Source organism: Malaclemys terrapin, chromosome 11 (assembly GCF_027887155.1).
Source record: "Malaclemys terrapin pileata isolate rMalTer1 chromosome 11, rMalTer1.hap1, whole genome shotgun sequence".
Lineage (NCBI taxonomy): Eukaryota > Metazoa > Chordata > Testudines > Emydidae > Malaclemys > Malaclemys terrapin.
The window spans coordinates 79,221,458-79,497,935 of NC_071515.1; the positions used below are offsets into that span (position 1 = coordinate 79,221,458).

The 276,478-nt window shown below is 61.0% G+C and overlaps 5 protein-coding genes across 11 annotated transcripts; 4 read left to right on the forward strand and 1 right to left on the reverse strand.

Moving 5' to 3' along the window:
• The first annotated feature begins 3,852 nt into the window (after positions 1-3,852).
• Positions 3,853-17,624, forward strand: DES (desmin). Its single transcript, XM_054043339.1, has 9 exons — positions 3,853-4,487; positions 9,409-9,469; positions 9,994-10,089; positions 10,787-10,948; positions 11,360-11,485; positions 14,068-14,288; positions 14,530-14,573; positions 16,227-16,309; positions 16,780-17,624. Exons 1-9 carry the CDS (start codon positions 3,946-3,948, stop codon positions 16,819-16,821), a joined length of 1,377 nt encoding a protein of 458 aa, XP_053899314.1. The 5' UTR covers positions 3,853-3,945; the 3' UTR covers positions 16,822-17,624.
• A 22,125-nt stretch (positions 17,625-39,749) lies between these two features.
• On the forward strand, positions 39,750-170,270 carry SPEG (striated muscle enriched protein kinase). 3 transcript variants are annotated; one of them, XM_054043334.1, is made up of 41 exons: positions 39,750-40,673; positions 77,372-77,461; positions 78,861-79,230; positions 81,175-82,655; positions 91,753-91,896; positions 93,275-93,457; positions 96,484-96,695; positions 96,963-97,051; positions 98,263-98,438; positions 103,296-103,556; positions 106,453-106,611; positions 106,961-107,150; positions 128,104-128,333; positions 129,634-129,753; positions 130,444-130,548; positions 131,067-131,273; positions 135,862-135,985; positions 136,531-136,703; positions 136,955-137,067; positions 137,509-137,677; positions 140,907-140,997; positions 142,411-142,611; positions 142,913-142,973; positions 143,762-143,839; positions 145,569-145,735; positions 146,074-146,100; positions 146,980-147,132; positions 149,182-149,224; positions 149,645-149,713; positions 150,528-152,715; positions 153,119-153,271; positions 154,154-154,270; positions 157,927-158,094; positions 158,576-158,698; positions 161,158-161,322; positions 161,680-162,391; positions 164,122-164,361; positions 164,954-165,177; positions 165,256-165,331; positions 165,905-166,054; positions 167,045-170,270. In XM_054043334.1, the coding sequence occupies exons 1-41, from the start codon at positions 40,244-40,246 to the stop codon at positions 167,265-167,267; spliced, it is 10,455 nt and encodes a 3,484-aa protein (XP_053899309.1). In that variant the 5' UTR covers positions 39,750-40,243; the 3' UTR covers positions 167,268-170,270. The 3 variants fall into 3 exon arrangements, with proteins under 3 accessions (XP_053899309.1, XP_053899310.1, XP_053899311.1); XM_054043335.1 differs by having other exon boundaries at positions 78,861-79,044; XM_054043336.1 differs by lacking the exon at positions 39,750-40,673 and adding an exon at positions 76,864-77,010 and having other exon boundaries at positions 78,861-79,044.
• A 40,588-nt stretch (positions 170,271-210,858) lies between these two features.
• Positions 210,859-215,336, forward strand: SPEGNB (SPEG neighbor). Its single transcript, XM_054044399.1, has 5 exons — positions 210,859-210,981; positions 212,041-212,162; positions 212,589-212,896; positions 213,859-214,000; positions 214,910-215,336. The coding sequence occupies exons 2-5, from the start codon at positions 212,041-212,043 to the stop codon at positions 215,046-215,048; spliced, it is 711 nt and encodes a 236-aa protein (XP_053900374.1). The 5' UTR covers positions 210,859-210,981; the 3' UTR covers positions 215,049-215,336.
• Positions 215,337-220,088: 4,752 nt separating this feature from the next.
• Positions 220,089-234,776, forward strand: GMPPA (GDP-mannose pyrophosphorylase A). 4 transcript variants are annotated; one of them, XM_054043590.1, is made up of 15 exons: positions 220,089-220,154; positions 220,866-220,916; positions 221,436-221,533; positions 221,751-221,854; positions 224,616-224,808; positions 224,925-224,984; positions 225,195-225,325; positions 225,448-225,462; positions 226,336-226,470; positions 226,685-226,782; positions 226,966-227,012; positions 227,094-227,186; positions 228,184-228,352; positions 233,898-233,994; positions 234,447-234,776. In XM_054043590.1, the coding sequence occupies exons 2-15, from the start codon at positions 220,877-220,879 to the stop codon at positions 234,532-234,534; spliced, it is 1,368 nt and encodes a 455-aa protein (XP_053899565.1). In that variant the 5' UTR covers positions 220,089-220,154; positions 220,866-220,876; the 3' UTR covers positions 234,535-234,776. The 4 variants fall into 4 exon arrangements, with proteins under 4 accessions (XP_053899565.1, XP_053899568.1, XP_053899566.1 ...); XM_054043593.1 differs by lacking the exon at positions 234,447-234,776 and having other exon boundaries at positions 233,866-233,949; XM_054043591.1 differs by lacking the exons at positions 233,898-233,994; positions 234,447-234,776 and adding an exon at positions 228,490-228,932 and having other exon boundaries at positions 220,091-220,154.
• A 2,187-nt stretch (positions 234,777-236,963) lies between these two features.
• LOC128845432 (rac GTPase-activating protein 1-like) lies at positions 236,964-247,908 on the reverse strand. Of its 2 annotated transcripts, none has more exons than XM_054044160.1 (16): positions 247,803-247,908; positions 247,365-247,567; positions 247,064-247,197; positions 245,576-245,654; positions 245,203-245,256; positions 243,989-244,066; positions 243,520-243,652; positions 243,160-243,302; positions 242,646-242,801; positions 242,471-242,566; positions 242,182-242,383; positions 241,637-241,742; positions 239,456-239,588; positions 239,081-239,195; positions 238,445-238,559; positions 236,964-237,360 (listed from the first exon to the last, which is right to left on the reverse strand). In XM_054044160.1, exons 1-16 carry the CDS (start codon positions 247,885-247,887, stop codon positions 237,309-237,311), a joined length of 1,884 nt encoding a protein of 627 aa, XP_053900135.1. In that variant the 5' UTR covers positions 247,888-247,908; the 3' UTR covers positions 236,964-237,308. The 2 variants fall into 2 exon arrangements, with proteins under 2 accessions (XP_053900135.1, XP_053900134.1); XM_054044159.1 differs by having other exon boundaries at positions 247,064-247,215.
• Between the last annotated feature and the right edge of the window lie 28,570 nt (positions 247,909-276,478).

The following is a 276,478-nucleotide window of genomic DNA, read 5'->3' on the forward strand; positions in this document are numbered from 1 at the left end:
GTGGATCAGCTACTGAGGGGGATGGAGAGTTTTGCCGTGGCGTATATCGATGACATCTGTGTCTTTAGCCAGACCTGGGAGGACCACATATCCCAGGTTAGACAAGTGCTGGACCGACTCCAGAAGGCTGGGCTGACCGTAAAACCGGAGAAGTGCAAGGTGGGGATGGCTGAGGTATCCTACCTAGGCCACCGGGTGGGAAGCGGCTGCCTAAAGCCGGAACCAGCCAAAGTGGAGGTGATCAGAGACTGGCCCGCTCCTCAAACCAAAAAGCAGGTCCAAGCCTTTATTGGGATGGCAGGGTACTATTGGAGGTTCGTGCCCCACTTTAGCGCCATAGCCGCCCCCATCACTGAGCTGTGCAAGAAGGGGAAGCCAGACAAAGTGGTCTGGACCGAGGAGTGCCAGGAGGCTCTCCGGGCGCTGAAGGAGGCTCTGGTCAGTGGCCCAGTTCTGGCAAACCCAGACTTTGACAAGCCCTTTATGGTGTTCACCGACGCCTCAGACACAGGACTGGGGGCGGTGTTAATGCAGGACGATGAAAAGGGGGAGAGACACCCCATCGTGTACCTGAGCAAGAAGTTGCTACCCCGGGAGCAGAACTACGCGGCCATCGAGAAGGAATGCCTGGCCATGGTGTGGGCCCTCAAGAAACTAGAGCCATATCTCTTTGGGCGTCACTTCACCGTGCACACCGACCACTCTCCCCTGACCTGGCTGCACCAGATGAAAGGAGCCAACGCCAAGCTCCTGAGGTGGAGCCTGCTCCTGCAGGATTATGACATGGATGTGGTCCATGTGAAGGGAGGTGACAACCTGATAGCAGATGCATTGTCCCGGAGAGGGAGCCTGAACTTCCCCAGGTCACTGGTCAGAGTGACCCCGCTCAGTTCAGTCTCGAAGGGGGGAGAGATGTGACGGAGCAGGGAGCAGGGCAGATTTGACCTGGGAATGTTGCAGGGGGGTTGCAGTGGGGATGTGGGACTTCCCTTGAAGGAAGCTACCTGAGCTGTAACCTGAGCCAGGAACGGGGGTGGGGAGAATTAACACCTTCTGCCCGGGAGACTGAACAAAGGAGAGGAGCAGCGGGAGGAGTTGGGAGTTTTAGTTTCGGTTGGGGCTGGGTGGTGCAACGCAGGGAACCCCAAGCTGGGGTCTAAGCTCCCTGAACCTCCCCGAGGGACCTAATTGAGGGGGTCTGGTCGTACCTACACGCTCTGCTTGAGACTGTGTTCCTGTCCTTAAATAAACCTTCTGCTTTACTGGCTGGCTGAGAGTCGCAGTGAATCTCGGGAAGAGGGGTGCAGGGCCCTAACTCCCCCACAATCCGCAACACCACGGGCAGAGCCCCTGTAATCCGGCACCGAGCCGGGGGCCACGGGCAGAGCCCCTGTAATCCGGCACCGAGCCGGGGGCCACGGGCAGAGCCCCCACAGCCCGGCGCTGAGCCCTGGTGTGCTGCCATCTGGGCCTGTCTGAGCTGTTCCTGAGGGCGCCTGACCTGGCCCAGCCGCAGCGTCTGTTCTCAAAGCTCCTGTCGTCAGCCCCACGTGACGGTGTCACAGACTCACAGATCGTGTCCACTCATGGCCCCGTGCGGTCCGTGGGGGGTGCCCCTTTCAGTGCGACAGCCCTTCTCGGGGGTCCACTCTCTCCCAGGGTCAGGCCCCTCCGCCTCCTGGAGCCGCACCTCTCGGAGCCTTAGCACGTCTGTCTCTGCCGTGGGCCCCCTCAGGGAGTCCCCTCGCTCTGGACCCCCGGGGCCTCCACCCCCAAAGGGGTTAACGCAACCCTGTTCTCTAGACTGGAGTGACTCTCAGCCAGCGTAACACAGGAGGGTTTATTGAGAGTTGAACACAGCACAGGAAACTCTCTGACACTCAGGCCTGGCCTCCCTCAGCCCAGCACATCTCAGTCTCTCTGCATCCAGGTGGGCTCTGCCTGCTCCCCCTCTCCAGCCCAGAGCCCCCCTGCTCCCAGCTGGGCATCGGAGATCCCCGGCCCCAGGCCCCGCCTCTGTCCATTGTCTTCTCTCCAGGTAAACAGGGTAGTAAACCGGGTCACTTGGGCTTCCTCTCCCCTCTTCTGTCCTCTGGCCCCTCTGGCTGGAACCGGCTGGTCCAGTCACTGGGGTCCCCTCTCCCCGCAGCCCATTGTCATCCCTCTGGCCAGAACCGTCTGTGTCTCCTGATCTGGGCCTCCGGGTCACCAGTCGCTGGGGTCTCCATTCTCCAGGCCATTTGCTGGGGTCCCAAGGTCCCTCTCCGGTCCTCTGTAACAACAAACTCCCTCTCCCCTCCCCTCATTAAACCTGTAACACCCGGGGAAACTGAGTCCCACCCCCTCCATACCAACAAACTCCCTCTCCCCTCCCCTAGTTAAACCTGTAACACCCAGGGACACTGAGTCCCACCCCCTCTGCATGCAAACCATTGGAAAACCAAGGAAAAAACAAGACAATCCCCCACTTCGGCCCAGACGGCGAAATCTGAGGGGCCAGGTCGGGGGGAGGGGAGGTTCACCCCTCTCCACCTAGCAAGTCAGTGGCGGTGCCTGGGTACAAAGCAGGCCTGTGCCTTGGCCACTAGGCCATGGGCCCGCTCGTCCTTTGGGGACAGGGAACAAGGCCCAGCCGCTTGGCCCCTGGCGCTCACACCCAGGGAGCAGGAGGGGTTAACTGGCCCCGAGCCCATCAGTTTCCTGGGCTATAAATACCGGGCATGGGGCTGGTCTGAGCCACTTGGCTATTTCGGTCCCGAGCCGTCTGCCCTGGGAATGTGCTGGCCGGGGAGCGGCTCCTGTTGCGGCGCGGGGGCAGCACTGGGGATGGCGTCAGGGCCCGCGTCAGGGCTCCTGTCACCCATCCCAGAGTGACTCAGCCTGGTGCTGGGGAGCAGGTCGGTCTCCGGACCCGTGGGGTAGGGCTGGCCCAGGCCCGTGCCCACATCCCGAGGGGCCCCCCAACGACGGGCGCTATGGGGAGCAGAGAGCGAGGCCTCTCATCACACCTCACCCGCCTGGTCTGGGGGGGTCCTGCCCAGCGACTCTCCCCCATGGGGCTGCATTAGCCCCAGCACCTGCCCAAGGCCCAGGCAGCCTGCGGTGCTGGGAGTATCCCGCTGCCCTGGCCCGGCTTGGGCAGGAGATCACCCTGGGGGAGCCTCTCATGTGGGGTCTGCAGCACTTTGGGGACCCTGGCAGCAACCCTCTCCCCCACAGTACCATCCAGTCGCCAGCCCCTCACCTCCTGCAGGAGGCTTGTCCAGGCTCCCCCCGACAGGGCGGGTAGGGGAGGGGATGAGCCCAGCTGAGGCGGGGCAGGAGTGGTTGGCACCCAGCACAAGCTGCATGTTCCAGACAAGAGCACCCATGGGTGGGGAGACCCAGGCAGCCCCCGGAAATGCCGGACGGCAGGGGTGGGGTGGGTGGGCAGGGCTCTGGGCTGTGGGGGGCTGGGGACACTGGGCTGTGGGGGACCGGGGGCTCTTGGCTGCGGGTGACTGGGGACACTGGGCTGCGGGGGACCGGGGGCTCTTGGCTGCGGGTGACTGGGGACACTGGGCTGCGGGGGACCGGGGGCTCTTGGCTGCGGGTGACTGGGGACACTGGGCTGCGGGGGACCGGGGGCTCTTGGCTGCGGGTGACTGGGGACACTGGGCTGTGGGGGGGACCCCGAGCTGCAAGGGGCCAGCGGGGCCCAGTGGTAGTTCCAGTACTGTCCGGCCAGCCCTTGCCCCCCCGCTGGCCGGCCCTGCCCCCCCTGGAAGGCCCAGCTGTCTGCGCTGTCACTCCGGCCCGGCGGGGCTGGGCCGGCTGATGTCAGAGGGATACAAATAGCCGGAGCCTGGGTCCCTCCCCGACTCCTCTCACTCGGCTCCCGCTCCCTCCGCAGCCTCTGCAGCCACCCCAGCCTCAGCCTCCCCTGGGCTCCTTCCAGCCGCCACCATGAGCCAGTCGTACTCCTCCAGCCAGCAGCGGGTCTCGTCCTACCGCCGCACCTTCGGCGGGGGCTCCCCGGCCTACTCCCGCTCCTCCGTGGGCAGCAAGGGCCTGGCCAGCTCCGTCTCCTCCCGGGTCTACCAGGTGTCGCGCGGCCCCGCCGTGCCCAGCCTGTCCAGCATGCGGGTCACCCGCGTGGCCCCCCTGCGCTCCTACCAGGGCGGCGGGGAGCTGCTGGACTTCAGCCTGGCCGACGCCCTGAACCAGGAGTTCCTGCAGACCCGCACCAACGAGAAGGTGGAGCTGCAGGAGCTGAACGACCGCTTCGCCAGCTACATCGAGAAGGTGCGCTACCTGGAGCAGCAGAACGCCCTGCTGGTCACCGAGGTCAACCGGCTCAAGGGCAAGGAGCCCACGCACGTGGCCCACCTCTACGAGGAGGAGCTGCGCTCCCTGCGGCTGCAGGTCGACACGCTCACCAGCCAGCGGGCCCGCGCCGACGTGGAGCGCGACAACCTGCTCGACGACCTGCAGAAGCTGAAGCAGAGGTGAGAGCGGGGCCCGGTGGGGGAACCAGCCTGGGGACCCGCCTGGTCCTGGGCCCTCAGCCCCCCCGTTCCTGATCCCTGCACCCCCCTACCCCCTGTCCCTGTGCCCCATCCCTGCATCCCCATCACTGAGCCCCATCCCTGTGCCCCACCCCCGTCACTGAGCCCACACACACCCTGTCACCGCGCCCCATCCTTGTACCTCACCCCCACGTCCTTGTGTCCCACACCCCAGTCAGTGCCCCTCACATGACCCAACTTCAGTGGCCCAGCCCCTGCCCCAGCCCCCTCCCTGGTTTGTTCTCTGTCCAGCTCCATTCCCAGCCGTTCTGTCCCATCCACCCTGCGAAGGGGGCAGGTCTCTCCCTGGGAGTCCCAGGCCACAGGCGTCCCCCGGGGGGTCGGTGCTGGGCAGTCGCTGTGGGGAGCCGGGACACCCCACCAGTAGCAATGGGGCTGGCTGCAGTAGGGCTTCCCCCGGCAGCTCCAGCCCCAGGGGTCTCGGTTGCCCCTCCCAGCCAGGGGGCAGAGTGGCTAGATTAGCAGCAGCCCTGCAGCCCTGGCCCCACGGCGGCTCGGCCCAGCACCCCCCATCTGGGCCAGCCCGGCTGGCTCTGGGCAGGGCAGAGAGATGGGGACTGAGCCCCCAGCCCCATTCGCCAGCCCCCCTTCCCACAGTATGTGTAGCCCACTGCCACAAGCTCTAGGACTAAGCAGGCCAGAGGTCAACGTGCACCCCCAGAGCTCAGCACCTTCTCCCGGCCCAGCACCCGCATACCACCCAGCACCCACCCCAGCGTAGCACCCGCCCCAGCGCTCAGCACCATCCCGTCCCTAATGCCCAGGGCTCTTCCCAGCTGCCTCTGTCTGTCTCCGCCGTCCGACTCCCCCCCCCGCCACCATCTAGCGGGGACGCAGGGGGCAAAGTGCCACGTCCTGCTGCGGGAGCCCCGCGGCCCCTTGCTCCCTGGGACCGTGGCGTGGCTCGGCCCCACTGGCACTCGCTCTCCAAGCTCACCGCTTTCCCAGGGGCCTGGCTGTGCGGGGATGTCACCCTCTGAAACCTTGTCCCAGGGACCCCTGGCTCTGGGACCCTGGGGCCCCAGGGGTTACAGGAAAAGGGGGGTACCTGGGAGCCCCCTGCCCCTACCTTGACCCCGAGCTCCGTGGCACTCAGCTGCCCTCAGCCCAGGGCCGCGGTGCAGCAGTGCTGGGGGGAGGGAGAAGCTGGTGCTCACGGAGGAGAGTGTGGCGGTGCCCGATGCTGCCCACCCGAGCAGGGCAGCGTGATCCCTGGGGCAGCCCGTGGGCACCCCGGGCCCCGCTTGCTCTCTGCTCCTCCGCACCCTGGGTGTTTTGGGCCAAACTCCCCCCCCCGCCCCCAGCGGTGCCGTTACGCAGGGGTCGCCCCAGGCATAGGGGGGCTCCTTACTTGGCACAGAGCTGCCCCATTGCAGCCCCTAGCACCGGGGCCATGCCAGGAGGGGGCTGGCTCCTTTCAGCTGTGCAAAGATTTACGCCAGAGACCCCCCCCCTTCCTGTGCCAAGCGGCGCTGGGGCTGCGTAGAGAGCCTGGCCTGGCCTGGCCGCACTGCATGCTGGGACCGCTCGTCTCCCCAGGCCCCACACGCTCTCAGCTCTCAGGGCTGCCTCGTGCCCTCCTGGAGGGGGGGGGAATGCAGCCCACAAGCTGCCCTGGGTCCAGGCCCGCACAGCCAGACCACCAGGAGCGAGGGCAGCGAGCCCCGTGGGCTGTGGGGGCCAGGCTCCGGGGGAGGGTCCCGGCAGGCACTATCAGGTTCATGCAGCACTGGAAACCTGTCTGGACCCCTAGCTCTGCCCCTGCCCCGCCCCAGGCTGGGCTGCTGGCGCTCTGCCCTGCCCCACAGAACTCAGGTCAGGGATGGGGGGCAGCTGGAACCGTGAACCCTGAGCCGGCTCCAGGACGTGCAGGGGGAAGGATGTCTCTGCTCTCGGGGGGGCCAGTGCCAGCCCAGCTCGAGGCACAGAGGGAGCTCGCGGTGGGGGGAGCCCCGCCCTGCACGCTGTGGGGCATGGAGAGGAGGACTTGGCTTTCAGAGGGGCTCCCTGCGCTGATCCCGCAGCTGATGCTCTGCAGGAGAGCTCGTAGGGCGAGATCTGTGGATCAGGGCGGGCATTGGGCCGCCAGCGGCATGGCTCGTGATCCGGGCAGGTTCTGAGCCAGGCCGGTCCGGTGCCCACTTCCACAGAGCGGCTGGGCTGGCCGGCTGGGGTGCTGGACGGGCACAGGCTGAGAGCACAGGACAGGGGAGGGAGACAGCCCTGGCACCATGCCACACCCAGCCCTGCCTCTAAGGGGGCAAGTCTGGAAAGGGGCAGCAAAGGGAGACCTTGTGGGACCGGCAGACTAGGCAGTATCCTGCCCCCTGTGTCACTGTCTGGGGCCCACCCCACAGACAGGGCCCTCAGGGTCAGGCCCATGCCCGGGGGGCACCACAGCAATGTCTAGGCTTGGCAGAGCAACACAGGGCAGGTGGGGGAACCCCTCCCACGTGGCTGGAAGATCCGTGTTCAACCCAGTGACGGGTCTGTGCCATCCCCCCCCCCGCTCAGCCTTGGTGTGCCAAGACCCCCGGTCTCGTCCGCCGCTGGGAGTCCCTGAGCCCTGTCACCATGGGGCTGCAGGGACAGAGGGGACTGTGAGAGCAGGGCCTGGGGGGCCGTGCAGGCAGCCTCCTCCCCGTCCCCTTGAGGGGCCGGCGGCAGCTCCTCCCAAAGGAAGCGGAGCAGAGACCCAAAGCCCTGGTGACCAGCTCCCCTGCCCTAGAGCTCCAGGCGCTGCCAGGCAAGGGCTGGCCATGCGCCGCGCTGCGGGGCTGGGCTGGGGGGCGCTTGTCTCTGGACACCGCCAGGGCTGAATGTCACTGAACCGAACGCGGGCCGGAAGAGCTGGTGTCAGCGCCCCCCCACATCTCCCGCAGGCCGGAACAGCTGGCGTCAGCGCCCCCTCCCCCTCCCCCCCCCAGCGGCTCTGCTGTGGCCACCATGAATCGGAAACCTGCACCGGGAGCCCAAGCCGCAGCCTCTCTGGGACCCCCACCACCTGCACCCTCCCCCCTCCGTATCGCATCCGGGGTCCCTGAGCCCCGTGTGCCCCCCAACTCACTGCCCAGGGACCCCCACCACCTGCACCCTCCACCCCCCGTATCGCATCCGGGGTCCCTGAGCCCCGTGTGCCTCCCAATTCACTGCCCAGGGACCCCCACCACCTGCACCCTCCACCCCCCGTATCGCATCCGGGGTCCCTGAGCCCTGTGTGCCTCCCAACTCACTGCCCAGGGACCCCCACCACCTGCACCCTCCACCCCCCGTATCGCATCCGGGGTCCCTGAGCCCTGTGTGCCCCCCAACTCACTGCCCAGGGACTCCCACCACCTGCACCCTCCACCCCCCGTATCGCATCCGGGGTCCCTGAGCCCTGTGTGCCCCCCAACTCACTGCCCAGGGACTCCCACCACCTGCACCCTCCACCCCCCGTATCGCATCCGGGGTCCCTGAGCCCCGTGTGCCCCCCAACTCACTGCCCAGGGACTCCCACCACCTGCACCCTCCACCCCCCGTATCGCGTCCGGGGTCCCTGAGCCCCGTGTGCCCCCCAACTCACTGCCCAGGGACCCCCACCACCTGCACCCTCCACCCCCCGTATCGCATCCGGGGTCCCTGAGCCCCGTCTGCCCCCCAACTCACTGCCCAGGGACCCCCACCACCTGCACCCTCCACCCCCCGTATCGCATCCGGGGTCCCTGAGCCCTGTGTGCCCCCCAACTCACTGCCCAGGGACCCCCACCACCTGCACCCTCCACCCCCCGTATCGCATCCGGGGTCCCTGAGCCCCATCTGCCCCCCAACTCACTGCCCAGGGACCCCCACCACCTGCACCCTCCACCCCCCATATCGCATCTGGGGTCCCTGAGCCCCGTGTGCCCCCCAACTCACTGCCCAGGGACTCCCACCACCTGCACCCTCCACCCCCCGTATCGCATCCGGGGTCCCTGAGCCCTGTGTGCCCCCCAACTCACTGCCCAGGGACCCCCACCACCTGCACCCTCCACCCCCCGTATCGCATCCAGGGTCCCTGAGCCCCGTCTGCCCCCCAACTCACTGCCCAGGGACCCCCACCACCTGCACCCTCCACCCCCCATATCGCATCTGGGGTCCCTGAGCCCCGTGTGCCCCCCAACTCACTGCCCAGGGACTCCCACCACCTGCACCCTCCACCCCCCGTATCGCATCCGGGGTCCCTGAGCCCTGTGTGCCCCCCAACTCACTGCCCAGGGACCCCCACCACCTGCACCCTCCACCCCCCGTATCGCATCCAGGGTCCCTGAGCCCCGTCTGCCCCCCAACTCACTGCCCAGGGACCCCCACCACCTGCACCCTCCACCCCCCATATCGCATCTGGGGTCCCTGAGCCCCAGGTGCCCCCCTCCCCCCATATCGGAGCCCTGTGTCCCTGAATCTCTTCTCCCTGCCCCTGGTATTGCAGCCCCAACTCTGCATCCTACCCCTGCGGATCCCCCAGCCCCCCCGCCGTGCTGTGCTCGGCCCCAGCCCCTCGGCCGGCTCCCCTATAAGGAAGGGGCAGGCGTGCGTCGCTGGGTGACCTCAGCCTTTGTGCTGGGCTCTGGTTTTGACTATAATAGGGAACGGGAGGCCAGGCCGCTGGCCCCCAGCCAGCGCCGGGAATGCGGAACAAGGGGCCCTCCAGCGCCTGGGGGCTGTGCCGGCCCAGGCCCCACGCGGGGCAGGGAGCCCCCTCCCGTGGTAGCCTGCCTGGCCCTGCTTCATCCCTCCGGCCTTGGGCTGCCCCTCCACCTGCCCCATGGACGGTCCTGCCCGCCCCGCAGACCCCCGCCTGATGCCCCCTCTCTGCCCCCAGGCTGCAGGAGGAGATCCACCTGAAGGAGGAAGCGGAGAATAACCTGGCTGCCTTCCGAGCAGTAAGTGCCAGCGTCTGCAGCCTCTCCATGGGGAGGGGGAGGGCTGGGGACCCCCCCGGGGGGGTGAGCGCGGACCAGAGAATCGGGCTCCCTGCCCCCTCCCCAGCCGAGAGCCCCAGGCCAGAGACCCTCCCTCGCCCCGTGTCTCCAACGCCCCCCACAGCTGGCTGGGCCGGCCTGGGCACCCAGCACCCAGCACCCAGGGCTCAGCTGTTCCGACCGGCGGCAGGTGGGGCTCCTGCCCCGCCCGCAAGCCCAGCGCCAGCAGGGGGGCCCCGTGGGCACAGAGCAGCGTGGCTGCAGGGTTAGCATGTGGGGCAGAGCTCTGCCCACACCCCACACACCCAGCGGGTGACCATGGCAGCCAGGCGCCCCCCGTGGCTCCATGCCAGGTCCCCCCCCCGGGCACGGTGTCGCCCGCCCTGTGCAGTGCCACTGGTGTCACTCAGCACCTCTGCGGCCCCCCCACCCGGTCAGGGCCCTGCGGCTCCCCGCTCTGAGCCCGGCTCCCTCTCGGCCGGCAGGACGTGGACGCGGCCACGCTGTCACGTATCGACCTGGAGCGACGCATCGAGGCCCTGCAGGAGGAGATCGCCTTCCTCAAGAAGGTGCACGAGGAGGTAGGTCCATGGAGAGCCCTTCCCCGCCCCCCGTTACTGCCCCGGGGCCCTGCTCATCCTCCCAGTTACTGCCCCGGGGCCTGCCCCGCCCCCCATTACTGCCCCAGGGCCCCGCCCCCTGATTGCTGCCCCGGGGCCTGCTCATCCCCCCAGTTACTGCCCCGGGGCCTGCCCCGCCCCCCATTACTGCCCCAGGGCCCCGCCCCCTGATTACTGCCCCGGGGCCTGCCCATCCCCCCAGTTACTGGCCCGAAGCCCTGCCCCCCGTTACTGCCCCGGGGCCCCGGTCCCCGATTACTGCCCTGGGGCCCTGCTCATCCTCCCAGATACTGCCCCAGGGCCCTGCTCATCCCCCCAGTTACTGCCCCGGGGCCTGCCCCGCCCCCCGTTACTGCCCCGGGCCCTGCCCATCCCCCCCCATTACTGCCCCGGGGCCCCGCCCCCCGATTACTGCCCCAGGGCCATGTCGTTCCCCCCCAGTTACTGCCCTGCGGTCCTGCCCCCACCCCTCAGGTTACTGCCCTGGGCCTCCACCCCCCAGGTTTGTGTCCTGGGGCCTGGCCCGGTGGCGATGGTCCCCAAGTCAGGGCTGGCTATGGCCTGTGCTCGCTGCTGACCCAGTGCCGGGGCGTGAGGGGCCGTGGGGCTGGGCTGGGCTGGGCTGGGTCACTGCTCTGACGCTGCCCCCCGGCTCCAGGAAATCCGGGACCTGCAGGCGCAGCTCCAGGAGCAGCACGTCCAGGTGGAGATGGACGTGTCCAAGCCAGACCTGACGGCCGCCCTGCGCGACATCCGCGCCCAGTACGAGACCATCGCCGCCCAGAACATCTCGGAGGCCGAGGAGTGGTACAAGTCCAAGGTCAGGCCGGGCGGCGCTGGGGGCTGCGCTGGCGTTGTGGGGGGGGGCGGTTGGTGCTGGGCTGGGGAGGTGACTGGGGGGCTGCGCTAGGCTGGGGGGTGACTGGGGGGCTGTGCTGGGTTGGGGGGTAACTGGGAGTCGGTGCTGGGCTGGGGAGTGACTGGGAGGCTGCACTGGGCCTGGCAGGAGGTGACTGGGAGGCTGCGCTAGACCTGGGGAGGTGACTGGGGGGCTGCGCTAGGCTGGGGGGTGACTGGGGGGCTGTGCTGGGCTGGGGGGTAACTGGGAGTCGGTGCTGGGCTGGGGAGTGACTGGGAGGCTGCGCTAGGCTGGGGGTGACGGGGGGCTGCGCTGGGCCTGGGGCGGTGACTGTTGCCGGCTCAGCCGCCCTCTCCGGGCCCCTCCCCGCAGGTGTCCGATCTGACCCAGGCTGCCAACAAGAACAACGACGCCCTGCGCCAGGCTAAGCAGGAGATGATGGAGTATCGGCACCAGATCCAGTCCTACACCTGCGAAATCGACGCCCTCAAGGGCACGGTGAGCAGCGGGCAGGGCCGGGCAGGGCCGGGCAGGCTAGCAGGAGCTGGCTGTGAACCTGCTGTCCAGGCAAACGGCCCCCAGAGACGTGAAGGGCAGGGGAAAGGCCTGTCCCTGCTGGGCCCTGGGGGCGCGCTCCTGCTGTGGGGTGCGAGCCCCCCCCAGAACCCACTCGCCTTCCCTGCTCCGGGCCCTCCATCGCTGCAGGTCCCTGGTAGCCCTGGCGCCACCCGGGGGCCAACAGCGAGACAGTGCGGGCACGGTCCTGGGCAGGAGTGGCCGGAGACGCGGCTGGGGAATCCGGGCTCTGCAGAGCAGCCAAGGGCGCCCGGCCTCCAACCCCCACTGGCAGAGAGCCAGCGATCCGCCCCCCCACCTGGGTCCGACCCCCCCAAACTAGCCCTGTGCCAGTCCCATCAGCCTTGTACTGTCCCGGAGTCACGGGCTGGGGCTCGGGCGCCGTGCTGAGTGAAGCCAGCCAGGACTCGGGGGCAGCGTCTCCCCTCAGGGCCCCTCACCAGGGCAAGGAGCCTGCCCGGCTTCAGCCCCTCCTGGGTCCGACCTCGGAGCATTCGGCCCCCTGCTCACCCCGGGAGCTCCCCGCAGCGAGTCCCCTTGGACGGGACCCCTGGGGAGCCTCCCACCCCCCCACAAGGCCCCGCCCCCCACTGCGCAGCCAGCCGTGACTCCCAGCCAGCGTGGGACACAGACGGGTTCTTAGTCAGGAGCCCAGCGTAGGACAGAGCTTGTGAGCACAGAAATCAGGGACCGGCAGCAAAGTCCAGCTTGGGGGGATCCAGGGCCCAGCGTGCCCCCCCCCCCCGGGTCCCAAACCAGGCGACTGACTCGCTTCCAGCAGCCCAGCCCCAGTCACCCCCGGCTGCCCCCCTGCGGCCTTTGTCTCCTTCCCGGGCAAACAGGGCCCCTGGGCTCTGGTCTCCAGCCCCCCTCCCCCCGGGGGGGCTCTGGCAGGGGAGGGGCCCAGCTGTCAGTTGCCAGGATACAGGGTGTCAGTCCAGGGGTCTCTGCAACGATCACACCCCCTGTCCCACCGCCTAGATACTGAAGTAGCACACAGGGAAACTGAGGCACACACATGTCACGGAGTGTGGGGGAGTCAGGGCCCTGTACCCCCCCACTTCCTAGGATTCACCGGGACTCTCAGCCAGCCAGTAAAACGGGAGGTTGATTGGACAGTAGGAACGCAGGCTAAAACAGAGCCTGTAGGTACAACCAGGACCCCTCAGTCAGGTCCTTCTGGGGGGCAGGGAGCTTAGCCCCCAGCTTGGGGTTCCCTGCGTTCCACCACCCAGCACAAAACTGGAACTAAAAACCCCTCCAGCAGCTCCTCTCTTCCCCCAGCCCCCAGCTCCTCCTCTCCTTTGTCCCGTCTCCGGGCAGAAGGTGTCACTTCTCCCACCCCCCTCCTGGCTCAGGTTACAGCTCAGGGAACTTCCTTCAAGGGCAGTCCCCAGTCCCCAATGTAACTCCCCTGCAAGATTCCCAGGTCAATCCGCCCGCTCCCTGCTCCGCTCCCTGCTCCATCACAACACACTATTCAGAGAAAACATTAAGAACATTCCCACTTCAACACATCCACCAACTCCTTCAGCTGCACCAGCTCCCACCAGCTCCCACAGGATTCAAAATGAATAGATAACACCCCCCCCCAACCATGTCCCTGTGTGGTGACCCCCCATACACAGCCCCATCCCTATGGGGCTACCCCCCCTGCAGCCTGTCTCCTTGCCCCTGGCTCTGCCCCATCACGGACCCCCAGGATCGGGGCCATGGCCCCAGCGTGGGGACAGGCTCTGGGAGGCCCCGTCAGTGGGCCAGGCCCCCGGGGGGGGTCTCACACCTCCTATAGGGGAAGCCACACGGCTTCATCACCTCCTGGGGCTGGACCCCTGGGCCTGCAGCCCCCCTGCTCCCCCCATGAGCTCCGGGCAGCGAGTCCCCCTGAGACAGACCCCGATGGAGACTTGTACCATCTTGGGGGGCAGCGCCCCCTCCGCCAGCGTCTGCAGGGACACACAGCCAGCGCGGGCCGACAGGCGGGTTATTAGTCACCTGGACCAGCTCAGGGAGCGCTTGGGGAGCCTGGAGAATGGAGGTTAAAGCATCAGCCATGCTGGTGGCCCGGAGCCCAGCCACATTGCAGGGACCCCTCGGTTCCAGCTCCATCCGTCGGATCTCCTCTGTTGGACCCCCGGGGGTGCCTGACTGCTCCCTTTGCTCTCGGCTTGGTGTCCTGCAGAGGGGGGAACAGCCACGGTCATTGGCTGCCTGGTGTCCAGGGCCGGGTCACTGGCTTTGCCGTTGTCCCCATGGATTCTCCACTGATATGGGGTCGGCCTCAGCCAGTCCCTTTTCAGTGACCCACTTAGCCCCAGACAGCCAGCCGCCATGCACAGCTGTGTCTTACCCTGCCCCAAGTGCAAGCGGTCCCTTCCCCCTGCCCAGGTGACACTGCAGCACAGAGGGGAAACTGAGGCACACGCAGGCTTCGTACGATGATGATGTAAAATTCCCACTGTCCCCCCTGGCGGTGCCGGCTCTGACACGGGCTGTCCCTGCAGAACGACTCCCTGATGCGGCAGATGCGGGAGCTGGAGGAGCGCTTTGCCGGGGAGGCGAGCGGCTACCAGGACACCATCGCACGGCTGGAGGAGGAGATCCGGCACCTGAAGGATGAGATGGCGCGGCACCTGCGCGAGTACCAGGACCTGCTCAACGTCAAGATGGCACTGGACGTGGAGATCGCCACCTACCGCAAGCTGCTGGAGGGCGAGGAGAGCCGGTGAGCGGGCGTCTGCCCAGCCCGGCCCCTGCCCCTGCCGCCCCGGGCGTCGGCTACTGGGGGAGCAACGCCCCCTGGCCCAGGGCGGGGAGCTCCCGGCGGGTGCTCCTGGTCAGCCCACCCCGGGGAGCCCCAGGACGGGGGGCCCCCAGCCAGCCCAGCCCGGTGTCTGTGGGGCCCAGGGCACCTCTCTCAGCCGTGGCCGCGGCACTAACCCCTTTTCCTTCTCCGTGTGCTGCAGGATCAGTCTCCCCATCCAGACCTTCTCAGCGCTCAACTTCCGGGGTGAGTGCAGGGCAGGGCCCAGGCAGGGCAGCATGGGGGGCGCCCTGAGCCCCCTGCGGTGGGGCAAGCCTGGCGTAAGCCATGGGGCGAGGGGGGCGGGCTGCAGGAGGCAGCTGGGCTGCCCCAGTCGGGAGGGCCCCATGGCTGCTGTCTATGCTCCCGGCCAGCCCTGGCCTGGCCCAGCCCGCCGGCCTGCTGCTTTACCCAGGCCAGCCAGTGCTGGAGTCCCCGCCTGCCCCTAGCCCATCGCCTTGTGCCTTGCCCTCTTACCCGCCATGGCCAGCCCATCGCCCCATCCCTCCCATGGCCCAGCCCCCCACCCTGTCCCTCCCGTGGCCCAGGTCCTGCCCCCCACCCCCTCACCTCGTACCCCCATGGCCCAGCCCCCACAGCCCCTCACCTCATACCCCCCGTGGCCCAACCCTGCCCCTAGCCCCTCACCCCGTTGTGACGGTGCTGCCCGTGGGAGCCCGCTGAGGTCACTCAATCAGGGTGAACGGCAAACAGAACGGGGCAGACAAACCCCAACCGCTGGTGGTTATTCCAATACTTAGATTTACCAACCAGCACAGAACAGCTTCTATAGAACCATACAGGTTACTCAGATGTCCAAACAACGCAGTTCCCTTAACGTGCCCAGCCTCAGGCCTCCATCCTGACACACCTGTCAGATATGATGGTGATTACTGAAAATCTTATCTCATCATATAAAAGAAAAGGTTCTTCCAATCCCAAAGGATCAGCCACATACCCAGGTCCAATTATAACTTATCTTACCCAAAATACACACTATAGTTCATTCTTATTAACTAAACTAAAGTTTATTAGAAAAGAAAAGAGAGAGAGTGCTGGTTAAAAGATCAATATACAGACAGACTTGAATTCAATTCTTGAGGTTCAGGTACACAGCAGAGGTGAGCTTGTAGTTGCCAAAAGTCCTTTTAGAAATAATCCAGAGGTTATAGTCCAATGTCCATATTCAGGGCGGCTCCAGTCAATGACTGGGGATCTCAATCCTTGTGGCTTAAGGTTTCCCCCTCTTGAAACCCAAAGCAGATCTGAGATGAAGCAGGATCGTGTCCCAGGGTTTTTATACATTTCCTGCAGCCTTTTGGCCTGAGAAAACAATAGACTTAATTCTCCTTCTCCCAAACATCCTGGCAATTAGCACAGGGTAATTTATCCATTAAACAGTTCAGACACAGGTACCACAACCTTCAAAGAGACATAGAGACACTAATACTATTTCCCTCAAGTGTCTTCCTAAATGTTACTATTCCTTTTTTGATCTTTGAATCCAAGCTGTAGCAATAGACAAGACTTGTTTGCTGACATTACAAGCCCCTGAGCACACAGCTCCCCTTCTACCTGTAACAGCGCAGACTTGCATTTCAAAGCTCTGTTCATTTACAGATCTTCCTAGCCAGTCCTTAAGGTTCACCCACGGCTCAGGTCAGTCTGGGAGTTAATTCACTCTTTCTGGACCTGTCACCTTCCAATGAAATATTATATTACACTCATAACGTCACACCCGTGCGTCCCAGGGCCCAGCCCCACGCCCATACCCCATACCCCCCAGGACCCAGCCCTGCCCCCACCCCTGGCCACTCACCCCCCTGCCCTGCCCCAGGCTGACTCTCCTCCCACCTGCAGAGACCAGCCCAGAGCAGCGCGGCTCAGAGGTTCACACCAAGAAGACCGTGATGATCAAGACCATAGAGACGCGTGACGGGGAGGTAAGCAGGGGCGGGCGGCTGGCTAGGGAAGGGGCCGTGCACACGGGCAGGGGCTCACCTGACTCTATGGCTGTGGGGTGGGCGAGAAGCCCCAACGCCCCACAGGTCGCCTAAAGAGGGGGGCTCTCTGGGCTCTGGGTGGGGTGCTCGGATCTGTCCTGGCCCAAGCCGGGTCGCTCCTGGCTCCAGTGGGGGTTTTCCGTGCTGCCCCCCCATGGCACTGCACTGCAGCCTGTGCCTAACCAGACTCCTCGGCCGGGATCCAGGCTCCTGCCACCCATGTGCCCGGGCCCGGCGTGGGCAGGCAGCTCGGCCGGCTGGCGCAGGCTGTCCCCAGTCTCTGTGCAGGACGGAGATCCAGGGCGACCCGGCCGGAAGGGAGGGTGGCGTTTGCCCCTTGCGCCAGCCCCCGGGGCAGCCCGATGCCAGTCCCTGGGGCTCCCATCTCACCAGGGCTCTCTCCCGAGCAGGTGGTGAGCGAGGCCACGGAGCAGAAGCACGAGGTGCTGTAGACGGCGCCGGCCCAGCGGCTGCGGAGAGACGATTGGCACCGTCCGTCCCCGCCGATGCCCCCGTCCCGCCCCCTCCTGCCCCAGCCCATCCTCCATTGTCCCCAGGGCATAACTTCCCACGCCCGTCTCCCCCCACACCCCTGTCTCTCTCCTGCTTCTGAAGTGCTGGGTTGGGAGCTTGCCCGGGGCCCCCGGAGTCAGGAGTGGGGCTGGGTGTGGGGAGCAGGGGGACACAGGGCCGTGGCTCAGGGGTGGGGGAAGGGGGGGCCATTGCAGGCTTCCAGCAGCAGATTCTGCATCCCACCCCCGTGCCCCCTGTACTCACGCACACCTTCCCCGCACCCCCAGGGCCTGGCAGGGGCTGGCGGTTCTCCTGGGCAGACCGCAGCGGTGCCCGGCCCTGCTCAGCTTGGGAGGGGAGACGGAGACTGGCCAGCCCCCATCGTCCCCCAGCCTGGACCAAAGCCATGGAGCTCCCAGTAGTGCCCATCGCCTGGGGAACTGGGGCTGCTGCAGGCTCCGTGGGATGGCGAGGATGGGGGGACCAGCCCCCCCAGGAGTGTGTGCCAGGCACATGCTGGGGGAGTCTGCAGGAGGCTCCCCACGGGCAGGGATCAGGGCGCGGTGGGACCCGCGGGAGCCTAGAGAGGATCCGTGTAAGTGAAGGAAGCAGGAGAGGGAGAGAGAGGCAGAGAGAGATGGACAGAGGCCAAGGGGCTGGGGGCACCGCACCCCCACCCGGCCCCCGCCCCGCAGCGTGTACGCGACTCCCCCAGGCTGCTGAAATAAACAACAGAGCACGACCCCGCCTCTGAGTTCTGCTTGCGGAGCCGGACTCGCCTGCCTGCCGGCCGCTTGGCGGCTCTCCGGGCACCCCCGGGCCAGCCCTCTCCTGGGGCAACCCTGCGACTCGCCCCCTCCAGCCCGGGCAGCCAAGGGCCCCACACTCGCAGAGGTGGATTGGGAGTGGCCACCACGTGGCTCCCCACACCTGAGCTGAGCATCTCCCGGCAGGCCCCGGCTTGTCCCGGCTTGGGAAGCAGTTCAGCGGGGCCTGCTGGGCTCCCCCAACCCCCTCCCATTTCTAGGGTCCCCGAGGATTTGCCTCCTTGGCTCCCAGACATGGCTGTGGGGAAAGGCCCTGGGCACAGCCACCCCTTGGTTTCTTCCCTCCTTGGAAGCTGGGTAGGGAGGGGCCGTCCCTGGTTCCCTAACGCCCCTCCCCAGCATCTCTCGCTCTGTACCCCGGCCCGGAGCAAGGGCCGGCCCTGCTCCGAGCAGAGCCCGGCTGGGCAGATCGGGGTGTTCCCGTTATACGGGCCAGGGATAATGGCCAGGGTTATTTCTAAGCATTTTTTTAGCTTTCGATTTAGGTTTTCACAGTTGTGGGGAATGGGGGCCCTCCTTGCGCCCGCCCCCGCCCCAGCCTACCTGCTGCCTGCCTGTTTCAGGCTTCCCGGGAACATTTGATTCACTGGAAGCAGGGGAGGGGGAGGAGCAGGGGGCGGAGCGTTCAGGGGAGGGGGCGGAGTTGGGGCAGGGACTTTGGGGAAGGGGCAGAGTTGGGGCGGGGCCAGGGCCCTGTGGAGTGTCCTCTTTTTGAACTATTAAAATATGGCAACCCTATCCACGCTGGTCACCCAGAGCCCAGCCCAGCTGGAGTGACCTCTTGGTTCAAGCTCCGTCTGACTCCCCCGGCTGAGAGCCCCGACACCTTCCAGCAGCCAGCTCTGATTCCCCCCCCCGCCTTTGTTCATAGAATATCAGAGTTGGAAGGGACCTCAAGAGGTCATCTAGTCCAACCCCCTGCTCAAAGCAGGACCAATTCCCAGCTAAATCATCCCAGCCAGGGCTTTGTCAAGCCAGGCCTTAAAAACCTCCAAGGAAGGAGACTCCACCACCTCCCTAGGGAACCCATTCCAGTGCTTCACCACCCTCCTAGTGAAATAGTTTTTCCTGATATCCAACCTGGACCTCCCCCACTGCAACTTGAGACCATTGCTCCTTGTTCTGTCATCTGCCACCACTGAGAACAGCCGAGCTCCATCCTCTTTGGAACCCCCTTTCAGGTAGTTGAAGGCTGCTATCAAATCCCCCCTCATTCTTCTCTTCTGGAGACTAAACAATCCCAGTTCTCTCAGCCTCTCCTCATAAGTCATGTGCTCCAGACCCCTAATCATTTTTGTTGCCCTCCGCTGGACTCTTTCCAATTTTTCCACATCCTTCTTGTAGTGTGGGGACCAAAACTGGACACAGTATTCCAGATGAGGCCTCACCAATGTCGAATAAAGGGGAACGATCACGTTCCTCGATCTTCAGATGGGGGATGTTGCTCAGTTTCCCTGGAGAGAGGTGAGGAACCCCCCCCCCTTAACAAAGTGGCCTCTGGCAGCACCCAACTGAGAGCATCAATTCAGGACAAATTGCTCAGAGCAGGGCAGTCACAGCCCCAGGCTGGGGTCCTTTGCACCAAACCAGCCAGACTGAGAGGACTTCGGTCTCACCCACCGGCTAACCACAAGTCACACAAGCAATTCCCTCAGACACTCCAGTTTCCCAGTATCACCACCAGTGCCACTCGTTATGGGGACAAATGGTTATGAAAACCAATACCCCAGTAAAAGAAAAAGGTTCTCCTGATCCCAAAGGACCAAGCCCCAGACCCAGGTCAATATACAAGTCAGATCTTACCCACAAATCACGCTGTTGCCAATCCTTTAGAATCTAAAATCTAAAGGTTTATTCATAAAAGGAAAAAGATAGAGATGAGAGCTAGAATTGGTTAAATGGAATCAATTACATACAGTAATGGCAAAGTTCTTGGCTCAGGCTTGTAGCAGTGATGGAATAAACTGCAGGTTCAAATCACGTCTCTGGAACATCCCCAGCTGGGATGTGTCATTCAGACCTTTGTTCAGAGCTTCAGTTTGTAGCAAAGTTCCTCCAGAGGAAAGACGCAGGATTGAAGACAAGATGGAGAAGATGCAGCTGCCTTTTACAGTCCTTTTGCCATGTGGTCTCTGCTTCCTTTGTCCCAAACACAAGCTGCCCAGCACATGGCATGAAAAAACCTTACAGTTCTGTCCATAGGCCTGTCCCTGCCTTGCTGAGTCACAGGGTGTATTTGCCGTCTCTCAATGGGTCAGTTGTGTCACTGATGGTCCTTAATGGGCCATCCAGCAGGCTAGGCAGAGCTGACACCAAATTGTCTGGGGTGTCACCCAGAAGCACAGCATAAGTTTGCCATACAGACAGTCTAGAGCCAATATTCATAACTTCAACTACAAATTTGATACACACATATAGACAGCATCATCCTAACCAGCAAACCAGAACCTTGTTTTAGACACTTTACTTAACCTCTTTTGTACAATATTTGGTGCCACTACAGAACCTTGGTTGCAACAATGATCTATACGGTCCCAGTTCATATTAGTAACGTCACCTCCCGGGCGCTGGCTGCGAGGTGTGAGTGTTGGGGTGTGACAGGGTGGACCAAGCCCAGGAGCTCCCTGCTGGAGGCCTCAGGGTCCTGCCACGTCCGTCCCAGGAAAGGAGCAGTGGAGCTAAGTCCTCCAGCGGCCTCGAGAGACTCCGCAGGAAGCCGCCAATCAGGGGGCGGCTAGGAGGGCCTGGCCAATCCGAGGGTTGCAGGCCAGTACAAAAGGCGCTGCAGCGCGGCCCAGCCCAGAGACAGCGGCTTGCTGAAGCTGGAGGAGTGCAGGCGGGGTGCTTGGCTGGCCAGAGGGAGCTGTGGCACCACGGGCAGCTCCATGCTGGCAGGGACCAGGGCAGCGAGGAGGCGCCCCCTGGCTGGCTGGGCCCTGAGCTAAGGGTGGGGCAGGGCAAAGGCTGGGGCTGTGAGGAAGTGGCCCAGGGAACTGAAAGCAGTTCTTTTTTTTAAGGGACACAGTGGCGTGTATCTGCTATTCTTAGGGTCCCTGGGCCTGGCTCCCCCCCCATAGGCCACTCAGTGAAGTGACCTACAATTGGGCAGCGAATAACCCCTCCCAGAAGGGGTCTGAACTCCTTAGGGCCCAGCTGAAGAGTGGGGCCAGACTAGACCAGGAGGGTGACACTTGGGTGTCCAACCTGATACCGGGGCGGGGACATACCTCACCAGAAGGGGGCGCTTGTGAGAGATGGGTGCCAGGCCATTACACTGACTGGATTTGTCATTGTCTCCTCAAATGCTCCATTGCTATGGGGACCTAGCCCTTGGCAGCTCAGTGACACCCACACCTACGTCTCCTGGCCTGCCCTGAGAGCAAACAGCCCCTTCTGCCCCTTGGGTAACAGCACAGCACATAGGGGAAACTGAGGCACAAACCAAACTCAAAAAATATTCCCGCTTGATGAGGGGTAACCGAGGGCTTCGCTCCTCCTACAGCTGCGACTCAGTGACCAGTTCACCAGAGGGCTGCAGTTGGGCAGGGAGCGAGCAGAGGGCTGCAGCCAGGCACGGCACCTGCACTGCACGCAGCATCCCGGGCATCTGCCTCGGGTGACTCCGGCCCCGCCGTGCCTGGGGCCACAGGGCTGAGCCAGGGGTGCTGCTAACCGGGGAGCCCAGCAGCTGGCAATCACAGCCCAGGGCCCCACACGGGTGCCCACCCTCTTGCGGGTACCAAGGTGGGGGAAGGGCCCCTCCAGGAGCTGGCTGGAGGGACTGAGCCTCCAAATGGGGGGTGTGAGAGGGCCTGCTCTGCCAGCCAGATGCCCAGGGATCAAGGAGCCCGGGCCCAAACACCGCCCAGCGTGGCGCCCGGCCTGGCTGCAAAGGGGAGGAGATGCTGCAGGCTGCGACTGTGTCAGCATCCGTCCCTCCCCGGGTGCAGCCCTGGGCTCCCGCAGTGCTGCGGCTGGGCTCGCTGGAGACCCTGGGAGATGTTGGCAGGAGGTGTGAACTCCAGTGTCCCAGGCACATCCCAGCCGAGGCTGTTCCCTCTGCCCCCCTCCTCACCAGCAGCCTGGAACAATTGCTCTGAGTTGCCTCATGGTGTGTGTTAACTCTGAACCCTAATGACGATGACCCACCCCCAGCGCTGGAATCTGTGCCATACTGAAACTGTGGGCACGGTGAATACATGGGAGCAGGAAATGGGAGCCAGGCCCAGCCTGGAGCCAGGCCAAACCTCCATGCAGCTGCCGCAGACTCGCCCAGAGGCTGAAGGAGCCGGGAATGTCGGTGGCGTTGAGGCTGCGGCACGTCCTGGAGGAGCAGGGGGTCTGGGGGGTCTGCCATGCTGCCGGGGAACCGCCAAGGGGCTGTTTATGAGCTGGGCCGTAGCACAGGTGCCGGGGAGCCGTGACGCTGGCTCCCCCTCCAGGCGCCAGGACGCGGACGGAGTTTGTTTTCGAAGCAGATGATCTGACAGCGACTTGGCCACAGGGTCTGCGCTGCGGAGCTGCCAGGCCGTGGGGGGAGGGGGGGATACGGGGTGCAGGGTTGGGGATCCCCAGAGACGGGGCCCTTGGGGAGGCGCCTGCTCCAGCACAGAGACCCGGGGGGGGGAGGGTCAGAGCCCATGGGGGCCAGCGGCCGGGGAGAGCTGTGGGGTGACAGCAGAGAGCAGACGCTCACCCCGCGGTGACGCAGCCAATGTGTTCCCACCGAGCGGGTGCGGCCGCTATTTATAGCAGGGTTACTAACAGGGCGAGTGCTTGGGGGGTGGGGAGGGGGGCCTGGCAACAGGTGGCTGTGGCAGTGCAGCCCATCTCCAGCAGGTGGCAGTGTGGCACGCTGAAACTCCCGACTCGCAGCCTCCTGCTAGTCCAGCCCTGGGCTCCTCCCCAGCTCTGCCGGTGCCCCTCACTCCCGACCCGCAGCCCCCGCCAGCCCAGCCCTGCCTCCCCACCCCCAGCTCTGCCGGTGCCCCTCACTCCCAACCCGCAGCCCCTGCTAGCCCGGCCCTGGGCTCCCCCTGTGACGGCGTGGTCATTTTCTGTAATATTTTGTATGACTAGTGTGTGTGCCTCAGTTTCCCCTCTATGCTGCAATGTTAACTAGGTGGCGGGAACAGGTTGTTGATGTTCTGCAGGTCCCAGGGAGACAGGTGTGCCGAATGCCCAGCTGTGTGGGGCCTGGGCCCCACGTCTGGGGCGAGTCTGAGAAGACAATTTGGCTGAACTGGCCCAGGCTGTGACTTGCTGTTCTCTGGGCTAACCAAGCACTTTCTGCGCTGTGCCAGACGCCCAATAACACTCTGCTGTCACCCACTGGCTGAGAGTCACTGCAGAGCCTGGGGGGGGTGTTGCTCCCTTTGGGGGGACAAGTCTCAGGTGTCCAACTCAGAGACCGGATGGGGGTTCCCGGCTCCAAGGGTCAGTCCCAGGAGGTGGAGAAGCCCAGGGGCTGGAGGTGGAGAAGCCCAGGGGCTGGCCCCAGGACCTCGTTCCTCAGGTTAATTGCCTCGTTTCTCATGGGATTTGTCTGGCTGCAACTGCCGGCCCTTGGTTCTTGGTCTGCCCGGCTCCGCTCCACTGAAGAGCCCGGCGTGACGCCGGGGACGGCCCTCGTGCACCAAGCCGCTTCCCAGGCCAGGTGTGACCATCGACTGGCTCCTGCATCGTTCAGGCTGAGAGGGCCCCGCGGTTGTTCCTGGAGCAGATTGTTTAGAACAAGGGCCAGTCTCGTTTTAAAACTAGTCGGGGATGGAGAACCCATCACGGCCCTTGGAAACTTTTCCAAGAGCCCCTGGGACACACACCCCTGCAGAAATAAACTGTTTTGGGGTTTTCCCCAGTTTTAGGCCGAGTGCTTGGAGCCTGGGGGCCATGGACCAGCTGTCCCAGTTCTGTTGGCTGGGGGCCAGGGTGAGTTTCTGACGGTGTTTCAGCGAAGCGATGCCTGGCTCCTCTAGTAAATGCCATGTAGCCCTGGGCAATGGGGTGTCCACTCCACCCGTGGCAGAGCCGGTGGTCAGCACGATGAACGGCAGTGAGGTGGGAGCTCGAGCAGGGGGTGGCACTGGGCAGAGGGTCTCTGGGCTGGAACCCAGAGCAGAGGGCAGGCTGGGTTCCCCCCCAGCCACTGGGAAAGGCACAGACGGGCAGCGGACCAGATGACTGCCTGGGACAGTCGCCCAGTGGGTCTCTGACACCCTGGAAGGGGAGGACTAGAGTGACCTGGCTGGTGGGACGAACCACGAAGAGGGACCAACTGAGTGCAGAGAGAGACCATGGCGAGCGACCGGAGGAGGGGGCCTCGGAGCAGCCGAGAGCTAATCCCCAGATGAGCCACAAGGGGGTGCCCCAGCGGGGAGCAGAAAGCCCGATACCCCTGTAACGGAGCAGGGAGCGGGGCAGATTTGACCTGGGAATGTTGCAGGGGGGTTGCAGTGGGGATGTGGGACTTCCCTTGAAGGAAGCTACCTGAGCTGTAACCTGAGCCAGGAACGGGGGTGGGGAGAATTAACACCTTCTGCCCGGGAGACTGAACAAAGGAGGGAGGAGCAGCAGGAGGGGTTTTGGGTTTTAGTTTCAGGTTGGGCTGGGTGGTGCAACACAGGGAACCCCAAGCTGGGGTCTGAGCTCCCTGAACCTCCCAGAGGGACCTAATTGAGGGGGTCTGGTCGTACCTACACGCTCTGCTTAAGACTGTGTTCCTGTCCTTAAATAAACCTTCTGCTTTACTGGCTGGTTGAGAGTCGCAGTGAATCTCAGGAAGAGGGGTGCAGGGCCCTGACTCCCCCACACTCCGCAACAACCCCCGGTGAGCCGGTGCCGCAGAGAGGGGCGGCGCGGGGTGGCATCGGGCACAGGCTCTGAGCTGGGGGCTGACCCTGCCTGCTGGAGCAGGGTGAGGGGAGAGGGAGTGTGGCTGGGCTGACGCGCCAGGAACGCTCCCCTAGAGCCCCTCCGGGGGACGGTCCAGGGGCTGTGTCCTTCTGCGGAGTCGGAGGCGTCTCAGGCTGATGGGCCGCAAGTGGGGAGAACGGTGGGGTGTGGAGCCCTGTGGGCACTTGGCTTTGCTTTCCCGGCAGAGCCTTGGAGTGGAGACGAAGCCGCTTGTGCTCTGGGGTTGGGGACGTGGCCTCAGCCTGGCCGATGGGTATCGGAACACGGCAGCCCCCCGGGAGGGCTGGAGATGCTGGAGGGGCCCCCAGAGGAGGAGGAGACCCCAGGAGGGTAGGGGAGTCGGCATCTGTTAGCTGCAGCCTCTGCCACTCAGTGGAGGGGCTGGAGGGAAAATTGACCTCTCCCACCCCCCTCCAGAGCTCTCCTGCTGGCTGGTTTCCTTCCTCCCAGACGCCCTCTGGAGTCTGGCCTTGGGCTCATTGCAGAGACCCACCAGCTCATCTCCCCTGCAGCAGGCTAGCACCATGCTGCCCACAGCCCCTCTCGGATAGGGTGACCAGATGTCCTGATTTTATAGGGACAGTCCCGATTTTTGGGTCTTTTTCTTATATAGACTCCTATTACCCCCCCATCCCCGCCCCGATTTTTCACACTTGCTGTCTGGTCACCCTACTCTCGGACCTGGGGGAGCAGTTTCAAAGCAGGGTTCAAAAGGGACACGTTTGTGATTCGCCCACCTTGTGTAGAAACTCGACCTAGCTCCCTGGCAGCTGCGGAGGGTAAGACAGGCCCCAGCGAGGTTACTGATGTACAGGAGCGATTCCTCGATACCATCGGATCTCAGCGCTCCCACACCAGCTCAACCGAAATGAACAATCCTGAAACCAATCGGGGAGGTGCTGCATTGTTGTTGTGGAAAGGGGGCGGGGGGTGTGTGAACTGGCCATAGAATACTCTGCTATCGCTGTTTGCCTTGGCGGATGCACCCTGGCAATGCCCGTGGGATGGGAGCGGATCTGGTTTGTATCAAATCTGGATTTTGCAGTTGGAAAAACGCACTTTCTCCAAGCAAAGGAAATCGAACCTGAAAACTGCTTCGTCCACTCGAATGCGAGGCTGATAGAACTGCAGCAAGAGGAGAAGCTCTAGATAATTCTTTGTTTCTAGGTTTCACATGTATATTTTCATGTCATTCTGTTGAGATTTGCCACATAATGTCAACTCGGGGGTCTAGAGACCCTCGTCCTGCACAAAATCTGACACACATCACCATGTCCTGGACCTTCCGACACCTTCTTCATCAGCCCCTCTGAACTTGGAAGCCTGCGTCTCGAGGGAAGCTTCAAAGCCCAACGTGGTGGATCCAGCGTACGAATCATTTTGTGATTTCAGTTCATTCGTTTGCTCGTAATGTTACTGAATTGCGAATCTGATAGTTATTGATCATAACTTCCTGGTTCAGGTGCCACAACTGCTACTTTGGTGTCATGCTCACAAACAGAAAGAAACAGGAACGATGTCAAACCTCAGCAAAAATTGCCCAGTTTGCTCTGATCCCTGAGTTGCATCTGACAGAAGCTTGAGAGATCACAAGCTCCAAGAACCCAGCTCTCACTCCCAGTAATTCATCAGAAATTATCATGAAACTACTTCTGTTTACTGCAGGCCAATGTCCAAAATCCAAGGCTGCGCTGCAAACCATCCCGAAAATGGCAAAGCACACGCCTGCTGCAATTCAGAGTGAAATCGCTGCTGGGAGGAGGGTGGTCTGAAAAGATAGAGCTGAAGATATTCAAGTTCTTCTGCCTGAAACGTGACACTCCAAGGGATGCTGTGAGTGTCCTAAATTCGTCCCATCTCCCTCTCCTCTGTTGGTGGCAAAGCCAAGGAGAGACGTATGGAGTAGCCCAGTTGCAAGGCCTCACTGCTGAAGATATTACACAACTCATTCTGAAAGACCTCCACAAACTGGTTCTTGACCCTCAAACTACTTTGTGTTCTTGCTTGATGCCAAAGTTCTGCCAGGGGGGTGCTAAGGGGGCGGGTGGGGTACAGATGCTTCTACCAAAGAAATGAAACAAGCAAATACCTTCCACACACTGCTTGAATCGCCAGTTGCCAGGTGGTTACCCATGTGTGAGAAGAGGTTGGCAGAGTCAGGGCTGTGTGCTCTCAAATTGTAAGTCTCTACGCAACTTTTTGTGCAGGCGTGAAGTGACTGTGGGGTACAAAGGCCAGCACCTGCAAAGACTTGGGTGGACTGGAAATAACCCTCAGTAATTGGGAAGAGAGTCTGAGGATTCTGTCAGGCTCTGTGAATGGGTCTGGCGACCCGGCAGTTGAAGCAAGAGGGCTGTTGGAAGTTACAGACTGATCCAAATTCTTGCTCTTCGCTGACGTTCTGAGAATGCTTTGGAAAGTTTTTGCTCCTGTGAACGATTCCCTTCCCAAGGAACTAACGTGCCTGGCTAATGGAGTGAATTGAAGACTGTTGTCTGTGGAGAACTTCCCGACCACAGGGAGATGTTGGAAGACTTTTCATTCAAGCCTGTTTTGAAAGATGCATGTGCCAAAGCATCAACATTAAGACGTGCCTGGGTCACTGAGCCTCCTGTGTTCACCCCCCCCTTCTTGTAGTAAAGTGCCTTGTGGGGCATTGCTTGAAACTAATGACTCCCTGATCACCGGTGTTGGGGAGCGATGGATGCACGCTGGGATGCTGTGGCCACTTATATCACTGTTGTTAGCACTGCTACACCATTTCCATCAATCTCATCCCAAGTGTCAATGGAAACGTTACAATCCATCCTGGGCAATTATCCGGGTGAAATCCACGTAGCGGAAGTTCTGGCTGTGGACATGTCTCCAGCCGGCGTTTTGTTCCTGGGTGACGCCCCTGGATGGGTTTACAGCAGGGTCAGACAGCTGTGTGTTCATGGCCCATCAAGGACACTCGGTTCACAACGGGCCGTTGAAGAAACTCACCCCGCCCAGTAAGCCTTTCCAGCAGCTGGGACCCCGTGTGTGGGGCTGGGAGGGGAGCCCCAGGTGCGGGTCAGAAACTGAGACCCGATGTGTGGGGCAGGGAGTGGAGCCCTGGGCGTGGGGTGATGTGACAAAGTGGGGGATTGTCTTGTTTTTTTCCTTGTTTTTCCAATGGTTTGCATGTAGGGTGACCAGACAGCAAGTGTGAAAAATCGGGACAGTGGGTGGGGGGTAATAGGAGCCCATGTAAGAAAAAGACCCAAACCAGGACTGTCCCTATAAAATCAGGACATCTGGTCACCCTATTTGCATGCAGAGGGGGTGGGACTCAGTGTCCCTGGGCGTTACAGGTTTAACGAGGGAAGGGGAGAGGGAGTTTGTGGTTACAGAGGACCGGAGAGGGAACTTGGGACCCCAGCCGATGGCCTGGAGGGGGAACACCCTGACCCGGAGGCCCAGCTCAGGAGTCACAGCCAGTTCTGGCCAGTGGGAGGACAATGGGCTGCGGGGAGAGGGGACCCCGGTGACCGGACCAGCCGGGTCCAGCCAGAGAGGCCAGAGGACAGAAGAGGGGAGAGGAGGCCCAGGAGACCCGGTTTACGACCCTGTTTACCTGGAGAGAAGACAATGGACAGAGGGGGCTTGAGGCTGGAGGTATCAGAAGCCCAGCTGTGAGCAGGGGGGCTGTGGGCTGGAGAGGGGGAGCAGGCAGAGCCCACCTGGATGCAGGGTAGACTGGGGTGTGCTGGGCTGAGGGAGGCCAGGCCTGAGGCCCTGAGAGTTTCCTGTGCTGGGTTCAACGCTCAATAAACCCTCCTGTGTTACGCTGGCTGAGAGTCACTCCGGGCTAGAGAACAGGGCGGGGTTTGGGGGGCATCGTCCCCTTCGGGGGTGGAGGCCCCGGGGGTCCAGAGTGAGGGGACTCCCTGAGGGGGCCCACGGCAGAGACAGACGTGCTAAGGCTCAGAGAGGTGCGGCTCCAGGAGGTGGAGGGGCCTGACCCCGAGAGAGAGTGGACCCCCGAGAAGGGCTGTCTCACTGAGAGGGGCACCCCCCACGGACCGCACGGGGCCAAGAGTGGGCCTGACCTGTGAGTCCATGACAGGCAGCAGCCAGGACACCCTATGTGGGGCTGGGACCCCATGTGTGGGGCCTGTAGCAGAGCCCCAGGCACGGTGCTGGGACCCTGCATGTGGGGCTGGGAGCGGAGCCCTGGGCGTGGGGCCAGCAGCTGGACCTCGCGCTGGGGGCCAGAAGCAGAGCCCCAGGCGTGGAGCGGGGACCCCGCATGCAGAGCTGGGAGCAGAGCCCTGCGTAAAACCTGGGGGTACTGCAGCACCCCCGCACCCTTAGTTCCCGCGCCTATGGGGGCTGAACCTCAAGTGATAATCATCGGAGTGTCCAACGTTGCTGTACTATACGAGTGCACCGCGGGAGGTCTGAACGCTAACGACACACGGAGATTCACAACGATATGAAACACCAGGATCAACGCTCTGAGAGGCACTGGGGATCCTCGCTGATACGCGGCTGCCCAGGCAGGGGCCGGCACAGCGCTCTACCTGGCTCCGAGGGCAAAGAAACACGGTGGAATCAACCAAAGGGATCCCCGTTGGCACAGAAACTGTCCAGGGGATGTGCAGCCCCTGGGCCGGGGTCACCTGCCTCTTGAAACGAAGTCATTGAACTTTAGACGATACAAGCAAAGAGAGAAGCCGTCTCTGGCCCCCATCATGGGACAGACACAAGGGCACAGAGCTCTTGTGAGCTGAGAAAACTGGGTCCTGCAGCCAAGGGGCTGTGTGTGTTGAGGAAGGTCCGGGTTGGCAGGAGAGTGACAGGAGAGAAACCATTGGGAACAAAGCTTGTATCTTGCTAGATGACGTTTTAGACTTTTAGAAGCGTTTGCTTTGCTTTGTTTTACTTATCAGAGGGGAGCCGTGTTAGTCTGAATCTGTAAAAAGCGACAGAGGGTCCTGTGGCACCTTTGAGACTAACAGAAGTACTGGGAGCATAAGCTTTCTTGCATCTGAAGAAGTGAGGTTCTTACCCAGGAAAGCTTATGCTCCCAGTACTTCTTTTGTTTTACTTGTAACTCTTTCTAGTGTCACCCCTTACACCTGAACTTACTCCTGTGTCTACTTTGTTAATACATTGATTTTGTTTTTCCGTGCGCCAGCGCAGTGCGTGGGAAGGGCCGGGTGTTTCCAGCCCAGGGCAGTCACTGAGCCGTGCTGTGCGTTTGTGTCTCTAAAGGAACAAGGTATTTCTCTGAGCTGCCCGGGAGGGGCTGAACCTTGCAGAGCTCCCAGGGCGGAGAAAGCTGGGGACTGGGAGTGTGTGGGGGTCACCCTGCTGGCAGTAACCCCGGCTGGCGGAAGCCAGAATGGGGCTGAGGACAGGCTGTTGGCCCACGGCTGGAGCTACCCACACTCACTCCAGGTGTGCCCTGCGTGCTGGCAGGCTGGTGGTGAGTGACCCGGGCGGGGAGCTACAATAGCAAAGCGTTGTGAGGCAGCCGGGGTCACAGGGCAGGCGGTGACACCCCCCGGTCTGGATGGCACCGCGATTGGACTGTGACCGTGCCACCAAACTGAGGTCTTGCCCCAAAACGTTCCAGATGCCCTAGTCACGGGGCACTTCTCAGGATCCCCAAAAGCAAATGAACCCCAGAGGTCCCAGATTGACCATGAATTGATTGACGAACCCAGTGGTGAGTTACAAGGCGATTTTTGGAGAAAAGCTCCAAGTTATCAGCAATCCACCCACCGGCTCTCCGGGCGCCCTGGACCCGGGCTGGCTGCAGGCTTCGAGGGACTTGCTTGGCTTAGAGATTGGGCAGGGGAAAGTTCAAAGTTTGGCTGGATTTAAACCCCTGATAAGAGCACTTGCAAAGAATTTGAAGAAGTTGTGGATGACGCCAAGCAATGAACGGAGGCTTTCCCGTGTATTCTGGAAATGTTTATCCTGGTCTTGTTGTTTGGAGCATCAACTGCAGCTTGTGAGAATTCCTTTTCTCTTTGAAAATAATTGTATCACGATGACCAATGCGCATGAGCCAGGAAAGAAAGAGAAACCGGTTTCTCCTCTCATATGTAAATGGTTTGACTTCAGAACTGAACCGGGTGGGCTTTGGGCAAGAATTCAGAGGCTATTATCCAAGAAGATGTAATCTTCAGTTCAGCGACCAGTCTTTGTTACGCAGCACATTCAGGGTAAGATCGATACTTCTATATTTCTGAATCTTTGAATGTGACCGAGCAGGGAGCGTGCGGATTGACCTGGGGATGGCGCAGGGGAGTTTTACTGGGACTGTCTGCATGGGGGATTGGGCTGTAGTCCACGAAAGCTTATGCTCTAATAAATTTGTTAGTCTCTAAGGTGCCACAAGTACTCCTGTTCTTCTTTTTGCATGGGGGATGGGAGAGCAGGGGGTGACTTCACTTGAGGGATGGTACCTGAGCCGGTAACCTGAGCTCAGGAGGGGGGTGGGGCCAGGTGACACCTTTGCCCGGGAAACTGGACAAAGGCTGGAGGGGGGCTGGGTGAGACAGCTGGAGGGGGGTTTCAGTTTGGAGCTGGCTGGGGAAACGGAGGGAGCCCCAGGGCTGGGGTCTAAGCTCCCTACCCCCCAAGATGGACCTGACAGAGGGGGTCCTGTTGTCTGTACCTACGAGCTCTGGTTTGTGTGGATTGCCATGGGCACGCAGGGGTGAAAGAAAATGCCGGCCTGTTATTTACCAGGCTGCACGTGGCAATAGACTATATTGATAAGGGATGCAAGGAGAGTATGGGTCACGCTGCAAACTGCAGACACACACACACACACACACACCCCTAAAATTAATCAATTTAAAGTTTTATTGGGGATAATTACAAGGGGTAAGGGAGCAGCGTTTGATTAGCTAATAGAGTTAACGAAACTTAAAACACACAATGACTAAACTATCTACTAACAATATTTATAAACAAAGATGCAGCATTTAGTAATAACTGATACTTACAAATACAAACCAACGCATAACGACCGGCAAACGTAGACACTGTTTGAAACACGTGAGCTGAGAGAGAGGCTTCGAGGTGATCAGGCTCGGTTACGGGTGTACACAGGATACACAGGATTCGTTTTTCTTTCTCCTCTCCCCGCCTGCACATGGCAGGCAGGCCCATAAAGTACCAACTGTGACATCATAGAAGTGTCCTAGGGGACGGGGCCCAAAACCTGTTTGTGTTCGTTTCTGTTTGGCACAAGCAAAGTTTACACCAAGTAGGGGAGCAGGTGCCTCAAAGTCTGGCTTCGCCCCCAAAAGGTGAGGAAATGCATATTGGTTTAGGATGCGTGCAACACTGAATGACAAAAGAAGAGGCCAGAGCAATACCGGTATGGGCAAGTTTTACAGGATGCAGACAGGAACTCATCTCAACAGTTTGGACTGTGTTCCTGTGTGACGTTATTGATATAATCTGGGACCATATAGATCATTGTTGCAACCATGGTCCTGTAGTGGCACCAAATCTTGTATAAAGGGGGTCAAATGAGGTGTCTAAGACGAGGTTCTGGTTTGCTGGTTATGATTATGCTGTCTATATGTGTGTATCAATTTTGTAGTTGAAGTTATGAATATTGGCTCTATACTGTCTGTATTTCAAACTTATGCTATGCTGCTGGGTGACATCCCAGACAAACTGAGATGAGCTCTGCCTAGCCTGCTTGATGGCCCATTAAGGACCATCAGCTATACAATGGACCCATTGAGAGAAGGCAGATACGCCTTGCAACTCAGCAAAGTATGCAGGGACTGGCCCATGTGACTCCAGACTCCATTTTGCTGTAATTTTCCACAGTAAGAACAAAGAGATGTTCTTACACCTGGAAAAGACTATAAAAGGCTGATGCCTCATCTCCATTTTGTCTTCAATCCTGCTTCTTACCTCTGGAGGGACTTTGCTACAAACCGAAGCTCTGAACAAAGGACTGAATGACCCATCCCAGCTGGGGATGTTCCAGAGACTTGATTTGAACCTGCAGTTTATTCTATCGCTGCTGCAAGCCTGAACCAAGAACTTTGCCATTACTGTATGGAATTGATTCCATATAACCAATTCTAGCTCTCATCTCTATCTTTTTCTTTATGAATAAACCTTTAGATTTTAGATGCTAAAGGATTGGCAACAGCGTGATTTGTGGGTAAGATCTGATTTGTATATCGACCTGGGTCTGGGGCTTGGTCCTTTGGGATGGTGTGATGGAGCAGGGAGGGAGCAGGGAGCGGGGCAGATTTGACCTGGGAATGTTGCAGGGGAGTTACATTGGGGATGGGGGACTTCCCTTGAAGGAAGATCCCTGAGCTGTAACCTGAGCCAGGAGGGGGGTGGGAGAAGTGACACCTTCTGCCCGGGAGACGGGACAAAGGAGAGGAGGAGCAGAGGGGAGGGGGGAGAGAGCTGCTGGAGGAGTTTTTAGTTTCAGTTTGGGCTGGGTGGTGCAACGCAAGGAATCCCAAGCTGGGGTCTAAGCTCTCTGAACCCCCCAGAGGACTTGATTGGGGGGTTCTGGTTGTACCTACATGCTCTGCTTGGGACTGTATTCCTGTCATCTAATAAACCTTCTGTTTTACTGGCTGGCTGAGAGTCACGGTGAATCTCAGGAAGAGGGGTGCAGGGCCCTGACTCCCCCACACTCCGTGACAGATGGAGAGAACCTTTTTTCTTTTACTGGGATATTGGTTTTCATAACCATTTGTCCCCACAACGAGTGGCACTGGTGGTAATACTGGGAAACTGGAGTGTCTGAGGGAATTGCTTGTGAGACTTGCGGTTAGCCAGTTGGTTGAGACCAAAGTCCTCTCAGTCTGGCTGGTTTGGTTTGCCTTAGAGGTGGAAAAACCCCAGCCTTGGGCTGTAACTGGCCTGTTTTAAGCAATTGGTCCTGAATTTGCACTCTCAGTTGGGTCCTGCCAGAACCAGCATCATTACATCCTGTCATCTAATAAACCTTCTGTGTTACTGGCTGGCTGAGAGTCCCAGTGAATCACAGGAAGTGGGGGTGCAGGGCCCTGACTCCCCCACACTCTGTGACATTGAATAATATATAATTCTTGAATGTTCATTATGCTGATCACAGGAACACATTTCTTATCTCATAAAAATAAAGGAAAGAAAAGGCTTCTCACAGAGACTGCATCGGTCACCATGCATGAACTTCTGAAGGCAAATACAACGGCCACTTTTGTCAGTGTCCTAGCTATGGGGTTCTCTCTCGTGCACGCTGTCACGGAGTATTGGGGGACTCAGGGCCCTGCACCCCCGGCTTCCTGCGATTCACCATGACTCTCAGCCAGCCAGTAAAGCAGAAGGTTTATTTGGATGACAGGAATACAGTCCAAGACAGGTCTTGCAGGCACAGACAACAGGGACCCCCTCAGTTAGGTCCATCTTGGGGTCCCCGGGCATCCCAGCCCAGCCCCCCTTGGGAGGTCAGAGCCATCTCTGCCCCCCAGCCCTCTCTCCCTGCCTGCTTCCAGCACTCTCCTTTTGTGACCCCTCCCACAGCCTTTGTTCAGTTTCCCGGGCTAAGGAGTCACCTCACCTTCAACCCCTTCCTGGGTTCTCATGTTACACACTCAGGTATGCGCCCTCGGGCGCCCTCGGGCAGATCCCATCCTGCAATGCAGACTATCCCAGCACACTCCCCTGTCAGCATTCACAGACCACCGTGAGAACAGGCCCAGTTCGTCACATCTCTCCCCCCTTCGAGACCGAACTGAGCAGGGTCACTTTAGCCAGTGACCCGGGGAAGTTCGAACCTACCCCCGTTCCCATGGATGCCCCCGCATCCCTCCCATTCCTTGGTGAGAATTACACCAGGCCCCTCCAGTTTCACGCTCCCCCTTAGGTTGGGGTTGCTTGATGGCACTCGCAGTTCGCATGTGGGAAGGTTTATGCGGCCTGCGCCCTTTTCCCACCCCCATACCTCTGGGGCTCCAACTGGGCTGTGGTCTTCTCCCAGCGCTCCAGTCTGGAGGTCTGTGCTTTGGGCTCTCTTGGTTTAGAGCCGCCCTTTTTACCTTGGCCACCCTCCGAAAAGGCTCCTCTATGCTGGGCAAGGGTCCTAAAGCTGTTTTCCCCTTGTCCCAGGCCTTCCTCCCCCTCTGACAGGGGTCACAGGATCGGCAGTACTGTCGGACAGTAGCAAAGACCCCAGGCCAGTAAAAGCTCCGTAGCAGCCTCTGCTGGGTACGCCAGGTTCCCTGGTGCCCTGCGAGGGGAATGTCATGGGCCCGGCACAGCAGCTGGCGGCGATACTTCTGGGGTACCACCAGCTGCCTCCTGATCCCCCCTGACTCCATTTTCCCTGGGGGAGCCCATTCTCGGTACAGGAACCCCTTCTCCCACAGGAACCTTTTCCGGCCACCTCGTCCCATGGTCTGTACCGCATTGAGGTCGGCCAGGTCCCTTATCTTCCGCAAGGAGGGATCTCTCTGCAACTCGGCCTGGAACTCAGCAGCTGGGACGGGGATGGCCACCTGCTCTTTCTCGCCCGCTGGGTCCGAAGCTGCAGCCTCCCTGAGCCGCGTCCCTGGGCGTTCCCTCCCCACCAGGTTAGAGTCCCGCGCCTCAGGCAAGGCACCCCCCCCAAGGCCAGGGCGCAGTGCCCCTCGCCGGCTCTGACCGCGGGTCACAACTAAGGCGGTCTGGGGGCTGCTGGGCCAGTCCTCTAGGTCCCCCCCCATCAACACCTCAGTGGGCAAATGGTGGTGCACTCCCACGTCCTTGGGGCCCTCCTTGGCCCCCCATTTCAGGTGTACCCTCGCTACGGGAACCTTGAATGGGGTCCCGCCCACCCCGGTCAGGGTCAGGAAGGTGTTGGGCACCACCCGATCTGGGGCCACCACCTCGGGTCGGGCCAGTGTCACCTCTGCGCCCGTGTCCCAGTAACCATAAACTTCCTTCCCATCCACCTCCAGGGGAACAAGGCACTCGCTCCGCAGGGACAGCCCCGCGCCAACCCTGTAAACGGAGAACTTTGAATCCGGAGCATCTGGCCCCCCAGAGAAGCTGGCCTGGGGCTCTCCTCCCTCCTTAGCAGGTGGTACTCTGCCAGCCCCCCTTCCCTGGGAATGCTGCCTCTCGCCAGGCTGGGTCTCTACCCAGTCAACCCTCTGTGGGTTCGGCCTGCTCAGTCTGTCCCTGAGCCTGGGGCACTGGGCCCGTATGTGGCCCTTTTGGCCACAGTGGTAGCAGCCCATGTCCCATGGGTCCCCTTGAGTGGGTCGGATGGTCCTGATGCCGGATGTTCCCCTCTGATGGGGTTTTTCTGTATTTTCCCACGGGGAGGTCCCATGGTGACTCTCTCTCTGCGTTGTGGTGGGATTGCTCCTTTGGGACTCCTCCCTGCCACCCCCTGACCGGCTCTTTACAAACTCATCAGCCAGCTGCCCGGCGTGTCGCGGGTTCTCTGGCTTTCTGTCCACCAACCACAGCCTCAGGTCGGATGGGCACCGCTCATACAGTTGCTCCAGTACCAGCAGTTTAATCAGGTCCTCCTTCGTCTGGGCCCCACCAGCCCACTTGCTGGCGTATCTTTCCATGCGGGCGGCTAGTTGCAGATATGAGATCTCAGGGGTTTTATCTTGACTCCGGAACCTTTCCCGGTACATCTCAGGAGTCAGCCCAAACTCCCGTAGCAGGACCTTTTTGAATAGTTCGTAGTCCCCTTTCTCTGCCTCTCCCAGTTGGCGGTACAATGCCACGGATTTGGGGTCCAGTAAGGGGGTAAGGACCCGGAGTCTGTCCGCGGGATCCACCCGGTGCAGCTCGCAGGCCGTCTCAAAGGCCTCCAGGAAGTCATCCATGTCCTCCCCCTCCTTGTATGGGGCCATGATGCACTTATCAAAGCTCCGTGCAGTCCTGGGTCCCCCCTCACTCACCGCAGCCGGGGGTTCGCTGCCCCTCAGTCTCGCCAGTTCCAGGTCATGCTGACGCTGTCTCTCATTCTCCTGTCTCTGTCTCTCATTCTCCTCCCGTTCACGCTGATGCTGTCTCTCTTTCTCCTCCCGTTCATGCTGTCTCTGTCTCTCTTTCTCCTCCCGTTCATGCTGTCTCTGTTGTTCACGATCCTCCAGCTCTCTCAGTTTTAGCTCTTTCTCCCATTCCAGCCAATTCCGCTCCCCGGATGCCGAACGTCGCCGGGAGGATCCTCTGCTGGCCGGCGAGCTTCGCCGGGGGGACCCCCTGCTGGCCGGGGGGGCCACGGCGCCTTCGGTATTTGCTGGGCTCCTCCCCACCCTTCCCCTAGGCATAGGAAGGAGGGGTCTCGGGACGCCCTCAGCAGCCGGCTGACCACTCCCAGCTGGGACAAACACTGGTGCCTGCGCTGCATTTGCCAGGCTGCTTCCCTGAGACCCAGGGATCAGTTCATTCGCGCGATCTTCTGCCTCCAGCTGGGCAATGAGCTGTTCTTTGGTGAGCCTCCCAATGCGCAGCCGCCTCTGCTTGCACAGCTCCACCAGGTCGCTCTTAAGCCGCTTGGCATACATCTTCCTGCTGGCCACTCACCGGCCTGTGTGCTCACAGCTCCCCACAGTTCCCAGGGGGCCCCCTAGTGTGCCAGCCCTTCTCGAGGTCACCACCTCTCTGCCAGGGTCGAGCTGCAGACTCCTCCGCCCCTGGGACCACTCGCTGCGATCCCCTCGGGGGACCCTGTTACTGCAAAAGTCCTTCTCGCTGGTCACACACTCCCAGGGGTAATAACCGTCTCTCTCTCACTCTTCAGCGCGCCTGGTCCCCGTCAATCCCCCTTCGTTTTACTGCTCCCCAGTCACTTACTGCAGGAAGCGCCATCCACGGGGTGCAGTAGATCCCGCCGCTGCCACCAGTTGTCACGGAGTATTGGGGGACTCAGGGCCCTGCACCCCCGGCTTCCTGCGATTCACCATGACTCTCAGCCAGCCAGTAAAGCAGAAGGTTTATTTGGATGACAGGAATACAGTCCAAGACAGGTCTTGCAGGCACAGACAACAGGGACCCCCTCAGTTAGGTCCATCTTGGGGTCCCCGGGCATCCCAGCCCAGCCCCCCTTGGGAGGTCAGAGCCATCTCTGCCCCCCAGCCCTCTCTCCCTGCCTGCTTCCAGCACTCTCCTTTTGTGACCCCTCCCACAGCCTTTGTTCAGTTTCCCGGGCTAAGGAGTCACCTCACCTTCAACCCCTTCCTGGGTTCTCATGTTACACACTCAGGTATGCGCCCTCGGGCGCCCTCGGGCAGATCCCATCCTGCAATGCAGACTATCCCAGCACACTCCCCTGTCAGCATTCACAGACCACCGTGAGAACAGGCCCAGTTCGTCACACACGCACAAAAAAATGTGCACTTATTTCCAGTCTGAATTTGTCTAGCTTCAACTTCCAGCCTTGGGATCATGTTCGACCTTCCACGGCTGGACTGAAGAGCCCAATGTCCAGTATTCATCCCGTATATATGGGTCCTTACAGCCTGTGACCTTGTCACCCCTTAGCCGTCTCTGTTAAACTAAATGGATTGGGTTCTTGTCTCTATCTAGAGGCAGATTTTCTAATCCTTTAATCCATCTTCTCTGTCTGAACCCGCTTCAGTTTATCAACATCCTTCCTGAACTATGGGCCCCAGAACCGGACGCAGGATTCCAGCAGCGTCGCGCCAGTGCCAAGGACGGAGGTAAAAGAACCTCCCTGCTCCTCCTCGAGATTCCCATTTATGCAGCCCAGGATCGCATGAGCCCTTTGAGTCGCACTGGGGGCTCATGTTCAGCTGATTCTCCACCATGACCTCAAAATCTTTTTCAGTCCCTGCTTCCCAGGCAAGAGTCCCCCGCCCTGTTTGCACAGCCGGCATTCTCTGCTCCTAGACGCAGACCTCGACATGTGCCTTCCTTCCCCAGCAATCCAGGTTGCTCTGTCCTTATTCTTTACCTGCCCCCGAGTTCTGTGTCTGCTCAAACTTCCTCAGTGATGACTTTGGGTTTTCCTCCAGGGCACTGATAAAAATGTTAACTAGCGCAGGGCCAAGAACCCATCCCGGTGGGACCCCACGAGAAGCAAACATGTTGAGTGATGATATTCCATTTATAATTACATTTTGAGACCTATGATTTGGCCAGCTCTTAATCCATTTACTGTGGGCCATGTTAATTTTATAACGTTCTAGCTTTTTAATCAAAATGTCACGCCGTACCAAGCCGAATGCCTTACAAAAGTCAAAGTCCATTACGTCTGTGCAGTTCCCTTTTATCAGCCAGCCTTGTAAGCTCATTGAAGAGTGAAATCAGGTTTGTTTGACAAGACCTATTTCCATAAAACCTGCTTGGGGGAGGGGGTTTGCAGCAGGTAGCGAGGTGCTGGGGCTCTCCCCACAGTCTTTGCAGCTCACACGACTGTTGAAAGCTAATTGGAAGAGCGGAGGCTCGCGAGGGGCTGTGGAGTGTGGGTGCTAATTTCCAGCTTTAATTCCCAGCCCTCGGAGTTTGTCGCTGACTGGGCCGGCATCTGGGAGTGTGGGAACAGTTGACTTTCCAACGCTCATGCACTGGCCGAGACATGGAGGGGAATGAAAAAGCCAAGCCCGACGAACCAGATCATTTGATGGGGTTTTTAAAAGCTCTGGACTTTGGGGCTAATCTCGGCTTCCTGGGCTCTGACTCAGGAGCTGGGCTCTCTGTGGGGTCACACGATTTGGGGGGAAATGGGGAAAGCTCCCAGGAGCGCTGGGTTTCCCAGCCAGCCCTGCCCGTGCAGTAGGTGTTGGGGTGTGAGGGTCGGCACAGCAGGGCGTCTGGGGCCTGGCCTGGCACTCGTGTTCCCCAGCCGGGCTCTCGCACTGCAGGGAGTGTGCGCTGTCTGTTGTGACGGAGCTGCAGCTGCCTCTCGGAGCCGGCCAGGGGGCTGGGCCGCAGTGGCTCCCTCTCGGCCTGGCGGCTAATATGGAAAGGCCGGGGGCCCTGGCTATCTTTGCAAGTGGAGCTGAGCCGTGCGGGGCCACGCACTCGGCTCTGAGTGGGGGAGCCAGGCCAAGGAATGTGACACATCAGAAGGCAGCTGCTACTTCAGGAGAGGGGGCAGAGACAGCTCGGTTCTGCCGGGCTCCACGGAGCGGGAGGGGGGACGCCAAGGTCGGAGGCCAGAGGGAGCCTGCGGGAGCGGTCGGGGGCGCAGGGAGCCGCGCCCCAGGTAGGCAGAGGAGCAGGTGCTGGGTCACGGAGCGGAGCTGGGGGTTGAGCTCGGCACGGTGCAGCTCCCGGCCTGGTGTGCGGTGTGGGCCCCCTCTGCATGTCTGGCTCCACTGTGCAGGCAGCAACCTGAGACCCAGCCTAAAAATAACCCTGCACTCACCCCCGGAGCTGCGACCTTCGGGGCTTCGTCCGGCTGGGCAGGCACCGAACCGAACGCCACCTGCACCGGGCAGCGGCCTTTCCTCCTCTTGCCCCCTGGCACGTGCCCAGCAGCCGGGGGCAGCCTGTGCGGCAAGAGGGAGAAACGGATCGTGGGGGCTGCCCGGGGGTCCATCTGCAGCTGCCTTGAGTCCAGGGCCCTGGGTACAGGCTCGGCAGGGTGCAGGGCTGCAAGTGGAAACCCAGTGAGGATTGAATTCAGCGGCCACGAGTCATGCGTAGAGCCCAGGTGCAGAGCAAGCCGAGCACGGCTGGGGAGGAGGCCGGGGCGCTGGCGCGCACGCTGGGGAGGCCCGGAGTGGCCCCTCCAAGTCCCGGCATCCCCCCGAAGCGCGCCAAGGTCACGGCCGTGCCTGAAGCGGGGGCAGCTCGCCCAGCAGCCCCAGTCTTTGTGCGGAAGCTGAAGAACGCGGCCATTGGCCCCGGCTGCGACATTCGGCTGCGAGTGGCTGTGGCTGGGAGCCCCCAGCCCCGCCTGCGCTGGTACAAGAACGGGGCGCAAATCCCCCCGCGGGGAGAGGAGTACGGCACCCTGTGGATCCGGGACAGCAAGCTGGAGGACGCCGGCGTCTACACCTGTGTGGCCCAGAACGAGCAGGGCGAGACCATGACCAGCGCCGTGTTGGCCATCATTGACATGGAAGGTAAGCTAGCGGGGAGCAGGGTCTGAGGCCAAGGCCCTGAGAAGAGGGTGAGCGTGTGTGTACACAGGGGACCCTGCCCGATGCAGCTGCCTCTGGGGTGGGACACAACACCTCTTACCAGCCGCATGGCCATGCTGGGTACCCAAGTGGAACTGCCGGAGGCGAGCTTTGCCATGTGAATTTGCACCACAGCCACAGGTCCATAAGCTGCCGGCGATGCCCCGGGAGAGCTCAGAGCACCTGGCGTGGTGGGGATGGAGCAGGTGTCCCGGGGCAGGGCTGAGGCCTGTTGTCATACTGGTGAATGTGGCCCTATGGGGCTGGAGATGAGGGCGCTGGCGTGGTGAAGCCGTGCGGGCGGACTGTGGTTAGAGACTGGGAGAGCCTAGGGGTGGAGGAAGGGGACCTGGGGGGCCAGTGCCAGGAGCTGGAGAGCCAAGCGCTGGGGCAGGAGAGAGAGAGCGAGCGCGGTGCAGCGGTTACTGGGGAAGCCAGCGATGCCAGCCAGACACCACAGCCCCAATGCACCTTCCAGCTGGCACGACAAGGGGGGTGGGGCCAGCTGAGCCCCACACGGAGCTGCCCCAGTTAAAGCAGCAATGCCCGGGGGGGCCCTTCTGGAAAACGAGCACCCTCCCGCCTCCGCCACTGCTGGCCAAGGCCTGTGCGCCAAACCCTGATCTGTGAGTCCCAGCCAGGCCATGCACCTCACGGTGCCCCCCCGACCCTGAGCTACCGGCGCTGGGTGCTATGGGGGGGGGGGGGAGTTAACACCCGCATGGGGGCTGAGACAAGTACCAGACAGCAGAGCCCATTGGCCCGAACCAGCGTGGGCCATGCCCATTGGTCAGTTACAGTGGGGGAGGGGGTGTCACTGGAGTGGGCGGTGCCCATTGGTCAGTTCCAGTGGGGGAGGGGCACACTGCAGTGGGCGGTGCCCATTGGTCAGTTCCAGTGGGGGAGGGGCACACTGCAGTGGGCCGTGCCCATTGGTCAGTTCCAGTGGGGGAGGGGCACACTGCAGTGGGCGGTGCCCATTGGTCAGTTCCAGTGGGGGAGGGGCACACTGCAGTGGGCCATGCCCATTGGTCAGTTCCAGTGGGGGAGGGGCACACTGCAGTGGGCCGTGCCCATTGCTCAGTTCCAGTGGGGGGTGAACACTGCAGTGGGCCGTGCCCATTGGTCAGTTCCAGTGGGGGCGGGGCACACTGCAGTGGGCCGTGCCCATTGGTCAGTTCCAGTGGGGGAGGGGCACACTGCAGTGGGCCGTGCCCATTGCTCAGTTCCAGTGGGGGAGGGGCACACTGCAGTGGGCCGTGCCCATTGGTCAGTTCCAGTGGGGGAGGGGCACACTGCAGTGGGCCATGCCCATTGGTCAGCTGCTCGCAGTGCCCAGTGTTCCCAGGGGGCACATGGCACCCGTCCCCCCCCCGGGTGTCAGGGAAGCTGGCAGCTGGGGGGCTGCTGGCCCCTGTGTGCTGAGATCCCGAGGCACCCGGCCCCGGGCGGTCTGGGGCTGGCAGGGGGTGCGGCTGGCTGAGAAGGGCCCTGGCCTGCCTCCTGCCTGGCTCGGGGATCACGGTGGGACCCTGGTGTACCTCAGAGTAAGGCGGAGTCCGGCACAGGTAGGCCTGGCACTGCCTGGCGCAGCCCCCTTCCCTGGCAGCTGGCTGCCCCCAGCCTGCCTGGGCCCAGTGCCTTGGCTTTGAGCCAGGTCTGCAGCCAGCGTGAGGAGCAGGACTGGGGCCGTGCCCGCCACGCTGAGCAGCTGGGAGCCTGGTGAGCAAATGGGGCATGGCAGGGTTAGGGGTCGTGCCCCGATGCCTGGTCTCTCCCTCCCCCCCCGGTGACTCCTCCAGCGATGGGGGCTGCTGTGGAGACAGGTGGGGGCAGCTTCGGTCTCGCTGACCCCACTGCTGGCACCACGTCAACGTGAAGGGGCAGGATTGTGGAGGGTCCACGCCCCTCAGCCCCAGTGCTGCCTCACGCCCCCATGCCCCTGTTCCAGGCTCCCAGACCCTCCCCGCAGGGTCCCTGACTGCATGTGGGGAATACCCCTGTGCCCGCTGCCTGGGGACCCCGGGGGATTCGGCTCCCAGGGTGGCACAGGCCCTGGCAGTGCTGCCCCTCCCTGGTGGCTACCTGTGGGGCTGCGCTGGGCCCTGCCTTGGCCTGCCCTGCTGGGCAGGAGCTCAGAGCCCCAGCCCGAGGTGGGCCAGCCTGGGGTGTCCCTGCAGCCAGTGCCTGGCCTCAGGGCAATGGGGCAGGATCGTGGCTCAGCCGCACAGAGCTCCCTACGGGGAGGGTCGGCCTGCGGGAGGGACATAGCACCTTGGCAGAGAGCCATCGGAGGCCTGCTGCGCCCCGAGATGGGCAAAGAGGTGAGGGGTGCTCACCTGGGGCAGGGCTGCAGGGGGCCGGGCTGTGGGCAGGCGCTGTACTGGAGAGAGGGGACGAGGAAACCGCTTCACACTGTTACGCTGTGGGGCAGGTGGGAGCATGCCTGGCGCTGGGAGGATGGGGGGTACCACGTGCTGCAGGGTTATTCTTAGGGCCCTACCAAATTCACAGCCATGAAAAACGCATCACAGACCATGAAATCTGGTCTCCCCCCATGAAATCTGGTCTTTTGTGTGCTTCTACCCTGTACTAGACCGATTTCAGGGGGAGACCAGTGTTTCTCAGATTGGGGGCCTGACCCAAAAGGGGGCTGCAGGGGGGTCACAAGGTTCTTGTAGGGGGCTCACAGTACTGCCACCCTTACTTCTGCGCTGCTGCTGGCGACGGCTCTGCCTACGGAGCTGGGATCCCGGCCAGCAGCCGCCGCTCTCCGGCTGCCCAGCTCTGAAGGCAGCACCGCCGCCAGCCGCAGCGCAGAAGTGAGGGTAGAAGTTTCGCAACCCCCCTACAATAACCTTGCGACCCCCCCCCCACAACTCCTTTTTGGGTCAGGACCCCACAATTACAGGGTGACAGTTCAGATTTAAATAGCTGAAATCGTGAAATTAACGATTTTTAAAATCCTATGGCCTTGTAATTGACCAACATGGACCATGAATTTGGTGGGGCCCCAGTTAGTCTGGATCTAGTGGGGGAGGGGATGACTGTATTGCCTTGGGGAGTCTGACGGGAGGGCATGTTATACTGGGGGGACTGCAGAGGACCATGCCTTGCACTGTGTTGTGGGGGGTGAGGGGGCCGTGCGTGGCCCTGTGTCGTGGGGGGACTGTGCCGGCAGTGTGGGGGACCGCGCGTGGCCCTGTGTCGTGGGGGGGGGACTGTGCCTGCAGTGTGGGGGAAGCGGGGGGGGACCGCGCGTGGCCCTGTGTCATGGGGGGACTGTGCCTGCAGTGTGGGGGACCACGCGTGGCCCTGTGTCGTGGGGGGACCGTGCCTGCAGTGTGGGGGAAGCGGGGGGGGACCATGCGGGGCCCTGTGTCATGGGGGGACCGTGCCGCAGTGCAGAGAGACCACGCGTGGCCCTGTGTCGTGGGGGGACCGCGCCGGCAGTGTGGGGGACCGCGCGTGGCCCTGTGTCGTGGGGGGGGGGACCGTGCCTGCAGTGTGGGGGGCCGCGCGTGGCCCTGTGTCGTGGGGGGACCGTGCCTGCAGTGTGGGGGAAGTGGGGGGGGACCGCGCCTGCAGTGGGGGGGAAGTGGGGGGGGCCCGTGTGGGGCCCTGAGGGGGCTTGTTACTGTGAGCTCTGACTGTGCACGGCGGGGAGGAGACGCCCGGTCTGTTGTGGGTGGGGGCACCTGTCATGGAGGCAGACGGCTCTCCCTGAGGTGCTGTGTGCGCCTGGTTCCCCTCGCCCGCACGGCTCTGGGCGACGCTGCGTGGTGTCCCCTGACACTGGTTCCCACTGGCCTGGGGCAGTTGCCTTCGTCTCAGGATTGTGAGCCGGTGACCCGGTGAGGTGGCCCTTCGGAGCCACGTCTCTGAGGAGCGGAGCAGCCGGGACGCGGGCTTTGAAAGTCATCCTGCCTGGCTGCTCTCCCTGAGAACTGGGCCTGCCGGGCGCCTGCCAGCACGGAGCGAAAAGCCATCACAGCAGCTAGGGAGGCCAATCCTGGCTGGACAGAGTCCTGGAGGTTTCATCCCGTGACGTAATCTTTAATTCAAGATTGGTCGTTAATGCCTGAGACTCCCGGGTTGGCAACGTTACAGCAGGTGGCTGCTTCAGAAGGGGGCCCCGGGGCTGCGTGGAGCATGGAGGGGTCTGCGAAGGGCCGGGGGTAGCGAGGGGCCGCAGGCAGGGCGGGGGCTGGCGGAATCCATGGAGCGCTCGGACGCCGAGCTCCTGAGAGGCGCAGGGGCCGGCAGGACACGTTGCTGCTCGGTGCAATGGCTGGGAGAAGGCAGCAGCAGCCATGCCCTGCCCGTGCTGGGGGGATGTGACGGAGCAGGGAGCAGGGCAGATTTGACCTGGGAATGTTGCAGGGGGATTGCAGTGGGGATGTGGGACTTCCCTTGAAGGAAGCTACCTGAGCTGTAACCTGAGCCAGGAACGGGGGTGGGGAGAATTAACACCTTCTGGCCGGGAGACTGAACAAAGGAGAGGAGCAGCGGGAGGAGTTGGGAGTTTAGTTTCGGTTTGGGCTGGGTGGTGCAAGGCAGGGAACCCCCAAGCTGGGGTCTAAGCTCCCTGAACCTCCCAGAGGGACCTAATTGAGGGGGTCTGGTCGTACCTACACGCTCTGCTTGAGACTGTGTTCCTGTCCTTAAATAAACCTTCTGCTTTACTGGCTGGTTGAGAGTCGCAGTGAATCTCGGGAAGAGGGGTGCAGGGCCCTGACTCCCCCACACTCCGCAAGAACTGGTGGCAGCGGCGGGATCTACTGCACCCCGTGGACGGCGCTTCCTGCAGTAAGTGACTGGGGAGCAGTAAAACGAAGGGGGATTGACGGGGACCAGGCCTGCTGAAGAGTGAGAGAGAGACGGTTATTACCCCTGGGAGTGTGTGACCAGCGAGAAGGACTTTTGCAGTAACAGGGTCCCCCGGGGGGATCGCAGCGAGTGGTCCCAGGGGCAGAGGAGTCTGCAGCTCGACCCTGGCAGAGAGGTGGTGACCTCGAGAAGGGCTGGCACACTAGGGGTCCCCCTGGGAACTGTGGGGAGCTGTGAGCACACAGGCCGGTGAGTGGCCAGCAGGAAGATGTATGCCAAGCGGCTTAAGAGCGACCTGGTGGAGCTGTGCAAGCAGAGGCGGCTGCGCATTGGGAGGCTCACCAAAGCACAGCTCATTGCCCGGCTGGAGGAGGAAGATCGCGCGAATGAACTGATCCCTGTGTCTCAGGGAAGCAGCCTGGCAAATGCAGCGCAGGCACCAGTGTCTGTCCCAGCTGGGAGTGGTCAGCCGGCTGCTGAGGGCTTCCCGAGACCCCTCCTTCCTATGCCTAGGGGAAGGGTGGGGAGGAGCCCAGCAAATACCGAAGGCGCCGTGGGCCCCCCGGCCAGCAGGGGACCCTCCCGGCGAAGCTCGCCGGCCAGCAGAGGATCCTCCCGGCGACGTTCGGCATCCGTGGAGCGGAATTGGCTGGAATGGGAGAAAGAGCTAAAACTGAGAGAGCTGGAGGATCGTGAACAACAGAGACAGCATGAACGGGAGGAGAAAGAGAGACAGAGACAGCATGAACGGGAGGAGAATGAGAGACAGCATCAGCGTGAACTGGAACTGGCGAGATTAAAGGGCAGCGAACCCCCGGCTGCGGTGAGTGAGGGGGGACCCAGGACTGCACGGAGCTTTGATAAGTGCATCATGGCCCCATACAAGGAGGGGGAGGACATGGATGACTTCCTGGAGGCCTTTGAGACGGCCTGCGAGCTGCACCGGGTTGATCCTGCGGACAAACTCCGGGTCCTTACCCCCTTACTGGACCCCAAAGCCGTGGCATTGTACCGCCAACTGGGAGAGGCAGAGAAAGGGGACTACGAACTATTCAAAAAGGCCCTGCTACGTGAGTTTGGGCTGACTCCTGAGATGTACCGGGAAAGGTTCCGGAGTCAGGATAAAACCCCTGAGATCTCACATCTGCAACTAGCCGTCCGCATGGAAAGATACGCCAGCAAGTGGGCTGGTGGGGCCCAGACGAAGGAGGACCTGATTAAACTGCTGGTACTGGAGCAACTGTATGAGCGGTGCCCATCCGACCTGAGGCTGTGGTTGGTGGACAGAAAGCCAGAGAACCCGCGACACGCCGGGCAGCTGGCTGATGAGTTTGTAAAGAGCCGGTCAGGGGGTGGCAGGGAGGAGCCCCAAAGGAACAGGCCCGCCGCGATGCAGAGAGAGAGTCACCCGGGGACCTCCCAAAGGGGGAATATGGGGAATCCCCTCCCACGGGGAATGCCCAGCGTCAGGGACAACCGACCGGCTCGAGGGGACCCACGGGACATGAGCTGCTATTACTGCGGCCGAAGAGGCCACGTTCGGGCCCAGTGCCCCAAGCTCAAGGACAGACTGAGCAGACCGAACCCGCACCGGGTTAACTTGGTAGAGGCCCAGACGGACGAGGGGCAGGCTTCTCATGCAAGAGGGGCTGGCAGCTTATCAACTGCTCAAGAAAGAGAAGGGCCCCAGGCCAGCTTCTCTGGGGGGCCAGATGCTCCGGATTCAAAGTTCTCCGTTTACAGGGTTGGCGCGGGGCTGTCCCTGCGGAGCGAATGCCTTGTTCCCCTGGAGGTGGATGGGAAGAAAGTTTATGGATACTGGGACACGGGCGCAGAGGTGACACTGGCCCGGCCCGAGGTGGTGGCCCCAGATCGGGTGGTGCCCAACACCTTCCTGACCCTGACCGGGGTGGGCGGGACCCCATTCAAGGTTCCCGTAGCGAGGGTACACCTGAAATGGGGGGCCAAGGAGGGCCCCAAGGACGTGGGAGTGCACCACCATTTGCCCACTGAGGTGTTGATGGGGGGGGACCTAGAGGACTGGCCAAGCAGCCCCCAGACCGCCTTAGTCGTGATCCGTAGCCAGAGCCGGCGAGGGGCACTTCGCCCTGACCTTGGGAAGGATGTCCCACCGGAGGCACCGAACCCTTCCCGGGTGGGGAGAGAACACCCAAGGACAGGCCTCGGGGTGGCTGGGGCTTCCGACCCAGCCGACGAGAGGGAGCAGGTCCCCATCCCTTCCCCAGCCGCCGAGTTCCAGGCCGAGTTGCAGAAGGACCCCTCACTGCGGAAGCTAAGGGGCCTGGCTGACCTCAGTGTGGTACAGACCATGAGGAGAGGATGCAAGGAGAGGTTCCTGTGGGAGAAGGGGTTCCTGTACCGAGAGTGGGCTCCCCCGGGGGAAGTGGAGTCGTGGGGGATCAGGAGGCAGCTGGTGGTTCCCCAGAAGTTTCGCCACAAGCTACTGTACCTGGCCCATGACATCCCTCTCGCAGGGCACCAGGGGATCCGGCGCACCAGGCAGAGGCTGCTACAGAACTTTTACTGGCCCGGGGTCTTCACCAACGTCCGGCAGTACTGCCGATCCTGTGACCCCTGCCAGAGGGTGGGGAAGGCCCGGGACAAGGGGAAAGCAGCATTGAGACCTTTGCCCATCATAGAGGAGCCTTTCCAGAAGGTGGCCATGGACATAGTGGGACCTCTCAGCAAGACGACCCGGTCTGGGAAGAAATACATCCTGGTGGTGGTAGATTTCGCCACCCGCTACCCCGAGGCAGTGCCCTTATCGTCCATTGAAGCAGACACTGTGGCGGATGCGCTGCTGACCATTTTCAGCCGAGTGGGGTTCCCCAAGGAAGTCTTGACGGACCAAGGGTCCAACTTCATGTCGGCCCTACTCCGGTGCTTGTGGGAGAGATGTGGGGTCCGGCACAACTGGGCCTCAGCATATCACCCCCAATCCAACGGGCTGGTGGAGAGGTTCAATGGGACGCTAAAAATGATGCTGAAAACATTTATGAATCAGCACCCGCAGGACTGGGACAAGTACTTACCTCACCTGCTGTTTGCGTACAGGGAGGTACCCCAGGAGTCTACCGGGTTTTCGCCTTTCGAACTGCTATATGGAAGGCGGGTAAGGGGGCCCCTGGACCTGATGAGAGACGAATGGGAGGGGAAGGCCACTCCCGAGGGAGAGTCGGTGGTGGAGTATGTCCTGACCTTCCGGGAACGACTTGCCGAGCTCATGGGCCTGGCCAGGGAGAATCTGGCCAGAGCCCAGAGGAAGCAGAAGGTCTGGTATGACCGCACAGCACGGGCCCGCGCCTTCGCCACTGGGGATCAGGTGATGGTCCTCATCCCCGTGAGGAAAAACAAACTCCAGGCCGCCTGGGAAGGGCCCTTCAAGGTTGTCAAGCAACTAAACGAGGTAAACTATGTGGTGGAGCTGTCAAACCGGGCACACCACCACCGGGTGTACCATGTGAATATGATGAAGCCATATTATGACAGGGGGAATATGGTGTTGGCCGTGTGCGGACATTGGGAGGGGCAGGGAGATGACCCTTTAGTAGATCTATTCCCTGGGACAAAAGTTGGCTTCCCCCTGGAAGCAATCCCCCTCTCTGATCGGCTAACCCCTGCCCAGCGAGCTGAGATCGGAGGGGTGCTGCATCTGTACCAACAGCTGTTTTCCAACCAGCCTGGACGCACTAATCTGACTGTCCACCGGGTGCAGACAGGATCGCACCCGCCTATAAAATGCTCCCCCTTCCGAGCCACAGGGAAAACTGCTCAGGACCTGGAAAGAGAGGTCAATGACATGCTGGCTTTGGGGGTGATCCAGCCGTCTTCCAGCCCTTGGGCCTCGCCGGTGGTGCTGGTCCCCAAAAAGGACGGGTCGATCCGGTTCTGTGTGGACTATGGGAAGCTCAATGCCATCACTGTAGCCGATGCCTACCCCATGCCCAGGCCGGACGAGCTCCTAGACAAGCTGGGAGGTGCTCGGTACCTTACCACCATGGATCTTACAAAGGGCTATTGGCAAGTGCCGCTGGATGCAGATGCCAGGCTGAAATCGACCTTTGTCACCCCTCTGGGGCTCTATGAGTTCCTGACCCTGCCCTTCGGCCTCAAGGGAGCGCCGGCCACCTTCCAACGACTGGTGGATCAGCTACTGAGGGGGATGGAGAGTTTTGCCGTGGCGTATATCGATGACATCTGTGTCTTTAGCCAGACCTGGGAGGACCACATATCCCAGGTTAGACAAGTGCTGGACCGACTCCAGAAGGCTGGGCTGACCGTAAAACCGGAGAAGTGCAAGGTGGGGATGGCTGAGGTATCCTACCTAGGCCACCGGGTGGGAAGCGGCTGCCTAAAGCCGGAACCAGCCAAAGTGGAGGTGATCAGAGACTGGCCCGCTCCTCAAACCAAAAAGCAGGTCCAAGCCTTTATTGGGATGGCAGGGTACTATCGGAGGTTCGTGCCCCACTTTAGCGCCATAGCCGCCCCCATCACTGAGCTGTGCAAGAAGGGGAAGCCAGACAAAGTGGTCTGGACCGAGGAGTGCCAGGAGGCTCTCCGGGCGCTGAAGGAGGCTCTGGTCAGTGGCCCAGTTCTGGCAAACCCAGACTTTGACAAGCCCTTTATGGTGTTCACCGACGCCTCAGACACAGGACTGGGGGCGGTGTTAATGCAGGAGGATGAAAAGGGGGAGAGACACCCCATCATGTACCTGAGCAAGAAGTTGCTACCCCGGGAGCAGAACTACGCGGCCATCGAGAAGGAATGCCTGGCCATGGTGTGGGCCCTCAAGAAACTAGAGCCATATCTCTTTGGGCGACACTTCACCATGCACACCGACCACTCTCCCCTGACCTGGCTGCACCAGATGAAAGGAGCCAACGCCAAGCTCCTGAGATGGAGCCTGCTCCTGCAGGATTATGACATGGACGTGGTCCATGTGAAGGGACGTGACAACCTGATAGCGGACGCATTGTCCCGGAGAGGGAGCCCTGAACTTCCCCAGGTCACTGGTCAGAGTGACCCCGCTCAGTTCAGTCTCGAAGGGGGGAGAGATGTGACAGAGCAGGGAGCAGGGCAGATTTGACCTGGGAATGTTGCAGGGGGATTGCAGTGGGGATGTGGGACTTCCCTTGAAGGAAGCTACCTGAGCTGTAACCTGAGCCAGGAACGGGGGTGGGGAGAATTAACACCTTCTGCCGGGGAGACTGAACAAAGGAGAGGAGCAGCGGGAGGAGTTGGGAGTTTAGTTTCGGTTTGGGCTGGGTGGTGCAAGGCAGGGAACCCCCAAGCTGGGGTCTAAGCTCCCTGAACCTCCCCGAGGGACCTAATTGAGGGGGTCTGGTCGTACCTACACGCTCTGCTTGAGACTGTGTTCCTGTCCTTAAATAAACCTTCTGCTTTACTGGCTGGTTGAGAGTCGCAGTGAATCTCGGGAAGAGGGGTGCAGGGCCCTGACTCCCCCACACTCCGCAACAGGGGGGCAGGAGGCTGCGGTGAAGGGAGCTGCAGTAGCCAGTGCGAGTGGTGGCCGTGGTGCCCGTGGGCAGTGGGGACAGTGGTGGGGGAGGGGAGGAAGGGCTCAGGGGCCAGGCCGATGCCGGTGCTGTTTACTGGAAGAACTGGGGGGGGGGGCTGGTGCTGGGTTGGGGGTTCCTTTCGCCCCCCCCTGCTTTCATCTGCAGGCCCCCCAGCTGACGGAGGCAGAGATGAAGCCGCCGGGTGGCAGCCAGGGGGAGATGTAGGGAATTCCCTGCCTGGGCAAACGCCCGGAGACGTGCCCCTCTCCGGTGTGTGGCAGGGCTCAGCTGGTGTCTGACTGGGCTGGGTCTGGCCTGGTGAAGGGGGGACCTGATTCTGCCGGCCCTGCGCCGTGGGCACCGCTCACACCTGGGCACAGCGAGCGTCCCGTGCTCCCAGCTGGGAGTTCCGCCCTCGCTCACCCCGGTGTCTTCGACCCGCTCCCCGTCTGGGCTGAATGAGACCAAAGTGGCAGGCAGGAGGCTGGGACCCCCGGTATCCCCCTGGACTGACTTGGGGGGCTGCCTGGAGAGGGTGGGTGTAGACGTGCCTAGCTCATGGCTCTCGGTGTGGGATGCGTGGGCCAGGCTGGCAGGTCCCGCTCAGGGAGCGGCAGCCACCGGGTCCTAGACCCGGGACAGGGCGGGTTACCGGGTCTGCCTCTCCCCGGCCCCTTCCCGGGCTGCAGCGTCAATCCTTGGGGGCAGGGGCCAGGTGGAATACACGTCTCCCCCCAGCCTCCAGAGCCTGGCCCCAGAGCCTGGCCCTGGCCCTTTCCTCGCTGGGCCTGCTCTGCCCCCAGTGACGCACGCCCCAGGGGGCTGTCGGGCCCTTTGCCAGCACCCAGCCCCCGCTCTACAGCGGGTGAGCTGCAGGGCCAGACATTGCCTGAGTGCCAGGGCTCAGTGCCACCTTCTGCACATGGGCCCTGTTGTGTCCCCCGCCATTACTGCCCCGGGGCCCTGTCCTTCCATCCCCCCCCTGGTTACTGTCGAGGGCCCCCCTCCGCCCTCCCTCCCCGTTACTGCCCCGGGACCCTGTCCCCCCATCCCCCCCCGGTTACTGCCCAGGGCCCCCCCTCCACCCTCCCTCCCCGTTACTGCCCCGGGGCCCTGCCCTCCAATTACTGCCCAGGGCCCTGTCGTCTCCCCCCCCGTTACTGCCCCGGGGCCCTGTCCCCCCATCCCCCCGGGTACTGCCCAGGGCCCTGTCCCCGCCCCTCCCCCCCCGTTACTGCCCTGGGGCCCTGTCCCCGCCCCCATTACTGCCCCGGGGCCCTGCAGTTTGTGGCCCTGCGGTGTCCGTCCCTGGCTGCCCGTTGGCAGCGCCGGGCGCTGAGCGGTGACGCTGGCCCAGGCACTGTGAACACCCACAGCAGGAGCCTGCTCCAATCCCCGCCAGTCCCCGGAGCGCGTCTACCTGCCGGCTCTGCCTGCCATGGGCGACTGGGACTGGGTCAGCAGCTGGGGGTCGGTAACCCCCATGGCTGGCCCCATGGCAGACCCTGGCTCCCCCACAGCCCGTGCCTCCCTCAGGCCGTACTGCGGGTACCTAATGCCTGGTGGAGAGGCCCTTTGCCCGCTCAGCCCTCAGGCCCTGCCCCATCACCCCCCGTTCAGTGCATTGTGCTGGGCGATCTGGAGACAGCTGGGGCTGGGGGTCGGATCAGCCCATTCCCCCCCCGGCTGGTGCAGGAACCTGCCCGGGCTGCGTCGTGTGGGCTCTGAGCAGGCGAGTTGCCGGCATCCCAACCCGACAGGGCTTCCCCCTTCCTGGGCCAGGCTGCCCGGGTCAGGGCTGGGCGCGGCCGGCAGGGGATCGGGCGGCTGTGCTGATCGGTGACAGGCGCTGACCAGGGCCGGGTGCGTTCTCCAGCCCTCCAGCTTTAGAGCGAGCTGCTCTGGGAATTACTGCCGGGCCGGGCCCTGGCCTGGGCGAGCCGGGAGGCTGGGCTGGAGGGGACCTGGAGTCAGAGCCCTCCAGTGTGTGAGAGGGGAGTGGGCTCCTGGGAGCCCCCACTGCAGCCTCTCGGCCCCTGGTGGGGATGGAGCAGGGCTTCCCCTCCGGTGCTGGGCAGACTGCCCCCCGCTCCCGTGTCCCGCTGCTGGGAAGGGGGCAGAGGGGGGCACACGCCGGAGGCCTCCAGGAAGGGAGGAGCCAGGCTGAGGGGATGGGGCACAAGGATGGGGACAGGCCCCTGACGCTAGTCACGGAGTGTGGGGGCGACAAGGCCCTGCACCCCCGGCTTCCGGCGATTCCCCAGGACTCTCAGCCAGCCAGTAAAGTAGAAGGTTTATTTAGGCAACAGGAACACAGTCCAAGACAGTCTTGCAGGTACAGACAACAGGACCCCTCAGTTAGGTCCATCTTGGGGGGCAGGCAGGTCAGAGCCCCATTGGGAGGCCAGAGCCCCATCTGGGCTCCCCTCCATTTCCAGAGCCAGCTCCAAACTGAAACTCTCCAGCTGTCTCACCCAGCCCCCCCTCCCACCGGCTCCTCCCCCAGCCTTTGTTCAGTTTCCCGGGCAGAGGTGTCACCTGGCTCCACCCCCTCCTGGGTTCTCATGTTACCTGCTCAGGTATCTTCCGTCAAGGCCAGTCTCCCATCCCCCAATGCAGCCAGTCCCAGCCAAACTCCCCTGTCACCTGCCCAGGTCCATACTCCCCCCTCCCTGCTGCGTCACAGGCCCCCACCCAGGAGTCAAAGAAAACATTGAGAACATCCCCCTTTATCACAACGCTCCCTGAAGGACTTGACTCCCCAGGCTGCTCCGTGGGGCTCGCAGGTCGCTCCACATCTCCGAGTGGGTCCCTCTGTCCAGGACCCTGCTGCCCCTGCTCTCAGGGAGTGCCTGGTCCAGTCCAGCTGATCTACCCCCCAGCTCCCGGGGGTGAGCACCCCACCCTGCGCACCATGGGGCGCACCTGACTGATCCTGCCCCCCTCCTTACCCAGCTCCCACATCGTCACCTGGGCTGCAGCCTGCTGTTCTCTGGGCACAGACAACCTCAGTGCCAGGGAAAGGGCCCTGCCATGCAGCCTGTCCCCTCCAGTGCTTCGTTCCCTCCTCCCTTTGGGGTCACCCCCTCAGCTCCTTGCACGCCCGCTCCGCGGCCCCCCCACTGGCTGCTGAGCCAGTGAGACCCAGGTAGCGCCTGTCTCCCAGCCCTAGTTGTGATTCCTCTCGCTTGTTTCTGAATCTGAATTTGTCAGCGTCTCCGGTGCGGTGGGGTCCGGAGCTGAGGGCGGGATCCCAGCTGGCTGGGGAGAGCCTCAGGGGGCCTCCAATTCTGGCTCAGCTGCAAATCTAACCACACCTGAACGCCAGTCACCCTTTTGTGCCAGCTCCTCTCCCTGACCCTCCCCAGCCGGCCCCCCGGCTGGCCCTGCTGACTTGTCCTGCCAGTGGTTGTGGTTTGCAGGCGGGTTTGTTCCCCGATCCCCTGGCCTGGTGGGCCCTGTCGCTCTCCGGCGCGGGGTCTCGCTCGGGCGTGACGTGGGACGTTCGGACCAAGGGGTTTGTTTCAGGTGGCAGCGTGGCTGGGCATGCGCAGCGCCCCGAGGATCCGCCGCTTGCTCCCCGCTTGGCTGGGGGTGGCCAGAGCTCGCTGCCAGCTGCCCTCCTGCCCGAGCCAGCGCTGCCGATTTCTCGCACTCCTCCTGCGCCTGGGCCCTGCCCTTTGGTGGGACTGACCTCCTGCCCGGCTCCTCCCCGGCCGGCCTGAGCGCCAGCACCAGCTTCGCCCAATCCCCCCGCTGACTCCTGGTTAGTCCTTCCTTGCTCCGGCCGGCCCTGCGCCCCCTTAGCAGCCCTCACTTGTGCCACGTTGGCTTTGCTGTCTGGAGCTGGTCCCAGCTCGGGTGTTCTGGCTGGGGCATGATGGCTGCACCACATGCTCGCCTGGGCCTGCTGCCCGGGGCCCTCGGTTCCCTCTAGGCTGCGCGGCTGGACAGCCGGCTACAAAGGGCCGTGCAGCCACAGGGGCCTGGAGAGGAGAGAGGTAGGAGGTGGGCGGGGAGCAAGTTGGGGCATGCAGGGGTGCCGCGGGTCGCTCCCCCGGCCCCAGAGCTCCTGCTGCCGGTGGGGAGAGGGGGGCCCCTCCCCCAGAGCTCCTGCTGCCGGCAAAAGAGGGCTGGGGGGGGAGTCCTCTGGCCCCAGCACCGGGACAGCCTGCTCCCCGAACCCCTCATCCCTGGCCCCATCCCAGAGCCTTCACTCCCAGCCAGAGCCCTCACCCCCTGCACCCCAACCCTCTGCCCCAGCCCTGAACCCCCTCCTGCACCCAAACCCCTCATCCCCGGCCCCACCCCCAGAGCCTTCACACCCAGCCAGAGCCCTAACCCTCCCCCCCGCACCTCAACCCTCTGCACCAGCCTTGAAACCCCCCCCACCCCAAACCTCCATATTAGTGCACAGATCAAAACTCATTGTGCACACAGCTACAACCAATGGGGACGTTGCTGCCGGTTTGCTCCGGGCTACGCTCCCGGAGAGCTTCCCTGTCTCGCAGGCACCACCGCAGCTTCCGGCGGGAATCCAGCCAGGCTCCCGGCTGTGTCCCTCTGCCTGTCACGCCCCGGCCAGGTGTTCGAGTGAGGGCCTGGCTGGCTGTGACCCAGCGCCCTGGCTCGGGCGTGTACTTTTCCTGTCCCCCCCCCCCCCCCCGCGGGTCGATGCTCTTGCAGGCGGGGCAGCCGGGTCGGGTCCAGTCACTGCGCCCGGTCAGCGGAGACGCAAATTTTGCCACCTCACTGTTTACCCCTTTTTCCAGATCGTTTATGAATATACTGAATAGGACTGGGCACAGTACAGACCCCTGGGGGACACCACTATTTACCTCTCTCCATTCTGAAAACTGACCATTTATTCCTACCCTTGTGTCCTGTCTTTTCCTGTTACCAATCTCTGAGAGAACCTTCCCTCTTACCTGCTCAGGCAGTGAATTACCCACAGGAGACTCCCTCCCCGCCCCCACCTCTCAGTGCCGCCAGCCTCGCACCCCTCGTATATGTGCCGGTGAGAGGAGCAGTCTCCCCAGGCACCCTGCAGAGAGGGGCTGTCCTGCCCCGCCCTGGGATGAGGACGTGGCCTTGACCCGTCTGCCTTGTGGGCTCCTCCTAGGGCAGAGACAGTGGGGGGCTTGTTGGGGGCCCGCGTGATGGGCCGGCTGAGCTTGGTGCTATGGCTGGGGGGCTGCGGAAGAGCTAGAGCGTGGCAGGGTGTGAGGTGATGGGGCGCCCGGCCCCTGGCTGTGGGGCTCCACTCGGCCCTGCCCACAACGCTCCATCCTAGCGCAGCAGCTCCGCGGCGGACCCTGGCTCGGTGGATGGAGGCTTCGCGGCAGCCCAGGCTCAGGCAGGGGCAGCGCTGGGCCTGCGGGACTAGTGCCGGCTGCACGGGGTGCTTTGCGTGCTGTGCCTGGGGCCGGCCAGCCCGGCCTCCTTGTGATCTGCGCTCCCTGCAGCTGTCCAGTCAGTCACTCCCTGGTGCACTGCTTGGGATTTATTTTTGCCGTGGAATGTGCCAGCCCCTCAGATTCTAACGGGGCAACAGGCTCTTGTGTTACATGCCGGGAGAGAGCGAGACCCCGGCCCGCGGGGGGGGGTAAATATAGCACTCGGGCTGCAGGCCGGGCACCTTCGCCTCTCCCCACGGGCCAGAGCACTCAGGGCTGGGGCCGGCCGGAGAAGTGATGGGTTTCCCCCTCCCTTCCCGCTCCTGCACGTCCGGCCATGGGCTCCAGCCACGTCCGGCTCGCTGGCCTGGGCAGAGCCATGCAGACTGCTGGGCTCCCTGTGCCAGAGCACACATGTCTGCAGTGCACCGGGCAGCAGCTACCGCTCCAGCCCAGACGTGGGCCATGGGGTTGGAGACATTAGTCTCTTCGGCTCCCGCAGCTCGTGTTCCCATGCTGCCCCTCAGGATGACCCCAAAGCCCAGTTGGTAACAGCTCGCGATTCCCCGTCTCTGCCACGTCCAGTCGAGCCGCCCGCGCCGAGCCCTGGCTGTGCCCAGAGCGTCAGGGGGCGGGAAGTCCTGGCAGGTCCAAGTGCCCCCCCCAGCATGGACCTCGCAGCGCGGTTCACAGGCTTCGCTGCAGGGCCGACCCTTCCGGGCAGGACAGAAACCTCGGTGCCAGCAGGCAGCCAGCCTCTCGCGCCGGAGCCTGGGAGCTGGCTCCGTAGGGTGGGCATGTTCCCAGGCTACTGACTCTGGTGGGGCCGCTCGCTGCCATGAACGGGGCTGGGGGTTACGGACAGGTCCTGAGCCCGGAGCTTGTGGGGCTGGAGTCGGCATGTTGATATACGGAATGGGAGCCCTGGATGTCGCTTGAGCCTGGCCCTGGCTCCTGCTAACGACCCCCAGAGCCCCCTGGCTGAGGGTCAGTCCCTGCCCCATTGCCCAGAGGGGCTGACCCTGGGCGCCCGGCGAGTCTGGCAGTGCAGGGAACAGAACCCAGGAGTCCTGCTCGCCCCGTCTCCCGTGGGGCAGCAATGGGCTCCGGGGCCTGATCCCTGCAGGCGCTGCCAAGTGCCCTGCCTGCTGGCTGCTGGCGTTGTGTGGCACATGACCTGTCCGGGGTTGGATGGCTGTGGGTGTGAGTCGATGGTGCAGGGTGTGGGTTTACTGCCTCTGGGGTCCGGAGGGGGATGCTCCTGGTGGAGCTGGGCAGGTGGCGTGTGCCGGGCAGTCAGGGGGTTGTGGGTGGATGGAATTTGATCGCTATTGTCTGTTGTGGTGCCATCCGCGGTGTGGGCAGACATACAACGGCACCGGGGGGAGGATGTTGTGTCCGGCTGTGGCGGATGGGTGGTGGCCGGGGCAGGCGGTTCTCAGACTCGGCGTGGAGCTGTGCTGATCCCATGGCTGAGGGGCGAGGCTGGAGGTGTCTCCGTGTGTGAGTGGGGCGCAGGAGGGTTGTCTCGGTGGGGCTGGGGGGAGCGTGACTGTTCTGGGGGGGGTGGGCTGTGAGGACAGCTGGCGCGGGCGTGGGGCCGGCAGGGGTGTGGCTATGCCCACACTGCACTGTCACTGGTGTTACTGTGATTCACGGTGGGTGTAACGGTCGCTTCTGGGAGCCCCAGTCGTGCGGCAGGCCCCATGGTGCCAGGGGCTGGACAGAGACAGAGACAGGCCCTGCCCCATAGAGCTCCCTGAGACGCAGCCCCCAGGGCCAGGCGGCTGGGGGAACACTAGGGAGCAGCGAGACAGGACTGGTCAGTGGGATGGGCAGAGATCCCCGGCCCAGCCCCCCGCTTCCAGGACAGGTGCAGTGAGCAGGGGTAAGGGAATGGGGCCCCCCAGCCCTGAGCTCGCTGGGCACCCAGTCCGGCCCCCTGCCTGCTCTGAGCTGGGAGCTCCTGCCATCGGCTTCAAGGGGTGGGGAGAGACCTGGCCCCCAACCCCCCCGCCTCCCTACTCCTGCCTCTCCTGTCCCCTCCCCCCACCTGTTCCATCGTACATCCCCTCCCCCCACCTGTCCCCTCCCTGCCTCCCCTCCCCCTGCCTGCTCCCCTCCCCCACCTGTCCCATTGTATATCCCCTCCTCTGCCTGCCTGCTCCCCTCAGCCACCTGTCCCATCATACATCCCCTTCCCCCGCCTGCCTGCTCCCCTCCCGCACCTGTCCCCTCCCTTCCTCCCCTTCCCCCGCCTGCTTGCTTCCCCCCCACCTGTCCCCTTCCTGCCTCCCCTCCCCCCACCTGTTCCATCGTACATCCCCTCCCCCGCCTGCCTGCTCCCCTCCCCATCTGTCCCCTCCCTACCTGCCCTCCCCCGCCTGCCTGCTCCCCTCCCCCCACCTGTCCCCTCCCTGCCTCCCCTCCCCCCACCTGTCCCCTCCCTACCTCCCCTCCCCCGCCTGCCTGCTCCCCTCCCCCCGCCTGTCCCCTCCCTACCTTCCCTCCCCCGCCTGCCTGCTCCCCTCCCCCCACCTGTCCCCTCCCTGCCTCCCCTCCCCCCACCTGTCCCCTCCCTGCCTCCCCTCCCCCGCCTGCCTGCTCCCCTCCCCCCACCTGTCCCCATCCCCTCCCCCACCTGCCCCCTCCCCCTGCCTCCCCTCCCGCACCTGTCCCATCGTACATCCCCTCCCCCGCCTGCCTGCTCCCCTCCCCCCGCCTGTCCCCTCCCCCTGCCCCCCGGCTGTCGGGGGGGGCGGAGGCAGACCCCCCCCGCTCGCGGCTCCCTGCGCAGGCTCCGCGGCGGCTCGGTGCGCGGTGGGAGCCGAGCCGGGCCGAGCCGAGCCGGGCCGGGCCATGAAGCGGCGCTGGGGGAAGAAGCGGGCGCAGGTGAGGCCGCGGCCGGGCCGCTCTCCAGGGTGCTGGGGCCGGGCCGGGCTCCGCGCGGAGATCGGCTCCCGGGGCCGGGCCGCTGCCTCCCGCGGGCGCCTCGGCTCGCTCCGTCCCGCGGCCCGGTGGGGCCGGGTCCCCGGGGGGGCAGCGGGTCCCGGGGTCCCGCCCCACGAGCCGGCACTTGCCCCCCTGCTGGGGTCTGGGATCCCGGGTGCAAACCCCGCCAGCCCTTCCCCCGGCCTGGGCGGGCCAGCCCCTCTCGCCCTGCAGGGGAAACTGAGGCACGGGTCTGGCCCAAGGTTACCCGAGTGACAGCGCTGGGAGCGGCGTCCCGAACGCCTGGGTCCTTGCCCTGCCCTTGACTCCCGCCCCCCCCCCCCGGCACAGGTAGCCGGCACCCCCAGCTGGCCTGCGTGTGGCCTGGCCCCGGGCCGGTGGTGGAGGGCAGGGTGGGCAGGGCTCAAGGCGCTTCGCCACCCTGGCTGGCAGGCAGTGGAGCCGCGGGAGGCAGGGCCACAGGCCCTGTTGGCAGAGCTGCCCAGGGGTCGGGGGAGGGCCCCGCCAGGCACCCACCCCAGAGTCTCATCCAGCCTTCACTTGCACTTGTGGGACCTTGGTCCCCGCCGGGCGGGCCTGTCGGGTGCCCCGCTCCCAGCTCCTGGGCCTGGCCCCCGCCCTGCCCTGCCCTGCCCTGCCCACCTCCGGAGCCCTTTCCTGCCCCCCCACCCCCAAGGCCTAGGAGCTTTCTGCGGGTTTCCTGTGGGGGCTGGTGGCCTTGCTCCAGCCCCGTGCCTGGCCTGAGCACTGGGCCCTGCGTGGGCTGCTGGCACACGCTGCTCTGGCCTGTGGCCTCCCAGCTACTGCCAAAGCAGGGCCCTGGCGTCTCCCAGGGGCTTTTTGTGACGAGGGACGGCGGGGAGAGATGCTGTGGGGCTGGGCCAGGGCTGGGCCAGGGCTGGGCTTGCTCCGTGTTTCCCCGTCCCCGAGCGGGAGGTGGGCCAGCCCCAGGGAAGCCAGGAAAGGGCCTGTTAATGGCACTCGATTGCATTTTCATTTTTAAATGGAGGAATGATCCATTGACGGCGCAGTTAATCTGCTCATACATCTTCTCCGGGCCTGGAGCGTGGGCTCCCCGCCAGAGCCAGCGCCGTCAGTGACCGGGGAGGGGAAGGCCAGCTCAGGCCAAATATAGAGTCACAGATTCCTACGTGCGAAGGCCGGCAGGGACCAACGCGAGCATCTGGTCTGACCCTGCAGAGCACGGGCCAGAGACCTGCCCTCCCCCCCCCATCATTCCTAGAGCGGAGCCGTTAGAGAAACATCCCGTCTGGATTTTAAAATGCTCAGTGACGGAGAATCCAGCACGACCCGGGGAAATGGTTCCAGTGATTAATTCCCTCGCTGTGAAAAACGTACATCATATTTCCAGTCTTCCACTCCCCACTTGGGTCGGGTTAGACCCTCCTCTGCCAGACTGGATTGTTCGAGGCTGTGAGCAAGTCACCCCTGAACCTTCTATGGTTCAGGTGATAGACAGCTCTTCTCTGCCCCTCTCCAATTTATCAACAGCCTCCTTGAACCATGGGCCCCAGAACTGGGCACCGGATTCCAGCAGCATCGCGCCAGTGCCAAGGACAGAGACCAAATAACCTCTGCTCCTCCTCGGGATGCCCCTGCTTAGGCAAGCCTGGATCGCATTAGCCCTTTTGGCCCCAGCGCCACACTGGGCGCTCACGTTCAGCTGATTATCCAGCATGACCCCCACATCCTTGTCAGAGTCGCTGCTTCCCAGGCTGTGCGTCTGCCCGATGTGCTTTGTTCCTAGATCTGCACTTGACATTTAGCTGTATTAAAATGCACATTGTTTGCTGTGCCCGGTTTACCAGTGATCCAGGTCGCTCGGTATCAGTGCCCTGTCCTCTTCGTTATTCACCCCGCCCCCAATTTCTGTGTCTGCTGCAAACTTTGTCAAATGAGGAGCTTTTGTTTTCTTCCAAGCCATTGATAAAAATGTTAACTAGTGTAGGGCCAAAAACTGATCCCTGCGGGACCCTGTCCTGGAGTCACCGGGGCGATGCTCTGGAACTAGGGCTGTCAGTTAATCACAGTTAACTCACACGATTAACTCAAAAAAATTAACTGTGATTAAAAAAATTAATCGCACTGTTAAACAATAGAATACCAATTGAAATGTATTAAATATTTTGGATGTTTTTCTACATTTTCAAATATATTGATGTCTTTTACAACACCGAATACACAGCGTACAGGGCTCACTTTATATTATTATTTGTGTTACAAATATTTGCACTGTAAAAATGATAAACAAAAGAAATAGTATTTTTCAATTCACCTCATACAAGTACTGTAGTGCAATCTCTTTATCATGAAAGGTGAACTTACAAATGTAGAATTGTGTACAAAAAATAACTGCATTCAAAAATAAAACAATGTAAAACTTTAGCGCCTACAAGTCCACTCAGTCCTACTTCTTGATCAGCCAATCGCTAAGACAAACAAGTTTGTTTACATTGACGGAAGATAATGCCGCCCGCTTCTTATGTACAATGTCACCTGAAAGTGAGAACAGGTGTTCGCATGGCACTTTTGTAGCTGGCGTTGCAAGGTATTTATGTGCCAGATGTGCTAAACATTCATATGCCCGTTCATGCTTTGGCCACCATTCCAGAGGACATGCTTCCATGCTGATGATGCTCATTAAAAAATAATGCGTTAATTACATTTGTGACTGAACTCCTTGGGGGAGAATTGTATGTCCCCTGTTCTGTTTTACCCACATTCTGCATATATTTCATGTTGTAGCAGGCTCGGATGATGACCCAGCACATCTTCATTTTAAGAACACTTTCACAGCAGATTTGACCAAATGCAAAGAAGGGACCAATGTGAGATTTCTAAGGATAGATACAGCACTCGGCCCAAGGTTTAGGAATCTGAAGTGCCTTCCAAAATCTGAGAGGGACGAGGTGTGGAGCTTTCAGAAGTCTTAAAAGAGCAACATTCTGATGCTGAAACTACAGAACCCGAACCACCAAAAAAGAAAATCAACCTTCTGCTGGTGGCATCTGACTCAGAGGATGAAAATGAACATGCGTCAGTCCACACTGTTTTGGATCGTTATCGAGCAGAACCCGTCATCGTAGATTCATAGATCCTAGGACTGGAAGGGACCTCGAGAGGTCGAGTCCAGTCCCCTGCCCGCATGGCAGGACCAAATACTGTCTAGACCATCCCTGATAGACATTTATCTAACCTAGTCTTAAATGTGTCCAGAGATGGAGATTCCACAACCTCCCTAGGCAATTTATTCCAGTGTTTAACCACCCTGACAGTTAGGAACTTTTTCCTAATGTCCAACCTAGACCTCCCTTGCTGCAGTTTAAGCCCATTGCTTCTTGTTCTATCCTTAGAGGCTAAGGTGAACAAGTTTTCTCCCTCCTCCTTATGACACCCTTTTAGATACCTGAAAACTGCTATCATGTCCCCTCTCAGTCTTCTCTTTTCCAAACTAAACAAACCCAATTCTTTCAGCCTTCCTTCATAGGTCATGTTCTCAAGACCTTTAATCATTCTTGTTGCTCTTCTCTGGACCCTCTCCAATTTCTCCACATCTTTCTTGAAATGCGGTGCCCAGAACTGGACACAATACTCCAGTTGAGGCCTAACCAGTGCAGAGTAGAGCGGAAGAATGACTTCTTGTGACTTGCTCACAACACACCTGTTAATGCATCTGTCACGGAGTATCGGGGACTCAGGGCCCTGCACCCCCGGCTTCCTGCGATTCACCATGACTCTCAGCCAGCCAGTAAAGCAGAAGGTTTATTTGGATGACAGGAATACAGTCCAAGACAGGTCTTGCAGGCACAGACAACAGGGCCCCCCTCAGTTAGGTCCAGCTTGGGGTCCCAGGGCATGCCAGCCCACCCCCCTTTGGGGGGTCAGAGCCATCTCTGCCCCCCAGCCATCTCTCCAGCCTCCTCCCAGCCTGCTTCCAGCACTCTGCCTTCAGCGACCCCTCCCACAGCCTTTGTTCAGTTTCCCGGGCCCCGGAGTCACCTGACCTCCAATCCCCTCCTGGGTTCTCATGTTACAAGCTCAGGTATGTTCCCTTGGGCCGACTCCCATCCCCCGATGCAGACCATCCTAGTCACACTCCCCTGTCAGCATTCCCACACCCCAGCAAGAACAGTCCCAGTTCGTCACAGCATCCCAGAATCATGTTTGCTTTTTTTGCAACAGCCTCACACTGTTGACTCATATTTAGCTTGTGGTCCACTATAACCCCTAGATCCCTTTCTGCCGGAAGCATGCCCTCTGGAATGGTGGTTGAAGCATGAAGGGGCATATGACTGTTTAGTGCATCTGGCACATAAATATCTTGCAATGCTGGCTACAACAGTGCCATGTTCTCACTTTCAGATGACATTGTAAACAAGAAGCGGGCGGCATTATCTCCTGTAAATGTAAACAAACGTGTTTCTCTTAGCGATTGGCTGACCAAGAGGTAGGACTGAGTGGACTTGTAGGCTCTAAAATTTTACATTGTTTTATTTTTGAATGCAGTTATTTTTTGTACATAATTCTACATTTGTAAGTTCACCTTTCACGATAAAGAGATTGCACTACAGTACTTGTATGAGGTGAATTGAAAAATACTATTTCTTTTATCATTTTTACAGTGCAAATATTTGTAATACAAATAATAATATAAAGTGAGCCCTGTACTCTGTGTATTCTGTGTTGTAATTGAAATCAATATATTTGAAAATATAGAAAACATTTAAATAAATGGTATTCTATTATTGTTTAACAGTGCAATTAATTGTGCAATTAATCATGATTAATTTTTTTAATCGCTTGACAGCCTTATCTTGAACTACTCCGTATGAACCCAGCCAGGACTCTGGGGGAGCCTCCTCTCTCTGAGCAGACTGGCTTCAGGGCAAGAAGCTTCCACAGCTTCCACCTTCCTGGGTCTGACCTCAGCACATTCGGCATCCCCTGCCCCACCGTGTGCTTCCTGCAGCGAGTCCACCCGGGCAGGGCTCCTGAGGCAGCCAGAGGGCCCTGCCCCCCAACGCTGCCATCAGACGTGACTCTCAGCCAGCGTAAAACGGAAGGTTTATTAGTCGACAGGAACGCAGTGTAGAACAGAACTTGCTAGCACAGAAATCAATGACTTTCAGCCAAGTCCATCTTGGGGGAATCCTGGGTCAGATGCCCTGAACTTCCCCCACTTCCAGTCCCCCACAGCAGACTGCCAGCTTCCTGTGCTCTGACCTCAGACACCCCCATTGCGCCTCCTCTTCGTCTTTGTCTCGCTTCCAGGCATAGAGTCACCTGGGCCTCACCTGGTCGCATCCCCCTCCTGGGTCTCAGGTTACGAAGGGCACCGGTCATAGCATACGTGCAGGCAGCTGGAGCAGCCTGACCTGCCCCTGAGGTCTCAGCCAAAGTCCCACACCCCTGTTCCCACCCCCGAGGTATTGGTGCAGCACACAGGGAAACTGAGGCACACAGAGTATTCATGCAAACAGTAAAACTCACATAGGCTCACATACAACCTAACAAGGGAAAATCCCCACTTCATGACAGACCCCTGGAAACACAGCCACCCGCTGATGAGTGCCTATTTACAGTTACATTTGGAGACCTATCAGTTAGCCAGTTTTTAATCCATTTAATGGGGGCTGTATTCATTTTATAGTGTTACAGTTTTTTAATCAAAATGTCATGTCTTAGAGACGTCTATTATGTCAACGCCATTGGCTTTATCGTTCATTATACAGTTGGAATCTCAGCCAAAAAAGCTATTAAGTTAGTTTGACAGAATTTATTTTCTATAAACACAGGTTGCTTTGCATTAATTACCTGCCCCTCCTTTCATTCTCTATTTGTCAAGTCTTGTATCAGCTGCTCCATTCTCCTGCCTGCGATCGATGTCAGGCCGACAGCCCATGATTACCTGGGTCGTCCCGTTTACCCTGTTTAAAAATCAGCACAACATTAGCTTTCCTCCCCACTAGCTAGTGCATCACGGCATGCTGGTGAGCGTGTGCGTGCGTGGGTGGGTGTGTGCGTGCTTTCATGGGCGTGTGTGTGCATGCGTGTATGGGCATGTGTGCGTGTATGTGTGGGTGTGCGTATGTGCATGCATGGGCGTGTGTACATGCGTGGGTGTGCGTGGGCGTGTGGGCGTGCGCATGTGTGGGTGTGACTCACTCTTTCCCCAGGTACCTTCTCCCAGTTTGTAGCTTTCTGTAAAAACTCTAGTGCGCTGGGGGCAGCGGCTGGTGCTGGGAGACCTCGGGGCATTGGCTGAGTCAGGGGCCTGGATACTGACGCCTGGATGTTGAGACATGGCCTCCGTGTGGGTGACACTCTTCTTTGTGTCTGTCCCTGCTGCCTGTCTGTCTCTCCCTGTTTGGCACAGGGGCTGGAACGGCAGAAGGCAGGGGAGTGGGAACCTGCCTGCCCGGATCTGGGCCGCATGGAGCCAGAGCTGCTGGGGAGACAGGAAAGGGGCCTTCGAACGTGCAGGGAGTCCCGGGGCCGGGGCTTTGGTCTGTAGGCCATTACAGAGGTGGCGGAAGCTGGGGGTCTGTGAGGCAGGTGCCAGGGGCTCCATTGTCCCGTTCCTTCCCTGGGTGCCCAGGACACTCCTGCCAGTCCTGGAGTGGTGTGGGGCAGAGGACGAAAGTTACCGCGTTGCAGACTGTGAAATGCCGTGGCCTGGAGCGCAGGGCGTTGTCTCCTGTCCTCCGCCGCCTTGGCCGGAGCCTAGAGCTCCCCCTCGGCCTTGCCACGGACCTCACAGGCATCGCAGAGTGCGCCCCAGGGTCAGGCCCGAGGGCTCTGCTCCCCTGAGTGGCTTTGCTTCCTGCATAACATGCCCTGATGCACACACAGGCACCCCCTGTGCACCTGGGACCTGCAACACGCACACCCGTTACCGCGCGTACCTGGGTGCATGCACACCCCTTCGCCGCATGTACCGGTAACACCCGCCACGCACACACCTGGGACCTGCAACACGCACACCCGTTACCGCGCCTATCTGGGTGCATGCACACCCCTTCGCCACATGCACCGGTAACACCCCCCCATGCACACACCTGGGCACCTGTAACACCCCCTACGCACACACCTGGGCACCTGCAACACACACACCGGTTACCGCGCGTACCTGGGCACCATGTGCATTTACACCCCTTCGCCGCATGCACTGTAACACCCTTCCCCATGCACACACCTGGGCACCTGCAACACACCCATCACTGCCCGCATGTGGTAGGGTGACCATATGTCCCATTTAGGCCGGGACAGTCCCCTTTTTAAGCCCTGGCCTGAATGTCCTGATCTTTTTGGCAAAATTAAATATTGTATGAGTTGGGAAGAGCAAATGGAACAAATGCCCAGTTTTGCCAAAAAAGTGGGGTGTGCCCCTGTGACGTTATTATGAACTGGGACCGTATAGATCATTGTTGCAACCAAGGTCCTGTAGTGGCACCAAATCTTGTACAAAGGTTGTCGAGTTAGGTGTCTACGACAAGGTTCTGGTTTGCTGGTTACGATGATGCTATCTGGGTGCATGGATCATTTTTGGATTTAAAGTTATGAGTATTGGCTCTAGACTGTCTGTATTTCAAACTTGTGCTGTGCTTCTGGGAGACACCCCAGACAATTTGGCGTCAGCTCTGCCTAGCCTGCTGGATGGCCCATTCAGGACCAACAGCAACACAACTGACCCATTGAGAGAAGGCAAATACACCTTGTAACTCAGCAAGGCAGGGACAGGCCTATGGACAGAACTGTAAGGTTTCTCCAGGCCATGTGCTGGGTAGCTTGTCCTTGGGACAAAGGAAGCACAGGTCACTTGTGAAAAGGACTATAAAAGGCAGCTGCATCTCCTCCATTTTGTCTTCAATCCTGCTTCTGACCTCTTACAGTAGCGAAGTGGCCTCTGGCAGGACCCAACTGAGAGTATCAATTCAGGACAAATCGCTCAGAGCAGGGCAGTCACAGCCCAAGGTTGGGGTCCTTTGCACCAAACCAGCCAGACAGAGAGGACTTCGGTCTCACCCCACTGGCTAACCACAAGTCACACAAGCAATTCCCTCAGACACTCCAGTTTCCCAGTATCACCACCAGTGCCACTCGTTATTGGGACAAATGGTTATGAAAATCAATACCCCAGTAAAAGAAAAAGGTTCTCCTGATCCCAAAGGACCAAGCCCCAGACCCAGGTCGATATACAAATCAGATCTTACCCACAAATCATGCTGTTGCCAATCCTTTAGAATCTAAAATCTAAAGGTTTATTCATAAAAGGAAAAAGATAGAGATGAGAGTTAGAACTGGTTAAATGGAATCAATTACATACAGTAATGGCAAAGTTCTTGGTTCAGGCTTGTAGCAGTGATAGAATAAACTGCAGGTTCAAATCACGTCTCTGGAACATCCCCAGCTGGGATGGATCATTCAGTCCTTTGCTCAGAGCTTCAGTTTGTAGCAAAGTCCCTCCAGAGGAAAGACGCAGGATTGAAGACAAGATGGAGAAGATGCAGCTGCCTTTTACAGTCCTTTTGCCATGTGGTCTCTGCTTCCTTTGTCCCAAACACAAGCTGCCCAGCACATGGCATGAAAAAACCTTACAGTTCTGTCCATAGGCCTGTCCCTGCCTTGCTGAGTCACAGGGTGTATCTCCCTTCTCTCAATGGGACCCAGTTCGTGTCAGTAACGTCACGCCTGCTCACAGGAATTCCTTTGCTGGCTAGGTGTGTTCACCAACTGCAGCCCCTCTGTGCTATGAACATCTACACAGACGCTCTCCTGCCTGCTTGCTTGTGAATCTACCACCACCAGCAACCTAGAGCCTGGACTCTGTTTTAAAGAGATACCAAACCAATTCCAAGTACCTACGGGTGAGCGTTTGCCTGCTCTCCCCTGCATCCTTGTGAGTTCAGCCACAAGGCTGTTCTGCTCTGTACCTGAGTTACAGACGTCTCACTCCAACAATCAGCATGGACACAGTCCTGTCCCAGCACCACTGTCTTCCCCACAAGCTGGCCAAGCACAGCCATTTGGGTATAGGGCTGTTCAACTTTCTTAAGAGCTTTTACTCCATCTGAGACCTTCTCAAAGCTCCCCACACTGGATCTTTCGAAAGGAAAGTCAGTGGATCCATTCACAACAGAACATTTCTGGCTGTTAGGAACTGAAACTTCCTTGATTAAATTACTCTCACACCCTTCTGTTGCAGCAGACTACCCTGAAAATTCTTCTCTTCAGGAATCTTTCTAAGCACCAATTCCCCTTTACCGTGCTCCACAGAAGTATCGCTCTGCTGAGCACTACCAACTCCTGAGTTTCACTTACACCCAGAATCACCTCTGGCCCATCAGGCGGATTCCTACACAATCCCCTTTCCGGTAAACTGCTCGATTCCATAGGCAAAGGGTCAGAAGCCTTCTCCTTCCCTTTGCCACACACAAGCTCAGGAATCTTTTCCTTCTTGCTACAAGTTTCCACACCATCAGTGGGTAACACAATCAAATCACCTTCATGCTCTCCTTGTGCCCTGGCTAGGGTATCACCCTGATCAGACAGAGTTACTACACCCTTTTCCAGCCACACGCTAGCAACAGGCAAAGCAGCAGTACCCGAATCGTTTGGTCTGTGGGATTTCACTAGGACACTAACTGGATGCAATCTAGTTACAGTGCCATTCTCCCCAGCAGACACAGACTTAGGACCATTCCCCTCCTGGGCTTTAGTTGAATCCAGAACCAACTCTGAGACAACTGCACTATTCTCAACCATCGCCGGCTGAAAGGCACCTTCTGTCTGCTCCACAGACAAAGAAGAGCTGGAGACACCTTTTCTACCAGACACACAACTTGGGATCTCACTTCCCTTGTCCCAGCACACAGGGCTGTTCACAGACAACTGCTTAAAGAACAGGAGTACTTGTGGCACCTTAGAGACTAACACATTTATTAGAGCATAAGCTTTCGTGGACTACAGCCCACTTCTTCGGATGCATACCGGCTGCTACTCGGACAACTGCTTGGAGACCGAGGTAGCTTCCTCCATAGGCAAGTCAATACCCCTGACAGACACAGGCACATTTCCTTCACTGTCACTATTCTCCACACAGGTAACAGGTAAGGGATGAGGGGTGTGATGAAGTGGGACTGTTCTTAATGTTTCCTCTGAATACTGCGTGGGTGCCTCAGTTTCCCCTATGCATTTCTTAAGTCTCTAGGTGGTGGGGAAAGGCCAGTGTGCATAAATCCCTGACACTCTGTCTCCCTGGCAACTAATGGCCAGGGCCCCTTCCCCCTCTACCCCCCCCCCCCGGAAGGAAATAGCTAAAGGTGAACAAAGAGATCAGGTGACCTCCTGGCCCAGGAAAGAGACAAAGCCGGGAGAAGGAGGGGCTGGAGGGAGTTTCAGAGTTGGAGCTACCTGGGGACTAGGAGTGAGGGCAGACGTGGGTGTCTGGCTCTCTGAACCCCATAATGGACCCGGCCGAGGGGTCCCGTTCGCCGCTGTACCTACAAGCTCTGTGTTAGACCGTGTTCCTGTCATCTAATAAACCTCTGTGTTACTGGTTGGCTGAGAGTCACGTCTGACTGCGAAGTGGGGGTGCAGGACCCTTTGGCTTCCCCAGGACCCTGCCTGGGCGGACTCGCTGTGGGAAGTGCACGGAGGGGCATATGCTGAATGCTCCCAGGAGAGACCCAGGAGGTGAAGCCGTGTGAGCTTCTTGCCCTGAAGTATCAGAGGGGTAGCCGTGTTAGTCTGAATCTGTAAAAAGCAACAGAGGGTCCTGTGGCGCCTTTAAGACTAACAGAAGTATGGGGAGCATAAGCTTTTGTGGGTAAGAACCTCACTTCTTCAGATGCAAGTAATGGAAATCTCCAGAGGCAGGTATAAATCAGTATGGAGATAACGAGGTTAGTTCAATCAGGGAGGGTGAGGTGCTCTGCTGGCAGTTGAGGTGTGAACACCAAGGGAGGAGAAACTGTTTCTGTAGTTGGAAAGCCATTCACAGTCTTTGTTTAATCCTGATCTGATGGTGTCAAATTTGCAAATGAACTGGAGCTCAGCAGTTTCTCTTTGGAGTCTGGTCCGGAAGTTTTTTTGCTGTAAGATGGCTACCTTTACATCGGCTATTGTGTGGCCAGGGAGGTTGAAGTGTTCTCCTACAGGTTTTTGTATATTGCCTCGTCTCAAAGGTGCCACAGGACCCTCTCTTGCCCTGAAGACAGTCTGCTCCAAGGGAGAGGAGGCTCCCCAAAGTCCTGACTGGCTTTGTGGGGAGCAGTTCCAGAGCATCGCCCGGGGACTCTGTGACATAGGGACACATCTTCCACTCTCCCTGCCTTCCCAAACTGCTGACTCGACCAAGCCATCAGCTCACAAGGCTGCCTAGGCTCCTCCAAACTTTCCCTGCCTTCCTCTCCCTTGTCCCCGCACCCAGGGCTGGTTACAGACAAATACCAAGAGAGTGGGGCAGCTTCCGTACCAGGTAAAGTGTGTTCTCCACATTACACTGAGCTACTTCCAGCAAATCACAGTCACCTTTTCCAGGTTCACTTTTACGAGCTGTACAGCCACCAATCCATCACCCATCCACAATCTGCCCTTTCCCCCCTCCGTCAGGGCTTCCACCTGACCATCCACTTTACTCTGCTCCTGAGAAACATTCTCCTGCCCAATGAGATCTTTCTGTGCTTGGTCTAGTTCCAGATTCACTTCTGAGACATCAGCCAGACATTCAGAAACTCCATTCACAGCCACACTGCTTTCCTGCACAGACACACAGCTCCTGCCCACCCGGCTAGAGTCCCCCTCCCCCTGGCCATAGCACAATGGTTAAAGACAGACAACTGCCCAGAGTTACCCAGTATCCCAACATTGCTAGGAACCGCACTCCAAGGGGATACCGTCTCTGCTGTTCCCTTGCTTTTTTGACTTGGAGCTGAACTCTGGCAGTTTCTTGTTGCATCTGGCGAACGCTCCTCAGCCACTCCGGACGCCCCTACGAGCCCTTTCCTCTCTCTCAGCAGCGTCTCAGGCGGGGTCCTGGGGCAGCCAGAGGGTCCTGCACCCCCACTTCGCAGTCAGACGTGACTCTTGGCCAGCCAGTAACACAGAGGTTTATTAGATGACAGGAACACTGTCTAAAACAGAGCTTGTAGGTCCAGTGAACGGGACCCCTCTGCTGGGTCCATTCTGGGGCCCAGCGAGCCCGACACCCCCGTCTGCCCTCACTCCTTGTCCCCAGCCAGCTCCAAACTGAAACCCCCTCCAGCCCGTCCTCCTCTGGCCTTTGTCTCTTTCCCGGGCCAGGAGGTCACCTGATCTCTGTGTTCACCTTTAGCTATTTCCTTTGGGGGGTGGGGAGGGCCAGGAGACATTAAGAACAGTCCCAGTTCGTCACAGGGCCCCAGAGGGAGTGAACAGACCAGGGAATCCTCAAGTGATCCATCCCCTGTTGCCCACTCCCAGCTCCTGGCAAACAAGTGGCGACACCAGGTGGCTCGGGCCAGCCCCACACAGTGTCCTGTTCTCACTTTGGAAAATATGGTCACCCTAGCACGGGACGTCTGTAACACCCCGCACCTGTAATACACCTGTCCCTGCCCGCACGGGGCACCTGTAACACCCCCCACCTGTAATACACCTGTCCCTGCCCGCACGGGGCACCTGTAACACCCCCCCCATGCACACACCTGAGCACCTGTAACACCCCCCCACCCATGCACACACCTGGGCACCTGTAACACACACGTCCCTGCCCGCACGGGGCACCTGTAACACACACACACACACAGGCTGTTGTCACATTCAGGAATAGCACCACTAGTCCAAACAGCCCCCTGCAGCCCCGGGCCTGTTTCCCAGTCCCGGGCCCGTCCTTGCAGCTGGACTGGCATTACCCAGCTTCCCCCCCCGGCCTGCTCACTCTGCCTGCTGGCGCGTCGCAGGGAGCCGTGCAGAGCAGCGTTGGTTAGGAAAGCAGGTGCTGCCGCCCCGGAAGCTGCTGGCCGTCCTGCCCCTGCTCTGTGGCTGTTTGCGCAACTGGATGGGCCAGGAATGGCCCGGTCTGCACTCAGCTCACGGCGCGTCTCTGTTCTGCGGCCCCCGGTCAATGCCGGCACGTCAGGGCCCGTCCTCGGCCGCAGCGGGTGAACCCTGGCGGGCAGCCTGGGGGACACAGAGCCCCTGGCACCTCTGTAATTGTCTGCACATCAAAGACCTGGGTTATGGGCCCCCTGACGACTTCCAGCGTCTCACCCCCAGCTCAGCCCTGGGAGCAGGTGCACGGGGCAGGGCAGGGAGCGTCAGAGACCTGGGCTGAATCTCAGAACCAGCTGGGGATATGAGCTGGGCCGGGGAGCTGAGTCTGGTTGGGAATCGGTCCTGGGAGAAGGCTGGGGACCCCCTCACCGGGACTGTCACTGCCCTGGCCCCACGTGCTTTTCCAGTTCGAACTTTCTGGGCCCACGTGCGGGGCCCTCCCTGTGTGTGGCACGAGTGCCCTGCACGGCTGTGCCCATGTCCCGCTGTGCTCTCGAGCCCTGGGGCCCGGCCGGCCTGGGCGCTGGGGCTGCCGTGATGGGCTCCGAGGGGTGTCCTGGGCCCCTCTCCACCGCCGGAGGCATGAGCTGCTCCCAGGAGCTTTGCAGAGGGAACTGTGTGATGAACTGGGACTGTTCTTACTGTGGTGTGTGAATGCTGACAGGGGAGGGTGGCTAGGATAGTCTGCATTGGAGGATGGGAGTCTGCCCGAAGGCGAATACCTGAGCGTGTAACATGAGAACCCAGGGAGGGGTCGCTGAAGGCAGAGTGCTGGAAGCAGGCTGGAGAGATGGCTGGGAGGCAGAGATGGCTCTGACCCCCCAAAGGGGGGTGGGCTGGGATGCCCTGGGACCCCAAGCTGGACCTAACTGAGGGGGGCCCTGTTGTCTGTGCCTGCAAGACCTGTCTTGGACTGTATTCCTGTCATCCAAATAAACCTTCTGCTTTACTGGCTGGCTGAGAGTCATGGTGAATCGCAGGAAGCTGGGGGTGCAGGGCCCTGAGTCCCCCAATACTCCGTGACAAACTGCCCCGGACCCCCCCGTCTCATTGGGGGGCCCCCGTTTCCTCTGCCGTGGGGCTGGGCGCTGGCTGTCGCCAGGGCGGTAACGCTCTTCTCTTTTCCTTTGCAGAAACCCAGCCACTCGCGGCGCTTCGGGCGCTTCACGCATGGTGCGTTGTTCCTGGGACCCCTCCCCTGGGACCTCCGGCCCCCTCCCCTGCTCTGCTGCCACCCAGGGCGCTCGCACTGGGTCTGCCGCTCCTGTGTGGAGTGACTAAGGAGCCAGGGAAGATGCTGGTGCTGGTGGCCCTGCCCCCCTCAGACCCCACGTCTCTTCCCTGGCCTGCAGGTCCCGAGTGAGGCTGCACCGGGGGGTGGGGGTGGGTCTGGCAAACGTCAGCGCTGCCTCCGAGTGCTCCGGGCTGCTGCTGAGCCATGGGGCACTCGCCTGGCCCCACCAGCCAGGGCAAGGGGGTGAGACTGGAATTGCCCCGGCTGGAGCTTTGGGCTGGGGGGGGCAGGGCATGTGGGCGACAGCCAGGGGGGAGCGGTTCCCTGGTGGTGGGGAGCGAAGCCGGTGTGGGGCAGGCTGGGGCTGTGACGGGGGCAGGTGTGCAATGTGTCGAGGGGTTCTGTGAGTGTGCACACACTCGTGTGAGGAGCCGGGGTGGGGATGGGCATGCCGTGTGTCGGAAGGGTCTGTGAGTGTGCACACACTCGTGCGAGGAGCCGGGGTGGGGATGGGCGTGCCGTGTGTCGAGGGGGTCTGTGAGTGTGCACACACTCGTGTGAGGAGCCGGGGTGGGGATGGGCGTGCCGTGTGTCGGAAGGGTCTGTGAGTGTGCACACACTCGTGCGAGGAGCTGGGGTGGGGATGGGCGTGCCGTGTGTCGAGGGGGTCTGTGAGTGTGCACACACTCGTGCGAGGAGCCGGGGTGGGGATGGGCGTGCCGTGTGTCGAGGGGGTCTGTGAGTGTGCACACACTCGTGTGAGGAGTCGGGGTGGGGATGGGCGTGCCATGTGTCAGGAGGGTCTGTGAGTGGGGGGGGGGCTGTATGGGGAGCTGGGGGGCTGTATACTGTGGTGTGTATCTGCGTGCGGGGGGGTGTATAGGGTACCAGGGGGCTGTATTCTGTGCTGTGTGTAGGGGGGTTGTATGGGGAGCTGGGGGGCTGTACTCTGTGCTGTGTGTGTATATGGGGGGGGGGCTGTCGTGGGGCAGAAAGGAGACCTGTGGGGGGAGGGGAGGCATGTATAGGGTGCCGGGGGAGGGCTGGCGGGGGGGGAGGAGAGCTGGAAGTGTGCACATGCTTGTGAGAGGAGCCGGGGCGGGGCTGGGTGTCCGTGTGTCATAGAGTCCTAGAACTGGAAGGGACGTCGAGAGGTCGGGTAGTCCAGTCCCCTGCCCTCATGGCAGGACTATTATCTCAACCATTCCTGACAGGTGTGTGTCTAACCTGCTCTTAACAATCTCCAATGATGGAGATTCTACAACCTCCCCAGGCAATTTATTCCAGTGTTTACCCCTGACAGGTAGGAACTTTTTCCTAATGTCCAACATAAACCTCCCTTGCTGCAAGTTAAGCCCATTGCTTCTTGTCCTGTCCTCAGAGGTTAAGAACAATTTTTCTCCCTCCTCCTTGTAACAACCTTTTATGTACTTGAAAACTGTTATCATGTCCCCGCTCAGTCTTCTCGTCTCCAGACTAAACACACCCAATTTTTTCAATCTTCCCTCATAGCTCATGTTTCCTAGACCTTTCATCATTTGTGTTGCTCTTCTCTGGACTTTCTCCACTTTGTCCACGTCTCTCCTGAAATGTGGCGCCCAGAACTGGACACAATACTCTGTTGAGGCCTAACCAGAGCGGAGTAGAGCAGAAGAATTACTTCTTGTGTCTTGCTTACAACACTGATACAGCCCAGAATTATGTTCGCATTTTTTTGTAGCTGTGTTACACTGTTGACTCATATTTAGCTTGTGGTCGACTCTGACCCCCAGATCCCTTTCCGCCGTACTCCTTCCTAGGCAGTCATTGCCCATTTTGTATGTGTGCAACTGATTGTTCCTTCCTAAGTGGAGTACTTTGCATTTGTCCTTATTGAATTTCATCCTATTGACTTCAGACCATTTCTCCAGTTTGTCCAGATCATTTTGAATTTGAATCCTATCCTCCAAAGCACTTGCAACCCCTCCCAGCTTGGTATCGTCCGCAAACTTCATAAGTGTCCTCTCTGTGCCATTAGCTAAATCATTGATGAAGATATTGATCAGAACCGGACCCGAACTGATCCCTGCGGGACCCCACTGGTTATGCCCGTCCAGCCTGACTGTGAACCACTGATAACGACTCTCTGGGAACGGGTTTTCCAACCAGTTTTGCACCCACCGTATAGTAGCTCCATCTACGTTGCATTTCCCTAGTTTGTTTGTAGAGACAGTATCAAAAGCCTTACTAAAGTCAAGGAATACCACATCTCCTGCTTCCCCCCTCCCCATCCACAAGGCTGGTTACCCTGCGAAAGGAAGCTCTCAGGTTGGCTTGACATGATTTGTTCTGACAAATCCAGGCTGACTGTTACTTATCACCTCATTAGCTTCTAGAGGTTTGCAAATTGATTGCTTAATGATTTGCTCCATTATCTTTCCGGGTACAAAAGTTAAGCTGACTGTTGGGGGCAGGGGGCGGGTGTCTGTGCACACATTTGTGAGAGGAGCCGGGGCAGGGCTGTGTGTGCCATGTGTCAGGGGGTGTGTACATGCTTGTGAGAGGAGCCAGGGCGGGGCTGGGTGTGCTGTGTGTTGGGGGGGGGGGGTCTGTGAGTGTCTACACACACGTGAGAGGAGCTGGGGCGGGGCTGGGCGTGCCGTGTTTGGGGGGTGTCTGTGAGTGTGTACACGCTCACTAGAGGAGCCAGGGTGGGGCTGGGCATGTCGGGGGGGTCTGTGAGTGTGCACACGCTCGTGAGAGGAGCCGGGGCGGGCCTGGGCGTGTCGGGGGGGGGTCTGTGAGTGTGTACACGCTCACTAGAGGAGCCAGGGTGGGGCTGGGCGTGTCAGGGGGTCTGTGAGTGTGTACATGCTCGTGAGAGGAGCCGGGGCGGGGCTGGGCGTGTCAGGGGGTCTGTGAGTGTGTACACGCTCGTGAGAGGAGCCGGGGCGGGGCTGGATGTGTCAGGGGGTCTGTGAGTGTGCACACGCTCGTGAGAGGAGCCGGGGCGGGGCTGGGCGTGTCGGGGGGGGGTCTGTGAGTGTGCAGACACTCACTAGAGAAGCCAGGGTGGGGCTGGGCGTGCTGTGTTTCAGGGGGTGCAGGGTCTGTGACCCGCCCCCCCAGCCCTCGCTTCCCGTGGGACCCGCCCCCTCGGCTGAGTGCCCCACTGCCCCGCCAGGCTGCCCGTGGCTCGGCAGGCTGGGCCGATAACCGGCGCTGATGTCTCTCTCTCTCTTGCTGCCCCGATGGAAGCGAAGTTTTCCGCTCCTGCAGAAAGCAAAGCTACGGTAGGACACCGCTCGGCCTCACCCGCCCCCGGGCCCCCGCCCCCCCACGCTGCTCCCCCTCCTCCAGGCCACGCTGCTCCCTCCCCCGTTGCACGGCTGGCTCGCCTCTCTCCCTGCGCTTGGCTCCCCCCCCGCTGCTGCTCTCGGCTCCCCCCAGCTCAGGCCCCCCCACTGGGGACACTGGGGCTGACGGGCTCTGTCTGCTTCTGCCCACCCGTCCCAGGTGGGGCCTTGGCACTCGCCTCTCCTGCCTCCCAGCACCGACCTGCATTAGGTGGGTTGGGGGTTCCCGGCCTGGGAGGCCTGAGTGGCACTGCCTGCCCAGCCTGCGTCCTCACCGCCCGCTTCTGTCCGGCTCCAGACTCGGAGACAGGCGAGGACGACGCCAGCGACCCCCAGGGGACGCAGCGCAGTGAGCTCCAGGACGAGACGCCTTTCAGCTCCCCCACAGGTGAGTGGGAGCCGGCCGGGGGGCTCCAGGTAGCTCTGCAGGGGCTGTGAGTGGGGTGGGGGCTGTGGCCAGTCCTGGCTCCAGAAGGGTGTGGGGGGGTAACGATGCTGGTTCTGGCGGGACCCAACTGAGAGTGTCAATTCAGGACAAATTGCTCAGAGCAGGGTAGTTACAGCCCCAGGCTGGGGTACTTTGCACACCCAGGCACCAAACCAGCCCAACAGAGAGGACTTCGGTCTCACCCCACTGGCTAACCACAAGTCACACAAGCAATCTCCTTAGACACTCCAGTTTCCCAGTATTACCACCAGTGCCACTCGTTATGGGGACAAATGGTTATGAAAACCAATACCCCAGTAAAAGAAAAAAGTTTCTCTCAATCCCAAAGGACCAAGCCCCAGACCCAGGTCAATATACAAATCAGATCTTTCCCACAAATCACGCTGTTGCCAATCCTTTAGCATCTAAAATCTAAAGGTTTATTCATAAAAGGAAAAAGATAGAGATGAGAGTTAGAATTGGTTCAATGGAATCAATTCCATACAGTAATGGCAAAGGTCTTGGTTCAGGCTTGTAGCAGCAGGGCTGCCCAGAGGATTCAGGGGGCCTGGGGTCTTCGGTGGCAGGGGGCCCCCCGCCACTGAATTGCAGCTGAAGACCCGGAGCGGAAGAAGCTCCAGGGGCCCGGGCCCCACGAGAGTTTTCCGGGGCTCCCAGAGCAAGTGAAGGACCCTGCTCCAGGGGCCCCGAAAAACTCTCATGGGGGCCCCTGTGGGGCCCGGGGCAAATTGCCCCACTTGCCCCCCCCCCGCTCTGGGCAGCCCTGTGTAGCAGTGATGGAATAAACTGCAGGTTCAAATCGAGTCTCTGGAACATCCCCAGCTGGGATGGGTCCTTCAGACCTTTGTTCAGAGCTTCAGTTTGTAGCAAAGTCCCTCCAGAGGTAAGAAGCAGGACTGAAGACAAAATGGAGGAGATGCAGCTGCCTTTTGCAGTCCTTTTGCCATGTGGCCTGTGCTTCCTTTGTCCCAAACACAAGCTGCCCAGCACATGGCATGAAAAAACCTTACAGTTCTGTCCATAGGCCTGTCCCTGCCTTGCTGAGTCACAGGGTGTATTTGCCGTCTCTCAATGGGTCAGTTGTGTCGCTGATGGTCCTTAATGTAGGTCCTTAGACACCTTATTTGACCCCCTTCATATCAGATTTGGTGCCACTATGGGACCTTAGTTGCAACAATGATCTATACCGTCCCAGTTTATATTAATAACGCCACAGGGGGTGTCCTGGCCAGTCCTGGCTCCAGTCGGGGCGGGGGCCTGGCCAGTGGCAGCGGACAGGGGCTCTGGCCGGACCCCTCCAGGCGCTGCCTGCCAGTTCACCCCTCTCTCCTCTGCGCAGGGGAGTCGAACACGCTGGTGGACACCTCCATGACCACATCGGCGCTGGGCCTGTTGCAGGCGGAGGAGCGCTCCAGCTGGTCGGGCAGCCAGCAGACCGTGGTGGAGAAGGAGACGGAGCCCGGCCTCCCAGTGAGGGGGCCCTACCTGCGCCCCGGTGGCTGGCAGCCGCAGGGGACCCCAAGGCAAGCACATGCGCAGGCCCCCCGCGGCGCCGAGGTCAGGCACCTGGGGGTGGAGCCGCTGCTACGGGCGTCGCGTGCTATTCTGGTGGGCACAAGCTGGGGGTCGGAGGATAGCCTCTCGGTGGCCAGCGACCCCTACGGCAGCGCCTTCAGTCTGTACAGAGGACGGGCGCTCTCAATCCACGTGTAAGTAGCTGGGGGAGGCTGCGGAGGGGGCATCGTGTTGGGGCCATCTCCTCCCGACCCCCGCAGCCATCTTAGCCCTCAGCCTGGGGTCTTTCTTTGCCTCCTTTATCCCTGTGGGAGGACCGGGGCCTCTGAGCACGGCAGGCCCTGCCCGGGGGCTGGGGGGAGGGTTGGGGGCCGGGCTATGCACCGGGCAGCGGGAGCTAGGGTGGAGCTGCTCTGGGGTGGAGCCCGGCTAAAGAGCCCTCGTTCCTGGGCCATGGGTGGCAGGGCCCGGCAGGCAGTGTCACGCTCCCTGCCCCCTCCCCACTCCCTGTGCCCAGCTCTGCTGACTCCAGCATGGGGACAAAGCCACTGCCCTCCTAGCACCGCAGCCCCCCTCTGCGAGCTGCTCTCCAGTCCCCCCAGCCCCACGGCCGCCCTGCTCCCCGGCCGACTCCCGCTGTCCCAGACAGCCTCTTGGCCTGTTAAACCCAGGGTTGTGTGTTCACTCCTTCAGGGGGCCATTTAGGGATTTGGGGCAAAAATCTGTCTGGGATTGGTCCTACTTTGAGCAGGGGGTTGGACTAGATACCTCCTGAGGTCCCTTCCAACCCTGATGTTCTATGTATGGACCCCGGCTGGGATCCACGGGCAGGGCCCTCCTGGGGACACTCCTTCCAGCCCCGCTGCGGCCCCTGCCGGGCTGCTGGGACCTGCCTGGCCCGGGGGTGGGGGAGTGGGGGGGGCATCTGCCCACCTGGCTGCTGTGCTCAGGGGCCCATCCCACCCGCTCCTGCCACCTCCATCTCGCTGTCTTGTGTTCGAGGCTCCCCCAGGTTGTCATCTTCATCGCTCCACTTCCCACCCCCGCGGACCCCAGCCTGCCTCGACCCCTGCCCGCGGGCACAGCCGGGTCATCCCCACACGTCCAAGGGGCTCGGGGGTCCGTGGGCATCCCGCTGAGACCTTGTGTGTCTGTGTGTGCCCACGTGTGTGTGAGCGTGCCTGGGTGTGCCCACATGTGTGTGCATATGTGTGTGTGAGCGTGCCCACATGTGCATGTATGTGTGTGGGTGCGCGTGCCCGTGCGTGCGTGTGGCTGAGTGTGACCCAGAGCTGGGGAGATTTGCCTGAGTGCTGCGGCAGCGGGGGGGTGAATCCCCCTCCCCCCGTTGCTGGTCCTGCCCAGGGCCCAGCCGTTGAGCCGAGTGACCCGACTGCTGTAGTTCGCCCGAGTCTGCTCCCCAGTCGTGGGCGCCGCAGCCCCCCAGCAGGGCTCCAGCTCTAGCTACCCCCAGCTGCCTTGGCCATGCCAGGCCCCGGGGGCTGCCGCCCAGTGAGCCCCAGGAGGTCCTAGTCTCACTGCCACCCACATGCGTACCAGCCCGGCCGTGACGCTTCCAGCCGGTCGGGCTCCCCCAGAGCCCAGGCTGTGCTCGCTCCGGAGCCAGGGAGAGTGCAGGCCCAGGTGCCCCCGGACCACGCCAGGCATGGTAAGACCACAGCACCCCTGCCTTGCTGGGCACCGCCCAGATGGTATCGCAGTGGGACAGCTTGTCCCCTTGGTGCCAGCCTCCGTCCCGGGCGCCAGATCCCAGATGGGCTTTAGACGGGGAGGCCAGGACTGCGGCCCAGAGACGGAGATGCCCCATTGGCTCCTCCAGCCCCTCTCCCAGGGCAGGGCAGGGCTGGCTGTCCCAGGCCGGTTCTGGTTCCCTCGGGGAGTGGGAGAATGGGGGACATTCCCAGACAGATCTCCCCCACCCCCCGTCTTTCTGAAGTTTATCCAGCCTCGCTCTAGCTCCTGTGCCACGCCGATAGCCCACTCCCCAGGGTCGCCTGCGTTCACACCCCCTCCTCGCCCTGGGCAGACCAGCTCTGCTGCCCTCGGGGGGCAGGGCTGCATGCCAGGCTGTAAGCGAGGCTGGCTCTGACACCCCCCTCTTTCCCTTCTGCCTGCAGCAGCATCCCCCAGGGCGGGTACAGGAGAGACGACCACTTGGAGCTCTCTCCGAAGCCTGGTGCAGACTCCCCAAAGCCTCCAGCCCAGCCCCTGGCCTCCAAGCCACCTGTTCTCTGCCTGCCGTCTCCCAGGGTGGGCCAGTGCCCGGCCCAGCCGGCCAGCCGAGGTCCTGGTGTCCCCTCCCCCACGCCCCTGACGCCCCGCAAGACGGCCCTGATGCCGGCGGAGTACCAGGATACGGTCCCTGAGGAGTACGAGGCGAAGGTCCGGAAGCCCAAGTCTCTGGGGTACTCACAGGCCAGCACGCTGGAGTCCCGGCCCCAGACCCCGCTGAGCGAGACCTCCAGCCGGGTGTCCGTGCTGCGGCCCTCGCCCAAGCTGGCGCGCTCCGGCTCCAAGATCTTCGAGAAGCTGAAGTACTTCGAGGAGCGCCGGAGGAGCCTGGAGCAGAGTGACAGCCCCCTCCCGGTCCACGCCTGGCTGCCCCTGCGCAAGACGCGCTCCTTCGACCAGCCCGACCTGGGCCAGCGCCCGCTCACGCCGGACGGCTCCCGGGAGGAGCTGCGGGCCGGGGTGCGGTCGGAGATGGGTGGCCCAACGTGCCGGCGTCAGGCCTTCCGCCACAAGGCCGCCTCGTTCGATGAGCGGGGCCACTTCGCCAGCCGGGTCGGCGACATCGAGCACAGGTTCTCCGAGGAGCTGAGCCGCATCAAGAAGACCGTCTCCAAGCAGCAGCTGATGAGGTCGCAGGAGCTGGCAAAGGCCCCCTCACCCCGGGGCCCCAGCCAGCTCTCTGCCCCCCGGATGCTGGAGACACAAGCCACCCCGGCCCCGAAAGACCAGGGGCTCAAGGCCCCGCCGCCTGTGGAGAACGCGTACGGCATCCAGCAGCTAGCCCTGGCCAGCGTGGGGCTGGGGGGGCCCGGAGACGGGGCGGAGCGGGCAGCCACGCGGAAGCCACTGCTTCGGAGCTGCGCCCTGACGAGCCAGCCGCGGGAGGAGGCCAGAGCCAGGAGGAGTGGGGAGCCGGAAGGTGCTGAGGGCAAGAGGAAGGTGGAGCAGTGCCCCTTATCGCAGGCCACTCCGCTGGGGCGGGGGGACCTGTCGGAGGCCAGGCCCCCCGAAGGAGTCGCATGCCTGGATGGGGGCCCGATGGTCGGGGCGAGAGCTAGCCGCGATGGCAGGGCCCCCGGGGCTGGGAGCGAAGCCCTGACCACCAGGCCAGCAGGCCAGCACGGGCCGCATAGGAGGCGGGACGCGGGCCAGGAGGTGCGGTTCTTACCCTGGGCCAAGCCCGCGCCGGAGCTCGGAGCCGGCCTGGAGGGGGCCAGGGCAGGGCCGCGTGGCACAGGCAGGGATGCCGAGCAAAGGCAGCTGAAGGTCACAGAGAAGAAGGAAGGTGCCCGGCTGGCTCAGGAAGGGAGAAGCACCCGGAGCAAGGGGAAAGGCCGCCGGCCCCGGCCCACCTCGCCAGAGCTAGGTAGGGGCAGCCGCTGTCCTCCCCGCGGGCGGGTGGGGGCCGCCAGTACCCACACACAGGGCCCAGCCAGCCCCCCTCCGTCCCGTACAGCCAGGAGCCCCCCAAAGAGCCGAGCGCTTTGGGGTCAGAGCTGGGGGCAGGAGACCTGTGTTCAGTTCCCACCGACTCCTTGGGCAAGTCCCTCAGGCAGAGGGGCTGACTGCTTGGGCTGCCCCATGGGCCCTGCCAGGGCCGGGGCGGGCGGGGGGTCAGGGGGTTCCCCGTCTGTGCCAGCCGGAGAGGCCAACAACAGTATCAGACACCCCAGCCTGAGCCTTCCCCCCAGGCCTGTGCCCAGAGCGCCCTGCCGTGCCCCTCCCTAGCAGGGTGGGGCGGGCACCAATGCACCCTGCTGCCCGTGCCGGGGAGCGTTACCAATGGGGGGGGGGCACGTACGTTCAGGCTGGGTCTGGGCAGCACCCGGAACGAGGGGCCCTGGCCCCGGAGTGGGGGTTGGGGGCTCCCCTCCTGAGCTCGGCCAGTGTAGACAGTGTGTTTGGGGCTGGGCACACCGTGCTCTGCCCTGCCCCGCCCCAATGGCAGGACTCCGGGGGCTTTGGGAACGTTATTTACCGTTGTGCTCTGAGCAGGCGGAGCAGAGGAGGGCTGGGGGCTCGGCTCACTGGGGTGGGTGCGGGCATCCGGAGGAGGGACTGGACAGCCCCAGGGAACAGGGGAGGGGGACGTGAGCTGCAATGCCAGGAGCGTCAGCAGGGGCATGCGTGGGGCGGGGGTTCAGAGCCAGGGCGGGAATCAGGCAGGGATCAGGGGTGCGGGGCCCGGCGGGATGGCATGGGTGCGGTGCCGGGGAGGGGCTGGCTCCCCGGGGCATGGACAGGAGGGGATCTCTGGGTCCGGAGTCTCTGGCTAAGGGCCCTCCCCAGAAGGGAGTCACGGGACGGGCATGGGGAGCCCTGTGGGTCACTGCGAAGACTGAGACTCACCAGGGCTAGGACCCCCGAAGCCCGGCCTGTCAGGGCCCATGCCCTGACTTCCCCGAGCAGGTGTCGGTCCCTTGCTCTGCCCTGCCTGGGCTCCATGGCACCCAGAACCCAGCTCTCTCCTGCCCCTTTGACAGCCCAACATGCTCCTCTGCTCCATGGCAACGCCCCGCTCCCTGCTGGGGGGGTGGGAGGACGCAGAAGCCCCTTGTCCCCCTTCCATCCCAGCACATCAGCCATGCCCAGCTGCCAGCCACGGGCCCACCTGCAGGCTGAGCTCCCGTCTCGAGCCCTTGGCAGCGTGGCTAGTTCCTGGCTTGGCGGGTCTCCTTCGCTCTGCCCGGTGCCCGGCACTGAAAGGCCAGACAACTCTGAATGGGGACTGAGTCCAGGCAGCAATGAAAACCACCTCCCCAAGGGCCAGTGGGCACCTGGTGTGCCCAGAGCTGCCTCCTGCGGCCTTCCCCGCGTTGGTTCGGGGCCCTGCATGCTGGGCACACGGCTCACCCCACCCCCCAGGGCTGGCACCGCGGCACAAGGCCCTCCCTGGCCAGCACATGAGCTGAGCACGCCCACTGGGCTTTGCACGACTGTGACAATGCGGTTCTGGCGGAACCCAACTGAGAGCGCCAACTCAGGACAAATTGCTCAAATAGGGCAGTTACAGCCCAAGGCTGGGGTTTTTTCCACCTCTAAGGCAAACCAAACCAGCCAGACTAGGAGGACTTCGGTCTCACCCCACTGGCTAACCGCAAGTCTCACAAACAATCTCCTTAGACACTCCAGTTTCCCAGTATCACCACCAGTGCCACTCGTTATGGGGACAAATGGTTATGAAAACCAATACCCCAGTAAAAGAAAAAAGGTTCTCCTGATCCCAAAGGACCAAGCCCCAGACCCAGGTCAATATACAAATCAGATCTTACCCACAAATCACGCTGTTGCCAATCCTTTAGAATCTAAAATCTAAAGGTTTATTCATAAAAGGAAAAAGATAGAGATGAGAGTTAGAATTGGTTAAATGGAATCAATAACATACAGTAATGGCAAAGTTCTTGGTTCAGGCTTGCAGCAGCGATGGAATAAACTGCAGGTTCAAATCAAGTCTCTGGAATACATCCCCCGCTGGCATGGGTCCTCAGTCCTTTGTTCAAAGCTTCAGCTTGTAGCAAAGTTCCTCCAGAGGTATGAAGCAGGATTGAAGACAAGATGGAGATCAGGCATCCGCCTTATATAGTCTTTTCCAGGTGTAAGAACACCTCTTTGTTCTTACTGTGGAAAATTACAGCAAAATGGAGTCTGGAGTCACATGGGCCAGTCCCTGCATACTTTGCTGAGTTACAAGGCGTATCTGCCTTCTCTCAATGGGTCCATTGTATAGCTGATGGTCCTTAATGGGCCATCAAGCAGGCTAGGCAGAGCGAACACCAGTTTGTCTGGGATGTCACCCAGCAGCATAGCATAAGTTTGAAATACAGACAGTCTAGAGCCAATATTCATAACTTCAAACTACCAAATTAATACACACATATAGACAGCATAATTATAACCAGTAAACCATAACCTTGTCCTAGACACCCCATTTGACCCCCTTTATACAAGATTTGGTGCCACTACAGGACCTTGGTTGCAACAATGATCTATACGGTCCCAGATTATATCAATAACGTCACACCCCCAACGCAAAATTGATGCAGGAAGGGATGACACAATCATCACTGACTGCATCCCAAGAGCTCCCCATCCTTGAGTTTATCTCACTATGGCTAGTATCGGGGTAGGCACTATGGCTTAGCTGGCTAAAGAACAACCGAAATGGTTTATCAAAATTGTGTTCAACAACATGATTGAACCTCTTTACAAACTCAAGGTAAAACTTAGTTAGAACAATAGTGGATTGGATCTGCTCTTGCAGCATGGTTCCTGTATGTCTCATGTGACCTTGCCAAGAGCTAAAGAAAACAGCTACTTTATCCATACAAGCTCGGGCAAATGTTTGGAACCCAATTAACATCAAATAAATGCAGATATTAATGATGTTCATAGTACAGGAATCTTGGCATTTAGCCGTGAAAGCAATATGGTAGTGTGCCTTAGTTTCCCTTCTCATACAGTACATTAGGTCTGGAATGTCTTTTCTCCTGTGAAAAGTTCCAATACTGTTTACAGGCATCAACTGTGAAACATTAGTATAGCAAGGCCTTTTAACATAAAGTGTGTTCTCATGTATTCCTTTTAACATGTTCAAGGGATTTTCCAACAGATTAGGAACATTGTTCATTCTTACAGATCTTGGTAATAGCAACACATCAGTTACAAAATTACCATTAGCATTAACAACAAATCCATTGCAAGTGTCCATCCACAATCATGGTTGTCATGCCACACCTTTGGCTCAATACCATTGGAGTTTGGGCATTTTAGGGTTAACCTGTGGCTTCCCTTTGCAAAATTCAGTGTTCTCTTTCCTCCTTGTCCAGAAGGATCAAACCCTGATTTTTCTTGCTTACCAGAATTCACTGGCTGATGGGGTGGGCTCTCTGTGCTAACAGCTATTAGCAAGTCCTTCCCCTCCCAGCCAGACAAGTAATTTGCATTACCACAGACAGAAGCCAGTCCACCAGTTTTCATATCCTTAACTGTTATCATTTCCAAGAGATACCACACAAATCCAAAGAGTCTGAGGGTGAGAGTTTGCTTGCTCTCCCCTGCATCCTCAACCATTTAGCCATAAAACTGTTCTGCTTTGAAACACCAGTAACCAAATCTGTCCTCAGACCCTGAAGCACAGACTGCTCACTCACAGAATTAGCATGGAGACATTCCTGTTCCAACACCATTGTCTTCCCAACAAGCTGGCCACACACAGCCACTTGGTTATAGGGTTGCTTAACTTTCTTAACAGCTCTTACTCCATCTGAGACCTTTTCAAAGCTACCCACACTGGATCTTTCGAAAGGAAAGTCAGTGGATCCATTCACAACAGAAAATTTCTGGCTGTTAGGAACTGAAACTTCCTTGATTAAATCACTCTCATATCCTTCAGTTGCAGGGAACTGCTTGAACAGATGACCATGAGGATTTCTTTCCCCAGGAACTTTTCTAAGCAGCAAATCACCCCTCACAGAAATTTTGCCCTTACCCTCTTCACCTAGGGCCTGCTCTAAAGGAACACTTTCCTGAGAAACGACACAGACTTTTTCTGGGTCTTACTTACATCCAGGATCACCTTTGGCCCATCAGGCAGATTTCTACACAATCCCCTTTCAGGCAAACCCATAGACTTCCTAGATAAAAGGTTAGAAACCTTTCCCTTCCCTTTGCCACACACAAGTTTAGGAATCCTTTCCTTCTTGCTACAAGTTTCCACACCATCAGTAGATAACACAACCAAATCACCTTCATGCTCTCCTTGTGCCCTGGCTAGGGTATTACCCGGATTAGACAGAGTTGCTACACCCTTTACCAACCACACACTAGCAATAGGCAAAATATAAGCACCCGAATTGTCTGGTCTCCGGGATTTGGCTAAGACACTAACTGGATGCAACTTAGTTACAGTGCCATCCTCCCCAGCAGACACAGACTTAGGACCATTCCCTTCCTGGGCTTTAGTTGAATTCAGAACCAATTCTGAGACAACTGCACTATTCTCAACCATCCCAGGCTGAAAGGCACCTTCTGTCTGCTCCACAGACAAAGAAGAGCTGGAGACACCTTTTTTACCAGACACATAGCTCGGGATTTCATTTCCCTTGTCCCAGCACACAGGGCCGTTCACAGACAACTGCTTGGAGACTGAGGTAGCTTCCTCCATAGGCAAGTCAATACCCCTGACAGATACAGGCACATTTCCTTCGCTGTCACTGTTCTCCACACAGGAAACAGGTAAGGTCTAGGGACATTCATCTTCCACTATCCCTGCCTTCCCAAACTGCTGACTAGACAAAGCCATCAGCTCACAAGGCTGCCTTGACTTCTCCAAACTTTTCCTGCCTTCCTCTCCTTTGTCCCAGCACACAGGGCTGATTACAGACAAAGACTGGGAGAGTGGGGCAGCTTCCTTACTGGGCACCTTGCCACTCCCAACAGATAAACTGCTCTTCTTACTACACTGAGCCACTGCCAGCAAATCACAGTTACCCTTTTCAGGTTCACTTTTGCAAGCTGTAGTAGCCACCAATGCATCACCCATCCAAAATCCACCCTTTCCTTCCTCAGTTAGGGCTTCCACCTGACCATCCACTTTAATCTGCTCCAGAGAAACATTTTCCTGCCCAATAAGATTTGGCTGCTCTTGATTTAACTCCAGATTCACTTCTGAGACACTAGACCGACATTCAGAAACTTCATTTACAGACAAATAGCTCTTCTCAGACAAACCTTTGGAGCAACCTTCCCCAGGCAAATCATTGCCCACAATAGACACAGGTTTAAGATCATTCCTGTCCTGTGACTGACTACCTGGACTGAACAAAGCTTTAACATTTTCCCCAATCAAAAGATCCTTGGCAATAACTTCCTTACCCCAGCTATAACTTCATGCTTAGCACCATTCCATTCAAGGTGGATTCTGGCTAAAGGCACACGGACAGTAAACTCATAGAGGACTACAACATTCACACTCTGATTTGGTAAATAATCTTCCTCTTTGACAAGATCTGCTTTAACCAGAGTGATGTTAGAAGCCATCATTTGCCCTAAACAGCTTTTACCATTGACTTTTACATTCTCTGTGAATTTTCCATTACCACTCCCATACAGAGCATTGGCACAAGTTATGGAGCCACTCTTTACTGAACACACAGTAAAAGCATTTACATAAAAGGTGGCAGTATTGGGGTACATTTGGTTACACCCAGACAACTGCTCAGAGTTATACAACATACCAACATTGTTATAAACTGGACTTTCAAGAGGATACAATTTCTGCTTTTCTTCCCTTGCTTTTTTGACTGGGAGCTGAAATCTTTGCACTTTTGCCTCAGCTTCTAGTTCCTGCAATCGAATTTCTGCCAGTCTTTGTTCATGCTCAAGTTGCAGTTTACTTGCTGCCTTTTGCTTTTCAATTGCTTCTGCCTTCTGATCACTGGCCATTAACAGATCTCTCAGTTCTTGATTTGTAGCTTTCTTTCTAAAGCTTATCCCCTTTTCTGAACACAAATCTTTCAGGGCTTTTTTGTCAAGGCCTCATATGCTCTTTGCTCACCCATTGCAACTGTTCTTTAACCAACCAAACTCTCAATCCCAAAATTCAAATTTGGATAATGTGGGGTTCTGACCCAAAGCTTAATTGACCTGGTTCTGTGGATCCAAGCACGACTACGCCACTGTGACAATGCGGTTCTGGCGGAACCCAACTGAGAGTGCCAACTCAGGACAAATTGCTCAAATAGGGCAGTTACAGCCCAAGGCTGGGGTTTTTTCCACCTCTAAGGCAAACCAAACCAGCCAGACTAAGAGGACTTCGGTCTCACCCCACTGGCTAACCGCAAGTCTCACAAACAATCTCCTTAGACACTCCAGTTTCCCAGTATTACCACCAGTGCCACACGTTATGGGGACAAATGGTTATGAAAACCAATACCCCAGTAAAAGAAAAAAGGTTCTCCTGATCCCAAAGGACCAAGCCCCAGACCCAGGTCAATATACAAATCAGATCTTACCCACAAATCACGCTGTTGCCAATCCTTTAGAATCTAAAATCTAAAGGTTTATTCATAAAAGGAAAAAGATAGAGATGAAAGTTAGAGTTGGTTAAATGGAATCAATTACATACAGTAATGGCAAAGTTCTTGGTTCAGGCTTGCAGCAGCGATGGAATAAACTGCAGGTTCAAATCAAGTCTCTGGAATACATCCCCCGCTGGGATGGGTCCTCAGTCCTTTGTTCAAAGCTTCAGCTTGTAGCAAAGTTCCTCCAGAGGTATGAAGCAGGATTGAAGACAAGATGGAGATGAGGCATCAGCCTTATATAGTCTTTTCCAGGTGTAAGAACACCTCTTTGTCCTTATTGTGGAAAATTACAGCAAAATGGAGTCTGGAGTCACATGGGCCAGTCCCTGCATACTTTGCTGAATTACAAGGCGTTTCTGCCTTCTCTCAATGGGTCCATTGTATAGCTGATGGTCCTTAATGGGCCATCAAGCAGGCTAGGCAGAGCTAACACCAGTTTGTCTGGGATGTCACCCAGAAGCATAGCATAAGTTTGAAATACAGACAGTATAGAGCCAATATTCATAACTTCAACTACAAAACTGATACACACATATAGACAGCATAATCCTAACCAGTAAACCATAACCTTGTCTTAGACACCCCATTTGACCCCCTTTATACAAGATTTGCGTGCCACTACAGGACCTTGGTTGCAACAATGATCTATATGGTCCCAGATTATATCAATAACGTCACAACGACCCTGAAGCCTTCCTGGCCGGGCACAGTATTTTGCAGCCCTGAGCCCAGGCCAACCCCTGGACTCCTGGCTAGAGAGGGCACAGTTTGCTCCAGCACCTCCCCAGTTGCACACTGAACCCCCAGGAGGCCCTGCTAGGGGAGTGTGGGGCAGATCCCTTGGGAACCCCCCTGCCCTGCACGGGGGCCGGGAGTGGAGAAGCCGACGCAGCTCCCAGCGGGTGCGGAAGGGGGCCAGTCCCTGAGGCCGCCTCGCCCATGAGTGCCCAGACGCCCGCTCCATCACCTCCCCAGCTCCCTTTTCTCTTCTGAGCTCCCCCCTCTGCCAGTGCCGGGCGCTGCCAGGAGCTCGGGAACGCTGCCCTTCGCGCCCGCTCGTTGGGACGGGCGGAGAAAGGCCCGCGTGCCAGGCGGGGAACGTAACTGCGCCGAGGCCCTGGCTCTGGGCGGTGCCCTGCTCTAAGCCGCGGAATAGCCCCAGGCCCTGCCCGCAGGCTGGGGGGCTGGAGGTGCTGGGGCAGTGCAGGGCTGCATTGCTCTGCAGCAAAGGGAGCCGGCCAGCGAGCCGTGGGGGTTCCCGGGGGAGCTTGTCCGACGCACGTGGGCCCAGACCCGGGGGAATGACCCCTCTACCCGCCCCCCCAGGCACACCCAGCCACCCCAGCTGGGATTCACTGCGCTGCAGTGAGCAGCCCCCGTCACCAGGGGGCGCTCTCCCTGCTGCCTCTCTCTATGGCCCTTTCCTGCTGCAGGGACCCTGCTGCGGCTGCTCTTCGTGCCCTGCTCTATGGCTCCCTCAGGCCATTCTCCCTTGCATGGGGCGCCCTCTTGGGGCTGGCTCAGGAACTGCCTGCCCATAAACCTGCCTGCTGCTAGCGGGGGGTTAGTGGGGGCACCCAGAGGGGGGCGTCTCCCTGGCAGCGGGAAGCCTTGTGGGTGTGGCGGGGGCGCCTGGTGCCATCCCCTCCTCTCCTGCAGGCAGGACCTGCTAGCAAGCTAGTCCGTGTGCCCGACGCCCCCCCATGTGCTCCCCCAGAGCAGGGGTCCCCTAGCCCTAGCCCGTGTGCCCAATACACCCCCATGTGCCCCTCTGGAGCAGGGGTCCCCTAGCCCCAACCCATGTGCCCGATGTGCCCCCATGTGTCCCCCCAGAACAGGGGTCCCCTAGCCCCAACCCATGTGTCTCCCCTAGCCCCAGCCCGTGTGCCCAATACACCCCCATGTGCCCCCCTGGAGCAGGGGTCCCCAAGACCGAGCCAGGGCGCCCGGCTCCTTGGCTGGAGCAGCTCATGCCCAGCTGTGCAGGTCCCTGGTTCAGTCCCTGGCCTTGGCCAAGGTGTCACACGGGGACCGCTGCCACTTGCTGCTGAGGGATGCCCCCCATGGCAGGGAGGGGTGGGAGTCCAGGGGCATTTCAGGTCCCAGAGCCCAAAGGCGCAATGGGAGAGCTGGGCAAGGCAGGAGACGCCTCTCCCTGCATAGCTCGGAGCAGAGATGGCTGCACCCCAGGGCAGAGCCCGACTACAGCATCGCCAATGGAGTGGGCCCTACTCCCACCCTGGTGCATGAATCGCTGCTGGGGGGAGGTGGGCTGGGGATCCCCAGGGCTGCTGCTGCCCCCTCTGCTCAGACATTGTGGGGCTCCGCGCAGCTTCTGTCCTGTCCCTGCTCAGTGCCATCGGCTGATCTCTCCCGGCTCAGAGTCATCCGACGATTCGTACGTCTCCGCCGGCGAGGATCCCCTGGAGGCCCCGGTCTTCGAGATACCCATCCAGGACGCTGTGGTGACGGTGGGCGCAGAGGTGCTGCTGAAGTGCATTGTCACTGCCAACCCCATGCCCGAAGGTGAGCGCCGCAGGCTGCCGGAGCCCTGGGCAGGGCTGGGAGGGGCTGGTGGCGTGCCGGCCACCTGGGCCTAGTGAATCAGGAGCTAGCCCCCTCCTGACACTGACTTGGTGGGTGGCCTGGGGAACGTCACGTCCACCCCGTGATTCTTCCTTCCCTTCCTCCCGGGGGGGGGCAGAGTGGGGGCACTAGCACACGTTCACACTGTGTGTGGCAGACAGACCACAGGAATCCTGACCTGGACAGGGACCGGGCCGGTCTCTCCTGCGGGCTGCCTGTGCCACCCACCCCGGCCGAAGCTACCCAGCTGGCCAGGTGCTCGCCGCCGAGCCCAGGGCCAGGTGCTTCTGGGAGTGAAGCTCTGGCTGGTCCGTGCCGCCGGGGCTCAGGGCTGCCCTGCCTGCGCTCCCCCGGGCACCTCCTGGCAGTGTGGCCGTGGCTGACTGGGAGACGGGGCCACAGTGGCTCCCACAGCCCTGGCGAGGGGGGTTGCGTGATAGCCGACTGCACTATGGAGCCGCCCCTCATGCCCGGACACCGCGGCTGTGTCTGAGGAAAGGCCTCGCCAATGGCACGAGATGCCAGCTGGAGTATAGCAATGACTCTAGCTGTGCTGGGTGTGTGTGTGTGTGGGGGGGGGGGGGCGGGCGGGAGAGCAGGTGACGGAGGGGCTCCGCACGCAGCCCTCCATGGGCAGCCCCAACCCGAGATCTGGGGCAGGGGAACGAAGCCCTGGCTGGCAAAGGGACTTGCCCAGCGTCACACTGAGGCAGTGTCAGGAGGCCAGAGTCTCTGTCCCAGCCACTGTCTGTATCTGGGCTGGGGGCTGCTGGGGGCTCGGCCCTGCCGCCCTCGCTGACCCTCTGGGGGCGCCGGGGAATCTGTGTGGGCAGCAGGGGCACAAGGGGGAAGGGGAGGGAGCAGAGCCCCCTGTTCTCAGGGCAGCGCTCCCTGGCCATGTCCAGAGAGACGGGGTGCCCGGCGCGGGGCCATGTGCAGCAGCGCGTCTCCAGACCAGCCACTAGGGGGCAGGAGAGTCACAGGAACCACAGCGGGTCAGATTCTGGCTACACCTGGGGGGCAACGTGCCCCCAGCAATACCGGGGAGCGGTGCTGCCCCCGCAGGGCCCCAGTGTACTGATGGGGGGGCCCTGACAACGACAGGCACGCCGCGCCCTGCCCCCGGCAGCGATGGGGGGGCCCTGACAACGACGGGCACGCCGCGCCCTGCCCCCGGGCAGTGATGGGGGGGCCCTGATGACAACTGGAGTGCTGTGTCCTGCCCCCCGGCAGGGCCTTGCAGTGAGCTCTGGCTGGGCTCAGTCCCCCCGGGGACACCCAGACGCTCTCCCCCGTGACCTGCCCTCTCCCACCCCAGTGTCCTGGAGGAAGGACGGCGTCCTGCTGAGGGGCAGCGCCTGGCGCCCCATCAAAGTGGAGGGTGAGCGCCACACCCTGCTGCTGCAGAGCGCCCGGGGGGCCGACGCCGGCCTATACACGGTCACGGCGGCCAACGAGGTGGGGGAGTCGTGCTGCAGCGCCAGGCTGACTGTGCAGCCGGGTAAGTGCTGGGGGGGCGTGGGGCCCGCGGGGGGCGGGCAGGCCTGGCCTTGGGGGGGCGGCTCAGCCCGAGGGAGGAGGAGCAGCAGGCCGGAGCCGGGGTGAGTGGGTGGGAGGCTGAGCGCTGGGCAGGCTCCCAGCTCCGCTCCTGCTGTCGCTGGCAGGAACCAGGCTCCCTTACCCTACAAGGCTCTGTCTGAGCCGGGCGTGACGTGTGGCCAGCTGGGAGCATGGAGGGTCCTGCTGCCTGCCTGCCTGCCTGGGCTCCTCGCACCCATGGATCCCCAGCGGTGCCCGCCAGCACCCTGGCACTGCCCCCGCCGCCCCCAACCCTGCTCCACAGCACCCCGCTGCCTTGGCGGGCTGACTTTCCTTGGGGGGCTCTGCCCTGCCCCAGGCTCCTGCGGGCACCCCCTGGCGAAACCCCGGAGCCTCTGCTCCCCCCTCAGAGCTGCCAAGTGCTCCCTTCCCATGGGCTAGCCTGGCTGGCCAGGGGCTACCTGGCATCCCAGAGCGCCCAGCCCAGGTCCCCAGGGCGCTGAGCCCGGCTGCCCCCTGCCTGCGCCCAGCCCAGGGCCCCAGGGCGCCGAGCCCGGCTGCCCCCTGCCTGCGCCCAGCCCAGGCCGGGCAGGTCCCCAGAGCGCCAAGCCCGGCTGCCCCCTGCCTGCGCCCAGCCCAGGGCCCCAGGGCGCCGAGCCCGGCTGCCCCCTGCCTGCGCCCAGCCCAGGTCCCCAGGGCGCCGAGCCACCAGCAGTAGGTTGACCCAGCCCGTGCCAGGGTGGGCTGGGGGGCGAAGGGCCGCGAAAACTCCCATGGGCTGGAAGGGCGCCCAGCCCTGGTACATCCTGCCGGTGCTGGGGGCGCAGGACTGGGGGGTAGCGTCTGACGGCACCGAAATGGCCCCTCCTCGGGGGGTGCGGGCCCCAGGGCGGGGGGGGGGGGGCACCGGCTCCCATCAGACTCAGGGCGGGGGCGGGGCGGACCGAGGCTGTTGGGGGCGGGGCCGGCCTAGCTGCGCCCATCCTCGCGGCGTCGGACCCGGCCCCGCCCGGAGCGGCCCGTCGCGGTCCCCCGCTCCCCGGCCGGGCTCGCTGCGGGGATGGAGCCGGCCGGGTCCTGCCGCCCGCCCCTGCGGGAGCCGCCCGCCGCCCTGGGTGAGTAGCGGCGCGGCCCGGCCCGCGGGCGCTGGGGCCCCGCAGAGACCGACCGACCGACCGGGCGTGTCCCCCCCGGGACCCCTCTGCCCGCGCCGGGGGTGCCCGGCTCCCTGCCCCCCCCCGGGACCCCTCTGCCCGCGCCGGGGGTGCCCGGCTCCCTGCCCTCCCCCCCCCCGGGACCCCTCTGCCCGCGCCGGGGGTGCCCGGCTCCCTGCCCTCCCCCCCCCCGGGACCCCTCTGCCCGCGCCGGGGGTGCCCGGCTCCCTGCCCTCCCCCCCCCCGGGACCCCTCTGCCCGCGCCGGGGGTGCCCGGCTCCCTGCCCTCCCCCCCCCCGGGACCCCTCTGCCCGCGCCGGGGGTGCCCGGCTCCCTGCCCTCCCCCCCCCGGGACCCCTCTGCCCGCGCCGGGGGTGCCCGGCTCCCTGCCCTCCCCCCCCCGGGACCCCTCTGCCCGCGCCGGGGGTGCCCGGCTCCCTGTCCTCCCCCCCCCGGGACCCCTCTGCCCGCGCCGGGGGTGCCCGGCTCCCTGCCCTCCCCCCCCCGGGACCCCTCTGCCCGCGCCGGGGGTGCCCGGCTCCCTGCCCCCCCCCCGGGACCCCTCTGCCCGCACCGGGGGTGCCCGGCTCCCTGCTCTCCCCCCCCCGGGACCCTTCTGCCCGCGCCGGGGGTGCCCGGCTCCCTGCCCCCCCCCCGCCTGCTCCAGTGTTGGCCCCCGAGGGCCCGTGATGTTTGGGGCTCTGGCCGTTCCCCGAGGGGTGTTTCTGCACTGAGCTCCTAGCCCCGCACCAGAGGGTGGTTCCAGGCCACAGAGCCCCTGGCCCCTGGGCTGGGCACCCCCTGCCTCTCTCTGGGCGGGGGGCCTGACCTGGGCCACTGTTCCTGTAGCTGGTGCCCCCTCGAGCCTGGGCTGCCCCCCCTTGCCCTGTGCTACAAAAGGGAAGGCAGCGATTAGCCCCTTGTGTACTAGCCGCTGGGGGTTGAGCACGTGGGGGGCAGGGCAGCCTGGCGCCCTTGATCTGTCATCCCCACCCGGCTCCCCAGAGCAACGGGCACGTGGCCTGCCCTGTGGGGTAGATGTCTGAGCCTGTCACCCTGGTATCTGGCCAGGGCTCCCTGGCAAACGAGTGGCTGGGATGGGTCTGTGCTCCCAGCCCAGGCGGCTGGCTGCTGCCCTCCCTGCTGCCCTGTCTCTGGGCCTGAGCCCCTGGACAGGCGATGCTGTCAGTCCCTGCCCCTCAGCATCCCGCTGCACCTGCCTCTGGGCAACTGCTCTGGGCAAGCCCGGGGGCCTTGCCTGACGGGAGTGCCCGGGGGCTCGCCTGCCAAGCCCAGCCTCCTCGTCAGCAGCATCTGCCGTCCCCGGCAACGAGCCCCAGGTCCCTGCCCCGGGGTCACCGCCCTGCGCGGGGCCTGGTCCCCTCTGCGGCACGGGCCAGGGGACAGGACCCCACCGCTGGCGTGAGCACCGCTGCCAATGTCACCTTCAGCTCTGGAGAGCCAGGCAGGCGGACAGAGGGCGGCTGCCTCGTGAGCCAGCCTGGCCCCTTATCGTCTGCCGGGCCTTCTCCCCACGCTAGGCTGGGCAGCCGCACCCCACACCCACTGCTGCAGGGTCCCATCCGTCCCCTCCTCTCGGGCCGGGGTGTCAGGGTGAGGCTTGCCCCAGCCTGGGCTCTGAGAGACGGCAGGGCCGGGGGGGCTGAGCGGTGTCCGGGCTGCGCTGCCCTGTGCATGCTGCCCCCCTGGGTGCCCCGCTGCCCTTCCTGTCCCTGGCACCTCGCCCGGTGCTGCCATCCCAGCCAGGGGCTTGCCATGCCCAGGGGACCTGGCACCCGTAACCGGCTTCGCTGCCTGCTCTCTCCTGAGCCAGCGCCCCCTGCGGAGAGCCAGGGGTCCCTGCCGCCCCCCCTGGCCCTGGCCAGCCCCATCACATCGGACGAGGAATACCTGAGCCCCCTGGAGGAATTCCCAGCGTCCGGGACCCCCCAGCACCGGCTGGCCGGGAAGCTGCAGCACAAAGTCGATCTCGGCACCACCTGCAGCCCCGTGGAGACCAACTTCAAGGCTGCCCCCACATTTGAGGTGAGTGGGCGGGTCCCGGGTCCAGAGTGGGAGCCCCTCCTGTCTGCCCGCAGGTCCTGGTGCCCCGGGGTCACCCTCCCCCTGAGCCCTGCTGTAGCCTGGACACCACCTGGGCCGCCCTGCCCCATGGGCTCTGGGACAGCGGCTCCTGTTGGCTGGTCTTGCCCTGCTGGGGTGCCCCTCACGCCCTGCTCTGGTGCCCGTGGGCAATTGGACACTCGCTGTGCGCCCCGTCTGATCCCCGCCCCCATGTGCTTCCCATCCCAGCTGGCTCTGTGTGACCAGTCGGTGCTGGAGGGGCAGGACGTCCGCATGAGCATCCGGGTCCGGGGCGAACCCAAACCCATCATCTACTGGTGAGTCCTCCGGCACGGGGGGCGGGCAGGGGGAGTCCTGGGCCCCCGGCCACTAGCGTTACTGCAGCAACTCTCCTGCAACAGGACAGCAACAGTCTGAATGGGAATGGGACACAGGGCAGGGACTGGCTGGCTCAGGGGGGCAGGGAATGGGGCACGAGGCAGGGACTGGCGCAGGGGGGCAGGGAATGGGGCACGAGGCAGGGACTGGCTGGCTGGGGGGGGCGGGAATGGGGCATGGACTGGCTGGCTCAGAGGGGCAGGGAATGAAGCACGAGGCAGGGACTGGCTGGCCCTGGGGGGGCGGGGAATGGGACATGGGGCAGGGTCTGGCTGCCTCAAGGGGGGCAGGGAATGGGGTACGGGCCCTGTCCCCTCTAGGGGGCACCGGCTCCCATCCGTCCCAGGACAGGGACTGGCTGGCTCGGCGGGGGGGGTGGGAATGGGGCATGGACTGGCTGGCCCAGGGGGGGCAGGGAATGGGACACGGGGCGGGGACTGGCTGGCTCAGGGGAGGGGCAGGAATGGGGCGGGGACTGGCTGGCCCAGGGGAGGGGTGGGAATGGGGCATGGACTGGCTGGCCCAGGGGCAGGGAATGGGACATGGGGCGGGGACTGGCTGGCTCAGGGGAGGGGCGGGAATGGGGCGGGGACTGGCTGGCCCAGGGGAGGGGTGGGAATGGGGCGGGGACTGGCTGGCCCAGGGGAGGGGTGGGAATGGGGCGGGGACTGGCTGGCTCAGGGGAGGGGCGGGAATGGGGCGGGGACTGGCTGGCCCAGGGGAGGGGCGGGAATGGGGCGGGGACTGGCTGGCCCAGGGGAGGGGCGGGAATGGGGCGGGGACTGGCTGGCTCAGGGGAGGGGCGGGAATGGGGCGGGGACTGGCTGGCTCAGGGGAGGGGCGGGAATGGGGCGGGGACTGGCTGGCCCAGGGGGGGCAGGGAATGGGACACGGGGCTGGGACTGGCTGGCTCAGGGGAGGGGTGGGAATGGGGCAGGGACTGGCTGGCCCAGGGGGGGCAGGGAATGGGACACGGGGCCTGTCCCCTCTAGGGGGCACTGGCTCCCATCCGGCCCAGGGCAGGAGCAGAGGCTGGGTTTGGGTCTGGGTGAGGCAGGAGGCGGGTGAGAGTCCTGGGTTCGGTCAGTGCCAGGTGGGACGTGCCCGACGGGTCGGTGCTGGCTCTGACCGTCCCCCCCGTCCCCCGCAGGCTGAGGAACCGGCAGCCGGTGAAGGTGGGCCGGCGGCTCTCCGTGGCGGAGGGAGCGGGCGGCGCCTGCACCCTGCACATCCTGGCGGCAGAGCGCGCGGACGCCGGCTTCTACGCTTGCAAAGCCATCAACGAGTACGGCACCAAGCAGTGCGAGGCCAAGCTGCAGGTCCGAGGTAACGCCCAGGCCTGGCCGCACCACTCCACGCTGGGCTGGGGGGCCGGGGGGGCCCCAGAGAGGAGCTGCTCCCAGGACAGGGTGAGGCACGTCTGCCTGGCTCTGCTGTTGCCCGGCCCTGCGTCTCCACGGCCCTCGGCGGGGACCGGTGCCTGGGCGGCACCGGCGCGGGTGGGGTGGGGGAGGGGTGTTGGATCCACTGGAGATGGACAAACTGCTCTGTGGAACCGAGAGAAAAGTCAGATCTGTCCTGACCCCTGTTCCCGCCATTCCCCCCCAGCTCTGCCGGTGCCCCTCACTCCCGACCCACAGCCCCCTGCAACCCCAGCCCTGGGCTCCCCCCCCGGACACACAGTGTCACGGAGTATTGGGGGACTCAGGGCCCTGCACCCCCGGCTTCCTGCGATTCACCATGACTCTCAGCCAGCCAGTAAAGCAGAAGGTTTATTTGGATGACAGGAATACAGTCCAAGACAGGTCTTGCAGGCACAGACAACAGGACCCCCTCAGTTAGGTCCAGCTTGGGGTCCCAAGGCATCCCAGCCCACCCCCCTTTGGGGGGTCAGAGCCATCTCTGCCTCCCAGCCATCTCTCCAGCCCGCTTCCAACACTCTGCCTTCAGCGACCCCTCCCACCGCCTTTCTTCAGTTTCCCGGGCCAAGGTGTCACCTGGCCTCCAACCCCTTCCTGGGTTCTCATGTTACACGCTCAGGTATTCTCCTTCGGGCCGTCTCCCATCCCCCAATGCAGACTATCCTAGCCACACTCCCCTGTCAGCATTCACAGACCACAGTAAGAACAGTCCCAGTTCGTCACACACAGCTCTGCCGGTGCCCCTCACTCCCGACCCGCAGCCCCGGCCCTGGGCTCCCCGCCCCCCCCCCCGACACACAGCTCTGCCGGTGCCCCTCACTCCTGACCCGCAGCCCCCTGCAACCCCACCCCTGGGCTCCCCTCTACACACAGCTCTGCCGGTGCCCCTGTCACGGAGTCCCCGGGTGATGCGCTGGAATTGCTCCCTAAGTACCCAGCCAGGACTCTGGGGGAACCTCCTCTCTGTGAGCAGACTGTCTCCAGGGCAAGAAGCTCACACGGCTTATATGGAGATATCCCTATCTCATAGAGCTGGAAGGGACCCCAAAAAGTCATAGAGTCCAGCCCCCTGCCTTCACTAGCACGACCAAGTACTGATTTTGCCCCAAATCCCTAAGTGGCCCCCTCAAGGATTGAACCTACAACCCTGGGGTTAGCAGGCCAATGTTCAAACCACTTAGCTATCCCTCCCCCCAAAAGCTTCACCTTCTTGGGTCTGACCTGAGAGCATTCAGCATCCTCTGCCCATCTGTGCGCTTCCCACAGCGAGTCGGCCCAGCCGGGGTCCTGGGGAAGCCAGAGGGTCCTGCACCCCCACTTCGCAGTCAGACGTGACTCTCGGCCAGCCAGTAAAACAGAGGTTTATTAGACGACAGGAACACGGTCTAAAACAGAGCTTGTACGTTAGGGTTACCATATGTCCGGTTTTTCCCGGACATGTCCGGCTTTTCAGCAATCAAACCCCCGTCCGGGGGGAATTGCCAAAAAGCCGAACATGTCCGGGAAAAATACCGTCCAGGCACTTCCCCTCCCGCGGCTGCTCTGCTCCTCCCCGGACTCAGACTTCGGCTCTGTTTAAGAGCCGAGCTGCCCGAGCGCTACCGGCTTCGGGCAGCCCCCGTGCCTCCGGACCCTGCGCCGCCGGAGCAGAGCAGCTGGAGCCGGGGAGGAGAAGTGCCCAGCCGGCAGCTGGGGTTTGGAGGCAAGGGGGCTGCCCGAAGCCAATAGCGCTGGCTCAGGCAGCTCGGCTCTTAAACAGAGCCGAAGTCTGAGTCGGGAGGAGCAGAGCAGCTGGAGCCGGGGAGGGGAAGTGCCCGGCCGGGGGCGCAGGGTCCGGAGGCATAGGGGCTGCCAGAAGCCCGAGTGCTACCGGCTTCATGGTTTGCCGGGCAGCCTCCAGACCCTGCGCCCCCGGCTGGGCGCTTCCCCTCCCGGGCTCCAGCTGCGCTGGGGAAGCGCCGGCCGGGGGCACAGGGTCTGGAGGCTGCCCAGCAAACCGTGAAGCCGGTAGCGCACGGGCAGCCCTTTTCGCGTGGCTGGGAGGGAGGAGGGGGAGTTAGGGCGGGGACTTTGGGGAAGGGGCGGGGAAAGGGCGGGGTTGGGGCCGGGGTGGGAAAGGGGCGGGGCCAGGGCCCATGGAGTGTCCTCTTTTTTTATTTTTTAAATATGGTAACCCTATTGTAGGTACAGAAATCCGGACCCCCCAGGCTAGTCCATCTTGGGGGGGCAGGGAGCCGAGACGCCGGTGTTGGACCTCCCTCCATTTCCCCAGCCAGTTCCAAACAGACTCCCCCCAGCCCCTCCTCTGCCTTTGTCTCTTTCCCGGGCCAGGAGGTCACCTGATCTCTTTGTTCTCCAACACCTTCAGTTGGCACCTTGCCAGGGAGTGGCCCAGGCCATCAGTTGCCAGGAGACAGGGTGTCGGCCATTCTCTGTGCAGACACCATCACGCTGGCCCCCTAGGGCTCTGCAACAATCAGACCCCCTTATCCCACCACCTAGAGACTTAAGAAATGCATAGGGGAAACTGAGGCACCCACACAGTATTTGGAGAAAACATTAAGAACAGTCCCACTTTGTCACACCCCTCGATCCCGACCCGCAGCCCCTGCAACCCCAGCCCTGGGCTCCCCATCCACAGCCCTGCCAGTGCCCCTCAATCCCGACCCCACAGCTCCCTCCTATCCCAGCCCTGGGCTCCCCCATGCTCTGCCGGTCCCCCTCAATCCTGACCCACAGCCCCCTGCAACCCCAGCCCTGGGCTCCCCTCTACACACAGCTCTGCCGGTGCCCCTCAGTCCCTGCCTGCACTGTAGTGCCGGGACGCGTGGTGTCCTTGGGTTTGGTCCCTGCTGCTGGAGTTTCGTGGCGTCCCTCCTGGGAGGAGAGCTGTGCCCAAGAGCACATGGGTTGCTCCATCTCAGCCAGGTTCTGACCCCGTCCCCGTGTGCGTTGCCGAGCGCAAGACGCCCGTGGCTCACTGGGACGTGCTGGCCTGAGCATGGCGGGGGCTCCTGGCCCTGCTGCTCTGGTGCGTTTCCTTTGCTGCCCCCGCAGTGCCCTGCAGGATGCTGTGGCGCCGATCCCTGGGAGACCTGGCACCTCCTGGCCACGCCAGCTGCTGCCCCCTTACAGACGGCAAACAGGCAGCGGGAGCCCAGCAGCAGGGCTTGGGCCCAGGCCTCCCTGTTGGGGCCTTCTCAGGCGGCCGGCGGGGGCGGGGGGGACAATTCTGCTGCCTGGGTGCTGGCCTGGCCCATCCCGTTCCCACCCAGCACGGGTCACACGGCAGCTCCAGGCGAGACGGAGCCTGTTTGACGCCTGCTGGGGTGGAGTTTAGTTAGTAACCAACGGCCGAGCTGGGTTGCCAGACCCCTGGGGGAGCTCCTGGGCCCCTGTCCTGCTGGGCCCCTGGGGCGGCTCCTGGGCCCCTGTCCTGCTGGGGCGGCTTCTGGGCCCCTAGGGCAGACTAGAAGCCTGCTGCCCCAGGCCAGGCCCCAGCAGACGCCCAGCCCCTTTGCAGGCAGGGATGTTGTTTGTGCCCGTGTCGTGTGCCTGTGTTGTGTGCCCGTGTCCTGTGCCCGTCTCGGCTGCACTAACCCTGCCGCTTGCTGACTGCGGTTTTTGTCTGTACACAGGGGGAGTGCGATAAGGGGGCGCGTCCCTCAGAGCCGCGGCCTCGGGGCTCTTTAGCACCACACCTCTTAGGCACCGGACCTCGCCTTGCGTTCTTGCCTTCTGCTCCAAAGGGACGGAGTGACCAAGGGGCAGGGCCTGGCGCCCCGGGCCTGGCCCCCGACCCGCCGCCACCTCCTGGACTCTGGGCTCCAAGGCTAACGCGTGGACTGTGGGGCGTGGGGCTCGCTGGTCGGCGGGGAAGGCGGAACCAAGGCGGAGCCGCGGGGCGTGGGCGGGGCCAGTCTGGCATAGCACAGTGACGGCACCAGGGGGCGCTGCAGGCCCAGCCGGGCCGCGCCCGGCATCTGCGTGATGCTGTCTGTCTCTCGGTCTGTCCGTGTGTCCGCGTCTCTGTGTCCCGCTGCTCCTCTTCAGCACTGCCAAGGAGTGGGGAGCCTCTCTGCAGAGAGCGAGCCAGCCCTGGACGAACACGCCTGGGGGCGGGGGCAGGAGACCCACTGCCCCCCACCCCTCCCCGGAGAGCATCGGGCGCAGGCTGTGAAGTAGCACAAATGGCTCCCCCCAATGCACTGTGCTGGCAGGGCCCGCTGCGGCGCCCCAGGGGTCCCCAGGCCTGGGGGCTCCTGGCGGGGGGAGCCGCCCCAGGGAGCTGGGCTGGGGGCCGGGACCTTTTTGTAGCTCTAATAAAGTGTGTTTGGTAAAGCGCTGTGTGGTTTGTTCGTGGCACTGACCCCTAAGCCCTGTCAGACCCTCCTGCCCTTGTTACCCTCTGCTGTGGAGCCGGCGGCCCCTGCCCTCCGCTGCCTCCTTGCTGTCCTGCACCCCTTCCACGGGGCCCTTAGGGGCCTGCCCCCCCACTCCCGGCGTGTCCCCGGCGGGCCCTGCCCCCCCTTGCCCATGCACCCTGCCCCTCTCCCATTCATTCCCTCCATGTCCCAGGGAGCCCTGCCCATCCCCCCATTCCCGGCGCACTCTGCCCCTCTCCCATTCCTGTGTGTCCTGGGGGCCCTGACCATCCCCTGGGGGCCCTGCACCTCCCCCTGCTCCCTGCATGTCTTGGGGCCCTGGCCCCCACCCCCTCTCGTCCCCGATCAGTGGCTCAGGTGCGTTTCTCTCTCCCCAGCACACCCCGCAAGCCAGGCGCTGGCCGTGGTGGCACCGCTGCAGGATGTGACAGTCGGGGCCGGGGAGCTAGCGCTCTTCGAGTGCCTGGTGACGGGCCCGCCGGACCTGGACGTGGACTGGCTCTCGCGGGGGCGGCTGCTGCAGCCCGCCCTGCTCAAGTGCAAGATGCACTTTGACGGGCACAAGTGCAAGCTGCTGCTCACCTCCGTGCACGAGGACGACAGCGGCGTCTACACCTGCAAGCTGAGCACGGCCAAGGGTAAGGGGCTCCGCACCCGGCGTGGCGGGGTCACCACTCACCCGCGGGGGGCATGACACCCACCTCCCGGTATCCCCGAGGCACCAGACCGTCCGTGGAGACCCTCTGGGCTCCCCTCGCCAGCCACTGCACCTCTGCCAGGCCTGGGCCCCAGCTCTGGGATCTCCCCTAGGGCCTGGCCAGGGATTGCTGGGAACCCCTTATTCGACGCTGGAGCCTGCCCTGGGCGGGTGGGGCTGGAGGGCCCAGCAGGGCTCTGGTTTGGTGCCCTGCCCCCCCCCCCCCCCCCAGTTACAGACTGATGCTGTGGGGAGGGACCCGCCTGGGCTGGGTCTGCCCTTCTGTCCCTTGCTCCTGGGGGCCGGGAGCTGAGCGTGGCCCAGGCCTGGGGCCGGATGGGCCAGTGCTGAGGGAGGCTCCGGTGTTGGCCTGGGTCCCGTTGTTCTACTGCCCCCTTTAGTGATGGGGGTCGGGACACGGGGGCTGTCCTCTCTAGGGGGCGCTGTCTCCCATCCTGGAAAAGGGCAAATCTAGTGCCCATCTATAAAAAGGGAAATAAAGACAAACCAGAGAATTACAGACCAGTCAGCTTAACTTCTGAACCCGGATAGTTAATGGGGCAAATCATTAAGCAAACAATTTGTAAACCTCTAGAAGATAATGAGGTGATAAGTAACAGTCAGCCTGGATTTGTCAAGAACAAATCGTGTCAAACCAACCTGAGAGCTTCCTTTGGCAGGGTAACCAGCCTTGTGGATGGGGGGAAGCGGTAGACATGGTATATCTTGACTTTAGTAAGGCCTTTGACACTGTCTTACATGACCTTCTCATAAACAAACTAGGGAAATACAACCTAGATGGAGCTACTATATGGTGGGTGCAAAACTGGTTGGAAAACCATTCCTCGAGAGTCGTTATCAGTGGTTCACAGTCAGGCTGGACGGGCATAACCAGTGGGGTCCTGCAGGGATCACTTCTGGGTCCGGTTCTGATCAATATCTTCATCAATGATTTAGCTAATGGCACAGAGAGGACACTTATGAAGTTTGCGGACGATACCAAGCTGGGAGGGGTTGCAAGTGCTTTGGAGGACAGGATTCAAATTCAAAATGATCTGGACAAACTGGAGAAATGGTCTGAAGTCAATAGGATGAAATTCAAGAAGGACAAATGCAAAGTCCTCCACGTAGGAAGGAACAATCAGTTGCACACATACAAATGGGCAATGACTCCTAGGAAGGAGTACTGCGGAAAGGGATCTGGGGGTCATAGTGGATCACAAGCTAGATATGAGTCAACGGTGTCACACTGCTACAAAAAACCCAACCATCATTCTGGGCTGTATCAGCAGGAGTGTTGTAATCTAGACACGAGCAGTCGTTCTCCCGCTCTGCTCGGCGCTGATCAGGCCTCACCTGGAGTACTGTGTCCAGTTCTGGGCGCCACATTTCAGGAGATGTAGACAAAGAAGAGCTGCACACAGGGACTGGCCACATGGCTAGCGAGGGCCTGGCCAGCTCTTCGTGGCTAGGAGCCTGCCCAGAGGTTTCGTTCCGTCTGTTGGGATGGGGCCCAGATACAATTAGTGCAAATTGATTCCAGTAACTCCCCCACCTCAGCCACTGTCCCTGTCACGGAGTGTGGGGGAGACCAGGCCCTGCACCCCCGGCTTCCTGCGATTCACCATGACTCTCAGCCAGCCAGTAAAGCAGAAGGTTTATTTAGACGACAGGAACACAGTCCAAGACAGGTCTTGCCGGTACAGACAACAGACCCCCTTTAGTTAGGTCCATCTGGGGGCCCCAGGGAGGCCACAGCCCCGTTAGAAAGCCCAAGCCCCATTGGGGCACCCCTCTCCATTTTCCAGCCAGCTCCAAACTGCAACTTCCAAACTGCAACCCCCCCACCTCAGCCACTGCCCCCCATGGAGTGGAGAACACCCACTGAGCCCATCCAGCGGCTCCTGGTGTCAGGCCCCGGGGGCAAGGGGAGCCCTGAGCCCCTCCTGAACTGGTGCTGCAGGATCCCCCAGGCTCCAACCCCCCCGCAGCCCCTTCTCCAACACGCAGCACATGTCCTGTCATGGAGCCCCTCCCCCCTCCTCCCCCCCATACGTATCCATGGGCCTGGCACTGTCACGGGGTCCCCGGGCGATGCTCTGGAACTGCTCCCCACAAAGCCAGTGAGGACTCTGGGGAGCCTCCTCTCCCTCGGAGCAGACTGTCTTCAGGGCAAGACGCTCACGCGGCTTCACCTTCCTGGGTCTCTCCTGGGAGCATTCAGCATATGCCCCTCCGTGCGCTTCCCACAGCGAGTCCGCCCCGGCGGGGTCCTGGGGAAGCCAGAGGGTCCTGCACCCCCACTTCGCAGTCAGACGTGACTCTCAGCCAGCCAGTAACACAGAGGTTTATTAGATGACAGGAACATGGTCTAAAACAGAGCTTGTAGGTCCAGAGAACGGGACCCCTCAGCTGGGTCCATTCTGGGGTCCTGCGAGCCAGACACCCCCGTCTCCTTCACTCCTAGTCCCCAGCCAGCCCCAACCTGAAACCCCCGCCAGCCCGTCCTCCTCTGGGCTTTGTCCCTTTCCCAGGCCAGGAGGTCACCTGATCCCTTTGTTCACCTTTAGCTATCCCCTTGCAGGGGGGAAGGGCCTTGCCATCAGTTGCCAGGAGACAGAGTGTCGGTGATTTATGTGCACTGGCCCTTTGCTCTGCAACAATCTCACCCCCTTATCCCACCACCTAGATACTTAAGAAATGCATAGGGGAAACTGAGGCACCCCTACAGTATTCAGAGGAAACATTAAGAACAGTCCCACTTCGTCACAGGCACACAGCCCCTCGCCCGCTGCGTCTGTGCTGATGCTCACAGCCTGTCCTGTCCTGCCTTGCAGAGGAGCTGACCTGCAGCGCCCGGCTGACTGTGCGCCCGTCGATCCAGCCGCTCTTCACCCGCAAGCTGGAGGACCTGGCCGTGGTGAAGGGACGGACGGCGCGCTTCGACTGCAAGATCAGCGGCACCCCCACGCCCACCGTCACCTGGACCCACTTTGGTAGCAACCTCTCCCCCCAGGCTGTGCCCTGGGCCCTGCCAGGAGACCCTCCCACCCCCCCCAGCTGTGCCCTGGGCCCTGCCAGGAGACACCCGCCCCCCCGCTGTGCCCCAGGCCCTGCCAGGAGACCCCCTCTCCCCTCCCCCCCTCCCGGCTCTGCTCTGGCTGGGAGTCACCGTTTCCGGACGCGGCCAGGGCTCTGATCTGCCTGTGGCGTCCCCGCCACGCTGCGCAGCTCTGGGCTGTCCCTAGCTGCAGCTGGTTGCCAGGCCTCTGCTCCAGGCTGCGGGTTCCTGCTTTCCCCGGGCGTGGGGGGCGCTGACGCGGATTTCTCCGCCCCCCGCTCCAGGCCAGCCCGTGGAGGAAGGCGAGAACGTGCGGCTGCAGCGGGAGCGGGGGCTGCACTCGCTGGTCATTGCGCATGCGGACAGCGAGGACGAGGGGCAGTACGGGGTCTGTGCTGCCAACGAGCAAGGCCAGGTGGAGTGCTCTGCCGAGCTGTACGTGGAGGAGCCGCGCCCGGCCACCACCTCCCACAGGTAAGAGCCGGCTGGGGCGTGGCCTGACCCCCTCCCCTGGCTGCCCGAGGGGACCCTCAGGGTGACAGATCCAAGGGGAACGGGCAGGGGGCATGGGGATCTCTCTAGGGGCCATGTGTCCGTACCAGCTGATGGTCTGCTCCGCCGCTTGGCGTCTGGCCTAGGGGCCCACCCAGCTGTCATAGAAGTGGTGGGCTCGGGGGAGTGGGGGCGCTTCCCTAGCCCCCCAGGGGACAGGGACGGGCTATTCCAGGCCCGGGATGCTGGCAGCCGTGAGCCCCGGGTCCTGCTAGTGCTGGGCCTGCCCGTCGTGTTCCTGTCCCGCTCTGGCCTGGCTCCGGAGCTCGCTGCTACCCCCAGCCATGGCCAGCGCTCGGCCAGGCCTGGCCCAGGTCAGCACCAGCCAGTGGCTGAGCAATGTAACCCAGTTCAGCGTCCTGTCCCATCGCCCCCTTCCCGGCCTGTCCCCCTGCCGTTCCCAGCGCATACATCGCTGCGCTGCCTGAGTCTCTGCTCCGCGTCCCGTCCCATCGCCCCCTTCCCGGCCTGTCCCCCTGCCGTTCCCAGCGCATACATCGCTGCGCTGCCTGAGTCTCTGCTCCGCGTCCCGTCCCATCGCCCCCTTCCCGGCCTGTCCCCCTGCCGTTCCCAGCGCATACATCACTGCGCTGCCTGAGTCTCTGCTCCGCGTCTCGGAACCGCGCCGGTTTCTAATCGCATGACCAGACACATGACAGCCGGGCCATTGGGCAGGGACCGGCTGTGGTCGGTTAGGAAGCCGTGAGCCGTCGGCTTCATCCTTTGCACCGGGTGTCTGCAGAGTTTGCTCTGGGGATGGTTCTTTCGGAGGCACAAACTGCCGGTCGATGATTTCTGCTGGACCCTCCAAGGTTGGGCTCAATCACGTGATGTGGGAGCTGAGTTCCAGCAACTGGAGTTCTCCATCCCTTTTCCCCATCCAGTCTGACACCAGCCCGGTCCCCAGGGTCTCAGCCCGGCAGTTCTCTAGCTGAGGGGCGTCTGTTGTAAAAGCCTCCGTAGAGTCTTTTTGCCTTTTCATCCGATTTGGCTGCTGTCTTTGTGTCTGGCCGCTTTGCAGATCGGCTCTTTTCCAGCGTTGGCCAGTAGTTCTGAGTTGCTGCCCACCGGGAGCTGCTCTGGGGGTTGGTCTGTAACTCAGAGGAGCCAGGGAGGAATCTTCCTGCTGTCGGTTTCCTTAGCTGCCTGTGCAGCTCTCAGCCTCTCCACGGGCTGGTGGGGAACGCGTGCTGTTAGAAATGGGATCAGAATAACTTCAGTTTGGCTGCAGTGGATTGTGGGCCATTGTCCGTCACTTGTTGTGCTGGAATACCAAAGTGAGCAAAAGTGCGCGTCAATTTCCTGATAACGCTGTGACGTGTTATGGCTTTCCTGATAACGCTGTGACGTGTTATGGCTTTCCATTGCATTATTTCTATGTACCTGGAAGAATAATCCACAATAGCCAAGTAGTGCTGTATTCTGAATCTGCATGAACCTGCAGCTCGTCTCTTCCCAGGTCAGGCCGGTCGGGTGTTCGCACGCTGTATGGCTCAGCGTTGTCTCTTCCCAGGTCTGACCGGTCGGGTGTTCGCACGCTGTATGGCTCAGCGTTGTCTGTTCCCAGGTCTGACCGGTCGGGTGTTCGCACGCTGTATGGCTCAGGGTTGTCTGTTCCCAGGTCAGGCCGGTCGGGTGTTCGCACGCTGTATGGCTCAGCGTTGTCTGTTCCCAGGTCTGACCGGTCGGGTGTTCGCACGCTGTATGGCTCAGGGTTGTCTGTTCCCAGGTCAGGCCGGTCGGGTGTTCGCACGCTGTATGGCTCAGCGTTGTCTGTTCCCAGGTCTGACCGGTCGGGTGTTCGCACGCTGTATGGCTCAGCGTTGTCTCTTCCCAGGTCAGGCCGGTCGGGTGTTCGCACGCTGTATGGCTCAGCGTTGTCTCTTCCCAGGTCTGACCGGTCGGGTGTTCGCACGCTGTATGGCTCAGCGTTGTCTGTTCCCAGGTCTGACCGGTCGGGTGTTCGCACGCTGTATGGCTCAGCGTTGTCTGTTCCCAGGTCTGACCGGTCGGGTGTTCGCACGCTGTATGGCTCAGCGTTGTCTGTTCCCAGGTCAGGCCGGTCGGGTGTTCGCACGCTGTATGGCTCAGCGTTGTCTGTTCCCAGGTCAGGCCGGTCGGGTGTTCGCACGCTGTATGGCTCAGCGTTGTCTCTTCCCAGGTCTGACCGGTCGGGTGTTCGCACGCTGTATGGCTCAGGGTTGTCTGTTCCCAGATCAGGCCGGTCGGGTGTTCGCACGCTGTATGGCTCAGCGTTGTCTCTTCCCAGGTCAGGCCGGTCGGGTGTTCGCACGCTGTATGGCTCAGCGTTGTCTGTTCCCAGGTCTGACCGGTCGGGTGTTCGCACGCTGTATGGCTCAGCGTTGTCTCTTCCCAGGTCAGGCCGGTCGGGTGTTCGCACGCTGTATGGCTCAGGGTTGTCTCTTCCCAGGTCTGACCGGTCGGGTGTTCGCACGCTGTATGGCTCAGCGTTGTCTGTTCCCAGGTCTGACCGGTCGGGTGTTCGCACGCTGTATGGCTCAGCGTTGTCTGTTCCCAGGTCAGGCCGGTCGGGTGTTCGCACGCTGTATGGCTCAGCGTTGTCTGTTCCCAGGTCTGAATGGTCGGGTGTTCGCACGCTGTATGGCTCAGCGTTGTCTCTTCCCAGGTCTGACCGGTCGGGTGTTCGCACGCTGTATGGCTCAGCGTTGTCTCTTCCCAGGTCTGACCGATCGGGTGTTCGCACGCTGTATGGCTCAGGGTTGTCTCTTCCCAGGTCAGGCCGGTCGGGTGTTTGCACGCTGTATGGCTCAGCGTTGTCTCTTCCCAGCTCAGGCCGGTCGGGTGTTCGCACGCTGTATGGCTCAGCGTTGTCTCTTCCCAGCTCAGGCCGGTCGGGTGTTCGCACGCTGTATGGCTCAGCGTTGTCTCTTCCCAGCTCAGGCCGGTCGGGTGTTCGCACGCTGTATGGCTCAGCGTTGTCTCTTCCCAGCTCAGGCCGGTCGGGTGTTCGCACGCTGTATGGCTCAGCGTTGTCTCTTCCCAGCTCAGGCCGGTCGGGTGTTCGCACGCTGTATGGCTCAGCGTTGTCTCTTCCCAGCTCAGGCCGGTCGGGTGTTCGCACGCTGTATGGCTCAGCGTTGTCTGTTCCCAGGTCTGACCGGTCGGGTGTTCGCACGCTGTATGGCTCAGCGTTGTCTGTTCCCAGGTCAGGCCGGTCGGGTGTTCGCACGCTGTATGGCTCAGCGTTGTCTGTTCCCAGGTCAGGCCGGTCGGGTGTTCGCACGCTGTATGGCTCAGCGTTGTCTCTTCCCAGGTCAGGCCGGTCGGGTGTTCGCACGCTGTATGGCTCAGCGTTGTCTCTTCCCAGGTCTGACCGGTCGGGTGTTCGCACGCTGTATGGCTCAGCGTTGTCTCTTCCCAGGTCTGACCGGTCGGGTGTTCGCACGCTGTATGGCTCAGCGTTGTCTGTTCCCAGGTCTGACCGGTCGGGTGTTCGCACGCTGTATGGCTCAGCGTTGTCTGTTCCCAGGTCTGACCGGTCGGGTGTTCGCACGCTGTATGGCTCAGCGTTGTCTGTTCCCAGGTCAGGCCGGTCGGGTGTTCGCACGCTGTATGGCTCAGCGTTGTCTGTTCCCAGGTCAGGCCGGTCGGGTGTTCGCACGCTTTATGGCTCAGCGTTGTCTCTTCCCAGGTCTGACCGGTCGGGTGTTCGCACGCTGTATGGCTCAGCGTTGTCTGTTCCCAGGTCTGACCGGTTGGGTGTTCGCACGCTGTATGGCTCAGCGTTGTCTGTTCCCAGGTCAGGCTGGTCGGGTGTTCGCACGCTGTATGGCTCAGCGTTGTCTGTTCCCAGGTCTGACCGGTCGGGTGTTCGCACGCTGTATGGCTCAGGGTTGTCTGTTCCCAGATCAGGCCGGTCGGGTGTTCGCACGCTGTATGGCTCAGCGTTGTCTCTTCCCAGGTCAGGCCGGTCGGGTGTTCGCACGCTGTATGGCTCAGCGTTGTCTGTTCCCAGGTCTGACCGGTCGGGTGTTCGCACGCTGTATGGCTCAGCGTTGTCTCTTCCCAGGTCAGGCCGGTCGGGTGTTCGCACGCTGTATGGCTCAGGGTTGTCTCTTCCCAGGTCTGACCGGTCGGGTGTTCGCACGCTGTATGGCTCAGCGTTGTCTGTTCCCAGGTCTGACCGGTCGGGTGTTCGCACGCTGTATGGCTCAGCGTTGTCTGTTCCCAGGTCAGGCCGGTCGGGTGTTCGCACGCTGTATGGCTCAGCGTTGTCTGTTCCCAGGTCTGAATGGTCGGGTGTTCGCACGCTGTATGGCTCAGCGTTGTCTCTTCCCAGGTCTGACCGGTCGGGTGTTCGCACGCTGTATGGCTCAGCGTTGTCTCTTCCCAGGTCAGACCGATCGGGTGTTCGCACGCTGTATGGCTCAGGGTTGTCTCTTCCCAGGTCAGGCCGGTCGGGTGTTTGCACGCTGTATGGCTCAGCGTTGTCTCTTCCCAGCTCAGGCCGGTCGGGTGTTCGCACGCTGTATGGCTCAGCGTTGTCTCTTCCCAGCTCAGGCCGGTCGGGTGTTCGCACGCTGTATGGCTCAGCGTTGTCTCTTCCCAGCTCAGGCCGGTCGGGTGTTCGCACGCTGTATGGCTCAGCGTTGTCTCTTCCCAGCTCAGGCCGGTCGGGTGTTCGCACGCTGTATGGCTCAGCGTTGTCTCTTCCCAGGTCAGGCCGGTCGGGTGTTCGCACGCTGTATGGCTCAGCGTTGTCTGTTCCCAGGTCTGACCGGTCGGGTGTTCGCACGCTGTATGGCTCAGCGTTGTCTCTTCCCAGCTCAGGCCGGTCGGGTGTTCGCACGCTGTATGGCTCAGCGTTGTCTCTTCCCAGCTCAGGCCGGTCGGGTGTTCGCACGCTGTATGGCTCAGCGTTGTCTCTTCCCAGCTCAGGCCGGTCGGGTGTTCGCACGCTGTATGGCTCAGCGTTGTCTGTTCCCAGGTCTGACCGGTCGGGTGTTCGCACGCTGTATGGCTCAGCGTTGTCTGTTCCCAGGTCAGGCCGGTCGGGTGTTCGCACGCTGTATGGCTCAGCGTTGTCTGTTCCCAGGTCAGGCCGGTCGGGTGTTCGCACGCTGTATGGCTCAGCGTTGTCTCTTCCCAGGTCAGGCCGGTCGGGTGTTCGCACGCTGTATGGCTCAGCGTTGTCTCTTCCCAGGTCTGACCGGTCGGGTGTTCGCACGCTGTATGGCTCAGCGTTGTCTCTTCCCAGGTCTGACCGGTCGGGTGTTCGCACGCTGTATGGCTCAGCGTTGTCTCTTCCCAGGTCAGGCCGGTCGGGTGTTCGCACGCTGTATGGCTCAGCGTTGTCTCTTCCCAGGTCTGACCGGTCGGGTGTTCGCACGCTGTATGGCTCAGCGTTGTCTGTTCCCAGGTCTGACCGGTCGGGTGTTCGCACGCTGTATGGCTCAGGGTTGTCTGTTCCCAGGTCAGGCCGGTCGGGTGTTCGCACGCTGTATGGCTCAGCGTTGTCTGTTCCCAGGTCTGACCGGTCGGGTGTTCGCACGCTGTATGGCTCAGGGTTGTCTGTTCCCAGGTCAGGCCGGTCGGGTGTTCGCACGCTGTATGGCTCAGCGTTGTCTCTTCCCAGGTCAGGCCGGTCGGGTGTTCGCACGCTGTATGGCTCAGCGTTGTCTGTTCCCAGGTCTGACCGGTCGGGTGTTCGCACGCTGTATGGCTCAGCGTTGTCTCTTCCCAGGTCAGGCCGGTCGGCTGTTCGCACGCTGTATGGCTCAGCGTTGTCTCTTCCCAGGTCTGACCGGTCGGGTGTTCGCACGCTGTATGGCTCAGCGTTGTCTGTTCCCAGGTCTGACCGGTCGGGTGTTCGCACGCTGTATGGCTCAGCGTTGTCTGTTCCCAGGTCTGACCGGTCGGGTGTTCGCACGCTGTATGGCTCAGCGTTGTCTGTTCCCAGGTCAGGCCGGTCGGGTGTTCGCACGCTGTATGGCTCAGCGTTGTCTGTTCCCAGGTCTGACCGGTCGGGTGTTCGCACGCTGTATGGCTCAGCGTTGTCTCTTCCCAGGTCTGACCGGTCGGGTGTTCGCACGCTGTATGGCTCAGCGTTGTCTCTTCCCAGGTCTGACCGATCGGGTGTTCGCACGCTGTATGGCTCAGGGTTGTCTCTTCCCAGGTCAGGCCGGTCGGGTGTTCGCACGCTGTATGGCTCAGGGTTGTCTCTTCCCAGGTCAGGCCGGTCGGGTGTTCGCACGCTGTATGGCTCAGCGTTGTGTGTTCCCAGGTCAGGCCGGTCGGGTGTTCGCACGCTGTATGGCTCAGCGTTGTCTCTTCCCAGGTCTGACCGGTCGGGTGTTCGCACGCTGTATGGCTCAGCGTTGTCTGTTCCCAGGTCTGACCGGTCGGGTGTTCGCACGCTGTATGGCTCAGCGTTGTCTGTTCCCAGGTCTGACCGGTTGGGTGTTCGCACGCTGTATGGCTCAGCGTTGTCTGTTCCCAGGTCAGGCCGGTCGGGTGTTCGCACGCTGTATGGCTCAGCGTTGTCTGTTCCCAGGTCTGACCGGTCGGGTGTTCGCACGCTGTATGGCTCAGGGTTGTCTGTTCCCAGATCAGGCCGGTCGGGTGTTCGCACGCTGTATGGCTCAGCGTTGTCTCTTCCCAGGTCAGGCCGGTCGGGTGTTCGCACGCTGTATGGCTCAGCGTTGTCTGTTCCCAGGTCTGACCGGTCGGGTGTTCGCACGCTGTATGGCTCAGCGTTGTCTCTTCCCAGGTCAGGCCGGTCGGGTGTTCGCACGCTGTATGGCTCAGGGTTGTCTCTTCCCAGGTCTGACCGGTCGGGTGTTCGCACGCTGTATGGCTCAGCGTTGTCTGTTCCCAGGTCTGACCGGTCGGGTGTTCGCACGCTGTATGGCTCAGCGTTGTCTGTTCCCAGGTCTGACCGGTCGGGTGTTCGCACGCTGTATGGCTCAGCGTTGTCTGTTCCCAGGTCAGGCCGGTCGGGTGTTCGCACGCTGTATGGCTCAGCGTTGTCTGTTCCCAGGTCTGAATGGTCGGGTGTTCGCACGCTGTATGGCTCAGCGTTGTCTCTTCCCAGGTCTGACCGGTCGGGTGTTCGCACGCTGTATGGCTCAGCGTTGTCTCTTCCCAGGTCTGACCGATCGGGTGTTCGCACGCTGTATGGCTCAGGGTTGTCTCTTCCCAGGTCAGGCCGGTCGGGTGTTTGCACGCTGTATGGCTCAGCGTTGTCTCTTCCCAGCTCAGGCCGGTCGGGTGTTCGCACGCTGTATGGCTCAGCGTTGTCTCTTCCCAGCTCAGGCCGGTCGGGTGTTCGCACGCTGTATGGCTCAGCGTTGTCTCTTCCCAGCTCAGGCCGGTCGGGTGTTCGCACGCTGTATGGCTCAGCGTTGTCTCTTCCCAGGTCAGGCCGGTCGGGTGTTCGCACGCTGTATGGCTCAGCGTTGTCTGTTCCCAGGTCTGACCGGTCGGGTGTTCGCACGCTGTATGGCTCAGCGTTGTCTGTTCCCAGGTCAGGCCGGTCGGGTGTTCGCACGCTGTATGGCTCAGCGTTGTCTCTTCCCAGGTCAGGCCGGTCGGGTGTTCGCACGCTGTATGGCTCAGCGTTGTCTCTTCCCAGGTCAGGCCGGTCGGGTGTTCGCACGCTGTATGGCTCAGCGTTGTCTTCCCAGGTCTGACCGGTCGGGTGTTCGCACGCTGTATGGCTCAGCGTTGTCTCTTCCCAGGTCTGACCGGTCGGGTGTTCGCACGCTGTATGGCTCAGCGTTGTCTCTTCCCAGGTCAGGCCGGTCGGGTGTTCGCACGCTGTATGGCTCAGCGTTGTCTGTTCCCAGGTCTGACCGGTCGGGTGTTCGCACGCTGTATGGCTCAGGGTTGTCTCTTCCCAGCTCAGGCCGGTCGGGTGTTCGCACGCTGTATGGCTCAGGGTTGTCTCTTCCCAGGTCAGGCCGGTCGGGTGTTCGCAGGCTGTATGGCTCAGGGTTGTCTGTTCCCAGGTCAGGCCGGTCGGGTGTTCGCACGCTGTATGGCTCAGCGTTGTCTGTTCCCAGGTCAGGCCGGTCGGGTGTTCGCACGCTGTATGGCTCAGCGTTGTCTGTTCCCAGGTCTGACCGGTCGGGTGTTCGCACGCTGTATGGCTCAGCGTTGTCTCTTCCCAGGTCTGACCGGTCGGGTGTTCGCACGCTGTATGGCTCAGCGTTGTCTCTTCCCAGGTCAGGCCGGTCGGGTGTTCGCACGCTGTATGGCTCAGCGTTGTCTCTTCCCAGGTCAGGCCGGTCGGGTGTTCGCACGCTGTATGGCTCAGCGTTGTCTGTTCCCAGGTCAGGCCGGTCGGGTGTTCGCACGCTGTATGGCTCAGCGTTGTCTGTTTCCAGGTCAGGCCGGTCGGGTGTTCGCACGCTGTATGGCTCAGCGTTGTCTCTTCCCAGGTCTGACCGGTCGGGTGTTCGCACGCTGTATGGCTCAGCGTTGTCTCTTCCCAGGTCAGGCCGGTCGGGTGTTCGCACGCTGTATGGCTCAGCGTTGTCTGTTCCCAGGTCTGACCGGTCAGGTGTTCGCACGCTGTATGGCTCAGGGTTGTCTCTTCCCAGCTCAGGCCGGTCGGGTGTTCGCACGCTGTATGGCTCAGCGTTGTCTGTTCCCAGGTCAGGCCGGTCGGGTGTTCGCACGCTGTATGGCTCAGCGTTGTCTGTTTCCAGGTCAGGCCGGTCGGGTGTTCGCACGCTGTATGGCTCAGCGTTGTCTCTTCCCAGGTCTGACCGGTCGGGTGTTCGCACGCTGTATGGCTCAGCGTTGTCTCTTCCCAGGTCAGGCCGGTCGGGTGTTCGCACGCTGTATGGCTCAGCGTTGTCTGTTCCCAGGTCTGACCGGTCGGGTGTTCGCACGCTGTATGGCTCAGGGTTGTCTCTTCCCAGCTCAGTCCGGTCGGGTGTTCGCATGCTGTATGGCTCAGGGTTGTCTCTTCCCAGGTCAGGCCGGTCGGGTGTTCGCACGCTGTATGGCTCAGCGTTGTCTCTTCCCAGGTCAGGCCGGTCGGGTCTTCGCACGCTGTATGGCTCAGCGTTGTCTCTTCCCAGGTCTGACCGGTCGGGTGTTCGCACGCTGTATGGCTCAGGGTTGTCTCTTCCCAGCTCAGGCCGGTCGGGTGTTCGCACGCTGTATGGCTCAGGGTTGTCTGTTCCCAGGTCAGGCCGGTCGGGTGTTCGCACGCTGTATGGCTCAGCGTTGTCTGTTCCCAGGTCAGGCCGGTCGGGTGTTCGCACGCTGTATGGCTCAGCGTTGTCTGTTCCCAGGTCTGACCGGTCGGGTGTTCGCACGCTGTATGGCTCAGCGTTGTCTCTTCCCAGGTCTGACCGGTCGGGTGTTCGCACGCTGTATGGCTCAGCGTTGTCTCTTCCCAGGTCAGGCCGGTCGGGTGTTCGCACGCTGTATGGCTCAGCGTTGTCTCTTCCCAGGTCAGGCCGGTCGGGTGTTCGCACGCTGTATGGCTCAGCGTTGTCTGTTCCCAGGTCAGGCCGGTCGGGTGTTCGCACGCTGTATGGCTCAGCGTTGTCTGTTCCCAGGTCAGGCCGGTCGGGTGTTCGCACGCTGTATGGCTCAGCGTTGTCTCTTCCCAGGTCTGACCGGTCGGGTGTTCGCACGCTGTATGGCTCAGCGTTGTCTCTTCCCAGGTCAGGCCGGTCGGGTGTTCGCACCCTGTATGGCTCAGCGTTGTCTGTTCCCAGGTCTGACCGGTCGGGTGTTCGCACGCTGTATGGCTCAGGGTTGTCTCTTCCCAGCTCAGGCCGGTCGGGTGTTCGCATGCTGTATGGCTCAGGGTTGTCTCTTCCCAGGTCAGGCCGGTCGGGTGTTCGCACGCTGTATGGCTCAGGGTTGTCTGTTCCCAGGTCAGGCCGGTCGGGTGTTCGCACGCTGTATGGCTCAGCGTTGTCTGTTCCCAGGTCAGGCCGGTCGGGTGTTCGCACGCTGTATGGCTCAGCGTTGTCTGTTCCCAGGTCTGACCGGTCGGGTGTTCGCACGCTGTATGGCTCAGCGTTGTCTCTTCCCAGGTCTGACCGGTCGGGTGTTCGCACGCTGTATGGCTCAGCGTTGTCTCTTCCCAGGTCAGGCCGGTCGGGTGTTCGCACGCTGTATGGCTCAGCGTTGTCTGTTCCCAGGTCTGACCGGTCGGGTGTTCGCACGCTGTATGGCTCAGGGTTGTCTGTTCCCAGGTCAGGCCGGTGGGGTGTTCGCACGCTGTATGGCTCAGCGTTGTCTCTTCCCAGGTCAGGCCGGTCGGGTGTTCGCACGCTGTATGGCTCAGCGTTGTCTCTTCCCAGGTCAGGCCTGTCGGGTGTTCGCACGCTGTATGGGTCAGGGTTGTCTGTTCCCAGGTCAGGCCGGTCGGGTGTTCGCACGCTGTATGGCTCAGCGTTGTCTCTTCCCAGGTCTGACCGGTCGGGTGTTCGCACGCTGTATGGCTCAGCGTTGTCTGTTCCCAGGTCAGGCCGGTCGGGTGTTCGCACGCTGTATGGCTCAGCGTTGTCTGTTCCCAGGTCTGACCGATCGGGTGTTCGCACGCTGTATGGCTCAGCGTTGTCTCTTCCCAGGTCAGGCCGGTCGGGTGTTCGCACGCTGTATGGCTCAGCGTTGTCTGTTCCCAGGTCAGGCCGGTCGGGTGTTCGCACGCTGTATGGCTCAGCGTTGTCTGTTCCCAGGTCAGGCCGGTCGGGTGTTCGCACGCTGTATGGCTCAGCGTTGTCTGTTCCCAGGTCTGACCGGTCGGGTGTTCGCACGCTGTATGGCTCAGCGTTGTCTGTTCCCAGGTCAGGCCGGTCGGGTGTTCGCACGCTGTATGGCTCAGCGTTGTCTGTTCCCAGGTCTGACCGGTCGGGTGTTCGCACGCTGTATGGCTCAGCGTTGTCTCTTCCCAGGTCTGACCGGTTGGGTGTTCGCACGCTGTATGGCTCAGGGTTGTCTCTTCCCAGGTCAGGCCGGTCGGGTGTTCGCACGCTGTATGGCTCAGCGTTGTCTGTTCCCAGGTCAGGCCGGTCGGGTGTTCGCACGCTGTATGGCTCAGCGTTGTCTCTTCCCAGGTCTGACCGATCGGGTGTTCGCACACTGTATGGCTCAGCGTTGTCTGTTCCCAGGTCTGACCGGTCGGGTGTTCGCACGCTGTATGGCTCAGGGTTGTCTGTTCCCAGGTCAGGCCGGTCGGGTGTTCGCACGCTGTATGGTTCAGCTTTGTCTCTTCCCAGGTCAGGCCGGTCGGGTGTTCGCACGCTGTATGGCTCAGCGTTGTCTGTTCCCAGGTCAGGCTGGTCGGGTGTTCGCACGCTGTATGGGTCAGCGTTGTCTGTTCCCAGGTCAGGCCGGTCGGGTGTTCGCACGCTGTATGGCTCAGCGTTGTCTGTTCCCAGGTCTGACCGGTCGGGTGTTCGCACGCTGTATGGCTCAGCGTTGTCTCTTCCCAGGTCTGACCGGTCGGGTGTTCTCACGCTGTATGGCTCAGGGTTGTCTCTTCCCAGGTCAGGCCGGTCGGGTGTTCGCACGCTGTATGGCTCAGCGTTGTCTCTTCCCAGGTCTGACCGGTCGGGTGTTCGCACGCTGTATGGCTCAGCGTTGTCTGTTCCCAGGTTAGGCCGGTCGGGTGTTCGCACGCTGTATGGCTCAGCGTTGTCTGTTCCCAGGTCTGACCGGTCGGGTGTTCGCACGCTGTATGGCTCAGCGTTGTCTCTTCCCAGGTCTGACCGGTCGGGTGTTCGCACGCTGTATGGCTCAGGGTTGTCTGTTCCCAGGTCTGACCGGTCGGGTGTTCGCACGCTGTATGGCTCAGCGTTGTCTCTTCCCAGGTCAGGCCGGTCGGGTGTTCGCACGCTGTATGGCTCAGCGTTGTCTCTTCCCAGGTCAGGCCGGTCGGGTGTTCGCACGCTGTATGGCTCAGCGTTGTCTGTTCCCAGGTCAGGCCTGTCGGGTGTTCGCACGCTGTATGGCTCAGCGTTGTCTGTTCCCAGGTCTGACCGGTCGGGTGTTCACACGCTGTATGGCTCAGCGTTGTCTGTTCCCAGGTCAGGCCGGTCGGGTGTTCGCACGCTGTATGGCTCAGGGTTGTCTCTTCCCAGGTCTGACCGGTCTGGTGTTCGCACGCTGTATGGCTCAGGGTTGTCTCTTCCCAGGTCTGACCGGTCGGGTGTTCGCACGCTGTATGGCTCAGCGTTGTCTGTTCCCAGGTCTGACCGGTCGGGTGTTCGCACGCTGTATGGCTCAGCGTTGTCTGTTCCCAGGTCAGGCCGTTTGGGTGTTCGCACGCTGTATGGCTCAGCGTTGTCTGTTCCCAGGTCTGACCGGTCGGGTGTTCACACGCTGTATGGCTCAGCGTTGTCTGTTCCCAGGTCAGGCCGGTCGGGTGTTCGCACGCTGTATGGCTCAGCGTTGTCTCTTCCCAGGTCTGACCGGTCGGGTGTTCGCACGCTGTATGGCTCAGCGTTGTCTGTTCCCAGGTCAGGCCGGTCGGGTGTTCGCACGCTGTATGGCTCAGGGTTGTCTCTTCCCAGGTCAGGCCGGTCGGGTGTTCGCACGCTGTATGGGTCAGGGTTGTCTCTTCCCAGGTCTGTCCGGTCGGGTGTTCGCACGCTGTATGGCTCAGCGTTGTCTGTTCCCAGGTCAGGCCGTTCGGGTGTTCGCACGCTGTATGGCTCAGCGTTGTCTGTTCCCAGGTCTGACCGGTCGGGTGTTCACACGCTGTATGGCTCAGCGTTGTCTGTTCCCAGGTCAGGCCGGTCGGGTGTTCGCACGCTGTATGGCTCAGGGTTGTCTCTTCCCAGGTCTGACCGGTCGGGTGTTCGCACGCTGTATGGCTCAGGGTTGTCTCTTCCCAGGTCTGACCGGTCGGGTGTTCGCACGCTGTATGGCTCAGCGTTGTCTGTTCCCAGGTCTGACCGGTCGGGTGTTCGCACGCTGTATGGCTCAGGGTTGTCTCTTCCCAGGTCTGACCGGTCGGGTGTTCGCACGCTGTATGGCTCAGCGTTGTCTGTTCCCAGGTCTGACCGGTCGGGTGTTCGCATGCTGTATGGCTCAGGGTTGTCTCTTCCCAGGTCTGACCGGTCGGGTGTTCGCACGCTGTATGGCTCAGCGTTGTCTGTTCCCAGGTCTGACCGGTCGGGTGTTCGCACGCTGTATGGCTCAGGGTTGTCTCTTCCCAGGTCTGACCGGTCGGGTGTTCGCACGCTGTATGGCTCAGCGTTGTCTGTTCCCAGGTCTGACCGGTCGGGTGTTCGCACGCTGTATGGCTCAGGGTTGTCTCTTCCCAGGTCTGACCGGTCGGGTGTTCGCACGCTGTATGGCTCAGGGTTGTCTCTTCCCAGGTCTGACCGGTCGGGTGTTCGCACGCTGTATGGCTCAGGGTTGTCTCTTCCCAGGTCTGACCGGTCGGGTGTTCGCACGCTGTATGGCTCAGCGTTGTCTGTTCCCAGGTCTGACCGGTCGGGTGTTCGCACGCTGTATGGCTCAGCGTTGTCTCTTCCCAGGTCAGGCCGGTCGGGTGTTCGCACGCTGTATGGCTCAGCGTTGTCTCTTCCCAGGTCTGACCGGTCGGGTGTTCGCACGCTGTATGGCTCAGCGTTGTCTCTTCCCAGGTCTGACCGGTCGGGTGTTCGCACGCTGTATGGCTCAGCGTTGTCTGTTCCCAGGTCAGGCCAGTCGGGTGTTCGCACGCTGTATGGCTCAGCGTTGTCTCTTCCCAGGTCTGACCGGTCGGGTGTTCGCACGCTGTATGGCTCAGCGTTGTCTGTTCCCAGGTCAGGCCAGTCGGGTGTTCGCACGCTGTATGGCTCAGCGTTGTCTCTTCCCAGGTCTGACCGGTCGGGTGTTCGCACGCTGTATGGCTCAGCGTTGTCTCTTCCCAGGTCTGACCGGTCGGGTGTTCGCACGCTGTATGGCTCAGCGTTGTCTGTTCCCAGGTCAGGCCAGTCGGGTGTTCGCACGCTGTATGGCTCAGCGTTGTCTCTTCCCAAGTCTGACCGGTCGGGTGTTCACACGCTGTATGGCTCAGCGTTGTCTGTTCCCAGGTCAGGCCGGTCGGGTGTTCGCACGCTGTATGGCTCAGGGTTGTCTCTTCCCAGGTCTGACCGGTCGGGTGTTCGCACGCTGTATGGCTCAGGGTTGTCTCTTCCCAGGTCTGACCGGTCGGGTGTTCGCACGCTGTATGGCTCAGGGTTGTCTCTTCCCAGGTCTGACCGGTCGGGTGTTCGCACGCTGTATGGCTCAGCGTTGTCTGTTCCCAGGTCTGACCGGTCGGGTGTTCGCACGCTGTATGGCTCAGCGTTGTCTGTTCCCAGGTCTGACCGGTCGGGTGTTCGCACGCTGTATGGCTCAGCGTTGTCTCTTCCCAGGTCAGGCCGGTCGGGTGTTCGCACGCTGTATGGCTCAGCGTTGTCTCTTCCCAGGTCTGACCGGTCGGGTGTTCGCACGCTGTATGGCTCAGCGTTGTCTCTTCCCAGGTCTGACCGGTCGGGTGTTTGCACGCTGTATGGCTCAGGGTTGTCTGTTCCCAGGTCAGGCCGGTCGGGTGTTCGCACGCTGTATGGCTCAGGGTTGTCTGTTCCCAGGTCTGACCGGTCGGGTGTTCGCACGCTGTATGGCTCAGCGTTGTCTGTTCCCAGGTCAGGCCGGTCGGGTGTTCGCACGCTGTATGGCTCAGCGTTGTCTGTTCCCAGCTCAGGCCGGTAGGGTGTTCACACGCTGTATGGCTCAGCGTTGTCTCTTCCCAGGTCAGGCCGGTCGGGTGTTCGCACGCTGTATGGCTCAGCGTTGTCTCTTCCCAGGTCTGACCGGTCGGGTGTTCGCACGCTGTATGGCTCAGCGTTGTCTCTTCCCAGGTCAGGCCGGTCGGGTGTTCGCACGCTGTATGGCTCAGCGTTGTCTCTTCCCAGGTCTGACCGGTCGGGTGTTCGCACGCTGTATGGCTCAGCGTTGTCTGTTCCCAGGTCAGGCTGGTCGGGTGTTCGCACGCTGTATGGCTCAGCGTTGTCTCTTCTCAGCTCAGGCCGGTCGGGTGTTCGCACGCTGTATGGCTCAGGGTTGTCTCTTCCCAGGTCTGACCGGTCGGGTGTTCGCACGCTGTATGGCTCAGCGTTGTCTCTTCCCAGCTCAGGCCGGTCGGGTGTTCGCACGCTGTATGGCTCAGGGTTGTCTCTTCCCAGGTCTGACCGGTCGGGTGTTCGCACGCTGTATGGCTCAGGGTTGTCTCTTCCCAGCTCAGGCCGGTCGGGTGTTCGCACGCTGTATGGCTCAGGGTTGTCTCTTCCCAGGTCTGACCGGTCGGGTGTTCGCACGCTGTATGGCTCAGCGTTGTCTCTTCCCAGCTCAGGCCGGTCGGGTGTTCGCACGCTGTATGGCTCAGGGTTGTCTCTTCCCAGGTCTGACCGGTCGGGTGTTCACACGCTGTATGGCTCAGCGTTGTCTGTTCCCAGGTCAGGCCGGTCGGGTGTTCGCACGCTGTATGGCTCAGCGTTGTGTCTTCCCAGGTCTGACTGGTCGGGTGTTCGCACGCTGTATGGCTCAGCGTTGTCTCTTCCCAGGTCTGACCGGTCGGGTGTTCGCACGCTGTATGGCTCAGCGTTGTCTCTTCCCAGGTCTGACCGGTCGGGTGTTCGCACGCTGTATGGCTCAGCGTTGTGTCTTCCCAGGTCTGACCGGTCGGGTGTTCGCACGCTGTATGGCTCAGCGTTGTCTCTTCCCAGGTCTGACCGGTCGGGTGTTCGCACGCTGTATGGCTCAGCGTTGTCTGTTCCCAGGTCAGGCCGGTCGGGTGTTCGCACGCTGTATGGCTCAGGGTTGTCTCTTCCCAGGTCAGGCCGGTCGGGTGTTCGCACGCTGTATGGGTCAGGGTTGTCTCTTCCCAGGTCTGACCGGTCGGGTGTTCGCACGCTGTATGGCTCAGCGTTGTCTGTTCCCAGGTCAGGCTGGTCGGGTGTTCGCACGCTGTATGGCTCAGCGTTGTCTCTTCCCAGGTCTGACCGGTCGGGTGTTTGCACGCTGTATGGCTCAGGGTTGTCTGTTCCCAGGTCAGGCCGGTCGGGTGTTCGCACGCTGTATGGCTCAGCGTTGTCTGTTCCCAGGTCAGGCCGGTCGGGTGTTCACACGCTGTATGGCTCAGCGTTGTCTCTTCCCAGGTCTGACCGGTCGGGTGTTTGCACGCTGTATGTTTTGTACTGGATCTCCTTCCAAAAGTCCACTATCATCAAGTCCTCCATTGAGTTCTCCCACCGTTCTCACCGGGCCCGTCACGGCTGCCGTGCTGTGGCTGTGAAGGCTGCTGGTCTACGGTCCCCTGATCACGCACAACTCTGAATGCAAAGTTTTGTCTTTGAAACCTCTGTGCTGACCTGGCCCGGGCAGTTCGGATCCCGCCAGGGCCAGTCAGAGCGAGGTCCGGTGCCTTCAGCTCGGGGAGGGGCTGCAGGTGATTGCAAGACCCTTCGGTGGTGACTGACATCAGCTCCTGGGTCCCTTCCAAAGGCACTAGCCCTGCCATGAGTGGGGAGACAGTGGGGGCAGCGATACCTTTTATTGGACCCACTTCTGCTGGGGAGAGAGAGCAGCTTTCGAGCTCCCCTGAGCTCCTGTTCAGCGCTGGGCAGGGTTCGGTCACAAGGCAGCTGCCGCTAACTGGCCCGCTACGCCGCCTCCCCACGTGGGGTAGAGTCCCGGTCGACGCAGCGCCAGTGGAGATGCTGCGCTCCTCACATTGCCTGTTACTGGCTTGCAGGCGCCTTCCTACAGCGCCCCACGCTGACAGTACAGTCGGTGCAAGTGCTCCTGGGGAGGACGCAAGGAGCGAGTGTGGCCACGCAGGAGTGCTGGAGTGACTGCCGCGCTGCACACCGCTGTGAATTAGCTCAACTTCGGGCATGTCTACACTTGCCATTGAAAGCGGAAAGTCTCATTTTTGTGCAAAAACCACAGGAGCGTCTACACTTGCCAATGACTTTTTGCAGTGAAACTCAGCAGTGAAAACCAGCTCCACGAGAGGCGGACAGCTCTTATCGCGGCTGCTTTTGCGGTGATGTGCAAGTGAAGACACGTTCTTCCTGTTTACAGGGCGTTTAGCCTCTGCAGGGTCTCCCACAGTGCCTGGGTGACCACTCTGGCCAGCAGCTCTGAGGCCAGGTAAACAGACGTCCACCCTCCCCTGTAAAGCCCTGGGAACTTTGAAACTCGGAGCAAAGGATCCCCTGCTTGGAGCAATGCTGAGCTCCTGGGCTGATCAGTGTCTGGGGAGAGAGGGCCCTGCAGGGACCTGGGTGCCCTGATCACCCTCCCCCCTTCCCACAAAACTTGTCGTCAAACTGGAGCGAGCTGCACTGTGGGACAGCTGCCCTAGAGCGCTGCTCTCATCCCCGATGGAAACACTCTCTGATGCCTGAGGAAGTAAGTGAGTACACAAACCAGCGCTTCACTTTCACCGGTTCACTATCACTGGTGAAACTGACAGTGCAAAAACCTCTGCAAGTGTAGCCATACTCTTAGTTCTGTAGTGTAGACACCCCTCCAGTCATAGGGAGGAAAGGATGCGGGGTGGGGGGCTGGAGAGAAGCAGTTAGTGGGTGACAGATTGTTGTAAGAAGCCATAAATCCAGTGTCTCTGGTCAGTCCCTGATTTTCAGTGTCTAGCTAGTTATGAACTGAAGCTCCCAGGCTCGTCTTTGGGAAGTGTCGGGCAGGTTCCCTTGGAGGCTGAGGACTGAGCAATCAGACACGGATGGCGCTTCGGCTCGCTCTTCATGGAAAGACTATTGACTTTAAATGGGCTCAGGAGCAGACTTCACGGTCATCTCACAGGGACTTGCAGTTGCTTTCTCCAATGCCCTGGGGCCCTCCTGGCTACGGCAGCCTGGCCGCGAATGTTCACAGACTCAGAGACTCTAAGGTCAGAAGGGACCAGTATGATCATCTAGTCTGACCTCCCGCATGATGCAGGCCACAAAGCCGTCCCTACCCTTTCCCTTGACTCTGCTGTTGAAGTCCCCAAATCCTGTGATTTAAGGACTTCAAGGGGCAGAGAATTCTCCAGCTAGCGATCCCTGCCCCATGCTGCGGAGGAAGGCGAAAAACCTCCAGGGCCTCTGCCAATCTGCCCTGGAGGAAAATTCCTTCCCGACCCCAAATATGGCGATCAGTAGAACCCCGAGCATGCGGGCAAGATTCTCCAGCCAGACCCGCATTGACCATTGATACTATTTACCAGCGATGGCATGTTATTGACTAATTGACTAAAATCACGTTATCCCATCAAACTATTCCCTCCATAAACCTATCAAGCTTAATCTTAAAGCCAGAGAGGTCTTTCGCCCCCACTGTTTCCCTCGGAAGGCTGTTCCAAAATTTCACTCCTCTGATGGTTAGAAACCTTCGTCTAATTTCAAGCCTAAACTTCCCCACGGCCAGTTTATATCCATTATATCACTTTCACTCTCCAGGCAGGTTCGCTGTCTTTCCAAGTGGTGGATCCCAGAAACAACGGCTCTTCATTGTCCATAATATAAGTCAACTCCCTGACTGCTTTGGTGCAGCAGACGGCTGCAAAATGTCCATATTTTGTGCATGTATCACACACTGCGTCTCTGGCTGGATATGCATCATCTCTTGGGATAGGACTTTCTCCACACCGTGGGCACGTAGGCTGGAATTTGTCCCTCTTAGCCTGGGATTCTCTGTCCTTGCCTCAGGGGTCTTAGGACAATGACTTTTAACACCCAAGTGTCTGTTACAGTTTCAGGTTTTTCAGGTTGCTCCTGCTTCGCTGTCTGGCTGGCCGGGGCTAAGGTTAAATCTCTTCCATTGTCGCTGCTTTGAAAGGTTTGGATCTGTTAACCCAGCCACCAGCCTGTCCACGTTTTACATTCCCCAAATCCCAGTCTTCAGGCAGCGTATGTGGAGCTCTTATAAAACCCTGAACCCTCCCCCTGGTTCTTGAGTTCTCTGGGAAAACATGCACTTTTCTGGAGCCATTTCTCTGAGGTCGGGAGCATGCGTGAGACATAGCCAGACCCTTCCCTAGTCATCTCGGTGACTGTCCTCAGCAAAGTCAATTTAAAGACCTGCTCCGCCTGCTCCCCCCTCCCTGAACGAAGGCACCTGCATAGCTCCAGTTTCTTTGTGGAGCTTGGGAGCCATGCACAGTGCGGCTTCCAGGCTGCCCATCGGGAAGGTGTCAAAGCAGAAGTTCTCGGGAGCACTGAAGAGCGGCTGGGCACGAGATCCTGCAGCGCTTGCTGCTTGGGTCCGTCTGTGGGTGTTCTCAGGCCCACTCTGCACCATGCCGTGCTCCTGGACCGGACCTGGCCTGGCTTCAGAGCCCCGTGCGGGACTGTTCTGAAACCCACGCCCACCCGCTCCCGCTATTGTGGGATCCCGGTCCCCCGCAGGGCTCTACTACAGAGCTTGCTTAGACCCACCTGGCCGCTCTGCCCGTTTGGCTGAGGGTTGTCTAAACATGGTATTGGGGCACAGCGCCGCCTAGTGGCGGAGCAGCATAGTACAGTTAGAACCCCATTGCGTTCCCCACGGGGTGGGGCAGTGGCCAGGCAGCCAGGGCCGGCAGCATCGCCCGGGGCCAGGCGCTGCCCCGTGTGCGGGGCTCCCGGGAGCTGTCTCCAGTGCTGGGTGTCCCAGCGGCGTTTCCCGGCAATCCTGGGATGCTGGCCCAGCCACTGGTCGCTGTCGCTCTGCAGAGGACTCTGGCTTCAAGAACGCGCAGATCTTCCCACGGAGCCAGGGCTCAGAGCACCCCGCCCAGGAGCGCTGGCTACGTGGTGGCTCAGATCTGCTCCCGGCCACAGCCCACAAGCCTCCCACACGCTGGCAGAGCTCCCACCGGCCTCCCTCTGGGGCTGGGCCCAGTCCCCGCCCCTACCCCGGGGGCGACTCTGTCCCTCGCCAGGTGCCTGGCCCAGGCTCTGTAGCCCATGAATCGATCTATCTAGGAGCAGTCTGGCCCCAAGTCCCCGTGCGTTGGACAGAGCTGTGGGGAGGGGGCAGTGGCGTCCCTGCCATTCGGGTGCTCAGTAGGCCCCTCGTCCGCAGGGACCGGCCCCCAGCGCCCTGGGGGAGGCAGGGTCCCAGTGGGGGCAGCTGTTGGCTGGTGGCTGAGGGGTCCCTGGAGCGGGAGGAGCTGCTGGACCCACAGTGGACACCCCAGGAGCAGTGTGGACTGGCAGTCAGCACTCCCGGGTGCTTACCCAGCTCTGCTGCTGGGGGTCTGGGGCGGGTCCTGTCCCCTCCCCAGCCGTACTGTGGGGGTGGGGATCCTGGCCTACCTCCGGGATGGGTCTGTCCGTGCTCTGGCCCTGCCTCGTCCCTTGCCCCAGGGCCGAGAGGACACCAGACCTGGTGTCAGAGGTGCGTGGGGCAGAGCAGTCCTCGGCCACGGAATGAGTCACCGGTGGGGCAGCTGGGCTGGCCGGAGCCCAGCGTGGGGGCAGCACCAGGCCTGTCCCTGCAGGGCGGTGGGAGAAACCAGACCTCACACAGCTGCCAGTGGGGGGCCCCCTGGGAACGGAGCGGAGCTGCCCCCATCACGGCCCAGAGCAGCCCCCATGTCCCGACGGCTCCCGTCAGCGACCCGGGGGGCCCTCTTGGGCGGGGTGCTCTGAGCCCTGGCTCCGTGGGAAGATCTGTGGGTTTCTGTTGGCGTGTGGGCGTCAGCCCCCACACTGGTCCCCTTAGAGCTGCCCACGCTGCCCCCAAGCTCTGAAGGCAGCTCCGGTGAGGGGCAAAGGGCAGCTCTGGGGGGAGGGTGAACCCAACAGAGTGGGAGGGGCTGTACTTGCCCCACTGGCTTCCAGATGCCCCTGCAGGGCCTGGGCCAGCTGGTGCAGCGGGCGTGTCTTGGCTGTTGCAGCTCCAAGCTGGAGAAGATGCCGTCCATCCCGGAGGAGCCGGAGCTGCCGGAGAACGAGGTGGAGCGCTTCACCATGCCTGACTTCCTCCACCCCCTGCACGACCTGGACGTGGTGGAGTCCAAGGAGGCCGTGCTGGAGTGCCAGGTGGCCGGCCTCCCCTATCCCACCATCACCTGGTTCCACAACGGCACCAAGATCCGCAGCTCCGAGGACCGCAAGATGACCCAGTGTAGGGCTCCGGCCGCGCCGCGCTGGGCCTGCTCTTCCCACGGGCGGGGGGTGGGGGGGTGTCACACCGTGCCCGGCCTGAGCCGCGGCCTCAGAGGCTGAGCACCCACCCTAACCCGCAGCAACTGCTTCTCCAGTCATAGCCCTCGCTGCTTCCCCAGCCTGCTCCCCTCGGGGGGGCCCCTCGGCCAGCTGCTCCCAGGGGACCCGCCAGCAGAACTGGGGTCAAAGTAAATGGAATCACAGCGCCCCCTGCTGGGAGAGGCCAGGCCCGAGTCACCGGGAGCTCCCCCACACCCAGTGCTCTGCCCCATTTCCCACAGCACCCCCTGCTGGGAGAGGTGGGGCTGGAATAGCCGGGGGCTCCCCTCACAGCCAGTGCCCCCCCCGCTCCCCACAGCGCCCCCTGCTGGGAGAGGCTGGGCCAGAGTCACTGGGAGCCCCCCACACCCAGCGCTCTGCCCCATTTCCCACAGCACCCCCTGCTGGGAGAGGCTGGGACTGTCATAGCCGGGAGCCCCCCACACCCAGCGCTGTGCCCCGCTCCCCACAGCGCCCCCTGCTGGGAGAGGCCGGGACTGGTGTAGCCGGGAGCTCCCCCACACCCAGCGCTGTGCCCCGTTCCCCACAGCGCCCCCTGCTGGGAGAGGCTGGGACTGTCATAGCCGGGAGCCCCCCACACCCAGCGCTCTGCCCCGTTCCCCACAGCGCCCCCTGCTGGGAGAGGCTGGGACTGGCGTAGCCGGGAGCTCCCCCACACCCAGCGCTGTGCCCCGCTCCCCACAGCGCCCCCTGCTGGGAGAGGCCGGGACTGGCATAGCCGGGAGCCCCCCCACACCCAGCGCTGTGCCCCGTTCCCCACAGCGCCCCCTGCTGGGAGAGGCTGGGACTGGCGTAGCCGGGAGCCCCCCCACACCCAGCGCTGTGCCCCGTTCCCCACAGCGCCCCCTGCTGGGAGAGGCTGGGACTGGCGTAGCCGGGAGCACCCCACACCCAGCGCTCTGCCCCGTTCCCCACAGCGCCCCCTGCTGGGAGAGGCTGGGACTGGCGTAGCCGGGAGCCCCGCCACACCCAGTGCTGTGCCCCGCTCCCCACAGCGCCCCCTGCTGGGAGAGGCTGGGACTGTCATAGCCGGGAGCCCCCCACACCCCGTGACCCCTGTGCTCCCATCAGCTCCTGTGCACGGTGCCCTGGTTCCCAGCATGCCCAGCTGGAGCTCTGCTCTGATTGGCTGCTGGGGAGCATAACACATCAGCGTCATCTTCCTACTGTGGTTTTCATCCGCCCCCGTCTCCCCGCAGACAAGGACACCCACCGCCTGCTGTTCCCAGCCGTCAGCCACGCCCACGCCGGCGTCTATAAAAGTGTCATTGCCAACCGAGTGGGGAAGGCCACGTGCTACGCTCACCTCTACGTGACAGGTGAGGGCCCCGCGCCCCAGGCTGGGCTCACAGGGCCTCCCTGCTGCGGCCTGGGGGAGAAGGCGGGACCTCAGCCGCACAGGGCTGGGCCCTTCCCCGGGGCACGGGCGGCCGCGCTCATCTGGCCGCGGAGCGACGTGCCGAAGGCCGGCTGTCCCCAGGAGCTTGCTGCACGACCACAGCCCAGAGCCTGGCCACGTGGCTCTGTCCCGTCATCGCACGCTCCCGTGCTCCTCTGATGGACCACGGGGACGAGCGGCTGGCGTGCGCCGACCACGGGGACGAGCGGCTGGCGTGCGCCGACCACGGGGACGAGCGGCTGGCGTGTGCTGGTGTGTGCCGACGTGTCCGTGGTTTATGGGTGACTCCGCTGGAGGCAGCCGGTTCTGTGTCTTCGGGGCACTGCCGGGTGTCTTGCCCCTACACGGAGCCCCGGAAGCCCTGGGGGAGTCACTGGAGCTGTTGTGGCCCGGTGGCTGCCAGGGCAGGACGGCAGCGGGGAGCAGAGCACTGCGAGTGGGTGGGGAGGGGTGGCTGTCCCGTCCCATGTGTCTCTCCACATGGCCTGTGGCCCCCTCTCTCAGCTGCTCCCCACACATGCCCGCCATGCGTGTGGGTCCGGGACCTGCCTGCCCAGAGGTTGTGGGGCCTGCTGAGTCCACCCGTGCCATGCCTGCCTGTTTCTTTCAGACGTGGTGCCGACTCCCCCCGACGGGCCGCCCGCTGTGCTGGCCGTGACCGGCAGAGCCGTCACGCTGACCTGGAACAAGCCCAAGTGGCTCGACTCAGCCATAGGTGATCTGGGCACTGGGAAGGGGGCAGTGGCGGGGGCTGGGCCAGGCCAGGGGGGCAGTGGGAGGAGGAGCAGGGCTGTGGGGCATTGGGAAGGGGGGCGGTAGCAGGGGCTGGGCCAGGCCAGGGGGGCAGTGGGAGGAGGAGCAGGGCTGTGGGGCATTGGGAAGGGGGGCGGTAGCAGGGGCTGGGCCAGGCCAGGGGGGCAGTGGGAGGGGGAGCAGGGCTGTGGGGCATTGGGAAGGGGGGCGGTAGCAGGGGCTGGGTCAGGCCAGGGGGGCAGTGGGAGGGGGAGCAGGGCTGTGGGACACTGGGAAGGGGGGCAGTGGGAGGGGGAGAAGGGCTGCCCCCCAGCGCCTGGGAGGGCCAGTGGCCAGGTGGAGCTTAGAGCTGAGCCGCATGGGGATCCCCCCCAGCTGTGGGGCCTGGCTGGGCCGGGCCGTAGCCATGGGGCGGGGCGGAGATGGTGCTGGCTGGGAGCCCTGAGAACGTAGCATGGCAGTAGCCTCTCCTCTGCGCAGACCCCGCCTCGGTGACCTACACCATCCAGCAGCAGGCGCTGGGCACCAGCCAATGGACCATTGTGGCCACCGGCCTGCGAGACACGCGCGGCACATTGCACAGCCTGGCCAAGGGGCCGCGATACCTCTTCCGAGTGCTCACAGCCACCCCCAGGAGCAGCAGCAAGCCCTCACCTCCCAGCGAGCCAGTGCAGCTCCTGGATCGGGGTAAGAGGGGCGGGGGGAACTCTGGGCCACCACCTGGGAGCTGCTGGGCCCCCTTAACTCTCCATCCTGGGCTGTCTCCCACAAGGCTTTGCTAGTGACCAGCAGCAAACCCTTCCAGGTGCTGTGATCACTCAGCCACCAGCATGTGGACCCCACACCCCGCTGGATTGCATGAATGCTCCCAGAGCCGGTCACATAGAGAACGGCACCAGCCCATCCCCCCAGCTCCCCAGCCTTGCACCCCGGAGCTGCACCATCCTGCCCCGGGCAGACACCCGACCAGTGTAAGTTCATTGCCCAGTCGCCCTCCCTCAGTGTGCAGAGGACACGCACCAGCCTTGGTAACCAGAGCTGAGATTTCCCAAGCACTGGTTTAGGTAAAGCATAAAGCAGATTTATTCACTACAGGAAGGTCGGTTAGACGTGATAGGCACAAAAAGTCAGCGATAGTTACCAAAGAAAATAAAAGATAAGCACCCAGTCAAAATCTTAACCCTTATTATACCAGGCAGTATTTGGATCAAGCAGTTTTCTCACCCCACTGGATGTTACAGTTCTTAATACTCAGACTTCTCTCTCCAGCCTGGGACCAGTCTCCTCAGTTGAAGTCTTTGTCTTTCCAGCATTCTTGTTGTTTCTAGCATAGATGGGGGAGGAGAAAGGCAAAATCATAGAATATCAGGGTTGGAAGGGACCTCAGGAGGTATCTAGTCCAACCCCCTGCTCAAAGCAGGACCAATTCCCAACTAAATCATCCCAGCCAGGGTTTTGTCAAGCCAGGCCTTAAAAATCTCTAAGGAAGGAGATTCCACCACCTCCCTAGGGAACCCATTCCAGTGCTTCACCACCCTCCTAGTGACATAGTGTTTCCTAATATCCAACCTAGACCTCCCCCACTGTGACTTGAGACCATTGCTCCTTGTTCTGTCATCTGCCACCACTGAGAACAGTCTAGATCCATCCTCTTTGGAACCCCCCTTTCAGGTAGTTGAAAGCAGCTATCAAATCCCCAATCACCCTTCTCTTCTGCAGACTAAACAATCCCAGTTCCCTCAGCCTCTCCTCATAACTCATGTGCTCCAGCCCCCTAATCATTTTTGTTGCCCTCCGCTGGACTCTTTCCAATTTTTCCACATCCTTCTTCTAGTGTGGGCCCAAAACTGGACACAGTACTCCAGATGAGGCCTCACCAATGTCGAATAGAGGGGAATGATCACGTCCCTCGATCTGCTGGCAATGCCCCTACTTATACAGCCCGAAATGCCATTAGCCTTCTTGGCAACAAGAGCACACTGTTGACTCGTATCCAGCTTCTCGTCCACTGTGACCCCTAGGTCCTTTTCTGCAGAACTGCTGCCTAGCCACTCGGTCCCTAGTCTGTAGCAGTGCATGGGATTCTTCCGTCCTAAGTGCAGGACTCTGCACTTGTCCTTGTTGAACCTCATCAGATTTCTTTTGGCCCAGTCCTCTAATTTGTCTAGGTCCCTCTGTATCCGATCCCTACCCTCCAGCGTATCTACCTCTCCTCCCAGTTTAGTGTCATCTGCAAACTTGCTGAGAGTGCAGTCCACGCCATCCTCCAGATCATTAATGAAGATGTTGAATAAAACCGGCCCCAGGACCGACCCCAGGGCACTCCACTTGAAACCGGCTGCCAACTAGACATCGACCCATTGATCACTACCTGTTGAGCCCGACGATCTAGCCAGCTTTCTATCCACCTTATAGTCCATTCATCCAGCCCATACTTCTTTAACTTGCTGGCAAGAATACTGTGGGAGACCGTATCAAAAGCTTTCTAAAGTCAAGGAATAACACGTCCACTGCTTTCCCCATATCCACAGAGCCAGTTATCTCCTCATAGAAGGCAATCAGGTTGGTCAGGCATGACTTGCCCTTGGTGAATCCATGTTGCCTGTTCCTGATCACTTTCCTCTCCTCCAAGTGCTTCAAAATGGATTCCTTGAGGACCTGCTCCGTGATTTTTTCAGGGACTGAGGTGAGGCTGACTGGCCTGTAGTTCCCTGGATTCTCCTTCTTCCCTTTTTTAAAGATGGGCACTGCATTAGCCTTTTTCCAGTCATCCGGGACCTCCCCCGATCACCAGGAGTTTTCAAAGATGATGGCCAATGGCTCTGCAATCACATCCGCCAACTCCTTTAGCACCCTTGGATGCAGCACATCCGGCCCCATGGACTTGTGCTCGTCCAGCTTTACTAAATAGTCCCGAACCACTTCTTTCTCCACAGAGGGCTGGTCACCTCCTCCCCATACTGTACTGCCCAGTGCAGCAGTCTGGGAGCTGACCTTGTCTGTGAAGACAGAGGCAAAAAAATCATTGAGTACATTAGCTTTTTCCACATCCTCGGTCACTAGGTTGCTTCCCTCATTCAGTAAGGGGCCCACACTTTCCCTGACCACCTTCTTGTTGCTAACATACCTGTAGAAACCCTTCTTGTTACCCTTCACATCCCTTACTAGCTGCAACTCCAGTTGTGCCTTGGCCTTCCTGATTACACCCCTGCATGCTCCAGCAATATTTTTATACTCCCCCCAGTCATCTGTCCAAGTTTCCACTTCTTGTAAGCTTCCTTTTTGTGTTTAAGCTCACCGAAGATTTCACTGTTAAGCCAAGGTGGTCGCCTGCCATATTTGCTATTCTTTCTGCACACCGGGATGGTTTGTTCCTGCGCCTTCAATAAGGATTCTTTAAAATACAGCCAGTTCTCCTGGACTCCTTTCCCCCTCATATTATTCTCCCAGGGGATCCTGCCCATCAGTTCCCCGAGGGAGTCCAAGTCTGCTTTTCTGAAGTCCAGGGTCCATATTCTGCTGCTCTCCTTTCTTCCTTGTGTCAGGATCCTGAACTCGACCATCTCATGGTCACTGCTGTCCTGGTTGCCACCCACTTCTACTTCCCCTGCCAATTCTTCCCTGTTTGTGAGCAGCAGGTCAAGAGGAGCACGGCCCCTGGTTGGTTCCTCCAGCACTTGCACCAGGAAGTTGTCCCCAACACTTTCCAAAAACTTCCTGGATTGCCACTGTCCCTTATTTTATCCCCTCAGTGCCTGGAGCCCAGGAGCCCAGACATGTCCTGATGGGCTTTGCTGAGTCACAGGGTTGAGCAGTCCCCCAGTGTGGTGCTTGGGCAGCCCCCATTGAATTGTAAATCCCTGATTCCAACTCCCCTGCTGAGACTCTCAAACTTACCACATATTTCAGTAACAACCATGCAGCAAAATCCCAGAACTTCCTACACCCGAACGCTAGACACAGGGGTGCCAGGTGTCCCGTTTTCGACTGGAACGCCGGGTCCTGGCAGCTCCGGTCAGCGGGACCGAGTGGGCCGTTAAAAGCCCGATCGGTGGTGCAGGCAGACTCCCAACCTGGCTCCGTGCAACTCCCTCTGGCTCCTAGGCGGAGGGATGGCTACTGGGGCTGTGTGTGCTGCCCCCAATGCTAGCGCCAGCTCAGCGGCTCCCATTGGCCAGGAACCGCAGCCAATGGGAGCTGAGGGGGCGGTGCCTGCACATGCAGGCAGCACAGAGAGCCACCCCGAACCCCCTCCCAACCCCCTGCCCCAGCCCGGAGCCCCATCCTGCACCCCAAACCCCAGCCCCATTCTGCATCCCAAACCTCTCATCTCCAGCCCCACCCCAAAGCCTGCAACCAGAGCCCTCACCACGCCACCCCCCAGAGTCTGTACCCCCTCCCATGCCCCAGCCTCAGCCCGAAGCCTTCTCCTGCCAGAGTCCTCACCCCCTTCCCAACCCCCTGCCTCAGCCCGAAGCCTCATCCTGCACCCCAAACCCTGGCCCCATCACCCACAGCCAGAGTCCTCACCCCCGTCCCAACCCCTGCCTCAGCCCAAAGCCCTCTTCTGCACCCCAAACTCTAATCTCTGGCCTCACCCCAAAGCCCACAGCCAGAGCCCTCACAACCCCACCCTCCAACCCCCTCCCCCATCCCGGATCCCCCTCCCACACCCTGAACCCCTCATTTCTGGCCCCACCCCAGAGTCCATACCTGCAGCCGGAGCCCTCACCGCCCCCTGCACCCCAACCCCCTGGCCCAGAGTGAGTGAGGGTGGGGGAGAGCGAGCGACGGAGGGAGGGGGATGGAGTGAGCAGGGTGGGTGGCCTCGGAAAAGGGGCAGGGAGCGGGGCAAGGGTGTTCGGTTTTCTGCAAATAGAAAGTTGGCAGCCCCAGGCATACGTATTCGGAGAGAACAATGGGTTACAGGAGCTCATGACCTTTCCTATGATATCTTATATGGCCGGCTGCGTAAAACCGATCACCATTACACGACCATGGTGAATATGGCGGTTCCGGGGTGCTGCTTTGAGGTGCAGGGGGGGCACGTGGCACAATGGCCAGTCCCTTCTCCAGCAGGCAGGGCTGCCGGGGAACCAGGTCGGGGGGCACGTTCCCAGTGATCAGGAACCCCATAGCTGGGGGGGTGGTGGGGAGCAGGCCCTGCTGGGGCGGTTTCTTTCTGGGCCTTGGCAGAGGGGCGGAGAAGGGGGCTCAGGCCAGGCCCCACGGGCCGGGCTGCGGTTGCCGTAGTGACTAGGGGATGTGTTGGCAGGTCCATACCTGGAGGAGGCCCCTGTCATCCTGGACAAGCCAGACGTGGTGTACGCAGTGGAGGACCAGCCAGCCTCCGTCACCGTGACCCTGAACCACGTGGAGGCCACGGTCACCTGGAAGAGGTGGGATGCAGCTTCGCCAGCCCCAGCTCTGGCAGCACCCGGGCGCGTGAGCCAGGCTGTCCATGGCGTGACTGGGGCCTCTGTCAGCCAGCACCGTGCGGGGCTCCCGGGGGGCTCCCTGTGGCCCTGCGCTCCGGGGGGTGCCTCTTGGAGCATCTCCAATCCCCCGCCCTGCACCCCCGAACCATTGCTGAATTGTATATACAGCTGGGGGGTGGGGTCCCGGCGACTCCAGCTTGGCCTCTCCCAGCAGGGGGCGCTGTGGGGGTGGGGTGGAAGCATTGGCTGTGAGGGGAGCCCCCAGCTGTTCCAGCCCTACCTCTCCCTGCAGGGGGCGCTGTGGGGGTGGGGAGGGGCCCTGGCTGGGGGGGGCTCCTGGTGATTCCAGCTTGGCCTCTCCCAACAGGGGGCGCTGTGGGGGGTGGGGGGGCCCCGGTGGGCCCCTGGCTGGGAGTGGGGCTCCCAGCGACTCCAGCCCTACCTCTCCCAGCAGGGGGCGCTGTGGGGGCGGGGCGCTGGGTGACGGGGTGTCCTTCCCCCGGCAGGGGCGGGTCGGTGCTCGAGGAGCGGGCTGGCACGTGTGAGCTGAGCATGGCCGACGACGACCAGCACTGCCTGCGGCTCTGCCAGGTGCACCGCGGGGACGCTGGGGAGCTCACCTGCGAGGTGAGCAACAGGCACGGCGCGGACAGCTGCTCCATCAGCCTGCAGCTGGCAGGTACGTGAGCGGTCCTTATCCTGCGTCCCAGCCGGGGGCGGAGCCTGGGCATGAGCCAGCGACACACCCCAGCCGGGGGCGGAGCCTGGGCTGAGCCAGTCACACACAGCAGCTGGGGGGCGGAGCCTGGGCACTTGCAGGCCACACCCCTCCTAGCCTGGGGGCGGAGCCTGGGCCCCTGCAGGCCAGGGCGAGGAGGCAGCCACCTGCTCCTGCCTGCGCTCAGGAGTGGAACGTCTCTCGGTCCCCAGAGGCGCCGCGCTTCGAGTCCATCATGGAGGACCTGGAGGTCGGGGAGGGTGAGACGCCGCGCTTCGCCGTGGTGGTGGAGGGCAAGCCGCTGCCCGACATCATGTGGTACAAGGTGAGCCCTGGGCCTCCCTGGGGCGTGAGGGAGCCAGGGACACCAGTCAATGGATGGGACCCCTGATCCCAACCCGCAGCCCCCTGCCAGTCCAGCCCAGGGCTCCCCAGCCCCTCAATCCCGATTTGCAGCCCCCTGCTACCCCACCCCACCCCGGCCCCCACCCCCACCCCTGCTGGTGCCCCTTACTCCTGACCCACAGCCCCCTGCTGTGCGAGCCCTGCCCCTCCCAAGGGAACGGGTCCTGGTCACCCAGGGTTCTCCAGGAGGAAGGTGGGTCCTGGGTGCTCTGGGAGGGGGCTGGATCCCAGCTGTGGGGGGCCAGGACCCCTGGCTGCCACGCCAGGTGGTGGCGGTGCCCCTGGCATTGGGCCAATGGTTATGCGGGCCCCAGGAGTCGGTGGCTGTGCTGGGGGTGCCTGACGCCCACACTCCCCCCAGGACGAGGCGCTGCTGGCCGAGAGCAGACGCCTGACCTTTGTCTACGACGACAGTGAGTGCTCCCTGGTGCTGCTGGGCGCCACGGCCCACGACAGCGGCGTCTACACCTGCACCGCCCGGAACATGGCCGGGGAGGTTTCCTGCAAGGCTGAGCTGCTGGTGCGCGCAGGTAGGGCCCTGCCAGGTGCCCCGCCAGGTGCCCCAGCCCCTCGACTTCTGGGGCACGGTGCCAGGCCTGGGGAGGGGGAGCAGCCCGGAGGCCTTGGGGAGGGGCTCTTTGCAATGCCAGCTAGCCTGAGCCGGGGGCTGCATCCCTCTGTCCAGATGCCCATCACCTTGGCATCTAGGTGCCACTGTGGACCAGTTGGTTGTCTCCAGTGGGGGAGAGGGTAGCGACGAGGGCTTTGCCATGGCCCTTCCACCCCCCCACCCCCAGTCCTCTTCTGCCCCGGCACCCTCCCCCCGGCCATTCCCACCCCCGCCGGCACCCCACGCCACTCGCTGCCATGGCTGGTCCCACACTCATGGGCTCACCAGGACTCGTGCTCTTTCTCAGCTCTGTGCGGTCCGTGTGTGTGGGGGGTGCCCCCTTCAGTGCAACAGCCCTTCTCGGGGGTCCACTCTCTCTCGGGGTCAGGCCCCTCCACCTCCTGGAGCCGCACCTCTCTCAGCCTTTGCATGTCTGTCTCTGCCGTGGGCCCCCTCAGGGAGTCCCCTCGCTCTGGACCCCCCGGGCCTCCACCTTGATGCCCGCCCTGTTCTCTAGCCCGGAGCGACTCTCAGCCAGCGTAACACAGGAGGTTTATTGAGAGTTGAACCCAGCACAGAAAACTCCTCGGACTGGTCACTCTCTGCCAGCTGGGCAATCAGCTGCTCCTGGGTGAGCCTCTGTCACGGCTGATTCCCGCTCTGGCACTTCGAGGGCAGAAGTGGGGCCCGCAAGGGTTTTAAAAATGAATCCTGGCCACTCCAGGCTGGTATTAAACTCCCAAGGTTACAGCTTCTCTCTGACCTTGGATGGGTAGATGCTGCCACCACCCAAGTGCAGAACCCCCTTGAGAGCCCAGGAAGGCGCACTTGGGAATTCCTCCCTGTGGGTCCCCTCAAGCCCTTCCACCCCCCAGGACCCCGGGGAAGAGCTGAGAAAGAAAACAAAGGAAATCAGCTGTTGCCACCAGCTAATTAAACAGCATTTGCACAAACCTCTTAGGACACAAAAATCCAATCCCGTTCTTAAAAAACAGTAAAGTTTATTAAAAACAAAAAGAAGGAAAATACATCTGGAACTTAGGCTTTTGCTAGATTTTAAAAGAGCAATTCCAAAAATTAAGCCCCCAAACTAGCTTTCTTGGGGGTTCAGCTTAAAGGTTACAAGCAAACAAAAGCACCTGGGGTTAGCACAGAGGAGTCCACTAGCCATAAGAAATAAACCTAATCACATCTCTCTAAACATTCCTGATCTACTTACACATCTGGGGGTTCCAAATCGTAGTTCTAGGTCTGATCTGATGATCTACGATCACACCTGGCTTAACGCTTCTCACAGCATAACCGCTCCCTGTTCCCCTCTTTCCCGGAGAACCACAACACAGAGACAAAGGGAAGTTTTTTTCTCAATTGTAAAAAGTTCTAGCCCTCCCATTGGCTCTTTCGGCCAGGTGCCCACTCACTTCCCTTTACCTATGCATAGCAGTCAGACTTTTTAACCCTTTACAGGTAAAGCAAGTAGAGAACAGCTACTAAGAGGGATTTTACAGCTAACTGGCTGGCTGAGTGTCCATCAAAGGGAGCTATCCCCCCCCACACCGTCCCTTTATTTATCACAGCCTCCCAATGCGCAGCCCTCTCTCCCTGCACAGACGGGCCAGGTCCCTCTTTCGGAGCTGGTTCTAGGCCATTTCCAGGCTGGTTCCTTCAATTCCCTCGTTTTATCGCTGGCAGCTACTCACTGCAAAACGCCTGTAGCCAACCGTCTACAGGGTGCATCCGCCAACCATCCTCTGCTACCACATTGTCACAGACTCACAGATCGTGCCCGCTCGTGGCCCCGTGCGGTCCGTGGGGGGTGCCCCTTTCAATGCGACAGCCCTTCTCGGGGGTCCACTCTCTCTCGGGGTCAGGTCCCCCCACCTCCTGGAGCCGCACCTTCCTGAGCCATAGCACTTCGGTCTCTGCCGTGGGCCCCCTCAGGGAGTCCCCTCGCTCTGGGCCCCCGGGACTCCACCCCCCGAAGGGGCTGATGCAACCCTGATCTCTAGCCCGGAGCGACTCTCAGTCAGCATGAAACAGGAGGTTTATTGGGCATTTGAACCCAGCACCAGAAACTCTCAGGGCCTCAGGCCTGGTCTCCCTCAGCCCAGCACATCCCAGTCTCTCTGCATCCAGGTGGGCTCTGCCTGCTCCCCCTCTCCAGCCCAGAGCCCCCCTGCTCCCAGCTGGGCATCTGAGATCACCGGCCCCAGGCCCCGCCTCTGTCCATTGTCTTCTCTCCAGGGAAACAGGGTCATAAACCGGGTCTCCTGGGCCTCCTCTCCCCTCTTCTGTCCTCTGGCCCCTCGGGCTGGAACTGGCTGGTCAGGTCACCGGGGTCCTCTCCCCGCAGCCCATTGTCCCCCCACTGGCCAGAACCGGCTGTGACTCTGAACTGGGTCTCCGGGTCGTCAGGTCAACAGTCGCTGGGGTATCCGTTCTCCAGGCCATCGGCTGGGGTCCCAAGTTCCCTCTCCGGTCCTGTGTACCAACAAACTCCCTCTCCCCTCCCCTCGTTAAACCAGTAACACCCGGGGAAACTGAGTCCCACCCCCTCTGCATGCAAACCATTGGAAAAACAAGAAAACCCCCTGCTTTGTCACCCCGACCGGCACCCTGCCCCCCTGTCACGGAGTATTGGGGGACTCAGGGCCCTGCACCCCCGGCTTCCTGCGATTCACCATGACTCTCAGCCAGCCAGTAAAGCAGAAGGTTTATTTGGATGACAGGAATACAGTCCAAGCCAGGTCTTGCAGGCACAGACAACAGGGCCCCCCTCAGTTAGGTCCAGCTTGGGGTCCCAGGGCATCCCAGCCCACCCCCCTTTGGGGGGTCAGAGCCATCTCTGCCTCCCAGCCATCTCTCCAGCCCGCTTCCAGCCCTCTGCCTTCAGCGACCCCTCCCACAGCCTTTGTTCAGTTTCCCGGGCCAAGGAGTCACCTGGCCTCCAACCCCTTCCTGGGCTCTCATGTTACACGCTCAGGTATTCGCCTTCGGGCAGACTCCCATCCCCCCAATGCAGACTGTCCTAGCCACACTCCCCTGTCAGCATTCACAGACCACAGTAAGAACAGTCCCAGTTCGTCACACCCCCTCGGTCCATGGCCGTTCCCCTCCCTTCTCATGCCGTGGCTCTCCTTGCCTTCCAGCCCAGCCGGAGGCAGCAGCCGTGGTGGCGGAGGAGGGGCATGCGGCCCGGCGGCTGACGGACGACTACGAGGTGCACGAGGAGATCGGGAGGTGAGGCGGGAGGGAGGCGGGTGCCTCTGGCAAGGGGCCGTCCCCAAGCGTTGGCCTGGCACCCGGGCTTGGCCCTGAGTCCCTGCTCCCAGGCACTAGGGCTGGGTCTCCCGCCGGGCCGGGCTGGGGCAGGTGCTCGGTGCCGGGGCTAAGGGGCCCAAACAGCCCCCATGGGGATGGCTCTTGGCAAGCCCAGGGGGGTCAGCAGCTCGTCCCATCCACAGCGGGTGGGCTCCCCTCCCTGCGTCACGGAATCCCGGCCCGGGGTTCCTCAGGCCCATTTTGGGGGAGGGAGGAGTCAGAGGCTGCCCGACTCGACTCAGCACCTCCCAGGCTGGCGTGGGAGATTGGAGTCACGGGGGGCGGGAGGGGGTCCCTGCAGCTGGGGAGCTCCCCCCTGCCCTGCAGCCCTAGCTGTCTGGTGACCCACGGAGCGTTGACACTGCAAAGGCAGACATGGGAAATGTGGGGCCAGCCAGTCAGAGCCACGGGGCTGGGCTCGCTGGTACCATGGGAGATCTCCGTTCTCCGAGAACATCCGCTCCGTGGGCAGCAGCGTTAGGGAAGGGAGAGAGAAGACAGAAAATACCATAACGCTGCTATTAAATCCACAGTCCGCCCGCCCCTAAACTACTGCGGGCAGAGCTGGTCACCCCGTCTCCAAAAGAGACATTAGCATTGGAAACGGTGCAGAGAAGGGCAACAAAACGATGACGAGACCGGAGCAGCTTCCATGGGAGGAGAGATGAGAAAGCCTGGGACTGTTCAGCTTGGGAAGGAGACGACGAAGGGGGGATTGACAGAGGGCTCTAAAATCATGGCGGGTGTGGAGAGTGAATAGGGAAGTGTTTCTTCACCCAACGCCCAGTCAGCCTGTGGAACTCCTTGCCAGAGGATGTTGTGAGGGCCAAGACTATAACAGGGATCAAAAAAGTATTCGCTAAGTTCACGAAGGCTAAGTCTATCCATGGGCAGGGGTACAGCCCCCTGCTCTCAGTGCCAGAACCCAGGCATGGGCGACAGGCTGGATCACACGATAATCGCCCTGTTCTGTTCAGTCCCCCCGAAGCGCCTGGCCCCGGCCGCTGTCAGAGGCAGGCCGCAGGGCCGGACGGACCATGGGGCTGACCCAGGGTAGCCGTTCTTAGCTTCTTTAGCCGCTGCTAAGAGCGAAAACCTGAGCCTCCCGGCCAGTGCTCAGCCCCCCCCCCTTGCCCCCACCACGTGCTGCCCCTGGGTCCTAGATTCTCCCCAATCCCTCCCTAGACAGGTTCCCCCAGGGTGTCCCAGCCTCCTGCCCCTGCCCTCCTGCCAGCCCCTCCTTTGGTGCCCACACCACGTCCTAGGCTCCTGCCAGCCCCCCGCCAAGCCTGGCCCATCCTTCTGCCGGCTGCAGCTCCCCGTGTGTTGCAGGGGGGCCTTCTCCTACGTGCGGAGGGTGAGGGAGAAGAGCAGCGGGCTGGACTATGCTGCCAAGTTCATCCCCTGCCGGGCCAAGGCCAAGCAGTCGGCACGCCGGGAGCTGCAGATCCTGTCCCAGCTGGACCACGAGCGCCTCGTCTACTTCCACGACTCCTTCGAGAAGAAAAACGCCGTGATCATCGTCATGGAGCTGTATCCGCCGGGGCGTGGGATGGGAACAGCCCCATGGCCTGCCTGGGTCCCCGCCGGCACCTGCAGGGCACTGCTCTGTGGAAGCTCACAGCACTGCAGACCCACGTGGTGCAGTCTGAGATGGCAGTGACGGGACGCGGCCGTGTGGGGGCAGGGAGATCACAGCCCCGGGGTCCCAGCAGGGAGCAGCCATGGGGGGGCTCGCGGGGGCGGGTCCCGGCAGGGCGCGGCCGTGGGAGGGGAGCTCGCAGGGCCGGGCGCAGGCGGGCGGCTGTGGTTGTTCTCCTTGACGGGCCCCCAGCTGCACGGGGGAGGAGCTGCTGGACAGGATGGCGAGGAAGCCCTCGGTGTGCGAGTGGGAGGTGAGTGCGGGGCCGGGAGCCCATCACCCTCCGGCTGGTTCCACCTGCTGGTCACCTCAGGAACTGCAGGGACAGGGACCTCGGACCCAGCCCTGGGGCCCAGGCTCGAGCCCGGGTGTCTCGGCGTGTGGGGGAGTCAGGGCCCCACACCCCCACTTCCTGCGAATCCCAGGGACTCTCAGCCAGGCAGTAACACAGAAGGTTTATTAGACGACAGGAACACGGTCCCAAGCAGGGCTTGTAGGTACAACCAGGACCCCTCAGCCGAGTCCTTCTGGGGGGCAGGGTGACCAGATGTCCCGATTTTATAGGGACAGTCCTGATTTTTGGGTCTTTTTCTTATATAGGCTCCTATTAACCCCCACGCCCTGTCCTGATTTTTCACACTTGCCGTCTGGTCACCCTTCTGGGGGGCAGGGAGCTTAGACCCCTGGCTTGGGGTTCCCTGCCTCTTCCCAGCCAGCCCAGAACTGAACCCCCCCTTCCCCCCCCGCCGTCTCACTCCCCTTCTCCCGGCTCCTCCTCTCCCTGTGTCCAGTTTCCTGGGCCAAGGTGTCACCTGGCCCCACCCCCTCCTGGCTCAGGTACGTCCCTCACCTAAAGTCACCCCCTGCTCTCCCAGCCCCCATGCAGACAGTCCAGTAAACCCAGACGACATCCCCAGGTCAGTCCGACCGGCTCCCTACGGCGTCACCGGGGCAGTAACCTGGGTCCTGTCCCCTGCCCGTGGGGGCTGCTCTGCACACTGCCCCCCGGCGGGGCTGGCTCACCGGCCTTGTCTCCCGCAGGTTCGCTCGTACATGCGGCAGCTGCTGGAGGGGCTTAGCTACCTGCGTCATTGCAGCATCCTGCACCTGGACGTCAAGGTGAGTGCGGGGCAGAGCGAGTTCCCCCCCACCCCCCAGCGAGTGCGGTGCAGAGCCCCCCCCCCCGGCTCCCCCCTCCCAGCGAGTGCGGTGCAGAGCCCCCTCCCGGCTCCCCCAGCTCCCCCCCAGCGAGTGCGGTGCAGAGCCCCCCCCCCGGCTCCCCCCCCCAGCGAGTGCGGTGCAGAGCCCCCCCCGGCTCCCCCAGCTCCCCCCCCAGCGAGTGCGGTGCAGAGCGAGTCCCCCCCCCAGCGAGTGCGGTGCAGAGCCCCCCCCCCCGGCTCCCCCCCCCCAGCGAGTGCGGTGCAGAGCCCCCCCCCCCAGCGAGTGCGGTGCAGAGCCCCCCCCCGGCTCCCCCCCCCCAGCGAGTGCGGTGCAGAGCCCCCCCCCGGCTCCCCCAGCTCCCCCCCAGCGAGTGCGGTGCAGAGCGAGTCCCCCCCCAGCGAGTGCGGTGCAGAGCCCCCCCCCGGCTCCCCCAGCTCCCCCCCCAGCGAGTGCGGTGCAGAGCCTCCCCCCCCCCAGCGAGTGCGGTGCAGAGCCCCCCCCCCCGGCTCCCCCCTCCCAGCGAGTGCGGTGCAGAGCCCCCCCCCCCCCGGCTCCCCCCTCCCAGCGAGTGCGGTGCAGAGCCCCCCCCCGGCTCCCCCAGCTCCCCCCCAGCGAGTGCGGTGCAGAGCGAGTCCCCCCCCAGCGAGTGCGGTGCAGAGCCCCCCCCCCCGGCTCCCCCAGCTCCCCCCCCAGCGAGTGCGGTGCAGAGCCCCCCCCTCCCGGCTCCCCCCCAGCGAGTGCGGTGCAGAGCGAGTTCCCCCCCCCCCAGCGAGTGCGGTGCAGAGCCCCCCCCCCGAATCCCCCCCCAGCGAGTGCAGTGCAGAGCTCCGCCCCCACTCCCCAGCGAGTGCAGTGCAGAGCTCCGCCCCGCTCCCCCCCAGCAAGTGCAGTGCAGAGCTCCGCCCCCCCCCAGCTAGCGCAGTGCAGAACCCCCCCACGGCTCCCCCCACAAGCAAGTGCGGTGCCCAAGTGGGGCTGGCTCCAGGCTCCCCTGCAGTGCCATGCTGGGCCACTGGTTCTCTTTGCTTGTGTCACGGAGTATTGGGGGACTCAGGGCCCTGCACCCCCGGCTTCCTGCGATTCACCATGACTCTCAGCCAGCCAGTAAAGCAGAAGGTTTATTTGGATGACAGGAATACAGTCCAAGACAGGTCTTGCAGGCACAGACCACAGGGCCCCCCTCAGTTAGGTCCAGCTTGGGGTCCCAGGGCATGCCAGCCCACCCCCCTTTGGGGGGTCAGAGCCATCTCTGCCTCCCAGCCATCTCTCCAGCCTGCTTCCCACCCTCTCTTCAGCGACCCCTCCCACAGCCTTTGTCCAGTTTCCCGGGCCCCGGAGTCACCTGGCCTCCAACCCCTTCCTGGGTTCTCATGTTACAAGCTCAGGTATGTTCCCTCGGCAGACTCCCATCCCCCGATGCAGACCATCCTAGTCACACTCCCCTGTCAGCATTCACACACCCCAGCAAGAACAGTCCCAGTTCGTCACAGCTTGGGCTCTCCCAGGGCATCTGGGCTGGGGGCTCCATCCCCTGCCCCCACCCAGCTCTGGCAGGTCATGGCTTGGCTGCCGTGCAGTCCCAGGACCCCGTGCCCCCCATGGTACCACCCCCCAGCTGGGCCTCGCCCTGCCCTGGGCCTTCGCCTGGGCCGTCTCCCTCTGACCCTTGTCCCCGGCTCTCCTGCAGCCGGAGAACCTGCTGATGGGCAGCAGCGACCAGGTGCGGCTCTGCGACTTCGGCAACGCGCAGCGGCTGGCGCCGGAGGGGGCCCAGTACTGCAAGTACGGCACCCCGGAGTTCGTGGGCCCGGAGATCGTCAGCCAGAGCCCCGTGTCCATCGTCACCGACGTCTGGTAACGGCCAGCAGCCAATTGGGGCGGGGGCTGAACCCCCCCGGGAACCCTGGCTGTGCTGATGGGACCCTGGTCGGGAGGCGGGTGGGTGCAGGATGCCCACAGGAGGGGCTGGGGTGAGGTCGGGGACCCTGCACCCCCAGGAAACACAGAGGGGCTTCTCTTCAGGAACCCTGGGGGGCTGGAGCATGGCAGGGGGCAGGCCCTGGAGTGAGTCCAGGACCCCGCCCCTGCTGCACTTGGGCCAGGTGCACCCCCCGTCATGGGCCGGGGGGCTGGGGGCCTCGGGCTCCTGGGCTGGCGCCCGCTGGCCTGTAACCATCACCTTCTCTCGGCAGGCCCGTGGGAGTCATCGCCTACCTATGGTAAGGGCCCCTGCCCCCCGGCTGCCCCTGCAGCGCCCAGGCCAATCACCCCACACCGCTCCCATGGAAACAGGCCACGGCGACGGAGGCAGCCCCTGGCTGGACCAGGTGCCTATGGGGAGCCCCCTCTCTGGGGCCCCCACATATCAGCCATCCCTGCGGTGCAGGGCACTCCTGCTGGGCTGCAGGGTCAGCCGGCCCCCTGCCCCCATTCCCCCATGGCATGGCCAGCTCACCCCAGCCAGCCCCCAGCCTCCCTCCATTCCCCCCCTCCTACTCCCCAGGGCTCAGCCAGCCCCCAGCCCCTCCCCTGGGCACAAGCTGGCTCTGGGCAAAGGGCCAGACCTGGTGCAGGCAGCCAGCCTGGTGGTGGCGTCCTGCCTTCCCGTGTGTGCCGCTGCCTGCCCTGCCCCCGGCGGGGCGTCCCGGGGCCCGACTCCCCTCCCCACGTGGGGCCTGAGTCCCCCTCTCCCCGCGGGGTGCCTTGGGGCCCGACTCCCCCCCCCACGTGGGGCCTGAGTCCCCCTCCCCCCGCGGGGCCCAACTCCCCCTCTCCTCCCGGGGCGACCCGGGGCCTGACTCCCCCTCCTCCCGTGGGGCGCCTTCGGGCCTGACTCCCCCCTCCCCCGCAGGGCCCAACTCCCCCTCCCCCATCAAGGCCCGACTCCCCTTCCACCCTCGGGGCCCGACTCCCCCACACACACATGGGGCCCAACTCCACCCTCTCCTCCCCCGTGGGGCGCCCTGGGGCCTGACTCCCATTCCCCCCTCGGGGCCTGACTCTCCCTCCCCCTGCGGGGCGCCTTGGGGCCCAACTCCCCCTACCCCACCGCAGGGCGCCCCGGCTGGCTGGCGTCACCGGGCTCTCCTTGCCGGCAGCCTGACGGGGATCTCCCCATTTGTGGGCGAGAACGACAAGACCACGCTGCTGAACATCCGCAACTACAACGTGGCCTTCGAGGAGAGCATGTTCCTGGGGCTGACGCGAGAGGCCAAGGGCTTCCTCATCAAAGTGCTGGTGAACGACCAGCTGTGAGTACCCCGGGCCGCGGGCCCCCCCTCCCTGGGCCGGCCCCCCCACCGCCCGGGCCGCGGCCCCCCCTCCTGGGCCGGCCCCCCCACCGCCCGGGCCGCGGGCGCCCCATTCCTGGGCCGTCCCCCTCCGCACCCCCTGCCCTGGGACATGCCCCCAAGCCACATCCCCTCACGCCAAGGCCGCTGCAGTCCCCAGCCCAATTTTGCCCCCACCCTCTGGGTGATTTGTCCCGGAGTCGTGGGCTGGGGGCTCGGGCACCGCGCTGAGTGACGCCAGCCAGGACTCGGGGGCAGCGTCTCCCCTTAGGGCCCCTCACCAGGGCAAGGACCCTGCCCGGCTTCAGACCCTCCTGGGTCTGACCTCGGAGCGTTCAGTCCCCTGCTCACCCCGGGAGCTCCCCGCAGCGAGTCCCCCGACCCCTGGGGAGCCTCCCACCCCCCAAAGGGCCCTGCCCCCTGTCACAGAGTGTGGGCGGACACAAGGCCCTGGACCCCGGCTTCCTGCGATTCCCCATGACTCTCAGCCAGCCAGTAAAGCAGAAGGTTTATTTGGATGACAGGAACACAGTCCAAGACAGGTCTTGCAGGCACAGACAACAGGACCCCCTCAGTTAGGTCCATCTTGGGGTCCCAGGGCGCCCCAGCCCTCTTGGGAGGTCAGAGCCCTGTCTGCCTCCCAGCCATATCACCAGCCAGCTCCTGAAAACTTCCCCTTCAGCGACCCCTCCCACAGCCTTTGTTCAGTTTCCTGGGCAAAGGTGTCACCTGGCCTCCAACCCCTTCCTGGGTTCTCATGTTACATGCCCAGGTATTCTCCTCCGGGCCGTCGACCATCCCCCAATGCAGACTATCCTAGCCACACTCCCCTGTCAGCATTCACAGACCACAGTAAGAACAGTCCTAGTTCGTCACACCCGCCACTCCGCAGCCAGCCGTGACTCCCAGCCAGTGTGGGACACAGACGGGTTCTTAGTCGGGAGCCCAGCGTAGGACAGAGCTTGTGAGCACAGAAATCAGGGACCGGCAGCAAAGTCCAGCTTGGGGGGATCCAGGGCCCAGAGTGTCGTGTCCCCCCCCACCCCCCCAGGTTCCAAACCAGGCGACTGACTCACTTCCAGCAGCCCAGCCCCAGTCACCCCCGTCTGCCCCCCCGCATGGTCCAAGCTGCTCATCTGAGCCCTGCCCCCCACCCTGTGTGGGGCCGGCATTACCCCCCAACCTCTGCACGTTACCTCGCACCCCCTTGTTTGACAAAAGGGGGCATTTCTCCCATTGGCGTTGGCAAGGGCAAATGGGACAGATGCTCACTTTTGTCAAAAAAGTCAGGTCAGCCGGGACAGAGCTTAAAACCGGGACCATCCCGGCCAAAACAGGACGTATGGTCATCCTACCCCATCTAGATACTTGAGTATCACATATGGGAAACTGAGGCACACACAGTGTTCAGACAAAACATTCTGAACATTCCCACTTCGTTACACCATCCCAGCCCCAGTCCCACCCCCCTCGTGGTATCTGGGGCTCGAGATCCCTGGGCTGCAGCTCGGAGCAGTGACGGAGCCTGGTGCTCAGCCCACGTCCCTTCCCAGGCCTTGGTGCCCCAGTGGGGGGCCCCGTGGGTGCCCGCTGGGGCCTGCCACACCCCCCCAGGACTTGTCCCACCCATCCCCCGGGCTGGTCAGGTCTCCCTCCTGCCACCGCCGGGCTGGGAGTGATGGCCAGGGACTAGGAGCCCACAGTGTCCAGGGAGGGAGCACCCCACCACGCCAGGGTCCCACGTGCAAGGTGGTGGAGCTGGGCAGGGAGCACCATAGGCCAAGTCCCCCCATGCTCAGGGACCAGAACCGCCCCAGGCTGGCCTCCCCGGCCAGAGGGAGATGTCCCACCCTGACCTGCAGCGTGCCAGGCAGTGCCATGGTGCTGCTGCCTGGGGCCTGATGCCAACCCCATTGCCAGGCCTGGCCCTGCTCCCACGGGCAGCCGCGTCGGCGTGAGCCGAGTGGGGGACTCGCCCCGGGTCTGACCAAGGCCCTGCCCTGTTTGTAGGAGACCCAACGCGGAACAGACGCTGGAGCACCCCTGGTTTAAGGTGAGTGGTCGGCTGTGTCCAGCCCAGGCAGGGATCTCGCATCTGGGAGTTGGCGGCAGGCAGGGAGGGGTGGCGGACCAGTGTGGGGGCATCGGCGGGCAGGGAGGGGGGCCGACCAGTGGGGGGGGCATCGGCGGGCAGGGAGGGGGGGCGGAACAGTGCGGGGGGGGCATCGCCGGGCAGGGACGGGGACAGCCTGGCAGGGGGTTGTTGGCGGGATGGGCCCATCAGGGGGAGCGGGGTGGCCCAGTGGGCCGGGGGTCGGAGGGCATGGAGGGAGGCAGCCCGGCGAGGGGGGGGTGTTGGCAGGCAGGGAGGGGGCTGGCCCGTTGTGTGTGGGGGGGCGGGGGGGCGTTGGTGGGCAGGGAGGGGGGCAGAGGCATCAGGCAGCCCCCAGACGCTCCTCTCCGCTCTCCGCAGACCTTGGCCAAGGGGAAATCCATCAGCACCGACCACCTGAAGCTCTTCATCTGCCGCAGGAAGTGGCAGGTAGAGGCGGGGGCGGCTGGGGCCCGGGGGGGCTGGGGGCAGGCGATGCTGCCATGGGGCGGAGATGGAGCCAGTGGGGATGACGCCCCGTGCAGAGGCCTGTGCTCCTGTGGCGGGTGCACGGAGCCTGGCTGGGCCCCTGCGTGGGGAGCAGAGAGGGGCGTGGGGCTCCCGCGCCAGGCCCAGCGAGATCAGTGGGGAGCAGAGAGGGGCGTGGGGCTCCCGCGCCAGGCCCAGCGAGATCAGTGGGGAGCAGAGAGGGGCGTGGGGCTCCCGCGCCAGGCCCAGCGAGATCAGTGGGGAGCAGAGAGGGGCGTGGGGCTCCCGCGCCAGGCCCAGCAAGATCAGTGGGGAGCAGTTCGTCCCGGTGCTGCCCACGGTCCCCAGAGTCTAGGGCAGGGCCGGGACACGTCTCTCCGTCCGCCCCCTGTGCTCCCATCCCAGGGACTGTGGGGGGGGGTGTGCTTGAGGCAAAGCCCCTGCCACCCCCTCTGGCAGCTCAGGGGCCTCCGGTCCCCCTGCACAGCCCCCTCCCCCCCAATCCCCTGCCCAATTCTTCCCTTCCCCTCCATGGTTCCCCACAGGGGGCTCCCCCTTCCCCCCGCGGTTCCCCCCGACCCCTGTCTGATTCTCCCCTTCCCCCCGCGGTTCCCCCCGACCCCTGTCCGATTCTCCCCTCCCCCCCCACGGTTCCCCCCCAACCCCTGTCCGATTCTCCCCTTCCCCCCCACGACTCCCCCCAACCCAACCACCCACCCTGCCCCCCGGCCCTGCAGGCCCCAGCGCAGCTTCTGACCCGTCTGTCTGCCCACAGCGCTCTCAGATCAGCTACAAAGGCAGTCTGGTGCTGAGAGCCATCCCGGAGCTGCTGGAGGACACGTCCAGCCACCTCTCCATCGCCCTGCCCCGGCACCTCAAGGACTCGCCCGCCCTCTCCTCCTCCTCGGACTCGGAGGAGCTGGACGAGCTGCCCCTCCTCCCCATGCCCCAGGTGGAGTTCTCCGGCTCCCGCGTCTCCCTCAACGAGATCCCCACGGACGACGAAGCCCTGGGCCAGGCCGAGGGGGCGCTGGAGGAGGCGGCCCCCATGGACTGGCAGGCGGAGGTGGCAGGCCCGGGGAAGAGGCAGAAGGGCGCTGGCCCGCGGAAGAGGCCCACGGTGGCGGAGGGGCCCGGCTCCTCGGACGAGGACTCCGCCGAGACTCAGCCGCGGCCCAAGTGCCCCCAGAAGGCCCTGAAGAAGGGCTCCAGCCTGGAGTCCCCGGAGGGGCGGCGCCCGGCCGGCCGGAGGGGCGAGCTGCGGCGGGGCAGCTCTGCGGACAGCGCCCTCCTGCTGGGCTTGCCGGCGGAGGCCGGGGCGGGCGAGGAGCCCCCCAAGGCGCTGAAGAAGGCGGCGTCCATGGAGCTGCCGCGCCGGAGCCCCAGCCCGGGGGGTGCGCCCCGCAGGCAGGCCGAGGAGGAGCGCACCCAGCGCCTGGAGCTCGTGCGCCAGCGCCTGCTGCGGGACGGTCCCGTGGAGCCCAGGGTCAGCGGCCTGCGGGGGCCGCTCCTGGAGACCCTGGAGAAGAAGGTGCTGCGGCCCCCCCGGCCCAAAAAGCAGCCGCCCCCGGGGGCCAGGCTGGTGCGGGCAGCCTCCAGCGAGGCAGCCCCCCAGCACCCGCCCCCAGAGCCGCGCCTGCTGCAGAAGAGCAGCTCCTTCAGCCAGGGGGACCTGGAGCCGGTGACGGTGCACCGCCGCTCGGGCGCCCCGCTGGAGATCCCCGTGACGCACCTGGAAGCCCAGCGGCTCAAGGAGTCCCCCTCGCTCTCCGCCCTGACGGAGTCCCGGCCCCAGACCCCGCGGGAAAGCTCCCCCAAGCCACCCGGCCCTGAGCTGCCCGAGGCCTCGCCCGAGCAGGGCCCAGGGCCGGGGGACACTGCCAGGCCCAGAGCCAGCTTGGCAGCTGTGGGCAAGAAGCCTCCAGCCGAGAGGCCTCAAGAAAAGCCTCTGCCGCGGCCTACAGCTGCCAGAGCTGCCCAGGTCCCCCTGCAGGCAGCTCCCAAGCCCAGAGCAGCCCTGCCAGAGCCCCCTGCCCCGGACTCCAGAGCCCCCAAGCCCTCCTCCTATGCACAGGTGATACAGTCCATCCAGCTCCCCGCCGCGCCCGGGGAGCCTGCCCGGGCTGAGCCCCCCACTGCCCGCCCAGAGCCGCGCCCTGCACCACCCCCAGCCCCCGCTGCGGGCGGTGCCAAGGTGGAGGTGCCCGCGGAGGAGGCGGCACCGCTGCGTTCCAGCAGCGCCCTGGCCATCCAGGACATCGACTCGGAGGAAGTCTTCGAGGCCAAGTTCAAGCGGGGCCGGGAGTCTTCGCTCAGCCGCGGCCTGAAGCTGCTCACCAGGCCCCACTCGGCGGACCGGCACCCGGCCAGCCCGCTGGTGCGGGAGGAGGGGATGTACCGGCCCAGCCCGGCCGGGGCACCGCTGGAGCTCGCCAAGGGCCCGGCCCAGCGGGCCCAGTCAGTGCAGGACCTGCGTGAGCCAGAGGAGGCCAGCTTCATCCGCAGGATGTCCCAGCGCCTCTGGCGCACGCCCCCCACGGAGAGGAAGCAGCACAAGGAGGAGGAGTCGGGCCGCGAGCCCCCGAGCCGGGGCCGCCGTCTCTCCTGGAGCCTGGGTCTGGGCAGCTCCAAGGACAAGCGGGACTCGGCCAGCCTGGAATCGGAGCCAGGCAGGAGTGAGGGCGGGTCGGAGTCGCCCGTGGTGGCCATGAGGCGGAAGATCAGCTCCACCATGGAGCGCCTCTCCCAGCGGCTGCGCAGCCCCTCGGACGACAGGGCGGAGGCAGAGGGGCCCGGGAAGCGGAGCCCGCTGCTCGCCCTGCTGCGGAGATCGAATTCGGAGGGGGAGAACCTGCGCAAGATGGGGATTCCGCAGAACCAACTGGCGGCACAGTCAGCCCTGGCGCCCTCCGCCGAGTCCTTCCAGTCAGAGAGCAGCGCCCGCTCGGAGGCGGGTGCCCAAGGTGAGCGGGGACAGGGGCTGTGCAGGGGGCCCGAAGCCCACTGGGCCCCTGGGGGTGTGCCTGCTGGCAGCCATCACTACCCCATCGCCAGGGCGGGGGCCTGTGCTGGCCCTGGGGCAAACCAGAAACTGCCCTTCCTGCCCCCCCCGGCCGCTGTGCACCGTCCCACCCCTGCATGGCAGAGCTGGGCCCCTGGGGAGCAGGCTGGGGGGTCCCTGTGTGAGCAGCCCCCACTCTCAGCCCTCCAGCCTGCAGCCAGAGCCCCTCTCTGGGCCGGCCGGGAGCACGGGCAGTTGTCGTGCACACTGCTACCTGAGGGCACCTGGCAGGGCTTGTCCCAACACATGGCCCCCACCCGGTGGCACCGCGGGCATCAGCATGGCCTCGGCCCCTCTCTCCGCAGCTCCCAGCGAGGGCCAGAGACGCTCCCGGTGGGACCGCTGGGGCCTGTCCCGCGCCAAGAGGGACAAGGTGGCCTCGCAGCCCAACATCCCGGCCAGCCTGCTGCAAGAGGATGGCACCATCGTGGGCAGGCAGTACGTGCGCAACGCATCGGGTAGGTCCGGCTGCGCCCGTGTCCGGGGCTGGGCAGGTCTGCGGGGCTGGCTCAGGGATCTAGGGGTATCCCGGGGGATATGGGGTGGCGGAGGGTCTGGGGAGAGGCCATTTGGGGGGGCTGGCAGCTGGCTGGGACAGGTGGCTGGGGAGCAGGTGTGGGGAGGGGAAGGGGGCAGAGCCCCACAGCCCCCCCTGGCCGGGAGGAGCACTGCGCGGGGGGGCTCTGCAGCCCAGCAGAGCCGGGAAACCAAGGTTGCAAAGACGCCATGTTGGCTCCCTTGCACCCGACGCCATCCGCGCTCCGGAGCCAGGCCCGGCGCTGCTGCGGGGCCCGAAGGACAGTCTGCCCGAGGCAGCGCTGGGCACCAGGCAGTGCCCCACGTGTTCGGTCGCCGGGCACGGGGTGCTGGGCTCATGGCGCCCTGCTCTGAGCAGCCTCCCCACCTTGTCCCGGGCAGGGTCTGACCCCCCAGTGTCCGGCCTGGCCCTGGGGCAGCCCCCCACAGCGGAGCCCGGCCCCGGCGCTCTGTCTCCCGCGCTGGGTGGTCTGTGTCCCGCTGCAATCACATGAGAGGGCAGGGGCAGGGGTGGGGGGCCAGGCTGGGGACTTGGGGGACACTTAGCAGAGGAACAGCCGATCTGCGTTCTGGGGGTCCCACACTTATCCCCTCCCCCCACCAAGGCCCCGGCCAGTAGTGGGAGCAGGGCTCTTTCCTTCCAGGGCCCCTCAGAGCCACTCCTGGGCCAGCAATGGGGGTGGGAGAGACGCTGAGCCGGGGCCCAGCTGACAGCCCCATGCGCTCCTTCTGGGGGGCCGTGCTCATCGGGAACCCCCATTCCACCCTCCCTCACGCCTGCCGTGTCCCCTCTGCTCCCCCAGACTTCCCCCCCGTTTTCCACATCAAGCTGAAGGACCAGGTGCTGCTGGAGGGCGACCCGGCAACCCTGTTCTGCCTGCCAGCTGCCTGCCCGTCCCCCAAAATCCTCTGGATGAAGGGTAGGTCTGGGATCTGCCGCCTGGGGGCCAGGGCATGGATCTGTGCCCGCAGGGCCGGTGCCTGGGGGCCAGGACTCTGAGGGTGCTCTGTGCGCATGGGATTGGGGGGGGCTTTGGGACTTGGGAGGGCGGCTCTGTGCCCGCAGGACCGGTGCCTGGGGGCCCAGGCTCTGGGGACTCTGTGCCTGCAGGACTGGGTGCGGCGCATGCTGTGGAGCTGAGGGCTGTGACCCCCAGGGCTGGGTGCCCCCGGTATCACTCGCAGCGGGGATGCAAGAGCATGAGCCCCGACCTCAGGGCGGCTGCTCCAGACCAGGGTGTGCCCCAGGGTGCCTGGGCAGCCCGCACTGGAAATGCCAAGCTCAGGGCAGGCTGCAAAAGGGAGAGCAGCTCCTCCCAAACCGGGTGGGTAACGCTGAAGTGAAGCTCCCCAGCCAGTCACACGCCGACCCGTGCATCTGATCCCCCACACTGGGTATCCCACCGCTGCCCAGGAAATCACACCGCCGCTGCCGTCCAGGCTCGCGGGCAGCACCTAGGTCATGTGAAAACTCTGCTCACCTCGACCAAATGTTCCTCTGACCCCAAAGGGTCACCACATCGCCAGGGCAGCCCGGCCTTCAGCCTCTCGAACGAAAGGTTTATTATAAAGAAAAACGAACGAACGAGCAGAGTTGTTAACGGGTGAAGCAATCACAGAGACTTCAGTCTACACATCAGCTTCCTAGCAGTGAGGGGAGGCTGCTGGCTTGAGAGTCCCCCTGGAATCACCCACAACACGGATGGGTCACTCAGTCCTTTGCTCAGAGTTTTGTGGAAGTTACCCCAGGGCTAAGAAGCAGATTGAAGACAAAATGGAGACAATGCAGCTGCCCTTGTGCCGTGTGGCTGATACTTCCTGTGCCCCAAACAAGCTGCCCAGCACATGGCCTGGAAAAGCCTTGGACTTCTCTGTGCACCGGCCTGCCCTGCCATACTGACTCCTCAGGCACGTCCCCGGCTCCTTTCAACGGGTCATTGTACGGCCGATGGGCTGCCAGGCAGGCCAGGCAGTGCTGGTGCCAGTCTGGGGGGGCCACAGTGTTGCGGAGTGTGGGGGAGTTAGGGCCCTGCACCCCTCTTCCCGAGATTCACTGCGACTCTCAGCCAGCCAGTAAAGCAGAAGGTTTATTTAAGGACAGGAACACAGTCTCAAGCAGAGCGTGTAGGTACGACCAGACCCCCTCAATTAGGTCCCTCTGGGAGGTTCAGGGAGCTTAGACCCCAGCTTGGGGTTCCCTGCGTTGCACCACCCAGCCCCAACCGAAACTAAACTCAAAACTCCTCCCGCTGCTCCTCTCCTTTGTTCAGTCTCCCGGGCAGAAGGTGTTAATTCTCCCCACCCCCGTTCCTGGCTCAGGTTACAGCTCAGGTAGCTTCCTTCAAGGGAAGTCCCCCCTCCTCACTGCAATCCCCCTGCAACATTCCCAGGTCAAATCTGCCCTGCTCCCTGCTCCGTCACACACAGATCTACCCTAGTAGCTCTAACTCGCCGTACAAAGTGACACACATAGAAACCATCTCCTCAGCCTTGGCAATTGGGAAGATTGTCGCAGGCCCCTCACGGCCGCTCTGCTCACGTTCCGTGCAATTGTACAATTCGGGGGGAGGGATAGCTCAGTGGTTTGAGCAGTGGCCTGCTAAACCCAGGGTTGTGAGTTCAATCCTTGAGGGGGCCACTTAAGGATCTGGGGCAAAATCAGTACTTGGTCCTGCTAGTGAAGGGAGGGGGCTGGACACAATGACCTTTCAGGGTCCCTTCCAGTTCTAGGAGATAGATGTCAACACTATTGTAAAGTGTCCCGCGTGTTCCCCACACGGACACACGCCGCCCCGGCGGCGATGTCTCAGGGTACGTTGCACCCCATGAAAACTCCTCACGGCCCGTCCCTCTCGCCAGGGGAGCGGAGCCCCTGGCCCCAAGAATCCAGCGGTGCTCAGGTTCCTCCAGCCCCACGGACCGTCACGTACCCCAGCTCAGGTGCGCTTTAGGCCTCGTGGCCCGTTCGGGTTGAGGTCACGAGTGAGCTGAGCCCAGCCACACACCCGAGTTAGACGCCAACAGGGGCTGTGATCAGCTAGCTCTGAAACACCTCCCCACGCACGCTGAGTGCAAGCAGCATAGTGTCACGGCCCCACAGGATCGGGGCCCCAGCCTCAGCATGGGGACAGGCTCTGGGAGGCCCCGTCAGGGGCAAGGCCCCCAAGCGGTCTCGCTCTCCCTCCAGGGGAAGCCATGCGGCTTCACAGCCTCCTGGGGCTGGACCCCTGGGCCTGCAGCCCCCCCTGCTCCCCCCCCGTGAGCTCCAGGACGAGTCCCCCTGAGACAGACCCCGAAGGAGACTTGTACCACTTGGGGGGCAGCGCCCCCTCCGCCAGCGTCTGCAGGGACACACAGCCAGCGCGGGCTGACAGGCGGGTTATTAGTCACCTGGACCAGCCCAGGGAGCCCAAAGCCCCGTCGGTCCCTCTGACCTTGTCCCAGGCCAGGTGCCCGGACTGCTGCTTGCAGCCCACACTTAACTCTCCCCTCCCCCAGCCGAGCGGGGGATGCGGCTCAGCCCCCTGCCCAGTGGTGGGGGGTGCAGATCTCTCTGGGTCGCTGGTTGCTGGGGTCCGTGTCTGGGCAGTCGGATTTGCCATTGTCTTCTCAGAGCTCCACTGCTATGGGACCTAAGGGCCCAGACAGCTGGGAGCCCGTCACACCTGTGTTAGCTGGCCCAGAGAGCGACAGGCCTTTCTATCCCCGAGGTCACTGCAGCACATAGGGGAAACTGAGGCACGCATAGGCTTCATGAAAATATTACAAAAGAATTCCCAGGTTGTCACACCTAGTCCCTTTGGTTTGGGGTTCACTGCCGGGGGTGCTCTCAGGGATGCGGGGAGTCGCTCTTGGGGAGGAGAACGGAACAAGACGAGTCTTTAGGCCTTTTGTTGATGGTTTCTCCATGCGGATGTGGGGAGTTCCCAGCTCTGAGATCCAAGCCTAGCCCGGCTGCTGTCGCTGGATCTCCTCTTTCAGGGAGGGCATAAACATTTCTGTGGGAGAGCAGCTCTTCCATCAGGGTCCATGCCCTGCCGGGCGCCCGCTCTGATAGCCCGGCCCCACGGGAACAGACGGGGGAAGTGAGACTGAGGCAGGCATTCGACAGAGTCCAGACGCTACCCCTGGTTCTGGTCCCTGTCCGATCGCTGGTAACCCGCAGGCAAGCCGGGCAGATCCCAGCCCTGTCTGTCGGCATCTGGCTGAGACCTGGGGACCTTGCCCTGGACTGGTGCCCGTTTCTCTGAGCCTCTCTGCCCGGTGATCCTGTGCTGCCGGTCCCTGGAGTCATCCACTGGAAAGACAATCGCTCTGTTCAGGGACCAAAATCTCCCTTAGACCCAAGCCTGCAGGACCAGTGCCAGAGGCAGACGGAAGGGCCCTCGGGCCGGCGCCTGCCGGGCGCTCTGATGCCCAGGTGGAGGTTGCTTGGGTACCAGGCCTGCCATGGGGTGGGGTGCCGCTGCCCAGCTCTGAACGCCGAGCGGCCTGGGACCGAGCCGGGGGCTGGGGTCTCGCTACGGGCGAGCGGTGGGGGTGGCCGGCCGGCCCTGCTCATCCTCCCTCCCCACAGACAAGCGGTCGCTGGTGTCCGACGCCGCGGTGAACATTGTCTCATGTAAGGACGGCCGCCAGCTGCTCTCCATCCCCAGGACGTGCAAGAAGGATGCAGGCCTGTACGAGTGCACCGCTGCCAACGCCCTGGGCACCGCCACCAGCTCGTGCACTCTGGCCGTGGCACGTAAGGGCCCTGGGCATGGGAGGGCACTGGCTGCAGCAGCTCCTGTGGGGCGGCCAGGATCGGAGCTGCCCCATTCCTGTCCAGGGAGCGCTCCAGGGGTGTGTGGGGGACAGCCAGGCCCTGTCTGCCAGGCCCCCCTGCGGCCACTGCACCAGGGCGCTCGGGCAGGAGCCAAGGGATGGAGAGTCTGGGGCCCCCGCACTGCAGACGAGGCAAATGCCAGCAGTGCAGAGCCCGGGGGCCTTTGGCCAGTGCTAGTTACTTGAGAGGGCCCAAGCTCTCCGGTGCCACCAGCGCCACTAACCGGATCAGTGCTGCCGGCGACCCTGGGCTGGCTGGGCTGGCCCAGCCCCCTCCTTGACCCCCCTCTGTCCCACCCCTTCTGAACCCCTGTCCCCTCTCCATTCCCTGCCTCCCCCCCCTTGGCCCAGTTTCTCACCCATGCCAGCCCCATTACAGGTCGCGCTGTCTCCCCTGCCAGGCCTGCCGGGGAAGCCGGGCACCCCGGAGATACCTCAGAAGTACAAGAACACGGTGCTGGTGCTGTGGAAGCCTGCAGACAGCCGGGCCCCTTGCACCTACATCCTGGAGTGCAAAATGAACGGTACGAGGCCTCCCGCACCCAGCCAGCACCGCTTGGGCCCATGGGCAGGGCCTTGGTCAGTCCCCTCTTCAGCACCCCTCAGCCCTGTGCTGCCCCTCTGCTGCTCTCCCGTGACTGGTGCTGGATCCCAGCCTGTGACCGGATCCCCAGGGGACAACCTGGGACTGTGGGACCACTGGGCCCCCTTAACTCCCCAGCCTGGGCTGTCTCCCACATTGCCTTGCCAGTGACCAGCAGCAAACCCCTCCAGGTGCTGTGATCACTCAGCACAACCACATGTGGAGCCCCACACCCAGCTTGATTGCACGAATGCTCACAAATCGCACAGAGAAAGGCACCAGCGCATCCCCCAGCACCCCAGAGCTGCGCCGTGCCTGAGCAGTGCAAGTTCATTGCCCAGTCGCCCTCCCTCAGTGTGCAGAGGACATGCACCAGCCTTGGTAACCAGAGCTGAGATTTCCCAAGCACTGGTTTAGGTAAAGCGTAAAGCAGGTTTATTCACTACAGGAAGGTCGATTGTACGTGATTAGAAGTGGGAGGCATAAAAAGTGAGCGACAGGTACCAGAGAAAAGAACCGCTACGCGCCCAGTCTAAATCTTAACCCTTATTACTAGGCCCTGCCAATGTCATGGGCCCGGAGATTAGCCCTCCCCTGTGAAATCTCCTCTCCCCCAGGCTGCTGGGAGTGTCCCAGCTGCGGGGCTCCGAGCTGCGAGTCCGCCAGGCTGGGGAGGGACAGGACTTGTCCTTCCCCTGCATAGCTGCTCAGGGCAGGGGGGATCAGACCCACCTCTGGGGACCTTTCGGGTTGGGACCCCCACGGTTACAACACCGTGAAACCTCAGATGTAATTATCTGAAAATGTGAAATTAACCAATTTTTCAACTCTCTGGCCATGAAATTGGTCAAAATGGAGGGTGAATTTGGTAGGGCCCATCTTACTACACCAGGCAGCGTTTAGATCAAGCAGTTCTCTCACCCCACTGGATGTTACATTCTCAATACGCAGACTTCTCTCTCCAGCCTGGGACCAGTCTCCTCAGTTGAAGGCTTTGTCTTCTCCGTGTTCTTGTGGCTTCCAGTGTAGGTGGGGGAGGAGAAAGGCCAAGGCATAATGCCCCCCCGCCCATTTTATATCCTCAGTCCGTGTGCCCAGACAGGCCTGGTGGACTTTGCTGAGTTGCAGGGCTGAGCAGTCCCATTGTGTGGTGCTTTACACAATTGTCATTGAATTGTAACCACTTGAGTCTGTCCCGGAGTCCCCGGGCGATGCTCTGGAACTGCTCCCCACAAAGCCAGTCAGGACTTTGGGGAGCCTCCTCTCCCTCGGAGCAGACTGTCTTCAGGGCAAGATGCTCACGCGGCTTCACCTCCTGGGTCTCTCCTGGGAGCATTCAGCATATGCCCCTCCGTGCGCTTCCCACAGCGAGTCCGCCCCAGCGGGGTCCTGGGGAAGCCAGAGGGTCCTGCACCCCCACTTCGCAGTCAGACGTGACTCTCAGCCAGCCAGTAACACAGAGGTTTATTCAATGACAGGAACGTGGTCTAAAACAGAGCTTGTAGATACAAAGAACCGGACCCCTCAGCCAGGTCCATTTTGGGGTCCCGTGAGCCAGACACCCCCATCTGCCCTCACTCCTAGTCCCCAGCCAGCCCCAAACTGAACCCCCTCCAGCCCCTCCTCCTCTGGGCTTTGTCCCTTTCCCAGGCCAGAAGGTCACCTGACCTCTTTGTTCTCCCAAACCTTTAGCATCCCCTTGCGGGGGGTGGGGGGGAAGGAAGGGCCTGGCCATTAGTTGCTAGACGACAAAGGGTCGGTCAGAAACTGAGGCACCCACACTGTTCAGAGGAAACATTAAGAACAGTCCCACTTCGTCACAGAGTCCCACTCCCCTGCTGATCAGTGATCCTTGAACGCTCCTGGGAGCCGAGACTCTCACGTTTACAGCGTATTTCAGGAACAACCGTTCAGCAAAAGCTCCTCACTTCATACTCACTAACGATACGTGTATTCGGACTGAACAATGGGGTGCAGCAGATCACGACCGTTCATATCATGGCTTACAAGGCCTGCTTTGTGTGAGATAGCGCACCCGCATATGAATGATGTGTATGGGGGTTACAGGGTGTTATTTGGAGGTTCAGTGTGTCACAGGATCTCTGCAGCCTCGGGGCCTGCGCCGCTCTGGGATCTGTAGGCAGCACCGGATGCTGACCCCACACTGGAGAGCACCCGGCAGCCCCCAGCAGCACCTCTGGGTGCCTGCCCAGGCAGTGTTTGTGCCCCTGCTGCCCATCGGGGGGGCTGCAGGTATGGGATTGGGGACCCTGCTAGGGCCCCGTGCTGCCCAGATCTAGGGCACCATCTCCCTGCAGATCCCAGTGCTGCGTCGATCTCCCATCGCAGCCAGTGCCCAAGTGCCCAGCTGGGCACTGACGGCTGCATGTCCCTCCCCAGGGGAACGCGAGTGGAAAACCATCAGCTCGGGCATCGCCGACTGCTACTTCAACGTGACGGAGCTGCCCGCCAGGAGCACGGCCAGGTTCCGTGTGGCCTGCATCAATAAGGCCGGCCAGGGGCCCTACAGCAACCCCTCAGAGACGGTGGCCATCGAGACAGATGGTGAGCGAGCTCCTGGGGGCCCCTGTCCCAGCCCCACCCCCGGCGCAGGCTTGGCCCTCGCCGACATGGGGATCGTGGGGCACTGGGTGGTGTTGGGGCCCGTTTGTGTGTTGTGGACCAAACTAAAGCAGGGGGTCCCCCTAGCAGGCGTGGGGCCCTGCACCGAAGGGGGGCATGTGCTGGCCTCAGTGGGGAGGGGTGGGGGGCTCCCAGCTGCCTTGCTCCATGGCTGCTGGGGGGTGGGATCCTGGTTACTGCCCTGGTCGCTCCCCTGGCTCTGGCTGCCCCCCATTTCCCCAGGGGCGGGGCAGGGGGGGGCGCTCACTGGCCGACTGCTCTGTCTTGCTTCCTGTCTAGATCCCGGCGCTGCCCACTCGGCTCCTGCTGCCCGGAAGGACGTGGCTGCCCCCGAGACAGCAGCTTCCAGCCGCTTCACCCAGACCCCTCCTGCCCAGCCTGCGCCCCAAACCGCCGGGGCCCCTCCCCCCACCCCGCCCCGCAAGCACAAAGGGGTCGTGCACATGCCCGGCCGGGCACCACAGGCCCCTGTTCCCGGGGGTGCCTCTGCCGCCATCCAGCCGCCTCCCCGCGCCGAGGCAGAGCCTGCCCCCCAAGAGCAGCTCTGCCCCACTGCCATCCCTCCAGCAATTGCTGGGTCTGGCTCCCCAGAGCTGGTGTTAACGCCGTCCAGGGCTGCCCCTCCGCGCCCCCCCGCTGCCCACACAACCAGCCAGGCGGTGCAGGGCTCGCCCGCCCCTGCAGCCCAGCCCCCTGCCCGACTCGCCCCCATTTCTCCAGCATCGGCCACGCCTGTGTCCCCCTCCCCCAAAGTGGCGCCCATGTACATGGTCACCTCCTTTGTCTCCATGCCGGTTGCGACGCCCCCCACGGACGCCCCGTCCCCGCTCCCCAAAGAGGTGGAGCCATCGGCCACGCGGTTCCTGGGCCGGAGCGCCGCCCCGAGCAGGCTTAGCCCCACAGGGCCGGGGGCTCCAGAGGCAAAGGAGGGCACAGCGCTGCGCCAGGGGGTCCCCCAGAAGCCTTACACCTTCCTGGAGGAGAAAGCGAGGTTAGTGCCGGGCACCGGGGTTCGGCCAGACCAGCTCCTGGGGTCCCCTGCAGTGTGCCAGGCTCTGCATTGCCTCTGGGGGGGGTCTGAGAGAGCAATCAAGAGGGGCCCATCTGACCCTATGTCCCGGCATCACGGACCCCCGGGAGTGGGACCACGGGCCCAGCGTGGGGACAGGCTCTGGGAGGCCCCGTCAGTGGGCCAGACCCCCGAGGGATCTCACACCTCCTGCAGGGGAAGCCACACGGCTTCCTGGGGCTGGACCCCTGGGCCTGCAGTCCCCCTGTGAGCGCTGGGCAGTGAATCCCCCTGAGACAGACCCCGACGGAGACTTGTACCACTTGGGGGGCAGCGCCCCCTCCGCCAGCGTCTGCAGGGACACGCAGCCAGCGCGGGCCGACAGGCGGGTTATTAGTCACCTGGGCCAGCCCAGGGAGCCCTGAGATTGGAGGTTAAAGCATCGTGCAGAGGCCAGCCACAGGCAGCGAGCCCCCTGGCCCACGCTCTACCTCAGGCTGTCCCCACGCGGGGATACCAGGCCGGCGGCTGGCCCAGGTCTCTGTGCAGACCGTGGGGCTCGGCGGGGGCCAGGCTCTGGGGCCCCGACCCTGACAGGTCACAGCAATGTTTAGTTCTGCAGCCCGAGCGAGCTGACCCGGGCCAGCCGCAGCCAAGCCGTGGGGCTTTTATCCCTGTCTCTGACCTCCTTGGGTGGGCTCCAGCCGAGAGCCCCCACTCCTGCCAGCAGCCAGCTCTGATCCCCCACCTCCGACCGCCCCCGGCCTCTGTTCGGTGGCTGGGGGATTGTGCCCAGCCCCCTGGGGACAGGTGGAGAAATCCGCCCCACCCCCCGTGTGTCCTGTGACTGGCTTTGCTGGGATTCCCCACTGAGACGGGGCTGGGCTGGGCCAGTCCTTGTTAATGACCCCTCCCCGGCGACATTCACACCCACGTCTGTGAGCCTCCCCAGGAGCAAACCGCCCCCCCCCCCCCCCGTAACCATGCAGCATATTGGGGAAACTGAGGCACAGGGTCATAAAAATATTACCAGTGATTCCCCCTTGGCCACTCCCAGCTCGCTCCTGGGCACTGCCCCTGGAGCCCCTGCCCCACAGCCTGGGCTCGCTGGCACGGGGAGCAGCTGCCAGGCACGGGGCTTGGCTCCGGGCTGGTCTTGCTGTGGAGTGGGGCAGGTCCTGGTTCCAGTCACTGCCAGGAGACATCCCCGGCACGGCTGGCTGCCCACCTGCTTCTGGGCGTCACCGGGGCAGCTCCCTGCTGGGTTTGGGGTTCGATCCCCCCAGGCCCAGCCTGGTTCTTCCCGTAGCTTTTGGGTGAGGTCTGGCTCGTCCCCGGAACCAGCCGGCATTGCCCCATTCCTGCATCTCCCCAGCTCAGTTCTGGCCCCTCCTGGTCAATCACACCTGGGTCTCTGCAGAGATTAAACAACTTCCCCTCCCCCAGTCAAACGTGCAGCACATGGAGAAACTGAGGCACACACAGTACTCACACACAACATTAAGAAAATCCCCACGGCGGGAAGGGGGCCAGACTTGCAGGGAGCTGGGGAGCCTGGCGAATCTGCCTTCCCTCAGCGTCCACACAGCAGTCCCAGAGGGGCGCCCGGGGGCTGTCCCTGGCTAGGACCCCGTACAGGGCTGCGCTCCCCCCGGCAGAGGGTCTGGCCCAGCCCCATTGCGTAGCCAGTGCTGACGGCTCCTGTCCCGTAGGGGCCGGTTCGGGGTGCTCCGGGAGTGCAAGGAGAACGCCACGGGGAAGCACTTCATGGCCAAAATCATTCCCTACGAGGCGGAGAAGAAGCAGAGCGTCCTGCAGGAATACGAGATCCTCAAGGGCCTGCACCACGAACGCGTCATGGGCCTGCACGAGGCCTACATCACCCCCCGCTACCTGGTGCTGATCGCCGAGCACTGCGCCGGCAAGGAGATCCTCTACAGCCTCGTCGACAGGTGGGGGGCAGACCAGGGCTGGGCCCTGGGCATCGGGGGGGATGGGCGCAGCGGGGGGGGCTTGGGGGAGCAGGGCTGAGCCCTGCACAGCAGTGGGGATTGGCCCAGTGGGGGTCAGGGCTGGGGGGGGCAGGGCTGAGCCCTGCGCTGGGGGGGGCAGAAGGGGGAGGGGAGCAGGACTGGGCCCGTGCATCGTGGGGGGATGGGCGCAGCGGGGGAGGGCTGGGGGGAGCAGGGCTGGGCCCTGCACAGCAGTGGGGATAGGGCCAGTGGGGGTCGGGGCTGGGGGGGGCAGGGCTGAGCCCTGCGCTGGGGGGGGCAGAAGGGGGAGGGGAGCAGGGCTGGGCCCGTGCATCGTGGGGGGATGGGCGCAGCGGGGGAGGGCTGGGGGGAGCAGGGCTGGGCCCTGCACAGCAGTGGGGATGGGCCCAGTGGGGGTCGGGGCTGGGGGAGCAGGGCTGGGCCCTGCACAGCAGTGGGGATGGGGCCAGTGGGGGTCGGGGGTGGGCCCAGCACAGTGTGGGGGGAAATGGGCCCTGCAGGGGGGGCCCAGCGGGGGAGGGGGGCGGGCGCTGACCCCCCCTCCCCGCAGGTTCCGCTATTCGGAGGACGAGGTGGCCGGCTACGTGCTGCAGCTGCTGCAGGGGCTGGAGTACCTGCACGGGCGCCGCATCGTGCACCTGGACATCAAACCCGACAACGTGGTCGTCGCCCACGGCAACGCGGTGAAGATCATCGACTTCGGCAGCGCCCAGACCTACAACCCGCTGGTGCTGCGCAGGCTGGGGCGCCGCGTGGGCACGCTGGAGTACATGTGTGAGTGACCCCCGCCTGCCGCGGCGCCCCCCATCGCCCGGCCGGAGCCTGACCCCCTCCCCTTTCTCTGCCCCGCAGCTCCGGAGATGGTGAAGGGAGACCCGGTGGGCTCTGCGGCCGACATCTGGGGGGTCGGCGTGCTCACCTACATCATGTGAGTCCCCTCGGGCGCGGGGGGAGCCGGGGCCGGGGGGCTGAGTGTGGATGTACAAGCTGAGGAGGCTCATGGAGCTGGGGTGCGGGGTTAATGCCCTGGAACGAGGCGCAGGGCAGGGCACAGCCTGGTCCCCGTCTAACGCAGGGCACAATCCTTAGCCGCTCCTGCTCAGGAGAGTGGGGCTGTGGGTCGTGAGTGAGGGGCCCCGGCAGAGCTGGGGGGGACAGGGCTGGGCTGGCAGGGGCTGCGGGTCGGGAGTGAGGGGCACTGGCAGAGCCTGGGGTGGTGTCCCTTGGGGATCCAGCACCTTCACACCCTGCATTTAAAGTCTGAGGCATTTCTGGGACTGGAGCTGTTTCTGACCTGGCCCTGGGTTCGAGGGACGCCAGCATTAATCCCGCAGTGGGTCGAAGCAAAGCCCTGGGCTGGCAGCAGCGCCGGTGCTGGGCTGTGTCCGTGGCAGCCAGCCAGGGCCACAGCCCCGCGGTGCAGGGACCGGGGTGGCTGGGGCGGCACTGGCCCCGGGCAGTGCCCGGGGGGCTCCTCACCCACTCTGCTGCCGGTTCCCAGGCTCAGCGGCCGGTCGCCGTTCTTCGAGCTGGATCCCATCGAGACTGAGAACAGGATCCTGGCCGGGCGCTTCGATGCCTTCAAGCTGTACCCCAACGCCTCGCAGAGCGCCGCCCTCTTCATCCGCAAGCTGCTCTGCATCTACCCCTGGTGAGCGCCTGGCCGGGGGACCGCAGCCCGCCCGGCACAGCCGCGCCCGCCAGGCCCCGGCACAGCCACGCCCACCAGGCCCCGGCCCGCTCCAGCCCGGCACAACCCCGCCCGCCAGGCCCCGGCCCGCCCCAGCACAGCCGCACCTGCCAGGCCCCGGCACAGCCGCACCCGCCAGGCCCCGGCCCGCCCCAGCCCGGCACAACCCCGCCCGCCAGGCCCCGGCCCGCCCCGGCACAGCCCGCCCGGCACAGCCCCACCCGCCAGGCCCCGGCCCGCCCCGGCACAGCCGCGCCCGCCAGGCTCCGGCCCGCCCCGGCACAGCCCCAGATGCCAGGGCCCGGCACTGCCCCGGCCCGCCCCACCTGCCAGGCTCTGGCCCGCCCCGCCCCGGCACAGCCCCACCCGCCAGGCCCTGGTACAGCCGCACATGCCAGGCCCCGCTCTGCCTCTGCACACGCACCGTGCCCGGGCGGTGGCACAAGGCAACGTGCAGGCAGGGGGTCCTGAGGTTACTGAGAGGGGCTAGGAGCCAGGACGCCTGGGTTCTGTCCTAGCTCAGGGAGGGGAGTGGGGTCTAGAGCAGGGGTTCGTTCTCAAACTGGGGTCAGGACCCCTCAAGGGACCGTGAGGTTATTACCTGGGGGGTTGCGAGCTATCAGCCTCCACCTCAAACCCCGCTTCCCCGCCGGCATTTGTAGTGGTGTTAAATACACAAAGACGTGTTTTGAATGGATAAAGGGGGTCGCACTCAGAGGCTTGCTGTGTGAAAGGGTCACCGGGACAAATGGTTGAGAACCACGGGGCTAGTGGGTTTGCAGGGGAAGTGGGAGTCAGGACTCCTGGGTTCTAATCCTGGCTGGGGCTTGGGGCCTGTCCTTTCCCTCGCCTGGGCCAGGGGGATGAGCAGCCAGTCCCTGTTCCTGCCTGGGCTCCCCAGCGGCAGACGTGGCCAGTCCCTCACCCCCGGGCTCTCCCTGGCTGTTGCAGGAGCCGGCCCACCATCAAGGACTGTTTTGCCAATCCCTGGCTGCAGGACGCCTACCTGATGAAGCTGCGGCGCCAGACCCTGACCTTCACCACCAACCGGCTCAAGGAGTTCCTGGTGGAGCACCAGCGCCGGCGCGGCGAGGCCGTCACCAAGCACAAGGTCTTACTCCGCTCCTACCACGGCTCCGGCAGCCAGCCGCCCCCCGCGCCGGTCACGCAGTAGCCCCGCCACCTCCTGCGGCGACGGAGGAGTCGAAGGAACATTCCAGGGGCTGGGCCCGCGGCGGCAGGTTCCCGGAGGCGGGAACGGGGGTCGAGCAAACCGCCAGGACATGCGTTGGCGTCCGCCCCGCGAGCCTGGCCGCTCGGGACCGCAGAGGAGCGTTCACCCGGGCACCGCGGGCCCCTCCGCCCAGCAGAGTCGGCACCGCTGGGGGCTCACTGCTCCCGCTCCTCCTGCGGGGGGCCTGCTGCAAGGGGCGGGACTTCCTGTTTTGCTGTGCCTGAGGACAGGAAATGCTACGCAAACAGCTGGACTTCCAAGACTAGGGGCTGGCGGGCTGCGGGGGGAGGGGAGTGTCTGGGGGGCAGGGGAGACGGGAGCCCAGCAGCAACCTCTGCGGCGTGTGAAACTGTGAAGGGGGGAGATGGAGGGACGGGGGGGCAGGAAACAGGAGCCGTGATGATGGGAAGCCACCAGCATCGCCTGCCCTTTGAGATGTTTCCCCCGGGTTTGGGGGATCCCGGCCCGCAGGGTTCCACCGCCGGCAGCCAGCTCGGCACGCCTTCTCCCTCCAGCGCCACGCAGCCCACGTGCCCTGTGACCGGAGCTGGGAGGAGCAGAGCTGTGTCCTCGGGGGTCCTGGCAGCAGCCCCCCTGGCAGCGCCCGGCCATGCCGGATGTGGGTAAAACCCCCGGCGTTAGTGTCACCGTGGTGCTCACGGCCTCCTGCACCTCTCGGGGGCGCTGTCGCCCCGGTTTGGCTGCCAGCCCCGGCCCCACTCGCCGTCCTGCCCCCCGCTGGGCTCCCTCCCTGCCCCACACGCCCCCAGGCTGCTAGGCCATTTGCTGAATATAGCTGAGCTGGTTGTGCGACCCCCAGCCTCCAGCGCCCCCTGCCCCCCCCCCCCAGCTCGGCCCCAGAGAGTGGCCACAACCCACCTGCATGGGGCAGGGGGGCCGTAGGGTGTCCTCCAGCCCGGGGAGGCCTCACTGCAGGGAGGGGGGGTGGCCATTTTGACTGAGGGCAGCCCAGGCTTCAGTTCCATGGGAAGTCAGGGAAGCTGGTGGCCATTATGGATGAGGGCAAACTGAGCAGCCCCCCCCCCCCCTTACTGCCCACCTGGGGAGCTGCTAGGAGTCACCTGCTGTCTGCGGCCACAGTCTGACACGCAGAGCCCATGTGCCCCTATGCACACACAGCGACACGCCTGTACGTACACACACGCCTATACACACGCATAGCGACACACCTGTACACATGTACAGTGACTCCCCTATGCACACACAGCGACACGCCTGTACGTACACACACGCCTATACACACGCACAGTGACACACCTGTACACATGTACAGTGACTCCCCTATGCACACACAGCGACACACCTGTATGCCCCACAAACACACAGTGACATGCCTCTACATACACACACATGCCTGTAAACACGTAGAATGACTCCCCTATGCATGCACAATGATGCCTGTACACACATAGTGACACCTGTACACACACAGCAACACGCCTCTACATACACACATATGCCTGTACACACGTACATGCACACGCCTGTACACATGTACACACACACCTGTACACATGCACAGCAACATGCCTGTTCACATGTACAGTGACTCCCCTATGAATGCACAGCGATGCCTCTACACATGTACACACACACAGTGACACACCTCTACATCACACACATGCCTGTACACACGCACAGTGACACGCCTGTACATCCCACGCACACACAGCGATGCCTGTACTCACGTACACACACACAGCAATGCTCTATGCACGCACAGTTACACATCTATATACACACGACACTCCCATGCACGCGCACACCCACACGGAGCGTGGCGGCACAGACCGACACTCCCCCATACACCTCCCTGCGACGCCCAGCGCCAGGCAGTTCCCAGGTCTCTGCGCCAGCCATCCCCTTGCTCGGCTGGACCCTGGCACTGCGGCCCCCAGAGATACCACATGGGGTGGCAGCATCAGTCACAATCCCCCCCGCACCTCCATCCCGCAGACATCCAACCCGCCCCGTCCAGCGACGTGTGCCCCCAGCCCCACTCAGAGCCATGTACGCACATCTCCCCTCACAGGCCGGGGTCCATCCACCAGCACAGAGCTGGGCTGGGGGCGCTCGCTCTGTGTGCCCCACTGTCCAGTCCCCAGGGTGGGGGGGGCTTGCTTTGGGGGCTGGGTTCACTCCTGGGGGGGTCCTGCCAGGCTGGAGGATGGGGATGAATGGCCCCGATTCCCTGGGCACTATGGGGCCGGATGGGCCCCATGGCAGAGCTCACTTGGGAGCCGTGCCCTGGGGATCTCAACCCAGCGCCCTGCTCGGAGCCACCCAGCGCTCCCACCCCCTCCCCGCTGCCCTGCTCCTCCGCCCCTCCCAGGCTCGGGGCCTTGCCCCAGGGGTATGGGGGGGCAGCTGCTGCAGATGAACTGGCCAAGGCCTCAGCTTCCCTGGGCTTTCGCTGGCCCCGAGGTGCCCTGCAGGGGTTGAGCCGTGTGAACCGGGGGGAGGCTCTTGGCTTCTCCCCTGCCCCCTCCATGGGCCTGTCCTCTCCCCACTGCCGGGCAGGCTCCGCTGCCTCCAGCCCGGCCCAGGTGTCCCAGGTGCGTTTCCCCCCGGGGGCACTGCTGGCTAGGGGGCAGGAACAGCCTGGCTGCCCTTGCACCTTGGCTGGGCAGTGAGACTGGCCTTGAGCCGGCCAGGGCTATGCCCAGTGCTGGGGGCCGGGGGCCGGGGAAGGGAGCCCACCCCAGCTGCTGCACAGATGCTGCTGTAGCGACAGGGCGTATTTATTGTCTTGCTGACAAGGTTTCTTCCTCCCTTGTGTCTCTGCTCCCCCCCCCCCCCCCGTTTGTCCCTCCCTCATCCGTTGTCCCCCTGCCCCTCCTGCTGCGCTCTGAGTTTGGGGCTGGACTTGCTCGGGTGTGGACGAGCCATGTGCCTGAGAAGCAATAAAGGCCCTGAGCAGCCCGGCCTGGCTCCGTGTGGTCATTGGGGGGGCCCGGCAGACCCCCCCACCCGCTCACAGTGTGGGCAGAGACCCAGCCGGGCGCTCCAGGCCGGCTTCAAAGGTGACGCGCCCAGCGCCGAGGCTACAAACTGTGACTGAGAAGGAGCCTGTGGATTGCCATGGGCACGCAGGGGTGAAAGAAAATGCCGGCCTGTTATTTACCAGGCTGCACGTGGCAATAGACTATATTGGTAAGGGATGCAAGGAGAGTATGGGACACGCTGCAAACTGCAGACACACACACACACACACACACACAACTAAAATTAATCAATTACAAGGGGTAAGGAAGCAGCGTTTGATTAGCTAATAGAGTTAACGAAACTTAAAACACACAATGACTAAACTATCTACTAACAATATTTATAAACAAAGATGCAGCATTTAGTAATAACTGATACTTACAAATACAAACCAACGCATAACGACCGGCAAACGTAGACACTGTTTGAAACACGTGAGCTGAGAGAGAGGCTTCGAGGTGATCAGGCTCGGTTACGGGTGTACACAGGATACACAGGATTCGTTTTTCTTTCTCCTCTCCCCGCCTGCACATGGCAGGCAGGCCCATAAAGTACCAACTGTGACATCATAGAAGTGTCATAGGGGACGGGGCCCAAAACCTGTTTGTGTTCGTTTCTGATTGGCACAAGCAAAGTTTACACCAAGTAGGGGAGCAGGTGCCTCAAAGTCTGGCTTCGCCCCCAAAAGGTGAGGAAATGCATATTGCTTTAGGATGCGTGCAACACTGAATGACAAAAGAAGAGGCCAGGGCAATACCGGTATGGGCAAATTTTACAGGATGCAGACAGGAACTCATCTCAACAGAGCCGTCCTTCCCGAAGCGTTCGTAGCCGGCCAAGGAGCCGGGATCCCGCAGCAGAGACGGCGCGTGACCCTGCCGAGCAGCTGGCCGGGAGACGGTAAGGCCGCAGTTGGAAACAAAAGAGCAACTTGGGACAAAGGGGGACGAGACCCCAAACGAGCCGTTCTGAGGTGCGGAGCAGCAGGGAGGGAACCAAATGAGTCCTGGAAAAGCGATAGGCCCATTAGTTGATGGTGAGACCAGGCCCGGTGGTGCAGAGAACGCGGAAATGTTGGTGAAGCATTTTCAGCCAAGAGCTCTAAAGGACCTGGCCGAGGGATCTCTGCCGCCTGCAGACGTTCGTGTTAATCACTGGGACCAGCGAGGCAGGTGCCGACGGCTGGCAGGGTGCGACGAGCGTGCCAGTGCTCCAGGCGGGATGAGCCGGCTAACGACAGGCCGATTAGCCTGATCTCACTGCCGGGCACCACAGCAGAGAAGCCGATGCAGGATTCAGGCTGTGGAGGGAATTAATGGCAGCTGACAGGGCTTTGTGGAAAACAGGGCCTGCCAGACCAAGGCGGTGGCACTCGGTGGCTGGTAAAGGGGAGGGCGTCAATGTGAGGGAAACAGTCGCCCTCCCCAGTGTCCCTGGAACGGACGCTCAGGGGGTTCAGACCTGGCCGATCTCGGATCTCAGCACGTAGTTCTCAGTGGGGGATCGATGTGGTGACCAGCCTGGGGGAGGTCAGCGCTTTTATTGCACCGACTTCGGCTGGTGGCAGAGACGAGTTTGGAGCCCCCCCCCCCCTCGCGCTCTCCTGCGGGGCTGTGTAGCAGACGTAGTTAGCGGGTTTCCTACGGCCCGTCCGAGGGGAAGGGCCTTTCGCACTCCAGACAGCGCGAGGAAAGGGGGGGAGCGGCTGGAGGGGGGCGCTGGGGGTTACAGAGTGTTGCACAGGCACCTGCCAAGTTTTCCCAGGGGGTGGGTGGGCTCAGCCCCAGGCCCCGCCCCCACTCCACCCCTGCCCTCCCCTGCCCCTCCTCTTCCTACCCAGTTCTGCCCCCTCCCCCGAGCACACCCCTCCCACACGCCAGGGAACAGCTGAGCCGGGGTGGGTGGGGGGGGCAAGGGGGTGGATGCGCTGGGGGGAGGGGGAGCTTGGCTGCTGGTGGGTGCTAACCCTGTGGATTGTTGCAATGAGCCATAAATCCAGGGTCCCTGCTATGAATTGACGCTCCCGGGCTGGTCTTTTGCAGGTGTGGGGCAGGTTTCCGCTAAGGCTGAGGAGGGCGAGGTCAGACATGGGGCGATCGCGTTGTGAGAAGTGCTCACCCCCAGGGCCAGGGGTCATTTGCTGCTGCGTTCCTTGGCGAGCCCAGTGATTGGCTGGTTTCACCCACCTGGCTGTTACTGGGGCATTGAGAGCGCTGGGTGGGGGGCACCTCGGGTTGTGATAGGCACATGTAGGACCCGGGATCTTGGAAGGTGGGTCGGGGGGGGTGCTGCCCGTCGTAGCAGCGGAGGTTTTGCATCCGTTGCTCTGGCAGGGTCTGGCATGGCTCTGAGTGGTGTGCCCTGGTCTGCGGGTGCCTGATGCTGAGCGTGGAGAGGCTGGGGGTCGTCCGAAGGCCAGAGGGGGGCTCAGGAAAGATTTCTTCCATCGAGTGTGGGCTTGTAGTTGCTGGATGATGCCCCGTGCAGGTTCCAGTGTGGGGTGGGAGGCGACTGTGCGACTGGGGGTTTGTTTGGGGGTTTTCCCATATACTGAAGCAGGTTCTCTGGGTATGTGCTGGGCCTGTTCCATAAGGTGATCTATTTCCACGGGGAAGTGTCCTTGTTCGGTGATGGTGGTTCTAAGGTTGTCACGGAGTATTGGGGGACTCAGGGCCCTGCACCCCCGGCTTCCTGTGATTCACCATGACTCTCAGCCAGCCAGTAAAGCAGAAGGTTTATTTGGATGACAGGAATACAGTTCAAGACAGGTCTTGCAGGCACAGACAACAGGGACCCCCTCAGTTAGGTCCATCTTGGGGTCCCCGGGCATCCCAGCCCAGCCCCCCTTGGGAGGTCAGAGCCATCTCTGCCCCCCAGCCCTCTCTCCCTGCCTGCTTCCAGCACTCTGCCTTCAGCGACCCCTCCCACAGCCTTTGTTCAGTTTCCCGGGCTAAGGAGTCGCCTCCCCTTCAACCCCTTCCTGGGTTCTCATGTTACACACTCAGGTATGCGCCCTCGGGCAGATCCCATCCTGCAATGCAGACCATCCTAGTCACACTCCCCTGTCAGCATTCACAGACCACAGTGAGAACAGGCCCAGTTCGTCACAAAGGTGTATCCCGGACTTTCTCCTTGGAGCTTGTTCTGTGGTGTCTGAGGGCCTGGCTGTAGCTACCAGGTCTCGGTGTGGCTGGGCTGGTGACTGGAGCGAGGAAGGGAGGTGGGGTGATCCGGGGGGTTCTTGTAGACAGTTGTCTGTAGGGTTCCATCGCTGAAGCTGATCTTGGTGCCCAGGAAGTTGACGCCGGCGTGGGAGTGTGTGATGGCCGGGTGGTGGCTGTTGAAGGCGTGGTGGAAATCTACGAGGGGGTTCAGGCTCTTTGTCCAGAGGATGAAAATACCATTGATGTTCCTCAGGTATATCAGTGGGTCCAGGGTGTGTTTGTTCAGAAATTCTTTCTCCAGGTGCCCATGAAAAGGTTGGCGTGTTGAGGAGCCATCCTAGGATCCAGGGTTGGACAAAGCCTTTGTTGTGGAAGGTAAAGTTGTTCTGCGTGAAGATAAGTGGCTGAGTTTGGCGACATGGTTGGGGTGGAGATCTGAGCGTTGTCCGTTGTCTCATAGCTTTGTGAGGCAGGCAGCCATGCCGCCATTGTGCGAGACGTGGGTGTCGAAGGAGGTGACAGCCATGGTGACCAGGACGGTGTTCTGGAGGAGGTTCTTAATGCTGCAGAGTTTCGGGAGGAAGTCGGTTGTGTCCTGGCCCTTTGTGTGGTGAGTGGTTTGAGGCTGGTTTCTAGGTGCCCTGATGCCCCTTCAGTAACAGTCTGGGGCCAGCTACGCTGGGTCGTCCTGGGTCCCAGGTTCGAGAGTCCTGGGGCCCATGGAGAACGTGCTGGGGGCTGAGGTTGTAGCATTTCTCTTGGATTGTTTGGGGAAGGATTTGCTGATCTCAAATCCCTGGGTGAATTGTAGGCGGCGCTGTCGGAGAGGCATGGGATCTGGGGCTGTCGGACCGAGAGGAGCAGGGAGGGGATTTGACCTCTGCATACAACACTGGGGAATCCTGCATCCAGTCCTGGTGTCCACATTTTATAAAAGATTTTCAAAACGGGAGGGTGCTGAATAGAGCCACAAAAATGGCTTGTGGGCTGGAGAAAATGCCTGACAGTGAGAGACTTAAAGAGCTCAATCCCTTTAGTGCTCAGAAGAGGTGACTGAATTGCCATGTGAAACCTGATGAGGTTCAACAAGGACAAGTGCAGAGTCCTGCACTTAGGACGGAAGAATCCCATTCACTGCTACAGACTAGGGACCGAATGGCTAGGCAGCAGTTCTGCAGAAAAGGACCTGGGGGTTACAGTGGATGAGAAGCTGGATATGAGTCAACAGTTGCTCTTGTGTACTAGATGACAGAACCAGGAGCAATGGTCTCAAGTTGCGGGGTGGGGGTGGGGGTTGGATATTAGGAAACACTTTTTCACTAGGGGGGTGGTGAAGCACTGGAATGGGTTACCTAGTGTTGTACTTAAAGTACTGCACAGGATCTTTTCAGGGGGAATAAGGCAAAGCCCCACATTCATTGGTAATACATAGAATCATAGAATCTCAGGGTTGGAAGGGACCTCAGGAGGTATCTAGTCCAACCCCCTGCTCAAAGCAGGACCAATCCCAACTAAATCATCCCAGCCAGGGCTTTGTCAAGCCGGGCCTTAAACACCTCTAAGGAAGGAGATTCCACCACCTCCCTAGGGAACCCATTCCAGTGCTTCACCACCCTCCTAGTGAAATAGTTTTTCCTGATATCCAACCTGGACCTCCCCCACTGCAACTTGAGACCATTGCTCCTTGTTCTGTCATCTGCCACCACTGAGAACAGTCTAGATCCATCCTCTTTGGAACCCCCTTTCAGGTAGTTGAAAGCAGCTATCAAATCCCCCCTCACTCTTCTCTTCTGCAGACTAGACAATCCCAGCTCCCTCAGCCTCTCCTCATAAGTCATGTGCTCCAGACCCCTAATCATTTTTGTTGCCCTCCGCTGGACTCTTTCCAATTTTTCCACATCCTTCTTGTAGTGTGGGGCCCAAAACTGGACACAGTATTCCAGATGAGGCCTCACCAATGTCAAATAAAGGGGAACGATCACGTTCCTTGATCTGCTGGCAATGCCCCTACTTATACAGCCCAAAATGCCGTTAGCCTTCTTGGCAACAAGAGCACACTGTTGACTCATATCCAGCTTCTCATCCACTGTGACCCCTAGGTCCTTTTCTGCAGAACTGCTACCTACCCATTCGGTCCCTAGTCTGTAGCAGTGCACGGGATTCTTCCGTCCTAAGTGCAGGACTCTGCACTTGTCCTTGTTGAACCTCATCAGGTTTTTTTTGGCCCAATCCTCTAATTTGTCTAGGTCCCTCTGTATCCGATCCCTACCCTCTAGTGTATCTACCACGCCTCCTAGTTTAGTGTCATCTGCAAACTTGCTGAGAGTGCAGTCCAGGCCATCCTCCAGATCATTAATAAAGATGTTGAATAAAACCGGCCCCAGGACCGACCCTTGGGGCACTCCGCTTGATACCACCTGCCAACTAGACATGGAGCCATTGATCACTGCCCGTTGAGCCCGACGATCTAGCCAGCTTTCTATCCACCTTACAGTCCATTCATCCAGTCCATACTTCTTTAACTTGCTGGCATGAATATTGTGGGAGACCGTATCAAAAGCTTTGCTAAAGTCAAGGAATAACACATCCACTGCTTTCCCCTCATCCACAGAGCCAGTTATCTCCTCACAGAAGGCAATCAGGTTAGTCAGGCATGACTTGCCCTTGGTAAATCCATGCTGACTGTTCCTGATCACTTTCCTCTCCTCTAAGTGCTTCAGAATTGATTCCTTGGGGACCTGCTCCATGATTTTTCCAGGGACTGAGGTGAGGCTGACTGGCCTGTAGTTCCCTGGATCCTCCTTCTTCCCTTTTTTAAAGATGGGCACTACATTAGCCTTTTTCTAGTCATCTGGGACCTCCCCTGATCGCCATGAGTTTTCAAAAATAATGGCCAATGGCTCTGCAATCTCACCCGCCAACTCCTTTAGCACCCTTGGATGCAAGCGCATCTGGCCCCATGGACTTGTGCTTGTCCAGCTTCCCTAAATAGTCCTGAACCACTTCTTTCTCCACAGAGGGCTGGTCACCTCCTCCCCATACTGTGTTGCCCAGTGCAGCAGTCTGGGAGTTGACCTTGTTTGTGAAGACAGAGGCAAAACAAGCATTGAGTACATTAGCTTTTTCCACATCCTCTGTCACTAGGTTGCCTCCCTCATTCAGTAAGGGGCCCACACTTTCCTTGACTTTCTTCTTGTTGCTAACATACCTGAAGAAACCCTTCTTGTTACTCTTAACATCTCTTGCTAGCTGCAACTCCAAGTGTGATTTGGCCTTCCTGATTTCACTCCTGCATGCCTGAGCAATATTTTTATACTCCTCCCTGGTCATTTGTCCAATCTTCCACTTCTTGTAAGCTTCTTTTTTTGCGTTTAAGATCAGCCAGGATTTTACTGTTTAGCCAAGCTGGTCACCTGCCATATTTACTATTCTTTCTACATATCGGGATGGTTTGTTCCTGCAATCGCAATAAGGATTCTTTAAAATACAGCCAGCTCTCCTGGACTCCTTTTCTCGCTCATGTTATTCTCCCAGGGGATCCTGCCCATCTGTTCGCTGAGGGAGTCAAAGTCTGCTTTTCTGAAGTTCAGGGTCCGTATTCTGCTGCTCTCCTTTCTTCCTTGTTTCAGGATCCTGAACTCGACCATCTCATGGTCACGGTCTCCCAGGTTCCCATCCACTTTTGCTTCCCCTACTAATTCTTCCCTGTTTGTGAGCAGCAGGTCAAGAAAAGCTCTGCCCCTAGTTGGTTCCTCCAGCACTTGCACCAGGAAATTGTCCCCTACACTTTCCAAAAACTTCCTGGATTGTCTGTGCACCGCTGTATTGCTCTCCTGTTATACCAATAGAATAAAAACCAGCAGGATCTTATTAAGAGGGATAAGGCAAAGATGCCACATTTATTGTAAATATACTGATAAAGCAAAAGATAAAAGTAAACAACGTTGTTTGACTACTTATTTCTTATACATACACACATACATATATATATATATATAGAGAGAGAGAGAGAGAGATTCATTCACACAATCATTCATTCAAGTTCTGTATAGGTGTTATAGTTACCAGCCTAGAAGTTGCTCATGCCAAGTTACTGGCCAGGTATCTTGGTCATGAGGTTGGAGCCGAGTCTGTGTCAGGTGCACCTGATGCTCCTGGAGGCTGGCAGCAGAACCAGAGACTCAAAGTCATCAGTCTTTAGAGTCCATTCTTATAGGAATTAGTTCCTATGTTAGTCTATGGGAGCTGTTTCATCCTGCTGTTGCTGACTCAATCAGCAGATGGCACATTCCTGTCCAAAGTGGCACATTCCTGGTGGCTCCACACTGTCCAAAGTTTGTGTTTCTCATCCTTCCAGGTGATGGGGTGGGTCCCAGTTTACCCTCCGGGGGTTTCTGGTCATCCACTTGACACATTCTTCGGCCGATGGATACTCCTTTTCTAGGCTGGCACCTCCCTAACCATCCATGTATATCAAGCATCATCCGCATACATTCCATCCCTTAACCATATTTTAATTTACTGTCTCCACCACTTTCAGGGTGTGTGCTAATTCATTTGAGACTCCCGGCCCTTTAATCCCAGAGGGTGGGGGTCTGTCCTAGGAACCATTGAATGAAGTGAAAGTCACTTAACAGCTTATAGTGTTTGTTTACATTGTATCAATTACTTCAAGAACAAAGTCAGTTAACTTGTTTGTAAGTTTTACATAGTAATAAAGTATCTTTCACAGGATAGATATAATCAATGGTTTCTACAGACAGTAGCTTACAAGTTTTAACAGAAGACCCAAGAGAATTTTGTACTTGGTGAAACTGTTGGATTTTAAAGTGTGGGGGCCAAATTATGAGGGGGTCACTGTCACTTGGGGGAATCACTGTTAGTACCTTCTTTAATATCCCTACATAATGTACCTTCTTTAATATCCCTACATAATCCCCCTTTTGACACTACGATATTTATATAATCGTTAGTGTCACTTTCTTTTTAACCTGTTTGAGAGAAGGTACTGTGAGGCAACATGTGTTTGTGATTCCAATTTAGCATACATTCTGTTTATCTGAAAACACATGCCATACATACCAATTATACAAATACAATTTAATATCAAGACTACTATCAAGGGGTGTAGCATTACTGATAGGATGCCAGTGGTAGTCGGGGACCATCCAGAGAATCATTTACATTCATCTACTGGGGGGGTTGCTAACACTCCCATCCTCCCAAAATACTTCCTCCCATGAGTGGATACATACACATTGTCCATTGTACAATACTTTGGTGTCATTATCCAATTCATCCCACATACATGATTCCAATGAAACATCTTTACTACAAGGCTCTGGGGCAACCAGTAAGGTGAGGCATACCCACTTTTGAGGAGTCCATTCGGTACAACCTCTAGTGTCCAATAGTTTTCCTCCCTCCCCAGCCCATTGGCTCGAGGTCCGAGGCAGCCAGAATGATCCCATGTGTAATATGGGGAGTGGGCTAACCTTCCACACCTTTGCTTCCAGAGACTGTTGATGTGCTATTTTTACAATTATTTCCCCAATTAACAAGTCTGGTTTCACAGTGCTGGAAACATACTGCATCCAGTCATATTGGTAAGTATCAAACAGAGATCATTTCCTTTGTTTTAACAAATGCATTAAAACCTTAATATTACCCAAAGTTACCCAAAACATTTTGTGTTCCAAAGTAGATAGGGCAAGTATCTGCATTTCAGTGCATCCCATAGCTATAGCCGTTTGCATACAGATCAGTGCTGCTCCTACAACTCTCCGCCCCTTGATCTATGATCAGTACAGTACAGTAGTTGTCATTGTAGGGCACAGGTGATCTGTTGTAAACAAACCAAACAATTATAAGCAGGTGAGTATAACTAAAATCATTACAATTGACCAAACACCAGATATAATATAAACAGAAATGCAAACAATTAATTATAATAATTGGGAATACAATAAAACCTAAAACCATTACAATAATTAGGTACATTGACAAATAAAATGAGGTCCAAGTTTGATGCTGCAGTAGTCATCAAACAATAAAAGTTACTGAGGTTAGGACCTTTTTAATGCAGAATCCCCTATTTCTAACAGTTGTTCTTAAGAGGTTTCTGGGGACCTGAAAGATGGGGCCCTGCAATTATGGGCCAAGGTCTTACAGGTTATGGGGGCCCAAGAACTACCCTTCAGGGCTTGGGGAAGTAGAATACAGAGTGCATAGAGCAAAGTGTGGAATTAACAGTACAAGCAAATGTAACTAACAATACAAATGTATCAATAACAAAAATTAACAACAAAATGACTATTAGAGAACCTAACAAAAAATAAACCTGATGCACTGGGGACCCAAGTGGTGATTGATAAGTTGGATGGATATGGGGGAAGTAGAAGAAAAGACATTTGTCTTGTCTAGTGTAGTATCCCCTTTTTCTCTGGACCCAATGCTAGCACAGGACACCACTAGAGACAGACACAGAACATGCAACACTGAACACAGAATTTGTCGCGACACTATAACCATGGTCTTTTATAACTCTTCAGCTGGTACCAGCTCTCCTGATGTTCTGGTTCAGAGCCTGAAAGATAGAAGCTTGGAAACAAATTAGCACAGTGCTTTTACCATGGCAGAACCTGCTTGGTCTCTGCCACAGTGTGTTTGGTACTTGGGGCTGCACAAATGCTAATTAAGTGGTGCATTTCTTGTGAGTGTAAATCCTCCCTTTCTCTCAGTAAAAGGGCGGTAACACTCCATCTAGAAAAAAATTTCTGTTTTAAAATCTCCAGCCATTTTGCCATGGCCTGGAGATACTTGTCCTGCAGACTGCGGTCTGTATGGGACATGGAGTTTGTGTGAAACCCCTAATGCTTTAAGCAGTAGTGTAAATATGTCTCCCACAAAGGATCCTCCCTTGTCTGAGTCGATAATCTCGGGAGTCCCATATCTGCAAACCACTTCAGAGAATAGTTTCTTAGCGGCTGTGCGGGCGCTATTGTTCCTAGTAGGGAAAGCTTCCACCCAACCTGAAAAGGAATCTGTGATTACAAGTAGATATCGAAATCCTTCTTTACTCCTTGGCAATTTATCAATGAAGTCAATTTGGATTCTATGCCAGGGTCCCAGCCTTCTTTGATGTAGCATCTGAGGCTGGTGTGGAGGACGAGCTTTATCTTTGGCACACTGTATACAATTCCTGACCCATGTATCCACATCATCTCTCATCCCCTTCCATTCTGCCACTTGCTTTAACCTTCCCAGCGTCCCTTCCACTCCTTCATGCATGAACTGATGAGCTATGACCAGTTCCTGCCTTTCAATCCTTCCTGGGACGCAGACTGCTTCTAATACCTTCTTTTCCTGCCTTCGGGTCACCGCTGCTATGCCTTCATAATCTCTGGCTATGGCATCAGCACGGTTATTTCATACTGTTTCAGCTGCAGAGCCTTTTCCATGTGCCTTGACATGTTTGATTTTAAGCTGGTTGGGATGAGAGGTAACCCAGGCATAAATCCATTTCCATTCATCTATATATGCTATTTTTTCCCCATCTGTGGCTTTCCAATTGTTCCTCTGCCAATCAAACATCCAATATTGCACCCCATTTACACAGTAATTGCTGTCAGCATAGATGTATACAGTTTTGGGACAGTTCTCTGTTTCATATTGTTTCAGGACTGGGTATATGGCATGGAGTTCAGCATGTTGTGCTGAGCCATGATCCAAATACCCCCTTAGTACCTCTTCTTCTAAATTAATGGCTGCATGTCTGATTCTCTTTTTACCGTGCACCACCATGGAACTACCATCGGTGTACCAAATATGTCTCTCCTGACCCATGGTATCCAATTCTTCTGGGGGGGGGGGTGCTTGGGCTTGTGCTATCCTCTGTTCTAGTGTGACTGCTGGACATACATTTTATTTCTCTGCTTTTGCAGCAGAGGCTTGTAAATCTTGGTGCAGTTTTTTATTTTTGCATGTAGCCAATTGAAGGAATACCTTGTTACAGGTCTTCCATAGAAGCCAAACTGCAGCTGCTTCCTTTTGTTTTTACAGAGTTTTCATGTACCCTCGTCAAAGTGACAGTCTGATTACACAGAGCCATCTTAAGGCTCAGTGTTTCTAGCAGTGCTTCCTTTTGTTTTGTGCACCTCACCCCTGCTGTTGCTTCAGAGGGGCACTGTTAATTTCTTATTCTTTTACTACAGCTCTCATTTGCTATTTTGTTACACACACAAAAACAACTAAACAAACAAACAAGAAGAATCCAGAATCTTTTCCTATTCTCCTGATTTTGACTGCCCTGCTGCAGTCACAACTTTGGTTTTTATTAAAAACATTTTAAATTTTGTAAAGCACCGAGTTACCCCTTAAGGGTTAAATGCCAAATCCCAAAAGCCAGCCAACACTGATTAGCTGTGTCTGGCAAAAAGGTCTGTCAGTTTTGCAACTTTGAATCAAATAGTTAAATGGATTTTTAGTGGCATTATTTAAAACAAAACAAAAGTAATTTATCTTAAACTTACAAAACAGGAGTTTTACAAACCAGATGTGTTGGTTTAGGTTCTTAGAACTTTACATATTTCCACAGACAAATAGATACATACACATTTTCTTTCCCTTAACATCTCTTCTACATTGCTGTTTTTACATAGCTGTACATAGATTATATTCCCTTCATACATTTGGGTCAGTTAAGTTCCAATAGAATCCCCTCATGTTTTTAACAAATTTGACTAAATTGTTCATAGTCAAATTATTTCAAATACCTGGATTATTTACAGACATTCCTTTGGAAAAGGGCCCATTTTTCCTTCAGAATGGCTGCAAAGGAACCAAGAATTCCTTTTCTCTTTAACATGGTACTTTGTAGCATTTTCACAAAGTTTAACTGCTTAATTCTGTCCAGCCTCTGTAGAGTTAACTTTTCAGGGTCTTTCCTTAAATTACTGTTTATCTCCCAAAATGACACCTTTATCAATTAGATTTTACCATTTTAAGTATTGTTCCAGGGATTCATGCCTGCACTTATTGCTTTCTTACTCCTGCCACTATGCCCTTAAGGCTTCCAACCAATTTCTTTATCTGTTGCTTGCCTGCTTGTCTGGGCCTGATCCTGCTTTTTCCAAAGAACCTTTCCTTTCCATGGGCACAAGCTTTGTTCCACTACCAATTTAGCAAGGAGGGTGGGCTTCTCAACCAGCCCCCACCCTTCCTGGTCCCTTTCCTTAAACATTTATTTCAATATTGTGAAATTACCACAATATCACTCACAAGAAAAACAAAACAAAGCAAAACAAACAAACAAACATAAACCACACTACACTGCCCAAACTCCTATATTCTTCAGAGTTTGGTTTAACAGAACAAGATTTGTATCTTATGATTTTAACCCACTTTGGGCCAGAGGGAGAGATGCTAAGCTTCCCTCTGTATTGCTCGGGCTTTTACCACCGAGGGTTCATCCACCAAATATAAAAATCCTTCCCAGGATCAGAGCGAGAAACAGTAAGTTTTCCTCTGTACAGGCTGTTAGGCGGAGGTAGCTGTCATTACAAGCCTCCCACAGCAGCCAGATCCCTGCAGCGTCTCTTTTTGCTGCATTTGGGGGTTTACATATGAGGATATAGTGGGCCAATCTATCCTCCAGGTCTGAAATAGAGCAAGCATCTGCAAGGGCTTGTTCAGTCCAAGGACTGTGCCCATATCTCTGAAGGATTTGTTTAAAGGGTGTTATTTCTTTTACAAAAGGTGAGGTTGGAGCTCCTTCAAACTCCATTCCTGTCTCTGAGACTGTTCTCCCTTGTCTTTTCTTAAACATTTTTAACACGTGTATAGTTTCCTTTGTCACCCCTGAACCCTTGCAGCGAGTGACACAGCCTAAATTATCTTATCCTGCTACCCCTGATCTCGTTCAGCGAGCAGCTTTACCTTGCCCTATAGGCTCTTGTTACCCCTGATTTCTCAGTGAACACTTTGGATAAGATTAATTGAAGCTTAAAGTTTCTATGAGCTCTTTTATGAAGCCTCTACCCACCGGAGGTCAGTAGGCTTTGGTTAACCAAAAATAGAACCGCTCTCTATAGAGCCGGCTGTGTGCACACCAATGTTCACAATAACTGAGGCATTTTACCAATATTCCCCCTTTCGCAATTCTCCACCAAAATGTTATACCAATAGAATAAAAACCAGCAGGATCTTATTAAGAGGGATAAGGCAAAGATGCCACATTTATTGTAAATATACTGATAAAGCAAAAGATAAAAGTAAACCACGTTGTTTGACTACTTATTTCTTATACATACACACATACATATATATATATAGAGAGAGAGAGAGAGATTCATTCACACAATCATTCATTCAAGTTCTGTATAGGTGTTATAGTTACCAGCCTAGAAGTTCCTCATGCCAAGTTACTGGCCAGGTATCTTGGTCATGAGGATGGAGCCGAGTCTGTGTCAAGTGGATGACCAGAAACCCCCAGAGGGTAAACTGGGACCCACCCCATCACCTGGAAGGATGAGAAACACAAACTTTGGACAGTGTGGAGCCACCAGGAATGTGCCACTTTGGACAGGAATGTGCCATCTGCTGATTGAGTCAGCAACAGCAGGATGAAACAGCTCCCATAGACTAACATAGGAACTAATTCCTATAAGAATGGACTCTAAAGACTGATGACTTTGAGTCTCTGGTTCTGCTGCCAGCCTCCAGGAGCATCAGGTGCACCTGACACAGACTCGGCTCCAACCTCATGACCAAGATACCTGGCCAGTAACTTGGCATGAGCAACTTCTAGGCTGGTAACTATAACACCTATACAGAACTTGAATGAATGATTGTGTGAATGAATCTCTCTCTCTCTCTCTCTCTCTCTCTCTCTCTCTCTCTCTCTCTCTCTATATATATATATATATATATGTATGTGTGTATGTATAAGAAATAAGTAGTCAAACAACGTTGTTTACTTTTATCTTTTGCTTTATCAGTATATTTACAATAAATGTGGCATCTTTGCCTTATCCCTCTTAATAAGATCCTGCTGGTTTTTATTCTATTGGTATAACACTGCCAGCAGATATCAGGGTGATTAAAGTCTCCCATGAGAACCAGGGCCTGCGATCTAGCAACTTCTGTTAGTTGCCAGAAAAAAGCCTCGTCCACCTCATCCCCCTGGTCTGGTGGTCTATAGCAGACTCCGACCACGACATCTCCCTTGTTGCTCACACTTCTCAACTTTATCCAGAGACTCTCAGGTTTTTCTGCAGTTTCATACCAGAGCTCTGAGCAGTCATACTCTCTTACATAAAATGCAACTCCCCCACCTTTTCTGCCCTGCCTGTCCTTCCTGAACAGTTTATATCCATCCATGACAATACTCCAGTCATGTGAGTTATCCCACCAAGTCTCTGTTATTCCAATCGCATCATAGTTCCCTGACTGTGCCAGGACTTCCAGTTCTCCCAGCTTGTTTCCCAGGCTTCTTGCATTTGTGTATAGGCACTTAGGATAACTCATCAATCGTCCCTCTTTCTCAGCATGAGACAGGAGTCCTCCCCTCTTGCGCTCTCCTGCTTGTGCTTCCTCCCAGGATCCCATTTCCCCACTTACCTCAGGGCTTTGGTCTCCTTCCCCCGGTGAACCTAGTTTAAAGCCCTCCTCACTAGGTTAGCCAGCCTGCTGGCGAAGATGCTCTTCCCTCTCTTCGTTAGGTGGAGCCCGTCTCTGCCTAGCACTCCTTCTTCTTGGAACACCATCCCATGGTCGAAGAATCCAAAGCCTTCTCATGTATCATGTATCAATCAACACTACATGTATCAATCAACACTGTATCATATGCATATGAGATAGATTACACTCATGCACTCACACACACAAGCACACTCTGTCTTGTTGTTGTTACCAACTAGTTGCTCCCCTTAACTGCACTGGCCAGGTGAGTTAGATGGGGGAGGAGTGGAGCCGGGCTTCTGCGGATCCGGGTCGATGCTCCCATGTTGACAAGATGAGACCCGGGGTCCTCTGCAAGACACCTCACTTTTATAGCAGCTTCCCTCTCATGCCGATCTGTACCAGATTCAAAATCTGTGTCTGTGTCCATTGGCCTTTGTGCTGCTCCCTCTGGGGGTTGTCCCAATGCTGCAAAAAGGGTGTTTTCAAAAGAAGGTGCTGGCGTCTAACCCCCAAGGCCCTCAGTGTGTCTGATCTTCTTCAGTGAGCCCACTTGACACGTTTTATTGTTCTTGGGTCTGGCTCCTATCCCCTCTCCAACTGTTGCAGCTGCCTGGAGGTGCTGCCTTCCACGCCTTCACTCATTCACACCTCGTTCATTCAACAGGGCAATTGATGGGCACGGGGGGGGGGGACTTAGTCTATTCTTAGCAAAGAGACATTTTCCTTCTATCTTATTCTATCTTTAGGGGCTATAACATTATACCAAGGTTCAGAGTAACAGCCGTGTTAGTCTGTATCTGCAAAAAGAAGAACAGGAGTACTTGTGGCACCTTAGAGACTAACAAATTTATTAGAGCATAAGCTTTCGTGGACTACAGCCCACTTCTTCAGATGCATATAGCTATATGCATCCGAAGAAGTGGGCTGTAGTCCACGAAAGCTTATGCTCTAATAAATTTGTTAGTCTCTAAGGTGCCACAAGTACTCCTGTTCTTCTTTTTGCATTATACCAAGGGCAATGCAAAGTTTCTACATGAGGCTTTGATACCAAGTTTCCATATACCAAGGCTCATCAATACAAGGTTTCTATATGAGGCTTTGATACCAAGTCTCATGAAAACAGAGGTCACACGTGGGTAGACCCACTACAAGGTTATCTGAAGAGGCACAATGTAAAGTCATATGAAAAGTATCAGAGATTTATCTACACTAAGGAGGGTGGTGAAGCACTGGAATGGGTTACCTAAGGAGGTGGTGGAATCTCCATCCTCAGGAGCGGCGCCAGGGATTTTGCCGCCCTAGGCGGCCGTGCTCCTCCTCTGAGCATTCAGTGGCAAGGGGTCCTTCCGCTCCGGGTCTTCGGCGGAAATTCGACGGCAGGTCCTTCACTAGCTCCGGGACCTGCCACCGAATTTCCGCCGAGGACGGCAAAATGCTGTCCCCCCCCCCCCCAAATCCTGCTGCCCTAGGTGACCGCCTAGGGTCGCCTAGTGGAAGCGCCGGCCCTGTCTATCCTTAGAGGTGTTTAAGGCCCAGCTTGACAAAGCCCTGGCTGGGATGATTTAGTTGGGGTTGGTCTTGCTTTGAGCAGGGGGTGGGACTAGATACCTCCTGAGGTCCCTTCCATCCCTGCTAGTCTGTGATTCTAAGTATACTCAGGAAGGAAGTGCACGTGGGAAGGAAAACTCAGATGCACAAGTACAAACTGGGACTAACTGGCTCGGTGGCAGCGCCACTGGACAAGATCTGGGGGTTACAGTGGATCACAAATTGAAGATGAATCAGCGATGTGATGCAGTTGAGAAAAAGGCGTCTCTCATTCTGAGTGGATGAACAGGAGCGTCGTATGTCAGACATGGGAGGTCACTGTCCCGCTCTGCTCAGCACTGGGGAGGCCTCAGCTGGAGTCCTGTGTCCAGTTCTGGGCCCTGCACTTCAGGAAGGATGTGGGCAAACTGGAGAGAGTCCAGAGGAGAGCAACAAACCTGATCAAAGGTTTAGAGCCGTGGTTCTCATCCAGGGGTACGCGTACCCTGGGGGCATGCAGGGGTCTTCCGGGGGAGACATCAGCTCATTCTAGGGATTTGCCTAGTTTTACAACAGGCTACAGAAAAGCACTAGCGAAGTCAGTGCAAACTAACGTTTCATACAGACACTGACTTGTTTCCACTGCTCTACATACCACACACTGCAATGTAAGTACAATAGTTAGATTCCAATCGATTTATTTGATAATTATATGGGGAAGTCAGCAATTGTCAGTAACCGTGTGCCTTGACACTTCTGTATGTTATGTCTGATTTTGTAAGCGAGTCAATGTTGAGGTTTTTGAGAAGAGTTTTGAGTGGTTCAATGAGGTGAAACTTGGGGGTATGAAGGACAAATCAGCCTCCTGCAAGAGGTACAGTCGTCTGGAAAGGTTGGTTTAGAAAACCTGCCCTGTGAGGGAAGGTGAAAAACCTCGGCATGTTTAGTCTGGAGAAGAGACGACTGAGGGGGAACCCGAGAACAGGCTCCCACCTGCGAAGGGGTGTTACAGAAGGACAGGGATTGATTGTTCTCCATGTGCAAAAACTATAACTGGGTTCAAAAAAGAACTAGGTACGTTCCTGGAGGATAGGTCCAGCAATGGCTATTTGCCAGGATGGTGAGGGATGTGCTCTGGAAGTCCCTAATTCCCAAACCGCCAACTGCCAGAAACTGGGACTGGGTGACAGGGGATGGATCACTTGATGATTCCCTGTTCTGTTCATTCCCTCTGGGGCACCTGACACTGGCCACTGTCAGAAGACAGGATACTGGGCTGGATGGACCTTTGGTCTGACCCAATGTGAGGTGCTGCCCGTGGGAGCCAGGTGAGGTCACTCAATCAGGATGAACTGCAAACAGAACGGGGCAAACAAACCCCCAACGCTGGTGGATATTCCAATACTTAGATTTACCAACCAGCACAGAACAGGTCCTGTAGTACCTCACTGGTTACTCAGAGTCCAAACAACGCAGTTCCCTTAACGTGCCCAGCCTCAGGCCTCCATCCTGACACACCTGTCACATATGATGATGATTACTGAAAATCTTATCTCATCATATAAAAGAAAAGTTCTTCCAAAGGGTCAGCCACATACCCAGGTCCAGTTATAACTTAGATCTTACCCAAAATACACACTATAGTCCATTCTTATTAACTAAACTAAAATTTATTAAAAAAGAAAAGAGAGAGAGTGTTGGTTAAAAGATCAATATACAGACAGACTTGAATTCAATTCTTGAGGTTCAGGTACATAGCAGAGGTGAGCTTGTAGTTGCCAAAAGTCCATTTAGAAATAGTCCAGAGGTTATAGTCCAATGTCCATGTTCAGGATGGCTCCAGTCAGTGACTGGGGATCTCAATCCTTAGGGCTTAAGGTTTCCTCCTCTTGAAACCCAAAGCAGATCTGAGATGAAGCAGGATCATGTCCCAGGGTTTTTATACATTTCCAGCAGCCTTTTGGCCTGAGAAAACAATAGGCTTAATTCTCCTTCCAAACATCCTGGCAATTAGCACAGGGTAATTTAGCCATGAAACAGTTCAGATACAGGTACCACAACCTTCAAAGAGACATAGAGACAATAATACTATTTCCCTCAAGCGTCTTCCTAAATATTCCTTTTTTGATCTTTGAATCAAAGCTATAGCACTCTATGCATACGAAGAAGTGAGGTTTTTACTCACGAAAGCTTATGCCCAAATAAATCAGTTAGTTTTTAAGGTGCCACCAGACTCCTTGTTGTTTTTGTAGATACAGACTAACACGGCTACCCCCTGACAATAGACAGACTTGTTTGCTTACATCACAAGACCTGAGCAAACACCAACTCTTTTACCTCTAACAATGCCGGCTGCCTTTCAAAGCTCTGTTTATTTACAGATCTTCCTAACCAGTCTCTAAAGTTGGGCCCTGGGTCAGGTCAGGCTGGGAGTTGATTAACTCTTTCTAGCCCTGTCACCTTTCAATGAGATATTATATCACACTCCGAACGTCACACCCAGTCTGGCCAGTCTTGTGTTTTTGTGTTCCACTGGAGGCAGGACAAGCAGTATTGGGCTTAATCTGCAGCCAGGGAGATTGAGGTTCGCTATCGGGAAAAGCTTTCTAACTCCCAGGATAGCGAATCTCTGGAACAGGCGTCCAAGGGAGGCTGTGGGATCCCCAGCACTGGAGGGTTTGAAGAACAAGCTGGACAAACCCCTGTCCGGCTGGGTTATGGTTACTTGGCCCTGCCTCAGCGCCGGGGGCTGGACGTGATGATCTCTCCAGGGGCCCCCCAGCCCCTCATTGCCAGGAAGCTGTGATTCTGGACCTTCGTGGTCAGAAAACATCCGGCGCTAAGGGGCCCTTGTGACGAACTGGGACTGTTCTTGCTGGGGTGTGGGAATGCTGACAGGGGAGTGTGACTAGGATGGTCTGCATCGGAGGATGGGAGTCGGCCCGAGGGAACATACCTGAGCTTGTAACATGAGAACCCAGGAGGGGGTTGGAGGTCAGGTGACTCCGGGGCCCGGGAAACTGAACAAAGGCTGTGGGAGGGGTCGCTGAAAGGAGAGTGCTGGAAGCAGTGGGGAGAGATGGCTGGGAGGCAGGGATGGCTCTGACCCCCCAAAGGGGGGTGGGCTGGCATGCCCTGGGACCCCAAGCTGGACCTAACTGAGGGGGGCCCTGTTGTCTGTGCCTGCAAGACCTGTCTTGGACTGTATTCCTGTCATCCAAATAAACCTTCTGCTTTACTGGCTGGCTGAGAGTCATGGTGAATCGCAGGAAGCCGGGGGTGCAGGGCCCTGAGTCCCCCAATACTCCGTGACAGCCCTTTAACCCAGTGGAGCCGGGCAGGAAAAGCCAGTGGCTGGACGCTGCAGCCCGACAGGCCCCGATGTCTGATGCCGCGAAGTGAGATCCTGTGCTCGACACGGGGCCTGCTCGCGTCGAGAGCTCCCAACGCGGCCGCCGCTCGGGGCCAGCACAGGGACGGGCTGCGGGGACAGAGGGTGGAACAAGGGACACGAAGCGGCTGGTGAGCAGGGGCCCAGCTGAGCCACCTCGGCCATTGTCTGGAGACCAAAGAACCGGCTGATGGAACCACTGACCCCTTCCAGCTGAAGAGCACCCAGCACCGCTCTGCCCAGCCGCCCCGGGGGGTGTAACGTGCTGGCGCCCTGAGCAGCTTGTCTCCCAGGCAGAAACTCACACAGATAAGAATGGGGGTGGGGTGGGGGTGGGGAGGAGGGAATAGGGGGATTGGAGAATGTGGGAAATTTCTGCAATATTGTTATGGAAAAGGTGACTCAGTTTCCCCACTCACTCTGCACTGTGGGTGTGAAGGGGTTAATTTCTCCTCCGGGACAGGGCACTGGGTAGGAGTCCCGTAGGCAGCCGGCAATGAACTATCGAGAACAGTCCCCATGTGGCTGGAGCTGCGTGGGAGAGACCGTGGGGGCCCAGGTCCAGGCATTCGCTGTTCACACCCGCGGGACTCAGGGCTAAGAACCCGGCTGGATCCTGGGGGCTTTGGGCCAGAGGGGCAGCGGATGCTGCTGGCCGGAGGCTCACAGGAGCTCAGCTTTTCCCCGCTATCCCTGGCTTGCAGGTGACCAATCGCGGCTGGTTTGCTGGGACAGGCTGTGCTGCGTCGCTTCGACACCGAGCGTGACGCTTGCCAGGTTTTACAGCGATGCAGCGAGAGCAAGAAAACATTGCCCAGCGGCCCGGGGTCTGGGCGGATTCTCCAGCACCAGCTGCAGCTCTGAGCCCAGCCTGGCTGTTCTGATTCAGACAGGAATTGACCCAGGGCAGGTCTCGCCTGGACTACCCAGACTGGGTGACCACTGCTGGCCTTGGCTCTGGTGGGGTAAGCTGCCCCCACCCTGAGCACCGGCTCCGCACTCCCGCTGGCCGGGAAGGACCGGGGGTGTGACCCACGCTGGCTGACCTGAGAGAGGGCGTGGGGAGACTTTCCTCCCAGCTGCAGTTACATGCACCAGGACAGTGGTGGGGTCCTGCAATGGACGTGGCGTGTTCTCTTCCCCGCCTGAAGCCAAAAGGGCTTTCCCGAGAGCCCACGGGGAGGGCGAAGAGAGGGAAGATCCGAGCACTCGGCCAGCACAAGCTCCAGACGCTGCGAAGAAAATCGAGGAGCCAAAGGACCTGGAGAGAAGAAATTTGTGACTTGCCTGGACACCAGTGCTGGGAGCCGGGGAGCAAACGGCGAATTGGAATAGCTCATCGAGGAGCATAAATTCCATCTAGTTGGTGTCACTGAAACCTGGTGGGTGAGTCGCACGGTCGGAGCGTTCAAATCGCTGCTCAGGACCTAGGATGGTGGGGGCAGAAGGGGAGGGGCACTGTCAGAAATGGCCTTGCCTGCTGTGACGAAGTGGGACTGTTCTTAATGTTTCCTCTGAATACTGTGTGGGTGCTTCAGTTTCCCCTATGCATTTCTTAAGTCTCTAGGTGGTGGGGAAAGGCCAGCGTACATAAATCACTGACACTCTGTCTCCCTGGCAACAAATGGCCAGGGCCCCTTCCCCCCCTGCAAGGAAATAGCTAAAGGTGAACAAAGAGATCAGGTGACCTCCTGGCCCAGGAAAGAGACAAAGCCGGGAGAAGGAGGGGCTGGAGGGGGTTTCAGAGTTGGAGCTACCTGGGGACTAGGAGTGAGGGCAGACGTGGGTGTCTGGCTCTCTGAACCCCATAATGGACCCGGCCGAGGGGTCCCGTTCGCCGCTGTACCTACAAGCTCTGTTTTAGACCATGTTCCTGTCATCTAATAAACCTCTGTTTTACTGGCTGGCTGAGAGTCACGTCTGACTGCGAAGTGGGGGTGCAGGACCCTCTGGCTTCCCCAGGACCCCGCCTGGGTGGACTCGCTGTGGGAAGCGCACGGAGGGGCATATGCTGAATGCTCCCAGGAGAGACCCAGGAGGTGAAGCCGTGTGAGCTTCTTGCCCTGAAGACAGTCTGCTCCGAGGGAGAGGAGGCTCCCCAGAGTCCTGACTGGCTTTGTGGGGAGCAGTCCCAGAGCATCGCCCGGGGACTCCGGGACACCTGCGTCCCAGGTGCTGCTCACCCAGAAGAAAATGGCCTGGAATGCACCTGGCTCAGTGTCTGGGCAGATAACGCTTACGAGGGGCTGTTAGCTGGTGTCTGCCCTGGAGCCCAAATCCCCAGGGGACGAGGCTGAGCCGATCGTTCCGCACCATCCACACCATGCAGGGGGAAAGTGGCGTGATCGGGGGAGACTTCGGTCTGAGGAACACACGCTGGGGGGCGCATGCTGCCCGCCCTGAAACACCCTGTGGATTTCTCCATACAACAGATGGCGATTGCTAACTCCAGACGCAGTGCAGCCAATGGGGGATTCTCTGAGCCCTTGTCAGACAGAGAGAGAGGAGCCGATCACAGCACTTACAAGTAATGGGAGCTTAGGGACGAGTGATCCTGACTTGATCACCTTTGTAATGTGTGAGCAGAATAAAGTCCAGAGCAGTGAGAGAGATACTGGGAGCTTTACTAGGGACAATTCCACAAAGCTGCAAACAGTTATGAGCCAGATCACCTGGGAGGAAAATTTAATTAGAAAATGGGAATGATAATTGGGATTAATTTAAGAGCACTTACTAGATTCCCAAAGCCATCATCCCACAGCGGAGGAAGAAGGCCGTGCTGGTTAAAAGACGGCCTGGTTTAGAGGGAAAGTGAAGGTAGCTATAAAAAATTATATATGTATAAAACAAATGGAAAAAAAGGGGAAGTTGTGGGGAGGGATAGCTCAGTGGTTTGAGCATTGGCCTTCTAAACCCAGGGTTGTGAGTTCAATCCTTGAGGGGGCCACTTAGGGATCTGGGGCAAAATCAAAAAATGGTCTTGCAAGTGAAGGCAGGGGGCTGGACTCAATGACCTTTCAAGGTCCCTTCCAGTTCTAGGAGATGGGATATCTCCATTAATTAATTATGATACTAATGAATACAAATCAGAAGTTAGGAATTGTAGAAAACTGAAAAGGGAAGCCAAGGGACACAAGGAGAAATCTCTGGCCAAGGGAATTAAGGACAATAAGGAGTTTTTAAAATATGTTAGGAATAATAAGAATTCTGACAATGGTATTGGTCCATTACTAGATGGAAAAGGTAGAATTATCAATAATAAAGCAGAAAAAGCAGAAGTGTTCAGTGAATGTTTCTGTTCTGTATTTGGGGGAAAAACAGATCATATAGTCTCATCATATGGTGATAAGTTTCAGAGTAACAGCCGTGTTAGTCTGTATCTGCAAAAAGAAGAACAGGAGTACTTGTGGCACCTTAGAGACTAACAAATTTATTAGAGCATAAGCTTTCGTGGACTACAGCCCACTTCTTCGGATGCATATAGAATGGAACATATAATGAGGAGATATATATACACACATACAGAGAGCATAAACAGGTGGGAGTTGTCTTACCAACTCTGAGAGGCCAATTAATGAAGAGAAAAAAAAAAAAAAACTTTTGAAGTGATAATCAAGCTAGCCGAGTACAGACAGTGTGATAAGAAGTGTGAGAGTACTTACAAGGGGAGATAGAGTCAACGTTTGTAATGGCTCAGCCATTCCCAGTCCTTATTCAAACCGGAGTTGATTGTGTCTAGTTTGCATATCAATTCTAGCTCTGCAGTCTCTCTTTGGAGTCTGTTTTTGAAGTTTTTCTGTTGTAATATAGCCACCCGCAGGTCTGTCACTGAATGACCAGACAGGTTAAAGTGTTCTCCCACTGGTTTTTGAGTATTTTGATTCCTGATGTCAGATTTGTGTCCATTAATTCTTTTGCGTAGAGACTGTCCGGTTTGGCCAATGTACATGGCAGAGGGGCATTGCTGGCACATGATGGCATATATCACATTGGTAGATGTGCAGGTGAACGAGCCCCTGATGGTATGGCTGATGTGATTAGGTCCTATGATGATGTCACTTGAATAGATATGTGGACAGAGTTGGCATCGGGGTTTGTTACAAGGATAGGTTCCTGGGTTAGTGGTTTTGTTCAGTGATGTGTGGTTGCTGGTGAGTATTTGCTTTAGGTTGGGGGGTTGTCTGTAAGCGAGGACAGGTCTGTCTCCCAAGATCTGTGAGAGTAAAGGATCATCTTTCAGGATAGGTTGTAGATCTCTGATGATGCGCTGGAGAGGTTTTAGTTGGGGGCTGAAGGTGACAGCTAGTGGTGTTCTGTTATTTTCTTTGTTGGGCCTGTCTTGTAAGAGGTGACTTCTGGGTACTCGTCTGGCTCTGTCAATCTGTTTTTTCACTTCAGCAGGTGGGTATTGTAGTTTTAAGAATGCTTGATAGAGATCTTGTAGGTGCTTGTCTCTATCCGAGGGATTGGAGCAAATGCGGTTATATCTTAGAGCTTGGCTGTAGACAATGGATCGTGTGGTGTGTCCTGGATGGAAGCTGGAGGCATGTAGGTAAGTGTAGCGGTCAGTAGGTTTCCGGTATAGGGTGGTATTGATGTGACCATCGCTTATTAGCACAGTAGTGTCCAGGAAATGGACCGCTTGTGTGGATTGATCTAGGCTGAGGTTGATGTTGGGATGGAAATTATTGAAATCATGGTGAAATTCCTCAAGGGCTTCTTTTCCATGGGTCCAGATGATGAAGATGTCATCAATGTAGCGCAAGTAGAGTAGGGGCGTTAGGGGACGAGAGCTAAGGAAGCGTTGTTCTAAGTCAGCCATAAAAATGTTGGCATATTGTGGGGCCATGCGGGTACCCATAGCAGTGCCGCTGACTTGAAGGTATATATTGTCCCCAAATGTGAAATAGTTGCTACATGCTACAAGCAGCCACAACAGTAGTTCCCTTAACCCACCCAGCAATATTGTTAATCTTTCCAGCTATACTCTTAGCCCAGCAGAAGAGTCTGTCCTATCTCGGGGCCTCTCCTTTTGTCCCTCCAGACCCACGAACATGATACAGTTCTGCGGTGACCTAGAATCCTACTTTCGACGTCTCCGACTCAAAGAATATTTCCAACATACCTCTGAACAGCATACTAACCCACAGAATCCCCCCTACCAGCACTACAAAAAAAAAGGATTCTGTGTGGACTCCTCCGGACGGTCGAAACAACAGACTGGATTTCTACATAGATTGCTTCCGTCAACGTGCAAAGGCTGAAATTGTGGAAAAGCAACATCACTTGTCCCATAACCTCAGCAACGCTGAACACAACACCATCTACAGCCTCAGAAACAACCCTGACATCATAATCAAACAGGCTGACAAAGGAGGTGCTGTCGTCATCATGAATAAATTGGAATATGACCAGGAGGCTGCTAGACAGCTCTCTAACACCACATTCTACAGGCCATTATCCTCTGATCCCACTGAGGATTACCTAAAGAAACTACACCATCTGCTAAAAAAACTCCCTGACAAAGCACAGGTACAAATCTGTACAGACACATGCCTAGAACCCCGACCAGGGGTATTCTATTTGCTACCCAAGATCCATAAACCTGGAAATCCTGGATGCCCCATCATCTCAGGTATTGGCACCCTAACATCAGGCTTGTCTGGTTATGTAGACTCTCTCCTCAGACCCTACGCTACCAGCACTCCCAGCTATCTTCGAGACACCACTGACTTCCTGAGGAAACTACAATCCATCGGTGATCTTCCAGAAAACACCATCCTGGCCACTATGGACGTAGAAGCCCTCTACACCAATATTCCACACAAAGATGGACTACAAGCTATCAGGAACAGTATCCCCGATAATGTCACAGCTAACCTGGTGGCTGAACTCTGTGACTTTGTCCTCACCCACAACTATTTCACATTTGGGGACAATATATACCTTCAAGTCAGCGGCACTGCTATGGGTACCCGCATAGCCCCACAATATGCCAACATTTTTATGGCTGACTTAGAACAACGCTTCCTTAGCTCTCGTCCCCTAACGCCCCTACTCTACTTGCGCTACATTGATGACATCTTCATCATCTGGACCCATGGAAAAGAAGCCCTTGAGGAATTCCACCATGATTTCAATAATTTTCATCCCACCATCAACCTCAGCCTAGATCAATCCACACAAGGGGGGAGGGATAGCTCAGTGGTTTGAGCACTGGCCTGCTAAACCCAGGGTTGTGAGTTCAATCCTTGAGGGGGCCACTTAGGGACCTGGGGCAAAAATCTGTCTGCGGATTGCTCCTGCTTTGAGCAGGGGGTTGGACTAGCACTTGTCTAACCTGGGATATGTGGTCCTCCCAGGTCTGGCTAAAGACACAGATGTCATCGATATACGCCACGGCAAAACTCTCCATCCCCCTCAGTAGCTGATCCACCAGGCGCTGGAAGGTGGCCGGCGCTCCCTTGAGGCCGAAGGGCAGGGTCAGGAACTCATAGAGCCCCAGAGGGGTGACAAAGGCCGATTTCAGCCTGGCATCTGCATCCAGCGGCACTTGCCAATAGCCCTTTGTAAGATCCATGGTGGTAAGGTACCGAGCACCTTCCAGCTTGTCTAGGAGCTCGTCCGGCCTGGGCATGGGGTAGGCATCGGCTACAGTGATGGCATTGAGCTTCCGATAGTCCACACAGAACCGGATCGACCCGTCCTTTTTGGGGACCAGCACCACCGGCGAGGCCCAAGGGCTGGAAGACGGCTGGATCACCCCCAAAGCCAGCATGTCATTGACCTCTCTTTTCAGGTCCTGAGCAGTTTTCCCTGTGGCTTGGAAGGGGGAGCATTTTATAGGCGGGTGCGATCCTGTCTGCACCCGGTGGACAGTCAGATTAGTGCGTTCAGGCTGGTTGGAAAACAGCTGCTGGTACAGATGCAGCACCCCTCCGATCTCAGCTTGCTGGGCAGGGGTTAGCCGATCAGAGAGGGGAATTGCTTCCAGGGGGAAGCCAACTCTTGTCCCAGGGAATAGATCTACTAAAGGGTCATCTCCCTGCCCCTCCCACTGTCCACACACGGCCAACACCATATTTCCCCTGTCATAATATGGCTTCATCATATTTACATGGTACACCCGGTGGTGGTGTGCCCGGTTCGACAGCTCCACCACATAGTTTACCTTGTTTAGTTGCTTGACAACCTTGAAGGGCCCTTCCCAGGCGGCCTGGAGTTTGTTTTTCCTCACGGGGATGAGGACCATCACCTGATCCCCAGTGGCGAAGGCGCGGGCCCGTGCTGTGCGGTCATACCAGACTTTCTGCTTCCTCTGGGCTCTGGCCAGATTCTCCCTGGCCAGGCCCATGAGCTCGGCAAGTCGTTCCCGGAAGGTTAGGACATACTCCACCACCGACTCTCCGTTAGGAGTGGCCTTCCCCTCCCATTCGTTTCTCATCAGGTCCAGGGGCCCCCTTACCCGCCTTCCATATAGCAGTTCGAAAGGCGAAAACCCGGTAGACTCCTGGGGTACCTCCCTGTACGCAAACAGCAGGTGAGGTAAGTACTTGTTCCAGTCCTGCGGGTGCTGATTCATAAATGTTTTCAGCATTATTTTTAGCGTCCCATTGAACCTCTCCACCAGCCCGTTGGATTGGGGGTGATATGCTGAGGCCCAGTTGTGTCGGACCCCACATCTCTCCCACAAGCACCGGAGTAGGGCCGACATGAAGTTGGACCCTTGGTCCGTCAAGACTTCCTTGGGGAACCCCACTCGGCTGAAAATGGTTAGCAGCGCATCCGCCACAGTGTCTGCTTCAATGGACGATAAGGGCACTGCCTCGGGGTAGCGGGTGGCGAAATCGACCACCACCAGGATGTATTTCTTCCCAGACCGGGTCGTCTTGCTGAGAGGTCCCACTATGTCCATGGCCACCTTCTGGAAAGGCTCCTCTATGATGGGCAAAGGTCTCAATGCTGCCTTCCCCTTGTCCGGGGCCTTCCCCACCCTCTGGCAGGGGTCACAGGATCGGCAGTACTGCCGGACGTTGGTGAAGACCCCGGGCCAGTAAAAGTTCTGTAGCAGCCTCTGCCTGGTGCGCCGGATCCCCTGGTGCCCTGCGAGAGGGATGTCATACCCTCTGGCAGGGGTCACAGGATCGGCAGTACTGCCGGACGTTGGTGAAGACCCCGGGCCAGTAAAAGTTCTGTAGCAGCCTCTGCCTGGTGCGCCGGATCCCCTGGTGCCCTGCGAGAGGGATGTCATGGGCCAGGTACAGTAGCTTGTGGCGAAACTTCTGGGGAACCACCAGCTGCCTCCTGATCCCCCACGACTCCACTTCCCCCGGGGGAGCCCACTCTCGGTACAGGAACCCCTTCTCCCACAGGAACCTTTCCTTGCATCCTCTCCTTATGGTTTGTACCACACTGAGGTCAGCCAGGCCCCTTAGCTTCCGCAGGGAGGGGTCCTTCTGCAACTCGGCCTGGAACTCGGCGGCTGGGGAAGAGATGGGGACCTGCTCCCTCTCGTCGGCTGGGTCGGAAGCCCCAGCCACCCCGCGGCCTGTCCTTGGGTGTTCCCTCCCCACCCGGGAAGGGTTCGGTGCCTTCGGTGGGACATCCTTCCTAAGGTCAGGGCGTAGTGCCCCTCGCCGGCTCTGGCTACGGGTCACGACTAAGGCGGTCTGGGGGCTGCTTGGCCAGTCCTCTAGGTTCCCCCCCATTAACACCTTAGTGGGCAAATGGTGGTGCACTTCCACGTCCTTGGGGCCCTCCTTGGCCCCCCATTTCAGGTGTACCCTCGCTACGGGAACCTTGAATGGGGTCCCGCCCACCCCGGTTAGGGTTAGGAAGGTGTTGGGCACCACCCGATTTGGGGCCATCACCTCGGGCCGGGCCAGTGTTACCTCTGCGCCTGTGTCCCAGTATTCATAAACTTTTTTCCCATCCACCTTCAGGGGAACAAGGCACTTGCTCCGCAGGGACAGCCCCACGCCAACCCTGTAAACGGAGAACTTTGAATTCGGAGCATCTGGCCCCCCAGAGAAGCTGGCCGGGGGCCCTTCTCTCTCTTGAGCAGTTGATAAGCTGCCAGCCCCTCTTGCGTGGGAAGCCTGCCCCTTGTCCGTTTGGGCCTTTACCAAGTTAACCCGGTGCGGGTTCGGTTTGCTCAGTTTGTCCTTGAGCTTGGGGCATTGGGCCCGAACGTGGCCTCTTCGGCCGCAGTAATAGCAGCTCAGGTCCCGTGGGTTCCCTCGAGCCGGTCGGTTGTCCCTGATGCTGGGCCTTCCCCGTGGGAGGGGATTCCCCATATTCCCCCTTTGGGAGGTCCCAGGGTGACTCTCTCTCTGCATTGCGGCGGGCCTGTTCCTTTGGGGCTTCTCCTTGCCACCCCCTGACCGGCTCTTTAAAAAACTCATCAGCCAGCTGCCCGGCGTGTCGCGGGTTCTTTGGCTTTCTGTTTACCAACCACAGCCTCAGGTCGGATGGGCACCGCTCATACAGTTGCTCCAGTACCAGCAGTTTAATTAGGTCCTCCTTTGTCTGGGCCCCACCAGCCCACTTGCTGGCGTATTTTTCCATGCGGACGGCTAGTTGCAGATATGAGATCTCAGGGGTTTTATCTTGACTTCGGAACCTTCCCCGGTACATTTCAGGAGTCAGCCCAAACTCTCGTAGCAGGGCCTTTTTGAATAGTTCGTAGTCCCCTTTCTCTGCCTCTCCCAGTTGGCGGTACAATGCCACGGCTTTGGGGTCCAGTAAGGGGGTAAGGACCCGGAGTCTGTCCGCGGGATCAACCCGGTGCAGCTCGCAGGCCGTCTCAAAGGCCTCCAGGAAGTCATCCATGTCCTCCCCCTCCTTGTATGGGGCCATGATGCACTTATCAAAGCTCCGTGCAGTCCTGGGTCCCCCCTCACTCACCGCAGCCGGGGGTTCGCTGCCCCTCAGTCTCGCCAGTTCCAGGTCATGCTGACGCTGTCTCTCATTCTCCTGTCTCTGTCTCTCTTCATGCTGACGCTGTCTCTCTTTCTCCTCCCGTTCACGCTGATGCTGTCTCTCTTTCTCCTCCCGTTCACGCTGATGCTGTCTCTCTTTCTCCTCCCGTTCATGCTGTCTCTGTCGTTCACGATCCTCCAGCTCTCTCAGTTTTAGCTCTTTCTCCCATTCCAGCCAATTCCACTCCCCGGATGCCGAACGTCGCCGGGAGGATCCTCTGCTGGCCGGCGGGCTTCGCCGGGAGGGTCCCCTGCTGGCCGGGGGGGCCACGGCGCCTTCGGTATTTGCTGGGCTCCTCCCCACCCTTCCCCTAGGCATAGGAAGGAGGGGTCTCGGGAAGCCCTCAGCAGCCGGCTGACTACTCCCAGCTGGGACAGACACTGGTGCCTGCGCTGCATTTGCCAGGCTGCTTCCCTGAGACACAGGGATCAGTTCATTCGCGCGATCTTCCGCCTCCAGCTGGGCAATGAGCTGTTCTTTGGTGAGCCTCCCAATGCGCAGCCGCCTCTGCTTGCACAGCTCCACCAGGTCGCTCTTAAGCCGCTTGGCATACATCTTTCTGCTGGCCACTCACCGGCCTGTGTGCTTACAGCTCCCCACAGTTCCCAGGGGGCCCCCTAGTGTGCCAGCCCTTTTCGAGGTCACCACCTCTCTGCCAGGGTCGAGCTGCAGACTTCTCCGCCCCTGGGACTACTCGCTGCGATCCCCTCGGGGGACCCTGTTACTGCAAAAGTCCTTCTCGCTGGTTACACACTCCCAGGGGTAATAACCGTTTTTCTCTCACTCTTCAGCGCGCCTGGTCCCCGTCAATCCCCCTTCGTTTTACTGCTCCCCAGTCACTTACTGCAGGAAGCGCCGTCCACGGGGTGCAGTAGATCCCACCGCTGCCACCAGTTGTTGCGGATTGTGGGGGAGTTAGGGCCCTGCACCCCTTTTTCCGAGATTTACTGTGACTCTTAGCCAGCCAGTAAACCAGAAGGTTTATTTAAGGACAGGAACACAGTCTCAAGCAGAACGTGTAGGTACGACCAGACCCCCTTAATTAGGTCCCTCGGGGAGGTTCAGGGAGCTTGGACCCCAGCTTGGGGTTCCCTGCATTGCACCACCCAGCCCCAACCGAAACTAAACTCCCCACTCCTCCCGCTGCTCCTCTCCTTTGTTCAGTCTCCCGGGCAGAAGGTGTTAATTTTCCCCACCCCCGTTCCTGGTTTAGGTTACAGCTCAGGTAGCTTCCTTCAAGGGAAGTCCCACATCCCCACTGCAACCCCCCTGCAACATTTCCAGGTCAAATCTGCCCTGCTCCCTGCTCCGTCACAGATGCAAGGAGAGGTTCCTGTGGGAGAAGGGGTTCCTGTACCGAGAGTGGGCTCCCCCGGGGGAAGTAGAGTCGTGGGGGATCAGGAGGCAGCTGGTGATTCCCCAGAAGTTTCGCCACAAGCTACTGTACCTGGCCCATGACATCCCTCTCGCAGGGCACCAGGGGATCCGGCGCACCAGGCAGAGGCTGCTACAGAACTTTTACTGGCCCGGGGTCTTCACCAATGTCCGGCAGTACCGCCGATCCTGTGACCCCTGCCAGAGGGTGGGGAAGGCCCGGGACAAGGGGAAGGCAGCATTGAGACCTTTGCCCATCATAGAGGAGCCTTTCCAGAAGGTGGCCATGGACATAGTGGGACCTCTCAGCAAGACGACCCGGTCTGGGAAGAAATACATCCTGGTGGTGGTAGATTTTGCCACCCGCTACCCCGAGGCAGTGCCCTAATCGTCCATTGAAGCAGACACTGTGGCGGATGCGCTGCTGACCATTTTCAGCCGAGTGGGGTTCCCCAAGGAAGTCTTGACGGACCAAGGGTCCAACTTCATGTCGGCCCTACTCCGGTGCTTGTGGGAGAGATGTGGGGTCCGGCACAACTGGGCCTCAGCATATCACCCCCAATCCAACGGGCTGGTGGAGAGGTTCAATGGGACGCTAAAAATGATGCTGAAAACATTTATGAATCAGCACCCGCAGGACTGGGACAAGTACTTACCTCACCTGCTGTTTGCGTACAGGGAGGTACCCCAGAAGTCTACCGGGTTTTCGCCTTTCAAACTGCTATATGGAAGGCGGGTAAGGGGGCCCCTGGACCTGATGAGAGACGAATGGGAGGGGAAGGCCACTCCTGACGGAGAGTCGGTGGTGGAGTATGTCCTGACCTTCTGGGAACGACTTGCCGAGCTCATGGGCCTGGCCAGGGAGAATCTGGCCAGAGCCCAGAGGAAGCAGAAGGTCTGGTATGACCGCACAGCACGGGCCCGCGCCTTCGCCACTGGGGATCAGGTGATGGTCCTCATCCCCGTGAGGAAAAACAAACTCCAGGCCGCCTGGGAAGGGCCCTTCAAGGTTGTCAAGCAACTAAACGAGGTAAACTATGTGGTGGAGCTGTCGAACCGGGCACACCACCACCGGGTGTACCATGTGAATATGATGAAGCCATATTATGACAGGGGGAATATGGTGTTGGCCGTGTGTGGACAGTGGGAGGGGCAGGGAGATGACCCTTTAGTAGATCTATTCCCTGGGACAAGAGTTGGCTTCCCCCTGGAAGCAATTCCCCTCTCTGATCGGCTAACCCCTGCCCAGCGAGCTGAGATCGGAGGGGTGCTGCATCTGTACCAGCAGCTGTTTTCCAACCAGCCTGGACGCACTAATCTGACTGTCCACCGGGTGCAGACAGGATCGCACCCGCCTATAAAATGCTCCCCCTTCCGAGCCACAGGGAAAACTGCTCAGGACCTGGAAAGAGAGGTCAATGACATGCTGGCTTTGGGGGTGATCCAGCCGTCTTCCAGCCCTTGGGCCTCGCCGGTGGTGCTGGTCCCCAAAAAGGACGGGTCGATCCGGTTCTGTGTGGACTATCGGAAGCTCAATGCCATCACTGTAGCCGATGCCTACCCCATGCCCAGGCCGGACGAGCTCCTAGACAAGCTGGGAGATGCTCGGTACCTTACCACCATGGATCTTACAAAGGGCTATTGGCAAGTGCCGCTGGATGCAGATGCCAGGCTGAAATCGGCCTTTGTCACCCCTCTGGGGCTCTATGAGTTCCTGACCCTGCCCTTCGGCCTCAAGGGAGCGCCGGCCACCTTCCAGCGCCTGGTGGATCAGCTACTGAGGGGGATGGAGAGTTTTGCCGTGGCGTATATCGATGACATCTATGTCTTTAGCCAGACCTGGAAGGACCACATATCCCAGGTTAGACAAGTGCTGGACCGACTCCAGAAGGCTGGGCTGACCGTAAAACCGGAGAAGTGCAAGGTGGGGATGGCTGAGGTGTCCTACCTAGGCCACCGGGTGGGAAGCGGCTGCCTAAAGCCGGAACCAGCCAAAGTGGAGGTGATCAGAGACTGTCCCGCTCCTCAAACCAAAAAGCAGGTCCAAGCCTTTATTGGGATGGCAGGGTACTATCGGAGGTTCGTGCCCCACTTTAGCGCCATAGCCGCCCCCATCACTGAGCTGTGCAAGAAGGGGAAGCCAGACAAAGTGGTCTGGACCGAGGAGTGCCAGGAGGCTCTCCGGGCGCTGAAGGAGGCTCTGGTCAGTGGCCCAGTTCTGGCAAACCCAGACTTTGACAAGCCCTTTATGGTGTTCACCGACGCCTCAGACACAGGACTGGGGGCGGTGTTAATGCAGGAGGACGAAAAGGGGGAGAGACACCCCATCGTGTACCTGAGCAAGAAGTTGCTACCCCGGGAGCAGAACTACGCGGCCATCGAGAAGGAATGCCTGGCCATGGTGTGGGCCCTCAAGAAACTAGAGCCATATCTCTTTGGGCGTCACTTCACCGTGCACACCGACCACTCTCCCCTGACCTGGCTGCACCAGATGAAAGGAGCCAACGCCAAGCTCCTGAGATGGAGCCTGCTCCTGCAGGATTATGACATGGACGTGGTCCATGTGAAGGGACGTGACAACCTGATAGTGGACGCATTGTCCCGGAGAGGGAGCCCTGAACTTCCCCAGGTCACTGGTCAGAGTGACCCCGCTCAGTTCAGTCTCGAAGGGGGGAGAGATGTGACGGAGCAGGGAGCAGGGCAGATGTGACGGAGCAGGGAGCAGGGCAGATTTGACCTGGGAATGTTGCAGGGGGGTTGCAGTGGGGATGTGGGACTTCCCTTGAAGGAAGCTACCTGAGCTGTAACCTGAGCCAGGAACGGGGGTGGGGAGAATTAACACCTTCTGCCCGGGAGACTGAACAAGGGAGAGGAGCAGCGGGAGGAGTTTTGAGTTTAGTTTCGGTTGGGGCTGGGTGGTGCAACGCAGGGAACCCCAAGCTGGGGTCTAAGCTCCCTGAACCTCCCAGAGGGACCTAATTGAGGGGGGTCTGGTCGTACCTACACGCTCTGCTTGAGACTGTGTTCCTGTCCTTAAATAAACCTTCTGCTTTACTGGCTGGTTGAGAGTCGCAGTGAATCTCGGGAAGAGGGGTGCAGGGCCCTAACTCCCCCACACTCCGCAACACTCACCAGCAACCACACATCACTGAACAAAACCACTGACCCAGGAACCTATCCTTGTAACAAACCCCGATGCCAACTCTGTCCACACATCTATTCAAGTGACATTATCATAGGGCCTAATCACATCAGCCATACCATCAGGGGCTCGTTCACCTGCACATCTACCAATGTGATATATGCCATCATGTGCCAGCAATGCCCCTCTGCCATGTACATTGGCCAAACTGGACAGTCTCTACGCAAAAGAATTAATGGACAGAAATCTGACATCAGGAATCCTAATACTCAAAAACCAGTGGGAGAACACTTTAACCTGTCTGGTCATTCAGTGACAGACCTGCGGGTGGCTATATTACAACAGAAAAACTTCAAAAACAGACTCCAACGAGAGACTGCAGAGCTAGAATTGATATGCAAACTAGATACAATCAACTCAGGATTGAATAAGGACTGGGAATGACTGAGCCATTACAAACATTGAATCTATCTCCCTTGTAAGTATTCTCACACTTCTTATCAAACTGTCTGTACTGGGCTAGCTTGATTATCACTTTGAAAGTTTTTTTTCTCCTACTTGATTGGCCTCTCAGAGTTGGTAAGACAACTCCCACCTGTTCATGCTCTCTGTATGTGTGTATATCTATCTCCTCAATATATGTTCCACTCTATATGCATCCGAAGAAGTGGGTTGTAGCCCACGAAAGCTTATGCTCTAATAAATTTGTTAATCTCTAAGGTGCCACAAGTACTCCTGTTCTTTTTGAGGATACAGACTAACACGGCTGCTACTCTGAAACCTGTATCTCCCTGGGTACACCGCTGCAGGTACTCCACATCTCCAAGAGGAATAACAGCTGCAGCGGAGCGGCGACGACTCACAGGTGTGAGTGTAAACGCTGTACTAATCACCTTGTCAAGTGGCCAATCCTCTCCATTGTTGTGACGGGCTGCAGGAATGCGGAAGTGCCGGTTTCAAAGCTCCTACCACAGAGAAAAGCAAACAGTTTGCTGTTTGCTTTGAGTGAGTGAATGAATGAGCAGGGGGCCGGGAGTTCGGAACTGGCAAAATAGAGAGCTGACACGCTCCAAAAAGCACTCTCTCTCCCCCCACACTCCCTGTCACAATCCTCCCCCCCATTTTGAAAAGCATGTTGCAGCCAAATGAATGCTGGGATAGCTGCCCATAATGCACCGCTCCCAACACAGCTGCAAATGTTACAAGTGTGGCCACGCCACTGTGCTGGCAGCCGTCAGTGTGGACAGACTGCAGCGCTTTCCCTACTCAGCTGTACGAAGACAGGTTTACCTCACAGCGCTGTACAGCTGCACGTGTAGCCAAGGCCTAAGCAGCCTCAGGGAAGCATTTGCTCAGGTTCTTGAGAAGGGACAATTCTCAGGAAGTGCCCAACCAGAAACACTGAACTGACAATGGTAGGGTTACCATACGTCCGGATTTTCCCGGACATGTCCGGCTTTTGGGGGCTCAAATCCCCGTCCGGGGGGAAATCCCCAAAAGCCGGGCATGTCCGGGAAAATCGGGAGGCTCGGCCGGGGCCTCTTTGTGCGGGGCCGGGGGCATGGTGCCGGGCCGGGGAGCCGGGCCGGGGGCCAGGGTCGCAGTGCCGGGCCGGGCTGGGCGCGGGGCCGGGGGCCGGGCCGGGCCCGCGGGGTCGGGGAGCCGGGCCCGCGGGGTCGGGGAGCCGGGCCCGTGGGGCTGGGAGCCGGGCCGGGCCCGCGGGGCTGGGAGCCGGCCCGCGGGGCTGGGAGCCGGGCCGGGGTCGGGGAGCCGGGCCGGGCCCGCGGGGCTGGGAACCGGAACCGGGCCGGGGTCGGGGAGCCGGGCCCGCGGGGCTGGGAACCGGGGGTGGTCGGCCAGGGCCCGAGCCGACCCAGGCTGGAGCCGCCGGGGGGCCAGCCTGGGCCGCGCCTCCTCCCCCCTTACCTGCTTCAGGCTTCAAGCAGGGGAGGGGGCGGAGACTTTGGGAGGGGGCAGAGTTGGGGCGGGGGCGTGGGCGGGGCTGGGGGCAGGGCCGGGGCCCCCGGGAGTGTCCTCCATTGGGAGGCACAAAATATGGTAACCCTAGACAATGGACTTTGGGAGACGCCAACCCACATCTGAGCTTTCCTGGGAACGTTCAAACTAACATGGAAACAATGGCGTCGGCCTGCAAACGGAGTCATGCACGGACATGTGACTTGCCCATGTGACTCCAGACACCATCTTGCTGCTGGGATTTTCCACAGTAAGAACGAAGGGGTCCTTCCACGGGCAGAGAATATAAAAGGCCCTGGAACCGCCCTCCCCTCCTCTTGTCTTCAATCCTGCTTTTTGCCTCTGGAGGGACTTTGCTACAAACTGAAGCTCTGAACAAAGGACTGAATGACCCGTCCCAGCTGGGGATGTTCCAGAGACTTGATTTGAACCTGTAGTTTATTCCATCATTGCTACAAGCCTGAACCAAGAACTTTGCCATTACTGTATGTCATTGATTCCATTTAACCAATTCTAACTCTCATCTCTATCTTTTTCCTTTTATGAATAAACCTTTAGATTTTAGATGCTAAAGGATTGGCAACAGCGTGATTTGTGGGTAAGATCTGATTTGTATATTGACCTGGGTCTGGGGCTTGGTCCTTTGGGATCAGGAGAACCTTTTTCTTTTACTGGGGTATTGGTTTTCATAACCATTTGCCCCCATAACGAGTGGCACTGGTGGTGATACTGGGAAACGGGAGTGTCTGAGGGAATTGCTTGTGTGACTGGTGGTTAGCCAGTGGGGTGAGACCGAAGTCCTCTCTGTTTGGCTGGTTTGGTGCAAAGGACCCCAACCTTGGGCTGTGACTGCCCTGCTCTGAGCGATTTGTCCTGAATTGATACTCTCAGTTGTGTCCCGCCAGAGCAGCATTGTTACAATTGGTAACTGAGTAAGACAGGAAACAAAGGGTAGGACTAAACGTTCAGTTCTCAGAATGGAGAGGGGTAAATAGCAGAGTCCCCCAGGGGTCTGTACTGGGACGGGTGCTGTTCAACATAGACATAACTGATCTACAAAAGGAGTAAATAGTGAGGTGGCAAAGTTTTCAGATGATACAAAACTACTCAGGATAGTTAAGTCCCAGGCAGACTGTGAAGAGCTACAAAAGAATCTCTCAAAACTGGGTGACTGGGCAACATAATGGCAGATGAAATTCGAAGTAGATAAATGCCAATTAATGTACATTGGAAAACATAATCCCAACTATACGTACAACATGATGGGATCTAAATTAGCTGTTACCACTCAAGAAAGATCTTGGAGTCATTGTGGATAATTCTCTGAAAACATCCACTCAATGTGCAGCGGCAGTCAAAAAAGCTAACAGAACATTGGGAATCATTAAGAAAGGGAGAGATGATAAGACAGAAAATATCATATTGCCTCTTTATAAATCCATGTTATGCCCACATCTTGAATACTGCGTGCAGATGTGGTCGCCCCATCTCAGAAAAGATCTATTGGAATTGGAAAAGGTTCAGAAAAGGGCAACAAAATTATTAGGGGTGTGGAACAGCTGCCGTATGAGGAGAGATTAATAACACTGGGACTTTTCAGTTTGGAAAAGAGACGACTAAGGGGGGGATATGATAGAGGTCTATACAATCATGGTGTAGAGAAAATAAATAAGGGAGTGTTATTTACTCCTTCTCATAACACAAGAACTAGGGGTCACCAAATGAAATTAATAGGCAGCAGGTTTAAAACAAACAAAAGGAAGTATTTCTTCACACAACGCACAGTCAACCTGTGGAACTCCTCGCCAGAGGATGTTGCGAAGGCCAAGAGTATAACAGGATCCAAAAAAGAACTAGTTAAGTTCCTGGAGGATCGGTCCATCAATGGCGATTAGCCAGGCTGGGCAGGGATGGTGTCCCTAGCCACTGTTTGCCAGAAGCTGGGAATGGGCAACAGGGGATGGATCACTCGATGATTCCCTGTTCTGTTCATTCCCTCTGGGGCACCTGGCATTGGCCACTGTTGGAAGACAGGACACTGGGCTAGATGGACCCTTGGTCTGACCCAGTCTGGCCGGTCAGATGTTCTCATGTGGTGCATAATCAGGTAAACAAGAGCTCCCCGTGCAATGCAGGGGCCAAAGGGCTGACGCGACCCTGAGCTGCACAAGCAGCCTGGAATAGCAGCAGGGAGGTTATCTGGCCGCCGTACGTGGCACTGCTGCGCCATGGCTGGAGTCCAGTGCCCCGTTCAGGTGCCCCCATTCCAGAGGGATGCTGGTGAATTGGAGAGGGGCCGAGAAGAGCCGCGAGTGATTAAAGGGTTCGAAAAGAGAGAGACTCACGGAGCAGCGTCTCGTTAGCATCATGAAGGGCTGACGATCCCACCTGGGGATCAGTGATTTCGCCCCGGGCTGCTCAGCCGGGCAGAGGAGGGTCTGATGGGTCCCAGGGCTGGGAGCTGAAGCCAGACGCACTCAGCCTGGCCAGCAGGGAGGGGATAAACCACTGGCGGATTCTCCGCCCCTGACAACGCCCCCAGGGATGTTTCTCTGCTCTAGGGATGGTCTTGGGGCAGGTCCGGCCAGGCCAGGCCAGGTGATCACAATGGGGGAGTTTGCCCCGCACAGCTGCTGGGCGGAGGGAGGAGACACTGCGGGGGCGGGGTGAGGGGGGGAGCCTGGCGTGGGGGGGACAGGCATGGAAAGGGAGGGGGCAGGAGACACTGCGGTGGGGGGGATGGTGAGCGGGGAGAAGACTCTGGGGGAACAGGAAGGGGGGGACCCCGGGGCTCAGCCTGTCCCTGCAGAGATGTGCCTGGGACTCCGGCTGTGACCGTGTCGGTATTGTCCCCTCTGACGAACTGGGACTGTTCTTGCTGTGGTCTGTGAATGCTGACAGGGGAGTGTGGCTGGGATAGTCTGCATTGGGGGATGGGAGACTGACCGACGGAGAATACCTGAGCATGTAACGTGAGAACCCAGGAAGGGGTTAGAGGCCAGGTGACACCTTTGCCCGGGAACTGAACAAAGGCTGTGGGAGGGGTCGCTGAAGGAAAGTTTCAGGAGCTGGCTGGTGATGTGGCTGGGAGGCAGACGGGGCTCTGACCCCCCAAGGGGGCTGGGGCACCCTGGGACCCCAAGATGGACCTAACTGGGGGGGATTCTGTTGTCTGTGCCTGCAAGACCTGTCTTGGACTGTGTTCCTGTCGTCTAAATAAACCTTCTGCTTTACTGGCTGGCTGAGAGTCATGGGGAATCGCAGGAAGCCGGGGGTGCAGGGCCTTGTGTCCCCCCACACTCCGTGACAACCCCCCCCAGCTGTTTATGGGGCTGGTGCTGCTGCACAGCCCCCCCCCCAGGGAAGGGAGAGAACCAGCATTGCTCCCCCGCAAAGGTCCCTACGAGGTGCGAACCAAGCGGGCGGGGCCCTGGGCTGCTATAGCCACACACCCAGCCCCCCCCCACGCCCTTCCCGACACTGCACTGCTCCGTCCCGGCTGCACCTGGGGCTGGAGATGAGGAGCACCTGGGGTGTGGGATGGCGGCAGGATGGGGGGTTGGGGAGCAGCACAAGGGTGGGGGCGTATAGCAGGGGGCGGGGGTTGGGGAGCCCTGCTGGCTGAGGGGTGCAGTGGGGGGTGGGGGTTGGGGAGCCCTGCTCATTGGGGGGTGGAGCGGGGGTTGGGGAGCCCTGCTTGGGGGGGGTGGAGGGGGGGTTGGGGAGCCCTGCTGGCTGAGGGGTGCAGTGGGGGGCGGGGGATGGGGAGCCCTGCTGGCTGGGGGGTGCAGTGGGGGTGCAGGGGATGGGGAGCCCTGCTGGCTGGGGGGTGGAGAGGGGGTTGGGGAGCCCTGCTGGCTGAGGGGTGCAGTGGGGGGCGGGGGATGGGGAGCCCTGCTGGCTGGGGGGTGCAGTGGGGGTGCAGGGGATGGGGAGCCCTGCTGGCTGAGGGGTACAGTGGGGGGCGGGGGTTGGGGAGCCCTGCTGGCTGGCGGGGTGGAGGGGGGGTTGGGGAGCAGACAGACACACACACGCGGCCGGCAGAGCCGGCCCAGGGCAGCCCAGCTGCTGCGGGGGGGGGTCCCAGTGGACGGCCGGTATGCGATGAGCCAGCACAGGCTGCAATCCGGCCAGGCCCAATTCCCGCCGGTAGCCGTGGCCAGACTATATAAGGAATGCCAGGGCTGGGGCATGGGGGGGCCCCGGCCGGGCCGCAGCGGGAGGGGGCCCCTGACTGGCCAAAGAAGGCGACGTCAGGCCGGGAATGCAGCCGGTGGCTCAGGGAAGCTGCCCCGGGGGCCTGGCGCCACGCCCTGGCCGGGGTATAAAGCCAGGCCTGATGGGGATGCTCCAGTCACCTCCAGGCCTGGCCAGTCCCCTCCTGCCCCGACAGCAGCTCTTGGTGCCCTGGTAAGTGCCCCCCGCCCATCACAGGAGAGACCTGGGCAGCCCCTGCCGACCCCCCGCCCTGGAGCTGCCTGGGGAGTCCCAGTGGGGCACAATCCCCCCATGGGGCAGAGCCAGCCCCCCAGAAGCAGGGACACCTGGCATTCAGCCTCCCAGCACCGGCCCCAGCCCTGCTCAGGGGAGTGGAGCCATTCCCGGCTCTGCCCCGTTTTCCCCAGGACTCAGGGCTGGGGCAGCGTGGGGTCTGGTGGGGGGAAAGGGACAGTGCGGGGGCAGGGGCAGCAGGAAGATGGAGTACAGGGGCAGTGAGGGGGTGGGGTAGTGGGAGGATAGGGGACAGGGGCATCAGGTAGTGAGGGGGTGGGAGGCTGTGGGGGGACAGGGGTAGTGGGCAGTGAGGGGGCAGGGGCAATGGGATGGTAATAAGTAGATAGCAAGGGGGTGGGGAGCAGTGGGGGATGGGTGGAAGTGGGGGGGATGGGGCAGTGAGACGGTGGGGACAGTAAGGGGATGGGGTTCAGTGTAGGGGATGGCAGGAGTGGCGGGGACGGGGCAGCGGGCGCTGGGGGTTGGGCGGGAGTGAGGGGACGGGGCAGCGGGCGCTGGGGGTTGGGCGGGAGTGGGGGGACGGGGCAGCGGGCGCTGGGGGTTGGGCGGGAGTGGGGGGACGGGGCAGCGGGCGGTGGGGTTGGGCAGGAGTGGGGGGACGGGGCAGCGGGCGGTGGGGTTGGGCGGGAGTGGGGGGATGGGGCAGCGGGCGGTGGGGTTGGGCGGGAGTGGGGGGGACAGGGCAGCGGGCGGTGGTTGGGGGGTTCCCTTGGGAGGTTCCAGGATTTTTTAGGAGGAAAGGGTTTCTAGGGTTTGGTCCCTGGGGGGTTCTGGGGGTCTCTGAGGGAGGTTCTGGGGAAGGGGGTCCCTGGGGGGTTTGTAGGAGTCCCCAGAGGAAGGGGGTCCCTGAGGGGTTCTGGGGTCCCTGGGGGTGCCTGAGGGAAGGGGAACCCTGGGGGGTTCTGGGGGCCCTGGGGGCCCTGCCCAGGCACTCAGCCGGCTCTCCCTCAGCAGATGTCGAAAGCGGCCCCCAAGAAGGCGGTGGCCCCGCCGCCCCCCGGCTGCACCCTGGACATTAACGACCCGCAGGTGCAGAACGCGGCGATCCGCATCCAGGCCTCCTACCGGGGACACAGGTGAGGGGCCGGGGCGGGGAGGGGGCGAGTCCCAGCTGTAACATGGGGCCTGTGCCCGGCTCTGCAGCTGCACCCGAGCACCACGGGGCCGGGGCTCTGGGCGCTGCCGGCTGCTGCCAGCATTGGCTGGGGCCGGGCTGCTGGGGAGTCCTAGGGGTGACAGTGGGGAGTGGAGGGCAAGGAAACCACGGGGGATCTGGGGGGCTGGAGGAGGGCTGGTGGGCAAGGGAACCTGGGGGGTGCAAGGGGCCCTGGAGGGTGGCAGGGAGATGGAGGGCAAGGTGGGTGCGGGGGGCTCTGGGAGAGTGGAGGGCAAAGGGACAACGGAGGGCTGAGGAGGCCGTGGGAGAGTGGAGGGTGGGGGGGCTCTGGAGGGGCTCTGCGGGACTGGGGGGGCGGGGGACCCACGTGAGCACCTCCTGCCAGGTCCCGCAAGGAGCTGAAGGAGAAGGGGCCCCCGCGGGTGCTGCAGGAGCTGAAGGACGTGATGCTGATCGAGGGCAGCGCTGCCCGGCTGGAGTGCCGGATCAGCGCCTTCCCCGACCCCTTCATCCGCTGGTCCAAGGACGGGCAGGAGCTCAAGGACGGGCCCAAGTACCGCTACATCTTCGAGGACCCCGACATCGTGGCGCTGGTGGTGCGGGACGGCGGGCTGGCCGACCTGGGGCGCTACACCATCGCCGTGAAGAACACCTTCGGGGAGTGCTCCGACTCCGCCCGCATCCTGGTGGAAGGTAACACCCTGGCCCCTGTGCTGTGCCCCCAGGACCCCCTGTTCTGTGCCCCACATTCTGCACCCTCCGTTCTGTACCCCCTAAGAAGGCCTTGCACCCCAGTTCCTTGTGGTGCCTCCCCAAGCCCTGCACAACCCCCAGCCACACCCCCACCCCTGCCCCAGGGAGGGGCCACAGCTCTGTGGAGGGTCACACTGCCCAGAGCCCATTGCAGACACTCAGACAGGAGCCCCTCAGCTGGGCGGGGGCAGCCCCCCTCCCTGCCCGGCCCCTGGGCACGTTCCCCCTTGTCATGTAGTTTGGGGGAGACAAGAGCCTGCACCCATGACTCTCGGCCAGCCAGTAACACAGAAGGTTTATTAGATGACAGGAACACAGTCCACACCAGAGCTTGTCGGCATAAACAGGACCCCTCAATCAGGTCCTTCTGGGGAGTAGGGAACTTAGCCCCCAACCTCGGGGTTCTCTACGATTCTCCAGCCAGCCCAGACTGAACCTCTCCAGCCCCTCTTCTCTGGCCTTTGTCTCTTTCCCAGGCCAGGAGGTCACCTGATCTCTTTGTTCTCCAACACCTTTAGCATCCCCTTGCGGGGGGGGGGGGGGGGGGCCCGGGGGGGAAGGGCCCCGGCCATTAGTTGCTAGGAGACAGAGTGTCGGACATTTATGCACACCGGCCCTTTGCTCTGCAACAATCACACCCCCTAGAGACTTAAGAAATGCATAAGGGAAACTGAGGCACACACACAGTATTCAGAGGAAACATTAAGAACAGTCCCACTTTGTCACACCCCTCCCTGCCCAGCCCCCGGCACAGGGGCCCCTGGGGTTTGCTATAGCCCAGCCCAGACTGGTTGTGGCCCCGGTGCTGGACTTGTGCCCGTTGGGCCCTGCCCATTCCTTGGCTGCCGGGTGGGAGCTCAGCTCAGGCGCCCCTCCCCCATCTAACGGTGTCACCCCCCCAGTCCCTGCCAAGATCGAGAAGGGGCCGGAGAGCACCAAGGTGAAGAAAGGCGCCACGGTCACCCTGACGGCGCACATCAGTGGCGAGCCGGCGCCCGACGTGGGCTGGGCCAAGGATGGGGAGGACATTGAGGAGGATGACAGGTGAGGGGGGCCTGACCCCTGCCATCACCCTGTGTGGGAGAGGGCTACACTGACAGGACCCTGGGCCAGCTGTCTGGAGCGGCCAGGTTCTGGGGGATCAGGCCAGGTCGCAGATGTGGGGGACTCGGCTCTGGCGCCGGCACCCAGCACGGGTACAGCTACGGGGGGCTCGGGGTGGGTCTCTGGCCCAGGTGTGGGATCTCCGGTGTGGGCACCCAGCACGAGTGCAGCTCCGGGGGGCTCGGGGCGGGTTGCAGGGCACGGGTCTCCGGTGTGGGCACCCAGCACGGGTGCAGCTCCGGGGGACTTGGGGCGGGTTGCAGGGCACGGGTCTCCGGTGTGGGCACCCAGCACGAGTGCAGCTCCGGGGGGCTCGGGGTGGGTCGCAGGGCATGGGTCTCCGGTGTGGGTGCCCAGCACGGGTGCAGCTCCGGGGGACTCGGGGTGGGTCGCAGGGCACGGGTCTCCGGTGCGGGCGCCCAGCACGGGTGCAGCTCCGGGGGACTCGGGGCGGGTTGCAGGGCACGGGTCTCCGGTGCGGGCGCCCAGCACGAGTGCAGCTCTGGGTAACTCGGGGCAGGTTGCAGGGCACGGGTCTCCGGTGTGGGCGCCCAGAACGGGTGCAGCTCCGGGGGGCTCGGGGTGGGTCGCAGGGCACGGGTCTCCGGTGTGGGCACCCAGCACGAGTGCAGCTCCGGGGGACTCAGGGCAGGTTGCAGGTCACAGGTCTCCGGTGTGGGCGCCCAGAACGGGTGCAGCTCCGGGGGACTCGGGGCAGGTTGCAGGTCACAGGTCTCCGGTGTGGGCGCCCAGCATGGGTGCAGCTCCGGGGGACTCGGGGCGGGTCGCAGGGCACGGGTCTCCGGCTGGGCACTCACCTGTCTCCGTGCGGCCGGCCTGTCTCCCCAGGGTGTTCTACGACATTGGCAGCAACTCCACCACTCTCACCATCAAGCGGGTGGCCGCGAGCGATGCCGGGAAGTACGAGGTCTTCGTGGAGAACAACCTGGGCACAGACGAGTCCTTCGCCCGCCTGGACGTGCTCTGACCCCGCTGCCTATACGTCGGTGCCACCGGACCCTGTCAGCGCCTCCTGCACCCGGGGCTCAGCCCTCTGGCATGGCCCCCACACCAGCCAGCAGAGACCCCGGAGGGAGGCTGCCCCCGCCCTGGGACATGGGCCCTGTTAAATGGCACCAGATCTGGCACAGCGACCAGCTCCCTGGGACAAGGGGGGGGCCTGGGCTCTGGGCTCGTCCCCCCCATGGGCTCCAGGCTGCATCGGACTCAGCTCCGCTCGCTGCTGGGCTCAATAAAGGTGCTGCTGCTGTTTGGCGACGCGTCTCTGCTCCCTGTCTGTCGCTCTGATGCCGGAGGGGCGCAGCACGCCCTGCCCCACCCCTGCCCCACGGCCCCCTGGCTCATCCTGCCCCACACGCCAATAGTCGTCTGGCATGTTCCACCTCGCTAGTGTCAGTGCACCCCACCGAATCCTGCCCCAGTCACACCAGCCCAGCCTCTCCCCGCCACGCGGCTACTGGTACCTGCCCATTCGCCCATGGGACCGAGCCGCTGAGTGGGCAGGGACCCTCCTCCAGCATTGAGATGCAGGCGCCATTTCCACAGGGAGTCTTCATCTGGTGCTGAGGTGCAGCCACCTCTGGGGTGGGGCATGAGGGGGTTGTTTATACAAGGGTCCCTCATCTGGCGCTGGAGTGCAGCCACCTCTGGGATGGGGCGTGGGGGGGTCTGTTTATACAGGGGTCCCTCATCTGGCGCTGGAGTGCAGCCACCTCTGGGATGGGGCGTGGGGGGGTCTGTTTATACAGGGGTCCCTCATCTAGCGCGGAGGTGCAGCCACCTCGGGTGGGGCCTAGCACCTGTTAGCAAGAACATGACACGGTTTAAGACAGGAAGTGAGGCGGAAGCCTGTAGCCCAGTGAAACTGGAGCAGGGTTTCAGTGACTGCAGGGTGATGCTCAGGGCTGGCTTTGGCCGGGGCACTGGGGCTGCCACCCAATGGGGGTCTGGTGACTTCAGGTTCACTATAATCAGCCCGATGACGCCTCGGCCACGCTGGGGTCAGTGGTCACACCGTGGGGAGAGTGCCCCCTACTGTGGCTCCCCCAGCAGCTCCTGGGTCGGCCATGGGGGCCCAGCAGAATGTGGGGTCGGGGGCTGCCGAGCCAGAGGGCGTCGCGTCGTTCCCAGCCGGAGCAGGAGCCTCCAGACAGATGGAGCCCCCGCCAGCACCAGCTGGGCTCGGCCCCTGCCCCCACGATGTGCCCTGTGGGCATGGCCACTGGCTCTGTGCCCGCTCCAGCCCCGTGGGGAATGCGCAGACTGCTGTGCTCGTGGCTGTTCGGGTGTCGCTGGAACCCCCGCCCCAGTGACGGGCACGAAGGCAGAAAAGGCCCCTTCCCAATCTCTAAGCCAAGCGAGTCCCTCGAAGCCTGCAGCCAGCCCGGGTCCAGGGCGCCCGGAGAGCTGGTGGGTGGATTGCTGATAACTTGGAGCTTTTCTCCAAAAATCACCTTGTAACTCACCACTGGGTTCGTCAATCAATTCATGGTCAATCTGGGACCTCTGGGGTTCATTTGCATTTGGGGATCCTGAGAAGTGCCCCGTGACTAGGGCATCTGGAACGTTTTGGGGCAAGACCTCAGTTTGGTGGCACGGTCACAGTCCAATCGTGGTGCCATCCAGACCGGGGGGTGTCACCGCCTGCCCTGTGACCCCGGCTGACTCACAACGCTTTGCTGTTGTAGCTCCCCGCCCGGGCCACTCACCACCCGTCTGCCAGCACGCAGGGCACACCTGGAGTGAGTGTGGGTAGCTCCAGCCGTGGGCCAACAGCCTGTCCTCAGCCCCATTCTGGCTTCCATCAGCCGGGGTTACTGCCAGCAGGGTGACCCCCACACACTCCCAGTCCCCAGCTTTCTCCGCCCTGGGAGCTCTGCAAGGTTCAGCCCCTCCTGGGCAGCTCAGAGAAATACCTTGTTCCTTTAGAGACACAAACGCACAGCACGGCTCAGTGACTGCCCTGGGCTGGAAACACGCAGCCCCTCACACACGGCACTGCGCCGGAACACGGAAAAACTAGGAGCCAGATAGAGCGCTGTGCCGGCCCCTGCCTGGGCAGCCGCGTATCTGCGAGGCTCCCCAATGCCTCCCGGAGCGTTAATACAGACAGTTTACAATGGTATTAATTACCAGGGCAACATTAGTGTTCAGACGAGACCTCACTCTATACGCTGCTACTGCACTAAAAATGAAAAATTCCGTGCACAATATTTTAAAATTCTGCAAAATTCTGCATATTTTATTTGTCAAAATAACACAATATAATCAGGCCAGTTTCAATTATTTTGGTAATTTATTTAAAAATACCTTTCAGCAAGTATGTCTGTAACAATACAGGGAACAAAACAAGATTCAGGAAATGTTTTTTAGCCAAATAGATTCCTTACTAGGAGTATTAATACAGAACTCAGTAATTCATTTAAACTACACAACTGCTACCTGTCAGCTGTGTGTTCTCGGGGAACCAAGGCGCAGTACCCAGCCTGTCTGACTCACAAAAGACCCCCCCCCCCCCCCCAGCCTCTGCTTGAACCAAAGCCGATCAGAAGAAAGACTTACAAAAAGTAATGACAAGGCCGTGGGAGATGCACCTGAACCCTTGGGACAAGGGTGACAGGATTAAGGAAACTGCCCTAGGCTCATTTGCATGGAGGATGGGACAAGGAGACATTTCCATTAGCTACAGAACGGAGAACAGAGATTCCAAGGCGAGAACCGCACGGAACTCTGGGACCAGAGAAGCAGGGAAGCAGTGCATGCTGGGGGATCTCTGCTCCAGATGTCAATGAACCCGCCTGCACACACCCAGCTCAGCAGTTATCAGACCAGTTCTAGTCATAAATCCTTGATTGGGATCCAACATAGTGACGCTCCCGAATTGCACTGTGAGCTCCCGCCAAGGAACAGCGCCCAAAGCCAGGAATGATCAGCTCCCGTGTCTAGCCTGAACAAAACAACTCTGGTATCTCCCTTGTTTACACACAAACAAATCGAGTGTTCTCCCTTCAACCACTGTTCTTTCCCTACAAAACCCTGACCCAGGCTCAAATGCTCTGATGCCTGGATCCAAAATCTGCATCAGTTCCACTGGGACTTCATCATCTCCTGACGATCATGCTGGGGGCTCTGCCTGTCTCCAGCACTCCGGACCCTCAGCTACCACCACCACCTGGGACCCCTGATCAATTCAAGCGTGTGTGTGTGCGCATGTGGCTGGAGGAACCCAGCCCAGGAGAACCTAGGTCCTGCAGGACAGCTCCATTGGGAGGGAACATGCAGCAGGAGAAGTAGAGCTCCATATAAGAACACGAGTGACACAAGCAGTACATTGATAGATATACAGACAGCCCCTCCCAAAGAGTAACCCTAATAAATGACCATACCCCAAAGTAATGGGCAAAGCTGGTAACACTACAGAAACGTTTTTCCCGCACCCACTCAGAAGCAGTGACATTATAATGCCACTATATAAATCCTTGAATACTGTGTACAGTTCTGGTCGCCCCACCTCAAAAAAAGAGACTAGAATTGGAAAAGGTTCAGAAAAGGGCTTCAAAAATGATGCAGGGATGGAACAGCTGCCGCATGAGGAGAGATTAGAAAGACTGGGACCGTTCAGCTAAGAACAGAGCCGACTAAGGGGAGATGTGACAGGGCTATAAATCGTGAATAGTGAGGAGAGAATGAATCGGGAAGTGTTATTTATCCCTTCCCATAACACAAGGACCAGGGGTCACCCAATGAAATGACTAGGCAGCAGGTTTAAAACAAACAGAAGGAAGTATTTCTTCACACAACACAGTCAACCTGTGGAACTCCTTGCCAGGGGGATCTGGAAGGAGGGGACTAGCTGGCAGCAGTCCACATGCACAAAGGGGTCTGGGGAGGAGGGGTGATTTGGGGAACGTGTGTGCAGGGGATGTAGGGGGTGCAGAAGTAAGCGTGATGAGTTGTGGCTGGGGGACCAGTGGCTGGGGGAATTTGGAGGACAGGAGACTGGAGGCAAGTGCAACGTCCGTGCCGGTTGTTTTGCGCGTGTGCCCCAAGGTGGGGTAAAGCAGCCAGCATGAAACCAGGGAAACCGGCCACAAGTTCCCACGTTGAGGGGCTGCTGATTCCCTGCCCAACGCTGCTCCCTGGGCACCCCCGGGGCCGCTAGCAGCCTGCTGCCATCATGGGTATTAATAGCCCTGCCTGACCATATCAGGGCTTGTCTGGGTCCCTGGGGCCGCGCTGCTGACAGGTGCGCTGGCCGGGGGCCCGTCCCTGCCGCTGGCTGGGAGCCTGCCAGCCCCTCGCAATGTCACACGCTCAGGACGCTTCTGTCCCCCCGAGACAGGCCTGGCCTGGCTGTGCCGGGAGCCCCGGTGCCTGGAGTGGGGCTGCAGGGATGGCTGGGGGTCAGGCCTGCCCCGCCCGGCTCCCATGGGCCCAGGGGTCACGGCTGCTTCCAGCTGTCCTGGGCTGGGGCTGAGTCCCTGCAGGGCCCCGGGGCAGGGGGCGATGGGGAGCCCCTCTTCTAACGCCCGGGGGCCTGTCGGCCTGGGCCCCCTGTGCCCCTGCCCCCCGGATCTGACCCAACCTCCCCCCCCCGGCTATGCACCCCACCCCACGGATCTGACCCAGCCCCCCGGCTGTGCCCCCGCCCGCCGGATCTGACCCAACCTCCCCCCCCCGGCTATGCACCCCACCCCACGGATCTGACCCAGCCCCCCGGCTGTGCCCCCGCCCGCCGGATCTGACCCAACCTCCCCCCCCCGGCTATGCACCCCACCCCACGGATCTGACCCAGCCCCCCGGCTGTGCCCCTGCCCCCCGGATCTGACCCAACCTCCCCCCCCCCCGGCTGTGCCCCCGCCCCCCGGATCTGACCCAACCTCCCCACCCGGCTATGCACCCCACCCCACGGATCTGACCCAGCCCCCCGGCTGTGCCCCCGCCCCCCGGATCTGACCCCCCCCTGCGGAACTACAACTCCCGGCAGGCCCCGCACGAGGACGGAGGCGCTGACGTGGCCGGAAGTGGAGGCGCCGAGCAGCGCGGAGCCCCGGCGAGAGGCGCAGTCACCCCGGTAACGGGGGGGGGGGGGGCGCTGAGCTCTCCTGGGCGGTGGGGCGGGGGGCTGAGTGGGGGGCTGGGGCAGGCCTGGCGGGGGCGTGTGGGGCACAGGGCGGGGCAGGGGGCGGGGGGCTGAGTGGGGGGCTGGGGCAGGCCGGGTGGGGGCTGGGGGCGTGTGGGGCACAGGGCGGGGCAGGGGGCGGGGGGCTGAGTGGGGGGCTGGGGCAGGCCGGGTGGGGGCTGGGGGCGTGTGGGGCACAGGGCGGGGCAGGGGGCGGGGGGCTGAGTGGGGGGCTGGGGCAGGCCGGGTGGGGGCTGGGGGCGTGTGGGGCACAGGGCGGGGCAGGGGGCGGGGGGCTGAGTGGGGGGCTGGGGCAGGCCGGGCGGGGGCTGGGGGCGTGTGGGGCACAGGGCGGGGCAGGGGGCGGGGGGCTGAGTGGGGGGCTGGGGCAGGCCGGGTGGGGGCTGGGGGCGTGTGGGGCACAGGGCGGGGCAGGGGGCGGGGGGCTGAGTGGGGGGCTGGGGCAGGCCGGGCGGGGGCTGGGGGCGTGTGGGGCACAGGAGGGGGCGGGGGGCTGAGTGGGGGGCTGGGGCAGGCCGGGCGGGGGCTGGGGGCGTGTGGGGCACAGGGCGGGGCAGGGGGCGGGGGGCTGAGTGGGGGGCTGGGGCAGGCCGGGCGGGGGCTGGGGGCGTGGGGCTCTGAGTCGCTCTGTCTCCCGTGCAGGGTTCGTGAACATGCTGAAGGCCGTGATCCTCATTGGGGGGCCGCAGAAAGGTGAGATCCGCCCCCCGCCCTGTGCCCCCGGCGCCAGGGGAGGGCTGGGGTCTGCCCCACAGCGCAGCCAGAGTCCTGCCCAGGACCTGCTCGGCCCCTCCCAGCGCCTGCTCTGCCCCAGCCTCCCGTCCCAGCCGGCTCCGCGGCATCTGCCTCACCCCCTTTGCTCCCTGGGGCTGCCAGCCCCCTGTGTCCTGCTCCCCTCAGCCCTGCAGCTCGGCCCCCAGGCCCGGCTCACCTGGCGCTGCCCGGTGCCCGCTGTGCCGGGCTGACTCCAGGAGCTGGTGCTGTGCTGGCTGCTCTGATCCGTGCATGTGCCTGGCTTGTAGCCGTGGCCCTGGCATGGGGCACGGTGCATGGAGCGGGCACTGCGGCCGGCCAGCGAAAGCGCCTGGCTACCGGGCTGGTGGTGGGAAGGAGAAGACCCGATCTCCGGGGTCTGTGCAGCGCCAATGAGCCAGCCTGGCCAGGAAACCCTACGTGTCTGCTGTCCCCTGAGCCCCTCGTTCCTCCCCCCAGGGACTCGCTTCCGGCCCTTGTCCTTCGAAGTCCCGAAGCCGCTGTTCCCGGTGGCTGGGGTGCCCATGATCCAGCACCACATCGAGGCCTGCACCAAGGTAACGAGCCAGCCGCATGCAAGGGCTGGACCCACCTGTGCGGGGGACAAGGGTCGTTCGGCTCCACGGCTCTCAGCTAGAGAGTCTGGTAAATTCTAGCCTGAGCCCAAGGGGAGGTGGGGGGGCAAGGGCAAGTCCTGGCCCTGGGGGGAGGTGTCACCTGGGGTTGGGGGGTGGGCTCTCTTCTCACCTAACCTCTCCGTGTCCTGCCCCCCAGGTTCCAAGCATGAAGGAGATTCTCCTTGTGGGCTTCTACCAGCCCAACGAAGCCCTGAGCCGCTTCCTGGTCTCTGCACAGCAGGAGTTTAAAATCCCCATCAGGTGGGTGGGTAGGAGCCCCCTGCCTGGGGACTTTGCATGCTGGGTGGGAGAATGACCAGACTGGGTCAGACCAAAGGTCCATCTAGCCCAGTATCCTGTCTTCCAACAGTGGCCAGTGCCAGGTGCCCCAGAGGGAATGAACAGAACAGGGAATCATCCAGTGATCCGTCCCGTCGCCCATTCCCAGCTTCAGGCTGGGCAGGGACGGTGTCCCTGGCCTCTGTTTGCCAGGCTAATAGCCATTGATGGAACATGAATTTATCTTTTTATAAATTATTTTTTCTAAATTATCTTTTTTGAACCTCACTATAGTTTTGGCCTTTACAACATCCTCTGGTGAAGAGTTCCACAGGTTGACTGTGCGCTGTGTGAAGAAATACTTCCTTTTGTTTGATTCAAACCTGTTGCCTAGTAATTTCATAGTTCTTGTGTTATGAGAAGGAGTAAATAACACTTCCTTATTTACTTTCTCTACACCACTCATGATTGTATAGACCTCTCTCATATCCCCCCTTAGTCATCTCTTTTCCAAGCTGAAAAGTCCCAGTCTTATTAATCTCTCCTCATACGGCAGCCGTTCCACACCCCTAATCATTTTTGTTGCCCTTTTCTGAACCTTTTCCAAGTCCAATATATCTTTTTTGAGATGGGGCAACCACATCTGCACACAGTATTCAAGATGTGGGCGTACCATGGATTTCTATAGAGGCAACACGATATTTTCTGTCTTCTTATCTCTCCCTTTTCTCATGGTTCCTAACATGCTATTAGCTCTTTGGGCTGCTGCTGCACATCGAGCAGATGTTTTCAGAGAACTGTCCATGATAACTCCAAGATCTTTCTTGAGTGGTGTCATAACTATAACTAATTTAGACCCCGTCATTGTATATGTATAGTTAGGATTATGTTTTCCAATGTGCATTACTTTGCATTTATCAACATTACATAAGAACATAAGAAAGGCCGTACCGGGTCAGACCAAAGGTCCATCTAGCCCAGTATCCTGTCTTCCGACAGTGGCCAGTGCCAGGTGCCCCAGAGGGAGTGAACCTAACAGGCAATGATCAAGTGATCTCTCTCCTGCCATCCATCTCCACCCTCTGACAGACAGAGGCTAGGGACACCATTCCTTACCCATCCTGACTAATAGCCATTAATGGACTTAACCACCATGAATTTATCCAGTTCTCTTTTAAACCCTGTTATAGTCCTAGCCTTCACAACCTCCTCAGGTAAGGAGTTCCACAAGTTGACTGTGTGCTGCGTGAAGAAGAACTTCCTTTTATTTGTTTTAAACCTGCTGCCTATTAATTTCATTTGGTGACCCCTAGTTCTTGTATTATGGGAATAAGTAAATAACTTTTCCTTATTCACTTTCTCCACATCACTCATGATTTTATATACCTCTATCATATCCCCGCTTAGTCTCCTCTTTTCCAAGCTGAAGAGTCCTAGCCTCTTTAATCTCTCCTCCTATGGGACCCGTTCCAAACCCTTAATCATTTTAGTTGCCCTTTTCTGAACCTTTTCTAGTGCCAGTATATCTTTTTTGAGATGAGGAGACCACATCTGTACACAGTATTAGAGATGAGGGCGTACCATTGATTTATATAAGGGCAATAATATATTCTCAGTCTTATTCTCTAACCCCTTTTTAATGATTCCTAACATCCTGTTTGCTTTTTTGACCGCCTCTGCACACTGCGTGGACATTTTCAGAGAACTATCCACGATGACTCCAAGATCCTTTTCCTGACTTGTTGTAGCTAAATTAGCCCCCATCATATTGTATGTATAGTTGGGGTTATTTTTTCCAATGTGCATTACTTTACATTTATCCACATTAAATTTCATTTGCCATTTTGTTGCCCAATCACTTAGTTTTGTGAGATCTTTTTGAAGTTCTTCACAGTCTGCTTTGGTCTTAACTATCTTTAGCAGTTTAGTATCATCTGCAAACTTTGCCACCTCACTGTTTACCCCTTTCTCCAGATGATTTATGAGTAAGTTGAATAGGATTGGTCCGAGGACTGACCCTCGGGGAACACCACTAGTTACCCCTCTCCATTCTGAGACTTTACCATTAATTCCTACCCTTTGTTCCCTGTCTTTTAACCAGTTCTCAATCCATGAAAGGACCTTCCCTTTTATCCCATGGCAGCTTAATTTACATAAGAGCCTTTGGTGAGGGACCTTATCAAAGGCTTTCTGGAAATCTAAGTACACTATGTCCACTGGATCCCCCTTGTCCACATGTTTGTTGACCCCTTCAAAGAACTCTAATAGATTAGTAAGACACGATTTCCCTTTACAGAAACCATGTTGACTATTGCTCAACAGTTTGTTTTTTCTATGTGTCGGACAATTTTATGGGATCCAGGGCCCAGAGTGCCCCCCCTTTCCCCCCCCCCAGGTCCCAAACCAGGCGACTGACTTGCTTCCAGCAGCCCAGCCCTAGTCACCCCCGGCTGCCCCCCTACGGCCTTTGTCTCCTTCCCAGGCAAACAGGGCCCCTGGGCTCTGGTCTCCAGCCCCTTCGGGGGCTCTGGCAGGGGAGGGGCCCGGCCGTCAGTGGCCAGGGTACAGGGTGTCGGCCATTGTCTGTGCCCAGCCAGTCAGTCGGTGTCACACCTGCCCCAGGGGTCTCTGCAACGATCACACCCCCTGTCCCACTGCCTAGATTTACTGGAGTAACACATGGGAAACTGAGGCACACACTATTCAGACAAAAGATTAAGGAAGTTCCCACTTCGTCACACAGGTACCTGCAGGAGTACGCGGCGCTGGGCACGGGAGGCGGCATCTACCACTTCCGGGACCAGATCCTATCGGGCAGCCCCGAGGCCTTCTTCGTCCTCAACGCGGACGTGTGCTCGGAGTTCCCCCTGCCGGAGATGCTGGCCTTCCAGCAGCAGTGTAGAGACCCACACAGCTTCGTCATTCTGGGCACCACGGTGAGCGGGGGGCTGCCCCAGCCCCAGGCCCCCTGGGGTTCCCGTGGCAGGCGGCCGGCTGGGAGCCTCGGGACCCTTCTGCCCAGGTCCCCGCTGACACTGTCCCCTTTCCACAGGCCAACAGGAAGCAGTCCCTGAACTACGGCTGCATTGTGGCCAACACGGAGACGTGCGAGGTAAGGGGCTGGGGCCACCCTGGCAGCGCTGCCCATGCTGGGTGGTGGCTGTGGCCAGTGTGGGCAGGGGCGTTGGTGGCACTGATGCAGAGTTGCGCTCCCAGCAACCTGCGTCCGGTTCCCAGCATGGCCCCAGCTGCCGCGTTCGGCCTGGCCGGCGCCCGGTGGGGTGGTGCTGGTGAGCCAGGCTCATGGCCCCTCGCCCCCCAGGTCCTGCACTACGTGGAGAAACCCAGCACCTTCGTCAGCGAGATCATCAACTGCGGCATCTACCTGTTCACGCCCGCCGTCTTCCAGCACATTGGTGAGGTCTTCCAGAGGACCCAGCAGGAGCTGCTCCTGTGAGTGCCCCCAGCCCGGCCCAGTGCCCGGGGCTGTAGCCACCATGCTCATCTTCCATCTCTCTCTTTTCCCACCTTCTCTCCTCCTCTGCTCTCCTCACTCGCTGCCTGACCTGCACCAGGGGCTCTTGCCTTGGGTAAGTGTCTCTGTCGCCCCCTCCCAGCCTGCGGCAGTGCCTGGGGCATCGCCCTGCGTGGGGCATTTAGCGCCAGCCCCTTCCCGGAGCCCTGCTTCGCCGCTGAGATGCACTCTCTGCTTCCACCTGCTGCTCCGCTGAAGCTGGCATTGGCGCCTGGGCATTCAGGGTACCCCTGGGGCCCCCCAGCTCCCTGCACTGTCTGGAGCGTCCCTCGCCCCAAAGCGCTTCGCATGTGGAGAGCCAGCTGTGTGGGGGGACAGGTGGGAGTTCAGGGCGGAGGAGAAACCCTCTCACCCTGGAAAGCGTCCCCTGCTGGGGCGGGAGGGGGCTGGGTGTGTCGCTCTCTGGGGCGCTGGCTCTTACGAGGGACTCCTGAGCTACCAGCTCTGTCTCTGCCACGGGCGCAGCCAGCCGAGGTGCTGGCGGTCGGGGCGGGCTGGGAGCCGGGGCTGGCTGGGAGGCGCAGAGCGGGCAGCCTCGGCTTGGCCCCGCCAGCTGCCAGTGCAGCTGGTCTCACCCCACTGGGCCCAAGCTGAATCTGACTCGCGGCAATGGCCAGGCTGTTCCCTAGAGCGGCCATGACCCCGTGTGACCTTCGACCCCCTCCCACCGCTCCCTCTGCCCTTCTGCAAAGGGGAGGGGCAGGTGGCAAGTGCTGGAGCTGCTGCCCGCACCTGTGGTCTGCTGGGAGGGGCCCTGGCTGCTGGCCGAGGGAGCTGGCATTGCAGCCTGAGCCCTGCGCGGATTGTCGCTCGGGCACTGCTGGCCCAGGTGCGGGCTGGGCGTCCGGCCCTGCCAGTGCAGTAATCCCGGCTCAGCCCCCAGCAGAGCCCTGGCCCTCGCCCTCACCCCGTGCGTCTCGCCCGGCAGGGAGGACGGCACCAACGGCTGGCAGCGCGCCGAGGTGATCCGGCTGGAGCAGGACGTCTTCACGGCGCTGGCCGGGCGCGGCAAGCTCTACGTCTACAAAACCGACGGCTTCTGGAGCCAGATCAAATCGGCTGGGTGGGTGTTGGCAGGGCAGGGCCGGGGGAGCGGTGGGCGGCAGTGTCCCTTGTACGGTGGGGAGCTGCCGGAGCCGAGCTCAGCTCAGACCTGTTCCGGTGGGGGGGGACATGACGACCACCCCGGAGGAGCAGCCTCTCTGCAAGGCAGGGCCTGACAGACGCTCCCTCAGAGGTGGGGCCTGGTCACTCTGATTGGCTCCTTCCCCCCCCAGCTCAGCCATCTACGCCAGCCGCCTCTACCTGAGCCAATACAGCCAGTGCCACCCGGAGAGACTGGCCCGGAACAGCCCCGAGGGGCCCACCATCCGAGGTACCCTCCCCCGCTCGGCCTGGGTACGCTGTTAGCAGAGCCCTGCGCTCACCCCGCGGGGGCCCAGCCGGGGTCTCCTGGGCGGTGGCTGCGGCTGGGCTCTGGGCAGGTCCTCTCCCTGCTGGCTGTGCTAGCCCGGGGGGGGGGCAGAGCCGCGTCCCCTCACCCTTGTTTGTGTTGCAGGGAACGTGTATATCCACCCGACGGCGTCCATCGACCGCAGTGCCGTGGTGAGTGCGGGGCCGGGGGGGGGGTTCTCGGGGCCGGCCTGGGGGGCTCTGCTCACTGCCTGCTCTGCTCTCTCCCTCCAGCTGGGCCCCAATGTCTCCATTGGGAAGGGGGTGACGGTGGGAGCCGGCGTGCGTGTGCGTGAGTCCATCATCCTGCATGGGGCGTCGCTGCAGGTAGGGTGGGCCCCGCCGGGGGGGGGGGGGGGGGGGGAGCCAGGGGGGGCCTTTTAGTCCCCCGGCTTCAGGCGGAGATGGTCAGCTCAGCCAACAGCGGGTGCAGCCTGGAACCATGTCCTGTGTCCCCCAGCTCTGTCATGGCCCCACAAACCCCCCCACTGCCCAGCCCTGGTGCCCCTCACTCCCGACCTGCAGCCCCCTGCTAGCCCAGCCCTGGGCTTCCCCTCCCCCCTGCTCTGCCGGTACCCCCCTCACTCCCGGCCCGCGGCCCCCTGCTAGCCCAGCCCTGGGCTTCCCATCCCCTTCCCCTCCCCCCCCCCAAACTCTGCCAGTGCCCCTCACTCCCGACCCACAGCCCCTGCTAGCCCAGCCCTGGGCTTCCCCTCCCCCCTGCTCTGCCGGTACCCCTCACTCCCGGCCCGCGGCCCCCTGCTAGCCCAGCCCTGGGCTTCCCATCCCCTTCCCCCCCCCCCCCCCCAAACTCTGCCAGTGCCCCTCACTCCCGACCCACAGCCCCTGCTAGCCCAGCCCTGGGCTCCCCCTCCCCCCCTGCTCTGCCGGTGCCCCTCACTCCCGACCCGCAGCCCCCTGCTAGCCCAGCCCTGGGCTTCCCCTCCCCCTCCCCCTCCCCCAAACTCTGCCGGTGCCCCTCACTCCCGACCCACAGCCCCTGCTAGCCCAGCCCTGCCCCCCCCCCCCCCAGCTCTGCTGGTGCCCCTCACTCCCGACCCACAGCCCCTGCTAGCCCAGCCCTGGGCTTCCCCTCCCCCCTGCTCTGCCGGTGCCCCTCGCTCCCGGCCCCTGCTACCCCAGCCCTGGGCTTCCCCTGCCCCCCCCCCCAAACTCTGCCGGTGCCCCTCACTCCCGACCTGCAGCCCCCCCCACTACAGGACACTACGCTATGCGGCCACCCTCGTTTCTCTGGTTCCCCACTCGGAGGCCAGGCTGTGCCCGGGGCTGGTGCCCCCCTCACCCTGTGCTGCTCTCTCCCCAGGATCACACCTGTGTGCTCAACAGCATTGTGGGCTGGGACAGCACCATCGGGCGCTGGGCCCGAGTCGAGGGGACGCCCAGTGACCCGAACCCCAACGACCCCTATGCCAAAATCGACAGTGAGACCCTCTTCAGGGACGGCAGGCTCACGCCCTCCATCACCATCCTGGGTAGGTCTGACACCCCCTCCCTGCTCACCTGGCCCTGGCGGTAGGGTGGGGAGTGTGGGGGGCAGCCTCGGGCCCCCCTGCGGGGTGGGGGCTCCGGCTCGCCCCCAGCTGACAGCGGCTCTGGTCTCCCCACGCAGGCTGTAACGTCACCATCCCCGCAGAGGTCGTGATCCTCAACTCCATTGTCCTGCCCCACAAGGAGCTGAGCCGTAGCTTCAAGAACCAGATCATCCTGTGAGGGGCCAGCTGGGAGCTGGGAACCGACTGGGCCTCCCGGGCGGCCCCGGCTGCCGCACAGGTCCCCGAGCCCAGCCTGTGCATGGCTCAGTTCCCCCTGCTCTGGCCAGGCCGTGCCCTGGGCCCCGCCAGCCACTCCAGACGGACGCTAAAGCTGAATGGGCAACTGTCAGCCCCTGCCATGTGGGGCTGGTCCGGGCCCCGGTCTGGCTCAGCCCAGCCCGGAAACCACCTCCCTGGGGTGTCACAGCCCAGCCGAGCTGAAACCAGCCCCCGCCCCCTCTGTCCGTGGGCCCGAGGCCGGGCGTCTGGCTGTGTTTGCCCTGCCCCTCGAGCCCCCCCCCGGCCAGGCTGGGGAGTGCTGGGAGGGGGTTGTCGGGTCTGCACCGTCCTTGGCCTGCCCCTGCAGCGTTGAACTGTAAAGCTGCGTGTGGGCTGGGCCGTGCAGCGAGACACAGAGCGAAGCTCTGCCACACAGTGCCCACGGGGCAGCCGGAGACCCTGGTGCCCAGGCACCACCAGCCAACTTTCAGCTGGTCAGGGTGAAGTGTCCCAGGCCGGGCGTCTGCCTCCAGCTGAGTGGGTGGGGTTAGAGTCAGGTGCCTCGAACTGCTCGAACCCGCTGCCCTACACCGGAGTCCTCAGTCAGCGCAGCAAAACCTACTGGCGCCGCGTCTCTCACCCCGGATAACAGCTTTCTACCACTACTCGTTCCTCTGTAACTGCCATGCTCGATGGCTGGGGCGGGGATCCCGGGTTGAAAGTAACTTAAAAGTCTTACCGGTACAGGGGGCTGGCTCTGGGCCCCTCGGGTGAAGGGGCAGGGCTGGGGTGCCTGGCCCGGGCTGCCCAGGCCTCCAGCGGCGATTTAAAGGGCCTGGGGCTCCAGGCACGGCAGCCAGGAACCTTAGGCCCTTTTAAATCACCGGGCCCCAGCTCAGCTGCCCCTTCCCCCCTCTCCCGCCCCACAGCCCTGGGCAGCGACGGGGAAAGGGGCAGCGACGGTAAAGCACAGTGCTCTAAGGTCGGTGTTTATGGGCCGCTACCGGGCAGCCGCTTCTTACCGGTCCGCCGGCCTGGCCCGCTTTCACCTCGGCATGGATCTCAGCAGCCCAGCACTGCCTCTGCCCTGCCGTGGGGCAGTCCGGGGCCCGGCACTACAATGGGGTATGATTTGATGGGCTGGCAAGGAGGGTGGGTGAAGGCACTAGCAGCCTGTGACAGGCTCGTGGGGTTGATTAAAGAACTAGCCTGAGATAAAATGAACGTGGGGCTTGTTAACTGGAGTAACGCCTGGGGCTCACCATGGCTTGTAATGGTGACAGCAGTGGGCAGGTGTGTTTCCCGGGGGTCCTGCAGCCCCAGGTTCTTAGCCCTTCTCTGCTCAACGGTTTTATCAGTGACCTGCAGAGCGAGCTGGGTCCCTTGGTAACCGGCGCCGGCGAATGCCCCGTGTTTTAATGCAGTGAACTGTAACGGAGTGCAGCTGGGAGCCCAGCACGCAGGCCCTACGTCAGGCTGGGGGAGAACCAGCTCACGCGAGCTCCCAGGGCAGTGCTCATGCCAGCCTGGGCTGTACAAACAAGGAAAGGGGGGTTATTTTACCTCTGGGTGGGGCCCTGCTGGAATCGGGCTCAGTGCTTGGGCCGTGTTCCGGGAGGATGTGGCTAAATTGGAGAGAGGCAGAGGAGAGCCCCACGAACGCCTCAAGGATTAGAAAACAGGTTCTGCCAGGAGCTCAGGCTGTTCAGCTGCCCAGAGCCAGGGACGGGGGGACTGGAGCCCAGGCGGGAGCTTTTTCAAGGGAAAAGGCAACACGCCGCGTTGATTGGAGACCCAGCAATTAGCACAGGCATTCAGTCTCACACACACACTGTCCTGCCAGTCAACATTCTAGTTACCAGGCCAGAGTCCGGATCAATCTAGTGACCAGCTCGGTTGATCACGGGTAGGGAGGAGCCGGGTTCTGTCGATCACGACACGATGCTCCCGGGAAGTCTTGGCAGGATGAACCCAAAGTTTCGTGGCAAGGCCCCCTGTTTATATAGTGATCTTCCTTCCTTGGGACTAACGAGTTTTGCACCGTCATGCTGTAATCAATCACTGTTTGACGAGTGCTTGTTTTCTTAAATTGTTCTTCTCATCCTTTATCTTGTTCTTTCATCAGTCTCTGAGGGAGTTACCCCGTGCTGGTTTTGATCACAGCTCTCTTGTCCCCACTGATAGGTGCCTGCCCTATCTTTTAGCATCATCAGTGTGCCCTCCTGTGACATCTCAATATCCATCTCCAATACATGTAATGCATACTACGTTATTCTTCACCCTTCATTTTAAACTATACAAAATACAAAGCTAAAGCCCTACGCCAACGCTTCACCCAGGCTGGCAGAAGGTTGAACGCTCCCAGGCTGGGCGTTGCTGCTAGGCACCATCAGACCAGCCATAACCAGGGGGAAATTTACCTCCAGAACAATTTGCAGAGCTCCTTGGGGGATGCGCCAGCCCTGGCCAGTTTGTTCAGCACAACGACGATTTTTCTAGATGCCTGCCCCCACCAGCGGGAGTTCGTACCAGACCGCTCTCTACCTGCCCTAGGCAGGAGGTCAGCTGTGAACTGCACTGGGCTCCCCCCCATCGGAGTCCCCGGGCGATGCTCTGGAACTGCTCCCCACAAAGCCAGTCAGGACTTTGGGGAGCTTCCTCTCCCTTGGAGCAGACTGTCTTCAGGGCAAGGAGCTCACACGGCTTCACCTCCTGGGTCTGACCTTGGAGCATTCAGCATATGCCCTTCCGTGTGCTTCCCACAGTGAGTCCGCCCAGGCGGGGTCCTGGGGAAGCCAGAGGGTCCTGCACGCACCCCCACTTCACAGTCAGACGTGACTCAGCCAGCATAAAACAGAAGGGGGACACACCCCTCAGCTCAGCGCAGCCAGAAGGGATGTGGTCAGAGCCCCTGTTTGGAGGGGGGAGGGGGTTGTGTGTACATGCAGAGCCTGCGCGTGTGGCTCTGTGACACAGTGGAAATTTCTGTGCCTAGCGTGTGTGCCTCAGTTTCCCCTATGAGCTGCATGGGTGGGGGGGTTGCTCTTTGCAGACACCAGCAAGCCAGGGGTGGCTGTGGCCCTGGTACCTGGGCCAGACCCCTCGCAGGTCCCCCCAAACAGCGGCCACACCCTTACCCAGACCTTTGGTACCAAGCCCCAATGCCCATGGCTGCCCCACTGCATGTGGGACGGCAGGTGGGACCAGCCCGGACGAAGGGCAAAGGGGGGCGGGGGCTGCTGGAAGCAAGAGTCTCTTTTGGCCTGGGCCTATGGGGGAGGGGGCAGAGGGCTCCAGCCTGACCCAATGGCCTTTGCTGTAATTTCCAGTGGCCAGGGTAATGAAGGGTCTGTACTATGGCTAATTCCCGCCCCCGCCCCTGGGCTGAGAGTCACTGCGGGGGTCACATGGGGGGGCTCTGCTCCCTCGGGGGTACCAGGCTCCCTGCACTGTCCAGCCCAGGTAGACTCGCTGGGGGCTCATGCTGTGGGTCCTAGGAGGAAGAGAGCTGAGGGGCTGGCCCCAGGGAGTCAGTGCCCAGTGTGGGGCTGGCACACTGCAGCCTCCTGCCCCAGAGCCAGACGCGGGCACCGGGCCGGTGGCTCCAGGACACCCTCTCATTGTGAAGCCTGACGTGGGCGTCTGGCTCAGAGCTGCAGGCAGCCGAGGTGCATCCTGACCCCGCGTCCGAACACTACGAGCCCCCCGGGCCAGGGGACATTCCCCGGCCCCCAGCCTCAGGGCTGCCTTCTGCGGGTTGGCCTCAGCCCAGCCCGTGGCACGGGACCCGCGTGGCCGGGGGCCTGGCACTAACATGCTGTGAGCCCTGGAGCCAGCTGGCAGGAGCCCAGCTGGTGAACGTGGCCTCAAGCCTGCTGTGCCGGAGGCGAGCCCGATGCGGCACCTGGGCCCGGGCGCCAAGTGGGGCAGGAGCCGGCTGAGCCGTTTGTGAGCCCAGCCCTACGGCCTCTCCTCTGCTCAGCCCTGAGGCCTGCTGGGCTTTGCCAGCCCACGGGCCCAGCTGGGGACGGCTGCAGGACAGCGGAGCAGAGCTGAGGACAGGGCCCTGAGCCAGAGCTAGACCCAGGAGTGTTCAGCCCTAGCCAGAGGCTGTCACCCCCGTGGGCTGCTCGGGCCACGGCCAGGGGCTGGAGAACCAGGCCTGGGAGCCCCCAGCATCCCCAGGCAGCAGCAGCGGCACCAGGAACCTGCTGTCCCGGCGTCCCCGGGTGATGCTCTGGGACTGCTCCCCACAAAGCCAGTCAGGACTCTGGGGAGCCTCCTCTCCCTCGGAGCAGACTGTCTCCAGGGCAAGGAGCTCACACGGCTTCACCTCCTGGGTCTGTCCTGGGAGCATTCAGCATATGCCCCTCCGTGCGCTTCCCACAGCGAGTCCGCCCCGGCGGGGTCCTGGGGAAGCCAGAGGGTCCTGCACCCCCACTTCGCAGTCAGACGTGACTCTCAGCCAGCCAGTAACACAGAGGTTTATTAGATGACAGGAACACGGTCTAAAACAGAGCTTGTAGGTACAGAGAACAGGACCCCTCTGCCGGGTCCATTCTGGGGCCCAGCGAGCCAGACACCCACGTCTGCCCTCACTTCCCGTCCCCAGCCAGCTCCAAACTGAAACCCCCGTCCAGCCCCTCCTTTCTGGCCTTTGTCTCTTTCCTGGGCCAGGAAGTCACCTGATCTCTTTGTTCACCTTTAGCTAGCCCCTTGCGGCAGGGGGGGGGGGGGGGGGAGGCATCCATTTGTTGCTAGGATACAGAGTGTCGGCCATTTATGCACACTGGAGATTTAAGAACTGCATAGGGGAAACTGAGGCACCCAAACAGTATTCAGAGGAAACATTAAGAACAGTCCCACTTTGTCACACCTGCCAGCCCTGCTGAGCAGCTCTGGGGCCAGAGGTTCCCCCCACAGCCCCAGCGCCCTAGAGAAATCCCTGCCGGCTGCCCCCAGGTGCCGCGAGCTGGGCAGACAGGCCTCGCCCGGGGCTGGGCTCCGCGGGCTGGAGGGGCACCCGAGGGGCCGTAAACATCAATGAGCTGGCAGGGCCCTGCCCCAGCCCTGGGTCCATCCTGGGCTCTTCCAGGACAGCCCAGGAGCTCCACTGCAGCCCCAGGGGTGGGGGCTGGTGGTGTCCCAGTGCATGGGGGGGTGGGGGGGTCCTGCGGTGGATGGGGGCGGTACTACATGGCAGGGCATGTAAAGTCCGAGGCCTTTTTCTTTAGTGGCGCCTCCTGCCCCTCCTCCCCCCACCTAGGAGCCGGACCTGCCGGCCGCTTCTGGGGCACAGCACGGTGCCAGGACAGGCAGGGAGCCTGCCTTAGCCCCGCTGCGCTGACTGGGAGCCGCCCGCGGTAAGTCTGTGGCCCAACCCCCTGCCCTGAGCCTCCACAAACCTGGAGCACCCTCCTGCACCCCACAGCCTGCACCCCCAGCCCAGAGCCCTCATACCCCTGCACCTTAACCCCCTGCCCTGAGCCCCCCCCACCTGGAGCCCTCTCCTGCACCCCACAGCCCTCATCTCCAGCTCCACCCCACAGCCTGCACCGCCAGCCCAGAGCCCTCATACCCCTGCACCTTAACCCCCTGCCCTGAGCCCCCCCCCACCTGGAGCCCTCTCCTGCACCCCACAGCCCTCATCTCCAGCTCCACCCCACAGCCTGCACCCCCAGCCAGAGCCCTCATACCCCTGCACCTTAACCCCCTGCCCTGAGCGCCCCCCCCCCACACCTGGAGCCCTCTCCTGCATCCCAAACCCCTCATTGTTATGCTTATAAGAAGCACAAGGACTTTTATTTTTTTGTAGGGGAAAAGGCAACACACTGCATTTATTGGACATCCAACAATTAGCACGTGCATCCAGTCTCTCTCTCTCCTGCCATTCGATGTTATAATTGCCAGTCCAGATCAATCTAGTGGCCAGCTCGGTTGATTAGTGGTAGGGAGGAGCTGCCTTCTGTTGATCGCGACATGATGCTCCCGGGAAGTCTTGGCAGGATGAACCTAAAGTTTCATGGCAAGGCCCTGTTTATATAGTGATCTTCCTTTCTTGGGACCCGTGAGTTTTGCACTGTCATGGTGTAATCAATCGCTGTTTGACGAGTGCTTGTTTTCTTAAATTGTTCTTCTCATCCTTTATCTTGTTTTTTTTATTTATGACGTTTGTTAGGGAATTATTCCATGCTGGGTTTGATCACAGCAATCTGGTTTTCATTGAGAGATGCCTGTTTTATTTTTAGAGTTGTTAATTTGCTTTTTTGACATTTTAATGGGGCGGGTTGCAGTCTTTTGGCCCTTTTGCATTTGCTTTCAGGGTTGTTTTTGAAGACCCTTTGGTTCAGCGATGGCCTTTCCATTTATTTCTCAACACCCACATTCCTTATTCACCCCCAACCCAGAACTGATGTACACAGAACGCTGTAAACAGGAACATTACGTTGCAATGCAAAAGAAAACAATCGTTGCATTTGTTTTTTATTTTAAAATGCTAAACCTACAACAAAGTGGTGACCCTCAAAGGTCTGTTACTGCCTTGAAATCAGCCCAGAGACAGAGTCTGGCTGGTGTATTTTTACCAATGGCCCATTCGATCGTTCCTTTCTGCTATTCAGAAAGGGTGGGTGGCAGGATACGATTAACTCAGACACCAATACATTGAATACAGGCTGTATTATTTATTTTAAATTATATCAAATACAAACATAAAATATTACTATGTCAGCCCCAGCCTCACCCCAAAACACACACCCTCATCCCAAAGCCCACTCCCACACCCTGAACCCCTCATCCCCAGCCCAGAGTCCTCACCCCCTCCTGCACCCCAACCCAGTGCCTCAACTCACTCCCCCCTCCTGCACTCCAAATCCCGCAGCCCCATCCCAGGGCCAGCACCCCCAACACAGAGCCCCCATCCCTCCCACACCCCAACCCCTGCCTCAACCCGCAACCCCCTCCCACACTCCTAATCCCTCGGCTCCATGCCCCAGCCTGGAGCCCCCTCCTGCCCCCCAAAGCCCACACCCCCATCCGGCTCCCTCACCTCCTCCCACACCCCAACCCTCTGCCCCAGCACAGTGAAGTGAGGGGGGTGGGGGAGAGCGAGCCACTGAGGGAGGGGAAATGTAGTGGGGGGGGGCCTTGGGGAAGGGGGTGGGGTTAGTGTGTTTGGTTTTGTGCCAATAGGAAGTTGGCAGCCCTCTCCCCACTTCTCTGGTGTGTGGCTGGGGGGCCGGGCTGGTTCTTTGAGGGTTTCTGGCTGTTGCATAATTAATTTGACAAGATTGAAGTCAATGCAGGCGGGGGGCTGTGCTGGGTGAATTGTGTCAGGCGGTTCGGATCAGGCCCAGAATTGTTTTGTGAGACTCTAGCGAAGGGCCCGGTGCCGGTGCCGCAAAGCGGGACTCACGGGTCAGGGTACAAGCGGCTCTGCCGGGGGAAGGAGAAAACCCTGAAAGACACGACCCGAACTCACCTCCAAGCCCCAGCCCCGCACTGCTAGACTCCACTGCTCACCCCAACACGCAGCCCCCCCACTGAGCCTGCCCCAGCCTGGCCCCCCGCCACCCCAGGGCTCAGAGCGGGGAGCCCCGTACACCCAGGGGGGGCAGGCTGGTGGGGGAGTGTTAGTGAAATTACCCTGCGAGCCACTTTCACCAGGAAAAGACCCTGCAGAAGGTTACACCTGGAGCCCCCAGCAGGGTAAATGTGGGGTACCCCAGGACATGTGGGGGGCAGGTGGGGGCTTGTCCCTCCATGCCAAGAACACTGGAGACCAGGCTGGGCCCAGCCCCCTGCCCCCAGCCAAGGCTCCCTGGCCACAGCCGGACCAGCAGGGGGGAGCTGTGGTGAGATGCAGGCAGAGCCCCCTGCAGGGAGCAGGCGGTACTGCAGCTGCTGGTGGAGTAACACCAGGGCCTCTGACATCTGGCCCCACATGCTTCCTGCCCCCCCCCCCATGCTCCCTCCCACCCCTGCTGTAAAGACCCCACGTTACTGAGAATCCGCCAGTGACCCCGCCCCCCAGCTGAAGGGGCTTCACCTTCCTTGGCCCTAGGGGAAAAATTCCTGCACCCCAGCAACCCGTGAGACCCACCAGCTGAGCCCTGAAGGTGACCCCGAACCTGCCTCAGCTCCTGTCCCCTGCCACCCCAGGGAACTGAGGGATAACATCCCTGCCCCCCAGGACAGGCCCATGTTTCCCCCAAGGGAAGGACAGGGGAGGACTAGGAATGGCCAGGCCTGGGGGTTGCTGCTGGGAGACGCTTTGTCACCCCCAGGGCAAAATAGGCGCACGTGCCCCCCCCTCCACACACCAACAGGCCTGGATCTGCACAAGCATTTAATAGAAATCAGCCCCCAGGTCCACGTGGTCTGTGCCCCTCACCCACCCCTGGGAAAGCAGGGAGCTCCCTGGCTGCCCCCTCGTCAGACTGCTCAGACAGGGACAGCAGGAGCGGGGGAGCCAGACGCCCAGCTCAGCACCCCCTGCCGTGGGGCAGGGACCCACAGCTCTGGTGCATGTTCCCTCCAGCACCCTGTGCAGCAAGGGCTGGTGCCTGCCCCCCAGGTCCCACCCCAGGCTCCAGCTGCTTTCGCCGCCCCCACCCTGGGCTGCCCGTCGCTTCCCCCGCGGAGCCGTGGCCGGAGCCCGGGCCAGAGCCATCCAGGCCTAAAGCAGGGAGGGGAAGAAGCGGCCCGTCTTCCTGGAGCCCAGCGCCTGCCTGGAGGGGGGGGGGGGGGGAAAAAGAGAACAGAGGTTAGGGCAGGAACAGATTCCCCAGAGACTGACAATCCCCCCCTCCCCGCTCCCAGCTCCCACGCAGCACAGAGCCCCAACCCCCCCTCCCCGCTCCCACGCAGCACAGAGCCCCAACCCCCCGCTGTACAGCAGTGCCTCCCCCGTACCAGCCCAGCCCAAGGGTCCAGCCCCCCGCTGTGTACAGCAATAATCCCCCCAGCACTCACAGGGGCGTGACACCCCCCCCCACTGCTCCCCTCCCCGCCAGCACTCACAGGGGCATGACACCCCCCCCCAGCACTCACAGGGGCATGACACCCCCCCCCAGCACTCACAGGGGCGTGACACCCCCCCCCTGCTCCCCTCCCCCCCAGCACTCACAGGGGCGTGACACCCCCCCCAGCACTCACAGGTGCTGGACACCCCCCCCACCCTGCTCCCCTCCCCGCCAGCACTCACAGGGGCGTGACACCCCCCCCAGCACTCACAGGTGCTGGACACCCCCCCCACCCTGCTCCCCTCCCCGCCAGCACTCACAGGGGCGTGACACCCCCCCCAGCACTCACAGGTGCTGGACACCCCCCCCACCCTGCTCCCCTCCCCGCCAGCACTCACAGGGGCGTGACACCCCCCCCCAGCACTCACAGGTGCTGGACACCCCCCCCACCCTGCTCCCCTCCCCGCCAGCACTCACAGGTGCTGGACACCCCCCCCCCCCCGCTCCCCTCCCCGCCAGCACTCACAGGGGCGTGACACCCCCCCCAGCACTCACAGGTGCTGGACACCCCCCCCCCACCCTGCTCCCCTCCCCGCCAGCACTCACAGGGGCGTGACACCCCCCCCAGCACTCACAGGTGCTGGACACCCCCCCCCCCACCCTGCTCCCCTCCCCGCCAGCACTCACAGGGGCGTGACACCCCCCCCCAGCACTCACAGGTGCTGGACACCCCCCCCCCCCCACTGCTCCCCTCCCCGCCAGCACTCACAGGGGTGTGACACCCCCCCCCAGCACTCACAGGTGCTGGACACCCCCCCCCCACCCTGCTCCCCTCCCCGCCAGCACTCACAGTGCCGTGCCCGTGGTGCCCACGCAGCTCCGCCGTGGGTCGGGGAGACAGCAGCCGGTTGGGCTCAGCTGAGTCGAGTTCATCTCGGGGGACGAGAGGGGGCGGAAGAGCCGCTCTGGGGGGGGAGGGGGGAGGGGAGAAGAAAAACACACTGAGTGTGTGTGTGGGGGGGGAAGTCTGCAGCCTCCTGCCCACCCTGAACCCCCCCGAGCTGCCAAGAGTCGGTTCAACCCTCTGCCCCTGACAGCCCCGCCCTGGGGCTGCCCCACTGATGCTGTCACAGCTCAGCCTGTGCCCCAGGGCTGGGGGGGGGGCGACCCTCCCTGCAGCAGCCCCTCCCCGCAGCAGCTGGTGCCAAGGCCCTGCCCCATGGCTGAGTGCAGCTCTGTCCCTGGTCATGGGGGGGGGGGGTAGGCACGTCTGGCGATGGGGGTCGGTGTAGCAGAGTGCCATGGGCCCCGGACCGGGCTCCAGGTCTGGCCCCTCTAGCAGCCACAGCTCAGGGTGATGGGGCACAGAGTGACCCCAGGGAGAGTTCCCCATACCTGCTCTGTGGGGGCCCCCAGGCTGCATGGCCCCTGCCCCCCACGGTCCCGCTGTCCCCAGCAGGAGCCCCCCGAGCCCCCCCATGCTCACCCCGTTTGTTCAGCGCCAGGGGGTCGCTCGTGGCCGCAGGCACCAGGTTCTCCAGCTCCATCCCCACGAAGCGCTTCCAGAACTCAGGGGGCAGAGACAGGAGACGAGCCATCACCTGGGGGGGGGGGGGTCAAGGGGAGCCGCTGAAATGCACCGTCCTGGGCCCAGCCCCAGGACGCCTGGGTTCTACCCAGCCCCCCCACCCCAGACAATGGAGCTGGTCCACCCCCCTTGGGCTGGCAGTGCACCAGCCCCTGGGAGCCCTGTGGGTCTGACCCCCCGGGTGGCAGCAGGGGGAGAACGGAGGGGGGGTGCTGTGGGGTGGGGCTGGAGCAGACAGCGGCCCCCTCCCACCCTCCAGCGCCTGCCCCTCACCTTGCACTGCTGCGGCGTGTCCTGCAGAATGGCCAGGGGTGTGGGGCTGCTCGTGCCGTGCCCCACCAGCGTGGGCCCGAAGACGCGGGCCAGGTTCAGCTCATCCATCCTGCACTCAGGGCTCTGAGCCACCCTGCAGGGAAGCCAGGCATCCGGGCCACGGTGACAGGGGTCCTGCCAGGACCGTGCCCCCCCCCGCTGCACCCCCCGGGCTCCCAATCCACAACCCCCAACGAAACTCTGCCAAGCAACCGGCCAACAGCACCCGCCTGGGGCTCCCCCAGCCCCCAAACCCCAACAGAGCCCCCAGCCCAGGTCTGCAAACCGCCCCCCCCCCGGGACCCGGCCAGTTCCCCCAGCCCCCAAACCCCAACAGAGCCCCCAGCCCAGGTCTGCAAACCGCCCCCCCCTCCCCCTCCCCGGGACCCGACCAGTTCCCCCGGCCCACTGACACCCACAACAGAGCCCCCAGCCCAGGTCTGCAAACCGCCCCTCCCCCGGGACCCGGCCAGTTCCCCCGGCCCACTGACACCCACAACAGAGCCTCAGGCAGTGCAGCCAATGCCCCCCTCGCCCCCACCACAAAGCACAAGGGGGTCAGCAGCTCACCCCAATGCAAGCAGGGCCCATTCCTCCAGCCTGGGGCCCCAGGGCAGCAGCCCAACTCGGGGGGCAGGGCAGGGCCCCCTGGGCAAAGCGAACAATGCTCGACCCGCTAGACCGTGCCAGGAAACCCCAATCGTGGAGTGACCCGAACCAGGGACAGGGGCAGGAGACAGGCCCAGAGAGGGCACCGGGGCAGCCAGCAGAGAGACAAGGACAGACCCACGTTCGCTCCCAGAGCCAGGCCCTGGGAACAGGGGGACCCCGAGCAACACGGGACCCCACCCAGGGGATCAGCTCCGACACCCACTCAGCCTGGACAGTCACCAAGTGGAACTGCTGCCCCATGGCCGCCAGAGATAGGGTTACCATACGTCCTCTTTTTCCCGGACATGTCCGGCTTTTCGGCAGTCAAACCCCCGTCCGGGGGGAATTGCCAAAAAGCGGAACATGTCCGGGAAAATGGCGGCTCTGTTTAAGAGCCCGGCTGCCTGAACACTACCGGCTTCGGGCAGCCCCGTGCCTGGAGACCCTGCGCCGCCAGAGCCCGGGAGGGGAAGTGCCCGGCTGGGGGCGCAGGGTCTGGAGGCATGGGGCTGCCCGAAGCCGGTAGCGCTCCGGCAGCCCGGCTCTTAAATAGAGCCGCGGGGACTGGAGCCTCCAGCCCCCGGGGCTCTGTGTAACTGACACAGTGTCAGTTACACAGAGCCCCAGCCGCTGGAGGCTCTGTTTAAGAGCCGGGCTGCCCGAGCGCTACCGGCTTCGGGCAGCCCCGTGCCTGGAGACCCTGCGCCCCCAGCCGGGCACTTCCCCTCCCGGGCTCCGGCGGCGCAGGGTCCGGAGGCACGGGGGCTGCCCAAAGCCGGTAGCGCTGGGGCAGCCCGGCTCTTAAACAGAGCCTAAGAGGAGCAGAGCCTCCAGCTGCGGGGGCTCTGCTCCTCTTCGGCTCTGTGTAACTTATACAGTGTAAGTTACGCAGAGCCGCCGGAGCCCCGGAGGGGAAGTGCCCGGCCGGGGGCACAGGGTCCGGAGGCAAGGGGGCTGCCCAAAGCCCGAGCGCTACCGGCTTCACGGTTTGCTGGGCAGCCTCCAGACCCTGCGCCCCCGGCTGGGCGCTTCCCCTCCCGGGCACCAGCTGCGCTGGGGAAGCGCCGGCTGGGGGCGCAGGGTCTGGGGGCTGCCCGGGAAACCGTGATGCTGGTAGCACTGGGGCAGCCCTTTCCCCCTGGCTGGGAGTGGGAGGGAGGAGGGGGCGGAGTTAGGGTGGGGGAAGGGGCGGAGTTGGGGCGGGGCTAGGGGTGGGGAAATGGGCGGGGCCATGGCCCATGGAGGGTCCTCTTTTTTTATTTATGAGATATGGTAACCCTACCAGAGACTCACGGCACCAGGCCCCTCCTGCCCTTGGGACCCCAGCCCATGGCGGGGGGGGGGGGGCACTCACGGGTCACGAAGCCTAATGGGCAACCGTGCCGAACCCACAGGTTAGGGGAACCTTTCCCAAGCGCCCCCCCTCCTCCCCAGGCCATGTGCTCCATGCCCCCTGGACCCCCAATCCCCCCAGGTCCCCCCTGCCCTCACCTCAGCAGGTGCAGCACGAGGAAGGCCAGCGTGTCCCGGTTGGCGGGGGGCAGTTTGCTCACCACATGGCACAGGGCTGTCTGGCAGGCGGCCTCGTCCGGGATGTCTGGGGCAGAGTCAGGAGCTGTGGTCATGGGGAGGGGGGACATGGGTCCTCAGCCGCCCCCCCAGCCCAACGCTGCCCCACGGCACCAGCACGGGTGCAGCCCAGCACTGGTGGGGCAGAGCCAGGGCAGCGGGTCCAGTCGGGCCCCGGGGTGTTCGGAAAGGCCCCATGGATACACTGCGCCCAGGCTGTGGGTCGGGGCACTCGCCTCCGAGCCAGGAGTCCCTGGCTCCCCAAGAGACTCCCAGCACCTCCCTGGCCCCGTGGGGGGGGTCCACCCAAAACCCACAGGTCCTGCCCCAACCCACAGGCCCCGCCCCCTGCCCCCACCTCCCAGGCCCTGCCCCCAGCCCCCTCCCGCCCCGCACACAGCACTCCAGCCCCACACCAAACCGCAGAACCCAGCCCCGCCCCCAACTCCCGGGCCCCGCCCGCTCACCGGCGGCCCGCAGGAAGGCGGGGTGCAGGTGGAAGGTGACCAGCGGCTCCTTGAGGCCCCTCAGGAAGTCCTTGAGCACCCCACACACCACATGCACGTCGCCCACGTGGCCCAGCGAGGGCAGCGCCCCCTTGGCCCGCAGCAGCTTCTGCTTCCACTCCCGCACCAGCGGCTCCGCGCCAGGCACCCGGTACAGCCCTGTCTGGGGGGGGCGGGGGCGGTCAGTCTCCACAGCAGGAAACAAGCCCCCCCCCCCGCCAGCCCCCTCCAGGGCTCCCCTCCCTCCTACCTCCGTCAGGCCCCTGCGCTCCACCTCGCTCACGCAGTGCAGCACCAGGGCGGGCACCAGGGGGGCCACGGGGGGCGCGAAGTCGGCCAGGACGCCCTGCGGGAGGGGACAGGGTGAGGGAAGGGACAGGCCAGGGACCCCCTGCCAGTCCCCCCCATGCTCCCCCGGTACTCACCTCCCGGGGGCAGGGCCGGGGGCCCGGGGTGCACAGGCTAGGGCAGCGCCCGCGGCACTCAGGGTGCAGCAGCAAGCGGCAGTGCCGGCACCGCAGCACCACCCGCCCGAACCGGGCCCGGGCACCGCAGACAGAGCAGGACTCGGGGCGGATCACCTGTCAAGAGGGGGGGTCACGGTGCGCCCGGACCGGCGCCCCCCCCGGGGCCAGCTGCCCCCCTCCTGCCACCCCCAGAACCCACTGCCCCCAAATCCACAGCCCCCCTGCCCCTCCCCTGCCTGCCCCAGGGACCAGCACCACCCTGGGACCCCCCTCCCCCCATGCTGCAGGGCCAATCTCACCCTGTGACCCACTGCCCCCCCCGACCAAACCTGCTCACCCAGAGCCCCCCAGACCTGCCCCACCCAGCCCTGGGAGCAGACGAGGCAGGGGAAGGGGAGCCGGGCAGGACTCCGGCTGTGGGGCGCCCCTGTGTGGTTGAGGGGCTGCCAGTGGGGCCCACGCTGCTCCCCACCGTTTTGGAAGTGAAGAGGTGCTGGGGCGGTGCCACCCCCTGTGGCGGGGAGGGAAAGGGGTCCAGCCCCCTGGGCTCCAGCCCTGCCCCACTGTCTGGGCGGCCGTCCGAGTCCTCACTGCTCCCCCACACCGTGGTCAGCTCTAGGGGGGGAGGGGGGGGGAAGGAAGAGGAGAGTCAGCGGGTGGGGCAGCACAGGCCCCCAGTGACTCCCACTGCCCGAGCGCCCCCCCCCTCCCCCCGCACGGCCAGGGCCTCCCCAGGAGCCAGGCAAACACCAGCCCCCCGCACCCCATGGCAGCCCCCGAACCGGCCCAGCTGAAGCCCCGTGTGGAGGAGGGGACAGGGCCCAGGGGCGACCTGTGAGCGTGGAGAGACGTCGGCCCTGGCGTGAGCGTCGGCCCAGCACTGGCACCGCGGGCAGCAGGCTCCGGTCCCGGCCTCCGTCTTCAGCAACGGCCCCGGCTGGGAGGGTCACTGGGGGCTCACTCGCCTGGGGGGGGGGGGGGGAAGAGTTGGAGAATGGAGCTGAGCTTCCCCCCCCCCCCCCCCAGTTGCCCCCTGCCCCCTCCCAGGCCGGCAGGCAGCAGAGCAGGGCACCAAGCTAGGGGGGATTGGGAGCCCGGGGAAAGGTGTGTGGCGCCTTTGGGGAGCAGCTCCCCCCCCCAATCCCCCACTCACCCTCCCTGGCCAGTCAGCCGGGGGCTGGGACGGCCCCTCCCCCAGCCAGCCCCGGCGAGCTGCCCCCGGAACGTGCCTGGGCCCCAGGGAAGGGGCCGCTCACCCTGACCAGTATCTGAGGGGCTCCCGCACCCCCCCTCGTACTCACGCTGGCGGCTGGCAGCACCGGGGGGCGCGTGCGCTTTGCTGCGACCACGGGGCCGATCAGGGGGGCCAGAGACGAGCGCTGGGGACGAAGCAGATGGGCCAGTGAAAGCAGCCCAGGCCGGGCACCCGCAGCGCGGCTCGATCCGCCCCCAAAACACTGCACAAGGAACTGTCAGCAGAGCCCAGGGCCGGGCTGGCAGGGGGCTGCGGGTCGGGAGTGTGGGGCACCGGCAGAGCCCAGGGCCGGGCTGGCAGGGGGCTGCGGGTCGGGAGTGTGGGGCACCGGCAGAGCCCAGGGCCGGGCTGGCAGGGGGCTGCGGGTCGGGAGTGTGGGGCACCGGCAGAGCCCAGGGCCGGGCTGGCGGGGGGCTGCGGGTCGGGAGTGTGGGGCACCGGCAGAGCCCAGGGCCGGGCTGGCGGGGGGCTGCGGGTCGGGAGTGTGGGGCATCAGGGTTATTACAGGGCTCAGTTGAGGTCACTTCTGAACTGCGACGTCGCCCTCCCAAGTGGTTCCCAGGAGCCCAGGCCGCTTCTCCCCTTGTCCCCTGGGACCTGAGCCCTGACTCACGCCTAGAGCAGGAGCCGGCTACCCCCACATGCAGCTCTGCCAATGCCCCTCACTCCCGACCCGCAGCCCCCTGCTAGCCCGGCCCTGGGCTGCCCACTCCCCTGCCCCAGCTCTCCCGACACCCATCAGCTCTCCCAAGCCTCACCCTCCACCTGCTCCTGTGGGGCTGGGGCAAAGGGGGGGGGTTTCCTGTAACATTTTTATGACCTCTGAGTGACCAGCATAGCCAACATTTTAACCTTCATTCCCCCGGGGCTCCCAAGGGCTCCCAGGGCTGGTCCAGGTGACTAATAACCCACCTGTCGGCCCGCGCTGGCTGTGTGTCCCTGCAGATGCTGGCAGAGGGGGCGCTGCCCCCCAAAGTGGTACAAGTCTCCATCGGGGTCTGTCTCAGGGGGACTCGCTGCCCAGAGCTCACGGGGGGGGGGGGGGGGGGGCAGCAGGGGGGCTGCAGGCCCAGGGTCCAGCCCCAGGAGGCAATGAAGCTGTGGCCCCACTCCTGGGAGTCCATGACGGGCTCATGCTGGGAGAATTTTGCTCCCACTGGTTAAGAACGTGCCTGAAGCCAGGAGCCACTTGCCCCCTTCCCCGCCCCAGGGCCCTGAGCACCCCCCAGCCTGGGGCAGCTCCAGGCGTTTTGCACCTACCGGGCGCTCCTGGGACTTGCGCTTCAGAGGTTTCACCACTGTCACGTCCAGGTCCTGAAAGGAGGCGAGAATGAGGTGGTGCCCGGGCGGGGCTGGGGTGGGCACCCCAGGAGGGCGCAGGGTCGGGGGGCTCAGAGCCCCGGGTCTATGGGCCATAACCCAGCACGGAGCCACGCTGGCAGCTCCATGCCCAGGCCGTCCCCTGCACCAGCTCCCCAGGGACCTGCTGGGGGATCCAGTCCTGGGGGGGCAGACACCCCACTGGGCCCGTTACAATGGCCTGTGCCCCAGCCCCCCTCCCCCAGGCTATTAACGAGCCGGGACAGGCGAAGTCAGGCCCCCGGGGCTGGTCTACCCGGAGTGGGGCCCTCACCACGTCGTCCTCGGTGCGGTCGTAGCTGATGTCAGAATGGGACGTGAGCGAGGTGCGTGACTCGTCCACCGCGGACAGCCTGCAACAGAGACGGTCAGCGCGGGCCGGCAGCGGGGGGCGCAGGCTCCTGCCAGGACAGCTCCCCCCCCCCCCAAGCAGTGCAGCATGCCTGGCTCAGCTGCCCCAAGTCACGGCACCGTAGCTAAGTCAACGAGCAGCCCAAGCACATACGGGAGCAGAAATCAAACCCACCACTCAGCAGGGGGCTGCGGGTCGGGAGTGAGGGGCACCCGCAGAGCTGGGATGGGGGTGGGGCTGGGATAGGAGGGGGGTGGGGGTCAGGAGGGAGTGAGGGGCACGGAGGAGCTGGGGGTGGCGGGAGCCCAGGGCTGGGCTGGCAGGGGCTGCGGGTCGGGAGTGAGGGGCACCGGCAGAGCTGGGGGTGGCGGGAGCCCAGGGCTGGGCTGGCAGGGGCTGCGGGTCGGGAGTGAGGGGCACCGGCAGAGCTGGGGGAGCCCAGGGCTGGGCTGGCAGGGGCTGCGGGTCGGGAGTGAGGGGCACCGGCAGAGCTGGGGGAGCCCAGGGCTGGGCTGGCAGGGGCTGCGGGTCGGGAGTGAGGGGCACCGGCAGAGCTGGGGGAGCCCAGGGCTGGGCTGGCAGGGGCTGCGGGTCGGGAGTGAGGGGCACCGGCAGAGCTGGGGGAGCCCAGGGCTGGGCTGGCAGGGGCTGCGGGTCGGGAGTGAGGGGCACCGGCAGAGCTGGGGGAGCCCAGGGCTGGGCTGGCAGGGGCTGCGGGTCGGGAGTGAGGGGCACCGGCAGAGCTGGGGGTGGCGGGAGCCCAGGGCTGGGCTGGCAGGGGCTGCGGGTCGGGAGTGAGGGGCACCGGCAGAGCTGGGATGGGGGTGGGGCTGGGATAGGAGGGGGGTGGGGGTCAGGAGGGAGTGAGGGGCACGGAGGAGCTGGGGGTGGCGGGAGCCTAGGGCTGGGCTGGCAGGGGCTGCGGGTCGGGAGTGAGGGGCACCGGCAGAGCTGGGATGGGGGTGGGGCTGGGATAGGAGGGGGGTGGGGTCAGGAGGGAGTGAGGGGCACGGAGGAGCTGGGGGGGGCAGGGCAGGTTAGGAGGGGGCTGCGGGTCGGGACTGTGGGGCACCGGCAGGGCTTGGATTCGGTCCCAGGTGATTCCCGGATTGCAAGGGCCGCTGCGATCACCAGCCGGGCTCATGCCCGGCCCAGGCCAGAGAACGGCGCCCCCAGAGCAGACAGGAAATGGCCCGTCCAGGGCCCCACGTGGCCAGTAACGGAGAATCCGCCGCGGCCCCGGGACGCCACTTGCCCATTAGCCGTTCTCACCCCATTTCCCACCAGGACCTCTCGAGCCTCAGCGTCTGGCCAGGGGGCAGCATCTGGTGCCTCCCTTCCACCTACCCCCTGCCTGCTCCCTGGCGCCCCCCCCCACTCACCTGCTCCCTGGCGCCCCCCCCCACTCACCTGCTCCCTGGGGCCAGGGCCGTGCCCAGCCGGGGCCCGTCGAGCAGGGCCAGGGCCGAGCGCTGCCCCTCGCTCAGGGCCACGCTGGGGGATTCCTGCATCAGGAAGTCAAAGATCAGCTGCAGCTTCCGTTCCTGGGGGGCAGAAGCAGCCTGTTGGGGGGGGAAGAAGCAGCCCTCCCCAGCCCTCCCCCACGCCCTCAGGCCAGGGCCCTCCTGCAGACCCCAGCCCTAGGGGAGCCAAGCTCGGACCCCCCCCCTCCCCCCGCCCCATAGAACCAGAGCCCGAACCCCCCACGCACCTGTTTCTCCAGCTCGGCCTCGGCCCGGTGCCGCTTCCCCATCTCCACCTCCACCTGGTTGCGGGCGTGTTTGAGCTTCACCCGCAGCGCCGAGCACTCGCTCTCCGCCGCCAGCAGCTGCTCGCGGGCCCGGCGCAGGTCCAGCCCCAGGCGGCAACATCTCTGCCGGCAGGCCTCGAACCCGCGGGCGACGCGGCTGCAGTCTGGGGGGGACAGGGGCTGTCAGCGAGCTCGGGGGGGGCGGTGTCCGGGGGGGGGGGGACCGGGGCTTTCAGCGAGCTCGGGGGGGGGGGGGGGTCGGTGTCCGGGGGGGGGGGGGGACAGGGGTTCTCAGCGAGCTCGAGGGGGCCGGTGTCGGGGAGCACAGTCCCCTGGAGCCCCTTGCCCCCCCCCAGCCCATCACCGTGGCGCCCGGCTCCCCCCGGGGCCCGAACCCACCTTCCTCCACGTGGCAGCTCAGCTCCACTAGCCGGCCGAGCCGGGCCAGCTGGGCCAGGAGGGGCCCGCCGCGCTCCCGCGCCATGGGGCGGACCGGACCGGCCGGGGGGGGGGGGGGTCCCCGGGGTGCTGCAGAAAACGCACCTGCCGGACCCGTGCCAGCGGCGGGTGGCCAAGAGAGGGGCTCCGCCCCCCGTCTGTATTTAGGGAGGGGCCGGGGGCGGAGCTTCAGAGACAGCCCCGCCCCCATCCATTGTCCGGCTCCTCCGGGGGGCCTTGGGGCCCCGCCCGTAACGCGGGCCAGGTTCCCTGGGAGCCGGGTCTGGAGCCCCGGGATCCGCCCCCCGAGTCCGCCCCCAGCGCTGGGGCGCAGCCAAACGGGGGGTCAGGGGCCGGTTCAGCGCCTGTGGCCCCCACCCCACCGGAAGGGGCTGGGACTGAGCTCCCATTGTACAGACGGGGAAACTGAGGCACGAGCCGGGCTCGGCCTGTGATTTGGGGGGTGGGGGAGGCCCAGAAATCAGAACCACTGGGGGCCCCAAGGCCTCCCAGCCTCAGAACCCAGGCGTCCTGCTGCCCGGTCCTAGCCCTGTACCCCCACGTCTCACGGCTGGGAGCCCCCTCGATCCAGATCCCGTGCACAGGGTCTGTGTCCCCTTCCTTCCCTCAGCCATCAGGGCTCCATGGGAAACCAGCCCCCCGCAGCGCCCGGTCCGCCCCGCAGCACCCACCCCCTGCAGTGCTACGTCCCCCGCAGCGCCCGGTCCCCCCCAGCAGCCCCCAGTCCCCTGCAGCGCCCAGTCCCCCCTGCAGCGCCCGGTCCCCCGCAGAGCCCAGCCCCCCACAGCGCCCGGTCCCCCCCAGCAACACCCACCCCCTGCAGTGCTACGTCCCCCGCAGCGCCCGGTCCCCCCCAGCAACACCCACCCCCTGCAGTGCTACGTCCCCCACAGCGCCCGGTCCCCCCCAGCAACACCCACCCCCTGCAGTGCTACGTCCCCCACAGCGCCCGGTCCCCCCCCAGCAACACCCACCCCCTGCAGTGCTACGTCCCCCACAGCGCCCGGTCCCCCCCAGCAACACCCACCCCCTGCAGTGCTACGTCCCCCACAGCGCCCGGTCCCCCCCAGCAGCCCCCAGTCCCCTGCAGCGCCCAGTCCCCCCTGCAGCACCCGGTCCCCCGCAGAGCCCAGCCCTCCGCAGCGCCCGGGCCCCCCAATCAAGTCCTTCTGGGGGGTTCAGGGAGCTTAGTCCCCAGCTTGGGGTTCCCTGCATTGCACCACCCGGCCCCAACTGAAACCAAACCCAAACCCCTCCCGCAGCTCCTCTCTTCCCCCCCCAGCTCCGCCTCTCCTTTGTCCCATCTCCCGGGCAGAAGGTGTCACTTCTCCCCCCCCACACACACACTCAGGTTACAGCTCAGGGATCTCCCTGCAAGGGCAGCCCCCAATCCCCAATGTAACTCCCCTGCAGCATTCCCAGGTCAATCCGCCCGCTCCCTGCCGGGGGGCTGGACCCACACTCTGCTCCAGCCCTGCACAGAGTGAGCGAATTAACCCCTGCAGCCCTGGGTGGGGCCAGGATCCTCGTGCCTGCTGAACACAGGGAGAAACCGAGGCAGAGAGCCGGGAAGGGAGTCACGGGGGGCCCTGGCTGTCAGGCTGGGGGGAATGGGAGTGGGGGGTGACAGGGAGGATGGGAATAGGAGGATCGGGGGGGGCTGTCTGTCAGGCAGGGGGTGCTGCCCAGCTGGGGGGAATGGGAGTGGGGAGTCACAGTGGGCCCCTGGCTGTCAGGCTGGGGGCGCTGCCTGGCTGGTCAGATGTTGAGGGAGCAGAAGTAACGTGGCCCCACTTGTGTCATTTCCCAGTGTGATGAAGTGGGAATGTTCTTAATGTTTTCTCCGAATACTGTGTGGGTGCCTCAGTTTCCCCTATGCATTTCTTAAGTCTCTAGGCGGTAGGATAAGGGGGTGTGATTGTTGCAGAGCCCTAGAGGGCAGGTGTGATGGTGTCTGCACTAGGGTGACCAGACAGCAAATGTGAAAAATCGGGACGGGGCTGGGGGGTAATAGGAGCCTAGATAAGAAAAAGACCCAAAAATCGGGACTGTCCCTATAAAATCGGGACATCTGGTCACCCTAGTCTGCACAGAGAATGGCCGACACCCTGTCTCCTGGCAACTGATGGCCTGGGCCTCTCCCCGGCAAGGTGCCAGCTGAAGGTGTTGGAGAACAAAAAGGTCAGATGACCTCCTGGCCCCCTGGGAAAGAGACAAAGGCCGGAGGAGGGGCTGGGGGGAGTCTCTGTTTGGAGCTGGCTGGGGAAATGGAGGGAGGTCCAACTCCGGGGTCTCAGCTCCCTGCCCCCCAAGATGGACTGGCCTGAGGGGTCTGGTTTTCTGTACCTACAAGCTGGTTTGGACTGTGTTCCTGTCGGCTAATAAACCTTCTGTGTCACTGCCTGGCTGAGAGTCCCGGGGAATCGCAGGAAGTGGGGGTGCAGGGCCCTGACTCCCCCACGCTCCGTGACACCCAGTCGCCCGGCCGGGGCTGATGCGCTGGGCCTGGGCTTGCAGTGCCCCTGGGCGCCAGCAGCCGGAGCCCCCTCCCCACGGAGCGGCCAGACTGCAGGTTCTGGGCACCGGGGGACGGTTCTGGCCTGGATCTCCCTGGGTTCCCTGCCCAGACCACGCACGCCCGGTTCAGGCCTGGCCCTGCCATGGAGCCGAGGCAGCCCGGGCAGCACTGGCTGGTGCAAGGGCCGGGGCGAGTGCCCCGGGTGCCATTGGTCACGAGGGGCATCAGGGTGAGGTCCAGAGCCCCATGGCCCGGGAGACACGTTCCCATAGAGACTCAGGGGCGAGCTGCCAGCTGCCTGATAGCAGGATAATGCTTCCCAGCTCACTTCCAGCTGCGCCTGGCTCCACCGGCACCACGCCCGCCTGTGGCCGCCCTGGGAGCTCCCCAGGCTGACACCCCCGGGCCGGCCCAGAGCCGCGCCACACACCGGGCTCGTAGGGTTTCACCAGCAGCACACGGAGGCCTGCGGCTCCCACTGGGTCATGCCAGGCAGTGCCAGGCCGTCTGCGCTGCTCCGTACCCATCTCCACCCCGACCCGGCGGCACCAGCGCCCTGCACAGCAGCCGTCCCCGCAGAGGCTAACTCCAGGGCACCCCCCTGCCGCTGACTGGGCAGCACCGGTCAGTAACGAGAGGGGAGGGGAGAAGCCCCTGCCAGTGTCTCAGCCTCCAGCCCGTGAAGAGTTGAACTGAGCAAACAGATCCCTGCGCCCTGCAACGCGCGGGGAGAAGTGGCCGCTTGGCGTGCTCTGCTGTCCCAGCCTCGCCCAGCAGGGGGCGCTGTGGGGAGTGGGGCAGGGGGCACTGGCTGTGGGGGGAGCTCCCAGCCGGCCTCGGCCAGCAGGGGACGCTGTGCGGGGGAGGGGCCTGGCACTGACGCCCTTGGGTGCTGGCTGGAGGGGACGGCGTCCTTGGGGCTGAGTGCACTGCTGGCTGTGGCACAGAGACGGCGCGTGCCGGCCCATGTGGAGCGGCGTCTCCAGAGCCCGCCGGCCCCCAGCGCATGCTAAGCGGCTCGGCTGCGTGAGCAGACGGGGACTTGCCGCCCGCCTGGGGCTGGCCCCGGCACCTGCCTCTGCGGCTCCCTGGGCCTGTCCTGCAGCGCCGGGGCTGGGGAGACCCCCCTGGAAATAATGACCCCCTCCCTGTGCCAGGGCATGGACCTTCCCCCCACAGATCCCCTGTGCTGGGCCTGCAGGGGCCGGGCAATGCTCTGGGTGGGATGGGGCAGGCAGATCCCACATCTCCAGCTGCTGCTGAGGCTCCCTTACTGTCCTGCAGGTGGCGCCTTCTCCCTGCCTCAATGAGAGCGGAGATGGGGCTGCCCCCCCGACCCCTGCAGACACCCCCAGAACCCTCAGACTCTGGGAAAGGGGAGACCCCCCCATGGCCCCAGAGACGCCAGCCCTGCAACCCCCCTCCCCCCAGCCTCGTCTGGCTCAGGGCGCACCCAGCAGTCGGGCGCAGGCAGGGTCCTGCCAGGGGATGGGAGCAGGGCCGGCTGCTGCAGGGTGTGTGTGTGAGATCACGTGCTGGGGGGCCTGGTGCAAGCACCCAGAGCAACTCACCGGGCCTGGAGATCCCCACCCAGCCCCCTTCCCGTGGGCACAGAGCCCCTCCAGCACAGCCAGCACCTGGGCTGCCCCACACCCCCAGCGCAGAGCGCTGCAGGCCCCAGGCCCCCTGGGCAGCCCTGGCGGGCACAGCCACCCCTGCAGTGGGCAGCGGGCGACGGGAAGCAGAGGGTGTTTCACAGAGAATCTCCCACGGTTCCTTCCCCGCAAGGTTGAATCTGAGTCAGAGTTTGGAGCGACTTTAATTATGGCTGGATCGATCGGCTCGGCACGGCCAAGAAAATCCAATCGCGGCCCCAGGGGCTCCGGGCTGCATCCTCGCTAAGTGGAGCCGCATGGCGCTGGGGAGACGCCCCCCCCCCTCCCCAGTGCAAACACTGCTCCGGCTTCGTGCCAGCTCCAGCCACCCCAGCATGCGCCTCCAGAGCCCCCCGGCCTGCTGGGGATGGCCCCGCCCCCCCCGGCCCAGTCCTATCTCGGGGAGGGAGCAGGCGGGGGAGGGGCACCAGGGGAAGTCAATTACTTGTTCTCAAGGTCCAGGTATTGGGAAGGTCCAGACTCCAGAGAGAACACGACACAAACGATCATAACGATCCGAAGGAAATACAAAGATGTTGCCGTCTGTTCCAAAGCGTCCGGCGGTCGGGATTTGGCCCCCAGTTGCCCGCTGGCTAGTGACTACCTCTGGGCCCAGGTGCTGATTTAGGCCCCACACGGGAGTGCCTGGCCCCAGTCTCCACAGGCCCAGTGACTCCCAGAGAAGCTGCCCCACAGGAGCTGGAACTGGGGGGCTGGGGGGCTGCCGCATCGCCTGGCTGGAAGTGGCTTCGATCATATGCAGCAGGTTACAGTTGGGGTCAGTGGCTCTCAGCATCCCCACTGTACACCTTGTTCCAGCCCCTCTGAGCTGCCCCACAGCGCCCCCTAGTGCCATGCTGGGACCAGCACTGCCTGCCAGGGGAGAGCGCCCCCTACTGACCCCACCCGACACCCTGCAGCACAGCGCCCCCTAGCGCCATGCTGGGACCAGCACTGCCTGCCAGGGGAGAGCGCCCCCTACTGACCCACCCTGCTCCCTGCACCACAGCGCCCCCTAGTGCCATGCTGGGACCAGCACTGCCTGCCAGGGGAGAGCGCCCCCTACTGACCCCACGCGACACCCTGCAGCACAGCGCCCCCTAGCGCCATGCTGGGACCAGCACTGCCTGCCAGGGGAGAGCGCCCCCTACTGATCCCACCCCACTCCCTGCAGCACAGCGCCCCCTAGTGCCATGCTGGGACCAGCATTGCCTGCCAGGGGAGAGCGCCCCCTACTGACCCACCCGGCTCCCTGCAGCACAGCGCCCCCTAGTGCCATGCTGGGACCAGCACTGCCTGCCAGGAGAGAGTGCCCCCTACTGACCCACCCTGCTCCCTGCAGCACAGCGCCCCCTAGCGCCAGGTTGGGACCAGCACTGCCTGCCAGGGGAGAGCGCCCCCCACTGACCCCACCTGACACCCTGCAGCACAGCGCCCCCTAGTGCCATGCTGGGACCAGCACTGCCTGCCAGGGGAGAGCGCCCCCTACTGACCCCACCTGACACCCTGCAGCACAGCGCCCCCTAGTGCCATGCTGGGACCAGCACTGCCTGCCAGGGGAGAGCGCCCCCTACTGACCCACCCCACTCCCTGCAGCACAGCGCCCCCTAGTGCCATGCTGGGGCCAGCACTGCCTGCCAGGGGAGAGCGCCCCCTACTGACCCACCCTGCTCCCTGCAGCACAGCGCCCCCTAGTGCCATGCTGGGACCAGCACTGCCTGCCAGGGGAGAGCGCCCCCTACTGACCCACCCTGCTCCCTGCAGCACAGCGCCCCCTAGTGCCATGCTGGGGCCAGCACTGCCTGCCAGGGGAGAGCGCCCCCTACTGACCCCACCTGACACCCTGCAGCACAGCGCCCCCTAGTGCCATGCTGGGACCAGCACTGCCTGCCAGGGGAGAGCGCCCCCTACTGACCCACCCTGCTCCCTGCAGCACAGCGCCCCCTAGTGCCATGCTGGGGCCAGCACTGCCTGCCAGGGGAGAGCGCCCCCTACTGACCCACCCGGCTCCCTGCAGCACAGCGCCCCCTAGTGCCATGCTGGGACCAGCACTGCCTGCCAGGGGAGAGCGCCCCCTACTGACCCACCCTGCTCCCTGCAGCACAGCGCCCCCTAGTGCCATGCTGGGACCAGCACTGCCTGCCAGGGGAGAGCGCCCCCTACTGACCCACCCGGCTCCCTGCAGCACACACCCCCTAGTGCCATGCTGGGACCAGCACTGACTGCCAGGGGAGAGCGCCCCCTACTGACCCACCCGGCTCCCTGCAGCACAGCGCCCCCTAGCGCCATGCTGGGACCAGCACTGCCTGCCAGGGGAGAGCACCCCCTACTGACCCACCCGGCTCCCTGCAGCACACACCCCTAGTGCCGTGCTGGGCAGTGGGGCCAGCCCCCTGTACAGAGCTGCTGCCCCACCTTTGTGGCACTGGCAGGATCCTGGGTTGTCCCAACCAGCACTGCTTAGCTTGGGGGTCTGCCAGGCCCCCAGCCCCCCCGGTGCTGAGACGCTGGGGTGGGGGCTCCCTGTGCCGGGGGGAGGCCTGGCTCGGCGGCACGGGGGGAGCGGCCGTGTCTGGGGCGGATAATGCGGCGGATGGAGCGGAGGGCCCTGCTCCCCCTGTTCGAGGCAGGCTGCCGCTCCAGCGAGTGGGCTGGGAATGTTAATGAGCCGTTATCTGCCCGGAATAATGCGGGCGCCCGGCGGTGGCGCTCGGAGGCCCAAGCCAGGCAGCCGCGGCCCCACGGGCCGCTAAGCGGCTCGTCCCCGTGTGGCGCGGAATGCAGGACGACTTAACCCTTCCGACCCCAGTTGCAGACAGCAGTGCCCGGAGCTGCCCTAGTCCCTGCCCTGGCCAGCTGGCATTGCCAGGTGCCCACGCCCCTGCCCAGAGGAGCACACGGGCACCGCCCTCTGGGGAGGCACAGCAGGGGGAGCAGCAAGGGGGCGGGGAGCTGGCTTGTGCCCAGGGCTACTGGGTGCCCGTCCCTGCAGCCCGGTGGGGCTGCCAGGCGCACGCAGGGGGCCCGGCCTGGGAGCTTGTGGGTGGCTGGAGCCACGGCTCCCAGAAGCACCTGCAGATGGATGGCCCAGTGGCTGCCCCGTGCCCAGAGAGGCTGGTTTCCATGGCAGCAGGGAGGCAGGGGGCATCCATCTCAGCTGGGACCAGGCCACTCCCTGCACCGCACACCTGGTGATTTACGGGGCCACACGCCGGCCGCAGGCGCCAATCCCCCCCCGCACCAGGTCAGGGGGCCCAATTAACGCGCTGAGAGGAGCGACAGGCCCCGCGGCTGGGAACTAGCCAGACAGCGCCGGGGACGCAAGATAAATGAAGGGGGGGCGCTCGGCAAACAGGAGCTCGGCGTGAGAGCATCAATCTCCATGGAGAGCCAGGCCTGGCACGTGTTTCCGCCTGCAGAGACGTGGCGCTCCCAGATCCCCGGGGTGGGCGGGAGGGGGGTCCCAGGCACGGGTGGGGGGTCAGGGTAGCCCTGCAGTGCCGGAGAAGGCCTGGGGCGACCCTCTGCTCTGACAGCCAGGCCCTCTGCTGCAAACAGAAGCTGTGACTGCCCTTGAACAGGCCGTGGGGCACGGCCTGGCCTGGCTAGACCTGCTCAGAGCTCAGGGGAGACCCCCAAGGAAACCCACCTGCTGCAGGAAACTGGTTGGCGCGTCAGTAGGGGGCACTGCGCTGCGGGGAGCAGGGGGCCAGGAGGGGGCGCTCTCCCCAGCCATCAGTGCTGGCCCCACTGCCCGGTGTGGCGCTAGGGGGCGCTGCGCTGCGGGGAGCAGGGGACCAGGCGGGGGCGCTCTCCCCAGCCATCAGTGCTGGCCCCACTGCCCTGGTGTGGCGCTAGGGGGCGCTGCGCTGCGGGGAGCAGGGGGCCAGGCGGGGGCGCTCTCCCCGGCCATCAGTGCTGGCCCCACTGCCCCGGTGTGGCGCTAGGGGGCGCTGCGCTGCAGGGAGCAGGGGGCCAGGGGGGGTGCTCTCCCCGGCCATCAGTGCTGGCCCCACTGCCCCGGTGTGGCGCTAGGGGGCGCTGCGCTGCGCTGCAGGGAGCAGGGGGCCAGGAGGGGGCGCTCTCCCCGGCCATCAGTGCTGGCCCCACTGCCCCGGTGTGGCGCTAGGGGGCGCTGCGCTGCGGGGAGCAGGGGGCCAGGAGGGGGCGCTCTCCCCGGCCATCAGTGCTGGCCCCACTGCCCTGGTGTGGCGCTAGGGGGCACTGCGCTGCAGGGAGCAGGGGGCCAGGCGGGGGCGCTCTCCCCGGCCATCAGTGCTGGCCCCACTGCCCCGGTGTGGCGCTAGGGGGCGCTGCGCTGCAGGGAGCAGGGGGCCAGGAGGGGGTGCTCGCCCCTGGCACTCAGCGCTCACCCCTGTGCCCCAGCAGATGGAAGGAAAGGTGCCGTCTTTGGAGTGTGACAGAAATGGTGGGGCGAACCTGGCAGCTTGGCTAGCGAGTCCCTGGCCCGTTCCCAGTGCAGGATGCTAACCCCACTGTCCTGGCCAAGGGTCCAGTTGGATGAATCCATTCTGCAGTTCAAGCTGGATACAAGATTCTTCCTCACTTCCTGTCCCAAACTGCCACAGCGCTGAGACAGCTTCCTCCTCTTCTCTGACAGGGCTACTGGCCTGGTGCCTGGGGGTGTGCGACTGTAGCGGGGTGGTCACCCCGCTCCTGCCCACAGGGGTTAAAACAGCCCTGGGAGAGGGCTGCAGCGGGGAAAAGCCAGGCTGACTGGGGGAAGAACCGGGCTGCCTGGGAGCTGAGGCGGGTACCTGAGGTGGCGCAGTGCTGGGGAAGGGCAGAGGGAGCTGGGGAGCTCCAGCCTAGCAATGCCCCAGGCTGCAGGCCGAGGTAACGGCCCACAAAGGGGCACTAGGGCTGCAGGGGGCAGCCCAGAGATAGGCAGAGGCAGCCGGTCCCACCCCCCGTGCTGATGATGAGTGGTTTACAGACTGCATCTGCCCCAGGGAACGGGGGCTAGATGGTGACTGGCAGTAGCCACTGAGGTAAGGTGAGGATAGGGGTTGGGGGTTCCCCTGGGAGGGGAGACCCAGAGAGAGGGGGTACTGCAGTGGGAAAAACCCCTGCTGGGAGGGACCCGGGGCCAGCGGCGGGCGAGATTCCGGCCTGCAGAGGGTGTTCCGGGCTGGAAAGAGCTAATTCCCAGGATGTCCAGCAGTAGGCGCCGCGCCACAGTGACCAAGTGGGAGTTCTCTGTAATATTTTGATAACTCATGTGTGCCTCAGTTTCCCTTATATTTTGCATGGCTGCCTGAGGTGGGAGGGGGGGAGAGGACGGTTTGCTCTCAGGCAGGCTGAGGGACATAGGTCTGTGTGTCGCCCGGCTGTCTCATGAAAAGAGACTGGCCAAGCCCATATCAATGGAAAATCCAGTCACCAGGACACTGCCACCTACAACCAGCGCTCCCAGGGGGGAGGCTGAGCAAAGCCCCCAGCTGGGGAACAAAGCACTGGGGGGGGGGGGATAAGAGCTGGCTGCTGGAGGGAGTCGCCTGGGAACAGACAACCGTCAGCCAGAGCCTGAAGGGGGTGGGGGGTCACTCCAGCTGGGCTGGGCTCTTGACGTTCATTTGTCTGACCTACCTATGGTTGCCAACTTTCTGATTGCAGAAAACCGAACAGCCTTGTCCCATCCCTGTCCCACAGGAGTGCTGGCTGGGATAACGGCGGGGGAGGGGGCTTACGTTGTGTGCGGATGACACCCGGCAGGATTCGAATTCACAGCGACCTTGACAAACTGGAGAATTGGGCTGAATTCAACAGGCTGAAATGCAACACAGCCAAGTGCAAAGCACCACACGGGCGAAGGAAAAATCCAGCGCCCAGTTCCAGACTGGCTGGGCGGTGGCTCTGCTGGACAGGGCCTGGGAGCATGGCCCAGGCCTAGGGGTCACGGCCAAGGGGGCTGTGGGGAGGGGAACCTGGGTCCTCCCACTCCACCGGGCTCCGACCCAGGGCTCTTTGGGCTACCAGTGGTCTGGCAACCAAGGCTGCTTAATGCTGTTGTCCCCTGGGCCTTTCTCTCGTCTGCCCCCTTAGTCCCAGGCCTTCCCCATTGGGGAAACCCAAACCCCACTAAGTGAGAGCGGGTTACCAAGGGCCACAGGATACTTCCCTCCCTGGGGTGCGTCCTCCCTCTCCCCGTGCCAGAGTCTCGGCGGCGCTGCTGGAGCTGTGGGCTGCAGGTCTGCGCCCCTCCAGCTCTCCCCACACCTGAGCTAATTCCCTGCGGGAGGGGGTGGCAGGGCTGAGCCCAATGCCCCCTCGCCCCTGGGCACTCGTCACACCTGCCCTGGGAGCGGAGGGTAACCCCGGGCACGTGTCGGCTGGAGAAGCGGAGTGAGGGCCCCGAGAAGAGGCTCCCATCTGCGAAGGGCCATTCCCCAGAGGCGCCCCGGGGAGGGCTGGCTCAGAGTCTCCCCGGCTGGCCGCGGGATCCTGGCCCTGCCTCGGCCGGGGGGCGGCACTAGCCGAGCTCTCAAGGGCCCAGCCAGGCCCACCTCTCGAAGCTGGGGAGGGAGGCGGGGCTGGTCCCCTCCTGGCAGGGCATGCTGGGAAAGGGGGAGGAGCCTGGGCTCTTTATAATAGACCCCCTCCCCCCAGCAGTTGCTAGAGGCTGAGCCGTGCCGGTCCCTGGGCCTGGCTCTGTGCTGGGATAAATCCCCGGCGCGGGGCCCTCGCTGGCCCGCGGGCGCCCAGGGACCGGCACAGCCATGGCACCGGCGTCGCCTGCATGCAGGGCCGGCGCAACCCATTAGGCGACCTAGGTGGTCGCCTAGGGCGCTACAATTTGGGGGGCGGTGACCACGACGGTATTTCAGCGGCGGGACCTTCTGCTGCTTCTGTGGGTGGCGGCAGAAAAGCTGGCGGCGCTCCTGCCTGCGTGTCCATTGGGGGCTGCCGTGGGGCCGCTGCCCAAGGGGCGACCGTGGCTTCGCTCTTGCTCCCCCCCCCCGCAAGTCTAGCAGGGCTCAGTACTGACCCCCCCAGCCCACCTCCCAGCTAGCACCCCGAGATGCACCAGTGTCCCCTCTGCCCCCTCTCTCAGCCTGCCTCCCGGTCCTGCCGCTCCCCTGGCCCGTGTGCCCAGCCGGCCTGGGCAGGCTCCCGGTGCCGTTAATCAGGGTGGAGAGAGCCGGGATTAATGGCACTCGAAGGCTTTCCAACCCCAGCTGCGAGCCAGCCCTGCTCTCAGCCTCCCGTGCCGAGTTCCCAGCCAGAGTCATTAAGTGGAGAGCTTGGTTTTAATGCCGACATCTGATGCCGTCGCACTGAGGAGCGGAACAACTGTCGCGGGTATTTTCTGCTCGGCGCTACACATCTGGCTGTGCCGGAGAAAATCCGTCTCCGCCACCGACACAGGCTGGAAAGGAAATCCAGCCAGCTGCAGAGAGCCCAGCTGGCGCTTGCCAAGTCCGCCCGGCACCTCTCCAGAGCGCCGCTCGGGGGGGCAGCCCAGCCGCCATCTCGCCGAGACCCCCTGGGCTCCTGGCAGCACCTCATGCCCCTCCTCACATCTGCCCAGGGCTTCCCTGTCTGCTCGGCGCAGGGAGCTCCCTGCAGCAGTGCCCTGCCCGGGCAGCGGAGCCTGTGAGCAGGACACCCGGGAAAGGAGCTTGGGGGCTGCTCGGCTTGGATGGAGGGTGGAGGCGGGAGGGTAGGGACAGGGCGGGTGTTGGCTCTGCCCTGCGCGTGGGGGGAACTCCTCGGAGCAGGGCGCCGGAGCAGGGGTACGAGCTGGCAGGAGCCTTTACTCAGCTGGGCACGGTGGGCAGAAGGGGCGAGTGCAGGCGGACCTCTGCTTCTCCGTTCAGCTCCGCGCCTCGCGTCCCCACCTGCTTTCTCGGCTGAGTCCGCAGCCGCCCTGGGGAGCCCAGGGAGAAAGTGAGCGACCGTCGTCAGCCCAGCGCCAGGCATGTGCACCCCAGAACCGCCACGGAGCCAGGGCCAGCCTGCTCCTTGGCACTTGGGCTCCCCCATCCCTCTCCTGCCCCACAGCATCCTCCCCCTGCCCCATGGCATCTGGGCCCTCCCTGCCACCCCCTCCTGCCCCATGGCATCTGGGCTCCCCCATTCCCCTCCTGCCCCACAGCATCCTCCCTCTGCCCCATGGCATCTGGGACCTCCCTGCCACCCCCTCATGCCCCATGGCATCCAGGCTCCCCCATTCCCCTCCTGCCCCACAGCATCCTCCCTCTGCCCCATGGCATCTGGGCCCTCCAGCCACCCCCTCCTGCCCCATGGCATCCAGGCTCCCCCATTCCCCTCCTGCCCCACAGCATCCTCCCTCTGCCCCATGGCATCTGGGCCCTCCCTGCCACCCCCTCCTGCCCCATGGCATCTGGGCTCCCCCATCCCTCTCCTGCCCCACAGCATCTTCCCCCTGCCCCATGGCATCCGGGCTCCCCCTACCCTTCTTCTGCCCCATAGCATCCTCCCCCTGCCCCATGGCATCCGGGCTCCCCCGCTGCCTCCCTGTGTCATGGTGGCTAGGACGGTTCAGGAATGTGTCTGGGGCCAGGAATGGTTCAGAGCCGACATCCTTCAGGGGCAGATCCTGGGTGTTGGGGTCCCAGAGCTGTAGGCAGCCTCTGCCCCCACTCTTCAGGGCCCCACACACCTGGCCTTAGCCTGAGGTTCAGTGGGCAGCCTCTGGGCCCAGGGCAGTGCGTCCCCCTGGGCTCATGGCTCTGAGATGCCCCCCCCCCAGGACTCCTGGGGCACATGGGGGAGAGTTCTGTGCTGTGTTTATGAAAAAACGTGACTCAGTTTCCCCACTCATTCTGTACTGTCACCCACTGGGTGTGAAGCGTTTAATTTCTCCTCTGGAACAGGGGACTGTGTTGGAACCTGGTAGGCAGCAGGCGGGGCTGGCTGCGACAAATTCCCACCCATGAGTGGGACGCCAAACTGACACCGGCACCTGGTCCCCAGCGCCCCCTTCTGCTCCTCGGCACCTGGGCTCCCCCATCCCTCTCCTGCCCCACAGCCAAACTCCAGCAGCTTAATGAGACCAAATCAGAGGCAGATAATCTCCAGTCCAGGCTGCTAAAGGAGCCGGCACAGGAAATTGCAAGCCCAAAGCACCGATTTTAATGAATCCATAAACTCGGGTCGCACCCTCTGACTGGAGAATTGCGAATCTAGCTCCTAGAGTAAGAAAGAAAAAGAAAAGTGATCCCGAAAACTCCAGGCCTGTTAGTTTGACTTCGATTGCATGCAAGGGCTTGGAACAAATTGTGAAAGAGAGAGCAGTTAAGGAGATGGAGGTAAACGGTAATAGGGATAAAATACATCTTGGCTTTACAAAGGGTAGATCGTGCCAGACCAGCCTCATCTCTCTCTTTGCGAAGATAACCGATTGCCTAGACAAAGGAAATGCAGTCGAGCTAATCTCCCTGGGTGTCAGGACGGGACGTGATGCAGTTCCACAAGGGAAATGACTGGTAGACGTGGAGAAGATGGGGTTTAACGCAAGGATCGAACGGTGGATAAGGAACTAGTTAAAGGGAACGAGGATCCTTGTGGCACCTTAGAGACTAACACAGTTATTTGGGCATAAGCTTTCGTGGGCTGCAGCCCACTTCATCAGATGTATGGAGTGAAATACAGGAGCAGGTATGAATATACAGCCCATGAAAAGATGGGGGTTGCCTTACCGACTACACTGAAAGGGGGGCTCTCCGGCCGAGGGAGGTTACGAGGGGAGTTCCTCACGGATCAGTCTTGGGACCGATCCGATTGAACATTTTGATTACTGAGCTTGGCACAGGAAGTGGGCGGGTGCTAATAACATTTGCTGATGACTAAAGTTGGAGAGGACCGGGATGTCACACAGGCTCTCGGGACCTTGTAACCTGGAGTCATAGAACTGGGATGATATTGAATAGTGCAAAGTGCCAGGTGGTGCATTTAGGGACTACCAAGAAGAAGTTTTGCTATAAATGGGGGATTTCTCGGTTGGAAGTGACAGCGGAGGAGAAAGAACTGGGTGTATGGGCTGATCGCAGGATGACTATGAGCCGTCAATGGGATGTGGCGGTGAAAAGGCCACGGCAGGGCTAGGGTGCATCAGGCGACGAATTTCCAGCAGAGACAGGGACGTGTTAGTGCCGTTATCCAAGGCACTGGTAAGACCTCGTCTGGAGTATTGTGGGCAGTTCTGGTCTCCCAGGGTAAAGAAAGATGAATTCAAACGGAAACAGGTGCTGTAGCAGTATGTGGCCATCCTTCACCACCAATCTCTGAGGGAAGCCTCCTCATGGTCACACATCTGTGGTGTCCACAGGTGCCCTGTGACGAAGTCACAATGTTCTTATGTGATGAACTGGGGATGTTCTTAATGTTTTCTCTGAATACTGTGTGGGTGCCTCAGTTTCCCCTATGCCGTTCTTAAGTATCTAGGTGGTGGGATAAGGGTGTATGGTTGCTGCAGAGCAAAGGGCCGGGGTACATAAATGCCCGACACTCTGTCTCCTGGCAACTGATGGCCTGGGCCCCTCCTCTGCAAGGTACCAACTGAAGGTGTTGGAGACAAAGAGATCAGGTGACCTCCTGGCCCAGGAAAGAGACAAAGCCCAGAGAAGGAGGGGCTGGAGGGTGGGTCAGTTTGGAGCTGGCTGGGCACTAGGAGTGAGGGAGACGGGGGTGTCTGGCTCGCGGGACCCCAGGATGGATCTAGCCGAGGGGTCCCGTTCTTTGGACCTACAAGCTCTGTTTTAGACCATGTTCCTGTCGTCTAATAAACCTCTGTGTTACTGGCTGGCTGAGAGTCACGTCTGACTGCGAAGTGGGGGTGCGTGCAGGACCCTCTGCCCCCCCCCCCCGGGACCCCGCCTGGGCGGACTCGCTGTGGGAAGCGCACGGAGGGGCATATGCTGAATGCTCCCAGGAGAGACCCAGGAGGTGAAGCCGTGTGAGCTCCTTGCCCTGAAGACAGTCTGCTCCGAGGGAGAGGAGGCTCCCCAGAGTCCTGACTGGCTTTGTGGGGAGCAGTCCCAGAGCATCGCCCGGGGACTCAGTGACATCTTAATGTGGGTTTTGAATGCTGAGGGGGGAGTATGGACCTGGGCAGGTGGCAGGGGAGTTTGGCTGGGACTGTCTGCATTGGGGGATGGGAGACTGGCCTTGAGGGAAGATACCTGAGCAGGAAACAAGAGAACCCAGGAGGGGGTTGGGGCCAGGTGACACCTCTGCCCGGGAAACTGAACAAAGGCTGGAGGAGGGGCCAAGGGGAGGCTGGGTGAGATTGCGGGAGGGGGTTTCAGTTTGGAGCTGGCTGGGGAAACGGAGGGAAGCCCAGAACCGGGGTCTGGGCTCCCCACCCGCCAAGAGGGACCTGGCTGAGGGGTCCTGGTGGTACCTACAAGCCCTGCTTGGGACCGTGTTCCTGTCGTCTAATAAACCTTCTGTGTCACTGCCTGGCTGAGAGTCCCGGGGAATCGCAGGAAGTGGGGGGTGCAGGGCCCTGACTTCCCCCCACTCCGTGACATGCCCACAGCAAGTGGGGGCTCAGAGCTGTGGTGGCAGCTGGGGGCAGGACACAGCAGAGCTATCCAGCTAGGGCTGAAGCCCCAGAGAGCCGCTGGCTATGCGAGGACCTGACATCGCTCCGGCTGAACAGGGAGCAGCCCCCCAGCACAGACCTGCCAGAGCCCTTGGACCTGGCTACCCCTGAGGATGGGGGGGCAGAGTGCACAGAGCCGCCAGAGGAGGGGGGAGACCGGCGCGGCCACCGAGAGCCCTGGGCAGCAAGGAGCCTCCTCACACTGGTTCGGTTCTGCCCCTCCCCATTCACCTGACCTCAGTGCTTGAGGGTGGGGCCCATCGGGCACCGGATTTCATTGCCCAGGTTCCAGGCCCCCGTGAAGGCTTTCAGAAAACCCTGGAGAATTGAACCCAGCCCTTTGCTGCTGTCAACCTGGGGGGCTCGGCTCCCCCCGGCACTGAGAGCCCAGGGAAATGCCCCCCAGTCCCGGCGCCCCACATGGGGCCGTGGAACATCACTGGGCATTCTGTGTGGCACCACCACAGGGTAATTCTGGCCGAGGCCAGAGACAGGGGATCCCCCTCCCGCCCTGGGACAGGCCACGGGGACTGTGCAGCCCCCGAATGAACCAGCCCTTTTACAGCCACATCCTGCAGGGGCCGGGATTGCTCCACATTCACCGCAAACACCGCTGCTCTCGGCTGGTCGCTCGCTGGGCACTCCCGGAGCTGCAAGCCAGGTCTCTGCTCGCTACCGCAGCGTTCACCAGCCCTGCCACTGCCAGCGGCTAGTGCAAAGCCGAGTCAGTCGCTCACAAGCCCCTGGCCTTGACCTACTTGCCAGTTAGACTGCAAAGAATCTGGGTGCTCATTAGTGCAGCTGCTACCGGCTCCAGCAGCTTCAGCACGGGGCGCTGCGTCCTGCTGGCCAGCGGGCTCGTCTGGCAGCTGGGGTGTGGTAGAGAGCGGCGCTTTTCCAAGGGACGCCGGTCAACATTCCAGCCACTCAGACAAAAACCACAAAATGACCCAACTTTCAACCGGACCAGAAGGGTCATTCCAGATGGGGGGGGGGGGGCGTTACCCACTGTCACGGAGTATTGGGGGACTCAGGGCCCTGCACCCCCGGCTTCCTGCGATTCACCATGACTCTCAGCCAGCCAGTAAAGCAGAAGGTTTATTTGGATGACAGGAATACAGTCCAAGACAGGTCTTGCAGGCACAGACACCAGGGCCCCCCTCAGTTAGGTCCAGCTTGGGGTCCCAGGGCATGCCAGCCCACCCCCCTTTGGGGGGTCAGAGCCATCTCTGCCTCCCAGCCATCTCTCCAGCCTGCTTCTCCCTGCTTCCACCACTCTCCTTTAGCGACCCCTCCCACAGCCTTTGTTCAGTTTCCCGGGCTAAGGAGTCGCCTCGCCTTCAACCCCTTCCTGGGTTCTCATGTTACACACTCAGGTATGCGCCCTCGGGCGCCCTCGGGCAGATCCCCTCCTGCAATGCAGACTATCCCAGCACACTCCCCTGTCAGCATTCACAGACCACCGTGAGAACAGGCCCAGTTCGTCACACCCACACACTCTGGGGCACCCACCTTTACCCTTCCATGGGCTCAAAGCACAACCCAATTAATGTCAGCACCCGCATGCATACCCAATCCTAGGGCTCAGGGCATAACCCGGTTAATTCATGTACCCAGCCGTATGCAGTTCCCAAGACTCAGGGGGTAACCTGACACACTGCATCTCAAATCGCACCTGTAACCCCCATAATCATCATTCATACAGGGGTGCGATATCTCACACAAAGCAAACCTTGTAAGGTATCATATGGAAGGTCATGATCTGCTGAACCCCATTGTTCTGCTCAAATGTGCCTATCGTCAGTGTGCAGGAAGCGATGGGATTTTGCTGTATGGTTGTTACTGAAATATGTTGTAAGTTTGCAAGTGACGTACAAAGAAGGCAAAGATCCAAGGAGGAGCTCAACAATCACTGATCAGCAGGGCAGCAGGAATTGGGGGGCTGCCCAAGCACCACACTGGGGGGACGGCTCAACCCCATGACTCAGCAAAGCCCATCAGGACATGTCTGGGCTCATGGGCTCCAGGCACAGGGACTGAGGGGATAAAATAAGGGACATAGGATCATAGAATATCGGGGTTGGAAGGGACCTCAGGAGGTATCTAGTCCAACCCCCTGCTCAAAGCAGGACCAATCCCCAACTAAATCATCCCAGCCAGGGCTTTGTCAAGCTGGGCCTTAAACACCTCTAAGGAAGGAGATTCCACCACCTCCCTAGGGAACCCATTCCAGTGCTTCACCACCCTCCTAGTGTAATAGTTTTTAACCTAAACCTCTCCCACTGCAACTTAAGAACATAAGAACGACCAGACTGGGTCAGACCAAAGGTCCATCTAGCCCGTTATCCTGTCTTCTGACAGTGGCCAGTGCCAGGTGCCCCAGAGGGAATAAACAGAACGGGGAATCATCAAGTGATCCATCCCGTCGCCCATTCCCAGCTTCTGGGAAACAGAGGCTGGGGATACCATCCCTGCCCCTCCTGGCTAATAGCCATTGATGGACCTATCATCCATGAATTTATCTAGTTTTTTTTTTTGTGAACTGCGGAAGTAGAGCAAGAACTGACAGGGATTTGAAGGGGATTTCAATAAAGTTATGGTCTTGGCCTTCACAACATCTTCTGGCAAGGAGTTCCACAGGTTGACTGTGCGTTGTGTGAAGAAAAATACTTCTTTTTATTTGTTTTAAACCTGCTGCCTAGTAATTTCATTCGGTGACCCCTAGTTCTTGTGTTAGGAGAAGTAGTAAACAACACTTCTTTATCTACTTTCTTCACACCAGTCATGATTGTATAGACCTCAATCATATCTCCTCTTAACTGTCTCTATTCCAAGCTGAAAAGTCCCAGACTTATTAATCTCTCCTCATATGGAAGCCATTCCATACCTCAAATAATTTTTGTTGCCCTTTTCTGAACCTTTTCCAATTCCAATATATGTTTTTTGAGATGGGGCGACCACATCTGCATGCGATATTCAAGATGTGGGCGTACCATGGATTTATATAGAGGCAACAGGATATTTTCTGTCTTATTATCTATCCCTTTGTTAATGGTTCCTAACATTCTGCTGCTTTTTTGACGCCGCTGCACAGTGACTGGATGTTTTCAGAGCACTAGCCACAATAACTCCAAGATCTCTCTTGAGTGGTAACAGCTCATTTAGCCCCATTGTTGTATATGTATAGTTGGGATCATGTTTTCCAATGTGATTACTTTGCATTTATCAACATTGAATTTCATCTGCCATTTTGTTGCAACTTGAGACCATTGCTCCTTGTTCTGTCATCCGTCACCACTAAGAACAGTCTAGATCCCTCCTCTTTGGAACCCCCTTCAGGTAGTTGAAAGCAGCTATCAAATCCCCCCTCATTCTTCTCTTCTGGAGACTAAACAATCCCAGTTCCCTCAGCCTCTCCTCATAAATCATGTGCTCCAGCCCCCTAATTATTTTTGTTGCCCTCCGCTGGACTCTTTCCAATTTTTCCACATCCTTCTTGTAGTGTGGGGCCCAAAACTGGACACAGTACTCCAGATGAGGCCTCAACAATGTCGAATAGAGGGGAATGATCACATCCCTCGATCTGCTGCAAATGACCCTACTTATACAGCCCAAAATGCCATCAGCCTTCTTGGCAACAAGAGCACACTGTTGACTCCTATCCAGCTTCTTGTCCACTGTAACCCCTAGGTTCTTTTCTGCAGAACTGCTACCTAGCCATTCGGTCCCTAGTCTGTAGCAGTGCACGGGATTCTTCCGTCCTAAGTGCAGGACTCTGCACTTGTCCTGGTTGAACATCATCAGATTTCTTTTGGCCCAATCCTCTAATTTGTCCAGATCCCTCTTTAACCTATCCCTACCCTCCAGCGTATCTACCACTCCTCCCAGTTTAGTGTCATCTGCAAACTTGCTGAGAGTGCAATCCACCCCATCCTCCAGATCATTAATGAAGATATTGAACAAAACCGGCCCCAAGACCGACCCTTGGGGCACTCCGCTTGATACTGGCTGCCAACTAGACATGGAGCCATTGATCACTACCCGTTGAGCCAGACGATCTAGCCAGCTTTCTATCCACTGTATAGTCCATTCATCCAGCCCATACTTCTTTAATTTGCCGGCAAGAATACTGTGGGAGACTGTATCAAAAGCTTTGCTAAAGTCAAGGAATAACAAGTCCACCACTTTCCCGACATCCACAGAACCAGTTATCTCGTCATAGAAGGCAATTAGGTTAGTCAGGCATGACTTGCCCTTGGTGAATCCATGCTGACTGTTCCTGATCACTTTCCTCTCCTCCAAGTGCTTCAAAATGGATTCCTTGAGGACCTGCTCCATGATTTTTCCAGGGACTGAGGTCAGGATGACCAGTCTGTCGTTCCCCGGGTTCTCCTTCTTCCCCTTTTTAAATATGGGCACTATATTTGCCTTTTCCCAATCGTCCGGGACCTCCGCCGATTGCCGATCTAAATAGTCCTTAACCTGTTCTTTCACCACTGAGGGCTGCTCACCTCCTCCCCATACTGTGTTGCCCAGTGCAGCAGTCTGGGAGCTGACCTTGTTTGTGAAGACTGAGGCAAAAAAAGCATTGAGTACTTCAGCTTTTCCCACATCCTCTGTCACTAGGTTGCCTCTCCCCATTCAGGAAGGGGCCCATACTTTCCCTGACCTTCTTGTTGCTAACGTACCTGTACAAACCCTTCATGATACCCAGTGGAATCATGCCTTGGCCTTTCTTCCCCCCAGCAACAAGAACGTGTGACGTTATTGACATGAACTGGGACCACATAGAACATTGTTGCAACCAAGGTCCTGTAGTGGCACCAAATCTTGAACAAAGGTTGTCGAGTGAGGTGTCTATGACAAGGTTCTGGTTTGCTGGTTACGATGATGCTATCTGGGTGCATGGATCATTTTTGGATTTAAAGTTATAAGTATTGGCTCTAGACTGTCTGTATTTCAAACCTGTGCTGTGCTTCTGGGTGACATCCCAAACAATGTCAGCACTGCCTAGCCTGCTGGATGGCCCATTAAGGACCATCAGCTACACAACTGACCCATTGAGAGAAGGCAAATACACCCTGTGACTCAGCAAGGCAGGGACCTGCCTAGGGACAGAACTCTGAGTTTTTTCCAGGCTATGTGCTGGGCAGCTTGTGTTTGGGACAAAGGAAGCAGAGGCCACATGGTAAGAGACTATAAAAGGAAGCTGCATCTCCTCCATCTTGTCTTCAATCCTGCTTCTGACCTCTGGAGGGACTTTGCTACAAACTGACGCTCTGAACAAAGGACTGAATGACCCATCCCAGCTGGGGATGTACAGTAACTCCTCAGGTTTCAAAGTAGCAGCCGTGTTAGTCTGTAAGTAAGTAACTCCTCACTTAACGTCGTAGTTCTGTTCCTGAAAAATGCGACTTTAAGCGAAACGATGTTAAGTGAATCCAATTTCCCCATGAGAATGAATGTAAATGAGGGAGTTAGGTTCCAGGGAAATTTTTTTACCCAGACAAAAGACTATATTATACACACACACACACACACACAGTATAAGTTTTAAACAAACAATTTAATACTGGTACACAGTGATGATGATTGTGAAGCTTGGTTGAGGTGGAGGAGTCAGAGGGTGGGATATTTCCCTTACTGCTAAATGATGAACTAGCAATTGGCTGAGCCCTCAAGGGTTAACTCTCTCACTCTGCAAGGCAGCAGGAATGGAGAGAGAGATGCACATTTCCCCTTTAAGTGCACGGCCTTGTTAATTAGATCAGCTTGCTGAGACCACGCCTGCTGCAAGCTCCCTCCATCCTGAGCCCTGGTGTGTGTCCCCTGCTCTATGGAAGATGGGGTAAGCAGGGTGCAGGAGGGAGGGGGGACACCCTGACATTAGCCCCCCTCTTCCTTCCCTCGCCCCCCCGCACAGCAAGCAGTGCTGTGTCTTGGGGGGCAGCTCCAAGGCAGAGGGCAGGAGCAGCACATGGCAGTGGGGGGAGGGACAGCTGCAATTGGTAGCCTGCTGGGCAGCTGCTGCACAGGGAACTTAGGGGAGCGGGGAGCAGATGAGGGGCTGCCGGTCCACCCTGGTTCCAAGCCCCCACCAGCTAGCTGCAATGGGCTGCTCTTCCTGCAAACCGTGGACAAAGCAGGCGGCTGCCAAACAACGTTAGACAGGAGCATTGCACAACGTTAAACGAGCACGTTCCCTAATTGATCAGCAACGTAACAACGACACAACGTTAACTGGTGCGACTTTAACTGAGGAGTTACTGTACTCCAGAGATTTGATTTGAACCTGCAGTTTATTCTATCATTGCTACAAGCCTGAACCAAGAACTTTGTCATTACTGTATGGAATTGATTCCATTTAACCAATTCTAACTCTCATCTCTATCTTTTTCCTTTTATGAATAAACCTTTAGATTTTAGATGCTAAAGGATTGGCAACAGCATGATTTGTGGGTAAGATCTGACTTGTATATTGACCTGGGTCTGGGGCTTCGTTCCTTTGGGATCGAGAGAACCTTTTTTCTTTTACTGGGATATTGGTTTTCATAACCATTTGTCCCCATAGCGAGTGGCACTGGTGGTGATACTGGGAAACTGGAGTGTCTAAGGGAATTGCTTGTGTGACTTGTGGTTAGCCAGTGGGGTGAGATCGAAGTCCTCTCTGGCTGGCTGGTTTCAGAGTAGTAGTCATGTTAGTACTCCTTGGTCTGGCTGGCTGGTTTAGTTGCCTTAGAGGTGGAAAAACCCCAGCCTTGGGCTGTAACTGCCCTGTTTACGCAATTTGTCCTGAATTGGCGCTCTCCGTTGGGTCCCGCCAGAACCAGCATCATTACAGAATGCTGGAAAGACAAAGACTTAAACTAAGGAGACTGGTCCCAGGTTTAAGGGAGAAACCTGTGTATTACGAACGTGGGGTGAGAAAACTGCTTGATCGAAATACTGCCTAGTGTAATCAAGGTTAAGATTTAGACTGGGTGTTTATCTTTTATTTTCTTTGGTAATTATCGCTGACTTTTTGTGCCTATCACTTCTAATCACTTAAAAGCTACTTTTCTGTAGTTAATAAACCAGTTTTATACTTTACCTAAACCAGTGTGTTTCGGTTGAAGTGCTTGGGAAATCTCATGTCAGGTTACCAAGGCTGGTGCGTGTCCTCTGCACATCGAGGGAGGGGCGACTGCGTAATGAACTTACACTGGCCAGGCTTCTGCCCAGGGCAGGACAGTGCAGCTCTGCGATCCTAGGCTGGGGTGCTGGGGGATGGGCTGGTGCCTTTCTCTGTGTGATTCGTGAGCCGCTCTGGGAGCATTCATGCAATCCAGCGGGGTGTGAGGCTCCACATGCTGGTGGCTGAGTGATCACAGCACCTGGAGGGGTTTGCTGCTGGTCACTAGCAAAGCCTTGTGGGAGACAGCCCAGGCTGGTGAGTTAAGGGGGCACGTGGTACCCCAGTTCCAGATTGCACCCCTGGGATCCCCCCACCCCCAGTTCCTACGGCTCAGGGTGTAATTCTCGGTGAGTTTGCGGGGCCTTTCCCCAGTGAAGGAGCCTCGCACAGTAAATCTGTAACCACGAGTTATTAACAGTCAGGAGAACAGACGCACGCGGTGCTCACCGCTCCCAATAAGGCAGAGGAACTTTTCCTGCTGGCCCGTCAGGCTCAGGGCGTCCGGGGCTCCAGGTTCTGCGCGGTGTCATTGGCAGGTGTTGAGGTCTGGTAGCTCTGATCTCGGGCTGTGTCCTGGAGCTGGGTCTCAAGAACTTCCTTTTGGAGCCCAGTTTACAGAGTGAAACTTGGGTCCTGCTGAACTGTACCGTAACTGAAGTCCTACCTGCCCTGCCCCCCAGTATTTTTCACCTCTCCTAGCCCATTGTGTAACAATTCTTCACCCAGTCCCCCCCCCACCACCTTAGCTGATTTACATCTTGCAGAATTAGTTACGCCACAGCCAGAAACACTCAAAGAACCGGCCGGGCCCCCCAGCCACACACCAGAGAAGCGGGGATGGGAAAGGCAGAACAATCGCGGTAGAGATTTCACATCACACTGGTGCTAAGTGGTTCCTTGCCAGACACAATCACCAACGTTTTCTGTAAAAGGTTTCTGTTTCTCTTAAGCTGTGTTTGGAGGTGGGCACCATTAGGACAGAAGCACCTTTTAACAGCCCGTATTATGCTGTTCCCTGTGACTCTCTGCTTCCTAGCTCACAGCTGCTGCTGCTACTAAAGAAAAAGGCCTCAGACTTGGGGGGGGAGAGTTGTTCTAGATTGTGGGCTAAGTGAATGGGCAGCAGGAAAACCCCAGGCATCTCTGCCACAGAGTCCCAGGCTGGGGACTCAGGCACCACATTGAGTGAAGCCAGGCAGGACACGGGGCAGCGTCTCCCCTCAGGGCCCCTCACCAGGGCAAGACGGGTTCTTAGTCGGGAGCCCAGCGTAGGACAGAGCTTGTGAGCACAGAAATCAGGGACCGGCAGCAAAGTCCAGCTTGGGGGGATCCAGGGCCCAGAGTGCCCCCCCCCCCGGGTCCCAAATCAGGAGACAGCAGCTTCCAGCCTCAGTCACCCCCGGCTGCCCCCCTGCGGCCTTTGTCTCCTTCCCGGGCAAACAGGGCCCCTGGGCTCTGGTCTTCAGCCCCTCCGGGAGCTCTGGCATGGGAGGGGCCCGGCCGTCTGTGGCCGGGATACAGGGTGTCGGCCATTGTCTGTGCCCAGGCAGCCAGTCGGTGTCACACCTGCCCCAGGGGATCTCTGCAACGATCACACCCCCTGTCCCACTGCCTAGATACTGGAGTAACACACAGGGGAAACTGAGGCACACACAGTATTCAGTGACAATATCAAGCACATTCCCACTTCGACACACCCTCCCTGCGGACAGGCTGATTGGAACGTTGCTGCTGAAATCGCTGCCCTGGTGAGATTCTGTCCCAAGGCCGCTGTGTCGTAATATTCCTGGCACAAAATGCACAGCAGCCCCCAGTGCCCCTGGGCATGGAGCACGTGAGAACAGCCCCCAGACGTCCGGTTCTGCCCAAGCACAAAGGCTGCCACGGTTCCCATGGCCCCACGCGAGCCACCTGCAATCAGTGCAGGACCCCGATGCCGCACGCTCGCCCGTGGTGCAAGGACGGCGCAGACATGTCAGAATTACACGGGGTTCCTTCTGACCAGTGGCTGCTGAGGTGCTGGATCGTCTCCCCTTCTCCCCCGATGGCCGTCAGTGGGACCATTCCTGGGCTCTGGGGCTGCTCAACATGGCCAGGGCCCCCCGGCTCCCCAAGGGGGGCTGTTGCACACTGCGCGGGATCACGCTCACACAGCCAGCGCCAGTGGAAGTTTGTCACCAGGGCTCACAGAGGAGGTTGTAACGGCTCGCGATTCCCCATCTCTGACCAGTCCGGTCGAGCCGCCCGCGCCGAGCCCTGGCTGTGCCCAGAGTGTCAGGGGGCGGGAAGCCCTGGCAGGTCCAAGCGCCCCCCCCCCAGCATGGACCTCGCAGCGCGGGTCACAGGCTTCGCTGCAGGGCCAAGCCTCCCGGGCAGGACAGAAACCTCGGTGCAGAGAAGCCAGCCAGCCTCTCGCGCCGGAGCCAGCGTGCCCTCAGGGCGTGGCCGGAGAGCTCCATGCTGGGCTCTAGCACAGACGAGATGCTGCCGCGAGCAAGGCCAGCATCACCCCACAGCTGCCGGGTAACAGCTGAGTCGGTCGCACCAGGGCACGTGGCTTAACCGCGCTGTCTGATTTGCCCCCCCTCACCCCCAGGGCCCAGCTGCTGCCTTCCAGGTGTCTCCACTGCCCCGTGTCTGGGACCTAGTAACGACCTGCCCCTCCCCCAGCAGTGATGAAGATGTTGAACGAGGCTGGATGTGACTCCGGCCCAGATGCCTCTCGCCAGCTTGATATCTGGCTCTTCCCCTCAGCCAGCCCCAGCCACGTGACAGCCCCAGCCATGCCAGCTGGAATTCATTCTGCGAGACACTGTATCAAATGCTTTAATAACCCCGGATATATTGCACCTCCTGTCGCCTCTGCAGCCGTTCAGTTAGCACGTGTATCCGAACCAAGCCCTCGAGCCGGACTGGCGAGATTTGCTCTGTCTGAGCCCCAAGGCAGGGGAGTTGCTCTCTAGGGCTAAGGAAGCATTTTGCTCTCTAGGGCTACAGAAGCGTTTTGCTCATTGGCCTGGGGCTGGAAGTCATATTTAGAGGCAGTGACTGCCAGGATCGCCTTTCCTTCCTTCTCTGAAGTGTGGTACCGCATCCCCTCCCCGCCATCCCTCCACAGCTTGCCCGGACCCTCGTGTCTTTCCAAAAATCATTGTAATTGACTAGGAAAGTTCATTAACAGATTCCCCTAGCGATCACGGAGCCGTCACCCCAGCCCGATGGTTTCCCACGGCGGCTGCTCGGCTCGATCAGCAGGGCGTTGGCAGGATGTTCCTGCCGTCCCCATCGCTCAGAGCCTGGCGCCGATTTGAACCGTCAGTTGGTATCCGAGCTGCTTTTGAATCATTGTTCATTTGATCCCCCTCGTGTCCCAGGGGGCTGCTAGACTGAGGAGCCCATCAGCAAATATCCGTTCCCCATGTAGGTACTTACAGACGGGGATCGCGTCACCCCAGAGCCTTCGCTTTGTTAAGCTACATAGATTCTGCTCCTTGAATCTGTCGCTCTAAGGCAGGATTTCCAATCCTTTAATCCTTCTCGGGGCTCTTCTCTGCCCCTCTCCAATTTATCAACATCCTCCTTGAACTGTGGGCACCAGAACAGGGCACCGGATTCCAGCAGCGTCGCACCAGTGCCAAGGACAGAGGTAAAATAACCTCCCTGCTCCTTCTCGGGATGCCCCCCGGTGATGCATCCCAGGATCACATTAACCCTTTTGGCCCCAGCGTCACGCTGGGAGCTCGTGTTCAGCTGAGTATCCGCCATGTCCAGCGTCCCTCTAATTTTCCCCATGCACGTGTGAATGAACTTTGTTACGTGCACCAATATGGAAGTGATGTGTGGTGCAGGTGGGGCCGAGGGGTTTGGAGTGGGCTCAGGGCTGGGGCAGAGGGTTGGGATGCAGGGGGCAGAGGGCTCTGGCTGGGGGTGCAGGCTCTGGGTTGGGACCAGGAACTAGGGATTTGGGGTGCAGGCTGCCCCAGGGCTACAGGGAGGAGAGAGGACTTCCCCCAGCAGCACCTGGGCTGGGGCCACGGGATAGGCACCCCTCCCCCTGCCGCAGCAGGTCTGGGGCTGGGCTGGGTTGGGGCACCTCTCCCCAGGCCGCAGCAGGTCCGGGGCCGGACAGGGAGGATGTGGGGGTCGGGGGAGGGGAGCGGGGCCGGAGGGGGGGAGGATGTGGGGGCCGGGAGGGGAGCGGGGTCGGACAGGGAGGGTGTGAGGACCGGGGTGGGGGAGCGGGGCCGGGGCGGGGGGAGGATGTATCCAAGGGTGCTAAAGGAGTTGGCGGATGTGATTGCAGAGCCATTGGCCATTATCTTTGAAAACTCATGGCGATCGGGCGAGGCTCTGGATGACTGGAAAAAGGCGAATGTAGTGCCCATCTTTAAAAAGGGGAAGGAGGAGGATCCGGGGAACTGCAGGCCAGTCAGCCTCCCCTCAGTCCCTGGAAAAATCATGGAGCAGGTCCTCAAGGAATCAATTATGAAACATTTAGAGGAGAGGAAAGTGATCAGGAACAGTCAGCATGGATTCACGAAGGGGAAGTCGTGCCTGACTAACCTAATTGCCTTCTATGACGAGATAACTGGCTCTGTGGATGAGGGGAAAGCAGTGGACGTGTTATTCCTTGACTTTAGCAAAGCTTTTGATACGGTCTCCCACAGTATTCTTGCCGCCAAGTTAAAGAAGTATGGGCTGGATGAGTGGACTATAAGGTGGATAGAAAGCTGGCTAGATCATCGGGCTCAATGGGTAGTGATCAATGGCTCCATGTCTAGTTGGCAGTCAGTTTCAAGTGGAGTGCCCTGGGGTCGGTCCTGGGGCCGGTTTTGTTCAATATCTTCATTAATGATCTGGAGGATGGCGTGGACTGCACTCTCAGCAAGTTTGCACATGACACTAAACTGGGAGGAGTGGTAGATACGCTGGAGGGTAGGGATCGGATACAGAGGGACCTAGACAAATTAGAGGATTGGGCCAAAAGAAATCTGATGAGGTTCAGCAAGGACAAGTGCAGAGTCTTGCACTTAGGATGGAAGAATCCCATACACTGCTACAGACTAGGGACCGAGTGGCTAGGTAGCAGTTCTGCGAAAAGGACCTAGGGGTTACAGTGGACGAGAAGCTGGATATGAGTCAACAGTGTGCTCTTGTTGCCAAGAAGGCTAATGGCATTTTGGGCTATATAAGTAGGGGCACTGCCAGCAGATCGAGGAACGTGATCATTCCCCTCTATTCGACGTTGGTGAGGCCTCATCTGGAGTACTGTGTCCAGTTTTGGGCCCCACACTACAAGAAGGATGTGGAAAAATTGGAAAGAGTCCAGCGGAAAGCAACAAAAATGATTAGGGGGCTGGAGCACATGACTTCTGAGGAGAGGCTGAGGGAACTGGGATTGTTTAGTCTGCAGAAGAGAAGAATGAGGGGGGATTTGATAGCTGCTTTCAACTACCTGAAAGGGGGTTCCAAAGAGGATGGATCTAGACTGTTCTCAGTGGTACCAGATGACAGAACAAGGAGCAATGGTCTCAAGTTGCAGTGGGGGAGGTCCAGGTTGGATATTAGGAAACACTATTGCACTAGGAGGGTGGTGAAGCACTGGAATGGGTTCCCTAGGGAGGTGGTGGAATCTCCTTCCTTAGAGGTGTTTAAGGCCCGGCTTGACAAAACCCT

Coding starts and splice junctions, on each gene's coding strand:
- DES (XM_054043339.1), top strand. CDS start 3,946: ATGAGCCAGTCGTACTCCTCCAGCCAGCAGCGGGTCTCGTCCTACCGC. Junction 10,949..11,359: donor AGGAGTGGTACAAGTCCAAG/GTCAGGCCGGGC, acceptor CCCTCCCCGCAG/GTGTCCGATCTGACCCAGGC. Junction 14,574..16,226: donor CTCAGCGCTCAACTTCCGGG/GTGAGTGCAGGG, acceptor TCCCACCTGCAG/AGACCAGCCCAGAGCAGCGC.
- SPEG (XM_054043334.1), top strand. CDS start 40,244: ATGCGTAGAGCCCAGGTGCAGAGCAAGCCGAGCACGGCTGGGGAGGAG. Junction 107,151..128,103: donor CCGGCCACCACCTCCCACAG/GTAAGAGCCGGC, acceptor TGGCTGTTGCAG/CTCCAAGCTGGAGAAGATGC. Junction 153,272..154,153: donor GTACGTGCGCAACGCATCGG/GTAGGTCCGGCT, acceptor CTGCTCCCCCAG/ACTTCCCCCCCGTTTTCCAC.
- SPEGNB (XM_054044399.1), top strand. CDS start 212,041: ATGTCGAAAGCGGCCCCCAAGAAGGCGGTGGCCCCGCCGCCCCCCGGC. Junction 212,163..212,588: donor GCCTCCTACCGGGGACACAG/GTGAGGGGCCGG, acceptor ACCTCCTGCCAG/GTCCCGCAAGGAGCTGAAGG. Junction 212,897..213,858: donor CGCCCGCATCCTGGTGGAAG/GTAACACCCTGG, acceptor TCACCCCCCCAG/TCCCTGCCAAGATCGAGAAG.
- GMPPA (XM_054043590.1), top strand. CDS start 220,877: ATGCTGAAGGCCGTGATCCTCATTGGGGGGCCGCAGAAAG. Junction 220,917..221,435: donor CATTGGGGGGCCGCAGAAAG/GTGAGATCCGCC, acceptor TCCTCCCCCCAG/GGACTCGCTTCCGGCCCTTG. Junction 224,985..225,194: donor CCAACACGGAGACGTGCGAG/GTAAGGGGCTGG, acceptor CTCGCCCCCCAG/GTCCTGCACTACGTGGAGAA.
- LOC128845432 (XM_054044159.1), bottom strand. CDS start 247,887: ATGGCGCGGGAGCGCGGCGGGCCCCTCCTGGCCCAGCTGGCCCGGCTC. Junction 242,384..242,470: donor AGCGCAGGGGCCTGACGGAG/GTAGGAGGGAGG, acceptor CGCCCCCCCCAG/ACAGGGCTGTACCGGGTGCC. Junction 241,743..242,181: donor CGCCTTCCTGCGGGCCGCCG/GTGAGCGGGCGG, acceptor ACTCTGCCCCAG/ACATCCCGGACGAGGCCGCC.